Source organism: Stegostoma tigrinum, chromosome 4, assembly GCF_030684315.1.
Source record: "Stegostoma tigrinum isolate sSteTig4 chromosome 4, sSteTig4.hap1, whole genome shotgun sequence".
NCBI lineage: Eukaryota > Metazoa > Chordata > Chondrichthyes > Orectolobiformes > Stegostomatidae > Stegostoma > Stegostoma tigrinum.
Genome location: NC_081357.1, coordinates 46,884,931 through 47,173,288, shown reverse-complemented (window position 1 = coordinate 47,173,288; position 288,358 = coordinate 46,884,931).

The following is a 288,358-nucleotide window of genomic DNA, read 5'->3' as shown; positions in this document are numbered from 1 at the left end:
GAGGATTCGGAGAGGGCCCACCCGAAGCAGAAGTTAAAGGTCTCGAGGGGGAAGGAAAGCAGCACCCCACTTCCAGGTGACGGGAGGCGTCCTGAGGCTCACTCCGACACCCAGTCAAGTGCCGCTGGAGCACTGGAGGGCCCCCCGGAACTTCCAGGCGGGAAGGAGGAAACAGCACGTCCCCAGCCTGATCCGGAGCCGGACCCTCCTGCCTCCGCACCCCTGACGGGGGGATGCCACCCGGAAGGCAGCACAGACGGTTTCCTGAGCCCAGAGAGCGTCCAGCAGTTAGCCCGGGCAATGGGCATGAAGGGACAGATGGAGGGGCTGGACCTTGGACTTGGGGAGGGTACTGCGGTCACTGCCCACAATGGGGGTACGAATTGCGAGCATTAATGTGCGCAGCGTCAAGTCAACCGCGAGATGTGTGTCCACGTTGGCCTACCTGACCACCATCAAGGCGGACCTCCTGTTTCTGCAGGAGTGCGGGATACCGCACCTCGGCAGGTACGGGAAATGGTCCGGCGCCTGGACCTGTGGGCCTTCGATCTGGTCGGGGGGTAACGACTGTCGCTCCTCGGGCCTGGCTATTCTGCTGCGGGGGCACAACTTCACCATCTCTCAAGTTCAGGAGGTGGTGGGGGGGGCGCCTCCTAGTAGCTGACATCACCTACAGGAATGCTCCCCTGAGGCTGATCAACGTGTACGCCCCAGTGGTACGGAGTGAGCGGTTGGACGTCCTGCAGCGGCTTCCACCCCTGCTGGCTACGTCCAGGCCGGTCATCCTAGGCGGAGACTTCAACTGCATCATTGATGCAGATGGAAGATCCGGCGTGGGGACAGCGGGTGGGGGGAGTCAACTGGACGTCGCGTCCAGATTCCTGATGGGCACGGTGAAGGACGCCAAGCTGTTCGACGTCTTCAGCACCCCTGCAGACGGAGCGCAGCAGAGGTACACCTGGTCGCGGCCAGACGGGTCTATCCGCTCAAGGATAGACTTCCTGTTTGTGTCACGGACGTTCTCGGTCAGGTCCACCGGTGTCGAGCCGGTGTTCTTCTCTGACCACTGCCTCCTGTTGGCCGACTGTCACTTACAGGACGACCAGCCGGCCGGCAAGGGGACGTGGAAGCTCAACACGACTCTGTTGACCCCAGAGAATGTCGAGGAGCTTAAGAGGGAGTGCACCGGTTGGAGAACCGTGAAACCCCTCTTTGAGTCTCCAGGCGACTGGTGGGAGACGGTGAAGGAGAACATCAAGAGGTTCTTTGTCCTCAAGGGTGTTCAGAAGGCAAGAGAGAGGCGGGGAAAGCTGTCGCGACTCCAGAAAAGGGTGCAGAACCTGCTCCTTCTGCAGTTGATGGAGGTCAATGTCATAGAGGACCTCCACGAGGTGAGGGGCCAGCAAGCCTCGCTCTTCTCTGCAGAGGCCTCCAGGATAATCTTCCGGTCCAGGGTCCGCTCCGTGGAGCAGGACGAGACGTGCTCGCGTTTCATCTTTCAGAAGGTGCACAAAGAGAGCTCTGTGCTTAGCCGTCTGAAGGAGGACGACGGCTCGGTGACGTCATCTCGGCCCGACATTTTGAGGCTCAGCAGATCCTTCTATGCCGGACTGTACGACACGAAGCCCACGGACAGCAAGGCCTCCGAGTCGTTCCTGTCATCTATCACGGAGGTCTTAGACGACGGCACGAGGGAGTGGCTGGACCGGCCGATATCCCTGGACGAGCTGACCAGAGCCCTCATGTCCTTGCAGAGGAATAGGACTCCCGGAAGCGATGGCTTACCAGTCGAGCTGTATTCTGCTCTGTGGGGCCTGGTCGGCCAGGACCTGCTGGAGGTGTACGATAGTGCGCTTCGGGCAGGGGAAATGTGCAAGTCCATGAGGAAGGGCATCATCACCCTCATTTACAAGAGGAAGGGGGAGAGGGAAGAAATTAAGAATTGGCGTCCCATTTCACTTTTGAACGTGGACTACAAAATCCTGGCCAAGGTCATTGCCAACCGGGTCAGGTCTGTCCTGGAGTCGGTGTTTCACCCTGACCAAACCTGTGCTGTGCCGGGCAGGAAGATCGCTGAGAGCCTCGCGCTCATCAGGGATACGATCGCCTACGTACAGGACAGGCGGGTGGACACCTGCCTCGTCAGCCTGGACCAGGAGAAGGCCTTCGACAGGGTCTCTCATGCTTACATGAGGGACGTCCTCTCCAAATTGGGGTTCGGGGAGGGCACCTGCAATTCGATCCGGCTGCTCTACGCCAACATCGTTAGCGCAGTCTCGATCAACGGGTGGGAATCAGACAGTTTTCCTGTTAGATCTGGAGTCAGGCAGGGCTGCCCGCTCTCTCCTTCCTTGTTCGTGTGCTGTGTGGAGCCCTTCGCCGCCTCCATCAGGAAGGACGTGAGCCTGAAGGGCGTGACTATCCCAGGCAGTGGAGGCCTTCAGGTCAAGACCTCCCTGTACATGGATGATGTCGCCGTCTTCTGCACCGATCGTCGGTCGGTGAGTAGGCTGTTGGACATCTGCGGCCAGTTTGAACTGGCCTCGGGTGCCAAAGTCAATAGGGGTAAGAGCGAGGTCATGTTCTTCGGGAACTGGGACGACCGCTCCTTCATCCCCTTCACCGTCAGGACAGACTACCTGAAGGTGCTGGGTGTTTGGTTTGGTGGAGCTGGGGCATGCACTAAGACTTGGGAGGAGCGTATCTCCAAATTGAAGCAGAAGCTGGGCAGGTGGACGCTCCGGTCCCTCTCCATCGCGGGTAAGAACCTGGTTGTCAGGTGCGAGGGGCTTTCGGTACTGTTGTATGTGGCGCAGGCCTGGCCTATTACCTGGACCTGCGCCGCTGCGGTCACCCGGGCCATCTTCCACTTCATTTGGGGGTCGAGGATGGACCGGGTCCGCAGAGATACCATGTACAAAGACCTGGGAAATGGGGGAAAGGGCGTACCGAACGCCACCCTCACCCTGACGGCTACCTTTGTGTGTGGCTGCATCAAGCTGTGCGTAGATCCTCAGTACGCAAACACCAAGTGTCACTACTTACTGAGGTTCTACCTGTCCCCGGTGTTGCGAAGGATGGGCCTGGCCTCGTTGCCGCGGAACGCTCCGAGTAGTTGGACCGTTCCGTACCACCTGTCCTTCGTGGAGAAATTTTTGAAAGGAAACACCTTTGACCACAAGGCCGTCAGGCAGTGGTCAGCACGTAGTATCCTCAGGACCCTTCGGGAAAAGGAGAGGGTGGATCCCGTCGTGTGGTTCCCCACGCAGACTGCCAAAGTCGTTTGGCAGAATGCCTCATCGCCAGAACTTTCAAACAAGCACAAGGACATTGCTTGGCTGGCGGTGAGAGGGGCTCTGCCAGTGAGATCCTTTATGCATGCCCGGAACCTCTGCACCACCGCACGCTGCCCTCGAGGTGGCTGCGGGGGGGATGAGACTGTCGATCACCTCCTTCTGGAGTGTGCCTATGCGCAGGAGGTCTGGAGGGGGATGCAGTGGTATTTGTCGAGGTTCGTCCCGAGCAGCTCCGTGACGCGGGACTCCGTGCTCTACGGGCTGTTTCCGGGGACGCACACCGAGACCAACATCAACTGCGCCTGGAGGACCATCAATGCGGTGAAAGACGCTCTTTGGTCTGCCCGCAACTTGCTGGTCTGCCAGCTGAAAGAACTGACCCCGACCGAGTGTTGCAGACTGGCGCACTCCAAGGTCCAGGGCTACGTGCTGAGGGACGCGCTAAAGCTTGGGGCAGCCGCCGCCAAGGCGCGGTGGGGAAAGACCACCGTATGAGCCCCCTCGTCCAGAAAAGGGAAAAGAATCCTATCTGGTAACTGGGCCCAGCTGGCGCCTTCCCCAACTGGTCAGGGGGCAAACTGGGACTGTGCGGGGTGACGACTGCCGGGGCGGTTTCTTTGCTTGGTTTCTTTTTTCTCTGTTTTGTTTTTTTTTTTCCCTTTAGTTGGTGTACGTACCCCCGGGTAACCCGGAGTGGCTTGCATGACTGGGTAGGTGTATAAATGTTTTATTTTTTGTACATTCTATGAATAAAGTATATTTTTTCAAATAAAAAAAAAGGTGACAAAACATCTGGAAACAAACCTTACAGCTCAGTGAACCAGCTTACATCTCGAACACAATAAAGACCCACTCTCTTGTGGACCGAGAGGACGAGAGTGCTGTCTTGGAGGTGAAAGGAGGACGTCGGGTTGGCTGTGCACCCTTGCAACCGGTGGATCTTAATGCTGGCTTCAGCCTAACGCTGGTTCAGGGGAGCAGCCAACCTGCAACGATGGCTGCGGCAAGTGCTCGTGCCCCAGGTCAGGGGGTCCGGAACACCAACTGCGTTTCTGTAAAGAAGGTGGATGAAGGTGCACCTGTGGACCGCACCTTCTTCGTGAAGAGGGTCCTGTTGGACTGTTGTGGGTTCGCTGCTGCGGACATTTACTGCCTGCAGGATTTCCCCGGAGGGGGTTTTTACGATGTGACCTTCCGGAGTGCCAAGCTTTGCGAGCGCTTCCTGGAGGTTTTCAAGGAGAAAGGAGGTGAGGGGCCCCTCTCTGTATTGACCGCTGTCCCACTGTTTGTGATGCCAGCGCAGAGGAGCCATATGGTGACTGTACACATGTACAACCCGCATGTGCCAGCAGTTGATGTCCTGACCTTCCTCGGAAGGTATGTGAAGGTGGAAGGGGACTAACTGACATCGTGGACCCCTTTGGCATCTGGACGAGTAAGAGGCAGGTCAAGGTGACGCTGAGGATGGGCGCAGACGGGAATGTCGCACACCCACCGTCCAGCTTCGCGATCGGCGGGAGCAGGGGCTACCTGACCTATGCAGGGCAACCTAAAGTCTGCCATGCCTGTGATAGGTCAGGTCACGTGGCGGCCGACTGCAAAGCCACCATCTGCAGGAACTGCAGGGAGGAGGGACACCTTGCAAAGGATTGCCCACGAGAGAGAAGCTGCAACCTTTGCGGGGAAGCGGGCCACTTCTATAGGGCATGCCCGCGGCGGGGTACCACCTACGCCCAGGTCGCCGGCAGGGGAAATGCGGGGCCAGCCCCCTCGGAGGAGAGGAAGGCACCAGGGTTCAGCAAGGACCCCACTAATGTGCAGGAGGGACAGGCCGTGCAGGAGGGCCCAGCCCTGCAGGATGGGCCCGAGGCCAGCAAAGCACCCCTGCAGGCTCCGATCCCCCCCGACAACCCGGAGCCAATGGAGGCGGCGACAGGCGACCCAGGGGAGTGGACAACAGTCCGGAAAGCGAGGAGGAAGGTGCGTCGACGGGCCCAGGAACCGCAACAATCAGGCGGGAAGAGGCAGCTACAGGAGGGCTATAAGAGCTCCTCTGACGAGGAGGATTCGGAGAGGGCCCACCCGAAGCAGAAGTTAAAGGTCTCGAGGGGGAAGGAAAGCAGCACCCCGCTTCCAGGTGACGGGAGGCGTCCTGAGGCTCACTCCGACACCCAGTCAAGTGCCGCTGGAGCACTGGAGGGCCCCCCGGAACTTCCAGGCGGGAAGGAGGAAACAGCATGTCCCCAGCCTGACCCGGAGCCGGACCCTCCTGCCTCCGCACCCCTGACGGGGGGATGCCACCCGGAAGGCAGCACAGACGGTTTCCTGAGCCCAGAGAGCGTCCAGCAGTTAGCCCGGGCAATGGGCATGAAGGGACAGATGGAGGGGCTGGACCTTGGACTTGGGGAGGGTACTGCGGTCACTGCCCACAATGGGGGTACGAATTGCGAGCATTAATGTGCGCAGCGTCAAGTCAACCGCGAGATGTGTGTCCACGTTGGCCTACCTGACCACCATCAAGGCGGACCTCCTGATTCTGCAGGAGTGCGGGATACCGCACCTCGGCAGGTACGGGAAATGGTCCGGCGCCTGGACCTGTGGGCCTTCGATCTGGTCGGGGGGTAACGACTGTCGCTCCTCGGGCCTGGCTATTCTGCTGCGGGGGCACAACTTCACCATCTCTCAAGTTCAGGAGGTGGTGGGGGGGCGCCTCCTAGTGGCTGACATCACCTACAGGAATGCTCCCCTGAGGCTGATCAACGTGTACGCCCCAGCGGTACGGAGTGAGTGGTTGGCCGTCCTGCAGCGGCTTCCACCCCTGCTGGCTACGTCCAGGCTGGCCATCCTAGGCGGAGACTTCAACTGCATCATTGATGCAGATGGAAGATCCGGCGTGGGGACAGCGGGTGGGGGGATTCAACTGGACGTCACGTCCAGATTCCTGATGGGCACGGTGAAGGACGCCAAGCTGCTCGACGTCTTCAGCACCCCTGCAGACGGAACGCAGCAGAGGTACACCTGGTCGCGGCCAGACGGGTCTATTCGCTCAAGGATAGATTTCCTGTTTGTGTCACGGACATTCTCAGTCAGATCCACCGGTGTCGAGCCGGTGTTCTTCTCTGACACCTGCCACCTGTTGGCCGACTGTCACTTACAGGACGACCAGCCGGCCGGCAAGGGGACGTGGAAGCTCAACACGACTCTGTTGACACCAGAGAACGTCGAGGAGCTTAAGAGGGAGTACGCCAGTTGGAGAACCGTGAAACCCCTCTTTGAGTCCCCAGGCGACTGGTGGGAGAAGGTGAAGGAGAACATCAAGAGGCTCTTTGTCCTCAAGGGTGTTCAGAAGGCAAGAGAGAGGCGGGGAAAGCTGTCGCGACTCCAGAAAAGGGTGCAGAACCTGCTCCTTCTGCAGTTGATGGGGGTCGATGTCACGGAGGACCTCCGCGAGGTGAGGGGCCAGCAAGCCTCGCTCTTCGCCGTGGAGGCCTCCAGGATAATCTTCCGGTCCAGGGTCCGCTCCGTGGAGCAGGACGAGACGTGCTCGCGTTTCATCTTTCAGAAGGTGCACAAAGAGAGCTCAGTGCTTAGCCGGCTGAAGGAGGACGACGGCTCGGTGACATCGTCTCGGCCCTACGTTTTGAGGATCAGCAGATCCTTCTATGCCGGACTGTACGACACGAAGCCCACGGACAGCAGGGCCTCCGAGTCGTTCCTGTCGTCTATCACGGAGGTCTTAGACGACGGTACGAGGGAGTGGCTGGACCGGCCGATATCCCTGGACGAGCTGGCCAGAGCCCTCAAGTCCTTGCAGAGGAAAAGGACTCCCGGAAGCAACGGCTTACCGGTCGAGCTGTATTCCGCTCTGTGGGGCCTGGTCGGCCAGGACCTGCTGGAGGTGTACGATAGTGCGCTTCGGGCAGGGGAAATGTGCAAGTCCATGAGGAAGGGCATCATCACCCTCATTTACAAGAGGAAGGGGGAGAGGGAAGAAATTAAGAATTGGCGTCCCATTTCACTTTTGAACGTGGACTACAAAATCCTGGACAAGGTCATTGCCAACCAGGTCAGGTCTGTCCTGGAGTCGGTGATTCACCCTGACCAAACCTGTGCTGTGCCGGGCAGGAAGATCGCTGAGAGCCTCGTGCTCATCAGGGATACGATCGCCTACGTACAGGAAAGGCGGGTGGACACCTGCCTCGTCAGCCTGGACGAGCAGAAGGCCTTCGACAGGGTCTCTCATGCTTACATGAGGGACGTCCTCTCCAAATTGGGGTTCGGGGAGGGCATCCGCAATTGGATCCGGCTGCTCTACGCCAACATGGTTAGCGCAGTCTCAATCAACGGGTGGGAATCAGGCAGTTTTCCTGTTTAGATCTGGAGTCAGGCAGGGCTGCCCGCGCTCTCCTGCCTTGTTTGTGTGCTGTGTGGAGCCCTTCGCCGCATCCATCAGGAAGGACGTGAGCCTGAAGGGCGTGACTATCCCAGGCAGCGGAGGCCTTCAGGTCAAGACCTCCCTGTACATGGATGATGTCGCCGTCTTCTGCATCGATCGTCGGTCGGTGAGTAGGCTGTTGGACATCTGCGGCCAGTTTGAACTGGCCTCGGGTGCCAAAATCAATAGCGGTAAGAGCGAGGTCATGTTCTTCGGGAACTGGGACGACCGCTCCTTCATCCCCTTCACCGTCAGGACAGACTACCCGAAGGTGCTGGGTGTTTGGTTTGGTGGAGCTGGGGCATGCACTAAGACTTGGGAGGAGCGTATCGCCAAATTTAAGCAGAAGCTGGGCAGGTGGACGCTCCGGTCCCTCTCCATCGCGGGTAAGAACGTGGTTGTCAGGTGCGAGGGGCTTTCGGTACTGTTGTATGTGGCGCAGGCCTGGCCTATTACCTGGACCTGCGCCGCTGCGGTCACCCAGGCCATCTTCCACTTCATTTGGGGGTCGAGGATGGACCGGGTCCGCAGAGACACCATGTACAAAGACCTGGAAAATGGGGGAAAGGGCGTACCGAACGCCACCCTCACCCTGATGGCTACCTTTGTGTGCGGCTGCATCAAGCTGTGCGTAGATCCTCCGTACGCAAACGCCAAGTGTCACTACTTACTGACGTTCTACCTGTCCCCGGTGTTGCGAAGGATGGGCCTGGCCTCGTTGCCGCGGAGCGCTCCGAGTAGTTGGACCGTTCCGTACCACCTGTCCTTCGTGGAGAAATTTTTGAAAGGAAACACCTTTGACCACAAGGCCGTCAGGCAGTGGTCAGCACGTAGTATCCTCGAGACCCTTCGGGAAAAGGAGAGGGTGGATCCCATCGTGTGGTTCCCCACGCAGACTGCCAAAGTCGTTTGGCAGAATGTCTCATCGCCAGAACTTTCAAACAAGCACAAGGACATTGCTTGGCTGGCGGTGACGGGGGCTCTGCCAGTGAGATCCTTTATGCATGCCCAGAATCTCTGCACCACCGCACGCTGCCCTTGAGGTGGCTGCGGGGAGACGAGACTGTTGATCACCTCCTTCTGGAGTGTGCCTATGTGCAGGAGATCTGGAGGGGGATGCAGTGGTATTTGTCGGGGTTCGTCCCGAGCAGCTCCATGACGCGGGACTCCGTGCTCTACGGGCTGTTTCCGGGGACGCACACCGAGACCAACATCAGCTGCACCTGGAGGACCATCAATGCGGTGAAAGACGCTCTTTGGTCTGCCCGCAACTTGCTGGTCTGCCAGCTGAAAGAACTGACCCCGACCGAGTGTTGCAGACTGGTGCACTCCAAGGTCCAGGGCTACGTGCTGAGGACGCGCTAAAGCTTGGGGCAGCCGCCGCCAAGGCGCGGTGGGGAAAGACCACCGTATGAGCCCCTTCGTCCAGAAAAGGGAAAAGAATCCTATCTGGTAACTGGGCCCAGCTGGCGCCTTCCCCAACTGGTCAGGGCGCCAACTGGGACTGTGCGGGGTGACGACTGCTGGGGCGGTTTCTTTGCTTTGTTTTTTTTTCTCTGTTTTGTTTGTTTTTTTCCTTTAGTTGGTGTACGTACCCCCGGGTAACTCGGAGTGGCTTGCATGACTGGGTAGGTGTATAAATGTTTTATTTTTTGTACATTCTATGAATAAAGTATATTTTTTCAAATAAAAAAAAGGTGGCGAAACATCTGGGAACAAACCGGCAAGCTCAGTGAACCAGCTTACATCTCGAACACAATAAAGACCCACTCTCTTGTGGACCGAGAGGACGAGAGTGCTGTGTTGGAGGTGAAAGGAGGACGTCGGGTTGGCTGTGCACCCTTGCAACCGGTGGATCTTAATGCTGGCTTCAGCCTAATGCTGGTTCAGGGGAGCAGCCAACCTGCAACGATGGCTGCAGCAAGTGCTCATGCCCCAGGTCAGGGGGTCCGGAACACCATCTGCATTTCCGTGAAGAAGGTGGATGAAGGTGCACCTGTGGACCGTGCCTTCTTCGTGAAGAGGGTCCTGTTGGACTGTTGTGGGTTCGCTGCTGCGGACATTTACTGCCTGCAGGATTTCCCCGGAGGAGATTTTTATGATGTAATCTTCAGGAGCGCCAAGCTTTGCGAGCACTTCCTGGAGGTTTTCAAGGAGAAAGGAGGTGAGGGCCCCCTCTCTGTATTGACCGCTGTCCCGCTGTTCGTGATGCCAGCGCAGAGGAGCTGTATGGTGACTGTACACATGTACAACCCGCATGTGCCAGCAGTTGATGTCCTGACCTTCCTCGGAAGGTATGTGAAGGTGGAAGGGGACCTAACTGACATGGTGGACCCCTTTGGCATCTGGACGAGTAAGAGGCAGGTCAAGGTGACGCTGAGGATGGGCGCGGATGGGAACATCGTACACCCACGATCGGCGGGAGAAAGGGCTACCTGACCTACACAGGGCAACCTAAAGTCTGCCATGCCTGTGGTAGGTCAGGTCACGTGGCGGCCGACTGCAAAGCCACCATCTGCAGGGAGGAGGGACACCTTGCAAAGGATTGCCCACAAGAGAAAAGCTGCAACCTTTGCGGGGAAGCGGACTACCTCTCTAGGGCATGCCCGCAGCGGGGAACCACCTACGCCCAGGTCGCCGGCAGGCGCAATGCGGGGCCAGACCCTCGGAGGAGAGGAAGGCACCAGCGCCCTGCAAGGACCCCACTGATGTGCAGGGGGGCCAGGTCGTGCAGGAGAGCCCAGCCCCGCAGGATGGACCCGAGGCCAGCAAAGCGCCCCTGCAGGCTCCGTTCCCCCCCGACAACCCGGAGTCGATGGAAGTGGCGACAGGCGACCCAGGGGAGTGGACGATGGTCCGGAAAGCGAGGAGGGAGGTGCATTGGCGGGCCCAGGAACCACAACCATCAGGCGGGAAGAGGCAGCTGCAGGGGGGCTCTAAGAGCTCCTCTGACGAGGGGGATTCAGAGAGGGCCCGCCCGAAGCAGAAGTTAAAGATCTCGAGGGAGAAGGAAAGCAACACCACGCTTCCAGGTGACGGGAGGCGTCCTGAGGCTCCCTCCGACACCCAGCCACGTGCTGCTGGGGCCCTGGAGGGCCCCCCCGGAACTTCCAGGTAGGAAGGAGGAAACAGCGCGTCCTCAGCCTGACCCAGAGTCGGATTCTCCTGACTCCGCACCCCCGACGGGGGGATGCCACCCGGAAGGCAGCACAGACGGTTTCCTGAGCCCGGAGAGCGTCCAGCAGTTCATCCGAGCAATGGGCATGAAGGGACAGATAGAGGGGCTGGACCTTGGACTTGGGGAGGGTACTGCGGTCACTGCCCACAATGGGGGTACGAGTTGCGAGCATTAATGTGCGCAGCGTCAAGTCAACCGCAAGATGTGTGTCCACGTTGGCCTACCTGACCACCATCAAGGCGGACCTCCTGTTTCTGCAGGAGTGCGGGATACTGCACCTCAGCAGGTACGGGAAATGGTCCGGCGCCTGGACCTGTGGGCCTTCCATCTGGTCGGGGGGTAAGGACTGTCGCTCCTCGGACCTGGCTATTCTGCTGCGGGGGCGCAACTTCACCATCTCACAAGTTCAGGAGGTGGTGGTGGGGCGCTTCCTCGTGGCTGACGTCACCTACAGGAACGCTCCCCTGAGGCTGATCAACGTGTACGCCCCAGCGGTACAGAGTGAGCGGTTGGCCGTCCTGCAGCTGCTTCGACCCCTGCTGGCTACGTCCAGCCGGTCATCCTAGGCGGAGACTTCAACTGCATCATCGATGCAGATGGAAGGTCCGGCGTGGGGACAGCGGGTGGGGGGAGTCAACTGGACGTCACGTCCAGATTCCTGATGGGCACGGTGAAGGACGCCAAGCTTCTCGACGTCTTCAGCACCCCTGCAGACGGAATGCAGCGGAGGTACACCTGGTCGCGGCCAGACGGGTCTATTCGCTCAAGGATAGACTTCCTGTTTGTGTCATGGGCGTTCTCGGTCATGTCCACCGGCGTCGAGCCAGTGTTCTTCTCTAACCACTGCGTCCTGCTGGCTGACTGTCACTTACAGGACGACCAGCCGGCTGGCAAGGGGATGTGGAAGCTCAATACGACTCTGTTGACCCCAGAGAACGTCGAGGAGCTTAAGAGGGTGTACGCCGGTTGGAGAACTGTGAAACCCCTCTTTGAGTCTCCGGGCGACTGGTGGGAGACGGTGAAGGAGAACATCAAGAGGTTCTTTGTCCTCAAGGGTGTTCGGAAGGCGAGAGAGAGGAGGGGAAAGCGGTCGCGACTCCTGAAAAGGGTGCAGAACCTGCTCCATCTGCAGTTGATGGGGGTCGATGTCACGGAGGACCTCCGCGAGGTGAGGGGCCAGCAAGCCTCGCTCTTCGCCGCAGAGGCCTCTAGGATAATCTTCCGGTCCAGGGTCCGCTCCGTGGAGCAGGACAAGACGTGCTCGTGTTTCTTCTTTCAGAAGGTGCACAAAGAGAGCTCTGTGCTTAGACGGCTGAAGGAGGACGACGGCTCAGTGACGTCATCTTGGCCCGACATTTTGAGGCTCAGCAGATCCTTCTATGCCGGACTGTACGACACGAAGCCCACGGACAGCACGGCCTCTGAGTCGTTCCTGTCGTCTATCACGGAGGTCTTAGACGACGGCACGAGGGTGCGGCCGGACCAGCCGATATCCCTGGACGAGCTGACCAGAGCCCTCAAGTCCTTTGGAGAGGAATAAGACTCCCGGGAGCGACGGCTTACCGGTCGAGGTGTATTCCACTCTGTGGGACCTTGTCGGCCAGGACCTGCCTGAGGTGTACGATAGTGCGCTTCGGGCAGGGGAAATGTGCAAGTCCATGAGGAAGGGCATCATCACCCTCATTTACAAGAGGAAGAGGGAGAGGGAAGAAATTAAGAATTGGCATCCCATTTCACTATTGAACGTGGACTACAAAATCCTGGCCAAGGTCATAGCCAACCGTGTCAGGTCTATCCTGGAGTCGGTGATTCACCCTGACCAAACCTGTGATGTGCCATCAGGAAGATCGCTGAGTGCCTCACGCTCATCAGGGCTACGATCGCCTACGTACAGGACAGGCGGGTGGACACCTGCCTCGTCAGCCTGGACCAGGAGAAGGCCTTCGACAGGGTCTCTCATGCTTACATGAGGGACGTCCTCTCCAAATTGGGGTTCAGGGAGGGCATCCGCAATTGGATCCGGCTGCTCTACACCAACATTGTTAGCGCAGTCTCGATCAACTGGTGGGAATCGGACAGTTTTCCCGTCAGATCTGGAGTCAGGCAGGGCTGCCCGCTCTCTCCTGCCTTGTTCGTGTGCTGTGTGGAGCCCTTCGCCGCTTCCATCAGGAAGGACGTGAGCCTGAAGGGCGTGACTATCCCAGGCAGTGGAGGCCTTCAGGTCAAGACCTCCCTGTACATGGACGACGTCGCTGTCTTCTGCACCAATCGGCAGTCAGTGAGTAGGCTGTTGGACATCTGCGGCTCGTTTGAACTGGCCTCGGGTGCCAAAGTCAATAGGGGTAAGAGCGAGGTCATGTTCTTCGGGAACTGGGACGACCGCTCCTTCATCCCCTTCACCGTCAGGACAGACTACCTGAAGGTGCTGGGTGTTTAGTTCGGTGGAGCTGGGGCATGCACTAAAACTTGGGAGGAGCGTATCACCAAACTGAAGCAGAAGCTGGGCAGGTGGACGCTCCGGTCCTTCTCCAGCGCGGGTAAGAACCTGGTTGTCAGGTGCGAGGGGCTTTCGGTACTTTTGTTTGTGGTGCAGGCCTGGCCTATTCCCTGGACCTGCGCCGCTGCGGTCACCCGGGCCATCTTCCACTTCATTTGGGGGTCGAGGATGGACCGGGTCCGCAGAGACACCATGTACAAAGACCTGGGAAATGGGGGAAAGGGCGTACCGAACGCCACCCTCGCCCTGACGGCTACCTTTGTGTGCGGCTGCATCAAGCTGTGCGTAGATCCTCAGTACACAAACACCAAGTGTCACTACTTACTGAGGTTCTACCTGTCCCCGGTGTTGCGAAGGATAGGCCTGGCCTCGTTGCCGCGGAACGCTCCGAGTAGTTGGACCGTCCCGTACTACCTGTCCTTCGTGGAGAAATTTTTGAAAGGAAACACCTTTGACCACAAGGCCGTCAGGCAGTGGTCAGCACGTAGTATCCTCGAGACCCTTCGGGAAAAGGAGAGGGTGGATCCTGTCGTGTGGTTCCCCACGCAGACTGCCAAAGTCGTTTGGCAGAATGTCTCATCGCCAGAACTTTCAAACAAGCACAAGGACATTGCTTGGCTGGCGGTGAGGGGGCTCTGCCAGTGAGATCCTTTATGCATGCCCAGAATCTCTGTGCCACCGCACGCTGCCCTCGAGGCGGCTGCGGGGGGACGAGACTGTTGATCACCTCCTTCTGGAGTGTGCCTATGCGCAGGAGGTCTGGAGGGGGATGCAGTGGTAATTGTCGAGGTTTGTCCCGAGCAGTTCTGTGACGCGGGACTCTGTGCTTTATGGGCAGTTTCCTGGGACATACACCGAGACCAACATCAGCTGCACCTGGAGGACCATCAATGCAGTGAAAGACGCTCTTTGGTCTGCCTGCAACTTGCTGGTCTGCCAGCTGAAAGAACTGACCCCAACCAAGTGTTACAGACTGGCGCACTCCAAGGTCCAGGACTACGTGCTGAGGGACGCGCTAAAGCGTGGGGCAGCCGCCGCCAAGGCGCGGTGGGGAAAGACCACCGTATGAAACCCCTCGTCCAGAATAGAAAAAAAGAACCCTATCTGGTAACTGGGCCCAGTTGGCGCCTTCCCCAACTGCTCAGGGGGCCAACTGGGACTGTGCGGGTTGACGACTGCCGGGGTATTTTCTTTGCTTTGTTTATTTTTTCTTCTTTGTTTGTTTTTTTCCTTTAGTTGGTGTACGTACCCCCTGGGTAACCCGGAGCGGCTTGCATGACTGGGTCGGTATATAAATATGTTTTTTTTTGTACTTCTTATGAATAAAGTATATTTTTGCAAATAAGAAAAAGCGACGAAACGTCAGAAAACTAACCTTCCAGCTCAGCGAGCAAACTCACATCCATGATTCATCCTGATCAACTTGAGGTGTAGTGCTAATCAATGAATACTTTTAACTGAAAACCCATGTTGAGGTTTTGCACCAACTACCACATTAGACATGAAAGGGGGTTGCTTTGCAAAGCTGTGTGATGCAAGCAGCCTGGATTCGCTCCTCACACCCAGCTGAGGTTACTATGTTGGACTGTCCTTCTCAATCGCTCCCCTTGCATGATGTGTGGTAGCCATCACGTTGAACCATCATCAGTCATCTTTCTCTAATGAGAGAGCAGCCTTATGGTCCAGTTAGACTATGGCAACTTTATATCAGACAGCGTTCTGGCTTGCTGTTTGAGTTGGATGCGTAAGCTTTTAGTGCTTTTTATTGATTCGCAGCGCATATATTAATGAGAAGGTTCCGTGGCTGTTCCCCAGAGCTGAGCTGACAGTTTGAAAAAAAGGTACAAAGATGAGGAGAGGCAATTTCAATGGAGAAACATGCAATAGGCAATGGAAATGTGTTTTTTTGTACAGCCAAACTGAAGTCCCAAAAAAGTCAATGCTAACATTCTTTCTGAAAGGATTATGTTTCTGACGACAAGGTATCTGGAAGTAATATTTGACATGCTAAAACAGATAGAAGATCCTGACTGGGATACAGTGTAAATGTCAATGAATTGTAGCCCCAAGGAAATGTTCTCAGGATATGGGCGTGAATCCATAGTGAAATATTGAAATTTGAATTTTATAGAAAGGAATTAAAAGCTATTCTAAAGCACGTATGTAATGATTGCTGTAAAAACCCAATCTGGTTCACGACAGTCTTTTAGGGAAGGAAGTTAGCTGTCTTTGCCTGGGCTAGCCTACACAGGACTGCAGACAAATTGATGTGGTTGACTCTGAAATGGCCCAGAGAGCCAATCTGTTCAAGGCCTAACTAGGGTTGGGCAACTAATGCCAGCCTTGCCAGGAATGCCCACACAGACATTTAAATTATTATCGATGCTCAGGATGTTGGTGTGACATGAAACATTTATTTCCCATTCTTACTTTCCCTGCAATGAGGTTATGTGATAGTAAGCTGTCTTCTTGAAAATCCACAGTCTATTTGATGCAGGTGCTGTTAAGGAATAATTCCAAATGTTGCCCAGGCTTTCGTGCACTGGGAAAGGCAAGTGTGGAAGCTAATGGTAATGAAGTTGAGATGATTCAAGGATCATGGACACAAGTTCTTCCTTGGAAATTTGGATGAGAAAGAAGATAAAACGTACAACGATGGGGAGATGAAATCAGTGTTAAGCTCCTATCATTTCCTGGAGACACCTCTTGCCCCATTTTTTCCTTTTCATTATATTCCTCTGCCCGAATTCTCTCCAACTCACCTCCTATATCCCTTTTTCTGCATTGTCATACTTCAGCACATTCTCTCCAGCAAAGACAATGAGGCAATGTCATTAACCATCCAGTTGTGAGTGGCTTACAATAAGAAGGGAATCTGGGAAGTACAAAGTAAATAAGGATGTGTCACCTTCTTGCAGAGTTGATAGTGAAGTAGGATCATGTAACTCTGGTATTATGATTTTGTGCCTGTCTGCAGCAGATTTCTTGCTCTGATTATGCACTAAAAGTTCACTACAATGACTGAGAAATTCATCCTCTTTACCTCCAGGAGCAGGAGAGAACTAGTCTCAATGGTACCAATAGACAAGCAAGCAAAATAGTGCAATGTTCCGTCAGTTATACTGGGTCAAAATCCTGGAAACGCCTAACAGCGCTGTGGTGTTACCCACATCAAATAGACTGCAGCAGTTCAACAAGGCAGCTCACCACTATCTTGCCAACAGCAACCAGTGATGGAAAATAAATAAAAATAAAACTGAAAGAATTGCTGTTTCAGGCAGTCGTGCCCACATCTCATTAATGATTTTTTTCAAAAAGACAAATACTTGATGTATGAATTAAAAACAAAAAGGACTGAAAAGCTCAGCCTGTCAGGCAGCCTTTTGTGGAGAGAAGCAGTATTAACATTTCATGTTGAAAATATTCTAATGCAAGGACATTAATCTAAAGAGTTAACCCTCCTTCTTTCTACAGATACTCCCAGACCTGCTGAGATTTTTCAGCCACCCGTGTCCAATTGAATATATGATGCATTTTCAACTATGCACTTTAAGCCTTTTCTTGTATCAATGATATATTTTTTGTCAGCCCGATTCAATATTGTTATATATTTCCTGATTCCAGTCTAAAATTAAATGTTCACTATCTAACGTAGACTGAGTACTTCTCAGTTAACTCACACACTTTAATAACTCACCTTTTCAAGATTTTAAACTGCTTTTAGTTTAAAACCCAATTTTCCTCCTGTATTTACTTCATTGTGCACAGATGCTTGTTGCACTGTTTGTCCCTTTAAGATCACTGTTATGACATACTTAAACACTTATTAAAGTCGACTTGGCTGTGTGCAGTATATTTGTTTCATTGTACAGTTGCTACAGACTCCGGTAATACCATGAAGTTTAAAAGGGGACTTATTTGGACTGTGCAAAAAAAAATTGGAATGATGAAGAATTTGAGAAAAATAAGCAAACTGATTTTAGATATTCTACATTGCTTGATTTGAGGGACGGTACTTGAAGCAATAGGCTACTATAGACAGAAGTAATTTGATTCTCCAGTTCAAAATTTCTGTACTTCTTTATTTTCAGGGAGTTTTCCATCACAGAGAAGCAACCAATGGTTGACATAAATGTTTCTTCATGGTATTCAGGAAGTCAGCAGTCAATTTGAGCTCTGAAAATATGGGTTAATGAATGGATTGATGTGCTCAGAGAACCAGGTTAAACAAAGTAAAGGTGGTGAGCCAGAGCCTTATTTGTGTCAAACAAAACAATCAAAGAACTGCAAGAAAACCAAATATTTCTACTGTCTAGTTAGATTCTACAAAGTGACATTTATTTTTAGATTCACTTTGTCCATGACTGATTTTTTTTTAAACATTTCTTTCAGATGGTCTGGTTTTGAAAAAGCTGTGTTTGCTCACAAGGTGTTAAGCTTGGGTGAAACATAATGGGCAGAAGTTTTAATTTTAGCCACAATGTGAAGTGGACAATTACATAAATATACCTTGTGAAAAGTGACCCATAGAAAGTACATTAGGACAGAAACCTAGGGTGAGGTGCATGAATCGTGAATGAAGATTTCACACTGAAGTTGGCAAAGAAGGAATATTTACTGCAATTTAATTGATATCCCACATTTTTTTCCGCTTTGCTCTTTCTGTCCTACTTTCCTTTGCCTTTTTTTTGCATTTTGTTCATTTTCCTTTTTTGTTCTAGTTTTATTTGCAGCCTGATCTGGGTTTTCTATATCTTTAATAAACTTACATCTGTTAAATTCACCCAATGTATAACAAGTATGTTTATTCCCACAGTACACTCAAGCAAGCGCTTTCAATTCTTAGAGTAGATGCCCTGTTCTTGCTGAAAGACTTTGTAACTTGTTTACATGGAAAATAAATTTAGTAATGTAATTGTATATAACATTTGAAAGATGTTGAAATTTAATCCATAAGTTTAATTGATTTATTATGAAACAACAGTAGTTAAATCAACACTGCCTTGTGGTGAGGCTTAGCAGATTATGTGCAAAGAAAGAGCAAATTTAGATAGATCCATGTATTCTTGTAAATAGCAGACCATCCCAATGAACTCTTGTGAAAATAATTTAATTCCTAAATGCTTGAAAAATCATAAGCCTGTCGATCATGATAGATCAACTTTCTTAACATATATCAAAATTTCACCTCTTAAACCAATAGAAGGAGGAAATGCTTAACAGTGATCATCACAAGAATTATTGTTTAAGCATTCAGCTAATGCAGTATGCCATCCAAAAAAGTAAAAAATTGCACTCGTGAAGCACTTTTAATATACTTCTGTCAGTAAGTAGAATTCTTCTTCCAACGAACAATTTATTTTAGTGATCATCTACATTCCTTCCCGTTTAGTTTTATAGTTATTTTCTGTCGATAATCTCGCCAGTTGTAAACAATTAGGATATTTCATACTTCTTTGGCAATGGATACCGGAAGACATTCACAAGCTGCTTTTATAGATGTATAAGAAAGAAATAGAAACCTTTCCAAGGATGGAGTGATCAGTAGAGAACAATAAAGGCGTAATTGAAGACAATAATTTTAACAAGATTTGAAACAAAAGCAGAGAAAGATGGAGCACAAAAGGATATAATGATGGAAGTCCAGAGTTTGAATCATAGGAAACTAAATGCACAGCCATAAATGGCAGGTAAAAAGGAAGAGAAACCCATTGTGGTAAGATTCCAAAGAATCAAGGCTTTTGAAAAGGGATGCGGGTATGGGAGGAAGTCATAGAAAAAAAACAGGCCGTTTAAACAGGAATAGTCTTTGTAAATTCAAAATATTCAGGAATTGGAAAATAATATGTGCCATGAGGATAGGAGTAGTAGGTGAACAGGACTGTCTATGGAATTAAGATAAATAGTACAGTTTTGGATATGTTGAAGTTTACAGACACCGGCATTCCCATGAATCAATATTTGGATGAGGATTTTAACAGAGGATGTGCTGAAACACAAGTGACAGGAAGGCCAACAGGGGCCCTTGTGATGGTGAAACTATAGACTCAGAAGCTAAGCTCATGTTTGAATAGGATGCTGAAGCTGCTGATTGCCTGGTTCAGCCTGAGAAAGTGGCAGGAGAAGGGTTTAGGGTTGATGACTGTGAGGTGCAGCTTCAGGCAGTAAAAAATAATGACTTCAGCCTTGCTAACATTAAGCTGGAGGACGTGTGAATCTTTGATTACCAAGTGCCTGGTAAACAGTTGGAAAGCAGAGGGACAATAAAATGGTAGATGGAGTGGTGGAGAGATAACACTGGATATCCTGAATATACCTGACTTAAGCTTCAAATGAAATGAAAGAATTGGGCCAATAAGAAATTCTTAACAGATTCCCTGAGGAGATAGTGCAAAGATGGGAAAAGAAGTATTGTTGGATATATATTGGTTATGATTGGATAGAAGAAAATGGTAAAAGTGGAGAACTAAGAATTACAATATAAGCTTGGTAAAGTTTAGAGCCATTGTTTTGACAGTTCAGATTAGTGCTTACTCTTCATCAATGCCTATTCTTATGTATTTTTACCTTGAAATCTGATGAAAAGTTCTAATCTTCAGAAAACTATGATTTGCATATGGTGCAAATATGGCTAATATTTCCAAAGTCACCAAACCATTGGCATTTAAAATGATGTGCTGCATACACATTACAATATCCAATTGCTGTCTTGCTTATACATTGAATATCAGATTATAAGTTTACACGTATAAAATGTAGAAGGTTCAAGAAAAGTCTTGCCAAGCCTAAAAATAAGACTTGCAGCTGTGGTTATTGTGTGGTTGCATCCAAGCTCGACTGCCTGAGGCTCAAGTAAAAGTGTCAGAGGTGACAGCTGCCATTTCAGCCTCATCACTGTCTTGGATTGTCAAGCAGATACTAACTGACAGACTCTAATAGCATATGGGCTGGAGATGTCTGTGCATGAGTCACTGCTGATAGAAGCTGCACCAAGCTAAGGAGCACAAAGATATTTTTACCTAATTTGTATACTTAGAAGTGGGTGACAAGATATTGCTCAATGGAACTGCAATATTGCTTGTTTCACACAATTCTCTTCAAAATCTTGAATCTCAATTGTCAATATAATTTCGACACCAATTTGAAAATATCATTGACGTATTTATTTTCCTTTTCATGGTATTAGGCCAAAACATCTCATTTCCATAAAGAAATATGATCGTCCTTAAAAAGCAAGTTTGCTACTTACAAATGTATGCCAATGGATCTTCCACTGCCTATCATCCAATTATCTAACATCGCGACCAGAAACTTTACCGCACTGTAAACATTGCTTAAATAGGTGTATTTATCATTGATCTGAATCACAATGACAATAATTCAATTCTAATTCACTTCTTGTTCTGTTATTACATTGTACTTAATGTCTGATTTCTCCTCTGTGAAGTGCTTTAGGATATTGTCATAATGGTAGTATATGTTACAGTGGTTATCTTTCTTCACACCCCACAGAGCACCGATGAACCAGGTAGCATGTGAACAAAAGAGGATGAGATTAGGTGAAACAAAAATGGAAATTATTAGGGAGACTCAGCAGGTCTTGCAGTATCTGTGGAGAAAAAGCAGAGTTACTATTTTGGGCAGGAAAGTCTGACTGCAACTGTACAAGGTGCTGGTGAGACTAGATCTGGAGTGCTGTGAGCAATGTTGTTTCCCTTATTTAAGGAACAGTATTCGTATTGTTGTTGTTGTTGTTATTATTATTATTATTATTATTATTATTATTATTATTATTATTATTATTATTATTGCCACTTGGGGGCAGTTCAGAGAAGGTTCACTGACGAGCCAAGATTAAATCAGTTGGAATTTACTCACTGGAGTTTCGAAGAATGAGAGGTGACTTCATTGAGACATATAGGATTCTTAAAGGGCTTGACAGGGTAAATGATGAGTAGGTGATTTTCTCATGGGAGAGTCTAAGACTAGAGGGCCTAGTCTTAGAATAAAGGAGTGATTAAGACTGAGAGGAGGAGGGACTTTTCTCAGAGAGCTGTGAATCACTGGAATTCATTGCTACAGTGTGGGCACAGAGTGCTTGTGTGTTTTTAAGGCTGAGTTAGATTCTTGATCCATAGAGAAATCGAGGGTTACGGGAAAAGGCAGGAAAGTGAATGTGAGGAATGTTAGATCTGCCAGGACCCTAGTTAATGGTGGAGCAGGCTTGAGGGACCAAATGGCCTGCTCCTGATCCTCTTTCTCATGGTCTTATGGCTGTAACAACTCTTCTTTGTTTTATCTCTGTATTATTTCTGTCTGAGAGTTGATTAGATAGTTTAGTTGGATCACCTCTTTATGTGCAGTAAGTTTCCATGACTCCTTATGTAAGCTCAGAATTTGAGGGCTTTCAATTATCTGCCATCCACAGTTGGACTGGGATCCTGTCCAGTTTGCCATTCTGATTACTAACTGGGGTGTTGTTACTGCATGGTAGAACAAAACAAACTATCCAAAACTATGAATAAATCATGATTTCAATTATTGGAAGCCCAAAATTAGATATTCTCTTTTGTACATTTGTTTCATGCAATTCAAGCAGAAAGAATGAATTAGTGCCTGCTTGTAGAAATAGATAGAGACTGTAGCAAGACCAAGTGTGGGACGGAGTCACGTAGATCAGGAATGTTACAGGTATATGCAGAGTTGTTTCCAGATATGCAAACAGGTGGACGCTGGCAGATCACTGCCTAGACAGAGGGACCTGTGTTGAATCATGCCTAAGCAGATGAATCCATTGCTGATGACTATGGGATGATTCCATAATGGGGGGGATGAGGACATAATTATATTGATTCTGGCATTTTCCAAAACTGAACAAGCAGCTGATGCTCATTATCAAGAATTGTAGGTTAAATAGCTAGTTCATTAAAAGATAGAAAAATTATTCACTTTCATTCCCAAAATATTGTTGAAATGATAAGATATGGGTATTTGTCTGAAGCATGTCTTGTTATTTGCAATTTTTAAAAATCTCATCCATGATGGTATGTCGGAAGAATGAAGATGGAAACAGGTAAAATAACCTAGAAATCACAACAATTGCAATTTGCTGTGGCAAACCCCAAAAGAGCCCCATCAAGTCAATTGCCAGGAATCCTGACGGGATTTAATTGGCAGTGGTAAAGCTAAACATAGTGCTCCTGACTCCATAGAAACATTTAATTGTTGCAAATTCCTCCCTCAGGAGCTACCACCTAAGAAGAAGCTGGTAGCTTTCCATTACCGACAGGGTCAGGGGAGTAGTATCTGCGTCAGCATTAAATTTTGATATTTACCATGGTTTATCATGGAACCCATGAAGAAAGATAGGTGATCCAGCATAGGGTCACATGGAGAGTAAACTGAAGGGGGAGGAGATGTTAGAGATATGAGTAGGAGAGTGATTCTATGTGCACCCTCCCTCCTCAATGGTAGATTCTGGTGTCCTGTGTCCAACATTTTTGAACTACTCCTGTCCATTAATTATGGGTTTGCAAAGGCCCTTGTTGTTTCCTTTTATGACCAGTCTTAGAAAAGAGAAAATAAGTAAGGGGAGCAGAAGTAAGTCAGTCAGCCCTTCAAGCACGCTGTGCTATTCTATAGAATAATGGCTGATTGACTGCAGGCCTCTTTCATGCCAGCTTCTCATGGGGCTCAAATATTAGGTACTTCAATTATGTATTTGCCTCCTCTTTAAATACATTCAGTAATCTAGCCTCCACAAATTTCTAGGTTAGAGAATTCCAGACATTCACTACCTCTAGGAGAAGAAATTCCTTTCCTCAGTCTTAAATGTGCATCCCCTTATTCTGTCTCCTAGGTTAAGATTCTCCCACTCATGGAAACACCTTATTAACATCTAACCTTGTATGTTTCAACACGATCACCGTTCATTTTTCTAAACTGTAATGAATAAAGGCTTAACCTATTTAGCCATTATTGATAAGTCAATCTCTTCATTTCAGGAATCAACCTAATGAATCCGTTTTGAACTGCCTTCAATGTCAGTATATCCTTTCTTAAATATGGAGATCAAAACTGTACATATAGTCCAGGTGCAGACTCTCCAGCACCCTGCATGGATGTAACAAGACATTCTGTTTTTTTGGGACACCAACTCTGAGCAGTAAAAGTCAAAATTCCATTTGCCTTCTTAATTATTTGCTGCAGCTACATGCTAATTTCTCGTGTTTCATCCACAGAAACACCCAGATCCCAGCAAGCTGCATTTGTTTGGAGTCTCTCTCCATTTAAATAATAGTCCGTATTTTGGTCCTTCTTACCAAAGTGCATGATTTCACACTGCCCTACATTAAACTCCATCCTCCACGTTTTTAGACACTTGTTATCCAGTCTATGCTCTCTTGCAGATTCTTTGTCTTTAATACAACATCTCTTCACACCTATTTTTGTATCATTAGCAAATCTAGATGCGTTGCACTCTGCCCCCTCTAAGTCATTAATACAATTTGTAAATCAATGAGGCCATAGGACTGCTCCTGTTGCATTCCCCTAGTTATGTCTTTCCAACTTATTAAAGGCCCATTAATATAAACATCCTGTAGTTTATTTGTCATCCAATCCTTTTAATTAAATGTTCTTAATTTGTTCTGTAATGTTCTTCCTCCAGTTATCATGTCTCTTTTTGTCAAATTTTTCATCTGAATTTTTTGTCTCTGATAAGCCCCAGTCATTGTTTAAAAAAAATAAGAAACATTGGATGCGAGAAAATAAATACGAGCACCTACCAATCAAACTGCAGTTGACAATCAGCTGGTTTGATCTGCCCTGGTCTCAGTCAGATTTCTTACATCCTACCAAATATTCTTCCAGCTGAAAATGCTGACTCCCTGCAGGCTTCTATACTATTAAGTGTTGGTCTAGTTTTATTAGTGGTTCTTCTCATCAGCAGGAAGTGGTTCTGTGAGCAGGCATTTTCCATGTACCACATATGATGAAAGATATATCCTTCCACATGAAGGTCTGTCACCCTCATGTGGAGGATTAGAAAAGTATTCTGAAAATATCTATTAGTTGTGGGTCGATTAGAGGGTAAAGCACATTGAAATGATTGAAAGCAATAACAGCAATGTTTTGGCAAAGAATGTTGCCTAAGAAAGGGAATTTTTAGCACACACGCCCAGTCATCAAAATGCTGTGATAAGTGGCACTGTTCACATGGCTTTCAATAAGACAATGGCAAGTGTTAAGTTATTATGGTTTACCTATCTGAGTTGTTATATTTGTATCTAGCTTTTCTTTCATGGACTGTATGGCAGGACCATATCTGTTTCATTGTTTCATAACAGAAAAGATACACTTTGCAATGAGCTGACATATTCAATGATTGGGAGTTATGCACTAGAATTCAAACCCTGTTATTCCTGGACTCATCACAAAAGGGAAAAATTTTATGAGGTTACACATATTCTCCAATCTACCTACCTTTTAGATCTAGGTTGAAAGAGATCAAAGATCAGATTAACACTTAAGAAGAATTGCTATTTATTACAAATAAATAGGTTCTAGTTTCAGCTAAATAATTATGAACGATTGGCGTGTAACCCTACAAGTTAAGTCTCTAACTTTTAACAATACATCTACACACAGAAAAGTGTGTTAAGGAAGAAGGAAAGACTGGGAAGGCAGTTCAGTGGTTTCTATTTAGAGGGTTTGCTGGAATGATCCTTTGGCTGATCTGAACACTGTTTTTACCGTCTTTTTCCAGGAAAGGGGAAATAAACTGGCTACTTTGTGACTTGAGATGTTCCCAACTGCAGATCATTAACACATTATTTTACCTTCCGAACATCCAATGGCTTCTCACCAGTCATTCAGACATTTGAGAGCCAATCATACAGCTGTTGGCAGGCAAGGGACCTTTTTCCTCCAAAACTGGTCACTAGTTAACAGACCAATCAGCTACTTATTGCTGACCCAATCTCCATGCATATGCAGCCTCTTGGTTCTAACTCAACTGTAACTAGTCCTTTGCCTTCTGCTTGTACAAACAGCTGTGTAAACAGCATAGAGCCATACAACTTGGAAACAGTCCCTTCAGTCCAAATAGTCCATGCCACCCATGATCCCACCTGTCTTGAGTTTGGCCCACATACCTCCAAATCGTTCTGATTCATGTCCTTATCCAAATGTTTTTTTTAAATGCTGTATTTGTACCTGAATTCACCACTTCCTCTGACAGTTCATTCCACTCACAAACAACTCTTTGTGTAAAAAAGACTGCCCCTCATGTCCTTTTAAAAATCTTACTCCTCTCTTCTAATCAATGCACCCTCTAATTTTGAACTCCCCACTGTAGTCATAAGTCATTCACCTTATCAGTACCTCTAGATTTTATAAACCTCAATAAAGTCATGCCTCATTCTCTGACATTCCAATGAAAAGAGCCCCAGTCTATCCAGCTTATTTTTATAAGTCAAAACCTGCAGTACCAGAAACATCCTGGTAAATCTTTACTGAACCCTCTCCAATTTAATAATATCCTTCCTATAAGCAGTGCAACCAGATCTATACATGGCATAACAGAAGAGACCTCACCAATGAACATGAGACAAATTGTTTTAAATGTGCAACAATCCTTTAGCAACCCTTCACTTTTAAAAGAGTACTTTTCACATTTCAGTCCACAAATAAAAATTACAAAAATAAAAAGATAGAATCTTTACAATTATGAAAAATGCCAAAAAGTGCAAGCCCATTTCCAAAAAGGTATAATTCTTAAGCCATTTCCAGGATACACCATGCCACTATCATCAAGATCAAATCCAAGGCAGTCCTCAATCATAGAATGTATGGAACACACCATTCAACCCATCAAGTCAATACTGGTCCACTGAAGAGTATCAGATCCAGAGTCAGCCCCTACCCTTTCCCTGTAGCCCTGCATTCCCCATAGCTAATCCACTTAGCAAGCACATTCCCAGGCACCCTGGACAATTTAACATGGTCAATCCACCTAGTCTAAACCTCTTTGGATCTTAGGAGGAAACCAGAGCAACTGGAGGAAACTCATGCAGACGTAGGTAGAACATGCAAACACCACGCAGAGAGTTGGTGGAGGGTGGAATTGAACCCAGGTCCCTGATGCTGTTCAGCAGGTGAGTGAACCAATGGGACGTTGTCCCATTTATTCTAGTTTTCTGTTATTTTAGACATAAAACTCCTTCTTATTAAATTGGGAGAACTATGAATATAAGTATGCAATCTCACTGCTGTCCCTCACAGTAATAGCCCTTCAAAAAGCCAAGCATTCATTTGAAGAAACAAACGTTACTTGTACTTGAAGCCTTTGGGCTTTTGCACATTCTACTCAGCTTCAAAGTTGGATGTTTGTCTCTCTGTGTGCTCTGAGAAACATTTGTTTTTATAATCCCCAGTTACATTAGCTTGGTCTGCTGTAAGTTTGTACAAAATAGCCAACATGTTGGTCAAAATTTGTCCATATTTTTGATCATCATATTATTTTGTAGGTTATTGGTTCTTTTTATTAGTTGCCAAAAGTGAGACTTCTGTCAGATTTGTTTTGCTACAATGGAAAACAAAGCGCTTCACATAACTGGGAAAGGTTCATAGTTAGTTTGTCAAATAAATTGTGTGGTTATTCTGTACTTGTTCACCAGTTTACAGCTATGCGAATAAAGTGGTAACATGGGCAGCTTTAGTAGACATCCTGTGAACATTAAAACAGCTGTTTCAGCCAATTTGGCACTTGTCTCTCTAACCTGTCTCTGCATATGCACCCAACATGTGATCAGGCCTTCAGCAGTACATCCACTAAAACTATTTAAAGGCCAGCCGTCAACATTCTGCTGAGGTGTGGTTCGTGTACTTCTGTGAAACCAAAGTTATCACAAGAATGCAAGTTGAATTGGAGGTATTTTGGAAGTCTGCCAAATGCATTGAAGGCGATAATGAATCCAACTCTACACTGGGTATGAGGGTCTGCATGCAGTGCCTCTGGGCCTGCAATATAACCACACAATGCACCAAAGGCAGAATAAAGGGGTAATTCCACAAACAGACAGGCAGAAGGGAATCTCCACAGAATGCCCTGTACATAACAAGTTTTTTGAGAGTAATTGTCCATCTGCTTTATTGCCCACAAGCAAAGCTTGAGGTGGCTCAGGTTCAATGAGAAAATGGTAACAGAACTGTTCCACTTCCCTCAACCCAACCTGGCAGACGTGCACCCAAACAGGGCTGCCATTCGTTGTGGAGGTCAGATTGGCATTAGACTTTCATGTATCTGGATTTTTCTTAGCGGAAGTAGACAACATATACAATATTTCCCAAAATATTGCCCATCAATGCTTTTGGGAAATAATGGATGCCCTCTGTTATGTCTCTCAGCGGGGTGAAACAGAATGACATGCCATATGCTTTTGCCAGGACAGTCGATTGCCGAAGGAGCACAGTGTAATTCACAGCAGCCAGATGGTTCTTCAATCCTTGAACAAAATAGGAAGAGAAGTAGGCCATCAGCCCCTCAAATCTGCCTTGCCATTCAACAAGACCATAGCTGATCTGCCCCAGCCCTGAACTCCTCTTTTGCATCAGCTCATCATTGCCCTCAACTCCTCAATTTATTAAAAGCCTGCCTACAGTCTTTTTAAATAGTTTCGGTGATGTAGCCTCCACAACCCTCACGGGCAGAGAATTTCATGCATAATATCTCATGCTGATGAATGTCCATTGCCCTGGCAGCAGTTGTGGTGCCTTCCTTCAGCGGCAGCTACCATTCCTACCATATGTTCAGGTCCAAGAGAATTAGAAGCTGAAGTCTTATGGACAAATGCTGACCCTTGGAAATATTGCTCATGACATCAAGGCCATCTGACCCTGCAATTACTCCTCATAATAAGTGTTATGGAACCACCAGGAACATTGAAAGGCTAACAACTGGTATGTTTAAATCATGCTTCCATGACTGGATAGCTTGGGATTGTTGATGGTCATATGGTTTGCTGTACTCAATGACGTCTTTGTCATGAGGGCTCACCCATTGCCAGCAGGGATCTGGATGCCACCATGGAGTAGGAAGAGGATGTGGGTGAAGGATGAGGAGGTGGACGAAAAGGAGAAGGAAGAGAAGGGAGAAGAGGGAAAAGAATGCCAGATATTATGAGCTCTGTTGAGGGCTCCCATGATGCGGAGTGTCAACAACTCTGTCAAACTGAGACCATGAAGTTGTGCTTACCCTGAGGCCCCTGCTGGGCCTCAACTCATTCATCTATTGCAAACATCCCTGATCTACAAGAAAGAAGGTAAAATCTATGACGAATGTACCTTTTATAACTGGAGATGTGAAATTTCACCAAGAGGTTTGTATGAGGCTGAAGTCTTTCGAAGGTATATGTAAGGGTGGAGCTTGTGAATGTAGGTGTGAAATATGAGGGGTTGGCACTTTTGATGACTGAGTTGAATGGGTTGTAATGGATTGCAAAATGAGAACATTGCGTAGGAAATGTCAAGATCTGGTGTAATTACCACTCCCCATGTCGTCATTAAGGTTCCAGTGTAACTGTCCTCTGTCCTCCACCCCATGGGTAAAGTAAAATCTCAGCTCCACACCAAAGACTCCAAGAATCACTTTTAGAAATTGTAAGCCCTTCTCTCTGATCTGGTGCTCCAATTCTATTCTTTCTATTTATAGTTATTACGGTCAGTAGCAACCTACCAAAATGCAATGCAGTTTTCCTTTAAGAAGCTGCCTTTGGGATATGGAAACTAACTCGAACAGGTCACCTGCTTTTCAGCTCCCTCTTTGTGTATACTGCATGGAAAGCGATCATGCATTAATTGCATTAATGTCTGTCCTGGTCTGCCTTGTGACCTCTGTCATGAGGCACACACACAGATGTACGTGCGCACACACACAGACACAAGCAAACTATGGACAGGCATCTTGAGTTCAACAAAGATGTCGTGTTGGACACATTGCTGTGCTGTACACTCAAAACAGTGACATAAGAGGCAATGAGATAAGTGTTGCAGAGCTATAAGAAAACACAGCTATGGATAGAAAGGCACATGCACAAGCAGAGAGCCGATGGAGGGTAAGCAAAGAAATCACAACATACTCAGTTTTTCTCCATTCAGGTCCTGTTTCAATGACAGGGGGTATGAAGCCAGATTAGCATTTTTTCTATGCACAATCTCAGTATTGTGAAATAGCAACAGTTTATTTTGAGAAAAGCAGAATAGTTACAAGTCACTTTTTTATGATGCTGCTGTTCCTCATATTCCACTTGGGAACCCTGCAGCCCATAGGTATCAATGTGGATTTCACAAGCTTCAAATTCTCCCCTCCCCCCACTGCATCCCAAAACCAGCCCAGCCTGCCTAACCTGTTCTTCCTCTCATCTATCCCCTCCTCCTACCTCAAGCTGCACCTGCATTTCCTACCTACTAACCTCATCTCGTCCCCTTGACCTGTCCATCCTCCCCGGACTGTCCTATCCCCTCCCTACCTCCCCACCTACACCCACCTTTACTGGCTCCATCCCCGCCCCTTTATCTTGTCTGTCTCCTCTCCACCTATCTTCTCCTCTATCCATCTTCGATCCGCCTCCCCCCTCTCCCTATTTATTTCAGACCCCTCTCCCCCTCCCCCTTTTCTGATGAAGGGTCTAGGCTTGAAATGTCAGCTTTTGTGCTCCTAAGTTGCTGCTTGGCCTGCTGTGTTCATCCAGCTTCACACTTTGTTATCATTGATTAATATGCAGTTTTGTTAATGCAATGCATTGAAACTTGTGAATTTGCATGATTAATAGATGAGCTAATTACAGATAAGATCATTTTATGCATAAGAGATTCTACCATGACAACACAACTGCTGAGAGAAGAAACTCTAACTTCTGAAGAAATTATAAACATGTGAAGAAACTACAAGCTTGCAAATCAACAGGTACAATGAATATATGGAGAACAGGCATGTTTGTCCACAGAGTGGAGAGTCAGTTTAGACCTGTGCAACATGTTGCTAATGCACTCAGTGCTGTCCTCTATGTTAGTAAACTGCTCAGATATGTTCACTAACTTCTAAAATAGTCTGTACATTTTGAGTGCAACACTGTGGAGAAAAGTAACAAGAATTCAAAAGAAAAATCAAGGTTGAAGGACAAGTTACAAATAGAACATACATAAGGACTAGTAGCAGGAACAGAGAATTTAGCCTCTTGAGACTGTTTCATCATTTACCATGATATTAGATGACCACACCTCAACCTCACCCCACTTTCCTGCCCACACTCCATAATCCAACAAACCAATGCTGCATCCCGGCATTCACTACACTCTGGGGGAGTAAATTCCACAGACTCAAAATTGTAGAGGCCATCACATAGAACAAAAGAAAGCATATCCAACATGGGAAAAAAGGGTTTTAACTGTAAGAAGCTAAACCAATTTACGCAAAAGCATTGCATGAGGAAACCAAGTCCATAAAGAAGATAAATGTGATTTGTAACTATTATGATGAAGACAACATCAAGTGACTATGAAGTGCCAGGTAGCCACTGGTTTTCAATGCTTCTCAAAATGTTATGAGTTTGTGGGTCTGTGTAATGTTACACAAATGGCAATCCAAAGTGAAACCCTCAAAGTTAAAGTTGAGGCTCTGTGGCAGAACAATGCTCGTCCAAAAGGGAAAATTAATCTGAGAACTCAATGCTTTGATAATTTCCTCATCACAGTAAAAGCAAGTAAACAGCTCAAACAAATAACTCTAAATGCTCCAGAAGAGATTTATAGTGTTTTGCAGGCCACATCAACCAATGAATGGAAAAAAAAGCAGTGCAACAGAGAGAAAGACCAACTGAAGGAACACAAAGTTTTCTCAACGATGAAGTCACAATCTGAAAAGATTGCCTTGTCAGCCACAACTAAGTTTAAAACACCAGCTAAGGTCAACAGTGTTAACTGAGAAGGTTTTGAAGGTATAACAGAGAGCACATCATTTCAACCAGCAGATGTTGGAGAAAAAGCCAAGTAACTCATATGTGTACCCTCACCAAATACAAATGCTTTAAAGATCATTTATGCCAGGGGACTAGCTGGAATTACAAACAATTGTTCATGCAAGAGAACAGTGGTTGGATATACATTGAAGCTTGGGTAACTAAAAATGTACATGATATTGCATATTTGTTTTTCTTTTTTGTATCAAAAGGAGTGTGTTTGGATTGAAAGTCAATCATGTACAAATGTCAGCCCTTGTCTGTTGGAGTCATGTGAATTCTGCCTTGAAGCATGCGCACTGTAGGCTGACATTTTGAGTTCACTTGAATAAACTTCTCATGTTGGCACTCTGCTGTGTTGTACAATCAAAACACAAGTGGGTTAAAGGACTGTACACAGAAATCATTCAAATGAGGAAATAGCACAAAGTTTTCAATAGGAATGGGCATAGACAGAGCTCAAAGAAGAATATACCACTTGTTAATGGACCTTAATATATGTTTTCCCAAGATTTGCTTTGATGATTACTTTGACATTAATTGTTGCAGCATTTAGCACTAAGAATTTATGATGGTGGCAGATGTGAGGGTTTTCCTGTCGTATAAATTATTCTGAAAAATTATTTCACCTGAAACATCCAACATTGAAAGACCATGGGTTGATCCAAAGCCAACAATTGTAAGAAAATTTTAACTAATGTAGCACCTATCTCAATTAGTGAATGTCCCAAAGCATTTTACAGCCAATGAAATCCTGTTGATGTAAATTATTGTCAGAAATACAGAAGTCAATTCACCCACAGTCCCACAAGCAACAGTGCAATAATGACAAGATAATTGGTTTATGTGGTGATGATTGGAGTCTTGAACTGGAATGCAATCTCTTTGCCATTTGATTCAGAGGCAAGAGTGCTACCAACCAATTCATAGTTTATGTAACAAAAACAGAAATTGCCAGCAAAACTCAGCAGGTCTTGCAGCATCTATGGGTTCAAAGCAGTTAACGTTTCGAGTCTAGTGACTCTTCATCAGAATATGGTTTATGATACAATCTAATGATTTAATATACTGTACTGTATCGTCCAAGAAGCAGAGCAAATTGATTGAAAGAAAAATGAACAAATCTTAGAAGACTGATAGAAACAAATGGCTGTATTTTCTGTGATGATGTTCCCAAATTCTCAGCATAAATAAGGTCATAATGGACCATGTCAAATCATTATTTTGCCTATCCTTAAAAAACGTCCAACTTGCCAAAGAACTAATTCCTTTTAATGAATACCACAGTTAAAGCAATGTACATTTTACATGGGAAAAAAAAATGAATGTTTGCAATTTTTCCTGTGTTTGTTTTGTCTCTCGTCCTAGAACCCCAGAGCTGTCAACCTTGTTTATCATGAATTTCACTCAGTAATGCTTTTGCTAAGTCTCGGCATTGCATAGGAAGAGAAGATCAGGATGAAATCTTTATGGAGATCTCAACTGTTTGGGACAAAGTTCAAGACATTAGAGCAACAGATTGTAATCATTGCTTGATTATCCTGAATGACAATGCCACACCACTTCTTAACAGTTGATACTTTTAAAAATGTGCTGTTTTGTTCCAGGATGAAGAGCATTCCACACGATGAGCAGCCAGGGGTGTATTGGTGAATATCCTCCACATTGAATTGGGTATAATCTCTGAATTTTATGATATGTTTTACAATACTAAGTAACTACAGAGACAATTATAGAAAATCTGACATGTGAGATCCAGGAATCATGCCCATCGGCAATAATATTTACTCAGTTTATAATGGAGTAATTCCCAGTAACACACACCCATTTGGCTTGACAGTTTATAACTGATCAAATCACGAAGAAATGTAGCAAAAGTATTGGCAAGCAATGTTGTTACAATAAAAGCTGCAGTATTAGTTTTTTAAGAGTTCAGTGTTTTGATTTAAAATGAAAAACAGTAACATTCGGAAATATCATACCACTGGGCATTTAAGTCTCCAAGAAAAATAAGGCTTGATCTTTCTTCAGTAATAAACCTGTTTAAGATTTCAAAGGTAGTAACATTTTGAAGAATTGTAAAATGGATTTCAAAGTTCCAAACAATAATGTCCTGAACAATTGAAGTGATCTCATGGTGAAAATCATGGTGTGCTATGAGGATTCATTCCAGGAGAGTATTCTCAAAGCTATTCTTTTGTTTATGTTACAGTCTTAAAAGTATTCATATTTTTCATTCCAATGATGTGGTCAGCATCTAACAGTGAAGATATCGTCTATTTGTTTTACCATTATTGAAATTATTTTATTATTATAAATGAAAATGATTCTATGTTATAATGTTAAAATTGATGATAATAGTTAACTGTAAGGTCTATTCTGTTAGAACATCCACTTCACAACAGTTAGTTTGTAGAATAAATCCATTTGCCTGGCTTGTACTGTGCCATAACATTGTCTCGTGGCTCAGTCAAGGAAGGTCTGTTTCCTTGAGGCTAATACATTTCTAGTTGAGTCAGCTCAAGTGTAATAAAGATACATGCGGAAAGGAATGTGGCATCTCATTGGACTATCCTTATTAGCTATTTTCAAAGTCAAAAATGTCTTCAAAACTGGCAATATAATTGAAATATGAATTATCGAAGAAAAAAAGAAACAAATCACGTTTATAACTGTATAATAAGAACCTTAAGAAAAGTGTGACAGACAGGGCTGACCCAGAATCTTCTGCAAAAGTTCGAGGAGCTGTCTGCATCAAGAGATGTTCATCCCTCAGGGCGTAGAGTTGGATGCTTTGTGCTCTTCCATTAAGAACAAATGTGAGCACGCATTGACTTGAACCTATTAATGCCATCTTGTTGAAAGCAGTTGAACGCTGATGGAACGGGATGCTCCAGATGTGATGTTTAAAAATGTGCTTTAAACAAACCTAGATCTGTGAAGGAAATGACTTGTGACGTTTGATGATAGATTAGCTGCATGTTTTTAACATGATTTGGTAACTTTGGCATTACCTTTAAAATAGTTATGGTATTCTTAAAAGTTTAGTTAAAGTGACAGTTTAAAGTTACAGATTAAAGAAGAATGTGATTTTTTTGTGAAGTAAACAGTACAGTTCAAATTACTTCTACAAAATCCAGTTTCTGCCAAACTGAGATATGTGAAAATATCCCTGAATGATATCTTATTGATATGGTGTGTCAGTGTACTTACGTATCTGGGTATCGACTGAGTAAATCCCTTTATCATTATCTCCACAATACGATTCTCCATACAATGAGTTCATATGAAATGATTGCATGATGATATTTAGTTGAGAAGGAGTTACTTAGCATATCCCTGTCATTGACTTCAGATCCTGTGAAATCTCATGGCATCAGGACAAATATTGGCAAGGAAACCTCCTGCTGATTAGCACACATCATGACCTAAGGGGCAGGTTAGCTTAGTTGACTAAACAGCAGGCTTGCAGTTATAAAGTGATCCTAATAATGTGGGTTCAAATCTCACATCAGCTGAGCTTGTGATGAAGGACACTCTTTCTCAACACCTTTCCCTCCATCTGAGATGTGCTAGCCCTCTGGTTGTACCTCTGTTACCAGTCATGTCTCTCTCTAATGAGCGAGCAGCCCCATGGTCTGGTTAGACAGTGTAACTTTACTTTGTAGCAATCACATCCTGAGATATATCTCATTCAGGGCTGGGGATTCATTCATTTTCAAGCCTATTAAAAATACTAATACACCCACTCTCTCAATACTAATTTGTTCAAGCAAATCACAGTCTGCCTTCCTGATTTCTATACTTACATTGTCCTTCTCTACAGTGAACACAGATGCACAGTAGTCATTTAAAACACCACCTAATGCCTGCTGGCTCCATACACTGTTTACCACTTAGGGCCCTAATTGGCCTTACCCTTTCACTGGGTATTTTCCTGTCCCTAAGATAATTACGCAATGACTTTGGATTTTCTTTAATGTTACGACCAATACATTTTCCTGTGTCTTCTTCACTCTCCTCATTTTTTTTTAAGCAATCTCCTGCATGTCTCCAAGGCATAAGCAGTTAGGGAGTCATAGAGCCAAACAGCATGGACACAGAACCTTTGTTTCAACCTGTCCATGCCGACCAGATTTCCGAAAGTAAATTAGTCCCATTTGCCTGCTTTTGACCAACAGCCCCCTCAATTTTTCCTATTCATGTACCTGTTCAAACGTATTTTAAATGTTGTAGCTGTGCCTGCCTCTGGCAGCTCATTCCACATACGCACCACTCGTGAAAAAGTTGCCCCTCAGGTTTCTTTTATATTTTTCCCTTCTCACCTTAAACTCATGCCCTCTAATTTTGTACACTCCAACACTGGGGAAAAGACCTTGGCTCACTTTACCTATGCCCCTGTGGTTTTATAAACTCCTATAAGGTCGCCCCTTAACCTAGTACAATCTGGGGAAAGAAGCCCCAGACTATTTAGCCTGTCCTTATTACTCAAAGCCTTCCATTCCCAGTAACATCCTTGTGAATTGTTTCTCCAATTTAATAACATTGTTCATATAGCAGGGTGACCAGAACTGTGCACAATACTCCAAAAGCGTCCTCACCAATGTCCTGTACAACTGAAACATCGTGTTCCCCCTCCTATAGTCAATGAAGGTAAATGTGCCAAACGTGTTCTTCGCCACCTGTCTACCTGTGATGTCACTTTTAAGGTGTACCTGCTGTTTGACAACACTCTCCTCGGCCCTACCGTTTACTGTGTAATTCCTGCCTTGGTTTGTTTTGTGGCTTCAGTATCTACCGTAAGCCTCCTTTCTTTCCTTACCTAATCTTATACATTCCTTGATATCTAGTGTTCTCTGTACTTGTTAGTCTCACCCTCTGCCTTAATCTGAACTCCAGCTAAAATGCATTTGAATATCTGCACTACTCTGGTGTTCATTTTCCTGCAAGTAGCCTCTTCTATTTCACTTTAGTCAGATCCTATCTTATTAAAGTCAGCCTTCCCCCAGTTCAGAACCTTTATTTCCAGTCTATTTTTGTCCTTAACAACTTACAGCTTACTGAGTTGCAGACACTATCATTGAAATGCTACTTCACTGCCAAATATACCACTCACCTGGCTTTGCTTCCTAAATGTAAGTCTCACCTCCACACTGTGCCCAGGCTCCACTCAAACCCTCTCTTGTAGGACTTTCTTTCTGCAGACTTAAAAAGTTCTCCTGAACACAATTTAAGAATTCTGCCCCCTCTAAGCTTTCTTTGTCCATCCCAGTTAATAATGGGAAAGTTGAAATCTTCTGTTAATACTGTTATCACCCTATTATTTTTACACTTCTCTGGTATAAGGAGGTGTGACCAAGAAATTGGTCAATGACACAGAAGTTAGTATGATAGAAAATAATGATGAGCATAGCTACATATTGCAGAAAAATATGAGTGGACTGCTCAGATGGGAGGAGAAGTGGAAAATATAATTCAACCCAGAAAAGTGTGCTGCAATGCACATGAGGAGAACTAACAATAGCTACACCATTAGTGATAGGACTCTAGAAGTATAAACCATCAGAGGCACCTTGGTGCTCATATCCACAGATTCCCAAAGGTAGTGGGGCAGGTTGATGAGGTGATTACAAAAGCAGATGGCATACCAGCTTTTATTCGCTAATGAATAAAATATAAAAGCAAGGAGGTTATGCTAGATCTGCATAATATGCTTGTTTGGCAACAATTGCAGAGGAGAATATGCAGATGAGATTTGCAAAGATGCTGCTTGGGCTGGAGAGTTTGAGCCGTAATAAAGATTGAATAAGGTAGGATTCTTTTCCTTAGAGTAACCAAAGTTAAGAGGTTCCTGAATAGAGGTGAATGTGATAAGAAGGTGTAGAGCTGGATGAACACAGCAGGCCAAGCAGCATCAGAAGAGCAGGAAGGCTGACATTTCAGGCCTAGACCCTTCTTCAGAAAATTTTCGAGGAACACCAATGCTTTCCACCCCAACCTTAATTTCACCTGGACTATCTCTAACACCTCTCTCACCCTCCTGGACCTCTCTGTCTCCATCTAGGGCAAAAAAACCTTTCTCTGCAACCACAGGAAGTGCTACTCCTGCCCTCATACCTCCTCCTTCACCCCCATCCCAGGCCCCAAGAAGACTTTCCACATCAAGCAGATGTTCACCTGCACATCTGCTGATGTGGTATACTGCATCCGCTGTACCCGTTGTGACCTCATCTTCATCAGGAAAATCAAGCGGAGCCTTAGAGGCCGCTTTAATGAACACCTATGCTCGGTTCGCACTAAACAACTGCACCTCCCAATCGCGAACCATTTCAGCTCCCCCTCCCATTTCACAGACAACATGGTATCAATGTGGATTTCACAAGCTTCAAAATCTCCCCTCCCCCACCCAAAACGAGCCCAGCTCGTCCCCATCTCCCTAACCTGTTCCTCCTCTCACCTATCCCCTCCTCCCACCTCAACCCATCCCCCCATTTCCTACCTACTGACCTCATCCCGCCCCCTTGACCTGTACGTCCTCCCTGGACTGGCCTATCTCCTCCCTAACTCCCCACCTACACTCACCTTTTTGATTGTCCATGGGATGTCCACATTGTTGGCTATGCCAGTGTTTATTGGCAACCTAACGGTCCAGAGGATTAGTTAACTGTCAACCACATGACTGTGTGGCCTGGAGTAAGGTAGGCTAGATGAGTAAGAACGGCTGATGCCCTTCCCTAAAGGGCACTAGTGAAACAGGTAGATGTTATCTGAAGATGAAAACTGGTGACTATTAATTATTAGCTGGAGGTGACACAGGGGCAACTGCCAATATTTTATCAATATGAGTTATGAAAAACATGTGCCCACAGCGATGGGAAGCCATGATGAAAGTTACAAATGTAAAACTTTTAGCATGTTTTGATTTAGAAATTCCATGTACGTGCACAGAAATAATAGTGCTGGAGTGTAACTAAATCAATCCGGTTGGATGTCACAGATATTGTACAGTACAGCTACTGCTGGGCTAGCAATTGCTTGCATACTCACATGACCTTGCACTCGTCAAATCCATGGAATCAGTCAAATATCAGATACATAACAAAAACCCAAGCAGACTATTGAAGAAAACGTGCAGAGATGAGTAAGAAAGATAAACAGAATATTTCATTATTTTCTATTCCTGAGGTTAAAATCTCAGCTCTTCATTATGGAAGGAAAAATGAAGATTCAAGTGGAAAACGGTTGAAACACGGACTCAGGTCAAATCCAAACTTGAGAATACCATCTCTGAAATGAAGCATTTCAGCAATACCTCCATCAACTCACAGAGACGAATAAGCAGTTGCAAAAAAAGGAAATATGATGAATTACCAGCCCCGTATCACCAATCCAACTAAAAAAAAAATCAGCTGACATGAAGATCTGAAATAACTTACATATAAACCAGATAAAAATCAGCAGAAGCAGCTACTAAACATCAGCTTAAACTCAGAAAAATGTCGTAAAATGTAGTACACTAATTAAAAAGCTGAAGATACACAGCATACTGAGGAATTAGAATGAGACAGGACCTTCAGAAATAAATGCCAGAAATTCAGTAAAAGAACCTGAGTATGAAATAGAGGAAACCAAAAAAAAACCCTGGAACAGTAAATTGAAGAGATCCAGCTTCACAGAAGTGAAAATGGGAAAAACGTTGTGTGTCTAGATCATGATAACAGATAATGAAGGAGAAAATATATTGGACCGACAGAAGTCTAAAAGTTTGACAATTAGAAGAATCAAACATTGTCCAGTCTTCAGCCAATTAAATTCACTCTACGTGATATCGAGTAACAGCCGGAGGCACATGATAATAAAAAGGCAAACGGTCCTGACAACATTTGAGCCATGGTACCTATGACATTTACTCCAGAACTTGCCCCGCCACTGACAAGTTGTTCCAATACAGCTATGACATTGGCAAAAACTCAATAATGTGGAAAATTGTATCCTGGGGTTATGATTGACTAGAAACAAGCCACATAACTATAACGGCTGCAAGATCAGATCAGAGGCTTATCATCCTGTAGTGACTAACTCACCTTCTGACTCTCCGAAGCCTGTTCATCATACACAAGGCAGAAGTCAGGAGTGTGATGGAATACTCCTCACTTGGCTGGATCAATGCAGTTCAAACAACACTCAAGAGGCTTGACAACATCCAGGACAAAACAGCCCACTTGAAAGAACAAAAAAATTGCACAATTTTAAAAAGATGAATCTAAAGGTACTATATCTGAATGTACAGAGCCTTTATAATAAAGTGAAATAATTAACAACTCAAATAATTGTGAAGGAGTATGACATGATTACAGTTATGGAGATATGGCTAAAGAGGCCAAAGCTTGGAACTGAACATCTAAAGATTTTTAAGGACAGGCAAAAGGAAAAGGAGATGATGCCATTGCTAGTAAAGACTGAAGCCTGTGCGCTAATGAGAAATGATATGAACTCTGAAGATTGTGGTGTCTTGTTCAAGCTAAGAAGAAACAACGTATGGAAAAATTAGTGAGCATTGTCGAGAGGCCTCCAAATGTAGAGGTAAGTTCGTGGATGGCATCAAATGGAAAATTAGAGAAGCATTTAACAGAGTTTGCAGTAATAATAGGCCACTATAATCTACGTATAGTATGAGCAAACCACATTAGTCACATATCATACTATCTACATTAACTAATACAATGGTAGATAAATTGCTAGGTCAGGCACAATTTCTTAAAAAATTCAGTACATTGAAAAACCAGCAAGTTTTCTAATTATCCTCGTTTTAATATGGTGCAATGAAAGGTTAATTAATTATCATTTTGTAGCATCCTTTAAGGGGGCGTGACCAACACATGATACGTTATTATATATTAGTGGATGGAAGTGATGTAGTCCAATCCAAAACTGGTGTCCTACATTGAAACAAAGGAAACTATGTAGCTATGAGGGGTAAGTTGATGAGCATAGATTGGGTAACTTAATTAAAAGGCTTTATGTTAGACAGGCAATGCCTAATATTGAAGGAACAAAAGTGTACATTATAACATTGATTTAGGACTGAGTTGAGGAGGAGATTCTTCACCCAAAGGGGTATGAATCTGTTGAGTACTCTGCCCAGTGAAGTAGTTGAGGCTTCCTCATTGAACGTTTTTAAGACAAAGATAGATAGAGTTTTGAACAGTGAAAATGTTAAGAGTTGTAGTGAGTGGGCGGGTAAGTGGAGCTGAGTTAATGAAAACATCACCCAATCAATCTTATTGAATGGTGGAGCAGGGTCAATGGACTAGACGGTCGATTCCTGCTGCTATTTCTTAGGTTCTTTTGTTCCTCTCTGGCGGTAAAATACAACGGGAAAAGTGGCTAGCCAAGGCTGAGAAAAGAATTAGAGATAGTTTGCCAAGGAGGAGTTGTGTAAAGTTGATAGAAAAGATAGCACGCTTGAGGATTAAAAACAGTTTAGAATTCGGTAAGGGAGGACCAAGAGATTGAATAACAGGGGGAAAATAATGTATGAACCTAAATGTGCAAGGCGCTTTAAAACAGGCCACAAAAATTTCCGTAAGTATGTAAAAGAAAATGATTAACAAAGACGAATGTGGGCCTTTACATTCCAAAATGGTGGTGCAGTAGGATGCTTCAGCTGGAGCTCATCCACTCTATCTATTCTTCTTCTTTTCTTGTCATTTTTCTTCTAAATGCTTTTTTCTTCTTCTCTTCTGACGTCCAGTCAACTCTCGCCTCTGGTTGACTCCCAGTGTCCGACAATGACTCCCAGCCTGGCATGGTGACTGCCTGTCCAGGCTTAATGGTCTCCTGTACTGGGTCCCTGGACTGGTGTGGCAGCCTCCCAGCATAGCATGGTGGCCTTGTGGTATGGCGACCTACTGGTGTGACATGGTGCCCCCACTCCCGATGTGACGGGTAGCCCTTTGGAGTGATGTCCCCTCAGCCTGGTATGGTGGCCTGGTCATGATCCTCAAGATAAAGTCTGCCACAGTCTGGAGCCAGGGCCCATGCACACTCGAGGCTAGGTGCCAGCATGGTAAGGGTTGGAGGGTGGTTGTTCTGAACGTTTATTTCTGCAATGCTGGAGATTTTATTTCCTTATTTCTAAAATCTTGTAACTAAAGAAACTGTACCTAAGTACCTTTGGAGCAAAGATGGTGTAGCGAGTGGCAACGTATAAACATTTCACAGTACTCATTGAGTATGTGTGACAATAAAGCTAATTCATTCACTCATTCTTACAGTCCACTACAGGAGAATTGATTATGGAGAACAAGAAATTAGTAGAGCAATTAACTGCATTAGTTCTGTCTTCACAGACAAAGATACAAATAACATCCCAGAAAAGGTAGGAAACCAAAACTCTAGTGAGAAGGAAGAAGTGAGGAAACTTGGTATTAATACAAACAAAGGGAGAAATTAATGGAGATAAAACTTGCTAAATGCCCAGGGTCTGATCATTTTCATCTCGGGGTACTGAAGGAGGTATCCATGAAAATAATGGGTCAGTTGATTGCCATCAACCAAAACTCTGTATATTCTGGAAGAGTCTCAGTTGATTAGAGGGTTGCAAATGAAACATCACTGTTTTGGTTTTGAGAGAGAGTTTGAAAGTGAAAACAGGGACTTACAGTCCAGTTAGCCAAACATCAGGAGTGGGGTTATTTCTGGAGTACAATTCAGAGGATGCAAGAATAGGGCGCTTAGAAAATATCAACAGGAATAGACGAAGTCAGCACAGATTTATAAAAGGGAAATTGTATGTAACAAATTTAGCTTTTTGGAGAGAAAGTTACTTTTAGAATTGATAAATCAGATGTGGTATATTTTAATGTTAATAAAGCTTTACATAAAGGCCCACCCGGGAGGCTAGTGAGGAAAATTAAAATGCAGGAGATTAGTGGCTATATATTAGCAAGAAGTGGTAGTGGACAGGAAACAGGGAATAGGAATAAATGGAACTTTTTCTAGAGTGGAAGGTGGTAATCCACCTGTGGAATTCTGTAGGAATTAGCACCTGGGCCCTAGCTATTTCCAAAATATATCAATGATTTGAGTGAGGAATTCAAATATTTCCAAGCTTGCTAATGACCCAAATGTAGTTGGTATTGTATGTGGTCTGAAGGCTGCAAAGTGAACAAATAGTGGGTCAGAATCATGGAATTCCCTCTCTAATAGCATTGTGGGCCAACCCACAGCAGGATGACTGTAGCTCACCACCACCTTTCAAGGGCAACTGGGGATGGGCAAGAAATGCTGGCCAGCCAGCGACACCCACATTGCACAAATGAATAGAAAAAAATACATGACAGTTGCAATATAATATGGCTAAGTGTAAAGTTATCCAAATTAGTCAGAAAATAGATGGTGATACATTGGGAAACGCTGATGAACAAAGTGATTTCGTGCTGGGAAAGCAAGAATTTAGGTTCAGCAAACAGTTAGAATGGTATCAGAGATAATGGGAACTGCAGATGCTGGAGAATCCAAGATAACAAAGTGTGAAGCTGAATGAACACAGCAGGCCAAGCAGCATCTCAGGAGCACAAAAGCTGACGTTTCGGGCCTAGACCCTTCATCAGAGAGGGAGATGGGGTGAGGGTTCTGGAATAAATAGGGAGAGAGGGGGAGGTGGACCGAAGATGGAGAGAAAAGAAGATAGGTGGAGAGGGTATGTTGGCCTTTGTTGCAGGACGATTTATGTGCAGGAACAAGGAAGTCTTATTGCAGCTACAAAGGTCTCAATGAGACCACACCCGGAGTATTCTGTGCAAGTTTAATCACTAAGAAAGGATATGCTTGGCATTGAGAGAATACAGCAAGGATTCACCAGGTTTATTCCACGGATGACAGGTTTATCACAAGGAGAGATTAAGTCAACTAGACCTTATTCACTGACAATGACGAAAATGAAAAGGGAGCTCCAATGAAACATGCAACATTTCTGACAGGGTTAACAAGACTGGATGCAATGATAATGCTTCCCCTGTGTAAGGGAGCCTAGAACTGTGTTCACAGTATCAGGTTAAGGGTTGATTATTTAGGACTGGACTGAGAGTAGTGAACCTGGGAAATTCTCTACCACATAAGACTGTAGAAGCTGCATCACTGAATTTGTTTAAGAGAGAAATAGATTTCTAGCCACTAAAGATGTCAAAGACGATTGGGAGGAGGTGGGAGTATAGCATTGAGTTACAGGATCAGCTATGATTACGTTAAGTAAGGGAGAAAGCTGAATGGGTGGCCTATTCCTGCTTGTATTTCCTATGTTCCGGTGCTTCTATCAGCAACTTATTTATATGTTTAGGCTCACTTGTTATTTGAAATGGTTACATTTATTACAGGAAGGAGGAGTTTTGGTATGGATTACTTTTTCTATAAAGTTCATCTTGAAGAACTCCGCGTGCTGCGTGTGTACAATGTTAAAACTTTGCCTGGCAGTTAGCCAACTTTGATTTTGCAACCTTCACAGTTATAAACTGATGTAATATCTGTTTTCAGAGCAATCGCAAATTATAAATTCAAACTCTCAAAAAACAGCCATGTGTATCATCGATGGGATGCTGTCTTGTATTTATATAAATTTTGGGGCTTCAGGAATAACTGCCTAAAATCATTTGTTCTATGGTACAGTGCCTCTTGAGGCAGAAGTATCACCTCATTTAGAATGTTATTTTTCCAACCTTTCAAAGTTGCTGTTAAGCCCAAAATGGGCGTCCAAATCAGCATTAAGCACATCATGCGAAGCAGCATCAGAGGAGTCTTCCTGCTGTCTTCATCCAGCTCTACACCTTGTTATCTCAGATTCTCCAGCATCTGCAGTTCCTCCTATCTCTTATACACAGCATAGCATTTTTGAGAAAAATTAGTAAGTTTGTAAATTATGAAGAGAAAATTTTAATTTTGAAGGATGTTATTTATTTTACGTAGACATATTATCAGCATATAACCTCCAATTTAATTGTATGTGTTTCAATCCACACATACAAATCACACTTAAACAGTTAATTACTGACCCATTTTCTCACCTTCACAAATGCTAATCTGTTCCTTGTTCGAGTAAATGGGTCAATTCAATGTCTCATTATTCATTCAGTCTACTCAGCCACATTTCTAACTTGCCTAAATAGACCTGAATGTTTTTATCCAAATAGAAAACATTTTATTCTGATTCTCAGATGATTCAATACAGAACATGACTTTCCTTTTCTTCTTTACATGCAATATCACCACAGAAAAGGAAAGGTTCTTTCTGGATAAAGAACATGAAAATGTGAAAAAAAATGTAGGAGTTTGGTCCTTCAAGCTTTGCCTTTCAATAAAAATGTTCGATAAAATCAGGCCCAAAGGCTGGAGGTTGGGATTAAAATAGACATAGATGCTTGTTGAACAGAACGGCCATGGTGCGCCAAAGGGCTGTTTCCATGCTGGAGAAGTTACATTATGGCTAGTGTTTTGCCACATCTCTAACTCCACTTTTCCAGACTATTTCCACGTCTCAGTAATCGAGGTGGTGGCTCAATGGTTAGCACTGCTGTCTCACAGCATCAGGGACCCAGGCTCAATTCCGCCGTACGGTGACTATGTGGAGTTTGCACAATTCTCCCTATGTTTGCGTGGATTTTCGCTGGGTGTTCTGGTCTCCTTCCATAGTCCAAAGATTTGCATGCTGAGTGGATTGGCCATGCTAAATTGCCTGTAGAGTTTAGGGATGTGGAGATTAGGTGGGTTTTCAGGGGATGGGCCTGGGTGGGGATGCTCTGAGGATTGGTCTGAAATTGTTGGGCCAAAGGGTCTGTTTCTACACTGTAGGGATTCTATGAAAATATTAATCTCTGTTTTAAATGTACTCAAAGCCTGAATATCCGCGGCTGCCTGGATTGAGAATTTCAAAGAATTACACTCCGTTGTAATAAGAATGCTTTCCTTATCTCAGTCCTAAACAGCCAGCCCCTTATTCTGAGATTGTGGCTCAGCATTCTGTTTCATGAGCCAGCGCAAATATTTTTTCAACATCTATCCTGTAAAGTCTTTCATGAATTTTATGCGCTCCAATTCAGTTACCTCATTATCTTTTAAATTTCATTGAATGTAGACTCAGTGTGCTCAATCCCTTCACACAATTCCCTCAGCCTAAGGGAACCTTGTTGCTGTCTCTCTAGAGCACATAAAAAGTTTTCTCAGTTCAGAAATTCAGAATTCAGAGAAAAACAATCATCCAGAGAGCTTTTGAATAATCTAAACAGCTTGTGGATTCACTATTTGTCTCACATGGCTTTACATGAAATCAACAAGTCATGGGCTCAGAGATAGTGGGAACTGCAGATGCTGGAGAATTCCAAGATAATAAAATGTGAGGCTGGATGAACACAGCAGGCCTTGGCCCTTCATCTAGGCCCGAAACGTCAGCTTTTGTGCTCCTGAGATGCTGCTTGGCCTGCTGTGTTCATCCAGCCTCACAAGTCATGGGCTCACCTGGTTTCTGTCTCCACACTATCTCTGATTTACATTTTTCCTTCTAGCTTCGAACCCAGGTTCGAGACAATGCTTGGTTCCACAAACACAGGTAAATGTACCATGGATATTTAAAATTCAGTTCCAGGAGGTGGCTGCTATCAGAAAACATTCAAAGATAACATAGAGCCCATTGGGTATGGAGGTCGGCCCTGTCAAGAGTAGGCCTTGCTTTTCTGGGACTTTGCAGCATGTGGGCAAAAAAGCATAAAAAAGAACAGGCCACAAACTTCACCCACAAACAGCCTATACACACTCCTTGCCATTCCATGATGCCTCCCACCCACCCCATGTGGCCACTCATGCCCTCCAAACTAACCTATGTCACTCTATCCAATGCATCTGCCATTATACCATTCATACCAAACTAGGATCCTTTACACAGCAATCATAGCTTTTTATAGCCTCTGTGCTGGCTTAGAAACAACTAAGTCATGCTCCCAACACCCTGTGTCCTTTCACCCTCCTTATAAACTTACCGAAAATTGATCCATGCGCAGGCCTATTCACTATTTCAAAACAGACCACACTTGTTGATAAACTATCATTCACTACATTTAACTTCCATTTAAGACTTATAAATGCAAACATGTATATCCATATTCTACGTCAAAGATTTATAAACACTATGAGCAATCAATCCAACAGTAATCAGACAGACATCCACTGTGATAATGAAAGCTGGTAAAATTAGTCATGCAGTGTTCCTTTTTATTCAACTACATAAATGTAGGAGATGTAAATAACTGGTTAGTGCCTTCGGCACTTCCAATGAACTTGAAAGTTACAATATGTTTAACCACTTTTGCTACCTTGTGGTCTACATTTAGCAATCCTAAAGTCTCTTTGTAACTTTATCTCTCCAAAAGGGCATCTTACCTCTCCTGATAAAAGCAAAATATTGCAGTTGTTGCCGAACTGAAATAAAAGACCACGTTATTTTGGCAAAGTACTCATGAAAATTAGATCTTTACTTTGTGGAGTTTCCTCTCTGAACCATATATATGCAAATTACAACAGTCTCCATTTTCACATTTCCCATCACCTTCGTGAAAATGTGTCATTTTGCTAAGCAATGGATACCATCTGCACAAGTATTTTGTTTCTGTCTCTCAGTTTACATTTCCATTTCTCTTTGTCGCCAACCCTCAATCTCTTTCTTCATTTCTACATTCATCTCTCTCTCTTTCTCTTTCCCTATTAATCCATATCTGCATGAATCTCCCTCTTGTATTTTTTTTCCTCTGGCTCTTGGAGTCTTTGAAAATCCAATAATTAAATAAGAAAAACATTTTCATTATAGCTTTTTAATGTTGCATAATCATTTGTAACAGTGTTGTTGGACGTTGACCACATGGACTGCAACAGTTCAGAAGATGACTCACCACTACCTTTCTCACGTCAATTATGGATGGGCATTATTACTAGCCTAGCCAGTGATGCTCATATCCAGTAAACAAATAAGTATATTACTTAATAAATCATGTCAATTGTAAAAATTTATAATGATGGTACAACTGAGTGAACACACTTTAGATTAGACATTCTTATCTCAATAAGAATTCCGGTTCGAATACACAATCCAGAAAATTTCAAAACCCACAAATGACTTGGTTCCAAGCATTTTGGATTGGCAAGGTTAGGAAGGTTATTTCCTTCCTTAGATATTAGACAGTAACTACACACAGGTTCCGAATGCTTATCCATTATTAAAGAACTCCACTTATACATTGTCCATTGGATATGTGGAATGGCCAAACTGTCCAGTGAACTGTTTACACCATGCAGTCACCATATTCAGGAAAATTTTGTTGCAATTCATGCACAGTTGGGTACCATAATTAACAATGAGATAAATGGTCAGTTAATCATTTTAAGGATATTGGTTGAGAGATAAACATTGGCCAGTTTAACTACTATTTCTGGAATTGTGTAATGGCACGTTATATATTCACCTGAGAGTCCAGACCTTTATTCAGTGCACCCACCACTAAGGTTAGACAGACTGGCCTGTAGTTTCCTGGTTTGTCCTTGTCCCTTCTTGAATAACTGTACCAAATTGGGTGTCTTTCAGTCATCCAGCATCTGTCCTTTGACCAGAGTTGAACTGAATATTCTTGCGAGCACTCCTTATATTTCCTCCTTTGTCTCACTCAACAACATAGGATATATTTCATTCAGCCCTGGAGATTTATCTTCTTTAAAGCCTGTCAGACTACTGAGAACATCCTGTGTGTCTATGCTAATTTTAAAAATTTTATCACAGATTTTCTCCCTGATTTCTTTATGCATATTGCCCCTTCACTTTTAAAAACGGATTCAAAATATTCATTTAAAACCCTACCTACACCTTCTTATTCTATGAACAAATTACCATTGTGGTCCTTATTCTCTCATTATCTTTTTACCCCTAATATACCTATAAAACAACTTAGAATTTTCATTTATTTTACTTGCCAGCATCCTTCTTATCATTTTTTAGCTCTTCTGATCTCCCTTTTAAGTTCCTGCAGGCACATTCTATACTTCTCTAGGGCATCTGCTGCTTTGAACCCTTGGCATTTGCTGTAGACCTTCCTTTTTCTGTTAAGCCAATGCTGCGTATTCATTGACATCCATTGTTCCCATGATTTGATAGTCTCCTACCACTTTTGTCTTTGTTGGAACACAGTTGGTGTTTTCTACTCAATAAGGTTCCACAAACAGCAAAGTCCAATTTACGTACATTTGAGGAAAGGAACATTAGCCCACACATTTCCAAAAGTGTCCACAGTATTACAAGGTTCCAGTTATATGGTGTAGCACAGATATCAAAATTCCAGAGTTTATTGCAGATATCAATAGAGCTAACTTCAGTAAAATTACAGTGGATTTCAGATAGGTGGGTTGGCCATTTTAATGTTTGAGTTTGAGACTTTTGCACAATTTAAATGGAAAGATTTTAAAAGCATGCAAAATGTGTTGAAGCCATGTACAGCCCTTATATTTAAATGAACAGAGTTCGGTATGAAGAAACTAAATAGCAACTGCCTGGCACATATAGAGATAACTGAAATGTAAATTTTTGACATAAGTTAACTACATAAAGTACACAATCCATTGCAAAACAAAGACAAATAACTAACTGTTTAAAACAAAAGACAGCCAATGGTTTAACATATAAAAATGAATGAAAGAGAGTATTGTTGGAAACCATGGCATTAAGAGTCATGTTAATGGTCATGGTGGAGTAATCAAAACACTCATCAATGGTTGAGTAACTCTGTGGGTTAGTTATTTAAAGCAAAAATAAAACACATTAGGAGTTATGAAACAGATATTACAACAAACCAACTAATTTCTGTGCATGCAGCTTGCAAACCCACCTTTGAGACAGAGTTTCAAAATTGTAACACATGTGCATGGAATTCTTAAAATCAAGGGACTCATACTTTATGCAGAGTTAAGGTTTTTCAATTATGTGAAGAGTCAACCACAATTATATCCTTTCTTTAATCATTAAAGGATGCTCAATGTGAAGTTTGATCGGAGACCCAATAGATCTACAAACGGCTGGGCAGAGCATGGCAGCCCCGTTGAGTCTTGCTTAACTTTTCTTAAAATATTAATCTCGAGTTTGTATCATTGAAATAAGAATACAGTTCTTGTAGGTAGACTAACACTTTTCCTTACTAAGTGAAAAGCGAGTCAGAGGGGCTAGCCAATTCCATGTGAAGCTAATAAGGCTTAAAAATGTGATTAGGTGACAGGCAAATAATTTGCATTTGTAACAGTAAGGATGCACTGACATGACAGTTATTTTTTTTCTGTTCAATCAAGTGCATTTGACACTATCGACTGTTTAAATGGCATTTAATGCCAGGGTGAAGTGAAATTTCTTGACTTATGTATCAAAATATCGAAATATTATCTATTCCACTAAGGATCTTTTTTTTATCCCATTGTGAAGTCAATAATGAGAAACTATAATGTATTTAAAAAGTTTACATTACAAACTATTTGTTTAGACTGACCTTTCCTCTAAATGTTTTCTATTGTTCAAAAAGGGATTGTATGTTTTGTGTGCAATTGAATTTTTGGGGAGGGATAGGATGAGATAGCTGGGCAATTTGCATATGAATGATCAGAATTTGTTTCTCCAGTGTTTCAAGGCATTACTTTTAATCTGGTGTTTCTTTCACATTGTGGTCTCAATTTGAAATTTTGCACAATTTCTTGTGTGAATACAACTTTTAAATCACTTGCTGCTATTCTGATTAACTGGTTCACTGGGATTTGAACATTTCTTATAAGAAATATGTAACAATTTTGAGATAATAAAATGTGAGGCTGGATGAACACAGCAGGCCAAGCAGCATCTCAGGAGCACAAAAGCTGACGTTTCGGGCCTAGACCCTGCAATTTTGATATGGGTTTCTTGAAATGTTCGCCAAGTTAAAATTACACATGTAAAGTGACCTCCGCTGTCATGGTAGGTCATTGCCTATTATAGGTGGAATCAAATAATACAAAACTGAATTGTTTATTTTATATAATGCTACCTGCACTTCAATTTCAAACTATGTATATTTTTCTTACATGAGTGGAATTTATGATTTTCCTTGAAAACAATCCACTAATTTAATAGGGTTGCAAGTAATTTCCCTTTAAAACATTCACTACTTCTGACTATCTACCATCAGCAGCATTACATATTGAGAATCTGATCATACTTTGCATTTTAAAATGTGCTAGTACTTAATTTTTTTACACATAACATGAATCATGTATTTAAGGAGAGTTTCCTTCCCTGGAATGTCAGAGGCTGATGGCTGCCTTTTCGAGATTTATTGAATAATAGATAGGGTGAAAAGTCAAACTCTTTATCACAAGGGTAGGGGAGTGCAAAACTGGAGGACATAGGTTTAACGTGCGAGAAGAAACATTTAAAAAGTACCTGAAGGGCAACTTTTTCATGCAGAAGATGGTATATGCATAGAACAAGCTGGCAAAGGAGGTGGTGGAGGTGGGTACAATTACAACATTTAAAAAACATCTGAATGGATACATGAATAGGAAAGATTTAGAGGGATTTGGGCCAAATGCTGACAAATGGGACTTGGTCAGTTTAGGATATCTGGCCACTGCAGATTAGTTGGACCAAAGTGTCTGCTTTGTGCATTATGACTCTATGACTCTATGTCAGAAATTCTAAATGAATATATACCTTCAGTTTTCATTTCTGATGTAGCTCAATTAGCAGCTCAATATTAGAACAGTGTTACATAAAGTATAGAGAGCAGAATAAAGTCAATCAAATCAACTGTGCAAAAGTTGATAATCATTGAGTTTTCTTCCATTTAATACACTGCATTTCAGCCTTTTAGCATATCTTTACATTGTTTTTTTGAAATCTTTCTTGCTTGTAAGATGAAAGATGAGAACATAGATCTTGCTGCCAGGGCAGATGATATGTGACTCCTTTGCCTGTACCTTTGATATTTCACTGGTATCTGGAAGCGTTTCTTCAGATTGGAAAGACGATGGAGGATAATGCAACCCAGGTGCCTTTAGCCCTGCAGCTAGATGACATCAATTGATAAGCTGCTTGATGGTTTCATTCAAGAAGCGCTCTATAAATACTTAGCCAAAGAGGAACTTACTGAGAAAATATAAGGCCTCCTAGAAACAAAATGATGTCTGAAAGAAGAGTATCAGATTCAAAATGTTGAAAATGTTGTCTTACCAATTTTGCTGATACTTTTGCAGAAGTTTCCATGTTAGTGAATGAGATGATTACACACTTAAACATTTAGAAAGATTTTGATAAGGTATCATAATAAAAACTTACCTACAATTCAGAACCAAATGTGTGATCTGAAATAGAGGTAATGGGAACTGCAGATGCTGGAGAATTCCAAGATAATAAAATGTGAGGCTGGATGAACACAGCAGGCCAAGCAGCATCTCAGGAGCACAAAAGCTGACGTTTCGGGCCTAGACCCTTCATCAGAGCTCTCTGATGAAGGGTCTAGGCCCGAAACATCAGCTTTTGTGCTCCTGAGATGCTGCTTGGCCTGCTGTGTTCATCCAGCCTCACATTTTATTATCGTGTGATCTGAAATGCAGCTCTTGGATCAGCCTCCTCAGCCATACAAGGACCCTCAGGATCCATGATCAGTGACATGGAATTTCCGAGGTGAATTATCATATCTGTAAGTAAGTGATTGCTGCTTCTGACAAACAAAATCAAATTCATGCTCAATTTCTCACAGAATATTAGAACGTGTAGCTTTCGTGTGACAATTCCTTGTACAAATTCAAAATATTATAACTTTTCACCATGAGAAAAGTAATTCTTCTCAATAATGACATTGTACATTATTAATTTGATACCTATAAAGTAATGGAGGGAGTCTTATAATTTAGTGAAGGCTGATGCAACTATTAGAACTGATGTAAATAAGTGTCATCTGGTGATGCTACTGAAGAAGGATATTATTAATCAACCAGCTAATTCTAAAGAGGCAGTATATGCAGAACTGCTCAATAATCACGAACCTATATTAAAATCTTTCTGAATGAGTATTTTATTGGCAATAAATTACCTGCCTATTGATAAATGGTAATTGGCAAATGATAAATTGGTGAGCATAGCAATAGATATTTTGACTTTGTGAGCTAAAGGAAGTAATTAATCTAATTTTCAGGAAGTATATCCAACTAAACATTTGTGAACACTCACATTCTTAATAACTACATAATACAGGAGTTCTAGATCATAGTTTATCAGACTGACATTTACACTAGTGAAATAAAATCTATGTAATTGTATCATTTAAATTTATTCAGGAATGTATCACTTAAAAAAGAGCTCAGACATATTTTTACATATGTGGAAGTAGGGCATAATAATATTAACGTGTCTCTCATATTTGTACACATTGCAAGATGTGTAGCAAATGTCAGAAATCATCATGGCTTCAGAACATATTAATGCATTATTCTAATGCACACACCATGTGTCGATGTATATGAATGATTATGTCTTCAGAGAATATAATGTATCAATTGCAACTGACATGAATATGATAAGGCTGGCAGACCCTTGAATATAATACATACTACAGGAGGCTGAACAGTGTAAAAATTACTATAGTCACTTTTGGAAATCAAACTTCAGGATTCTTGCTGAGAGGCCATGCAAAAATGGGCATTGGTGTTATATTTAGCAAAATTTAAATGATTTTTAATTCAGAAATTGAAAACAATATTACTTGCAAAGTATTTTGAGATGGGAATTGAGAATGGTTTATGATCCCAGTTGATATTGTTACTGGAAAAAACCCAGATTAGAATCTGGCATAAAAGACCATATTTTGTTTTTTTTTAAATGATGTGGTTTATCATTGAAACACGAGCATGCAATGCTGCATATTGAAGATTAACAATAAAGAAGTTTATTACACAAAACAAGTAAAGATAAAACAAAATAAAGCAAACTATTTACATATAACATGGATTTAAAAATTTGAAAACAGGCAGTAAAATACAATCCCATTAATTGCCCAAAGACCCTTTAAAATACTCAAGCCATACATAGACCGTAATTTAATGTGGTCTGAATTCCCTGCCTTGGGAATACGACAGTCTCTTCTTCACACAGCTGAATTTAAATTTTCAAATCTTCACATTTGAGATTTTAACTAAACACTTCAGGTCTGGAATTTTAAATTGAACATCTTACACTGGGGTAAATTCTTTTTAAATGGTTGTAAATGACCTCCCTTTTTCAGGAACAACTATTTTCCATATTCAACTTCAGCCAAAACTTCTGCAAGATTGCCCAAGTGAAACGAAAAATACTTGTTTTTCCATTAGCCCCCAAGAATTATCTCCCTTAGGATGTTTCTTTTAAACAATCACTGTAGCCACAGAAATATTTGTATGTCAATCATTAAACCCTTTCAGACTTACAGAAAACCTGTGTGCCATGAGTTTAAATTTCAAAAATTCAAAATAACTTGTCTTAAAATTAATATAAATCACACACCTTGCATCACATATGAGGTACCTGAATGTCTGACACAGGAAAATTTCATGCCATGCTTCAAGCTGAGGCACCCATAAATTGAATCAGAGTTTCATTTTCCACAATATATTGTACTAAAAGTGCATTTCTGGCAACTTTAGACGTCCACATACACTGATGTCTGATGTGTGAGTTTAGAATACTGTGTTAATATATTGTGAAGCTGGTTCCATCATTCTTAATTTAGCTGAAGCTAACCTAAGATAAGTCAACTAACTGCTGGAAATCATGTCTTCCTGAGAAAATAGGGTCCTCAAATGTACAAAATGGGGTTCTCAGACATACATGGAGCCTTGTTTACATTTTTGGAGGCTAGCCTTGGATTTGTACAACAATGTTTTAAGTGGTACTTCTGGACTCTAGACAAGCCATGTAAATTGCTATTGCTACATATTTCTCCTTTCAGCATCTGAGCCCATCCACCAGATTTACATTGTCACCTCGAGCAAGTATAATATCATGACAGTTATTTTTCATCGTATGATGGAGCGTGCTTATGCCATCACAATTTCACTGCCAGCGATTTGTGGCTGTCAATAAAGAAGCCCTCCCCCAGGTGCTGGCTGCCAATCTTGAGCATGCAACTTGCCTGGTCGTCATCAATTGGGACAGATTCTGAGATGTGTTGGCTAGCAAAGCAGACTGAACGTGATGCACAGCTGTAGACTTTAATACTTATATTGATATATTTTCCAACAGTTTGCAAACTACAAAAGAAGTAGCATTTCTGAAGAAGAGTCCTGACCTGAGACATTAACTTTCCTGCTCCTCTGATGCTGCCTTGCCTGCTGTGCTCCTCCAGCTCCACACTGAGTTATCTCTGATGACAGCATTGGCAGTTCTCACTATCTCCAAAAGAAGTAGCCCTTGTGTTTATCTTCATTTAAAAGGAAAAGAAAACGGTATATTTCTTGAAAACTGTTTACTATTTGGGAACGTATTATTTTCTCTATGTTCTACAACTTTTCTCTCCTTGCAGCATCAGTTAATCTATTATTGGGTGAAAAAAGTTTTAATTAAATTTTCTTTTTAAAAAAATGTTGAACAGCAAAGTGGGGAATCATAAGACAGAGTAATTGACTATGGGAAATTCCAGTAAGCCCTCTAGGCAGTAAATTTAGAATTGAGCACATTCCTTCCAAATTATACTCCCCTTCCATCTCTGCATACAGGGGATATTTTTATGAATCTTGGGACATTCTGTTGAAAAAAAAATAATTCTTATATTAAAATTAGTGCATATTGGCTAATTTTATGCATGCTTATATTTCCCAATTGATAGGTTTTTATTCTAAAAGACATGACATTTATTTTTTTCCAACTATCATTTCTTCTAAATCAAATTTGACAGCCACTCCCATCCTATAGGAACAGTGTCACCTCTAGTCCTGGTTGAGAGAGGCATTGTAGTCTTGTGATTTTTGTACCACTCATCCCTTAGCTAAATTTTCCATGTCAACTGATATTGTTCCATGTCATCGCCCAAACACTATACAAGTTAACATGCCTTTACACCCCCAAATTCACACATGCACTTTTCTTGCCTTTCTACTAATTATTTTCAGCTAGTCCCACTCTTTTGTCCTCATCCTGATTTGGTTATAATTTAGTTTCTGATTATCATTCAAGTCAGGGCATTCACACCTCCTCGGCTCGTAGTGACATTTCCTTTCCTTTGTGCCTTTACTCGGGCTGACACTTTCAAATGATCTGAAGTGATCAAATGATCCCTTTTCTGCTGCTGTGCTGTTCTGCTTCACACTCACATCCCTTTGATGCCTTGCTCTATATTAATTTTACAGCCTCCTCTAATCCTATATTCAAACATAAATCCTTGCATGCTCAAGCTCAGGAACTTCTGCAATCTTCGTCATTTTTTTCTAACATTGTCAGTAAATGTCTTCCATTGTGTTAGCACAACTATCTTGAATTCCTTTCCCTTGCAAAACACCTGAAGAGAATGTACTAAAAGATGGAAGTTTATTTTTGCTTTCAACTTTGCAGCAGAGAAAAGATCTTGAAATTCATTCATTAATTCTTCAGATTTGACTGGACACAGCTGTCTTTGAACATCTTTACACCAGTTTACAGACCCCAAACTTCCTCATGCATTCTGCTGGATCTGCACTTCAGCTTCAACATGAAGTTAGTGGAAAATCCAGGAAATGAACAGGGAACCAGAATGTTGGCACCCTACTAACTGTTGACATTCTCATCCAGCTTTCGAAGAAGCAGAATCTCAGCCCTCTGTAACAAAGCAAATCGATGGAGTGAATGGGAGTGCTTTTGTGCACTCGAACACTAAAGCGTTGACACAGGTGACGAAGTGCGCAGCTCCAAATAACTGCACGCTTGCCTCGTCAAGTGGGAAAAGGCTGCTAGAGAGAATGACTAGACCCATGAGACAATTGAATTTAAAATATTATCCCCTTATCAATGCCTGGGCATTCAGTTGGAGAGGAAGGGGTCACATTTCTCTTCAGGATCACTGCTAATGTGACTGAGCCATGAACAGTTTGAAAATTCATTGTGCTCGTCAATCAGTTTTGTCAATGCTATTTAATTCCGTAGATTCATTCATAGAAGGATCTCCGTTTGAAGGGACCCTGGCAGAATCGAAAATCTCTCATCTAAGCAAATCTATTGGTCTTAACCTGGACCAAAATCAATGTGATAATAAAATGTGAGGCTGGATGAACACAGCAGGCCAAGCAGCATCTCAGGAGCACAAAAGCTGATGTTTTGGGCCTAGACCCTTCATCAGAGAGGGTCTAGGCCCGAAACGTCAGCTTTTGTGCTCCTGAGATGCTGCTTGGCCTGCTGTGTTCATCCAGCCTCACATTTTAGTATTTTAGATTCTCCAGCATCTGCAGTTCCCATTATCTCTCCCCAAAATCAATGTGGTTGACTCTTAGCTGGCAGCAGTAAATCTAGCAGTACAAAGGAGGCAACTCTGCTGGAGGCAGGGCTTGTGAAAACGCCAACCCACACACCACCAGCTCTCAGGTTAATAGAGGTTGTGTCAAATGCAGTCGCGCCCAAAGAGACTTTCCTTGAGGGTGGGGGGAGAATGCCAGCCAGCCTCATTAAGCCACCTGGTTGCAAGTGACAGAAAAGCAAAACAGCTGAAGTATGACACCCAAGACCTGAATTCAATGTCAAGCATAAATACTGTGTAAGTTAGCAGTCAACCATCACTATCTCATATCTTAGTTTTCTCTCGTGCAGCACTCCTCTGATGGACACCCTTTTCTCTCCAATCTCCTGCTGGACGTAACTATCATTCATTTTGAACAAAACAAAAAAAGAACAAAAGAGAAGTATGGCACAGGAATAGGTTATTCGGCCCTCGAAGCCTGTGTTAATTATCATGCCTTGACTAAACTAAAGAACAAACCTGCTGCCCTTATTCAGTCCATATCCCTTTATTCCCCCCCTTATTCATGTAACCATCCACATGTCTCTTAAATGTCGCCAATGTGCCTACTTCCACCACCTCCTCTGGTCATACATTCCAGGCTCCTACCACTCTCAATGTGAAAAACTTCCCTCACACATCTCCCTTAAACTTTTGCCCTGTCAGCTTAAACCTGTTCCCCCTTGTAATTAAAACCTCAACCCTGGGAAAAAGCCTCTGACTATCCAAACTACCTATGCCTCTCATAATTTTGTAGAGCTCTATCAGGTCTCCTCTCAGTCATCTCTTTCCAGTAAAAACAATTCTAGCTTTTTGAACTTTTCTTCTTAGCCAATGTCCTCAAGACCGAGCAACATCTTGATGAAATTTCATTGCACTTTCTCCGAAGCTTTGATGTCCTTCTGGTAATGTGGCGACCAAAACTGCACACAATGCCCTGAACAAGGTTTTAAATAGATGCAACATAGTTTGCCAACTCTGGTACTCCATGGCTTGGCCAATGGAGGCAAGCATGACATGTGCCTTCTAAATCACTTTGGCCACCTATGTTGCTACTTTTCGGGAACTTTGGACCTGCACATCCAGATCTGTCTGTATAACAATGTTCCTAAGGGTTCTGCCATTTACAGTATAATTATGAATCAATGTCAATGATTCAATGATTCATCAACAGCACTATATAACTTTGAATTATTTCACCCACTTTCAGCACAAATTCATGTCGTGTTATCCTCCAACTTACTTTACAAGATCAAGGAAGACAAATAGGGATATATAAGAAATGTTCAGTGGAAGACTAGCGCTTTGAGCATGTGCTATCAGATGATTGATGTGTATCCTCACGAGCGCAGATCTTTGATAGCTTCAAAGACAATTCCTTTATTCAGTCACAGGATGGGTGTGTCACTGGTTAGCCAGCATTAATTGCCCATCACTAATTGCCCAGAGGGCAGTTAAGATTCAACACATTGCTGTGAGTCTGGAGTCATATATAGACCAGACCAGGTAAGGATTGCAGTTTCCTTCCCTAAAGGATATTAGTGAACCAGATGGGTTTTTAAACCAATCAACAATGGATTCATGGTCATCATTAATTCCAGATATTTATTGAATTCACAGTCTATATCTGCCATGGCAAGATTCATACCCAGGTCCCCAAAACATGATCGGGGTCCCTGGATTAAAAGTCCAGTAATGATACCACACAGTTACCTTTACTAGGTCTAGTAAAGGTAATTACAATGATAGGTATGAGCAGGTGGTCAGAGTTTATTGGAAGGAGGGGCCTAGCAGGGAGGGATGTGGAGAAACAATGACACGAGTTTCTGGGGGGAGTTCAGGAGACACAGCAGAAATTTATCCTGAGGAAGAAAAAACCTACTAAGGGGAGGATGAGGCAGCAATGGCAGGCAAGGGAAGTTAAGGTGAAGATTAGTGGGAAGCCTTTAAAAATCAGCAGAGGATAACTAAAAAAAAGCAATAAGTGGGGAGAAGGTGAAATATGAGGGTAAGTTAGCTAATAGTGTAAAAGTAAATTGCAAGAGCTTTTTTCGATATAGACTCACAGGCTCTTCCAGAAGAACTTTTCCACAACCAACCTGTCAAGTCCTCAAAGAATCTTGCATGTTTCATTAAAGTTGCCTGTCATTCTTGTATATTGCAAAAAGCACAGACTAAAACTCCTCTTAAGATTGACCCTTCATACCTGGCATCAGACTTCCTCATTATGGGCTGACCTTGGATGCAAACTTTTTGTGATTCATGGATAAAGAGTTCTAAACCCCTCTGTTCTGTGGCTTTCTGCAGTTTTTTATCCTCCTTTTAACCAATATTCAGCTCTTCTTTTCTTCCTGACAAAGTGCATAACATCAAATTTCCCCTCATGGTATTCTTTCTGTCAAGATTTTGCCCACTGGCTTTACCTTTCCACACCCAGCTGCAAACCCTTTTGTGTCATCCTCACCACTTGATTTCCCACCTATTTTTGTGTTACCCGCAAACTTGGATATTATACATTCACTTTTCCTCATCCAAGTCATCAATATGTAATGTCAATAATTATGACCCTAGCATTGATCCTTGTGGCACAGCAGTAGTTACAAGTTGACAGCCTGAAAATGTCCCCCTTATCCAACCGCTCTGTCTTTTGTTATTTGGCTAATTCTCCATCCATGTGAATAATATACCACTACTACTCACGTGACCAGCAGTGGATATTCCCTGGGACCAATGTCTCAGGGGCTGAAATCCCACCCCAGAGAACAGCTGAATACTTCAAACTGGCAGCCACCTAATGCAGGCAGTAGCAGCGAGAGCAATGGCAACTTCAGTTTTGATTTTATTTATTTATTGTCATGTATACCTAAGTACGGTGGAAAGCTTTGTTAATGAGCAGTACAGGTAGATCATATTAAGCAAGGAAATACATATCATAGGGTGAAAAATAAAAACTTAGACAGAGGTATACAGGTTATGTCACATGAGGCAGGAGCTAGGCAAGATCAACATTTACAAGATCAGCATTATTTGAAGTTAGAGAGGTCCATTCATCAGTCTAATAACAGCAGGGAAGAAGTTGAACCCGAACCTGTTGGTGCATTTGTCCAAGCTTCTGTATCATCTGCCTGACAGAAGGAGTTTTAAGAAAGGATTACTGGGGGACAATGGGTGGTTGATGATGCTGGCAGCTTTTCCACAGCAATGAGCTGTGTAAATGGAGTCCATGGATGGAAGGTTGGCTTCAGTGACGGTCTGAGCTGTACACACAACTTTCTGCAGTTTCTTACATTTCTGGGCAGAGCAGTTGCTATATCAGCCCATTATGCACCCAGCTAGTATGCTTTCTATTGTGCAACTGTAAAAGTTGTGATGGCCCTGATGGACATGCCAAATTTCCTGAGCCACTTGAGGAAGAAGAGGCATTATTGTGCCTTTGTGACCAATTAATCCATGTGGAAAGTCCAGGATATGTTGTCAGTTTTCATCATTCCAAGGAACTTGATGCTCTCCATCCTCTCACCCTCCGTTGATGTAGATGGGGCTGTGTTCTCCTCCTTTCTTAATGAAGCCAATGATCAATTCTTTAGTTTTGCCGACATTGGGAGAGAGGTTATTCCCACTGAATCACGCCACCAAGCCCTCTATCTCCTTTCTGTATTCTGACTCATCATTGTTAGATATCTGTCCTACCATGGTGATGTCGTCAGCAAACCTGTAGATGGCATTCATTTGGAATTTGGCAACATTGTCATGGGTGTACAGGGAGTACAGTAGTGAATTGGGAATGCACCCATTGGAAGTCTAAGATCAGTGAATGAAGTAGGCGAATGTAGCAAGGGAATTTCAGGTTGAGCCTTAGGGAAGCGGTATCTGTGGCAAGGAGAACGGTTGACATTCAGCAAATGCTGGCTACTGGTTGACTTAATTTGTGGCTTTCATTTCGTAATGAGTTTCTCAATGCATTGTCTTCTGTAAGCAAATGGTTTTGAAAGAGTTAATGAACTGTATTGAGATCTTCCAATCTAATGATGGAATATAGTTTTTGGGTGGAGAAACTGGTAACAAGTCAATACAACACACTATAGTGCAATGAAAATACATCAGACTGACTCCCCATCACATGTTAAACACAAAAAAGGGCAAGATTATGTTGTGCTTCTGATCTGATGTCACTTCATAGAATCATAGAATGTTACAACAGAAGAGAAGGTAATTCTACCCATTGAACTCAAGACATCTCAATGAATGTCATTCACCTAGCTGTCAGTCCCCAACCAACATCACCAGTTCCCCATGACTCTGCAATTATACTTCATTGATAGGTGGTTATTGAATTTCCTTTTGTAAGGCCTAATTGAGCCTGCTTTCACCACACTTTCACACTGCACATTCCCAATCCTAGCAACTCCCTACATCAAAAGAAAAATGTTATCTTAGTACTCTTTTTATTTCGCCACCTTAAATTATTGTCTATGGCTTTTTATAAGCCCTGTCAAAGAGAAAGGTTTCTATTTAACTATCTATTCTGTTTAAAAGGCCAATTTTATGAATTCTCCTCTCAGCTGTCTCCACAGTAAGGTGAATAGAAACATAGAGACATAGAAAATAGGTGCAGAAATAGGCCATTCAGCCCTTTAAGCCTGCATCACCACTCAATATGATCATGGCTGATCATGAAATATCACTACAGATAGTTCTGTTAAAACGTGTGTTTCGTTAACACAAACTGGCTCTAATGTGATTGTTGAATACTGCTAGGATAACGCAAACCTTCTGCTGCACTGGTATAGAGATTTTCTACAGTGATTTCTCTATAAGATGATTTTTATGACAATTTTCTATATCACAAGGTCACACAAGAATGCAACTAAGTGTTATAGGAGAACTACCTGTCTCCCATTTCTGCTTTCTCTTCGTAACCTTTGATGCCTTTAGACTCAAGGGCCATGTCCAGCTCGCTCTTGAATATATATAATGAACTGGCTCCAGCAGCTTTCTGTGGGAGACGATTTCAAAGGCTCATTTCTTTCTGAGTGAAGATATTCTCTCTCATCTCAGGTCTGAATGGATTACCTGGATGGCGATTCCTAGCCCTGGACTTCCCAACATTGGGAACATTCTTTCTAGGCTGTCCAATCTACGACATCTCCCATTATTCTTTTAAATTCCAGTGAGCACAAGCCCAGTCGATCCAATCTTTCTTCACATGTCAGTCCTGCCAGCCCAGGAATCAATCTGGTGAACCTTCACTGGACTTTCCCACAATAGTGAAAATGTCCTTCCTCAGACCAGGAGGCCAAAACTGCACACAATACTCAAGGCGTGGCCTCACCAATGCCCCATATAACTGCAGCAAGACATCCCTACTCTGATACTCAAATCCGCGTGCTATGAAGGTCAACGTGCCATTAGCTTTCCTCACCACCTGCAGCACCACATGCCAACCTTCAGCAACTGTTCCACCAGGACTCATTGCACTTCACCTTTTCCTAAACTGCCATCATTCAGATAATAATATGCCTTTCTGTTTTTGCCACCAAAGTGGATAACCTCACATTTGTCCACATTAAATTGCCAGCTATTTGCTCACTCAGCTAATCTGTCCAAATCACCCCATAGCCTCTTAGCATCCTTCCCACAGCACACACTGCCACCCAGCTTGTTGTCATCTGCAAATTTGGAGATATTACATTTAGTTCCTCAGTTTCTCAATCCAGTTTCTTCTGTCTATCATTTAAGGCCCTTATCCAATCAATCATTTTTATCAGCTATTTTTACCCTTTCCCAAAAGACTTTACTTCTTTACAGCCTTGGTTCAAATGGAACAAGAGTTGAAATCCATAGGTGTGGTGACAGTCCTTGGTCATGACATCAAGTCTGCATTGATCATGTGTGGCATCAAAGAGCTCTGGCATAACCCAAATCATAGAAACCCTACAGTGCAAAAAACGCCATTCAGTCCATCGAGTTTGCACTGACCCTCTGACAGCATTACATCAAGACCCGGCCTCCTATTCCTTTACCTCCACATTTAATATGGCTAATCCACCTAGCCTGCGTATCCCTAAACATTACGCTTTAGCATGGTCAATCCAACTAACCTGCAAATCTTTGGAGAGTGGGATGAAACCAGAGCACTCTGCAGAAACCCACAAAGAAGGTGAAAACTCCACACATACTGCCACCCAAGGCTGGAATCGAACTTGGGTCCTCTGGTGCTGTGACGCAGTAATGCTAACCACTGATGCCACTACAATGGGAATCAGGGCAAAATGTTCCATTTATTGAGTCATAGCTAACACAAAGAAACATGGTTGCAAATTTTGAAGGACAATCATCTCACCTGGAGGACATCTTTGCAGGAATTCCTCAGGTGAATATCTTGCGTCCAACTGTCTTGAACTGCTTCATTAATGATTTTCTCTCCATCAAAAAGATTAGAATTGGGAATGTTTGCTAATGATTGCATAATGTCCAACACCATTTTTGGCTCCTCAAATACTGAAACAGACCAAGCCCAAGCACAACAAGACCTCTGGCAAGAAGCATTCAAGTTACACAAGCGTCAGGTAATGAATACCTTTATCAAGAGGGAATCTAACTATCACCCCTCGGCATTCAATGACATTATTATCATTGAATCCTCCACTATCAGTATCCTGAAGTTCACAATACATTAGAAATTGAAATAGTCCGCCATGTAAATACACTGTCTACAAGAACAGGTCAGACGCAAGGAATACTATAACAACTAGCTCATCTCCTATCTCCCCAAAGACTGCCCATTATTTACAAGGCACTAGTCAGGAATGTGATGGAATACTCCCCACTTGGCTGAATGAGTACAGCTCCTACACTCAAACACTGCAACACCATCCAGGACAAGACAGCCCGCTTGATTGGTCTACATCCACAAGCATTCATTCCTTCCACCATTAACATTCAGTAACAGCATTGTGTGCCATCCATTGCAGAAATTGTCAAAGAAGCATTAGGCATCACCTTCCTGATCTATATCCTCTACTTTTAGATGGTTGGGGGCAACAGATACATGGAAAAATCACTACCTGCAAATTCTCCTCCAAGCCACTCACTATCCTGACTTAGAAATATATTGTCATGCCTTCAGTGTCGCTGGGTAAAAATCCTGGAACTCCCTCCCTTATAGCATTGTAGATCTACCTACTCCAAATGGACTCAGCCATTCCAGAAGGCAGTTCACAACTACCTGCTCAAGGACAGCTACAGATGGGCCATAAGTGCTGACCACCAGCAACACCTACATTGCATGAATGAACAATAAACAAACACCACCTTAAAATGTTCAAAATTGTACATGATACCACAATTCAGGGCTCATGCAGTGTTTCATATAGGGTGATCTTAACTCTTAGGGCGTTTTAATTCTCCATGATACTCAAAAGCCTGCCTAGGAAAATGTCACCATGTAACTCTGATGGGGAACGGAGTTTGGATGGTGAGGCCTCTAACGACACCTTCCCTGGTGAGAGCTGGGAACTGGATGTTCCAGCACTATGGCCGGACAGGCACTGTAAATGTACACATTGCATAAGCTCTTAGACATTCAGGGCCATGATCTCGATGATTAGCAATGTGACACAGTTATAAGCCAAACAATAAAAGTAGCATGCAATAGCTAAGGCTAAGTGATCCGGCGAAGAATGATCAGATCTAAGCTATGCAGCCCTGCCACATCCAGTTGTGAATGATGGTGTACAATTAAGCAATTATATATATTTCCTATCCTCAATGATTGGAGACCCAGCAAACTGCAAAACATGCATCTGAAGTACTTATATTTATCTGCAATCAGAAGTGCTGAGATGATCCATCTTAGTCTCATCTTCAATCACAGATGCCAGTTTTTAACCAATTCAGTTCACTCTGTGTGATATCAAGGACAGCCAAAGAGACTGATCCTCACAACCTTCCAGCTGTGCTCCAGACTTAGTGGTACCACTTGCCAAACTGTTCCAGAACAGCCTGAACATGTTGGCAACTATCAAGTAACTAACAAAGTATAATGCTGCACAAGTATGCCCTGTGCACTAAAAACAGGACAGATCCTACATGGCCAATTACTGTCCTATCTCTCCATCATCAGCAAGTGATGAAAGAAATTGTTGCCAATACAATCAAATAGGAGTTCTTGAAGAACACCTTATTTACTGACACTTATTTTGGGTTCCCCATGGCCAATCAGCTCTTGATCTCATTATGATGTTGGTTCATGTGTATGGAAAAAAGTTGAACTCTAGATGTGAGATGAGGGTTTCTATCCATGACATTAGGGCAGCATTAGACTGAATATGACATCAAGAAGCCCAAGCAAGTGAAAGGAAATCAGGGGAAATCTCTTCACAAGGTTGGCCTAATACCTAGCACAAGAAAAATGATTACACTTATTAGAGGTCAATTATCTCAGCTCCATGACAGCACTACAAGGTTTCCTCAGGGCCCAACCATATTCAGCTGCTATAATGATCTTCCCTCCATCATAAGGTCAGAAGTGGGAATGTTTGCGGATGATTGCACAAGTTACAGCACATTTCATGATGTCTTGATACTGAAATAAGTTGTGTCAACGTGCAATAAGGCCTTGAAAACATTTAGGCTTGGTCTGATATGTGAGGGAGTGACCATTTCTGCCAATGAGAATCTGACCACTGTTCCTTGATATTCAATATCATCGTCATTGTTGAATCCCAGCAGTCAACATCTTGCAAGTTACCATTGACCAAAAGTTGAACTGGGCTTTCTATATAAGTGTTATAGCTTCAAGACCAGTTCAGAAGTTGGGAATTCTGTGTCAAGTAACTCAACTCCTGTCTCTTCAAATCCTGTTCACCATCTACAAGGCACAAGCCACGAGTGTGATGGAATATTCTCCTTTTCCTTGTCTGGTTGCAACTCTATCAATATTCAAAACACTTGACATCACCCAAAACAAACCAGCTGTTTAATTTGCACCCAGGAAAACTATGTTCAGCATTCATTCCCTTTAACACCAGTGCTCAGTAACAGCAGTCTGCATAATCTACAAGAAGCGTTGCAGAATTTTACTAAGGTTTCTATAATACTAACTTCCACATTGTGACTTCTACCAACAAAGAGAAGGGCCCCAGATTCATGAGAACACCATCACTTGTGATTTTCCCTCCAAGTCGCACACCATCCTGAGTTTGAACATTATTGCCATTCCCTTATTGTTGCTGGGAATCCTAGAACTCCCTTCCTAACAATTCAATCCATGTACTTACACCACATGGACTGTAATAGTTCAATAAAGCAGCCCGCCATTTCCTTTTTTAGGACGGTCAAGAATGGGTTATAATTGCTGGTGTAGTAAACGGCATTTCCATCCCCTAAATGAATCAAAGAAAATTTTAATGCTTTGCCTCTGAAACTAGAAATAACCTTTTTCTTAATAATTAATTGAGGCTGTGGATCTGAATGACTCCAAATAGATTTTGCCCAAATTCCTGAAATTAGTTTTGCTGTGAATTAGGATGTTAAGGATTGGAATTTGAACCTTTCCTTCCGAGTAAAAACCTAAGAATTGTGGATGCTGTAAATCAGAGTCAAAAATAGAAATTGCCGGAAAAGCTCAGCAGGTCTGGCAGCATCTGTGGAGAGCATTAGAGTTAACATTTCAGGTCAAGTGTTTCTAAGGAGGGGTCATTCAACCCGAAATGTTAACTCTGATTCTTTCCACAGATGCTGCCAGACCTGCTGAGTCTTTCCAGCAATTTCTATTTTTTTTCCTTACTTTCGGAGTGTTTGGTTGACAAATTTACAATCAAAAAATTGTTTAAAGTGTTCCAATGCCAGCATATCAGGAAATCACTCATTTGTTTCCTAATAACAGTCATTGAGAACACAAGTGAAAAGTTGTTGCACTCCTTTTAAGTGCTGCTTTTAATGTGTTCATACATTTATAGCGTTCCTGCTTGACTTCCCCTCTCTTTTTATAAGCCTGGCGCCCTAATTTCATCATGAAACAGGGTTTATTGGCTCATAACTTCACAGAATTGCTCTATATAGCTGGCACTAACGTCTGCCATTTTAATGGCAAGCAGAAAGCTGAGTAATAAGTTATTCAGGTATATGATAACAAGTAATGATCTTATTTACAAGAAGAATCAGTGCACACCAAGATGTACATTAACTGATTATCATTTTATGTAATCAAAGGGTTTCTATCCACCTTCAATTATGAACAGTCAGTAATGAGGATATTAATTTGCTGGGAAGTGTGTTAAAACTAACATAAATGGAGCTGTTTGACTCAACTTAATTGACTTTTACTGTTTTGTGCCAGGGCAGCTACAGAGACTTTTGGCAGCAATAGAAATTAAGTTTGCAAAAAATGGATAGCAAACAAATATATAAATAAAACTTCTCAAATTTAAATACTAACTCTGGATTGCTGAGAATATCTATTTCTACAATATCATTCAGCTCCCTGCTGTACACACACTTTTGACTTTATCTTCCAGAAATAATACCTGTTTTCCATGCCGGGCTATATTTAGGCTTTTCTGTCAAGATCCTGGCACAGAACTTGCAAACAGTGAAGTAAGCAAACATTCTGCAATACTATTTGGTCAATTCGTTTGAATAGTTATTAATAGCTGCACTGTGCAGCTTTAGCCTTATTTGACCAAAGATGATAGGCTTGTTGAAAAATTTAGCTGACAGTTTTGAATTGAGAGAGATTGCACAGTTTGAAGTAGAGAACTGCAAATGGTGGCAAATATTGGACATTTCTTAGTTTTTGGAAATGGAGTCAGCTGGCAGGAGACTCGTGTTGCCTCCTTTCATAGAATCTGGGCATTGCTGCCTGGACCAACGTTTATTGCCCATCCCTAGTTGCCATTGAAAAGTTGGCGGTGTGATGCTTTCTTGAATGTCTCTAGTATACTTGCCGTAGATAGACGCACAATACCTTTAGGGAGGGACTTCCAGTATTTTGACTCTGCAGCCCTGGAGGAACGGTGATATGTTTGCAAGATAGGATTGCGAGTCGCTTGAAGCAAAACTTGCAGGTGGTGATGCTCTCGTGTGTTTGCTGTCCTGTCCTTCCAGATGGTAGTGGATATGAGTTTATGAGGTGACATTGAAGGATCCTTGGAGAATTCCTGCACTGCATCTTGTACAGAATAGGGGTTACTGAGTGTTGGTGGTAGGGGAAGCAAATGTTTGTGGCCGTGGCGTCAATCAAATACACTGCTTTGTCCTGAATTGTGCCAAGTTTGGTGGAGCTGCAGTGGGCAGTATTCCATCCCATTCCTGACTTTTGCCTTTTATGCTTTCGAGAATCAGAAGGTGAGCTGCTTGGTTGCAAGATTCCTAGCCTCCATTCTGCTTTTATATCTATTTTACTTACATAGATACTCTCGTTCATTTTCTGGTAAACGATAACCACTGATGTTAAAATGGGGGAATTCAGTGATGGAGACAAAACTGAATGTCAATGCTCATGTTTAGATTCTCTCCTGTTGGAGATAGTCATTATCTGGCACTTATGCGGCATGTATGTTACCACATGTCAGCCCAAAGCTGGATATTGTCCAGGTCTTCCTGCTTTAGCCGTGAACTGTTTCAGTACCTAAGGAGGCTGTTTGTGCTGAACATTGTGCAATCATCAATGGGCATCCCCACTTCTGACCCGATGGTGAAAGAAGATCATTGATGAAGCAGCTGGAGATGGTCAGATCTAGGACAGTACTCTAAGGAACTCCTGCAGCGATATCCTCGAGCTAAGATGATTAACTTTCAAAGACCGTAAATATCTTCCTTCATACTGGGTGTGGCTCCAACCAGCCGAAAGTTTCCCCTTGATGTCCATTGACACTAGTTTTGATAGCCTCCTTGGCATTCATTGAAATGCATCCTTAATGTCAAGGGCAACTGGTTTCACCTCACCTCTGGAATTCAGTCTTTTGTCCATGCTTGAACAATGGCTATGAATAGGTAAGGAGCTGAGTGGCCCGGGTGGAATGAAAACTGGGCATCGCTGAGCAGGCTATTGCTGAGCAGATTTTGTTTGATAGCACTTTTAATGACACCTTCCATCGCTTTACTGATAATTGATAGTAGACTGATGGGGCGGTGATTGACTGCATTGCTTTTGTCCTGCTGTTCATGTATAGGACATGTCTGGGCTATTTTCCACAGTGAAAGTAGATGCCAGTGCTGTAAGTGTACTGGAACAGCTTGGATAGTGATGCAGTAAGTACTGGAGCACAAGTCTTCGATACTACTTCCAAAATTTGTCAGGATTCATAATATTTGCAGTATCCAGTGCCTCTAATCATTTCTTGATATCATGTGGCGTGATTGAAATTGTCTGAAGATTGGCTTCAGTGATGCTGCGGAACTCTGGAGAAGGCAAAAATGGATTATCCGTTCACACTTCAGCTTGAAGATTATGGCAAATGCTTCAGCCTTATCTTTTACATTAAGGTGCTGAGGATAGGAATGTTTGTGAGCTTCCTTTATCTTCTTTGTGGGAGACTCACTGATTTAACTGCCAAACATACACTGAAGTGGCTAGCAGACAACCTTGCTTAAAATTTAAGGACACTCTGTAAGGAAGTCCTGCCCACTGAGTGCGACTAAGGCCAGCAGAAGTTCATTCAGGCAATGCCAGTGGGAATGGTGGCAGTGTTAGCAATGCATCCAGGGAAAGGCCTAAGATTGTTGAGGGACCCAAGTCATATGCAACAAAGGGCAGGCTGGGAATCACAGGCTGAGTGGCAACAGATTAGGAGAGAGGGTTGGCTGCAAGGGAAGACGGGTTCATTACTGGCCTTCCCCTTCCTGATGCACTGTCTCTTGAAAAATGAGGGCCTTAAATTTCATGAATGGCCCCTTATGATCTGCAAATTGCAGAAGGCTGCCAATGAGCTTTCCTGCTTCAGCTCTAAACAGAAAGAGGTAGGAAATTGACTTAATAAATACACCCACCCCCAAAACATCCAAATCCACTTCAGAATCGGGCATTTAATCCTGCCCATTGTTTCACTTTGATAAAGCTTCAAAAGGTTTAATGCTTGAGTCTCTACCAAGGTTATTGAAGCATGTTGAGGAATCATATGAAGGAAAACAAAAGGGAAGGCACAAGTTTATTCCATTATATTTCATGTATATCACTCGATGTAATGTTTTTAACTTGTCTAACGTCAAAATATTTCAATTGATTATAGATATAAAGGGCACTAGTCAGACCATAGCTGGAATACTGCGAACAATTTTGGTCTCTTTATCTAAGAGAAGATACACTGGCATTAGAGGCAGTCCAGAGAAGGCTCATTAGTTTGAGTCTGCGAGTAGAAACATTTTGTAATACGGAGTTGTTTAGTAGGATGGGCTTGTACTCATTGGAGTTTTGAAGAATGAGGGGAACTTCCTTTGAAACATGCAATCTTCTTAGAGGGCTTGACAGGATGGATATAGAGAGGTTGTTTCCCCTGTGAGAGAGCCTAAGATGAGAAGGTATAATTTCAGAATAAGGCGACAGCCATTTAAGGCAGGGATGAGAAAGATTTTTTCTTCTCTCAGAGAATAGTCAGTCAATAGAATTCTTTACCATGGAGGCCTGCAGAGGTTGGATGGTTAAGTGTATTCAAGAAAGAGATAGACAGGTTTTTAATCCACAAGGATATCATGAATTATGGGGACAAGGCAAGAAAATCGAGTTGAAAATTTATCAGATCAGCCATAATGTCACTGCATGGAGTAGCAGACTTGATGGACCAAGTGACCTGATTCTACGCCTTTATCTTCTGGTCTTATGGTCTTTTCTGTCGACAATCTTTTCACAGGTTGGTGATAGCATACTCTCAAAACAATGGGCATATAATCTATATTTAGGAGAAACCAGAGATGTCGGAAAATCCCACTGTCGACTTGTTTGGATCTTTTCTTTTGTCAGAGATAGATTTAAGTTTGTAGAAAAAATTGCATCAATTACATACCAAATGCATTTGTGTACTAAGGATTGGGAGATTCGTTACTGGTCCCAGGCTTATCCTTGCTACAAGTTGCTGCCATAAAAATTCTGGACAACTGTGAGCTTGGCAGCCATTGGGATATAATGGTCACCTATCCTTCTGAACGCGTAGCATAGTTCGATGATGATGGCCCAGTTCTTCCTTAGTCTCTGCCTGCAATGAATTAGTAGAGTTATAGATAATCAATGGAAGGTCATGATCTTTGGCTTTTCACCCACTGCGTTTCCCTCTGAAGGCTGTGTGGCATCCTTTTGTAGTCCCTGCTCTTGCTTGGATCAGGAACAATAATGAAACTGGTCTTCCCTTTGATGCTGTTGTACAAAGGTCTCAGGAAACCCTCCAACCAAGCCTTAAACAGCATCTTCCAGGCTCACAACTACTTCCATCTGGAAGGACAAGGGCAGAAGATACATGGGACTATGCCCATCTGCATCTTCCCCTTGAAGAAGCTCATTACCCAGACTTGAAATATATTATCAATCCCTCAATATTACTTGGCAAAAATTTTGGATCTCCTCTTAACAGCATGTGGGTCCAACTACATCACATGGACTAAAGCAGCTCAAGGAGGCAGCTCACTGCCACCTTCTCAAAGGAAACTAGAGATGGACAACAAATGATGGACCCACCAGTGACTCGGCCTCATCTCATGACTGAAAAAAAGTTGCTCACTACTAATAGTTAGCATTCTTTCTGTAAGATAATGAAAAGATAATCCCACAGCATGTGGAAAACTATAAAGTAATTCTGGCAAGGTATGGGGTGTAATATTGCTGTTTTCTTTGATGTGACGCAAACAAAGATCTTTACCTCGCTTTGGCCTGAGCTTTACAACTGGGAACTTGGCTGTTAAAGAAAACAGAAAATGTTCCACTCAGTACCATTGTTTTCCTTGGAGTACCTTTCTTGTTTTGTAAAAACTATTCATTTACCATAAAATGATTGCTATAATGTAACTAAATTATGGTCCATATGACAAAAATATGTTTCAATCAGCTAATTTCATGACTGCATTAGATGCCCAAAGGAAAACTAGCAAGAATATGCAGGAATGATATAAAATTAATTTAGACAGGACATTTTCCACTATTTTATTTAGTTATATATGTTCTTTGCTTTTTTTTAAACTGCTTGCAATCTGCCTACAATTATCCTGCCTGTCACTTATAATAATGTAAATAAAAATGTATGCTGCCACTCTACATTGGAGAACAGAGTTCTTCAGCAGACATACTGGGCTAAACAAAACAATAAATCATGACTAACTTCAATTCTGAAGGAAGGGCGGTTGATCTGGTCAAACCCAGACATAAACAGCCAGTTGATTACGACGACATCATGTAGATACTAGTCTGATAAGGTTCTACTTCTTCTTTGACAGATTTTTGAAAGTATGTAGTGCTATCAAGACACACATACACAAACGCACACAGATTTAGCAATTAATATTTAGTCCCTTTTATTCAATTGATGATCCATTGACGGACGATCTGCAATCTAATTAAATATAGAACTCCAGCGCCTTATTCATAGTGCATTCTAATAATAACTTGTTGCTGTCTTTTGTTTTCTAATGATAGGACTCAGGTTCAGGTAATAATTTGCATGGATACTGGATTATTCTAAAAAGCAATTATTGCTTTCTAAAAAAGACTTCCTTAGTATTTAAGAATGTCTTAAATGATGATAATATGCTTCTTTGCATTCAAATCGTCAATTGCTCTGATATGTAATGTTAAAAAAATCGTGAGTTTCTGAGCAGGCAGAGCACTCAAAAATCCAGATGATAATTGGACCTCAATCTATATACTTTAATCAATCTTGGGTCAGATATAATTGGTTAATAACATACTAGAATTTCAAATATTAATAAATTGCCCTTCCAAATTATGCACAAAAATGTTAATTTTGAAATCGTTATCATAAAGTTGTACTCACTAAATGTTACATAGCTCATACTGAGAATACTCCTCGTTCATGAGGGAATGGGCAAACGTCATGGCTACTGAGTTTGCTAATAACCCAAATCTAGGTGGAAACATATGTAGCTAAAAAGACACAAAGTGGGTCTTGGGGATTCAGACAGGCCAGGCAAGTGGGCAAGAATATGAAAGATGAAATATTGATGGAAAAGTATGAAGATTTTGACCTTGGTAGGAACGTTAGAAATGCAGCACATACAAATAGTGAAAGATGTGTTCCAAAGGGACCAGGGCATTCTTCTACATGTGTACTGAAAAATAATGTGAACATTCACCAAACAAGTACGACGGCAGATTTTATGTTGGCATTTAATGCAAGGGGATTTGAGTACAAGAGTCCAAGAAATATTGTTCTGATTGTGTAGAGCCTTCATGAGATTGCATCTGGAGTATCGTACACACTTCTGGTCTCCTTACCTAAGGAACGATAAACTTTTCATTGAGAGAGTGCATCAAAGGTTCACTGATCCTTGGCCTGGTGGGATTGTCCAAGAAGAGAATTTCAATAGATTAGGTTTATATGTTCTGAAGGTTAGAAGAATAAATGGTGATCCCATTGAAAAATACAAAATTCAGTCATTGAAAGAGTCAACCATCAGCGATTCAACATGTTCAAGACAGAAGTTGAGAGAATTCTACTTAACAAAGATATCAACAGATCAGTCATGATCTGGTTGAATGACAGAACAGGCTCAGTGGACCAAAAGGCATACTTCTATTCCTATTTCCTATGTTCTCATGTTCCAAGAATAATTTCCACTTAGTGTTAATTTCAATGACACACAAGTTATTCTCGTTATAAATTTTAGTTTTATCTTTCCTTTGACTTTTTGTTGTCATATTTAGCTTTACTTGATGTCTCATCTTAAAACAAACACATGCTTAGATACAAATGCAAAAAGACAGAAAGTAAAATCTGTGCCCTCCTATCACTTCACTCTGTGAATCCCCCATCTCTTTCATTTCACTGTGATTTCACCCTTTCCTTCCGCACCTATGAATCATTTTACTCTCTTGCACTTTTTTCTCATTTTTCTCTTTTATTTGTTTTAGTATTTACAAACCTTCAGGATAAACCTTTAAAGATGTCCATTCGTGTTCCTGATGTTCAAGTGGTTGATTGTTTACTGTTATTAAAAATAGATTTGGTCAGTTTTTAGAAAGTAGTCCAGCTAATTAAACACAAATGTAGAAATGTTCTTTCCCTACAAAGGAGCTAAAATTTTGAACTAGTAACATTCAGAATAAACTTTGTTTCGGTCTTCAATAACAATACACTGACATACATTTAGGAGTCGCATTTTTCAGATTGAAGTTTCACTACCTGTAGTGAGCCATGAACCAAATGGTGAAGCCTAAGGGGTTTGGGCACTGGGCTGTTAGGTGAACATTGTCACATTATTGGGCTACTGTCAGTGTGAGAGAGTAATATGTATTATTGGAAGTAGGAGTTGGGGGGACGGTGAAATGGAGTGGAGGGAAGTAGTATGCAAGTAAGAGGTGTACACAGCCAAGAGGGTTGGGTAGTTGGGGTAAACACTGAAGGCTGTACAAGGGGATGGTTTCTAGGTCTCCCTAGTACATCTCCCACTTTGAGTTGCTGGCCCACATCTGTGATTAACAGCAGTAAAAGGGTGAGGGAATGTACAGTTAAATTGAGGGCATCAAGCCTGAGTCTTCAGCACTGAAACTAATGTAAGCAACATCCTCACTTCAGTTTGGACAGCATAATGCCACCCATTGAAAGCTTAAACTTGTGGAGTTTGGACATTAACTTTCATTTTTTGGACATCTTTCCAACAGTTTTATTTAACTACCAACAGCCCCTATGGACAGATTCCCTTTGATTAATTCTGGTAATTGTTATTGTCTTTAGGAAACAGGAGTCATGCCTTTGGGTTAGGAATAGTTCCTTAGAGCTTGACATAGAAATTTCAAATATAACCTAACAAAAAATTGACAAATTTGCTATATTTTCACAACTCAATACTTTACAAAAAAGCATCCCAGGAATTAGTCTGCAGTACTTCAACCACAGCAAGGTTTTCACTGATTAGTCCAAATTTGTTGCCAAGTGAACATTTTCAAATGAGTTTGCAACTGTTACAAAATATAGCTGCCAAAAGAATGTCTATAAACAGTGGTGGTAATTCTCAGTTTGAAGTAAATAAGTGGGCTCATCTGACAAACATCATTCCAGATTCTAGCTCTTCCTTTGCACATAAAACAATATGCTACGATAAAATGTGTCTTTCTGGCTTACCATGTTTAGCAATAAGCCATGCTGACACTAGCAATAAAGGAATAAAGCAGCAGCTTTTAGTGGGAAAAAAGGAAACAAAAGACCCTTATCAACAGTAATTCTTTCATAGCAATGCTCAGAAATAATGTTTAAAAATCAGCCCAACTTCTCCAATTGTATGTTTCTCCAGGCTGCATCCTTACCAGTTTCATCAAGAACGAGTTTCTCTTCATGAGACTACCATCTGGCAGGTACATTTTTTTGCTTAGTTAGCTTCTGTTTCCTCTTAGAAAGGGAAATTTGTTGTTTTTTATTCTTCAGTATAGTAGGAGGTTTCTGATTGAGTTACAACAGAGGGATGCTATTATAGGACTACATATAAGAATTTAATTTGTTTTTAATAGATGTATTGATAACGAAATCCTCAAAGTTGCAATTTCAGATTCCTTCAGATCTAGTTCACTGCTGATCCAATGTGTAACGCATTTACAATAATGATTACTTTTGTAAATGCATTCTTAAATAGATATTAGTTTAGTCTGAAATCAGTGCAGCTGTTATAAATGATATTTAGATATATTTAAAGCAACATCATCAATATAATAATTGCAGACTTTTTTTTATTCTAGGGGTATATTGTTGGGGTCCTGACTACCTGTGGTTTACGTAAACAATTTAGACTTGAATGTACGACAGCTTTCAGTAAATTCACAGATGATACAAAACTTGGTCGGGTGGTGAATAGTGAGAAGGAAAGCCTTAGATGTTGGAGATATAGAAGGGCTGGTCAGATGGACTGATCAGTGGCAAATGGAAATCAATCCAGATAAATGCCTGGTTATGTGCTTGGACAGAATGAAAAGGGTAAGGGAACACATGATAAATGGCGCGATCCTGGGAAGCACAGAGGATTAGACGGGCTTAAGTGTACATTAGACGCCAACCCCTTAAGATACCAGGATGGATAGATAAAGTGGTTAAGAAGGCGCATTGGGTGTTTGCTTTTATTAGCCAAGCATAGAGTTTAAAAGCAGAGAGGTTATGCTGGAATGTTATAAAACATTAGTAAGGCCAAGGCTAGAGTATTGTGTGTACTTCGAGACTCCACATTAAAGGAGGAACATAATAGGACTGGAGTAGTTGCAGAGATTTGCCAGGATATTCCTTAAGCTGGAAAGTTTCAATTACGGAGAGAGATTGCACAGAACTGGGTTGAGTAGAAGAGATTGAGAGGGAACATAATTGAGCTGTATAAACTTATGAGAGGCATAGATCGGGTAGAAGGGGAATGATGGAGGGATCACTGACCACTGGAGGGGCATAGACTTAAGGTAAGGGGCAGAACATTTAGAAGAGATGTGAAGAAAATCATGTTTCCACAGAGGAGGTGGAAATCAGGAATCCATTGCCTGAAACGATGGTAGAGGAAGAAACCGTCATAAAACTTAACAGGTATTTAGATTAGCACTTGCAATGTCAATGTATACGACACTATGGGCCAAGTGCAGGAAAATGGGATTAGAATAGTTTGGTGGTTGTTTTTGATGGCGTGGATGTGATGGGTTATCTGTGCTATAGTCCTCTGTGACTTGATATACACATTAGTGCTGAGGCCAGCATTTATTGCCCATCCAGAATTGTCCTTACGAAGGTGACAATGAGCTATCTCCAACTGTTTGAGGAATAGCAGTTTGATACAACTGAATAAAGGCGCAAATTACTGCAGATGCTGAAAACTGTACTAAAACAAAAAATGCTGGAGATCACAGTGGGCCAGGAAGCATCCATGGCAAGAAAGCAACTAACGTTTCACGTCTAGATGACTCTTCATCAGAGCTGATGTGAAGTGTATGCGGGTTGGGCGAGGGGACAATATTTATGCAATAGTAGGGGCGCTGGACTGCTGGGGGAGGAAGGATGTTGATAGTTCAGATTAAGTGATCAGAATGTGATAATGGCAGAACAATGGTGCGTCTATCTGCCATACTGGAAAGAATAAACAGCCCAACTATACTGGGGAGTAAGGGGAGGGGAGACAGTACATGGTGACAGAGAATGTAAGAAGTAAAACTAACAAAAAGTGAAGGAATAGGATTGTGTTCACATTCTGAGGGTCGTGAACTCACTATTGATCCCAGGAGGTTGTAAACTGCTGAGTTTGAAAATGAGATGTTCCTCCTTCAGTTTTTGCTGTGATTCACTGGAGCATTGCAATATGCCGAGGACAAATAAGTGGACATGCGAGCAGGATGCTGTGTTAAATTTACCAGTTAGAGGAAGGCTGGGGACTGGATGTACTCTGCAAAGCGGTCACCCAACCTACGTTTGGTTTTTGCAATGTCGAGTTGGCCACGTTGGGTGCTGCAAGTAAAATACACAAGATTGGAAGAGGTGCCGGTGAAATGCTGCTTCACCTGGAAAGACTGTTTAGGCTGTTGGATTGTGAGCAGGGAGTAGGTGAAGGGATAGGTGTAGGACCTTCTGCAGTTACATGGAAAGGTGGTGTGGGAAAGAGGAGTGATGTTGGTCGTCAAGTAATGGACAAGGGTGTCCCAGAGGGAACAATCCCTGTGACATGCAAGCAGGGGGACTGACGGGAAACTATGTTTCATGGTGGCATTCTGCTGGAGTTGTCTGAAATGGCAGAGGATGATTCTGTGAATGCAGTGCCTATTGAAATTAAAAGTGAGGACAAGAGGGACCCGGTCATGCTGTTATGTGACAGGAGAGGGCAAAGCCAGAAGCATGGGTGATAGGTCAAATGCAGTTGAGGGCCCTGTCAACCAAAGTGGGTGGGAAATCACAGTCAAGGAAGAAAGGAGTAAAGTCAGCAGCTCTGTTTTTGAAGGTGGTATCTTGCTAAGCTATTTCAGAAGCAAACACATTGCTTTGCGTCTGGAGTCTAACATAGTCCAGACAGGTAAAGTTGACAGATTTCATACTGAAAGAACATTGAAGACCCAAATATATTTTTACAACAATTCAGTAGTCTTGTGGCCATTATCACCAACATGAACTTCTTATTCGTTAATTTACATACTGGAATTGTGTCAAGGGCTTTTATTACTAGTCTAATGTCTATGGTACAATACTCTGAAAAATATTACCTACGTATCTAACCATACATACATAATAGCCCTGATAGGTCGAGACATCAACTTTCCTGCTCCTCTGATGCTGCTTGGTCTGGTGTGTTCATCCAGCTTCACACCATGTTATTTCAGATTCTCCAGCATCCTACTATCTCTCTACAGAAAAGATTTACCAGGATGTTGCATGATATGGAGGGCATTAGCAATGAGGAGAGGTTGGAGAAACTTGGGTTGTTCTCACTGGGATGATGGATGTTGAGGGGCCACCTGACAGAGGTCTAAAAGATTATGAAGAGCATGGACAGAGTGGACAGTCAAAAGCTTTTTCCCAAGGTGGAAGAGTCAGTTACTAGGGGCCATAGGTTTAAAGTGCAAGGGGCAAGCTCTAAAGGTGACGTACGATGCAAGTTTTTTACACAGACTCTGGAACTCGCTGCAGGGGGAGGTAATGGAAGCAGATATGATAGTGACTTTTAAAGGGTGTCTTGACAAATACATGAACAGGATGGGAATAGAGAGATACATCCCCGAAGGGTAGGGGCTTACAACTGTGATGGGCAGCCTGTCAGTGCAGGCTTGGAGGGCTGAAGGGCCTGTTCCTGCGCTGTATTATTCTTTGTTCTTTGTTCTTTGTTCTAAACTATGGATGCCAATTCTCCATAGATGCTATCGACCCAGCATAAATGCGAAGGAGTTAATGGTAACTCTGTTGAATTTTGGATCCAGTTAGAAGTAGGAATATTTCTTACTTAGAACATAAATTTTGCATTATTTTAGTGATGATGGAGTTAAATTGCATCACACATATTTTCTAGGCAGCAACTTGAATTGACAGTCCTATCACATCCTGTTGTGAATAGTGGTGGATAGTTAAAGAACTAACAGAAGATTAGCACTCAAAAAATATCATTATCTTCAATTATGGAGAGCCCAGAACCCAAGTACTAAAGTCAAGATTGAAGTATTTTTCTATCTATCTTCAGCCAGAAGTGCTGAGTGTATGATTCATCTTGGTACCCTTTTGAGGTTCTCAATATCACACATATCAATCTTCAGCCGATTTGATCCACTCCATGTGATATCAAGAAATAGCTGATATCACTATGTACTTCTACAGTAACATCCTGCTAATGATACAGATGCCGTGTGAGTCAGGCCTAGCCCATTCCATTAGCAAAGCTGTTTTAGTCCAGCAACAAACTTGTATTTTACCAATAATGTCTGCAATTGCCTGGTGAGTGCCATGTACAATAGGCAGGACAAATTCAATTCAGCCAAGCACAACCTATCAGTTTACTCTTGCTCATCAGCAAATTGATGGAGTGGTTGTCAGTAGTCCTGTCTAGTGATATCTACATAGTAATTATCTGCTCAGTTCAGCAACCTCTAGGGCCATTCAGCTTCTGGCTTCATTACACCATTGGTCCAAATACATTCTCAAAGGTTGATCTCCAGGGATCCAATGAGGGTGACAGTCTTGAATTAAGATAGCATTTTACTGAATATGGCATTAAGGACCGCTTGGCAAATTAATGTTAATAGGACTCGGAGAGAAAACTCTTTTCTACTTTAGGAGTCAAGCACAGCACAAAATAAGTTGCTGGAAGTTGATCACCTTAACACAGGATACTAATGCAGAAGCTTCTCGGAGTTCAGTTCTAGGCCTGCAACTTTTCAGGCTCCTTTGTCAATAAATTTACTTCCATCACAAGGTCACTTGATTGGCATCACATTCGCAAATATCCACTTCCTCCACCACTGAGGCTTAGCGGCAGCATTGTGTACTATCTAAAAGGTCACTGGAGAAATTCACCAAAGCTCCTCGGACAGCACCTTCTCAACTCACTCCCACTTCCAACTGGAAGGAAAAGGGCAGCAGATTCACGGGTGTAGATGATAGCTGACTTAAGAGATGTCGTCCTAAAATTCTGTTGACACCATGTCTGTTTTTGCATAAGATGGGCATCAAAGATTCACATATCATAGGTGGTTTATGTGGCACTGCCCAGGATATGGGGAGAACGTGATTTAGTGATAATGCCACTGGGCTTAGCTAAAGCTCTGGAGATACAGGATCAAATTCTAATGTGGTGGCTGGTGGAATTTAAATGCAATTAAAAATTCAGAGATTGAACACTAGTCTCAGTGATGGTGACCATTAAACTATCATTGATTATTTGAAACACCCATCTATTTCACTTTTGTTCTTTTTGGAAGGAAACCTGCAGTACTTACTGCTCTGGCTATGTGAATCCAGGCCCACAGCAATGTCATTGAGTCACAGGCAATTAGGGATGTGAACCAAAGCCTGGCCTTGACAACAGCACCCACACCTAAAAAAAAATATAAATTCAGCCTATCTACTGTTAGAGGCTAAACTATTAGAGATGAGGAACCTTGACTGAAATTTGTTCTTCCATACAAATATTATGGCTTCTGACATCTGTTTCAGGACTTCACACGAAATTGTGCCCTCTTCATGCTGGCTACATTCAGGGTAACCATTTCTGCATGTAGCTAAAATGTTCCTCCTGAACAGAGCTACTGGTGGCCATTTACCATAAAAGGCCTCTGTGGCAGTGTTGTGCCTTGTCAAACAATGGTTCACATCATAATGGTTAACTCTGTATTAAGTATCACCTAGCGTGCTCCAGGAGTCTCATTCTGGCATGATAGCCACTGCCATATTTACTGCTGATAAAGACAGCAAGCCCAGAGGGTGCAAAGTTTGCTGGCCTCTGGTTATTCGGAATATTCTTCTTATCCAGTTGGGCTTCCCATTTCTCTTTGTCTCTTCAAATGCCCTTCTAAACAGTTAACCACCAGAGGTCACAGCTTTGAGTGACGGTCTCCCAGTTGTCAGTGTCACTGACCAGAACCTTCACAGCTTGTCTGCAGGTCTTGGTCTAGCATAGGAATGGACACCCAGCAGGGTGCAACCCAGTGCCTGATACATCATGTCGAAAGTTGTTGCATCATCCATCTGATAAATTCGGCCAAGCCAGCATCAACATCCGTGACTTATCAATGACGTATACTGAAGGAATCAGACGCTCCAGGTCTTCTAGTTAGCTGATATTGCCTTGCTAAGAAGCACTAGGGATACACCTGAGACAGTAAAGGTAGAAACTGCTCAATTTTTCCCTGGTGTAGTAATATGGTCTGAGTACTGTAGAATAGCGTATTGGTAGACTCACAGATTGGTGCTCTTACTGAGGTTATTGTTGGTCCACAAGCTTGTTGCACAAAATAATGGTTCTGAAAAAGGTAATGTCGAAGTTGTTAGTTCCACCCAACCTGACAATGTTACAGTCGTTTAATGGATAATCACTTACCCTTCATGTGGGTCTAATGGAGATGGGCATGACATATCTATTTGCTGGTGGTTGTATTAATGCCTAACTGAAGTTAGTGTTAATTGTGTCTATTTCTATCATGCAATAAATTATACCTTGTTGAGTAAGATAATTGCTTCTTGTTAAGGTTGTCTTGTGGTCTGTCCTCAACTGCTGATAATTAGACAGGTCCTTAGTATGGGAAGGTGGATCAGTGGTAGAAAATTACCCATCTGCCAGGAGCTGGGTCACAGAGTCAATAGAACATTGCAATAATAAAACATTGGGTCAATTGAGAACGCAAGTGATTTACTGGTGGTGGTTAGTAGATGAAAAATAAAACACAAATAATATGGTGATAGAAAGAAATGTTCAGTTTTGAAGGATAGAAAGTAAATGCATTGTTGTGTCATTTGGAAAACAGGGGCCACTTAACTGGTTCGGAGATAGTAGGAACTGCAGATGCTGGAGAATCTGAGATAACAAGGTGTAGAGCTGGATGAACACAGCAGGCCTAGGAGCAGGAAAGCTCATGTTTCAGGCCTAGACCCTTCTTCAGAAATGGGGGACCGGGACGAGGTTCTGAAATAAGTACGGAAAGAGGGGGAGGAGGATAGAAGATGGATAGAGGAGAAGGACCTGGTGGTAGTTTGTAGATTAAAAAAACTCCAGGTGATTTGGTGATAGAGTCCCTACGCCTGAGTCAATAGACTGGGTTCAAATCCTACCTGTGTAACAACATCTCTGAACAGTTGATTAGAAAAATATCAATGCAACATTGTGATCAGCCATGGATACTTTGGCTGAAATGCCTCTACATGATACTGAGTACTGATTTGATCCAGAAGAATTTACTTTCAAGACAAGTAACTTTAGCACTTTACGAATATTACTGCGTCAAGAACATACAGCCAGTAGCTAAAACATGAGAACCAATAAGCAGTCAGCAGCTTACATGTAAGTAACAATAAAGGAAAAGTAGCATTCAAGAAGTTAACTTTCAACTCATCTCTTAAGAAGCGAAGGGAAAACTGGGCTATGAAAAGATTAAAAGCTAGTTACACTGGGAAGAGGCACATACCTTGGAGACAAAGGTTCTGCAGTATCAATCAGCAGCTCTAGGAGTATTGGCAATCACTGAGGTCAAAAAGACAATTTTGTAAAAAAACAGCAAAAATCAGGCTGACAACAAAAGATGATGAAAGGCAGCACTCTTTTAAATGAACATCACTGCCATTGTGAGTAGTGTAGCAATTGTAACGAGGTCAGCCAAGTGAACATGATAGAATTTGAGTTCGCTGATTGACATTGTTAATCTGATCTAATTAGGGACCCCTGGCTAACAGATAAGAACAAGAGTGTCAGACATCCTCATATTCTGGGACCCGAATCTAATGGAACAGGATTAATGTCAAGTATTCTCCATATGTAAATACAGGGTGTCTTGGTGACAAGATAATGGCCTCTGTGGAGTTATTTTGAGTAGGATGTTAACATTAGAAGAAAGTTTGAAGAGTTTTAATATGTTTTCAAGATCAGGATATTTATAACTTAAACTATGATTTTAGTAGAAGAGTTATTTTGATTGCAGCCATAAAAAATAATTTAAAAATGCTTAGGCCTTGAAAGGCATAAAAACATTCATTTTACACCAGAAGAAGTGGGAAACCATCCATCTTGGCTGATGCAGATGGAGAAAATTTCCAACAGCCATAACCACAACTTAATCATTAAAAAACCATGAAAATTCCAAGTAAGCAGTGCAATGGCACACTAATGTTTTTTTCTAACTGAATTTGAAATTTTAAAGAAATAACTCAATACAATTTTTCCAGCTACCTGAATTTAAAGTTTTACTGAATGACTATCGTATTGTATTGCTGTACGCCAGAGTTTTAAAGTCTGAAGAAACTTTAAGACAGCAGATTTTAAATAACATTGATTTAATGCAAACTTGAAGATAACATGCAACTAACAGGATTGAACTTCTACAGATTTAAAGTAGCTTTACAGGAATAAGAATAAATAAGCATGTTAAGAAGAAATGGAAGAAGAAGAAATGATACTTTCAAAAACATTCAATGTCAAGAGTGGGTCAAACAGTACACAGGATTTGATATTGTTACACTTCACTGGGAATCAAGCCCTTTATTCCAGGAGTCATTATGAAAGTTAAAGATCTTTTTAAAAATGCACAACAATTCCCCAATTCCTGACTCTTAGGCCGAGCATGGACGAGATTTCTGTTCTTAACAAATATTCCTATTTATTGCCCTAGCTGCAGGTAAACAATAATGAATAACCAACATATAAATTCATTAATTACACCTCTAATCTATATATAAATATACACATGATAACGTAATGACTGTTATGGACAGAGGGAAGCCTGAGAAGTCAATTCAGTCGTTACTGTTTACAAGGCTGCAGCATGATTTTTATGATGCTCATGTTGGTCTGCACACAGCTTCTTGGCCATCCTCTACTGAAGGTTTTCTGAAGATTAAAGAGCACCCTTTATGGGGCAATTACCTCAGTTAACAGAGAAGATTTTACCTGCAGTAGAATGTTTGGATATTATGGGTCCTCCTGATAAGCTGATGCATCAACAATTGGGTTTGGCAGAAACAAAATCGTCCATCGAGGACATAGGAGAAAAAAAAAGATTTTTCAGAAGAGAAATGATTTACAGACCATCAGAATCACAGTCATCAATCCCTAAACCAAACAACCTACCAATCTTCCAAGTTAGAAAGGACAATATTCTGAACGATTCATGCAATCTCCAGACTGTTTGTGAACACAGAGACATAGGGAAGATGTATCGATGAAAGTAAAACTACCCATGTACTTGAATGTATAATTAGTAACTTTTAGGAAAAAGCCTTGAGGGGAAAAATGTGTGGCAATAGCAAAGAGTAAAAAGTGAAGTTGCATTGGCTACATCCAACCTGATCAGGTCACCCAATGTTTGGGGTGGAGAAACAATTTCTCTGGCACAAAGTCCCAGTGGAGACAGATATAACAAACATGTCTCCTCATATTTGTAATTATAACTAACTAATAATGGCTATTGTTAATATGAACTAAAACTATACCTTATTATGTAAGGCAACAGGCTTTTCTTGAGGCTCTCTAGAGATCTGTGCTCTCCACTGGTATTTGGACAAGAACCCTAAGCTCAGCAGAAAAAGGAGGATTGGTGATGTGGATTATTTTGATTAGCAGTTGCCAATTGTTGGTTCCTAGAGCCTTGTCTGACAAATTGTCTACACATTTTGGACATAACATTGGCAGATTTAGCAAAGTAACTGTCCACTTCAGCATAACATGAAAAATTGCTGGGGATTGGTGAGCCTGGAGATGTGAAGCTACAATATAGCTAATTTTCTCCAACAACTTAAAGAGACCACTGCTGGTCACACAGTTCCAGTTTCACATTCTCATCGTCATTGGTTGTGGTGTGATAACAGTCTGGAATATGACATTTGTCTCACTAATGCTGATGGTCAAATCAAACATTTAACAAACATGGTCAGAAATTACAAGACACCAGGTTATAGACCAAGAGGTTTATTTGAAAACCCTATGCTTTTGGAACCTCATTCCTTCTTCAGGTGTTAGTTTTATGGACACAAGAGAGTCTGCTCATTTGCTGCTGTGGCTATTCATCAGTTTGAATATCACTTTGAGGCAGTTATTTTATTCATTCATTGAAAGAACAACTTCTTTCCAAGTTAGAATGGTGAAAAGCTGGGAGGGGGACTTATAGGTGGTGATATTTCCATGTATCTGCTGCTCTTGACCATCAAAATGGTAATGGTCATGGAACTGGAAGACGCTGTCTAAGGAAAGCATTGGTGAATTTCTGCAGTGCATTTCTAGATGGTACTCACATTTGGTACTTTGACCTCAAACTCAAGCGAACAAGACTGAATAGGTGAAATCTTACAACGGCCTGACCAATGTGGCCATGGAATAAATCTGGGTGATTTATGCGAAAAGTGCAGACAGACATGTTTTGACATCAGGAGCAACTGGTTTCATTTTCCCACTCATTTCTGGGTGTTGAGACAAGATTTTTGCTCCATAATTAAATGGCGCCTATTAATGAGGACTATTGCTTGCTACCAGCCTAATTAATCACCCAGATCACCTTATTAATCTGCAGCCTCCTACCCTACCATCCATCATAAGGTAAATAAACATTGAAAATTCTCGACAAAGTCTGACTGCTTATCTGGCACCTCCAACTCTCAACCTTGGACACCTGGTATCAGCATCATGGGCACACTCCACAAAAGGCTAATAGTGTCTGTATTTGGAGTGGGTGAGAGCAAGTGAGGGAAAAGCTTGACTGCAATATTGAGAGTGATAGGCCTTGGTGGGAGGTCCGTGCAGTAGCAGAGATAGAGTGAGTATGTGGTAGCACAGAGAAAAAGGTAACACTTACCTTAGTGGAGTGGAGAAAGTCATTGACCTTCATCCTACAATCCTCTAGATGATTGAGACCACACCGACAAGTGTCGCATACTTGGGCCAGGCTGGCAAGGTCTAATGTTAGGTCTCCACTGCCAATACTGGGAGAAGAGGACAGTTGGCCTCTGTAGTAACCACTCATCCAGGGTCTCCAGGTCCTTGTCCACAAAGTGAGGCATAATTTCCCTTTCTCAGCCATGTCCAGAACAAATAACATGAACCATTCAGGGCAGCTCTGTACTGACAATATTTGTCTTGGATCAAATTGGCCTAAAAGTAGCACTGTACCCAGTTATGTCATTCTGGAACATCCATGTAGCTGTGTATTCTTTGAGGATGGCAAGCTATCAAATCAGGCCAACATCGGGTTAGGGGAGACTGATAAAGTACAGTGTGTAATTCCTGAGGTGACTTAAAGATGAAAATACAAGAAAATCTGTGAGGCTTCAGAGAAAGAAACCCTTCATGAAGTGTGACAAAACTGTTCTTCTCAACAAAAGTAAGAAAGAGCCCAATAACTTTCCGTCAGTCCTGGGATGTATATCAACATCCTCCTGTAGATGAGAGCTGCAAAGAAAAGAATATGCTTGTGGGTATCAGTGCTCACACACAACTCAGTCTGATTCCATGTGGACCGCAAAGGGTTCCTGTATTGCCTATCGACAGAGAAGGAGGAGACTGTCTTAAGCAGGCAGCTAATTTTCTCCGTGACAATAGGAACTGCAGATGCTGGAGAATCAGCTTTAACAAGGCCTCGGCCCGGAGCATCAGCTTTCCTGCTCTTAAGATGCTGCTTGGCCTGCTGTGTTCATCCAACTGTACACCTTCTTATAGCTAATTTTCTCCAGCAACTTAAAAAGACCACTGCTGGTCACACAGTTGAATGGCCGGGTGCAACTGATGATGGCAATATATCATGTTTACAACAGTTCTCTCATAGCTATTGGACGGAGAAGACAATGTCAATTGCAGAACTTCCAATTCTGAATTAACACTTGCATTCAAGGCAGATGCATGCAACAAAAATCTGCAGTCGGACATGGCATCTAAAGTAAATACTTCTCCCACGTTGCTCAGTAAGGAGAATCCTCACAATCACTGTGGTCGCCGTTGTTGGGAAGATTGTACAAGATCATAAATATTGTGCAACATGCATGTCCTACTCCCCACAGCAGAGACAGAGATGTTTGAGTACATGTTTTAGCAGTGCTGGTTTCCTGTGCTGGATGACTTCAGTTGGCATAACTTCAGGCTTAAAAGTTTTCCTAATGCCAAGTGAATCAATAACTTTGCTAGGATCCCCCACTGTGAGATTGATAGCTCTTCCCTGTCATGACAACAACATGTTTTATGTTGCCTCAAGTTTCTTCAGTGTCAATGTTCCCTAAAGAGTTAAACTCCAATGATGTTTCATTCATTTCTCCTGCTGTTTCTTGCAATCAATTAACATCTCCTGCATTTGATTTCAATGGAGCTATTTCCTTCGAGGGACTGTTGCCTTTTGATTTGTCACGAACATTGCCTGTGATGATGCATATTTGGATATTATGGCAGGGTTGCAGCTAACAGTCACTGGTGCAGTTTATTGGGCTTCACTTTGAGCATCTCTTGGTGAATTCTGAGTTTTCTCACTTGGGTTGCTTGTAAAATTAGTGAATGTGAACTGCTTGACTTCAATGACAGGTCCCATCACAGTGATGTTAATTTTGAACTAGTCAAGACATTTTTTCCCCTTCTGATAAGTTTAGATTGCGGTATACTACATGATATCTTAAAATATATTTCCTTTTGTTTCTGCACTGTGCGAGAAAGCAGGAAAACTTGCTCCATTCAGCAATTTTTAAACCTAGGGAAATAATATGGCTGATTCTGAGAGGAGGTGAGCATTTTTGCTTTAACTGAAGAAGGGTCAAGATTAGGATTATGACTCAATATCCTCAATATACTTCAGGGAGCCATCTGTATCATAGTCGGCACTGTGTACATTAACTGCATACATTAAGAATAGGAGTAAAGTATCCCAGTCAGCTGAAGAGCTAGTTTGTACTGCAGGGTGATACCAAGTTCAATTCCCATATCATCTGCTATGAACTACTCTCCTTCTCAACATTTCCCCTCATTTGTGGCATTTTGACCCTCAGATTAAACCGCCATGAGTTGGTTCTCTCATGAGCCAGCTGTCTCATGGCAACTTTACCATTGCCTTATGTTAAGAATGCTTTTCAGAAAGTCAGCTTATACCATTGCCTTGACCTCCATGCCACGAGGACTTATTCTGGAAGAATACGTTAATCATAAAAAAAAGTTACAAGAAATTATTTGTCTTTGTCCATTTTCAAATATCTTTCCCATGTCATATTCTTATGAGGCAGAAGGGCCATACCTCATGATCCAAGACCACTCTTATGTTGAAATCTCCCAGTAGGCAAGGAGGTTCTGAACAAGGAGTCTGCTGACACTATAAACCCCTTAGAGAATGGGTCACCTGCCCCTGTAATGGAACATATGTACAGTTAGTACATTAATAGTCCAGAGGTTAAATGACCCTTGTTCAAGTTGAGAGGCAGAAAGAGAAGGCACAAGCTGAATGACTTGTAGAGGGTTCTATCAAGAGTGATGAGTACCTGACAATAAAGGTCAAACCTGCTCATATATTTATCTGAACTCTTCCCCTTCCATACATATTTGCAATAATTTCAATGTTAGTACTTTGCTATTAAGTCCCACTTAAATTGCATGACCACACAGCAAAAGAGTGCTTTTCAAAAGAAAGTACACTCATTGTGGAGCTGACAGAAACAGAACTGATACTCTAAGCCCTCCATATTACAGATCACTTTCCTACTCAGTAATAACATTGTCTTCTCCCTTCATTCTCTGCCACTCTTCAAAAAGCCATGTTGTCATCATTCCCTCCCTCAGAACTGCCTCAAATCCTTTCAACAGTTAGCAAAGATTCATGCCCCCTGTATCAGTGAACTGCCTGGGAGAGGCAATGGGCATCTACAGTTTGAGGATCTAATTTAAATAAGAACTATAGGCCAAGCAAGCCTGGTGCCTACCTCATGTATCACAAGCTGGTGTTATGAAATTTTACATTCATAATGCTACTGTTTTAAATTAGAACCAAGTATTTTAGTATTTATCATGGAGGTAAGTTCTGCATGAAGAAATAGTGACACATATTTAAAAATGCTTTGTTAGTATTGTTGTGCTATTGCTTGAAGCACATTGTCACTTTAAGAGCTGAGTATGCTAATGAGTCAAGGAGCATGGTGGCAACATATGACTCTGAACCAAAAAGAGTTCAAGCATTAGCATGCTTGACTGAGGAAATTTGCATAAGTCATTCATAACTGTAAGCTGTTAGTTTGTTGTGCTAGAGATTTTTAATTCGAAAATTGAACTGAGCTACTTAAAAATTCAGTATGACAGTTGTAGCTCTGTGTTCGGGAGCATAAAACAGCAATACAACAAGCATCACTTTAGTCAAAAACAACACAGTGTGGAGCTTGAGTCCCGACCCAAAACATTGACTTTCCTGCTCCTCTGCTGTCTGGCCTGCTTTGTTCCTCCAGCTCCACACTGTTGTCTTCGACTCCAGTATCTGCAGTTCTTGTTTTCTCCCTTTAATCAAAATACAGTTGGAAGTGCAAGTTGAAAAGCTCCTCATTTTAAATGGTAAAGTAAATGCTGCAGGGGCTAAAGAAGGACATCAGTTATTGAGATAACAAGGTGTAGAGCTGGATGAACACAACAGGCCAAGCAGCATCAGAGGAGCAGGAAAGCTGACGTTTCGGGCCTTGACCCTTCTTCAGAAATGGGGGAGGGGGAGGGGATTTTGAAATAAATAGGGAGAGAGGGGGAGACAGTTAGAAGATGGATAAAGGAGAAGATAGGTGGAGAGGAGATAGACAGGTCAAAGAGACAGGGTTGGAGCCAGGAAAGGTGAGTGTAGGTGGGGAGTTAGGGAGGGGATAGGTCAGTCCAGGGAGGACAGACAAGTCAAGGAGGCGGGATGAGGTTAGTGGGTAGGAGATGGGGGTGAAGCTTGAAGTGAGAGGAATGGTTTGGGAGGTGGGGATGAGCTAGGCTGGTTTTGGGATGCAGTCGCGGGGGGCAGAGTTTGAAGCTTGTGAAGTCCACATTGATACCCTTGGGCAGCAGGGTTCCCAAGCAAAATATAAGTTGCTGCTCCTGCAACCTACGGGTGGCATCGTTGTGGCACTGCAGGAGGCCCAGGATGAACATGTCATCCAAGGAGTGGGATGGGGATTTGAAATGGCTCGCAACTGGGAGATGCAGCTGTTTACTGCGAACCAAGCGTAGGTGTTCCGCAAAGCAGTCCCCAAGCCTCCGCTTGATTTCCCCAATGTAGAGGTGGCTACAATGGGAACAGCGGATACAGTATACCACATTAGCTGATGTGCAGGTGAACATCTGCTTGATGTGGAAGGTCTTCTTCGGGCCTGGGATGGGGGTGAGGGGGGAGGTGTAGGGGCAGGTGTAGCACTTCCTGAAGTTGTAGGGAAAAGTGACAGGGTGGTAGGGCTGGTGGGGAGTATAGAGCAGACAAGAGAGTTACGGAGCAGGTTGTCCCTCTGGAAAGCAGACAAGGGTGGGGAGGGACAAATGTCTTTGGTGGTGGGGTCAGATTGCAGATAGCGGAAGTGTCGGAGGATGATGAGTTGGATCCAGAGGTTGGTGCGGTGGTACTTGAGGACAAGGGGGATTCTGTTATGGTTGTTGTTGCGGGGAGGGTGTATGAGGGATGAGTTGTGGGAAAAGCGGGAGACACGGTCAAGAGCATTTTTGACACTGTGGAGGGGACGTTTCAGTCCTTTAAAAACAAGGACATCTGGGATTTCCGGGAGTGGAATGCCTCAACTTGGGAGCAGATGTGCCAGAGCCGAAAGAATTGGGAATAGGCAATGGCTTTTTTGCAGGAAGATGGATGAGATGAGGTGTATTCTAGGTAGCTGCGGGAGCCGGTAGGCTAGAAATGGATATCGGTTTCCAGGTGGATGCCAGAGATGGAGACAGAGAGGTCCAGGAAGGAGAGAGAGGCATCAGAGATGGTCCAGGTGAACTTAAGGTTGGGGTGGAAGGTATTAGTGAAGTAGATGAATGTTTGAGCTCCTCGTAGGTGTACCAGTTATTGGACTACTTTATTTACCTTGCTCAGGCCTTTGAACTTCACTGTTCTAGGATTGAGACAACAACACTGTATGACAATGGCCGGACCCCACAAGTGACAGCTGAGTGCATTTTCTGGAGCATCTCTCATGAATATCCAACAATCTCTGTCTTCAGCGCAAAGTATACTTGAAGAGTTTGGTAGTTTTTCTTAATGAATCAGTGATCCATTTCTCCTTGCAATGCCCTTGTACCTTGGCTCCATGTGCCAAATTTTCCTATAGAGAACAATTGAAATGTCAGACAAAACCACACATGAAGAATCTGCTGCTCTCTGTGGTCTGCTACTGGAATCTTCAGCTTCATTTGGCTTCTTCAAGGTTTGTCCAAGCTCCATTCCTGCTTCACTACAGATCCTCAACTGGAAGTACAGGTACACTGACCACCAAAATTTGGGGCACTTTAGTTATTTTGAGTATTTTCAAATGCAACTTTATAATATAGTATAAAGCCTGCATGGAATTTTGTGGCTTGTGTTTCCTCCTTCAAATCTCTATACATAATAAAATACAATTAAACTACTTCACATATCAAACTTCCTATTTCAGTAGTGCCTTGACAACTCAGTGTATTTGCATTTTAAAATGTCTTCTAAAATATTCTGCATCTGGGATTGAGTAATGTATAAACACTCAAGTCCAGTAGAGTGTAAGGGAGGAAATAGCCACAAACAGTGATATCCTGAAGGGATGTTGCTAATTAAAGGCCATTTCCTGCCATCTGACCATTTGCAAATATTTTTTTGCTACAGGAGGTCTAATTTCTCAGTTTATTTCACTAAGATACTCCCCCAGGCCTGAAAGGACACTTCCAGTATTACAAGATCTAGGGAAAAATGCCAACTGTACCATGATGTGACTAATTTCTTCAAGTTGGTGCTCTGAATGAACATCCAAACTAGCATGAACAAACCAAAACAACATATGCTCAATGTTATTGGTGTGTATGCAAATAACTAGAGCGCACACATCTGCTTCCTAACCTGTACATAGCACTGACAAATATTAAAAGATTACCAGTAAGGTTTCCGTCAGATCTGACAGCAAAGCACCCATACTTTTCCTTGCATTTTCTTATCTTGAACTGAGAATTGTGAATCCAGCTAAGTATATGTTCTTAAGTCTACAAGCCAGTTTAATAATCAGAAAATTAACATCAATTAAAATAAGATATGTGTAGACTTTCAAAAGAAAGCATTCTAAATACCTTTGTTCAAAAGCATTACATTAATAAATTTGAACTGGTAAATTGAATACTCCATTTCAGATTTTTAATGCTTTGCCTAGTTCTGATGGTCATATTTTTTTAAATCTGGCATATTTTTTAATAATGACCAGTAAATCAGTGTCAACATCTGAATCACACATTGTAATGCTTAACAGCAAAGCAATATTGCTACATGCTGCTTTTTAACGGGGAAAAATACTGTTGCAGTTTTTCCGTGTTGCAACCAAATAAATGAACATTTGTCGATTTCAACATAATATGGCAATACTTCAAATCTCTGGCAGTTGTAATGAGATGTACGTGTAAGTGCATATGTGCATAGGAAGGGGTGAGTGAAAAGTGGGATTGATGTTCCATTTTTAGATGTACTACATACAAGCAAGACATGTCAAAAGGATAAAGATTCAATATGATGGCTCCACAGATAATAATCCGCGAAGTCCTTATTGGTTATGACTGCTTTGCAGTTTGCCATGATGTGTACAGTATGCGAAATTCCCATCTTCCCCTGTGCCTGCCCACCAGTCATTCTGCTACATTGGCAAAAGACGCCCCAGTGGCGAGTGGAAGATGAACAGAGGTGCAGACGCCTTTGCCTGAGACCAAATATCTTCTGACAATGTTCACGTTCAGTTAGGGTCCAGAGTGCTTGTAGCTGTCACTTGTGATAAATGATAGAAATCCCATGTCTGAAGAGGAAAAAAATGCCACAGGATAAAATGCCATGGCTCTTTCTTTTAAAAGGAAATTAGACTTTTGTAAAAAAATTGACAAGGAGGTTTTTCTCTCTCCTGTTGGCTCGTGCATTTCAAGATAAATTTGGTAAGTCAATTCCCATTAACTAAATAACCTGTCTCTGCTTCAAATTTTATTCATTCCTGACAAATATGTGCTTAGCAAGTTTTCAGTGTACACTGAACGCTATACATGTAGTACACTGTATTGTACTATTTATTGCTTTGTTATCTCAATATATTTATGGACGTTAACCAATGTGGTTAGTGAGCCTGTGTAGAATTTAAATTGCTATAAAATCCAGTATAGCTGCCTGAAAAGGACATTCATCTTCCAGTGTGTTGAACTGAAAGAAACTTAAAAAACAAATGAATGTTAGCAGAAATGGAAAATTAGGGAGTCTGATAATTTGACTGTGGTTCATATCCACAATGGAAAGGGCTGAGGCCTTCTAAGAATCTGGTGCATGGTGCATGTAGAACGTAATCTGAAAGTGCCTGTAAACCTATCATGCATTAAGCTCATTACTGGCCTGAATGTAATGTAAATTAGGAAATGGCTTGGAGTACCTGTTGAGTGTGCCTGATACTAAGCATTTAAATGAAGTGTGCACAATGTGGGAATGTCCTTCACATATGGTGGCACATTTATCTTAGCAGGAAATAGCTCTCTGACAGTGGCTTCAGATGGCTTGCAGCTATTTCAATGCTACATTGCTTTTCAACCTTTCACCTGAGAAGTTGTTTTGCAACTTTGCATGATATGAACATTCTACAAACTTGTTTAACGCTGCACCCTCACTTGTTATTTGCCTCTGCTAATCCAGAAAAATTATCGTTGTTTGCTTCTTGTGTGATGAGCTAAGAATACCCTCTGCCTCGCAGTTAAAAGGGAGGAGGAAGATTGGAAGACTTGTATCAGATAAATATCTTAAGAGATCACTTAGAACGTTCCCTTAAGTTTCATACATGCCTGAAGGCCAGATAATCATTTCTAAAGAAAAATGCATGAGGAAGCTTTGATGACCCATCATAGGATTGTGCAACCCCCAATAGTCAGCCCTGGAATCCAGTACGACTAAAACTGCAACCTGTCAATAGCTGCTGAGGTAACTAAGGATGTTTGTGCCAAATTTTGCAAGTCAGAAGTATCTTAGTCAAATCAATTAATTAATCCATATCATCATACTTTAATACAATGGCACCTTTTCATGGGGCAGGTGGAAGTCAAGCAGCAGTTAGTGGCAAAAAGCACCACAAGACATACATGTGAGTGAGCACTGGCTACTCAGTAAAAGTAGGCTTGACTAGATAATGGAGATAATAGTATGGAGCTGGAGGAACGCAGCAGGCCGGGCAGCATGAGAGGAGCAGGAAAGTTGACGTTTCATTTCGGGACCTTTCTTCAGAAATAGGGAGGAGGAAGGGAGCTCAGAAATAAATAGAGAGAGGAGGGGTGGGGCTGAGGAAGGTAGGTGGGATGGTGATAGGTGAGTGCAGATAGGGAATGGTGGGGATTTGTCAGTGAGGTGGGAGGGGTGGATTTTTGGGAGAGAAGGTGGACAGGTTGTGTGAGGTCAAGGAGGTGGGGATGAGATGGAGGGTTGGTCATGGGATAAGGGTGGGGGTGGGGAAATTTTGAAACTGGTGAAATTCATATTTAGGCTGTTGGGCTGTAGGCTCCCGAGGTGGAATACGAGGTGCTGCTCCTCCAGTTTGCAGGTGGTGTCAATGGAGGGGACCCAGGTTGGACATGTCACCCAGGGAGTGGGATGGGTGTTAGAATGATTCGTCAGCAGAAGGTCTTATCATCTGTTGTGAACAGAGCACAGGTGATTTACAAAATGTCTCCAAGAATCTGCTTTGTCTCACCGATGTAGAGGAAACCGCATCAGGAGCAGCGGATGCAGAGGACCAAGTGTAGGGGCAGGTGTACCACTTCCTGTGGTTGCAGGGAAAGGTGCCGGGGGTGGTGGGGTTAGTGGTGAGTATGGAGCAGATGAGGCAGTCACAGAGAAACCGGTTTGTATAAAAGACAGACGGGGTGGGGAGGGAAATATATCTTTGGTTGTGGGGTACCTGCACTCACCTATCACCATCCCACTTACCTTCCCCAGTCCCATCCCCAATATTTCTATTTATTTCTGAGCTCCCTTCCCACCTCCCAATTTTTGAAGAAGGGTCCTGACCCGAAACATTCTGCTCCTCTGATGTTGCTTGGCCTGCTGTGTTCCTCACTGTGTTATCTTTGACTCCAGCATCTGCGGTTCTTTCTATCCTTGACTAGTTGATAAATTCAATTAGAGTTACAGAGTCATAGAATTACAAAATATGGAAACAACCCCTTAGATCCAACTTGTCCATGCTGGCCAGATATCCTAAAATAGTCTCATACCTGATTTGCCAGCTTTTGCCCAATATTCCTCTAAACTTTTCCTATTCATGTATCCATCCTCTGGCAGCACATTCCATACACATACGACTCTGTGTGTGAAAATATTACCCCTTAGACGGTCACTTTTAAATCTTTCCTCTCTCATCTTAAAACTATTACCTGTCGTTTAATGCTTCCCTATACTGGGAAAAAGACCCCGGCCATTCACCTTATCCATGTTGCTCATGATTTTATCCATGTCTGTAAGGTTTTCCATCAGCTTCCAAAGCTCCAGGGAAAATAGCCCCAGCCTACACAAAGTGATTTGAGGGTTCTTGTGCAACTGCAGAAAGCTAACATCTAAGTTCACCAGGCATTAGAGAAGGTAAATTGTTAGTTAGACTTCATTTCAAACCAAATGGAGTATTACAACAGGAAGGTCTTGCCAAACTATGTAAAGCACGATTAAGAGCAAAATTAGAGTACAGTGAACAGTTTTCAAAATACAAAGACAGCAAATAGGAACAGGAATAGGCCATTCATCCCTTCAAGCCTGCTCTGTTATTCAATATGATCATGGCTGATCATTCTACTCAGGACCCTGTTCCCTCTTTTGCTGCAAACCTTTTGATCCATTTAGTCCTAAAACTATATCATCTCCTTCTTGATTCACTGATTTGGCTTTAATGTCTTTCCGTGGCAGAGAATTCCACAGCCTCACTACTCTGTGCGTGAAGAATTATCTCATTTCTCAGTCCCAAATGGCTTAACCCATATTCTTAGACTGTACCCACTTATTCTGGAATGCCTGTCATTGGGACTATTCTTTTGGCACTTACCCTGTCAAGAATTTTAGAGGCTTTTTTAAAATCCCCATTTCCAAGGAAAAATCTTCCAAGGCTTTGGAAGAAGTCCAAAAAGTCTCACTGGGTTGATTCTTGGCATAGAAGCTTTTTCTAATGGGGAGAAGATTTATAGATTCATTGAGTCATACAGTATGGGAACAGATCCATCAATATAACCAGCCCATGCCAAACATAATCCCCCACTAAACTACTCCCACCTGCCTGCTCCTGGCCCATATCTCTCCAAACCTTTCCTCTTCATGAATCCATCCACATGTCTTTTAAATGTAACTGTATCCCCACCCACCCCTTCATTCTGAAGTTCATTCCACACACAGACCACCTTCTGTGTAAAACAAAAATTACTTCATGTGTTTTTTTTAAAATCTCTCTCCTCTTACCTTAAAAATATGTCCCCACATCTTGAAATTCCCCATCTTGGGTAAAAGACAACTACCATCAACTCAAGCTATAACTCACCTTACTTTATAAGCTTTCGGGTCGCCTCTCAACCTCCCATGCTTGAGTGAAGTAAGTCCTAGCCTATCCAACCTTTCCTTCCAACTCAAACCTTCCATGCCCAGCAACATCCTGGTAAATCTCTTCTGAACCCTCTCCAGCTTGACAAAATCCTGCCAGTAACTGGACAACCAGAACTGAATACAATATTCCAGAAGAGGCCTCTCCAATGTAATGCCCCAACTTCTATACTCAAAGGACTGAGTAATGTGCAATAAAATATCCCGGTTGATGATCCTAATAGCTGTTAGTGTTCTCCTGGTATCCTGGCCAACTTTTTTTCCTCAATTAACACTGCCAACTGATCAAATACCATTTAAGACCTTATTTTGCACATCAGACTTATGTTTGATTGCATACAAGCAGTCACTATACATTAAAGCTATAAATTATATGTAAAACACATAATTTCACATCTCTTCTACTGCAGATGCATACGTACATTGAGATTCAAGACACTTAGCATTGTTCTCCTCCTCTACCTTACTCAAATGTGTGTTCTTCAATGAGATCTCAGAGAATGAATATTTGCAGTTATTTTGCTGGTGGGGCATTAAAGCTAAACTTGATACTGCATTCACCACTGTACAAACTCACTTTCTACCAAAGGGCTATCCATAACGTGTTAGGTTTTATTATTCTGTGGTGGTCTTCTTATCTAGACATGAATCAGGGAGCGTAACACTGGTTGTTATTCCCTCTGCATGCATAGAAGCTACAAATAGTTTCTATCAGGATCTCATCACAAGTTGCCTAACAGAACAAACACAGTTTTTTTTAGTAATTGGGTATCAAGGAGATGTTTTGTGTACTTTTGTCATGTAAGAGTCGCCTGAGTCTATTATTGCATTTAACTTTCTACCAACCAGTACAAATAATTAAAGTTGTGCAACAAATGTACAGAAATGTATTTGAGTGTGTCATTTTGACTGTCAACACATTATAATGTGTATTTTGGATGAAACGATCTGCACTCAAGAAGCAATTAGAGCTATAATGATTCATCGAAAAAGAATGCAGAATGAGAGAAAATGTATTTGAAGTCTCAATTTCAATTTGCTTAGCACAAATATTCATTTATACCAGATGACTTCTCCAGTCAAAATCTCTCTATCATTAAGAGAATTAAACTATGGTATGGCTCTTTTGATTTATCATTAGAAGCTTTAGTGAAATGGAAGAGTTTATCAGTGGTGTTAACTGAAGTCACTCAATGCTAAGTTGAGTAGATTGGGACTGTGCTCATTGGAGTATAGAAGAATAAGAGGAGACCTTTTTGAAATATACAAGATTTGCAGGGGTTTGACAGGATAGATGCTGAGAGCTTATTTACACCATGTGGGAGAGTTGATATAATCTCAGAATAAGGTGTTGCCCATTTAAAACAGGGATGAAGTGACATTTCTTCTCTTAGAGGATACTGAGTCTGTGGAATTCTTTACAGCAGAGGGCTGTGGGAACTGGATCATTATGCAAATTCAATGTTGAGATAGACAGCTTACTAATCAGTATGGGACACAAGATTATGGGGAAGAGGAAGGAAAGTGGAGATCGCGATTTCTAGTTCATTCAATAAGTGATTCAATTCACCTATTAACAGACCAAATGACCTCCTTCTGCTCCTATGTCTTATGATCTTTTTGAGGACCAGCAGTATTTCCATTGAGCTAGGTCTATTCTGGTAGAAAATGGTGCTGATAACACTTTAGAGTGTCATGGACCAACGGGTAGGTTCAGTCCCAAGATGGGAACCAAAACTAACCAGTAAACTCCTCCAAGAATTCTTTCATTGGCAGTTTCAATAGTTATATGTTGTATGGTCAGCTAGAAGTAGTTTTAATGATGCGATTCATCACTATCTGTTTTTCAAAGATGAGTTGGCCATTACATTGACTACAATTTGTATAAAAACGAACAATATTTCTAATGGAAAAAAAGATGATAATTTATTCAAAGCCTTGTAAATATTTGATTGAAATATTTCTTCCATGTTTTAATTGAAATTTAAATGCCCAGAAATATTTAGTTTTAATGTTCAGTCTTGATGTTCAACAAAAACTAAGCAAAGGTACAATCTACTAATTGACAAACAGTCCATTCTTAAAACAGAAAAGGAAAAACAACTGCATGTTTTAAAAAGGCCATCCGGTGTTTCAGATTCAGAAGATTCATTTGTTGTCATTTCCCGGGATTTTCATGATAGCTGAAGCTCCTAAGAATTCGTAGCTGGGTTTCATTAGGCCCAGAACTATTCGTCTCAGCATTATGTTGTGGTCACATTTTTATCAACAGTTTTAACGGATTATCTGTCTTCAATGTTACAATTGTATGCATTTGTTTTTAAAACAGTGACCAATTGAGTGGATTTACAATTTTGTGAATGGCTTTAATAAATGAGAACTTTTTTTCTCTGCATTGCATCTTTGAACACAGTAGGAAGACGGATGAGTGAGTGACAAGGGAGATGGGGAAAATGATCATCCAGCATTGTGGTGGCTGCAAGTAAAATGGGAGAAACAAGAAGAAGAAGAAGAAATGTCTTTGAATAGTACGGGCCTATTAGGTAATTGGATTTTAAAACAAAATATTCACTTCATATTCTGAGGCATTCCAAGTGAATACTGGACATGTGGCTATGTAGGTAGCAAGCATGGAAGTGGCATAAATTGATGGTGTAATTGTAGTGACATAAGCTTATTGGGAGCTTGGAAGGGGCATGGCGTTTTCAGAACATGAGAGGTGACATGGAGACAGTATGAGTTACTAAGGACTATAAAAGTGACATGTGGGGTGGGTGTAAGTGAGAGATGATTGTTTCAGGATGTGGCAGTCATCATTAAAAATGAATCCAAGTGCCGTTAACTGAGGTAGATGTTCCAGGCTTGTCACTTCACAACTCTGGCATTGCTTTGAGTCTGTTTCCAGAGGTGATACACTGAACTCTCTCCTTTCTCTGCATCTGTGGAATGAAAAGTATGGAAACTGGGGGCCACTTTGAAGGAGATGAGTCAGTTTGATCAGGAAGTCACTTGACCTGATATTCCTTGATTAGATTTGATTTATTATTGTACCGAGATACAATGAAAAATACTATATTACGTGCCACAGACAAACCCTATCTTACATTAAGTACATCAGGGTAATAGAACAGAATGCAGAATACAGTGTTATAGTTGCAGAGAAGGTGCAGAGAAAGATCAACTCTAATATATGAACATTTCATTCATATGTCTGATAATGGCAGGGAAGTAGCTATTCTTCAGTGGAAATCTAGTCTTCACTCCCAGCTTCTGGGAGCTAATGCAAATTACCATCACTTCCTTCCTCCTGAACACACTCTTTTTTTATGGTCATAGATCCCTGGGTAGAAATAAAGCTATCAAAATCTATATCCATAAATTGATATATAAATACATATTGATACCTGTATATCAATAGAGATATGTTGGTATATCTTTAGGTATCCGAATTTAGATGGTCAACAATACTTTTTACTTTGATGAAAAGCTGGCATAAAGTTGGTAAGGTAAGCTTTGCACCTGTCTGACTTTCTCACTAATGAACCTGGTACATGTTGAAGAGTTGGTTTCACTCTTTCCCTGTGAGGCTGTACAAGACTGATAGTGAAATGTGATTAAAATATTTTGTATGTCAGTTTTAAAAAGAAAGATATACATTATATCATTCAATTTATGAAAATAGGGTATCCCAAAGCTTTTTACAGACTGAAGTGAGAATGCCATATACTGTGCCAAACTGGCAGAGTACAACTTTGTTCAACGAGGCACAATTTGAACTTTTACCTTGGCAACTTTTCCAGGTTAGCAAATGTCTTTCTCATGGATCTCCATGATAGCATTGATTCCACTCTCCCTATACGAGGTTTTCCACCTGGTGCTTGTACCTGCAAGGGTGAATCTAAGCTCAGAAAATAACGATCAATTTTCTGTCTAAGTTTTTCCCTGTATCCACAGAACAACTTCATTGAAAGGGAAATTATGATAATACGCATAATCTTTTCTCTTCTAGGACGGACTTAATGGTAAACAACAATCCTTTAACAATTGATACTCATTTCAAATCCAAACCATGAACTCCAAGTAATATATGGCAGGAATGCCATTATATTAGGAAAATGAGCTGACTTTGCATACCAACACAATGTCAGCTTAGCAGAAAACAAATACAGAATACTAGACGAGTGTCAGACAATCTAGAATCTGGGCCACACTATCAGTCTCAAATGTCCCTTCTAAACAAGTAAACTTCCATTTATAGCTTTGTCCCAATAGTTTCCATTGTCCACCCCATCCTGAGTTTGTTTCCTGGAGGTCAGTTGACCACATTTAGCGTTTTCAACTGTTCGGCATGAAATTGATAAACAACAGCATTTCCACTGTTATTCAACCATGAGATGCTGGTGATTAAAAATATTGATTTTTTCCCATATTGTATGTATTTTGTTTTTTTGTTGTCTAATGTCAACACTGCCATTCATCTGGTAAAGGCAGTAACCCTACAACTCAAGTTATTGGGAGTATATGCCGGAAGTCAACATTGATTATCTCGGGCATTGTTTGAGGCTTTTTAGTAGTTTTCATGGATTTCTGAAATGATTTATAGTATTGAAAATAGTTTTTCTTTATTTATAGACCAATAAGCAAGCTGTTAATTAATTTATCCAGAAAATTTTAAAAACATCCTTCAGTAGTTTTTAATTGGGGTTAAAGGACATCCAAATTATAATAACTTTTCCTTTCATATAAGGGACTTTAAGTGTCATCCTTTTTATATGTTCGGGAATAACATTAGCATATCCCAGGATATTTAACACTAAGTGTGACAATATCTTAAGGTCAACTCCTTCCCAAAATGAAGAGATCACACAATATTGTTGCAAGATGCGGCAGATGTTAAGTTCAGCCTTTATACAATGGCAGAAGTATACTGTATCTACTTTGTCATATTGTTACTTTGAAGTATTCAATGCTCAAATTGGTAGTTTAATAAGAGGTATTAAAACTCAATCAGGTTGTGAAGGCTATGGAATTAACTTCTGTAGCTTCTCCATCTGTAAACCTGTTCTATCTCATCTGATGTTAGCCCCATTGAACTTTGTGAACGTTTGTATTTTAAAGTCTCTGAAGGTCGAGCTGAATAGGAATCAGGGGAAAAAAATGTACTAGAGTTATTTTATAGCAATAATTGACCTTAAATGATTTCTTGCTCTTTATTACTTGGACTACTTAATGCAATATTTTTCTCCCTCTTACGCAAGTGACTGATCAAAGAAATTGGCAGAACTTCCTTAATGTAATAATTGTCCTTATTCATGATTAATTACCTGACTGTTTTATGTAGAAAAGATTACACATTCCTTTCATCATTGCCATAGGGATTTAGCACTGCTTAATTCCTCAGTTAGATTGAAGCAAATTATTCTAACCATTAATAAAGATTTAAAACAAACCGTAACTTGCTTAAAGCAGATGGTAGCCAGAAAGTTAAAGAAAAAATAAACTCCTTAATATAATGGCCAAGGGAGATGGACTTTCAGTTGATGTGGGAATGTGTTTCACTTAGACGAATACAGTTTTGAGTAGAAATTAGATCGGACCGGTTTTAGTCAGCATGCATTCCGAAGCTGAGAATCTGCCGAGTCATGGACCTAATCTGTATGTCCTGGGCAAGCTGCCAGTACATTTTGTTTCTCTTCAAGCAGCTGGCTCTTTAGGAGGATTACTTTGGCTGCTTGCCTTCTTGGCAGTGTCCTCAGCTAAGCAATGAAGGGGGAGGGGTGGGGTGGGAGGTCGTTGCATTTTCTACCCTGTATCCACATGAATAAATAATGGGTGAAGCAGGTCAGCTCAAGCAAACGTAGTCCAATTATCCTTATTCACAGAGAAGCGGACTAACACCCCTAAGGTAGTTGGCTTATGGTGTCTCAACAGCAACAAATTTCCACATGACATTTGAAACTTTTCAGATGACTTCAACATACAATCTGCAGTATATTTCTGATATCAGTCTGTAATATTGGGGTATCAAAAATGACTAATTTATAATATAATCTCAATCAAACAATGGAGACAAAGAATTACATCTATCAAGTACATGTAATGGCCTTCGTACATTAAATATACTTTAATGGCACTTCTAAGTGTGGTCACTGTTGTTAAGTAGAAAATGAAGCAGACAGTTTGTGCACAATAAAGTCCCATAAAGAAAGATTGTAATAATTGTTGCCTGTGCGATGGAGACTTCACCCAGTTCATGCGTTAAAAACACTTCACCAGGCAGGTTGCCTTGTCAGTGAGGCTGACAAAGGGACTCAGAATTCAGTTTGCAATTCAACTCAATTTTATAAACAATGCATTCCTTACAAAAAACACTTCCCAAATTTCCATAACATTTACTGTCTATCTAGCCTGAGATAGGATGTTACCCATGATCCATGTGTTTGAGCTGGGCTATTGGAATTGCCTTTCTCTCTGACATAGGTCTGGCTCTCTTCCATTAAGGTGGGTCTCACAGGTCCTGGTGGATCTCCTCTCTCTTCAAGTTTTTAGAGCTCTTCCAATGGACCAGATCAAGTCTATGCTATGAGCCTTTACTGAGTATGTGGTTTCCAGATGTGTGTTCTTATCCCCACTCCCCCTGGACCTTCCAGAATTGTTCTGTGGTTTTTAACCAATGGTGTCATGAGCAGGGTCAAAGCATCCAATGCATTCATGTCAACACCTTTCATTATTGCCAAGGGGATGTGTATAGTTCAGAACCTCGAGCACTGGCTGGAAGTCAATGTGCCTAGTAGTCATTATCAAAACTTCTCCAATACACAGCCCTGAGGCTGGCTGTAACTAGTTCCTACAAACATTTATGACTTCTTTGATCTTATCTTCCATTGTCATCTGTAACCAGTAGCTGCTGGCTGCTGTTTAACTTAGTCTTGCCAATTTTCTGTAAGACCTGATTTCTCCTGTAACTCATGTGAGTCAATTTAGAATATCTAATTTTGGGCCTGTGGTCACTTGACCACTTAATGTCTAGATAATGTCCTTAAATGATGCTGATTGAGAGGCAAATATCAGTTGGGATATAGAACAATTTTTTTGCTTTCCTTTGAAGATATATCATTGATGTTACATTATCACCTTCAGAGGATATCTCTTTAATAGTGCAATATGCAAATGAGCCAAGTACCTGGATATCATCACGTGACCACAGGACTCAGGCTTTCTGCACTGCAGCACTTTTAGCACATGCTGTGTCCGGAGATTATTGTATTAATAGTTTAGCAGCAAATAAACCTATCAGAGATATTTAAGTAAATAGAATCTACATATATAATTTGTGTTACATTTAGATAATATAAAAATATTATTACAGGGTATGCAGTTGAGATTTCTTTTGTGTTTAGAGTAAAAGAAAAGATCAAAAGAATAAAAGCAGTCTTATGAGATTGAAGGTCAGGAAAAGCTTCAGCAAACAGTCCAAGGAAAAAAAAATAAGAAATCTTTGTAAACTGTAAGGAGCTCTGAGTTGGCCAGGTTTACTTGGGCAGCCAACTGATTCCAACTTATTGATCTAAATGCCATTTCAAATTTGTATGCTGTAATAAGTCAGCCCTGCGCTGAATGAAGAGAAAATGGGCCAAACAACAAACATGAAAACAGCCTGCATGCTGGAACAGTGTAGAACCAACAGAATGAGCCCTAAAACAAGTTTCTAGCCAAAAGAAGAGCAGAAAAGAAATATTAAGCAGAGTGTTGACAGCACAAAAGGGTTGATACCAAATCTGTGAGCATGAACTAGAAGCTCCAATTCTAAAATTTGAGTTCAAACCTTTTAACTAAATGATGCAACTAGGCTTCATTGACCAAACTGTTGCAGAACTAGTTAGGCAAGCTGTGAAAATACTCATAGAATTTGCAACAAGAGGTTATACAGTTGTAATGAATGTGGTAAGTTGTGCCTATGGTGAAGCTGCACTGCATTCCATGATCTGTATTAAATGTGCAGTACAAAGATCTATGCAAGAAATCTGGCTCCAAAAGTGCAGCTGGAGGCTACAACAGAACAAACAAGTAGAAGACAGGTACAGCAATATAGAGACAACAGAGAGTAATGTGTCAAAGGCTGATAAACATAAGCTGGTAAATGACATTCATGTACAAGATGAAACCAAGTCAAGACCCTGAATTGAACAACTTGCAACCACAGGACAAAAAGAATTCTCATTTTGTGAATGTTGCACAAGAAGTCAACTAATCGGAAGCTTTTTCCACATTTTGGCCAATGAAAACTGATAAATACACACTTAAAAATCAAGATTGGAATGAGAGGTAGTGCAAACATCCTATCCAATCCTAATTTTGAAGGACATGTATTGGGATCATCATAACTCATTGTTATAACTTATAATTTGGCTGCAGAAAATAGGTCACCAATTCTTTGCAATAACAATTCAATTCAGCTATGACAAATTATGATAGATATAATAAATATGTCACCCAGTAGACACAAGCAGGCCTGCGTGGGTAAGACTACCAGAGTGCACAGCTTTCAACATTGTGATTATCAATGAGATCATCAAACACTCATGGTACTCATGGTGCCAGAAGATACCAAGAATACTCAAGGAAGAGAATGAGCGAGATCTTGACTCACTAGTGGCAATAGCTTATGGCAAAGAGCTCCTTTTCAACTGCAAGACGTAATGGGTGAACGTCAGTTAGATTAAATTTTTGGCTACAAATATTAAGGTTGCAGCAACTTCCAGACTGAAGCAAATTTGAAGTTGTACAACAATTGCCTACAACACTAATAAAAGAAGACCTGCAATGATGTCTTGAATTCTTCAACTTTTTATCACTGTAATTTCCAAACATTTCCAACAAGACATTTTCACCAAGAAAGCGCCTAAAAAAGGATGTATTATATGTATAACTAGAAGACCATCAACAAAATATTTACATCTCTCAAGCAAGGACTGTTTGCAGAAATTGCACCCTGCAAGGGGCAAGGCAATCCTGGAACACCTTACGGAAAGGATGAGGATCGTGCATCATGTAAGATGGTAAATGAATTGCATTTTCATCCAAATGCCTGTTGCAAGCATAATCCAATTATTTCAACCCTAAGCATGAAACACTTACTCCAGTATTCAGTATCACAAGATTCCTTATTTACCAGTTCAGTAAGCAAATTGGTCTGGAAACTATAACAAACCATTGGAAATAATTTACTGCAAACCACTGACAATTGTGCCACCTATTTACAATCAAACCTGTGAAAGTACAGGAATATAACTTTGATATCTGCTACAAATTTGACTTTGAAATGGTCACTTTGGAAATGGTGAGTAGGCTCTCAAACTTAAACATGTGGCAGATGTTCCATTGGATCTACAAGTTAATTGCACAGACATTGAGTTGGAAAATGAGCCCAAAATTGATCTATTGTATTTTGGTCAGCATACATGTGAGTACTTTCAGTCAAAAACAGCTAAGACCCTACAATGGAAAGCATTGTGGGAAAAAGTGTGGACTGGCATGATAAACGCTGTGCCAAACACTTTCAGATGCTTTTGACCTAACAGAAATGAGCTTTGTATCTCAAAAGGCATTACCTTCAAAGGAAATTAAGAACTTGTGCCCAAAGCTCTCTGTCAGAATGCATTGTCCCAATTAGAATAAGAACATATCAGCATGTAGCAGATGAAGGAATGAGCATATGATATAGTTTATTAGCCAGGGATTAACAGTGACATGGAAATGTTAGTGAGGATGTGTGAAATAAGCCAAATCCTCCAGCCACCACAATGAAGAAATCTTTACTCGTACATGAGATTCTGTCAACCCTTAGTCCAAAATCATGACTGACCTATGAACCAGGAATGAAAATAACTTCATAGGCTCATATATGTTTACAGCACAGAAGGAGGCCATTCATCCCATTGTGTCCATGCCAGTCAATTAATATTTGATAACATTAATCTCATGTTCCACTTTTTTGGATCATAATCTTGGAGACTATGGCAATGCGAGAATTTCTAATTCAGTAATGAGCTGTCAGTTCTAGACTCCCACCACCCTCTGAGTGAAAAGGAATTCTGCTCAACTTTCCCTTTACCTGTATATCTCTTACTTTAAATCCATGGCCCCTCATTGTTGACCCCATTACTAATGGGAAACATATCTTCCCATTTGCTGTGTCTATGCCCCTCATAATCTTATAGATCTCTATCACATCATCTTTCAAACACCATTGCTGGAAAGAAAACAATCCAAGCCAAATGAACATTCCTTGGAGCTCAGACCCTCTTGCCCAGGCAGTATTCTGGTGAATCTCCTCTGCACCCTGTGTAGCCCAATCCCATCCTTCCTATAATGTGGTAAGAAGAACTGCAAGCAGTATGTCAGTTGTGGTCTAAACAGCTTTTTACACAATTCCAGCAGAACTTCCTCACACTTGTATACCTTGCCTTGTCTAATAAAGACAAGTATCTCATATGTCTTTGAAAACACTTTGTCCTTGCTACCTTCAAGGATCTGTGGATGTGCACATCAAGGTCCATCTGATCTTCAGTAATTTTAAAGACCCTACCATTCATTGTGTTGTCCTTTGCCTTGCCACTCTCCAAATTTATTATTTCACACCCTTCCAGATCAAATTTCTTTTACTACTCTGTCTCTTTATATCTTCCTGCAGTTTATGGCTATCATCCTCACTATTAACTACGCTATCAAATTTTATGTGATCTGTGAACTTCTTGATCACACCCCTTTATGTCAGAGAAATGATATTACAGGTAATAATGAGAGGGGATTTTAGCTTCCCCAGTATTAACAAAGATAGACAAAGTGTAAAAGGCTTACAGAGGGCAGAGTTCTTAAAAATCTGTCCAGGAGAGCCCTCTGAGCCAAAACATAATCAATCCTTCAAGAGTCAGGACTGTGCTGTACATTATTTTAGGGAATGAAACCAGGTAAGTGATAGCTGTAATAATGGGCGAGAGTTTCAGTGATAGTGAATATAACTTAGTAAGATTTAAGTCCAAGTGATTAATATGCACCACACATAGATTGGCTCCTATGGGCCCTAATGATCCTTTTTCATTTCTCTAGTCATTCTGTTGTTCTTTACACAGTTTTAAACAAAAATCTTTCAATGCTTTCTCTTGTGCTCCCTTTGCTTTCCCAATTTCCTTTTTTAAAGTATCCCCTGTCCTTTTTAATACTACTCTCGGGATGATGTCATATTGGGTCTTCAATACCTAATATAAGTCTTTCTTTTTCTCTTCATTCACATTGTGTTCTTCATCATTCTGAATTCTACAGTTTTGGCCCCACCCTTTGTATTTATGGGAATGTAATTGCCCTGTACTCTCGATATTTCCTCCTTGAAAGCATCGCATTGCTTTGACACAGCAAATAGCTACTCCCAGTCTACCTTAGCTAAATCATACCTTATCTTGAACAAAAAAAGAAATTCCTGGAAAATCTCAGCAGGTCTGGCAACATCTATAGAGAGAAATCAGAGTTAATATTTCTGGTCCAGTGACCCTTCTGAAGATTCTGATTTCTCTGCACAGATGCTGACAGACCTGCTGAGATTTGCAAGCAATTTCTGTCTTTGAGGTTTCCAACATCTGCAGTTCTTTCATTTTTTCATGCCCTATCTTAGTTCAATTAGCTTTTCATCCAGTTTCATATTGTGTCATACAGTTTAGAGCTTTTTTCTTCCTGGTCTATCCTTATCCTGTTTGAGACTTATCCTAAATCTAACTGAGTTATGGTCACTTGTTTCAAATTACCCCCCTTCTTAAACACCTTCTATCTCCCTGAGCTCATTTCCAAATGATAGGTTTCGAACCACCCATTCCTTAATTGGGTTTTTTTAATGTGATGGTTAAAAAATGTTCTTCTGGATAGAATTTAAGAATTTTGCTCCTTCCCCAACTTGCGCACTAAAACAATGCCAGATAACATTTGGAGAGTTAAGATCCAGCGCTCATTACTGCACTATTATTAATACACACAGTGTTTCCTTCAATTTTCTTAGCAACTGCGTAGGCCTCTAAACCCCATGTGCACAGTTTAGAGGGAACATTGCTTACATGTCCCTGAAATTTGGTTGTATATTTGATCCTTTACCTCTCCCCGAACATTTATGATGCTATAGTGGAAACCCAACAGCACCGTTGCCCCAATTTTTACCTCCATGTGCTCTAATTTGAAGATCCTTCCAAGATATTATCCCTCTTCATGGCTATAATTGTACCGAAGAACCATCATTGCCACCATTTTCCCAAGTCCAAAGAAACAGGTTATAAGCATATTTGCTCCCTCCCTGCCTGGTCACTTTCTTCTGCCTGGTTCTGTTCTGTCTCCTCTTTGTCTGCATTTTCTTATAGTGCAGGATGAACACATCATAAAACATGCTATCCTCCAGCCTCATGAATGAACCACAGCGGTCCCAGCTCCCCCTCAAAATCCAAAACCTGAAGCTCGAGTTTCTCCAGCCCAGACACACCTCCTGGAAACATGGTCACCTAACCACCAAGGAGCATCTAGGTTTTCCCACATTGTGTAGGATGGGCAAACCATAGGCCTTAACTCTCTCTAGACGTAGTTCAAGAAAACAAAATATGGACCCTTGTTTTCCTTTTACACTTACTTATTCTTAAATACAGATTAGAAAAATCCATATCTTGTAAAGTCATGAATCGCACTCCGGTTCACTGCTGGTCCTTCTGCTTCTCTGGGAGGTTTCTTATCCCACCCACTCCTCTCAGTAATGCTGTCTGCCTGTCATAGGATCGTTCACCTCACTCGCTTCTCTCAGAGACGGGCACTTATTTTAATCGCAAAAATGTACTTTATTCATTAAAAAAACCCCCACGTTCATAGGTACTGTACAGTTATAGAGTTATAGCGTCACAGTGTCATACAGCATGGAAACTGGCCCTTTGGTCCAACTTGTCCGCGCTGACCAACTTTCCCAAACTAAGCTAACCCTATTTCCCTGTGTTTGGCCCATATCCCTCTAAATATTTCCTTTTTATGTACCTATCCAAATGCCTTTTAAATGTCATAATTGTACTCATATACCACTTCCTTTGGTGGTTCATTCCACATACAAGCCAGCCTTTCTCAGTATGATAAAATTGCCCTAGTGGCTGCAACAATATCTTGTACAACCCCAACATAATGCCCCAACTCCCATATCCAAAGGTCAGGGCAGTGAAGGTAAGTGTGCTAAACACCTTCTTAACCACCCTGTCTACCTGTGCCACAAATTCCAAAGAACTGTGTCTCTCAATCCCAGGTGTCTCTGTTAGACAACACTACCCAGGGCCCTACCATTAGCTAAGTAAGTCCTGCCCTTGTTTGTTTCGCCAAAATGTAACACTTCGCATTTACCCAAATTAGACTCCATCTACCTCAGCCCATTGACCCCTTTGTAATTTGAGATAATTTTAGCCCCAATCACACCTGTACCCACTCTCATCGCTGTAAATGTCAGATCGGTCTTCCTGGGAGTCAACTCAAGGAAAGCGGCCAGCCCAGACAGAGTCCTCGGCCGAACACTCAGATCCTGTGCAGACCAGTTGGTGGAAGTATTCACCAACATCTTCAACCTCTCCCTCCTACAAATCAAAGCCTTCATTTGTTTTAAGAAGACCACCATCATCCCAGTATCTAAGAAAGCACTTGCAACGTACCTTAATGACTACAACTCAATGGCTCTGACATCCATAATCACAAAATGCTTCAAGAAGCTGGTCATGGCCCATATCAACTCCAGTCTCCCAGTCTGCCTTGATCCCCTACAATTTGCTAACCAACATAACAGGTCCACAGTGGACACCACTTCCCTAGCCCTACACTCATCCCTGGAATACCTGGACAACAAGGACACCTACGTCAGAGTCCTGCTCATTGACTACAGCTCCTCCTTCAACACCATAATCCTTTCCAGAATGATCTCAAAACTCTGAGACCTAGGACTCGGGTCCGGCCGCTGCAACTTCATCCTCAGCTTCCTAACCCATAGACTGCAATCACTGAAGATAGACAACACCTCCACTATAACACTTAGCACTGAAGACCCTCAAGGATGTGTTCTCAGGCCCCTGCTGTACCCCCGTACACCCACGACTGTGTTGCCAAATTTCAAATGAACGCCATCAACTAATTTGTGAATGCACCACTACAGTGGGACGGATAACAAGTAATATGAGTCAGAATACAGAAAGGAGATAGAATATTTGGTGACATGATGCAATGATAATGATCTCTGTTTCAATGCCAGCAAAATGAAAGAACTGATCATAGATCTCAGAAAGAAAGGAGGAGAACATAGCCCCATTTGCATCAATGGAACTGAGGTTGAAAGGGTTCAGAGCATCAAGATTCTAGGCATGAGGATAACTGACAACCTATCCTGCACTTCCCAGGTAGATGTGACAGTCAAGAAGGTACAACAACGCCTCTTCTTCCTCAGGCGGCACAGGAAATTTGTTGTGTCCATAAAGTCCCTCACCAACTTCTACAGATGTACAATTGAAAGAATACTGTCCAAGTGCACAACAGCCTAGTACGGTAACTGCTCTGCCCGGGACCAAAAGAATGTACAGAAGGTGGCGTGCACAGCCCCAAACCATCACGGAAGACAACCTTCCATCCGTGGACTCTATTTACATGGCTCGCTACTGCAGAAAGGCTGCCAACATCATCAATGAGCCATCTCACCCCAGCAATGCTCTCCCACAACTGCCTCTGTCAAGCAGAGGATACAGAAGCTTGGATACAGACACCAGCAGGCCCAGGACTGCCTTCTTCCCTGTTGTTATTAGATTGATAAATGGACTCTCTTAACTTCAATTAATGCTGATCTTGTGAATTTTGATCTTGCCTAATGCATGCCCTATGCGATGTAACCTGTATGCCTGTCTTAGTTTGTATAATCTGTATGCCCTTGCTTAAAATGATCTGTCTGTGTTGCTCATAAGCAAAGCATTTCACTGTACTTATGTACATGTGACAATAAATTAAATCAATCAGTCAAGGGCCTTCTTCACTGTCAAATACACTGGCAAGTTTTACAATTCTGTACAGCCTTGGTATATCAGGCAAAAAAATGGAGTTTGACATTCTCTGCAGTGTAAAAACCAAAGGCATTTCTTACTCATGCAGAACACTATTTACAAACTTTGAGGCAACAAGAGGATCTGGTGATTGGACAGATTCTTGTTATAAATTGGCAGAAAGACCTTACACATTGGTCTGGCTCCACTGCTCCTTAGCAGCAGCTGCCCAAAGCTTTAGTGCATCTCTCAGCATATCGCTCGGAACCTTGGACTATGCCAGTTTGCAACACTCAGATGAGGTCAAATCTTTATACTGGAAGATTAACACAATTCAGACAGACCAAAGAGTGTCTTTCACTGAATTGATAGTCTTTTATTTGAAGCGGATGTTTGTCTGGATGTGCGTCCCAGGTACAGACTGCAGAGCATGGAGCCCTGTATCATGGAGCTGCTCAGGATGAACTGCAACAAAAGAAAGGTCCTGACATGAAACATTAACTTTTCCGCTCCTCTGATGCTGCAGCCTGCTGTGTTCCTCCCTGTCCATACTGTGCTATCTCTGATTCCAGCATCTGCAGTTCTTTCTATCTCTGAGCATCTTTCTTCAGACTTTCTTTGCAATGGCATATTTCAGAAAAAGATGTACAACAGACTCTAACTCCCATTCCCCCAAAGTAGCCATTTTGAGGGCACCATGCCGTGGCATACATGAAGGATCTCACTAGTAGTGCCCTTCTCATCACAAGTCAAGCTATGTCTTGGAAATTGTCGGAGGGTTCTGGTAATGAGGCTACGTACTGACCTCTTCATGAGGGACAGGTGCTACGGGACAGACCAACTATTTGGAGCATTCCACAATAACAAAGCCAGTCCCATCCTTCACAACACCGTGGACAGGGAGGACCTCAGTACGTAGTAACTCTTAGTGTTTGCGTAACAAGGGCCTGTGCACAGCTTGACACAGCCACACACAAAGATTGCCACCAGGATGACTGTAGTGTTGGATATGTCCTTCTACCCTCATCCAGAGTTTTGTATATGGTGTCCCTACAGATGAAGTGGAAGATGGCGTGGGTGACTGCAGCGGCATAGGTTCAGGGAATGCGCCAAACCTGTGCAAAATACAGCAACACAGAGAGGACTTTTTACCTGATGACTAGGTTTGACCACTATTGAAGAGGGAGTGGTCCTCCTATTTTTCCAGTTTCTGCATCACCTTGACAATATGCTCCACTCAATTTTTGTGTCGCCTATGTCACTGAACCATATTCCCAGCACCTGCTAACCTGATGGTAAAGGGGATGAGAGATTTTTGGTCCAGATTCCAAAGAATATGGCTTCACTCTTGCTTTGATTTAGCTTGGCGCCCCAGGCTAGTGCAAACTGGTCCTAGATGCTCAGGAGTCTGCACATTGACAGCAGATCTGAGCAGAAAATGGTGACGTCATCCGTGTACAGGAAAACTTTAACCTTCGCTGCCTGGAATAGTTATCTTTCTCAGGCTCGTGTCTTTCTGCTGGACTTTGCACAAAGCTCTATACAATACAGAAACAAGGCAGGCAAGAGTGGGCAGCCCTGCCTGGCTCTCGATCTGATTGGGAAGCTTTCTGATACCCACCGATTGATTATGACTGCACTAAAGATGCGTAGAGGAGCCAGACACAATTGCGGGTTTCGTTTTCCAAAGCCTATTTTGGAGCACACCTCTTACATGTAAGTGTGTGATATCCTGTCAAAGGCCTTCTCCTGGTCCAGGCTGATGAGCTCTATGTCTACCTCCGTGTCCCATATTTTTCAGTCTTTTCCCTGAGGAGCCCAAGACTTTCAGAAATGGCCCTGCCTGGTACAGCATAATAATAAAATGTGAGGCTGGATGAACACAGCAGGCCAAGCAGCATCTCAGGAGCACAAAAGCTGACGTTTCGGGCCTAGACCCTTCATCAGAGAGGGGGATGGAGAGAGGGTTCTGGAATAAATAGGGAGAGAGGGGGAGGCGGACCGAAGATGGAGAGTAAAGAAGATAGGTGGAGAGTATATAGGTGGGGAGGTAGGGAGGGGATAGGTCAGTCCAGGGAAGACAGACAGGTCAAGGAGGTGGGATGAGGTTAGTAGGTAGATGGGGTTGCGGCTTGGGGTGGGAGGAAGGGATGGGTGAGAGGAAGAACCGGTTAGGGAGGCAGAGAGATGCCTCAGCAATAAACCCAAACAAACAGACAAAATGGGCTCAGAAACCATAACCACTCTCCCCTACATCAAAGACATTTCCGAAATGACTGCCAGACTACTCGGACCTCTTGGCATCAGGGTAGCCCACAAACCCACCAACACACTAAAACAGCAGCTAATGAACTTAAAAGACCCTATACAAACAACAAATAAAACGAATGTCATCTACAAAATACCTTGCAAGAACTGTGACAAACACTACATTGGACAAACTGGCAGAAAGCTAGCCACCGGGATACATGAACATCAACTAGCCACAAAACGACATGACACACTATCACTCGTATCCTTACATACAGATAAGGAAAGACACCACTTTGATTGGGACAACACATCCATCCTAGGACAAGCCAAACAGAGACACGCACGAGAATTCCTAGAAGCATGGCATTCCAACCGGAACTCCATCAACAAACACATTGATTTGGAGCCAATCTACCATCCCCTGAGAAAAAGAACAGGAAATGACATCACCAATGCAGGAAATGACATCACCAACCCAAGGAAACCTAACCAGATAAATAGAAAGCGGGACATAACACCAGCACTTTGTCGGAGGCTCACTGATGATGTTACCTAGAATGGTGACGAAACGTCTGAAAACTAACCTTCCAGCTCAGCGAGCAAACTCACATCCAGAACCTCAACCTGAGCTACAAATCTTCTCAAAACTCGCTAGCCTATCACATACTGGATGCCAATATTTGTGGATGTAGAGTATTTATGCCTGATGTCAATGGAGCATGCCATGGAGTCACAGTCATAAAACACTGAAACAGACCCTTTGGTCCAACTAGTCCATGCTGAAATAATTGCAAACTAAACTAATCCCACCTGCCTGCTCCTGGACCAAATCCTACCAAAACTTTCCTGTTCATGTATCTATCCAAACATCTTTTAAACGTTGTAATTGTATACGCATCGACCACTTCCTCAAGAAGTTCATTCCACACATGAACCGTCCTCTGTGTAAAAGAATTGCCTCTCATGTCCTTTTTAAGTATCCCTCCCCACCTTTAAAAATGTGCCTCCTCGTCTTGAAATCCCCCATCATAGGGAAAAGAAAACTACCATTAACTTTATCTACACTTCACATTATTTTATAAACTTCTATCAGGTCACCTCTCGACTTCCTACACTCTAGTGAAAAAAGTTACTGGTAAATCTCTCCTGACCCCCCTCCAGCTTTATAATATCCTTCCTATAACTGGGTGACCAGAACTGGATACTGTATTACGGAAGAGGCCTCACCAATGTCCTGTACAACCTCAAAATGACTTCCCAACTCCTCTAATTAAAGGACTCAGCAATAAAAGCAAGTGTACCCAATGCCTTTCTACCCATCGTGTCTATATGTGATGCAAACCTCAAGCAATTAAGTGCCTGCATCCCTAGCTTCCTCTGTTTGACAACATTATCGAAGGCCCTACCATTAACTATATAAGCCCTTACTCCTGTTTGTTGTACCAAAGTACAATACCTCGTCTTTATCCAGATTCAATTAAATCTGCCATTTTTCAGCTCATTGACACATCAAGATCCCTTTGCAATCTTAGAAAACCTTCTTCACTGTCTACTATGCCACCAATTTTGGTGCCATCTGCAAATTTACTAATCACGCCTTCTATATTCTCATCCAAATCACTCATATGAATGACAAACAAAAGAGGGCCCAGAACCGATCCCTGCGGAACACTGCTGGTCACAGGCCTCCAGTCCAAAAAGCAATTTTCCACTAACTGGCGGCTCACCCTTGTGACTAAGCTTTGCTAATTAGTCTACCATGCAGAACCTTGCCAAAGGCTTCACGAAAGTCCAAATAAACAACATCTACTGCACTGCCATCCTCCTCAAAAAACTCAATCAAGTTTGTGAGACATGGTTTTCCTTGGATAAAATAATGCTAACTATCCCCTGAGAAGATGGTGCCAGTTTCCAAAATGGATGTTGTTTCAGCCATTAGTGAGCTAATTCCACCAGTGTCAGATCTAGTTTCTTTGTTGAGTTTTCCCAGGTTGAGACATTTGGTAAAGTTTGGTAAGTTGGAATGCTGAATATTGCTGAAATAAGTTGGACTGTTAACATGGTGATTTAACAAGCAACGTCCCTATCAATTGGCAATCACCACTGCCTGCTGAGAATCTTGACATACCACTTGTAAAAAACAAAAAAAGATGGCACAATTTGCTCCCGGGATATCGAGTTGGACTTTGCTGCACCTACCGCCCAATTCTGTCACATCGTAGCTCACATTGGTCAGACGCCTATAAGATTCTGCCCATTGTGTTACTCCTTTTGGACTGAAGCCTGTTTAAGTGCTCAACGTTAACTGAGTCAATCACCTTGGTTGTTATTACATGACCATAGGCTGTCTACACTGTAACAGTCCGGGCACAGGCTAAATCTGTCGACTACTCGGCACGGTATATATTAGTGTAGCTGTAAATAAACCCACCAGAGACCATCAAGTAAACAGTGTCTAAATACCTCATTGTGTCACATTTAGAATAAAACAATACTGTTAGTGCAATAGGATCATTATCTACCCAGATAAGACTTAGTTATTAATCTCATGTGAAATTTAGGACTACCAAAAATATTACACTGGTATTGCATCCTGAACTTTTATGTTCAATTGAGTGAGACTTGTTGGGCTGAAACTTTAAGTCACTATGTTTGATGCAGAGGAAAGAGTGCTACCAGTTAAGTCACAGCAAATTTGCAGGTAGGTGGAGTTTAACAGTCATAACATAAAGTCAATGAGATAATATCGTCAAGTATCCAGCTGAAAGCAGAGGCAATGAGTTCAGTTAGCCAATTTGGCTGCTAATTTTACTATCTGTCAAAAATGTAAATATCACTGGGAGCATGAAAAACAGCTAAAATAGCAAAGCATGACAAAGTGACTGATAAAATGTGTCCTGAGTACGTGTATTATTAATCACCCTCTCAGAAATGTTAATGGGGAGAGAATAGATGGCAGTTGGGATCCTACAACCTACCTCAACAATTAGTTTTGAAAAGAAAGAAATCCAGCTGGGGATATTTCATTTCCCAGCAGAGATGTGAAACAAGTGACAAAACAATGAAATATGTTTGGAGGAGAAACAACTTTCCAGTGCCTTCCTGATCCCAAACGATTTTTATGTGGCCATTGTGTGGCTCAAGAAGTCTTCAATTGTAAAATGCTCACTTACCTTTCTGGAAACTGCAGCCCCGTTATCAGGGTCTCAAAAATTTATATTTCCTATTGCAGACTATTTGAAGGTGCAGGTTTTGGAAGACTTAAAAGATGCTACTACCTTGGAGAGTTTCAGACCATTGGCGGAAGTCTATGATGAACTGGTAACGTTGAGATTGGCGATAGTAACTTTATTTATCACAGTAGATGCTGTAGAACAATGTAGATATAATGAGTCATCACAATCCTCAGTACTGCAATGGCTAAGTTATCTATTGCATTGACCAGCACTGTGTAAGTGTTGCAAAAGTGCCATAAAAATTATATATTTATATATAATGCATGTAGATACAAACTGTATTTTAAAAATATAGAACATGTATTGGTAAACTCTCCTGTTTGTGTTTGGTATTGAGATTTAAATGCACAAATGCCTCTGACCATCAAAATTTAGCCCTGTTTGAGGAAGATAAAAAAAAGCAAAGCACCCAATCACTTCAATTGATTGCCATGCAATCTGCTTTGAAATGAACAGGGTAAAACCTGTATATTCACTTTCAGACTTTTGCCGTTTTAGTAAGGTTTTGTTAGCTGAGGCCACCATTAAAGCTAAGCTGATCAGTTGCATTGACACTGTTGTACAGAGGAATAACTGACAATATTACAAGGTTTGGATAATATCATCTTCCTTTGACATGGTTTCAGAGTTCATGTTTGTTTGTTTACACAATTACACAACGTAATAACTCCTTAGAGAAATAGCTTTCTTTCTGATTGAAAGCAGGTTTTTTTTGCAGTATCAATGACAAATGTTTGCATGAGCAATTTGTTACATTTTGTTCTTTGCCGAATATATCCCTTTATTATAACATGGTTCCTGAGGACAGTATTAATTGGTTACTAGATGAAAGGGCACGGTTGTCATATTTAGGGCATGGAGACAGCTTAGGCAGAAGTGTAGATACCTCAACATTTGCAATTGTCTAACTGGTTTAAGTTACTTGCATCTTGTCCAGCTGCGGGACAAGGACTGAAATGACATTGGCACCTGAAAAAGGAACCCACTCAAGGGGGGGGAAGTAAGAAGGATTACAGTAATATTAGCAGGTAATATAGTGAGGGAGTTTGACATTGTTAAAAGTCCAGACAGCCATATTGCCTGCCTAGTATCATGGTTTGGGACATTTGTTCAGGGCTGGAGAGTAACTTAGATTGCGAAAGAGAGGAATCCAGTCCTGCATAGTCAGCATAAGGAGAATTTATAAATGGAGAGAAAAGATATAATTAAACATCTATATCTGAATGCATATGGCATTCAAAACCAAACAGTGAGTTCGGATATGTTGAGATAGAGTGGTGACTCTATTAGCCAAAGGTGGTATTAGCACAAGAGAGAAAGGCCTAAGTTTAGAAAAAAAAAGACATGGAAGAAACTTGAGTAGAAATGGGGAATGATAAAGAAGTTACTTGTGGGAGTGATGTACAAACCATCCAATAGTAATTAAATAGAATTAATAACGGCTGTCACATCAATAACCACAGGAGATTTTAGTCATTAAGAAAAATTGCCAAAAGTAGTCTAAATGAGGGGATTATGAAATGTTTTCAGGATAGCTTCTTAGAGCAGCACATTCGAGATCCAGCCAGAGAGTAGGTTGCACTACACCAGGGATTATGCAATGAGATAGGATTAATAAATGATTTCATAGTGAAGGTACTCCTAGATAGCAGCAATGTAAAATGATTGAATTTAACATTCAATTTGAGGGGAGAGAAGATTGTATCCAAGACTATTCTTATACTGAGATAACACTGTGTGGATCTGAAGGAACACAACAGGCCAGGCAGCATCAGAGGAGCAGGAAAGTTGATGTTTCGGGTTGGGATCCTTCTTCAGAAATGGAGAGGGGGAAGGGAGCTCAGAAATAAATAGAGAGAGGAGGGTGGGGCTGGGAAAGGCAGGTGGAATCGTGATAGATGAGTGCAGGTCGGGAGTGGTGGGGATTGGTCAGTGGGTTGTCTGGACCGAATAGGTGGGTGAGCAGATGGACAGGTTGTGTCAGGTCAAGGAGGCAGGGATGAGAGTCAGGGTTGGAGATAGGATGAAGCCGGGGTTGGAGAGATTTTAAAACTGGTGAAATCCATGTTTAGGCCATCAGGCTATAGACTCCCGAGCTGGAATAGTTGCTGCTCCTCCAGTTTGTGGGTGATGTAATCGTGACACTGGATAAGGCCCAGGATGGACATGTCACCCAGGGAGCGGGAAGGGGAGTTAAAATGGTTCGCAACTGGAAAGTGTGTTGTTGTTTGTCATGTACAGAACATAAATGCTCTACAAAACAGCCTTGGAGTCTCCACTTGGCCTCACCGATGTAGAGGAGGCCATATCAGGAGCAGCGGATATAGAGGACTAAGTTGACGGATGTGCAGGTGAACCCCTGTCTAATATGGAAGGTTTGTTTTGTGCCTTGAATGGAGGTGAGGGGGTTCGTGTAGGGGCAGCTGTAGCACTTCATGCGGTTGAAGGGAAAGGTCCCGAATGTGGTGGCATTAGAGGGGAGTGTGGAGTGGATGAGGGAATGGCAGAGAGAGTGGTCCCTATGAAAGGCAGATAGGGGATGGGGAAGAAAATATCTTTTTGGTTGTGGGGTGAGATTGCAGGTGGCGGAAGTGGCGGAGACTGATGCATTGAATCCAGAGATTGCTGGGATGATACATGAGGACAGGGGGATTCTGTCTTTGTTTTTGTTGTAGGGAGGGGATGTTAGGGCAGAGGTGTACGAAACGCAAGAGGTGTGGTTGACGGTGTATTTGATCACTGGTGGGAGGTATTATGGTCCTTGAAATAGGAGGACATCTGGGATGTTTGGGAGTGGAACACCCCGTCTTGGGACCAGATGCAGCAGAGGTGGAAGAACTGGAAGTAGGGGACCACATTCTTGCAGGAAGGTGTGTGAGAGCAAGTGTAGTCTAGGTAGCTGCGGGAGTCAGTGGGCTTGAAATAGGTGTCGGTTTCAAGGTGGTCACCAGAGATGGAGACGGAAAGGTGCAGGAAGGAGAGGTAAGTATTGGAGATATTGGAATTTGAAGTTGAGATGAAAGGTATTAGTAAAGTGGATGAACTGTTCAAGCTCCTCATGGGAGCACGAGACAGCGCTGATATAGTCATCGATGTAACAGAGGGTGATAGTGCCAGTGTAGCTGCGGAAGAGGAACTGTTCCACATATCCTACCAACAGGTAGGCATAGTTAGGCCCATGTGGATGCCCATGGCCACCCTCTTAGTCTGTAGGAAGTGGGAGGAGTTGAAGGAGAAGTTAAAGGTAAGGATGAGTTCGGTTAAGCAGATGAGGGTGTCGGTGGAGGGTGACTGGTTGGGCCTGTGGAAGATGAAGAAGCGGAGGGTTTTTAGGTCATCTGCTGGGGTGGGGGGGTGGTGGTGGATACAAATGTGAAGGGATTGAATATCCGTAGTGAAGTTGAGGGCCAGGGAATTGAATGTCTTGAAGGAGTTGGAGGGTGTGGATGATGTTGTGGATGTAGGTGGGGCATACTGGATCAATGGGGGTAAAAACAGAGTCACAGTAAGTGGAGATAAGTTCAGTGGGACAGAAGCAGGCTGGGGCAGTCAGGTTTATGGATTTTGGGAAGGAAATAGAAACGGGTGGTGCAGGATTAGGGAATAATGAGGTTAGAGGCTGTGGGTGGGAGGTCACCTGAGGTGCTTGGGTTGTGAATGGTTTGAGAGATGATGGTCTGGTGGTCGGGCGTGCGGTCATGTTCGGGGGGCATTAAGAGGAGCTGTCAGAGAGTTGGCCCCTGGCCTCGGCGATGTAAAGATCAGTGCACCATACCACTACTGCGCTTCCCTTATCTACGGGTTTGATGGTGAGATTAGGGTTAGAGGGGAGGTAGCGGATGGCTGCACATTCCGTGGGAGAGAGGCTGAGAGAGTGAGAGGGTTGGAGAGGTTGAGGCAATCAATGTTGCGACAGCAGCTGGAAGTGAAGATGTCGAGGGAGGGTGTCCAGAAGGATGGGGTGTGTTGGAGGCGGGAGAAGCTGTCTGTAGAAAGTGGGTTAGATTCATGGTCAAAGAAATAGGTGCAGAGGCAGAGGTGGTGGAAAAAGTGTTCGACATCCAAATGTGAATGGAATTCATTGATGTGTGGGCGCAGGATTCTTATACGTTTAGGTAAAGGCAATTAGGAGGGCATGGAAGCAGTCCTAGATAATGTGAATGAACAAATTAGAGAAAAGGGCAGGTTAATAGAGAAATAGCAGTTGACATTTGAGGGGATATTTTGGAATATTCAAAATAGATGCATTCCCATTTGTTAGACAAATTCAAAGGGAAGGATCTACCATCTGTGGTTAACTATACATAGATAGAAGCTAGATACTATAAAACTCAAAGAAAAGGCATATAATTGTCCTAAGACAGATGGCATACCAGAAGATTGGAAGGAATAAAAAAAACACTAGCAAAGAATAACCAAAGAATTAGTTAAGAAAGAAGAATTAGAGTTCACGAGAAAGCTAGCCAAAAATATAAAAACATATAACATGGCTTTCCATAAATATTTGAAAAAAGAAAAGTGCTTACAAAGTGAGTGTTGTTCCTTTAGGGAGTCAGTTAGAGAATGGATATGGAAAATAAAGAGATGGCAGATAAAATGACCAGTTATTTTAAAGATTCTGGGCAATCCAAGATGAAGGATGAGAAAAATTGTGGCTGTAAGAGCTATTCATTTTATGAGGTATTTTCAGTGTTGTAGCTAATTTCCTTGAATCCTGGGAGCAGTAATTACAGTATTAGAAGCTGATACATTGCTTTGCAACTTTAGTGAAGAAAAAGATTAAAACAACAGCGCTTTTAAATGGAGAAGAGACACAAAGGCAGTGACCATATGAGAAGTGATTCAAACAGAGCAGTGAACTTGCACAGCTGTCTGAACCAATGGTAACCTGCACAGCTGTTTGGTTTCAAATATCTCTGGACATTGGAGTTCGTTCTAAGAAAAATAAACAATGAAAGTCACAGCTGACCTTGGAGAAACCTGTGTGGGAGCTCACAGTGGGTAACAGTTCAGCTACTAGTTTTAAAGTGTAACCTTACTTTTTTTTGTAAATTTTCAATAGCGGGTAGAGTGATTTTTTTTGATAATTTATTTTTGTTTAGACCTGTCTCTTGATTAAGCTTTAAAAAAAAACATGGATTTTAAGTTAGCCTAAGCCAGTTTTTGGAGCAGTACGACTGTGCTATTTTCTGGGTCTGTAGATTGTTAAGATGCAAAGATGGCCTTTAGTAGAGTGATGTGATCTTCTTCTTGGATGTGGGAGATTGGGGTGTTTCAATGTTACTGATGATTATGTCCGCAGGAAGTACATTTGTTGTGAATCCTACCAGATCGCATGGATCTGTTGGGGTAGTAATTAGAGGCAATGAGGATTTTTACAGGATCTAGGAAGTGTGATCGATGGCAGTTGCAAGAGGGACATAAAATGAAGATACCGCCAGTTAGATGGGTGACCTCCAGGAAAGGTAGAAGAGATAGGCAGGTGGTGCAGGAGTCTCCTGTGGCTATCCCTACCTCAAACAAGTATACCGTTTTAGAAATTGTGATAGTCTCACAGGGGAATATAGAACTGACAGCCAGGTTTTTGGTACCGAGACTGGGTCTAATGCAACAAGGGGTATGCCATTTTCCAAGCAATCGATTGTGATAGGGGACTCTCTAGTTAGAGGCACAGATAGATGATTCTGTAGCCAACAACGAGATACCAGATTGGTGCATTGCCTCCCTGGAAGAAGGGTTAAGGATACCTGGAGATGGTACAAAATATTCTCAGAGGGGAGAGGGACCAGAAGGAAGTCCTTGTATGCAATGGAACTAGTGACACAAGGAGAGTAAAGGATGAATTCTGAGAAGAAAATAGAAGATGTCAAGCAGGATTTTAAAAAACGGGCCCTTGAGAGTAGTAATATCTGATTACTCCCAGTGTCACAAGCTAGAGGAGGTAGGAATAGGAAGAGACAGCAGATGAATGAGTGGCTGAGGATTTAATGCATGGGAGAATGATTCGTGTTTTTGGATCATTGGAATGTCTTCTGGGGTAGAAGTGACCTGTATAAGAAGGATAGATTGCACTTGAATTGGAAGGGCACTAATATACTAAAGGAGAGATTTGCTAGAACTGCTTGGGAGGATTTAAATTAGTAAAGGGTGTTGGGGGACAGTAAGGGAGTTGGTGGTGGTTCTGGTGTTGGGACCCAGGGAGATAGTGAGGAAAGAGACCAGTCTGAGACTGGTACAGTTTGAAAAAGGAGCAAGTCAGTCAGGTCATATGGGGAAAAAAAAAGCAGAATACAAGGTAGGACTGATAAATCAAACTGCATTATTCCACACAAGAATGGTTGGGAACATGGGACTGGGATGTGATCGTAATTACTGAGAGGTGGCTCAGGAACAGACAGGGCTGGCTGTTTAATGTTCCAGGGTGTATAAGCTATAGGAAGAATAGAAAGAGGGTCAAGAGAAGAGGGGGAATGGCGTTTTTGATTAGGGATAACATTATGGCTGTACAAAGGGAGGATATCCCTGGGAATACATGCAAGGAAGTTATGTTGGAACTGAGAAAGAGATAATCACCCTATTGAGATTGTACTGAAGACCCTCCAACAGTCAGTGGGAAATTAAGAAACAGATTTGCAAGGGGATCTCAGCTATCTATAGGAATAATAGGGCGGTTATGATAGGGGATTTAAACTTTCCAAACATGGAGTGGGACTGCCATAACGTCAAGGACTTGGCTAGAAATGTGTGTACCAGAAAATTTTCTGAATCAGCATGTGGATGTACCCACAAGGAAAGGTGCAACACTTTTCCTATTCTTGGGAAATAAAGCAGGGCAGGGGAATGAGGCGTCAGTGGGGGACCACTTTGGAGCCAATGACCAAAGTTCTATTGGTTTTAAAATAGTGTTGGAAAAGCAGAGACCGGATGTAAAAAGTGCTAAATTGAAGAAATGCAAATTTTAACAGTATTAAGCAAGAACTTTCAAAAGTTGATGTAAGCGGAGTGCGGCTGTTCGTAGGTAAAGGGACAACTGGAAAATGTGAAGCCTTCAAAAATGAGTCCAGAGACAATATATTCCTATTTGGGTGAAGGGCAAGGGCAGGTAGGTGTAGGGAATGCTGGACAGCTAGAGAAGTGAGGTTTTGGTTAACAGTAAGAAGAAAGCATATGTCAAGTATAGACAGCAGAGATCGAATTAATCCCTACAAGATTGTAAAGGCAGTTGGAATATACTTAAGACGGAGATCAGGAGGATAAAACGGGGACATGAGATGGCTTTCGGAAATAGGGGTTCAGGAGAATCCAAAGGGATTTGACAAATACATTAAGAGCAAAAGGATAAGAGAATAGGGCTCCTTAAAGATCAGCAAGGCCACCTATCTGTGAAACTACAGGAGTTGGGGGAGATACAAAATTAGTATTTTAAAGCAGTGTTGACTGTGGAGAAGCATATGGAAGATAGAGAACATGGGCAACTAAATAGTGACATCTTGAAAAGGTCCATTTAAAGAGGAGGAGGTGCAGGATGTGTTAAAATGCATAAAGGTAGATAAATCCTCGGGACATGATCAGGTGTACCCTAGAATTCTGTGGGCGCTAGGGCAGTGATTGTTGGGCCCCTTGCTGAGGTATATGTATTATTAATAGCCACAGGTATGGGGCCGGAAGGCTGGAGGTTGGCTAACATGGTGCCACCTATTTAAGAAAGGTGGTAGGGAAAATCCAAAGAGGTTTGGTTGGGTGAGCTTGGCATCGGTGGTGGGCAAGTTGTTGGGGGGAGTCCAGAAGGACAGGATTTACCTGTATTTGGAAAGGAAAGGACTGATTTAGGATTGTCAATGTGGCTTTGTGCATGGGGAATCGTGTCTCACTAACCTGATTGAGTTTTTTCAAGAAGAGGATTGATAAGGGACAGAGCAATGGGTGTGATCTATGTGTAGTCATTATATGCTTTTTCTTTTGGTTTTATGTTGTGTCTGGCTTCCCTTGCCACCTATGATTGCTGCATCCTCCCCTTAGCACATTTGTTTCATCCTTGGGATGAATTTCTGCTGAGCTTTCTGAATTACCCGCAGAAACTCCCACCATTGCTGCTCCACTGTCTTCCCTTCTGGCCACCCTTCTAATCAACTTTGTTTAAGGAGGGATGTAAAGAGAAGCCTTGCAACTATAGATCTGCCAGTCTGAATTCAGTGGTGGCTATGTTGTTGGAAGTGACTGTTTTTGTGTCAGAGAACTCATGTCTCACAAACTTGATTGCTTTTTTTGAGGAAGTAACCAAGAAGATTGATAAGGACAGAGTGGTAGACATTGTTTACTTGGACTTTAGTGAAGCCTTTGACAACGTTCCACATGGTAGACTAATTAGTAAAGTTAGATCACATTGGATTCAAGGTGGGCTTGCCAATTAGATACAAAATTGGCTTGATGCTAGGAGACAGAGAGTGATGGTGGAGGTTTGCTTCTCAAACTGAGGGCATGTTAACAACTGTTTTCCGTAGGGATCAGTGCTGGATCCACTTTTGCTTTTTATAGATATAATTCACCTGATGATAATACAGAGGGCATGGTTAGTAGGTTTCCAGGTAACAACAAAATTGGTGGCATAGTGGTCAGTGAAGAAGGTTACCTAACATTACAAAGAGATTTTGATCAATTAGGCTACTGGTTTGAGGAGTAGCAGATGGAACTTAATTTGAATAAGTGTGAGGCATTTTGGGAAAACAAACATGGTCTGGACTTACACAATCAAAAGTAAGGCCTTGCATGATGTTATAGAACACAAAGACCTAGGGGCTCAGGTACATAATTCTGTCTTCCTAGTAGACAGGGTAATTAAGAAGCCATTTGGCATGCTTGCCTTCATTGCTCAGATGTTTGAGTGTAGGATTCAGCTGTCATGTTGACATTGGTGAGGCCTCTTCTGGTGGACTGTCCAGTTCTAGTCACCTGTTTTGGAAGGATATTATTCAGCTGGAGAGGGTTCAGAAGAGATTTACCAGGATGTTGCCAGGAGTGGATTGTTTGAGTTATAAGGAGAAGCTGGATAGGCTGGGACTTTTTTCCTGATGTTCCTGGTCCGCCTGCATATTGAAGCCCCCCATAATTATTGTAATAGTGCCTTTCTGACACACCTTTTCTGTCTCCTGATTTATTTTCTTCTCCACATCCTGACTACTGCTAGGAGATCCATACACAACTCCCATCAAAGTCTTCTTCATTTGTAGTCCCCAAACTCTACTCACACAGATTCTGTGCTATCTGACTCTGTCATGTCTTGCTATTGATTTAAATGCATTTCTCATAAGCAAGACAAAGCTGCCCCCTCTGACCATCTGCCCATCCTTTTGATAGGACTTGTATAATTGAATATTTAGTTCTCAGCTGATCCCTTGCAACCATGTCTCTGTGAAACCCACAACATTGTTCCTGGCAGTTTCAGTCTGCGCTACAAACTCATTTACCATGTTTCATACAATGTGTGTATTTAAGTAGAACATACTCAGTGCTGCATTGACCATCACCCTTCTCATAGCTGTCTTGTTATCTGCTCTGCTTGTTTGGATTCCTGGGCCTTTCAATACTCTGTCTTATTACTTGTTCTGGAAGCTTTAATAACCTCTACTGAGCCTTCTCTATCTCTAACTATCTTAGCGATGTAGGTCTTGGAATACAGGGGGCAATTTCAAAATTTTCAAATGACATGAAACTTAGAAGGGTTGTAAACTGTGGAGAGGACTGTGTAAAATTCCAAAAGGTGGCTGTATAATTTCACATCATTGACTGTGATATGTGTTGTGAATTCTGTGTTGTATATTTTTGTGGACATGGATTCTCAAGGACAAACATGAGCTGGGGTGGTTATTTATAAGGGAAGATGTTTGGTTCTTAGCTAAATGACCAGGGATCAGAAACAGCTTACAGGGACACACGCGCACACAGACGTGATAAAATACACAGAAAGGTGTGCTGTTGTTCTCCCCAGCAAAAGCTATATGTTCTCTGCAGTAACAAAAAAAGACTCAGTTTAAAAAATTTCCTTACCTTTCCTGAGGCAATTGTGGTGAACTGTGTTCTTTGAATTGATAAATCAGAGACTTTTTCCAAGTGAATCAGTCGCTCTTTACAACTTACAAACCATTGAGTGCATCCAGGAAAAGCTATCTGAACACCCAGGGCTTAGCTAGGATCATCTCAACATTGGAATTGGGGAGGTGAAGACCAATGAATCGAATTGTTAATTTTTTTCTAACTCTTCCAACAAACCACCAACCTATAATAGATTAGATTCCCTACAGTGTGGAAACAGGCCCTTCGGCCCAACAAATCCACACCGCCCCTTGGAGCATCCGATCCACATCCATCCCCCTACAACCCACATACCCCTGAACATTACGAGCAATTTAGCATGGCTGATCCACCTAGCCTGCACATCTTTGGACTGTGGGAGGAAACCGGAGCACCCAGAGGAAACCCACACAGACACAGGGAGAATGTGCAAACTCCGCACAGACAGTTACCCGAGGCTGGAATCGAACCTGGGTCCCTGGCGCTGTGAGGCTGCAGTGCTAATCACTGAGCCACCGTGCCCTCCTAAATGTTTGAGTGTTTGTATGTGGGTGTTTATAAGGAGAATTAGATATTCAGTTAGTGGTGCTATATCCCAATAGTTTATATCAGTTTGCCTGTCGTTATAGTCTAATTACTTATAATAATAATTCTTGTTCAGTATGGAAGCCTGGTCCACATTTTCGATCAACCTTGACCTGAAGGTCAGGTAAATTGGGATACCAGGCATACTTAACAAAGAAAAAGTTAACATTTTGTACAAACAACTCTGGATATAGAGATGCTCAATTCACAAATTATCACCCTAGTGGGTCATAACAGGGTGTGCAAGATAAAAGGCGGTTCAGGAGCAGAAGAAGCTTGGTGTATATTTACACAGATCATTGAAGGTGGCAGTATTGATTGGGAGAGCAGTTAATACACCATGCCATATCCTAGGTTAATCAACAAGCGACTAAGAGCTAGGAGGTGAGGTTAAACATGGATAGGACACTTGTCAGACATCAACTAGAGTATTGTTTTTAGTTCTGTATGTCACATCATAGGAAGGGTGCGAATACTTCGGAGAAAATGCAGGAATGGTTCCAGGGATGAGGAACTTCAGTTATGACGATAGACTGAAGAAGTTGGGACTGTTCTTTTTGCAGATAAGAAGGCTAAGAGGTGATCTAATAGAGGTTTTCAGATTCATGAACTGACTGGATACAGGAGAAAAGGAGAAACTGTTCTCTCATAAAAGGAACAAGAATGAAAGGACGTAGATTTAGAGAGATTTGCATAAGGTGCAAATGTATGTCAGAAAAGACTTTTTCACACAGTGAGTAGTCAGAGTATGGAATGCACTGCCTGAAAGTGTAGTGGGAGCAGGTTTAAACGAGACGTTCATGTGTGTTTGTATGTGGGTGTTTATAAGAGGAATTAGAGATTTAATTAGTGGTGCTATATCCCAATGGTTTATATCAGTTTGCCTGTCGTTATAGTCTAATTCCTTATAATAATAATACTTGCTCAGTACGGAAGCCTGGTCCACCTTTTCGAACAACCTTGGCCTGAAGGTCAGGTAAATTGGGGTACCATGCACACTTAACAAAGAAAAAGTTAACATTTTGTACAACTCTGGATATAGCCATTCACTGGATAATTATTTGGATAGAAATTGTATGCAAGGATATGGGGAAAAGGCAGCAGAGTGGCAGTAGATAATGAGGCACATTTGAAGCGCTGGTGCAGGCATAATGAACCAAATAGCTTCTTTCTGCATCATAACACCTTCGGTGAATAGAGATTCTGTTCCAAACTTGGCCCAATGAAAATTAGCTGCAGCGATTTGATCCAGGATCTAGTGTGATTTGATTTATAATAGAACTGCACTGAAAGACCATAGGATTTTCTTTGACATCTGTTTTGAGCCATGTGGGATGACAGTTTTCTAGGCTACGTCTCTGATTTAGGTGAAGTCACCTGTTCTTGGCGGGAGCAGTAGCAGTACTTCTAGATGAGGTAGTTCCAGAACTTGGATTATAATCAGGGATCTTTTGTTAGAAATGCATAGACATAATATGAAGATATGAAGAGGCTTGGTGATGGTATCTTCTATTGTCAAATAACTGATCAACATTGATATGCTTACTTTATACAAAGATTGTGAACATTTTCACGAGGACCCAAAGAGTGATGAAGTCTGTGAAATTGTGATCCAGACAGAAAATCAATACCAACAGGAATCAAATAGAAATAAATAAATCATTCAACAGTCATTTATTTCAGAAATTATAGTAAAATATTCAAAACAATTGATTGAAATGTCATATGATTAGATTTATGTGGGCTCACAAGCGACTGGATTCCAAAGTTACTTTCATTCAAGATATAAAACCATCGCCGTTCCTCAATTATGTAATTGTGCGTACAAATTCCAAGGATTTTGCTTAAAGTTTGATCCTTACTTTAATCCAAAACCTTTGAAGCTAAAATAACAACCATAATAAGTAGAACAGTCTCTTTTTTAATGTCATTTAGCGCAGCACGCACTTTGAATTTAACTCATAATTTCTGTCCTAATTTGCTACTGACAGATCTGACAGGCAGTGCTGAATACTTGAACACACAAAAACTTGCATTCACAAGTATAAAGGAATGTGAATGTTTGCCTTCTGGTTAAATAGACGCAACTGTCACTCACTTAAAAGGAGAAGAGTAGAGTTGCACCATCAAATGGTAGATTTAGATGCAGCAGCATGTCACTGACCTTACTGCGTGCAGTTTGTCATTTATTTTTCTCCAGATTCAAGAAAAGCTTCGAGAAAAAAACTGCATTTGGAATGGCTGAGAGAAAAGCAAGCTAGGAAAAGAAATCCTGTTAGCTGTAAGTCGGCAGTTGTGCTAAGCTTGGCTGATTAATTATTGCTCATAATTTGCGTTAGGATTAATTAACTAATTAGAGACGAATGTCTGAAGGCAAAGTTATGGCTCTGCTTGTCAAACCCAGGGCTTTAATTATTTTGATATTTTTTCATTTTAATCACCCACTGAATCAGTAGCACATTGTCAGCTGTTGTAGCTGGAGCAGGCACAAGGAATTAAGTGATTGTGGGTAACATGCTGCCACTCTACCCAGGATAGCTATTAAAGAAAAAAACATTTTCAGCAAAATCAGCCATTATTAGTGTGGTGATAAAAGAACCAGAGCAATCATACCTCTTGCTGTGCCATAAGTAAGCCATTGCTTATATGTTGATAGATCACTGATTAAGTAGTTCTTCTGGTGCTTGTGTGCAAGACAGTTTATGCTGTCAGTTACACTGTCCCCAGTACAGTTACTACAGTTATTTTCTGAGGCATGCTCTATGTGTGCCTAAACTTTAATATATTTCACACTACGTATTTATGAAGATGGTGGTTGCAGCAGATGTAGATAATCCATTTGCATTGCTCATACAAAGATACATACTCCCAACTTTGCCTCCTGTAAATAATTGTTGAAAGTAAATCTTAAAATTGACCAGATAGTCAGCGCTTATAAAATTTGAACTGCACCACAGCAGTTGGGTTCAATAAAAACTTTGTCAAGTCATTGATTGGGACAGGAAATTGAATCCTATCTAGAGGGGAGGCAATGACTTAATAGTACCATCGCTGGAATGTTAGTCTAGAGATCGGGACAATGTTCTGGGAGCTGGGTTCAAATCCCACCATGGCAGATGTTGGAATTTGAGTTCACTTAAAAAAAAATCTGGAATTAAGAATCTAATGCTGACCATGGATCCATTGCTGATTGTTGGGGTAAAACCATCTTGTTCGCTAATGTTCTTCAGGGAAGGAAACTGCCATCTGTACCTGGTCTGGCCTATATGTGATTCCAGACCCACAGCAATGTGGTTGACTCTTAACTGCCCTCTGAGCAATTAGAGACGGGCAATAAATGCTGCCCAGCCAGTGACACCCTCATCCTGTGAAAAAATTTTTTAAAAACTCAGATACATGTCTTCAGAGCTTTTGCTATTGCAGATAGGAAATGTTGAGGATTTGGAGTGAACTAGCAGTTCTCCCAACTGCCCTTAGTGACAAGGGATAGTGTACAGGGGATCACTGACCACCACAGAAACTGATACTTGAGTTGTACAACACTCTTGTTCAAAACTGTTCAGGAAGCATATATTCCTCAGATCCAAGATAACAAGGTGTAGAGCTGGATGAACACAGCAGGCCAAGCAGCAATCAGAAGAGCAGGAAAGCTGAAGTTTTGGGCCTAGACCCTTCTTCAGAAATAGCCCATTTCTGGAGAAGGGTCTGGGCCCGAAATTTCAGCTTTCCTGCTCTTCTGATGCCGCTTGGCCTGTTGTGTTTATCCAGCTCTACACCTTGTATCTCAGATTCTCCAGCATCTGCAGGTCCTACTATCTCTTCCTCAGATCCAATGTTTTCATTCTAACTAACATTTTGAGCATTAATCCTTGAACTGGAATTTTTCATGTTTCTGCACTGCTCTCATTCATCAGAGGTTGGCAGGGAAGCACAAAAATTCATCTTGTTCAGAATTGGGCAACTGGCACATATAACCACCAAACTACCACAGAAATCATAGACGTACATGACTCCATAAGCACAAAATCAGAACATAAAATTAAACAAAAACAAAGTTGCTGGAAAAGCTCAGCAGGTCTGGCAGCATCTGTGGAGGAGAAAACAGAGTTAACGCCTCGAGTCCGGTGTCCCTTTCTCAGAACTCAGAACACAAATGCTGCCAGACCTGCTGAGCTTTTCCAGCAACTTTGATTCTGTTACTGATTTACAGCACCCACAGTTCTTTTGGTTTTATAAAGTTAAACAAGCTGATTTCCCACTACATTGCTCTTAGATTAGAGAAAGTTATTTCCCACTATATTTTGTGATTTATCTATTCCCTTGTACTTCTTTCCACAACATTCACCTCGTATTCCACTGGTTTTCTCTTTCCTAATTACTCTTTGGGCATTTTCCCTTTCCCAGTGTCTCTGTTCATTGTTCCTCTATCACTTCTATCTACTTTCACTCTTGTATATCCCCATATTCCAATGTAGCTTTCATATGCCCTTTTCCAATGCAGTGAATTTTATTTTAAAAGTCAAATTTCATAACAAGGTGCCCATTAATGTATGTGAGATTATTGGCAGCTGCCTCTGTCACTAAGAAAAAAATATTCAGAAGCTAATAGAGATGGGAGAGAACCAGGGTGTTGATGCATGATATTGAAATGGAACCAGGATTTCATGTTTAACAATGTCATTTCTAACTGGAACGATTTAATGCACATATGGGATGCCTGAAAAAACTCTATTCTCAAGCAGAAACACCTATCGCCCTTATAAAGATAAAAGTAAGCAAAGCAAAAAGCAGTCATTCAAAATGGAATGTTCTTTTGCAGGGTCTTATTAAATCCTCTAATAATGTCTCACACCATTACTTAGTTTGAAGAGCAATGATTACTGTTACTTTAATAAACAGCAGATGTTTTATGAAAAATAATATTCCAGTTTTAGCATAACTGATAAGGCATACTAGTAAGGTAGATAAACTAATTTTAAGTGTGATCCTTGTGGTAAATTATTGAGTTATGAGTGAACGCAATTCTAAACACCTGAAGAATATTTTTATGCTTCCTCTCTCTCCACTCTCATTTAAAATGCTCATTCATAATTGGGGGCGCTGGCTTGCCAAAGGTATCCCTCCAGCCTCTCACAAAAGTCTACTTTTCACATGTGAACTTACAGCCATTCACTCACTACAAATAAATCAGAACAAATTCTTCAAATAATTCGGGACAACAATTTCAGCTAAATCTTCCAAGGACCGGCAATCACAGATGGTTTGCAGCTCTTTCCCATTTCTACATATTCTACTTGGGAGCACTGTGGATCTGATCTGAACTTCTGATTCGGACCTCCACAAATATGTGGGGCACAATGTGCTTAGGAAGCTTTACAATGTAGTGCCGGAGGCCAAGCTACGGCCCTTTCTTTCAGTGGTAACTTCTCTATTTTGGAACATAAAGTTCCAGACCTCTTTGACAAGGAAATTAGATTAGATTCCCTACAGTGTGGAAAGGAGATAAGTATTTAAGTAAGTGGGTATGGGAATAAGGTAGAGATTGTGGAGGAGATGTAGGGTAGTTTGCGCATTGGATGGCAGTACATGATGTGTTAGGGTTTAAAGTATCAGATCGGCATGAAGGGTCATGTGTGAACTTTGGATAGGCCAGATGTCAGAGAGAGGATGGGGTTTTAGTTTGGGGGCTGGGCATTTGGGAGGGAGGAGATTTAGGTGGTGTTGCGTGTAAGGGAGAGTGATCTGATTGGGTGTTGGGGGCATGTGTATATTTTTCTTTCCTAAAACTCATTTGCACTCATAATTAGTGACATTTGATGTTAGGTCAGTGGAATGGTGGTTAGGTAATAGTTGGGTCAGGGGCTAGTCGAGTGCTAGCAGGTTCATGTTTTATGTAGGCTTTGGGTACATCGAGGACACAGTCAGATATCGAGCGAGGGAAGGGTTTTGTCTACCACTATAGGAGAATGGATGAACAGGAAATTAGAGCAGGTGTTTACTCTAAGTGTATCCTCCCAACAATTCTCCATAAAATTGAACTTTACTTAAAGTTTTCCATCCAAATCATTGATTGCCTGTTGCACCATCCTACCTACCCATTACAGTAGACAGGGATTTTTGAGTCCTAGGGCATAAATCATAAGAACCTTGTTCGCCAGTATTTGGGAAGGCAAATGAAAAGTTGACCGTTATTTCAAAGGAAATGTAATGTAAAAATGGATAAGTCTTGCTAAATATATTAAAGATACTTGTTAGACCACAGCTGGAATACAGTCAGTAGTTTTAGATCCCTTATCTAAGGACTGATGTATTGGCATTGAAGGCAGTCAAGAGAAGGAAACAGATGAGTGTCTATTGAGGACAAGTTGAGTGCGTTGGGCCTACCGTCATTTGGGTTTAAAAGAATGAGCGATGACTTTATTGAAGCATAAAAAATTCTTAGGGGACTTGACAGAGTAGATGCTGGGAGGTTGTTTTCCCTTATAGAAGAGCCTAGGACCAGAGAACATAATCTCAGAATAAGGAGACACCCAGTTTGGTCAGACATGAGGAGGAACCTATTCTCTCAGAGGGTCGTGAATTAATAGAATTCTTTACTACAAGGTGTTGTTGAGGCCAAGTCATTCTGGATACACAAGACTGACGTAGCTTATTTTAGTCAGTGAGGGAACTAAGTATCAAGGGAAAAGGCCGAAAGTGGATTTGAGGATTATTATATTGACCGTGATCTCAAAGTATATGGAACAGACTCAACGAGCTGAATAGTCTACTTCTGTGCCCAAGTTGGATGATCTTATGGTCTAAATGTTGAGGCTCTGTTTCTATCCCCCAAACTCAAATTATTAAAATTTACGTTAAGCTGTAGTAGTGTAAAGTCCAATGATTAATTTTAAACTGTTCCACAGCTCACTTTACATTGTTTGAAACCTTTCCCTTGAGAACTCCATCGCTTATGGGATGTACCCCATGTCCATTTCAGGTTAGCTGAATAGAAAGCAGCATTGAATACAGCCCTAAAAGACAAAAAAATTTGATTGATTGTAATGCTTATCAATACAATTTGAATATACTTTTATAATTAAACAGTAGAGGTAGAGGTACCCATTCTGACCAATCACATGGAAAACGTTATATTTCATCTTGAAGAGATTTTATTCATCCATTTTTAAACTCAATCTCCACACCACAACCCCCACCCACCACCAACCCCCCAGCCCCGACTAAACTCCTTACCATAGCCCAAAATAAATCAACTTTAATTTGCGCTTTAAAAGTATCAGGCCCAAAACACAGCTATATTTTGTAGATAACAGGATTAACTCGGATGATGATAATGAGTTGGTCAATTTGCCCCTGGCAATTGCCTAACACCAGAAGAGTGCTAATCCTCTAAAGCTTTGATGTCTCATACTTTCTGTCAGAGTATAGCACACCCTATTTTATCCTTGAGCTGGCCACCCCCTTTAAAGAGTACATTGGATCTTCATTAGTTGTGCATATTACCAGGGTGACTCCCTCGCACCTGAAATTCTTCAGGGTGAAGCAAACGTAAGTAGCCATCTTCAACATGTGTCTTTTGTTGCATTGTCATCATTGCTTTGGCAAAAGGAAGGACAAAGTCTTCATGTAATAATTCAACTTCTTTTGAGAAATATACCATTTGTGGCAAAAAAAGCTTGAGATTTCCTAAAATTTTACTTTTTCTTAACATATTTTGATTATTAAATATTGGCAGATTAAAATTAATACATAAAGTATCTGGATTAGTATCCATACCTTTATAGTATACACCAGTTTAGTGACTGCTGTTGTGTTAATATTAATTGATTTTGCAATCAGTATTGTAAAACGACTGGCGTCGATGAGAAATCAGATCAACAGTCTTATTGCAGGCCATGCTAAAGTCAGGAGACAAGCTAGCACCACTAAAAAGGTAATTTTTTAAATTGAATTTTTAATGATCGTTAGAGCTGTCTTATGATAATGTTTATACTGTTAGCACAAAGCAAATAATCTTTTCATCCTCTGGTTACATAGGCAGGATCTTTACAGAATCTATTACCACTACACAGAGCAATGTAAATCTTGAATCCAAAACTACATCTCCCAGACCAGTACTTTAAATATGTTTTTCCCCTTCAACTGAGCATATTTTACATGTTGTAGATTGAAGACTAATGACTAAAATGCTCATGTGTTATAGTGAAGGAAAACCAAAGGTAATAATATGCTTTTGTGTCAGAAAATCTGAATATATTGTCAGAAACATTATGCCATATCATAGATTCATAAAATGGTTACAATACAGAAGGGGATCTCTAAGGTTTTGGAGTAGATTTGTAGCTTGGGTTGTGGGTGTTGAGGTTGGTTGGCTCGCCAAGCTGGTTTCTTATTGCGCAAATGCTGGGTAACATCCTTAATGCAGCCTCCGATGAAGCGTCAATGTGTTCTCCCACTTGGTTTGCCACCCACATCACTTTCAATGGCCAAACATGCAAGAAAATTAATGGGACACCCATGGGATCACCTAACTCCGGACTCACAGCAGAAGCAGTGATGCAAAGAACTGAAAAGGTGGCCCTCCTGCAGATCCAACCAGAACTATGGATACACTACGTGGATGACAGCTTTGTCATGATTAAATGGACCAAATTAGAGGAGACACACAAACAACACCCTCACCGGAATAAAATTCACGAGAGAGGAGGGCAAGAACAAACAGCTCCCATTCCTGGATGCCATGGTAGAGCGCAAAACAAATGGGGAACTGCAAATGAATGTACACCGAAAGGCCAGGTACTGAACTTCAACAGTAACCATCCCAGCACACACAAACGAAGCTGCATTCGAACAGTATTTAAAAGGGCAACAACACATTGCAGCAGCATGGAACTATGCCAAGAGGAAGAAGAATACCTCTTCCAAGTGTTCGAAGATAATGGATATCCAAAAAACTGGGTCAGAAGATGCCTACGCGATCAACATCAGAAAGAGACTACATGCCCCGACACACTCATCACACTACCCTACGTCAGGAACATGTCGGAACTCACCGCAAGACTCCTAGGATCGCTGGGCATCAGAGTGGCGCACAAGCACATATCAACCCGACGACAAGTGCTCACCCGAACTAAAGACCCACCTCCCACCATGGATAGGACCAATGTCATCTACAAGATCCCCTGCAGAGACTGTGAGAAACACTACATCAGACAAACAGGAAGGAAACTAACAATAAGAGCACATGAACACCAACTGGCTACAAAAAGACATGACCAGTACTCACTCATCTCAATCTACACCAACAAGGAAAACCACCATTTCAACTGGGACAACACCAAAATCCTGGGACTAGCTAGGCAGAGACAGGCACAAGGCCTGGCATTCCATGAAGCATGCCATTAATAAACATATTGAATGCGACCCCATGTACATTCCACTACGGAGGAAACTCGGAAATGAGGCAATCCACATCAATGGATCCCAGAGTTTAAAAACCATGTGGGAGAACACACAGATGCTTCATTGGAAGCTGCACTGAGGATGTTACCCAGCTTGGTAATGAAATATCTGCATAACAAGAAACCAGATCGGCGAGCCAAAAAAACCCTTAGCACAGAAGGGGGCCATTCGGAACACAAAAGCAGGTCAGCTGCTCCATGTAGATAAAACTACATACAGCCCAGTCACCACAGATGTCCATCCCATTCAAAGAGTGAAATGCAATGAAAAAATCATTGATAAGGCAGATTGTAATGGAAAGGTTGTTTGAACACTTTGCCAAGCTACTTACTATAGATTCCTACATCTCGGTATGTTATCCATATCAAATTGAGCAGTTGAGCAAGAAAACCTGTCTTTTCTTCCTCCAGTTGAAGAGCTGAGGAGGGTAATCAAATCAGCCAAACAACGCAAACCCCTTGGCACAGACAGCACTCCAGGAGAGATTTGGAAGTGTAATTGCACAGAGCTCATAAGAAATTACAGATGCCTTGAGTTTGAAATTTTCACCAGATCTCAAGAATGGCAACATAACCAGCATCTGGATGTGGATAGAATCCAAACATGCATTTGGATAATCAAGAAGGAATAAGCCTTTTTTAAATTGTAGGAATGAGGAATGATACGCACAAGGATCTTAGCAACTACCTACGAGACAGCCTTAAATCTGATGTCCCCCCATATTTTCAGTGTGTTTTTAGGGCTTACCAGGGGATTGCCAATCTGTCCATGTAGTGAGGCAACAATAAGTAAAAGGTAGAGAGCGACAATAGGACTTAAATATGGCTTTCATGGGCCTGGCTGAAGATTTTGACAGTCTGAGTTATCTTGGTCTATGTTATTTGTTCTCCAAGTGAGGATGTTTGAACAGGTTTGTCAAAATCCTGTGTCTGCTGCCTGATTGTATGGTTGGACACATTTGTGCCTGTGGTGAGACGTCTAATACCTTTACATAATAAGAAAGGATGCATCATGGCTCCCCAACTCCTCAGTGACTTTTTTGCTCAGCTTGACCCACCACATTAACATCATAATTCCAATTTTCTTTTCTGCAATCAAGAAATTCAGTTGTGGAGGGAATCAACTGGTAAACCAGGCCCCCTCCACCGACACTCTCATCCGCCTAGCTGAACTCGTCCTCACACTCAACAACTTCTCTTTTGACTCCTCCCACTTCCTACAGACTAAGGGGGTGGCCATGGGCACCCGCATGGGCCCCAGCTATGCCTGCCTCTTTGTAGGTTACGTGGAACAGTCCATCTTCCGCACCTACACAGGCCCCAAACCCCACCTCTTCCTCCGGTACATTGATGACTGTATCGGCGCCGCCTCTTGCTCCCCAGAGGAGCTCGAGCAGTTCATCCACTTCACCAACACCTTCCACCCCAACCTTCAGTTCACCTGGGCCATCTCCAGCACATCCCTCACCTTCCTGAACCTCTCAGTCTCCATCTCAGGCAACCAGCTTGTAACTGATGTCCATTTCAAGCCCACCGACTCCCACAGCTACCTAAAATACACCTCCTCCCACCCACCCTCCTGCAAAAATTCCATCCCCATTCCCAATTCCTCCGCCTCCGCCACATCTGCTCCCACGATAAGACATTCCACTCCCGCACATCCCAGATGTCCAAGTTCTTTAAGGACCGCAACTTTCCCCCCACGGTGATCGAGAACGCCCTTGACCGCGTCTCCCGCATTTCCCGCGACACATCCCTCACACCCCACCCCCGCCACAACCGCCCCAAGAGGATCCCCCTCGTTCTCACACACCACCCTACCAACCTCCGGATACAACGCATTATCCTCCGACACTTCCGCCATTTACAATCCGACCCCACCACCCAAGACATTTTTCCATCCCCTCCCCTGTCTGCTTTCCGGAGAGACCACTCTCTCCGTGACTCCCTTGTTCGCTCCACACTGCCCTCCAACCCCACCACACCCGGCACCTTCCCCTGCAACCGCAGGAAATGCTACACTTGTCCCCACACCTCCTCCCTCACCCCCATCCCAGGCCCCAAGATGACATTGCACATTAAGCAGAGGTTCACCTGCACATCTGCCAATGTGGTATACTGCATCCACTGTACCCGGTGCGGCTTCCTCTACATTGGGGAAACCAAGCGGAGGCTTGGGGACCGCTTTGCAGAACACCTCCGCTCAGTTCGCAACAAACAACTGCACCTCCCAGTCGCAAACCATTTCCACTCCCCCTCCCATTCTCTTGATGACATGTCCATCATGGGCCTCCTGCACTGCCACAATGATGCCACCCGAAGGTTGCAGGAACAGCAACTCATATTCCGCCTGGGAACCCTGCAGCCATATGGTATCAATGTGGACTTCACCAGTTTCAAAATCTCCCCTTCCCCCACTGCATCCCTAAACCAGCCCAGTTCATCCCCTCCCCCCACTGCACCACACAACCAGCCCAGCTCTTCCCCCCCACCCACTGCATCCCAAAACCAGTCCAACCTGTCTCTGCCTCCCTAACCGGTTCTTCCTCTCACCCATCCCTTCCTCCCACCCCAAGCCACACCCCCAGCTACCTACTAACCTCATCCCACCTCCTTGACCTGTCCGTCTTCCCTGGACTGACCTATCCCCTCCCTACCTCCCCACCTACACTCTCTCCACCTATCTTCTTTACTCTCCATCTTCGGTCCGCCTCCCCCTCTCTCCCTATTTATTCCAGTTCCCTCCCCCCATCCCCCTCTCTGATGAAGGGTCTAGGCCCGAAACGTCAGCTTTTGTGCTCCTGAGATGCTGCTTGGCCTGCTGTGTTCATCCAGCCTCACATTTTATTATCTTGGAATCTCCAGCATCTGCAGTTCCCATTATCTCTAAAACAGAATGTGTCCCTGGCAAGTGTCTTGATAGCATCCATTGCAGTTTGTACAGTATTTATCTTCACTTGACATGGAACTGATTCCATGCAATATATATCCACTATCAATGGTCATGCTCTTCCTGAATTCTTCATCCACATGTCACAGCCTCAGCAAAGAACCAGACCTCAATATCATCATTTTTGGTGTGAGCCCAATTCAACCATTAACTTAGGACTTCAATCATGGAGTTGAGGGATAGCTAGGATTTGGAAACTTTTGGTAATTGTTTTGTGATGGAGACAGCCAGATATCTTATATATCTACACAGGATTTCTAGTGTTGATATAGACCTATGCAGCTTCTTTGTCTTTGCTTGTTTTTTTGATGTAAGGACATGGACACTAAGATAGAGGCAGGTGGTCTTTGTGTCTTATTCTGCCTATTAGTCTCAAAGGAGAGGCAGGCACCTGGTGGTGGGGCGGCGCATACTGACGAGTAGATGCATCAGAGACAGGGCAGAGATGTTACTGAAAGGCATGGTTTTATGTTAGGATTAGAGTTACAGCATGTATCAGCATGCATGACAAACACATTACATATGCTTCAAGAAAATGGCAAAGCATGAAAGTCAGAGAGGATAGGAGCATTGAGAGTGGATTCCTATCAGCCAAGGAGTGCTGCTATAGTCAGTCAAGAAGCAAATATGATTCCAATCCATGGGCCAAATGCTTTTCCCTACAAAACTCTTTGGTTCCATGTCCTTGCACTTGGCGTTTGTACCAGAGTAAGTCCTCTAGGTAATGTGTAAACAGTCCAGGTGGTAGGTGTAGATCAATCAGAAGCTGTAGAGCCATCAGTGCAGGGGGAGGCAATGGTAATTTGGTGCTGTCCTGCCAAGTCAGTGCGAGGTGTATCATGGATAGTCTCAGATTGCTATTCATCATTGGGTTATCAGGGTGGCAGTCCACAGTATCATAGAGAAAGTGGGTAGTTCCAGAGTGTGGATAGATTTCATTTCACTGGTTAATTAAGGGAATGGTGACAGCAAAAGTGGCAGTTGGAGATAGTAGGATGAGATGTCATAGTTCATCATAGAAGGTTACAAATAGTTTGTGGGTATTGAATTATGGGCACAGGCAATCAGGCAAATCAATCACATTGTTCCCATTAAATGTCACCTTCTGATATACACCCAACATGTTTTATTGTAACAAGTAACTTAAAAGTTGAACCTATTGTTTCCAATGGGCCAGAACAATCTCTGGCAAATTGCAAAAGACAACACATTTCAGCTGCCTTATTGCTGCAGAGAAATGTAAGTTTATAAGAAATGTAAGTCTACATGGGCTGTTATTTTTGGGAAAGATGTAGGATGCATGTTTCACAGTGGTCCAACTGGCTTCTTCTAAAGGGGTATAGACATCTTGGTTACTCTCCCAGGATTTAGTTAGGTCACAAACCTGAAAGCTGCTTATTAAGACTTGAGTACAACCTCCTTGAAAAGTCTTCATGCCACAAATGTGAGGCCATAACATTCAGCTGGATTTTTTATTGATATGGGACCCCAAGAATTTTTTCAAAAACTCTGTGTGATCTCTGATCTTCGCTACAGGCTATTTTCTGAAATGGAAATGCCATTCCTACCTTTCTTGTGGCCTTGTCCCAATGGAGAAGAAGCCAGAAGGAGACAATGGAAATAAGAGCTTCCCCAAGACCAGCAACTTCAAACACATGCCACACAGCATCCGAATGGAGAAAAGGTAGAAAAAGATTTACCGAGGAGGCACAGAGGAACGGTGCAAATCTGAGGTTATTGGCTTCGCTACAATTATCTTCAAGTGTCAGCATGGCAATGTTTCAGAGATTAAGGATGTCCTGCTCCATTATCTCAGAGCTCTGCTAGCTACTGGATGATAACTTGGAATTTATAAAGACTGGATAGACATCCCATTGCAGTGGCTGTCATTTTTTTTTCCATTAATGGTTCATTTCTGGACCTTGTAGGGTCCTCTGTAAGATCTTCAAATCCTTCACTCATAAATGCATCCAGAATGTTACTATGCTATTTTCATAAGAGCTCACCTCTTCATTCCCTCAATGTTGATTTCAAGAGACAAACAGTGAGGGAATTGGGATCTCCAGAGAGACAGGGTGTCAGGACATTGGGGCAGAGAGCTGGGTCAGGTAGGGGGGCATGAAGGGTCCAGGAAGCTGTGAAATGTCAGGCCAGGGTCCAGACAAGGATGATGGTTATTGACTCTAAAATGTTAGAGGGTAGCAATTCTGGGGATGGGGCACAGAGTTAGGACAGTGTGTCACCTGTGTCAGTTCTAAGAATGGGGTCTGGCTACAACAGGGGTAAGATGGACTGAGATTGCCTCCACTGTAGGGTGGGTGTTGGGACGGCAGTGAGTAAGGTCTCAGGATGAGGGTAAGTCTTGAGCCTGGCTGAGTTGGATGGTGGGGAAGAGTAGGGGTTAATGTTAAATCTGATTCAGGTACTCAGCTTTTTAATCTATTAACCTTTTTCAGGTAACTTCACCTTAAGTAAGTCAGAGCCCTTCAAAGTTTATAACCTGAATTGGCTCTTTGGGATGTTTCCTGGAGCAAGTTGAATTTCAGAACGTTCAATTTTCTCACCAACTTCCATGGATTTTGCAATGTCCCCACACACTATTCCAGTGTATTCTGCTCCAATGCCTGGAAATATCTAGCCCTGTGTTTTAGCCAGTAACTGGTAGACGCTATGAAGCTCGAGACAAAACACTGATCAAGACTAGTCTCAAAGGTGTAGAGAAATCACACACTATTGTGGTGTGCTCTCTGGTGATGACACTATTGAAAAAAAAAATACAGACCCATGTCCAGAAGACGATCAATGGCTAGTTCTAAGATCATGGTACAAACAAGTGTGACATTAAGCTGAAAATTAAAATCAAACGCCACCAGACCATTGTCCTGATTGCCAACATTCCCTCTAAGCACATGCGCTTATATGCTGTGATGTTTCATGCACACCGATCAATATCAGCACGTGATCACAGCATTAACTTCTGGTTCTGCAATATGTTGCAGAATCTTGGAACTGCTCTAGGTGCCACATCAAAGCTCTGGAATGATATCGGCAAAGGAACATAAGGTTCAGGAGGGCCAAAAGGGGTCATGAAAAGTTATTGGCCAACAGGATTAAGAAAAATCCCAAGGCTTTTTATACTTATATGAAGAGCAGTAGCGTAACCAGGGAGAGGTTTGAACCACTCAAGGACAGTGAAGGGAATTTGTGTGTGGAACTAGAGGAAATGGGCAAGGTATTAAATACATAATTTGTGTCAATATTCGCCATTGAGAAGGACTCAGTGGATGATGTGTGGGGGGAGGGTGTGTAGATAGCTTGGGTCATGTTGACATCAAAAGGGAGGAGGAAATGGGGGTCTTGAAAGACATTAAGAGACACAAGTCCACATGGCCTGATGGGATATACCCCACAATACTGAGATTTGCAAAGGAGGAAATTACTGGAGTCGTTTGATAAATCTTTGTAACCTCATTGGCTATAGGTCCCAGAGGATTGGAGAATAGCCAATGTTGTTCCTTTGTTTAAGAAAGGTGGCAAGGATAATTCAGCTAATTAAAAGCCTGCGAGCCTTACATCACTGGTAGGGAAGTTATTGGAAGAGATTCTTTCAGACAGGATTTGCTCCCACTTGAAAATAAGTAGCAACATTACTGAGACGCAGCATGGTTTTGTGAAGGGGAGGTCATGTCTCACTAACTTGGTTGAGGTTTTTGAGGAAGTGACAAAGTTGATCGATAAGGGTAGTACAGTGGATGTAGTCTACATGGAGTTCAGTAAGGCCTTTGACAAGGTCCCTCATGGCATGCTGAAACAGAAGGTAAAGTCACATAGGACAGATGAGCTTGCAAAATGGATAAAACACTGGCTCAGTTATAGAAGACAGAGGTTAGCAGTGGAAGGATGCTTTTTGAATGGAGGGCTGTACTATTGGTATTCCTCAGGGATCAGTGTTGGGACCTTTTCTATTTGTAATATATATAAATGATTTGGAGGAAAATGTAACTGGTCTGATTAATAAGTTTGCCGATGATACAAATGTTGGTGGAATTGCAGATAGCGATGAGGATCGTTGAAGGATATAACTGGATATAGATCAGTTGATGGCTTGGGTAGAGAGATGGCAGAAGGAGTTTAATCTGATAAATTGTGAGGCAATGTATTTTAGAAGGTTCAATTCAGATGGAAAATATACAGTAAATGGCAGAACCCTTAAGAGTACTGATAGGCAGAAGGATCTGTGTATACAGGTACACAGGTCACTGAAAGAGGCAACACAGGTGGAGAAGATAATCAACAAGGCAAATGGCATGCTTGCCTTCATCAGCTGAGGCATTGAGCTTAAAAATTGATAATTTTGCAGCTTTCTAGAACCTTAGTTAGTCCGCATTTGCAATATTGTGTTCAATTCTCGTCGCCACAGTACCAGAAGGACGCTGTGGCTTTGGAGATGGTACAGAAAAGATCTACAGGATGTTGACAGGTATGGAGGGCATTAGCCACGAGTAGAAGTTGGAGAAATGTGGGTTGTTCTCACTGAAACAATGGAGGTTGAGGGGCGACCTGATAGAGGTGTACAAGATTATAAAGGGCATGGACAGAGTGGACAGTCAGAAGGTTTTTCCCAAGGTGGAACCGTCAGTTACCAGGAACCATAGGTTTAAGATGTGAGGGGCAAGGTTTAAAGGTGATGTACGAGGCAAGTTTTTACACAGTGGGTGGTGAGTGCCTAGAACTTGCTGCTGGGGGAGGTAGTGGAAGCAGATATGATAGTGACTTTTAAAGGCCACTTGACAAATACATGAATAGGATGGGAATAGTGGAATATGATCCCTGGAAGGGTAGGGACTTTTAATTGTGATGGACAGCATATCAGTGCAAGCTTGGAGTACCGAAGGCCCTGTTCGTGTGCTGTAATTTTCTTTGTTCTTTATTATTATTTGAATTCAACGGCAGAGCAATTTTGCAAAGAATGCAGTTCTTCATCATGTTGGGCTCAATTAACAGCATCGGGGACAGCTCCTGAAAATTTCACTGAGATGAGAAGATCATGTCTCATTCATCGAGGATGCCAGAATCCTTAAGCAAATTTTTGATGGAGAATTGTCTCAGGGCAAGTTATCATGAAATGGTCAGTATAAGTGATATAAAAATACCCTGAAAAAATCATGACCACTTTGTACTTAGCTTGCTGCTTCTCCAAACACAGTGCAACTGACTGGTCCACGTGAAGGCTAGCACTTAAATTTGGTTGACCACTTTTCAAGGACATTCTACTACAAGGTTGTAACATCCAGTGTGTCAAGAGGGTGAGCAGAAGTGGGGCAGTGGCAGAGGTTCCTCAAGACCAACAGAGGTGACATAAAGTGTTACTTATTTGATTTTGTGTGTCAATTCTGCATTGTACACTTGAATGATGAAAGGATCCATAGAAGATGATGAAATCATTTAAGCCTGGACGTACTCAAGCAACGAGGAATCTGCCATGGTTTTGGGCGGGTTAAAATTTCAAGATTCCACCAAGCCACATACCACACCGCCTTGAAACTGTATCTCCATTGCGTCATACATTCCTTCAATACATTATGGTTGGACCTGTAAAGAAACATAGGATATAGGAGTAGGAGTACGTTATTCAGCCATTCGAGCCTGTTCTACTTTTCAAACTGATCACGACTTGTTATCCAACTCAGTACCTGGTTCCTGCTTTTTTCCCAAAGCCTATGATTCTTTTAGCTCTAAAAACTATATCTAATACTTTCTTGGAAACATAAAATGTTTTGGCCTCAAACGTGTTCTGTGGCAGAAAATTCCACTGGCTCACCACTCTGTGGGTGAAGACATTTTCCCTCACCTCAGCCCTAGATGGCCTACACCAAAAATCCTGAAGCTGTGACCCCTGACTCTGCACTGTCCAGTCATCAGAAACCTCCTTTCTGCATTTACCCAGTATGGTCCAGTTAAAACTTTATAGGTTTCTATCAGATGCCTCTCATTCTTTGAAAGTAAAATGAATATAATCCTAAATGATTGAGTGTCCCTTCGTGCATCAGTGCTGCCAGTCTAGGAATCAGTCCAGCGAACCTTAGCCTCCATAGCCAGAACATCCTTCCTGAGAGATGGAAGCCAAAAGTACACACAGTACTCCAAGTATGGTCTCACCAAGACCCTGAGCAATTGTAGTAAGACATTCTTCCCCTTATGCTGAAATAAATTCACTATAATGGCCAACATACCATTTGCTTTCTTCACTGACAGCTGCACCTGTATGTCTACTTTCAGCAACTGGTTAATAAGGGCTTCCAGGTGTCCATACATATCACCCTTTTCCAATTTAGCACCGTTCAGATCATAATTGGCCTTCCTATTTTTGCTAGCAAAGTGTATAACCTCACATTTCTCCATATCATACTTTATCTGCTACACATTTTCCCAGTCACTCAACTTGTCCAAATCACGCTGAAGTAGCTCTGCATCCTCCTCTCAGTTCAACTTCCCCCCAGCTTTGTGCTTACTTCACCCCAGAGTCTGCTGCAGTTCAAGAAGACAGCTCAACACCAACTTTCCAGGACAAATTTCTGTCAGCAACAAATGCTGACCTAGTCAGTGACACCCACATCCTGTGAAAAAAATTAAATAGTTTTTAACTATTTTCTCAACCTACCTTTTAGCTGCAGTGATTTTTAAAATCAGGTCTCTATCTTGTTGCATCCCCTTTAGAGTTGCACCCTCAAAGTTTATATTATTTCTCCTCTTACTTCCTATCAAAAAATGTATCACTTCACATTTATCTGCATTCAATTTTCTCTGCCACACACTCACCACCACTGTTTATGTTTTCTTGAAGTCTATCATTCTCATCACAGTTCACTTTCAAGATTTGCATCATCCAAAAAGTTTTGAAATTGTGCCCTACACTTAAGTTGAAGTCATTTATATTCAAGCAAACCATTATTTCCTGTACTGACCTAGAAATTTCACTACTTACCTTCCTTCAGTCTGGAAATTTACACTATTCACCATGGTAATCTGTTTACTGCCTCTCAGCCAACTTTGTATTCATGTAGTTACTTTTATTCCATGGACTTTAATTTTTCTGTCAAGCCTCTTAAGCATGATTTGGAAATCTATATAGAAATCAACTGTTCCATTCTCATTAATCATCCTTTTAAAAAAAAATCCATGCTGGCTTTCCTTATTTATTTCACACTTGTCTGAATTTTTTTCTTGTTTCTTCGTTGATCCAAAATTTGAGTATTAATTACAATTAAAACAACAATTAGCTGGAAAATAAGTTGCAGTATTGACAGAGTTAAGTTTTGGCAATTTAAAACTTGAGCATTCTTTGACATGTTATGGAATGTTATCTCTTTTAATAAACACAGGGAATTACATTTTCAGAATTGCTCACCACAATGTTAAATCTGACTGCATTTTAAAGTGCATTATACAACACACGATGGTCTTCAGGGCATTACACAGGAAGTTAAAGTATGTCAGGGCATGACTGACTCTAACGCTGTCTCTCCCCAATGCTCCACTGTAAATGTCTTCAATAAACATCATAAAGGAATCTGAACCTATGTTGTTTATATTAGATGGACCCGATAGCTATTGAGGGAGAGAGGAATCCATTAGGGATCCACGAGGGAAGTTTGGCAAATTGAACAAAGGAGCAAAAGAAAATACAGAGTGATTCTTTTGAAGTCAGCAATGTAATATTGCCAGGCCTGGTTTATATATTAACTCTTTGCACATGATTGCCACTGAGTCATTAAATTAAAGAACGTTTATGTTATCTTTAAGGACATTCATTGCTATGATGTGGAGGATTTCCTGGTATACAATTAATGTGTAATTGTAGGATAACATGCCACCTGGTTAAAAATGTTATAGTGGAGCTCCAAATGAAAATAAAGCAACAGTAAGCATATTTTACACTGAAGCAAAAACATGTCGGAACAACTCAGGAAGTCTTTTAGCATCAACAAAAAATAGTTTGTTGTTCTAACCAAAGGTCTATATCTGAAATTTCAATCTAAACTTGCACATAATAACCTAAGTGTTGTTCTTACAGCATTGTTTCTTTGTTCTATTTTTCACCGGCAGTGTTTTGTTTCCTTTTTATCACTGAACAAATTTGTAAGCAGGCCATACTTGAAATAAAATTCCACTTGTACGTGACTATTTAACATGGAGTAAGCAAAAATGTGGATTGCATTTTATCATTGGCAAAGAAACCACATGTAACACTATGCATGTAAATATTTGTACATATCTGGACATGGAGTGTTAGGGTGCTACAGCTTACATAATGAGTTCCCGATTTTAATTAATCATTCTACAGAATTGTGATAAAAATGGTGAAAACTAGCCTCAATTGTTCTATTAAATAACTTTAACACAGCCCTTCAATGCGGCTATGCTGCTTGCCAACTTAGATATATCAGCTTCACAATAATAACCATACAATTTTTTTTATTGTATTCATCTATAGTCCTCAAAATGTTGGATGCATTAATGCTTAACAAGCTCCATTGAATCTGTTGATATCATACAATCTTGGGAAATGGGGAGAATTTTTTTTTCATTCTGAAGGGGATAGATGTCCCAATAACTCCTAATAGTCTTAGTAACAATGCCTAACTAGCTAATAATTTTACAATAAACTACATCTTATTGAGAAAAAAAAGCCTCTTTCTGTAAGACTCATCTGTTGTTATTTCTCTCCTACCATAAGCCAAAATAAGCCGTTAGACCTAACCAAGGGAATTGGTGCAGCATCCTTTTAGCCACACATACTACAATTGTGCTGGAAGGTAAGGAAAGGGACAACACAGAACGTCAACTTGATCAGAGCTGAACAGGTACAAAGATGAGCAAGCCTAACAGAGGGGAGGTCGGTGGCAAGTGGTCATCTTGTCGAATTATGAGAAGGAAATGTTCCACTCGTTTGTTGTAATTTCTGGTGGAAACCAAATTTCATAAAAATAAGTTTCCATGGCCCTTTCGTTGAACCCCCTAAGTATCCTATTAGCCATGAAATCCATATTTTCTGAAGCAGCACAATTAGGACTGGACTCACTTGTGAGCATTAACATTACTAAATTTTGTGGAGCTCATTGTTCCTCCACATTGAAAAGTTCCATTTGGCCAACTCAACCAAATCAAAAGAGACATAGGGCAGTTTTCTGAAAGGCAGAAAGTAAAGGCTGGTCTTGCAATGGTTGTTCAGGAGATATTACTTACTATTGAGGAGGGCTGTTTTTATTTGTCTTTAGATGCACTACGGTGAGATATACAAAACAGACAAGCAAAAATGCAGGATAATATCATTCAATCACTGATAATACCTCAAGAGATTCTATTACACTGTGTGAAACAAAGGAGATAGATTGAAGATTTTGACTCCATCTGGATCCAGATTGAAACCATGGAACAATCTGTTTCATCAACTGAAAGAAATTTTGTAGTTTTAAAAATGACCATTCTAGTGAACCCTGATTTGCGCACCTTATTGATATTGGGTCATAATTCACATGACAGTAATTGAGATTGTAAATTGCAGCACCCTTGGTAAAGAGGGATGCAGAGCACAGAACTGTCCTTCAGACTTAAGCTCCTTCTCCAGACAAAACTGATGCTTTGTAATCTCGGCTTTTGCATTTTTTCTAAAATGACAAGTGCATATCAGATCTGTCATACAGTACTCTTGTTATCTTAGAATTATATGGTGGCAAAAAAATTAATATCAATGTATACATGAGACCTTGTCATACAAGTGTTTTTGCAGACTGGCCTCTAAGAGATTACATTGCCACTAATAGCCTCATTGAGATGTACAGAAGCTGAAAATGTGCACATGAAGCATAGTCTGATTCTGTAAATGCAGATCCTGGGTAAGGAAGGGTGCGTGCACACTTTGTTACAGCTGTCATTTTGTTCGCTTGAGTACTGCTCTTTAAATTCAGAAGTGTAATGTAAAATTCCCAGAGAAAGTCAGAGTCTGACTATTTTGGTGGCTGCAATTAAACCGTAACAGTGATAGAGTAGTTGCAAAGAAATGGGATTTATAAATAAAATGCTTTGAATGCAAATAATGAAACTTAACAACCACAGAATAACTCAACAATAAATGGCAACATGATTAACACAAAAAAGAATTTTTGAATAAAATTTCAAGAGAGATTATCCCAAAGAAAGCTGTTCTTTAAGTCAAATATTTTAAATGATCGGTGTTGCCGACGGGGAATTGGCAAGTGACAATGTGGAACAAAACTTGGGGAATACAGCTTAAATTTGATGTAATTGTATGATCCATTGGTGCAGCTTCCTGCAGACCTATTACATTAACCATAGCATAATTGGGTGTGACAAGCTGTGTACCTTATGTCATGGCCTGTGTTCCCCGTGAAAACACTGTCATTAAGTAAGTGGCACTTTCTTTCCATAGGTAAAATGACAATGATATTTCCCCTTGTTGTACCTGTCACTTACTTGATGTATCTTAGCAGACTAGCTGATCTGCAATAGAGCCTCTGGGGTGGCTTTGAAGATTCTGATAGCATAATAGCTTAATGTCATGGTAGCCATCCCTTCCAGTAGATGAGTTGTCAATTTTCTGAAGATTGTCAGTAGGTCATCTTTGGCTCACAGCACAGCAATGTTACAGTGTCTCTTGTGAGCAATGAAGACGGGTCTCCTCTGAATGATCTAGTTTCCCCACAATCAGTAGCTTTAATAAGGCAATTCCAGCTAGACCTGGCAGTGAGTCATGTGCCAATTTTATATGAATGTGTTTTGAGCTTGAAAGTGAGTATAGGGTGTTGGAGGCAGTTGTGAACATGAAGCTGCATCAACAATGCACAAATAGTTGAACTATTAAAATTATCCACTAAAAGTGTTACTTTTTTTCATTTTTGTTAAATGTAGTCTACTCTGAGCCTGGTTCCAACCTAACATTCATGTAATATCAAAAACAGTTTCCTCATCAGGGAGAATTAAGCACAAGTAGGGCTTGGCAATTCTAATCCATTTTTACAGTTTTGTAAAATAATTTCCACAGGTATCCCAGTCTTCTTTCAACAGTTGCTTCTCAATGAAAATGACTAATTCAACAGGTGTATTGGTTAGATTATCCCATGTGATGTGTTTGCTGCTGTATTTGCATTGGAAATGTAGTGCCTGGTGTGACCATGATATGTCTTTTCTTTTCCTACCTCAACTTTATTTTAATATTGCACATAGGTTTCTAGTGGAGGGAAATCAGTGGTTACTGCAGCAGTAAGCTGGCTTCAGCAAGGCATGGCATATTCCACTAGAAACGTAGGCCTAATTTTGATAGTGCATTTGGTGTATATGGCCTCCAGGTGAGGACAAGGCACAACTCAATATAATTATTTTGAGCAGGAAATGCAGCCTTCTCGTACACTGTTCATTGCTGTGTTCTAGACAAGAGCAGTAGAGATAGGTCAGGGCACTTGCACGTGGCTACCAGATGCTTCCAATGCTGCCTGATGTGTCTGATATTGATGTGGAATGTCTTCAGTTCCTCGGCATATGTCAGCTAAAAGAAAACTTCTGATAAAAGCACAGACATTCTCTCTCATAATTAATTTTTAAGAAGGGAAATGCCACGTGAGGAATTGTTTAGCTTATTAAAAGTAACCCATTAAAAATGTAACAAAATCAAACACAGTTCTGAAGAAGGGTCACTGGACCTGAAACATTAACTCTGCTTTCTCTCTACAGATACTGTGAGACCAGTTAAGTTTCTCCAGCAATTTCTGATTTTGTTTCAGACTTTCAGCATTCATAGTTCTTTATTTTACATTAAAATTGGAACTTGCGGCAGTTGGAAAATAGCAGCTATCACACTGAACTTGAGGATGAACTTTAAGTGTTCCTAATGCTTATCAATAAGCAGTTACATCTTTGAGGATAATTTGAGGTGGGTCACAGTGGTGGGGAAGGAAATCCATCACTGAATGCATTTTACACCATTATTTAATTCCCATCGGCTTTCAGCAGACACTTGTGGTTTCTCCTGTTTCATCAGAGAAAAATCAAAATGGAATTATTTTTCTGGCTGGCAATTTTATGGCAAGATCTGAACATCCATTTCTGCTTTCAAACACCTCAAAGCCACTACAAAGCCAACAAATATGAGTAAATTCTGAGCCACTGTGATTTTCTAGTAAAAAAAATTTCTGAATCTATTTAATCTTGCTAAATTTCTAAGGTCAATTCCGGTATTTGAAAGCAAAGCATCTGGCAGTTCCATTGACCTTTCCAATTATTGCGTCAATATTTTATTCAGAAGACAAACCCGCCAAAGCTAAGATTTTGCTTTCTTCAAAATAAATTTCCATTGCCACATTATTGAAGTTTAACCAGCCTGTGTTAAATTTACCCCCTACATGGTAAAATAGTTATAATCACCTTTACTCATCCAATTCTTAATCTACTGCAATTCCTTTTTCATTAACCCATAATTTTGAGCACATAGGGGATTAAATAGCATGATTCTTTGACTTTTGCGTCACATTTAGACGGGATGGTTAAATGGGCATTTAGCCCGCCTGTCTACATTGCTTAGACCTTTGAGCATAGGAGTTGTGATGTCATGTTGAGATTGTATAGGATAATGATGAGGCCTCCACTGGACTTGTGTGTCCAGTTCTGGTCGCCCTGCTGAATGAAGGATATATTTAAGCTGGAATGGGTTCAGAAAAGATTTATCAGGACGTTGCTGTGAATAGAGGGTGTGAATTATAATGAGAGGTTGGACAGGCTGGGGCTTTTTTCACAGCAATGTAGGATATTGCATGGTGACTTTTTAAAGGATTATAAAATCATGAGGAGCAAGGTGAATGACAAGACTTTTCCCTGGAGTGAAGGACGTCAAGATGAGGGAGCATATATTTATCAGAAGAGGAGAAAGAGTTAAAAAAGACATGAGGGGACACTTCTTTTACACAGAGTTGTTCATGTGTGGAATGAACTTCCAGATGGTGTGACAGATGCGGGTACAGTTACAATATTGAAAAGACATTTAAAAGATTAGATCATAAACTTACAGGGAAGCCTCAATAGGGGTGGCACAGTGGCTCAAAGGTTAGCACTGCTGCCTCACAACATCAGGGACCCAGATTCAATTCCACCCTCTGGTGACTGTGTAGAGTTTGCACGTTCTCCCTGTGTCTGCATGGGTTCGCTCCAGGTGCTCCGGCTTCCTCCCACAGTCCAAAGATGTGCAGGCTAGGTGGATCGGCCATGCTAAATTTCCCAAAGCATTCAGGGATGTGTAGATTTGTTGGCTTATAGGGGGATGGGTTTGGATGGGGTGCTCTGAGTGTGGTGTGGACTTGTTAGGCCAAAGGGCCTGTTTCTACACTGTAGAGATTCTATGATACGTAAATCTAGGTGCACATTTTTTGTTTGGATCAGCGCTAGCTGTTCTGCATTACAACTACTGACATCACATTTTTGAGAATTTGAGTAAATTACTTGCATTTACCTATAATTTCCCTACAGCATTGCCTTACACTACAAGCACTCAATAAGGGTTTGTCTAAGGCCCTTGGTTTGCTACTTTTTAAAGCTCTTCTGATATTAAGAGAACCACAGAGCCAAACTTTCTCTTGATCTACACATACTGGGCAACTGTGAAACATACATCTGTAGGTGTATGTGTTTACTAGTCTACTTTACTTTTTATATTTATGTAAATTAACACATATTATGCAAGTGCCATGGAGAAACATGCAGCAAAGTTATTTTCATGTCATGTAGTCATACAGCATGGAAACAGACCCTTTGATCCAAGCAGCCCATGCTAACCATAATCCCAAACTAAACTAGTTTCACTTGCATGTGCTTGGCCTATATCCCTTCAAATATTTCTTGTTCATGTACTTATCCAGACGAAGTGTATGTGTCTTTTACTGAGACAGTGAGATTTCAAGACAAGGATTTTTAAGGAAAGAGGAGGAAAATTTAAAAGAGAGATGAGAGGCAACTTTTTTACACAGAGAATGTTGTGTGTGGAGTGAACTACCAGCGGACCTGATGGATGCGGGTACAGTTATAACATTTGGAGGACATTTGGACAGGGTCATAAATAAAAATTGTTTGGAGGGATATAGACCAAATGCAGGCAGGTAGGACTAGTTTAGGTTGGGATTATGGATGGTGTGGACTAGTTGGACCAAAAGTTTGTTTTTTTGCTGAATGACTCTATGACTGTTTGATATGAAAATAATTCTGCTGGGTGCTCTTCCATTGTCACATGTGTGTTAGGTGTTAATTTATATGAATGTGAAAGGGAAGTTTGACTAATAAACATATACATCCAGCTGATACTGGAGTCAAGAGGTCACACAGTGTGGAGCTGGAGGAACACAACAGGCCAGGCAGCTTCAGAGGAGCAGGAAAGTAGACGTCTCGGGCTGGAACCCTTCTTCAGCAATGCCTGAAGAAGGGACACAATCCAAAACATCAACTTTCCTGCTCCTCTGATTCTGCCTGGCCTGTTGTGTTCCTCTAGCTCCACACTGCCTACAACCACTGATGTATGTTTTATACTTGTTCAGTGTGTGCAGATCAGGAGAACGTTTGCCTCTATGGTTCTCTTAATGCTGGAAGAGCTTTGAAAAACAGCACACCATGTGCACTCAGTGCACGCTTATTGGAAGCTGTAGTATAAGCCAATGCTATAGAGAAATTACAGGTAAATCAGAGTTATTTATGCAAATTTTCAGCAATGTGCTGTTAAACATTACAATGTAGAACGGGTATTGCTAATCTAAACAGAAAAAGTGAATCTAGATTGATATATAATGAAGCTTACCTGTAAATTTATGGTCTAATCCAAGAAAGAATTGCATATGTAGGTTACAGCGAATTTAGTTCAATACATTTTGTAACTTAAAAATGTATGCCCACTTTTGGTTGTCATCAGATCTACTGATAAGTGGGCTGCTATTGCTACAATTATAGCAGCAATGCCAAACTTACTAGTGGGTTCAAGGAGTGGACGAGAATAGGAGAGTAAAAGGTTAAACAGTACAAACCATATTGATGAATTAATTTTCTACTCAACTGCTGCAGATTGAGATCCAAAAAAGTTTAGCTCGATATTTCCATGGTGCATATTTCTCATCTGTAAGAGTCACTTCCATGTCTTTGAATCCTATTCCTACTGGCCACCCAACTTTTTCTGGGTCCCCACGCTACCTGCAGCTGGAATGAACTCATTCTCCTGTGTACATGCTCTGTTCATTTCATATTTTCCATAGTTACCCAACTTTGTAAATATATAACCTTCACATTTGAGTCTTTGTAAATTAAGACGGGGTGGCACGGTGGCTCAGTGGTTAGCACTGCAGCCTCACAGCGCCAGGGACCCAGGTTAGATTCCAGCCTCGGGTGACTGCGTGGAGTTTGCACATTCTCCCTGTGTCTGCGTGGGTTTCCTCCCACAGTCCAAAGATGTGCAGGCTAAGTGGATCGGCCATGCTAATTTGCCCATAGTGTTCAGAGGTGTGTGGGTTATGGGGATGGGTCTGGGTGGGATGCTCCAAGAGGCGATGTGGACTTGTTGGGCTGAAGGGTCTGTTTCCACACTGTAGGGAATCTAATCTAAAAAATAACATAGATCTTCAGCTTACTTCTTCCTTGAGATCATTGGGTACATTGTTGCTTCTAAAATTCATGCCCACCATTTAGCTGGCAGTGTCATGTTTTGAGCTTGTCCAATTAGATTTTGCATCTACAACTTGACTGCACCAACAAAGTCACAATTGACATGTTCTGTGACAATAAAGAGAAAATTATCTGCGACTATAACCGAGGGGCACTTTCCCATGTGATCACTCTTCTTTCAATTACCATCCTCTAACATCTAGGTGAAAGGGTCTATTGTCACTGTTGCCTGCCCACTTGTAGCCAGGTAATATTCCCCAATGATTCTGCCTCCCTCTCCCATACCTTCCCATTTGGACTGCATCATGGATTAATGTGTTTCCAAGTCAAGATCATATGATGGCATATTACACCATCTTCAGCTGCTTAATCAATAACCTGTCCTCCATCATAACAACAGAAGTGGGCATGTTCACTGTGCAATATTCAACACCATTCTTAAGTCCTCGGATACTGAAGCAGTCAATGTCCAAATGCCTCAAAAGCTGAACAACATCCAGGCTTGGGCAGAAAAATCGCAAGTACAGTTGCAATGCATAAGCGACAGGCCAGGACCATCTACATCAAGAGAGAATCTAACCACTACCCCTTGACATTCAATGGCATTACAATCACTGAGGTGAGCAACACATCTTTTCTTAACCCATAAAATTGGAAAAGTTCGTCAGCAGATGTCCTGAAATGATAAACTCTGTCTTTCAGTCTCTCTCTTTCAGTCACCTCCAGAAATTTTCAGCACTTGATTTTATTTTGGAAAAAATATAAGATTATGATTGCTGATTTTTGTATGTAAAAATATGGATAGTTGACAAATATTTGGGAATCTTTGAGAGTATTGTGCATGCTTTTGAGTGCAGGTCAGATGAATCTGGTTAATGCATGCTTTCTCTGCGTGTGAAGCTTATTGGTTAGTACATCGAGTGTAAGAGTTCGGATATCATGCTGAGACTGTACAGGACATTGATTAGGCAATTTTAGGAATACTGCGCTCAATTCTGGACTTCCTGCTATAGGAAAGATGTTGTTAAACTTGAAAAGGTGCAGAAATAACTTACAAGGATATTGCCAGGGTTGGAGAGTTTGAGCAATAAGGAGAGGCTGAATAGACTGGGACTATTTTCCCTCGAGCATGGAAGGCTGAGGAGGCACCTTATAAAGGTTTATAAGATCATGAGGAACATGGATAGGGTGAGTAGCCAAGGTCTTTTTCCCAGGGTAGGGAAGTTCAAAACTAGACAGCCTTGGTTTAATGTAAGAGGGGAAAGATATAAAAGGGATCTAAGGGGCAATTTTTTTCACACAGAGGTTGGAGACTGGTTAATTACAATATGAAATTACTATATGCATTAGCAGGACACAATGATATACTTGCAGCTTAGTGAGATATTCACCACCTTTAACAAAGACATTTTATTTTGTTGGTTATATTATAATGTTTTCACTAAACTAAAACAAAGAACTGTGGATGCTGGGAATCTGAAGAAAAAAAAATTGCAACACCTGTGGATAGAAAGCTGAGTTAATATTTAAGTTTCAGTGACTCCTCATCAGAACTGTTAGCAGCTTGGAAAAGTGGTACTTATGTTGGAGACAAAGTTGTGGGGGGGTGGGGAATGGCGGGTGAGGGGGGGGCGGGGAGCGCAGAGATATGGAAGAGGAGAGGTGAGCAGATAGGTGAAGAGGGAGCCCAGAGAGCAAGAGATGGAGAGAGAGCTATGTGAAAGGGATAGATAATCAAAGAGATAGTATATGCAAACCAGGAAAGAAGATGAGATGAATAAGTGATAATAAGAGATAAGAGCAAGGAAAAAACGTGGGTGAGTTGTGCTGAATGCAACACATATAATGTGATAATGGGTCTAAGAGTGCGTGAGAATGGGTGACTATGCTAAAATCAATCCATGTAATAACAAGATCTGTATAGAGTGAGTAAAAATCCCAGAAGGATGGAATCAGGCTCTGAAGCTTTTGAACTTGATATTCAATCTTAGAGGCTGCAGGGGCCCCAGGCAGAAAATGAGATGTTGCTGGAACATTGCAAGAAGTCTGCAACAGAAATGCTTGCCCGGGAATATGGTGGTATGTACATGTAGCTGGTAATTGGCAGCTCTGGTTGGGATAAAATATGTTCAAAAAGCTCATAGTTATGGAGTGACAATCTCACTTTCACAGCTGTCACTTGGTTAAAAGATACAACAGTTACTCCCACCCCATTGAGATTGGTCTTAGTCGATCTCTCATGTGATTGTGCCATATTTCTCCTCATAGCCCATGTCACTCAGGGCCCTTCAAAAGTGAAGATTATGTTTGTGGTGTGGAAAGCATTACAAACGTAAACTGAGATAACAAAGTGTGGAGCTGGATGAGCACAGCAGGCCAAGCAGCATCTTAGGAGCACAAAAGCTGACGCTTCAGGCCTAGACCCTTCATCAGAAAAGGGGGATAGGGAGTGGGTTCTGAAATAAATAGGGGGCGAGGGGGAGGCAGATTGAAGATGAATAGAGGAGAAGATAGGTGGAGGGGAGGCAGACAATTTAAAGGGGCGGGGATGGAGCCTCTAGAGGTGAGTGTAAGTGGGGAGGTAGGGCGAGGATAGGTCAGTCCGGGGAGGACGGACAGGTCAAGGGGGCAGGATGAAGTTGGAAGGTAGGAAATGAACATCGGGACCTTTCAGAGGCGTAATAACCCCTATCTCACTCGTCTATCAAAAATCTCTCTAACTCAGCCTTGATTAAATTCAATGACCCAGCTCCAGAATATTCTGAGGAAGACCATTTCAAATACTAATGAACCTCTGAGAGTAAAAATCTCCACATCTCCTTTTCTCTATATACCTATTTCCATTACTGACAAAGATTCAGAACCTGAAATGTTAATGCTGGCTAAACTTAATGATTTTTGGCTCAGGTGTCAGTATAATTGAGTTTCATTGGGGCTTCTTTCTGCAAATGTAAAGATATCACTTGCTGTATCTTAAAATTACTTGATGAAATACCTACCCTGTACCTATTGTGTATTGTTTGCCTGATTCTCGCCCCGTTTTACCACACCCTGCACCCGGAACAACTCACCGCTGCTGGGAGTTTGCCAGAAAGACTGGCATCCTTTACACTCATATTAGCTTTAAAAAGCCACTGTGCACTTACACAAGAATTGTCAATCCAGAGTTGTCACTGTATGGTACCTTTTACTTGCTCTGAACATGGTGGACAAGGTAAATTTGGATTCCTGATTTGCAGGCACAGACCTGGAGTGGACAGAATGATGCAGAGACAGACATACACTACCCCCAGGACTGGCAGTGGAGGCCCATCTCTGCATCAACTGCAGCACACAGTTTCATACTCCTTAACACCAGATGTCTCTCTTTCCAGCAAGAAAATAACCCACAGTAGGGCAGAGAAAAGTCATAACTGTTGGTAGGTTGCCGAACATTTGGCTCCTCACGCCTTACGAGGAGAAGGTCTTTACTCTGACTGCCCTGCGCAGTTGGATGACTGTGCCCAAGCTCCTGGACTGTTATCAGAGATTGATCTTGACCTATTGTGCTGGAAGCCCCTGACTGAAGGCTACCTTGCTTGGCTTGACTAGGAATTGCTGATATCCGTGACAAGCTTCCTAGATTTATGCCAGTGTTAAATGGCAAAAGTGATAAAAGTGATAAAACAAGGAACTGCAGATGCTGAAAACGTGAAACAAATACAGAAATTGATGGAGAAACTCAGCATGTCTGACAGCATCTGTAGAGACAAAGCAGAGTTAACATTTTGAATCCAGTGTCCTTTCTTCAGTACTGTGAGCCTGGTCTCTCTGGCTGGGGAGCAAAATGCTAAAAAGGAAAGGCAAAGCAGGACAGTGATGCTGTGAATATCCAGGTAGGCTGGAAGTGAGTGAATGCTAAGAGAGCATATGAACAGCCAGAGATGCAACCTCATCCAGTTCATGAGGTAGGTGGATGCCCCGAAATGAAAATTGTCCTTGGTGTAACATTACAATGGCAGTTGTGTTGTGGCTCAAGGTGCAGCGCTGAAGTGCAGAAGTGTATCTATTGGAGATATTCAATGAAGGTTTTTAGAGGCTGGCACTTGTTGATCCCAATGCCTATGGATATGGAGTGCATGTGTCCTGTGCTCATAGGTCGTGGCCTGAAGGGTTGGAGTTCGGTGTTAAACATGGAGGTCTTTTGGATCAAGAGTTGAGCTGAAGTTGTCAAGAGCCCACTGATTTCCATGTCACGAATTCCTAGCTTCTAGTTTGTTTGTAGTGAGTGGTAAGAATGAAAGCTGCATGTTAACGAGGCAGTTCATAAAGTTGTGAAACAAGTAATATGCCCTCTTAATAGACAAATGATGCTACTGAGTGACAATCTCACTTTCACAGCCGTCACTCGGTTAAAAGTTACGACAGTTGCTCCCACCCCATTGAGATCGCTCTTAGTCGATCTCTCATGTGATTGTGCCACATTTCTCCTCATAGCCCATGTCACTCAGGGCCCGATATGATTCCACCCTTTATTTCTCGTGACATATGACCTTAACTTATATCGCCCGACTGCTGAGTATTTCTGGCATTTTATAATTTTACGACAAAGTTTTTGCCTGCTTCTTGCATCAGATATGCGAAGAAAACATTTTGTTAAAAGCAATTTGTAACAAAGAAGGCAGGAAAATCACTTTGCCCATTTATGCAGATGCTCCCACACAGCAATAAGAGCAAATATTCCTTTCAGGTTTTCATTGATGCCACAGTGACAAAAAATATGTAGGGCCTATATATAAGCATGACAATGTATTTTACTTTACATGTGAAAACTGTTATTGATATATTTTACTTACCCCAATATAAATAATCCGTTATATTAAAATGAAAGGCACACTTTTTGAAACTTGTGACAGGAAAAATGACTTCATTGCATGTAGGAGCACATTATAGAACATAGAATATAGAAAATTACAGCACAGTACAGGCCCTTCAGCCTTCAATGTTGTGCCGACCTGTCATACCGATCTCAAGCCCATCTAACCTACACTATTCCATGTACGTCCATATGCTTATCCAATGACGACTTAAATGTACCTAAAGTTGGTGAATCTACAACCATTGCAGGCAAAGCGTTCCATTCCCTTACTACTCTCTGAGTAAAGGAACTACCTCTGACATCTGTCCTATATCTTTCACCCCTCAATTTAAATCTATGCCCCCTCGTGCTTGCAGTCACCATCCTAGGAAAAAGACTCTCCCTATCCACCCTATCTAACCCTCTGATTATTTTATATGTTTCAATTAGGTCACCTCTCAACCTTCTTCTCTCTAACAAAAACAGCCTCAAGTCCCTCAGCCTTTCCTTGTAAGACCTTCCCTCCATGCCAGGCAACATCCTAGTAAATCTCCTCTGCACCCTTTCCAAAGCTTCCACATCCTTCCTATAATGCGGTGACCAGAGCTGTACGCAATACTCCAAGTGCGGTCGCACCAGAGTTTTGTACAGCTGCAGCATAACCTCTTGGTTCCGGAACTCGATCCCTCTATTAATAAAAGCTAAAACACTGTATGCCTTCTTAACAGCCCTGTCAACCTGGGTGGCAACTTTCAAGGATCTGTGTACATGGACACCGAGATCTCTCTGCTCTACACTACTAAGAATCTTACCATTAGCCCAGAACTTTGCCTTCCAGTTGCTCCTACCAAAGTGCATCACCTCACACTTGTCTGCATTAAACTCCGTTTGCCACCTCTCAGCCCAGCTCTGCTGCTTAGATTTGTGTGAATAGATTGTACGAAGAGTGAACCTTTAATTCCACTAATGACTGATTCCTGCAGAATCTGTTGATTTAAAGGGCACTTTCACCTCAATTATACACTGCAAGATCCACCGCACTCTGTGTATTCCTTCTTATTACTGTCCAAATAAGTAAATTAGCAAGTAATAGAGGATGATCACCATCCACAGGCCACCATCCCACTCATGTTGGCAGATTAAATACAACAATTTAGGAATAATAATTTGTAAATTAAACATTTTTTTTTGATGTGTAACATTTTTTAGTCATCCTTTTGGAAGAAACAACAAATAAACAAGGAAAAGAACACAAAAGGAAGAGACAAATTAGAAAAGAAGTGAAAGAACAAAAGAAAAGAAATTTATGTGCTCAGGTCCTTTCACACACTTTGAGTATTCTAAAGTGCTTCACAAGCAATAAAACATACCTTGCATTCTGTGGCCAATTATACATACATACTAAAATCGTACGTGGTACACCAAGGAAGAGGGAATAATAACATTCTGTTTCAAACAGAAACAACAAAGCTGAACCAAAGAGTGACGTGAGAGCAATTGGTCTTGATACCAAGGCAGCCTTTGATTACATATAGCATCAAAGAACCCAAGCAAAAATGTAGCAGCAAGTATTTGATCGAGCTAAGTGATCCCACAACCAACAGATCAGATATAAGCTTTACAGTCCTGCCACATCCAGTCATGAATGCGATGGACAATTAAACAATCAACAGGAAGTGGAGGCTTCACAAATATTGCCCCTGCTCTTTGATGGGAGAAACCAGCAGATCAATACAAAAGACAAGGCTAATCAGTTTGTATTCATCTTCGGTTAGATGTGCCAAGTAGATTGTCTAGCTCCAGCATTCCAGATACCATTAGCCAATATCAATTCACTCCACATGACATCAAGAAAGGATGGAAAACATTGGATCCTGCAAAGGCTGTGGGCTGTGATATTCTGACAAACAAATTGAAGACTTGTGCTCCAGGGCTCGTGGTGCCCACAGCTAAGTTGGTCAGTACAGATCTAACACAGTCATCTCACTAACAATGTGGAAAATTGCCCAGATATGTCCTGTGCACAAAATGCAAAACAAATTCAATCTGGTCAAGTACTGCCCTATTAGTCTACTCTCCAAATAAATGATGTGTTGTAAGGGGTGTTGGCAGTGTTGCCAAGAAGCACTTGGAAAATAATCATCTGATAGAATTATGAAGAAGAAATCATGTTTGACAAACCCAACAGTAGTTTTTGACAAAACTGACAGTGATCTTGGACGACGTTACCAGCAGTCAGTAAGGGAGAGCTGGGATGTAGTGTATTTAGATTTTCAGAAGATTTTTGAAAATGTCCCTCTTAGATAGTCAATAAACAACGTTAAAGCACGTAAAATTGGGCTGATAAACTAACTTTGATTGAGGATTGGTTACCAGGCAGAAAGCAGAGAACAGAAATAACTCAGTGCTTATGACTCAGATTTCACAATCTATATCAATTATTTAGATGTGGGGGGCTTTTGATTTAGCTTCCATCCTCTTTCCCTACCTCTCCCTCATCTTTGCTGGTTTTTATTGCCTTTGCCTGGCTTTGTGTGTGGATTATTCAGTTGGAAACATTGGTGATTTACTGGTGGTAGTTAATAGATGGAATAAAAAACACAGGTGGCTTGGTGAGAGGAAAAAAGACATTCGGTAGTGTGCAAGAACACTTATGGACATGAAAATAAAGAAAAGAAAAACAATAGACGTGAGTAGCCAATTTTAATATTTCCAAGTATGCAGATGATCCAAAATACTTACAGGAATGCAAATTGTGAGAAGGATGTAAAGACACTTCAAGTGATTTTAGACAGGCTTAGTGAATGGACAACAACATGGCAGATGGAATATCATTTGGATAAGTGTGAGGTCATCTACTTTGTTGGAGGAAAAGAGTCGTAAAGTATTTTTTAAATAGTTAGAGATTGGAAAGTGTTTATGTCCATCTGTCCTTACTCATAAGGCACTGAAAGCCAACATGTAGATGCAGCAAGCAATTCAGAGGCAAACAGTATATTAGCAGTCACCACAATAGAATTTGAGACCAGAGCCAATTTTGCTTCAATTGCATGGAACACTGGCGAAAGCCCACATGGAGTTTTGTGCACAGTTCTGGTCTCCTTGCTTGAAGGTGATTATAACTGTTAAAAAAGAAGTACAGCACTGAACAAAAAACAAAGAACAAAGAAAATTATAGCACAGGAACAGGCCCTTCAGCCCTCCAAGCCTGCGCCAATCGAGATCCGCTGTATAAGATATAATGGGAACTGCAGATGCTGGAGAATTCCAAGATAATAAAATGTGAGGCTGGATGAACACAGCAGGCCAAGCAGCATCTCAGGAGCACAAAAGGGTCTAGGCCCGAAACGTCAGCTTTTGTGCTCCTGAGATGCTGCTTGGCCTGCTGTGTTCATCCAGCCTCACATTTTATTATCTTGAGATCCGCTGTATAAACCTGTTATCTATTTTTTAAGGGTGTGCATCCCTTTGCTCCCTGCCCATCCATGTATCTGTCCAGATACATCTTAAAAGGCACTATGGTGTCTACATCTGCCACGTCCGCTGGCAACGCATTCCCGGCACCCACCACCCTCTGCGTAAAGAACTTTTCGCACATATCTCCCATATACTTTCCTCCTCTCACTTTGAACTCATGGCCCCTAGTAATTGAGTCCCCCACTCTGGGAAAAAGCTTCTTGCTATCCACCCTGTCTATACTCCTCATGATTTTGTAGACCTCAACCAGGTCCCCCCCTCAATCTCCATCTTCTGAATGAAAATAATCCTAACCTCCTCAACCTTTCTTCATAGTTAGTGCCCTCCATACCAGGCCACATCCTGGTGAACCTCCTCTGCACCCTCTCCAAAGCACCCGCATCCTTTTGGTAATGTGGCGATCAGAACTGTGCACAGTATTCCAAAAGTGGCCGAACCAAAGTCTTATACAACTACAACATGGCCTGCCAATTCTTGTACTCAATACCCCGTCCGTTGAATGAAAGTATGCGGTATGCCTTCTTGACCACTGTATTGACCTGCATTGCCACCTTCAGGGAACAATGGACCTGAACACCCAGATCTCTCTTTTCATCTGATTCAGTGATTCACCAAATAGATGATGGGGCTGACTCATGAGGAAGGACTGAGTAGTTGGGACCTGTATTCTTTGTAGCTTCGAAGAATGAAGTGTGATTTCATAAAAACTTACAAAATTCTTAAAGCAATACTCAAAGTAGATGTAGAGTGGACTTTTTTGCTAGATAAATGGTATAAACCAAGGGTCATAGTTTTGAAATAAAAGTCAAGACATTTAGAACAGAGATGCAAAGGAAGGTCCTCACTGAGAAGGCGTTGAATCTATGGAATTCTCTATCCCACAGCCTGTGATGTTCAGTCATTAAGTAAGTTAATGACAGAGATTGATTGATTTCTAGTTTCTAATGACATCAAGGGTTATGGAAATGACACTGGCTTAGCCATAATCTAGAATGGCAGATCAGGCTTTTGGGGCGGAATGGTCTACTCCTTTCTCTGTGTTTAAATGAACAACGGTGGTGAGAGTGGGAGCAGGCAGCTCGAGGCAGCCGGTGGTGAGAGTGGGAGCAGGCAGCTCCAGGCGGCAGTGTAAGTGGGAGCAGGCAGCTGGAGGCGGCGATGAGAGTGGGAGCAGGTAGCTTGAGGTGGCAGTGAGAGTTGGAGCAGGCAGCTTGAGGTGGCGGTGAGAGTGGGAGCAGGCAGCTCGAGGTGGCAGTGAGAGTAGGAGCAGGCAGCTCGAGGCAGTGGAGACAGTGGGAGCAGGCAGTTCAAGGCAGTGGTGAGAGTGGGAACAGGCAGCTCGAGGCAGCCGGTGGTGAGAGTAAGAGCAGGCAGCTCGAGGCAGCTGTGAGAGTGGGAGCAGGCAGCTCGAAGTGGTGGTGAGAGTAGGAGCAGGCAGCTCGAGGCAGTGGTGACAGTGGGAGCAGGCAGCTCGAGGCAGTGGTGAGAGTGAGAGCAGGCAGCTCGAGGCTACGGTGAGAGTGGGAGCAGGCAGCTCGAGGCAGCCGGTGGTGAGCGTAGGAGCAGGCAGCTTGAGGCAGCAGTGAGAGTGGGAGCAGGCAACTCGAGGGGGTGGCGAGAGTGGGAGCAGGCGGCGAGAGTGGGAGCAGGCAGCTCGAGGCAGCAGCGAGAGTGGGAGCAGGCAGCTCGAAATGGCGGTGAGAGTGGGAGCAGGCAGCTGGAGGCAGCAGTGAGAGTGGGAGCAGGCAGCTCGAGGGGGCGGCGAGAGTGGGAGCAGGCAGCTCGCGGCAGCAGCGAGAGTGGGAGCAGGCAGCCCGAGGCAGCAGCGAGAGTGGGAGCAGGCAGCTCGAGGGGGCAGTGAGAATGGGAGCAGGCAGCTCGAGGCAGCAGTGAGAGTGGGAGCAGGCAGCTCAAAATGGCGGTGAGAGTGGGAGCAGGCAGCTCGAGGCAGCAGTGAGAGTGGGAGCAGGCAGCTCGAAGTGGCGGTGAGAGTGGGAGCAGGCAGCTTGAGGCAGCAGTGAGAGTGGGAGCAGGCAGCACGAAGTGGCGGTGAGAATGGGAGCAGGCAGCTCGAGGTGGCCGGAGGTGAGAATGGGAGCAGGCAGCTTGAGGCAGCAGTGAGAGTGGGAGCAGGCAGCTCGAGGCGGCGGTGAGAATGGGAGCAGGCAGTTCGAGGTGGCCGGTGGTGAGAATGGGAGCAGGCAGCTCGAGGCAGTGGTGAGAGTGGGAGCAGGCAGCTCGAGGCAGTGATGAGAGTGAGAGCAGGCAGTTCGAGGCAGTGATGAGAGTGGGAGCAGGCAGCTTGAGGCAGCAGTGAGAGTGGGAGCAGGCAGCTCGAAGTGGCGGTGAGAGTGAGAGCAGGCAGCTCGAGGCTGTGATGAGAGTGAGAGCAGGCAGCTCGAGGCAGTGGTGAGAGTGGGAGCAGGCAGCTCGAGGCAACCGGTGGTGAGAGTAGGAACAGGCAGCTCGAGGCAGCAGTGAGAGTGGGAGCAGGCAGCTCCCACTGCTCCCACTCACACTGCCGCCTGGAGCTGCCTGCTCCCACTCTCACCACCGTAGTTCATGAAAACACAGAGAAAGGAGTAGACCAGTCCGCCCCAAAAGCCTGATCTGCCATTCTAGATTATGGCTAAGCCAGTGTCATTTCCATAACCCTTGATGTCATTAGAAACTAGAAATCAATCAATCTCTGTCATTAACTTACTTAATGACTGAACATCACAGGCTGTGGGATAGAGAATTCCATAGATTCAACGCCTTCTCAGTGAGGACCTTCCTTTCGAGGCGGCGATGAGAATGGGAGCAGGCAGCTCGAGGGGGCCAGCAGTGAGAGTGGGAGCAGGCAGCCCGAGGCAGCCGATGGTGACAGTGGGAGCTGGCAGCTCAAGGCAGCAGTGAGAGTGGGAGCAGGCAGCTCGAGGTGGCAATGAGAGTGGGAGCAGGCAGCTCGAGGTGGCAGTGAGAGTAAGAGCAGGCAGCTCGAGGCAGCAGTGAGAGTGGGAGCAGGCAGCTCGAGGTGGCAGTAAGAGTAGGAGCAGGCAGCTCAAGGTGGCAGTGAGAGTAGGAGCAGGCAGCTCGAGGCGGTGGCGAGTGTGGGAGCAGGCAGCTCGAGGGGGCGGCGAGAGTGGGAGCAGGCAGCTTGAGGCAGCAGTGAGAGTGGGAGCAGGCAGCTCGAGGCGGCAGTGAGAGTGGGAGCAGGAAGCTCGAGGCGGCAGTGAGAATGGGAGCAGGCAGCTTGAGGCGGCAGTGAGAGTGGGAGCAGGCAGCTCGAGGCGGCAGTGAGAGTGGGAGCAGGAAGCTCGAGGCGGCAGTGAGAATGGGAGCAGGCAGCTTGAGGCGGCAGTGAGAGTGGGAGCAGGAAGCTCGAGGCGGCAGTGAGAGTGGGAGCAGGCAGCTTGAGGCAGCAGTGAGAGTGGGAGCAGGCAGCTTGAGGCAGTGCTGAGGACGAAGGCAAGCCTTGTGAGGAATGTAATTCCAGAGCTGTGATGTTGAACTATAAATTGTGTTTCTTTGTTTCTTTTTCTACGCTTTAGTATGTAGGATTGTAATGTTTAATTTTTTTGGCTTGCTTTCTTTGTTTTTCAGCTTTGTTCTCAGATTCTGTGCCTAGGTATGTTGTACCTAAGCTGGTGCCAATAAGTGGCAGCTTGTAAACTTTTCACTGTACACGTGTGAGTGAGTACGTGTGACAATAAAAGCTAATTCTAATTTTAAATACTAAAGTGCTGCGCATTGTAAACGTGACAAACTTTCTCTGCAGAAACATCCTACAAGTAGCAATTAAAGAATTATAATTTGTGTTTTGCAGTATTAGACATTGGAAAAACATTTCTACAACGCTGGCATGACACTTTTTGCCAGAAAATTAATGGTTTAGCATCTGTTCTACATGACAAGACTGCCAAAGGTTCTAGATTAGTGATCTAGTTCTACACACACACACACAAACACACACACACAAACACACACACACACACACACACACACACGTGCGTGCACACACACACACACACACACACACACACACACACACACACACACACACACAGTTGATATGAACACAATTTCGTTTGAATTCTTCTAGAGACAGAGAAGGTCTTCAGCTTAGCCAAATGGTGCCAGAGCCCCTGCCATTCCAGTAACCAGAAGTGAGTCATGGATCTATTGTTGGAAGTGCAAGGAGGCCCACAAAGAACACAAATGGCGCCAGATAAATCCCAACTAATTAGGGAGGAGAGGAACTGGGCACCATAAAAGTAGGTCAAGAAGTTTGGAAATTGAGACTTTGAAGACCAGCTGGGAATGCCCAAATCAGAGGGAACCCCTTGGTAGTGGTGAGTAGGGTGGAGATAGGGCGCCAGAAACACACATAGAGTCATAGTGATGTACAGCATGGAAACAGAGCCTTTGGTCTAACTCGTCCATGCCAACAAGATATCCTAAATCTATCTAGTCCCATTTGTCAGCATTTGGCCAATATCCCTCCAACCCCTTCTTAGTCATTTACCCATCCAGACGACTTTTAAATGTTGCAATTGTGTCACCTTCACCATTTCCTCTGGCAGTTCTTTCAGTACACACACCACCCTCTATGTGTAAAAGGTGCCCTATAAGTCCTGTTTAATTCTTTCCTGTCTCACCTTAAACCCACACTCTCTAGTTTTTGGCTCCCCTTGGGGAAAAAGACCTTGACTATTCACTTAATCTATGCCTTTCATGATCTTATAGATCTCTGTAAGATCAGACTTCAGCCTCCAATGGTCCCTCTGTGCCTTACCAAATGCTTTGGCTAACTTCCTTCCTTCCTGCCTTTGTGGAAGGTTTTTTTGTTTCAAAAGCAGAATCCCCAATTTTGCCTGTCTGCCCATGCCACTCATTTGCCATGAGCAGCATAAAATATGGGTCAATTATCTTTGTAATTTTTGTTCATGCTCACTAATCATGAACCAGGAGTGAACAAGAAGGTGGAAGGATTGCCAGCACATCCAGGTTGCATGCCCCAAATTCCACTAACGACATGTCTCGTGGGGAGACCCTGAGCGATATCTAATGCTAGTGGTGCAGATTGCAGATGCATTTATTGACCTTAATTAATTGTTACCTATATTCCAACACTGCATCAAGGAGACTTTGTGGCTATATTCCTGTTGCTAACTTCTGTGCTTATCTGTCACTGCCTTTGTTCCTTGAGCGTAGAGGGTTCCTGCCTCCCTGCAGCTATTTCTCCTTGTTTGTACTTCTTCCATTAAGACGTCCAGTGGAAAGACTAGTTGCATGCTCATTCCCATGGCCAACCATTATAATTTTGATAGAGCATTACTCTGAACATTTTTCGAGCGCAACAATGTTATGCCACATTACCAATTTCAGTTAGGAGATACATATCGTTCCTCCTCTGTCCCCATCCGCTTTAAATGTATTAACAATAATGCTACCAGGAGACTGAGGTATGCATTATTTATGTGGTATCAAGGCACGAAAGGTGCACCAGTTATCTAAACAATATTGTCCTAGTTTAGAAAGTTCTTTTTAAATAATGAGAAAATTACCAACCCTTTACCATGACACTGATTCCTACAGTATGCATCTTATTTTGGTTTGCTCTTTGGTTCAATTTACACCTTGAAATTTCTCTCTAGGTATAATCAGTTGCCATTGTGCAATGTTAAAGCAGATGATGTCACAATGTACTGCACATTTCTCTTACTCAGCTAAACTCAGCTACCAAAATGAGAAACACTGCTGGAGAACCAATGGCACCTCAGAGAACTAATGTTCCCAAACAGTATTGTGGGTCTACCTGCAGCACACAGGCCACAGCACTCAACATGGCAGCTCACTGCCACCTTCTCTAAGGCAACTGGGGGTGGACAATAAATGCTGATCCAGTCAACAATGCTTATACCTCATAAGTGAATTTAAGAAAAATTTCAGCTCATTGAGTCATAGCGTTCTAAAACATAAAATCAGGCCCTTTGGCCCAACTGACCATGGCACCCAGTTTTCACATTTCAACTATGCCCGTGTGCCTGCATTTAGTCCATATCCAATGTGGCTGCACTACAATACATGGATTTTTGCTGTGGAATAGCCCAGAGAGAATCACTGTGTGCAGAGTGGGTCAGATGAAATACCTTCCTTGGAAAGGGTTAAAAATGTTACAATATCTGTGCTATCAAGTTGGCTGAATTCTGCCCAAAGGAAGGCCTCCAAAGCCACTCAACAGCAGTTCGAGCTGGAACTGAGTCTTTCTTGCATAAGAAAAGCTTGATCAAGCTTCTGTAGGAGGGGGGAGGAAGAAAGGGAAGTCTGCTTGAGGAGAAAATCATCAGCACGGAATACATTGGCTTTTTTTACTGGCTTTTCAGCTGGGTGACCTAGTCTTCATGTCAAATCAGAGCAAAAAGCAGAGAAAGAGAGGGAGAGAAAGAAAGAGAAAGAGAGCTAGCGAGACAGAAAAAGGGTGCATTGAAAATAGATTACTGCACATCAGAGTCCCTGATAATGGATGGACCTTTTGTCCTGTTACAGTTAAGCATTAATTGACAACAATTTAAACTGACTTTTCTTGACACTTTATTGATCTGAATCAAAGAATTGTTGCCTTTTTTTCTTATTGTCAGATTAAACATTGTAAAGTTAATTGAAAAGCAAGCTAGACTTTCAGTTGCCTACACTGGGTTGCAATCCTCGTTTAAAAAGACAATACTTTATCTGTCAAATCCTGATTCTTTGTGTTTAACAGTGCATGCATTCCAGTCACATTTTGTACAATGTAAAGCTTCCTAGGTAAAAGCCAACAATTCTTTCACAGCTATTGTGCTGTACAACTCATGTAGGTCTAAATGCCATTTTCTGTATGTGCAATGTGAGAATGACTAACCTTTCTGCCCTGCTATAGCAAAGAACAGACAATCTGACAGGTCAGAATGAATGAACCATTATCTAATTATCTAATTAGTAGATAGAAATACAACATCAATTTCATAACTGTCCTGTATATACATGATACATATATTTTCAATATGCAGACACACAGCTTTTACAACCTAAATTTACAACTAAAATCCTTTATTCCTGAAACTGCTCTGGCGAATGTCTTCTGTATGCTCTAAATAAATTTCACATCATTTCTAAAGGATGATGACCATAATTGGACACAATATTGAATTGGAGCCTACTGCAGATTTATAAAGATTCAGCATAACAGTCCCTGCTTTTGTGCTTTGTTCCTCTATTTATGAAGCAGAAAATCTCCAGCCACCTTCTTATTATAAATCTTCATGAAACATATACATTCTCAGATACCTCTGTCCCTGTAAACTCCTTAGAACTGTGCTATCAAGTCTATATTGCCTCTTCATATCCTTTCAACCAAAATTCATTATAGCTCACTATGTTAAAGTCATTTTCAAACTTACCCCTCAATTCCACAAGTCCATCTATGTCAGAAGGTGGTTCATATCATCCCCATTGTTTTCTACTCCTCCAAGCTTAGAGCATTTAACAAATTTTCAAACTCTACTTTGTGTTCCAAAATGCAAATAATTCATATACCATATAAAAAATGCTTCCCACACTAACTCTTGGGGTTACATCACTGTCTGCCAACCCCCAATCTGAAGATGTTGCAGTGGATGTGGTGGATGTGTGAGCTCAAGCCCCATTTGGACACTTCACAGGATCTGTAGCCATCTAAGGAGATAGTGCCATTTCATTTTGGCACATCCTCCATCAGCACAGATGTACTCACATCAGTAGGAATTGTCAGTATTAGCTGGTGACAACTGCACAAGCTGCATAGATTCTCAAAGAGGCAATGGAGCCAGTGATATTTCTGTTAGAGATAATGGGAACTGCAGATGCTGGAGATTCCAAGATAATAAAATGTGAGGCTGGATGAACACAGCAGGCCAAGCAGCATCTCAGGAGCACAAAAGCTGACGTTTCGGGCCTAGACCCTTCAGAGCCTCTGATGAAGGGTCTAGGCCCGAAACGTCAGCTTTTGTGCTCCTGAGATGCTGCTTGGCCTGCTGTGTTCATCCAGCCTCACATTTTATTATCTTGATATTTCTGTTACTTGGCTTTGGAAGAATGAAGAAGAGCCTTTGCTGCTCACCTTTCTGCAGATAGTGAGCCTTGGAGTCATCAGCAAAGTATCAGATGTTATTGCAGTGGTTTAAAATCTGTGAATATCTGTCTGCATTCGAGAGGCTAGTGACTCCCCTGCAAAAATGTTGGAGGAGTCTACTCAAGCCTTGAGGGGCAATATGTCTCTGGCATGTCCTCTACACTGAGAGAATGGCAACTATACGGATTGGTCTAAACGTTACAATCAGTGGCTGCAGGAATGCACAAGAATCTCCTGAGCATAATATAGCCTCATCCTTAAAATAGTGAGTAGGGAAGATGGATTAGCAATGCATGTCCTCATTAACAGGAGTGAATGCACCATCCTGAAAGGGAAGATGGAATGGCACATTGAAGACATTAGGGATTCCTTTTAATTGCTGAAGGCAGACTTTTCCCTCTTTGACTGTGATAGCTGCCTGGTGACCTGCTGACGGAAGTGATTCCTGTGTAGATGGATTGTGGCAATCATATATATGGAGCTAGCAAGTTTAGCCTCCATCAATCCCTGGCTCATGGCAAATAACACAAGACTTTCACTAGGTGATACTTTGTTACTTAATACAATAGATAGACATGTCAAAGATATTGTGATGCACAGCTTAATGTCTTGAGTGCTTATTTCTGTATGAGTAGGTCAAGACCAAATGTGGATGCAATTGGATGGATGACGTGTTAAAGTGAGCAACAGTGTTAACAGAAGGCTGTTCAGATGGTAAAAACAATTTGCTGAAAGGGCAGTAATGCTGTGTCAGAGTGAGAACCTGTTCTTTTGATGCTTGTTGCATTGGAACACATATGTTAATGAGAAAAACATGAATCTCTATGTCATGAATGTCACTGTCCAATAACCTGGGTCCTTGTACCATCTCTACAGGTCAACAGCTCTTGAAATACCTCAAGGTCATCCTCCCCCACTGTGGAGACAACATGTTTAGTGCAATCCTCTTGTCATGAGAGACTGTTTATGAAAGGTGCGGCAGTTGGCTCTTATGCAGGATACATTTGAGGCGTCACAGTGAAGGTTTCTTCCAGATCTTAACCTCATCTTCAGAAAACCAATGGCATACTCTATGATGGACCTTATATTCATATAGTAACAGTTATATGTGCCCTCTTTGCATGTTAGAGTGATACACAGAGGTTAGCAGTTTATTCTGAAAGCACATTGTTCCCAACAATCAGTTGTGAATGCTGTTTGGGAGGCCTGAAAAGTTGAAGGATGTAGGAGTCAAGATACTTTTCCAGAAAGCTTGTGGACACTAGCAGGATCTACTGTAGTGGTTACAGACAACTTGACCACTCGGGAAGTAAAACCCACGATAACAAAGTGTGAAGCTGGATGAACACAGCAGGCCAAGCAGCATCTCAGGAGCACAAAAGCTGATGTTTCGGGCCTAGACCCTTCATCAGAGAGGGGGATGGGGAGAGGGTTCTGGAATAAACAGGGAGAGAGGGGAGGCGGACCGAAGATGGAGAGAAAAGAAGATAGGTGGAGAGGAGAGTATAGCTGGGGAGGTAGGGAGGGGATAGGCCAGTCCAGGGAAGACAGACAGGCCCTGTTTAGGAAAGTGGCTGCTCTGAGGGAGCCTCGATGGTATATGTGTGCTGTCAATCATCCCCACCTTTCATCTGATTGAATCCAGTCATAGCCCTAAAGCTGTTCATTCTCTCAGTCTGATTGGCTGATAGGTGAGAACCTGATGTAATTGACCAGCCCAAAAGTACATAAGATCTATAATCTATGTTACAGCAATGTGCCACTGATTGAGAGATGCAACCTAGGTTACACTTCAGAAGATAACTGTATTTAGACAGGATTCATATTCACACTTTATATAAGAGCTTTATATCAGTTAGTTAGACCCCTTAAAACTACTAGTTACTAGCATCCTCATATTTATTCAATCAAAAGACTCAGTTAATTCTTCATTAATATATGCAACAACTGTTGCCTCATTCCATTAGGTCTCAGGCATTCATTCAGACCAGATTAGATGATACCCAGTTATGTCTCAGCTGATGGAGCAACAGATTAAAAAAAGTTGAGTGACATCAACTCCTTTCTTGTTGAGATAATGAATGTTCATTCTTTCTCAAAGAACTAAATAGTGAAATTAATTTGATAACTATTTCAAAGACTGACCATAGATTTCGGGCTGAATGGCCTCCTTCTATGCTGTTCAATTCTCCAATTCATAGAAGACATGTTAGTTATTCAGAAGAATCTGGCACATTTGAGGACAGTGATCTATTATTTATCATGTCTTTGTGTGATTGCTTAGGGGACACTTGCTGCTGTATCGAAGTTTTTCTGCACCACACGTGAAACAAAAACACTTAAATCATCAACACAGAGGTAACAAGGTGTAGAGCTAGATGAACACAGCTGGCCAAGCAACATCAGAGGAGCAGGAAAGCTTGACGTTTCAGGTCAGAAGAGGGTCTAGGCCCGAAATGCCAAGCTTTACTGCTCCTCTGATGCTGCTTGGCCTGCTGTGTTCATCCAGCTCTACATCTTGTTACCACAGATTCTCCAGCATTGGCAGTTCCTACTATCTCTAAATAATCAACATATTCTTTTATGCCCTGGAAATGCACTTTCGTCGAGAAATTATTTACATCTGCTGTAATCAATTTTAAACATTAAACAGGTTAGGTAATTTGCTTAATTGAGTTGTTCTTCCCCCAACTGAGGAACCTTTAGGATTCTTTGAAATAACCAGCAAGATCAGGCACTCAGCATATAAGGGAACTGAGAACACAAAATTATCACTGTGTCACACTATGTTCTGCAAGAATTTGAATTTAACCTGCTGTTTCGCATCCTCGTTATAACTTCAAAATATGAAGTGGCATCGGTCAAGTTCAGAAATTCTAATTCCTCTACTGTAATTCCTACCTCATTTTGTGGGATCTAATGGGAATGACTCAAACCAGTTAGCTGGTAGTCAAAGATAAGAGTCAAGACCAATTTCTTGGCTAAGATTTAGCTGTCTGTGCTTCCCTTCCAAAATTATCACATTGTCATTCAAGTGCTTAATTTGTGAGAATAAAAAGGTTTAAATGAAGGTTGAATAACAAAGCCAAAGTCACATTCCTTTAAAAAGCTAGATTTAAACCATTGCTTGACTTCGTAAAAAAATGTATTAACTGCAAAAATATCTGGGCAGTTTCTGTTCAAAGCTGTTAAGTATGTAATACCTTTCTGCAATTCTTTTGATGTGTTAAAGAAAGACAGTGTTGCAACTTCTGATTCGATTCAGCAGATTCATCAGATTGACAAGTTCTTTTCTTTTTAGCAACTGTCCGCTAGAGGAGTTTGAAATTAATAGTGATTGTGCATTCTCAGCTATGTTTTATTTTTGTTGGGCATTCTGAGATGAATACTTTTTTGCTTCATGCAGTTTTAATGCTCCCTTAGTCTTTGGTCCCACATTTTGAGTTGATTATTGAGATAAGTCGTGGCATCAAGGGGCATTTGATGTGATAATCCCCATTATTTGACACCTTGTCAATGCCAAGCAAGAAACCCATCACACCAATTATAAAATGCAGAGAAGACAGCACAAGTTGCTCTTAAAGTAGAGATGGACACCACTGGACTTCTGGTCTAATACTGGCACATCACCCATAGCCTGAATCATTCAGACTCCTGTCTGAACTCCGATCAGGTTCCATCCAGCAGTAACCAAGGCAACAGCTCTGACCATGAGAAAGACACATCCGGGAGATGGAAAAGCAACCTGGCAAAGACGGCAAACATATCTACACATGTCACTAGATCGCCGCATAAAAATACGTATCAACATTAAAACAATGAGTAGAAATAGACAATTTAGCCAGTCGAGCCTGTTCTGATATTCAGACTGATGATAGTTGATCTGACTGTAACCTCCAATATGCATTCCTATGTGTACCCACTAACCTTTCACCACCTTTGCTGAACAAGATTCTGTCTCCTCCTCTACGAAAATATTCCAGGAATCTGTTTCCATTTTTTTTCTGGGACAGAGTTCCAAAGATAAACAACCCTTGAGAGAAAAATAGTTTGCCTCTTCCTTGCTTTAATGGCTAATCCCTGATTTTAACACATTGACCCCATAGCTTGAGATTCTCCTATAATAGGAAACATCCTTTTTACATCGAGGAGACAGCAAGATTTGCGATTTGGGAATACAGCAAGGAATTGCCAGCAAGCAGCAAAACTGAAAGAGTAGAGGAAGGAGGGTTTCTTCTAGGGTTAGGAGCATCCTGGGTTCTGAAGGGGGAGGGAGTTGGGAATAAACCACACACGGCGTGGTCTGCTCATGTACCAGGGACTAGAAAGGAAAATTAGGTCAGTGTCGGTGCATGCGAAGGGGTTGAGTGGGGAAATGTGAAGCCTGTGGGGTTCGGTACGTCGAAGACTCCAGCCTAACTAATATGATTAGGCCGCGGCAATGGCTGGAAGTCACTGACAGAGGGGATCCCACTGTCACCTTCCATTGTTCTGGAAATTGAAAATGAGCAATAGGGAAGCAAAAATCTGTGACCACACTCCAAGTGGGCAGGTCAGTGACTTAACATCTGAGGGAGGCGTCCAAAGCAAACACTGATAACAGGGCTTTCAAAAAGGAAAGAAAATCAGGAGTCCAAGGCCTATGCAAGACATAAGCACACTGTACACAGGCAGACTGCCCACTCCAGGGCCACCCTCCTGTCATTATCCTCACTACATGTTGTGATGGCAACTGGTGAATGCTTTAAATTTATGCCTTTGCTCATTTAGGGAGACAAACATTAGAGACTTTGAAAGAGGATAGACAAAGTTGTCATTGTGGCCCAGTGTTCGGCTTACACATTGTTCCCTTGTTTCCAGGTGGTGCCTTGGTCTTTTGTGCAAACCATCATCTATTATGCCTCCGCTATGGCCGTGAAGTGTTCCCATAGAGTGAAAGAATGTATTTATCAATGACACTGAGAGACTCATAAACGTATGTCAGTTAGCATCAGGAACATTTATGCATAAAGAAATAGTTTCAGACAAGCCTTTTTTTTGCCCAATTCTACAATAGTTTCTTTTTTCCCCTTCCTCCCATCTCCCTGGCTCTGTAATGAGGGTGGAGGGAGGTCTGCTTGAACATGGAGGGCATTTGCCTTGGACATTTCATTGGGACAATTCCTGGCACTTGGTATCAGGATTGTCTAGTCGTGCTGAGGCTCTTCTTGTCAGGGGCAAGTTGACCTTCCTTGGCTGAACTACCAAGAGTGGGAGAAGGGCAGGCAGGATGGAAGTGCATGGTCTAGCCATCTCCATAGTGTCCTGAGTTGAAAGTGAAGAGGGGCCTGTCTGTGGGGTGTTCCCCCGTGGCCTGCCTGTGGTCAGGAGTTTCAATGAGTGGGGCAATGGAGTATAGATGTGTGCACCTCTACTGCAGACCCTGAGAGTGCTGAGCGTGGCTATCCATGGCAGCTACCAACCTATTCAGACAGGCAGATGGATGGTTGCTCTATTCACTGAAAAGATACAGCTTCTGGGCAATGTTAAGTATTGCCAGCATATGTCTGCCTACTACTGCTGCAGCTCCAACCTGTACAATTGCCAATACTACAGGATTCAGTCTTGCCTGGGGCTGAGTGGGTAGTTGTTCTCCAACGATCCTCAAAATCATAGCGGCCTCAGGCAGTTTCTTCCATGGTCAGCTGCACAGCAGTCTTCTTGAGGTGGTCCAACACTCTCAAAGTTTAACATTTCCCTGAGAAGTCAGTACCGGGGGGCTTTGGTGGATGCAGGAAGCAGCCTTGTCAATGTTTCCTCTGAGGGATCTATACTGCCATCCTCTGAGGTCAAGGAATGGGACTCCTGCTAGGGCCATGTGTTTCTCTGAGGAGGTTGAGGCCAGGCCAATGGAACTAACAAGACAAAAAGAGAGAAGGCATCATGGCCAGTGGTTAGGGGTGATAGAGAGTGACAGAAATATTAATATAATGTTGCAGAGGAATGAAAAGTAATGCTTACCCATTTCGTCGAGCATGTATACTTTTGCATCCCTGCAGGAGCAGTCCCGATCTTATCCAGCAAGAGCCAGGATTCTTTCCTTACCAGGAGTGAGGGCACATGTTGGGCACACTTCTACATATTTGGGCTCTCTCTATCCTGTTATGGGCTGTCTGCTCCTGTAATAAGCAAAAGGGCGAAAATAAATAAGGTTATTGTGGGCTGCACAGTTGTTCGTTCTGGTGTGTGTGAGGGAAAGGTGCTGACTCATGCATAAAGACTGAGGAGACAGCACAGGTCTCCTGGGAGGTTGAGAGAGGGATAGCATGAGACTTCTGACAACATTTTCAAGACCTTGGTACTGCCACAAAAAATTGTGATTACCTAATTAAGACAACCCACTGCCCCAAAAGACGTAGCTGCAGAGTTGGTAAATGTATTGGCTGTAATCTTGGAAAATGCACTATATTCCATAAAAGTTCCTAGCCAAAAGGCAGAAAACTGTAGATCAGTTGGCCTAATATCTGTCATGAGAAAATTCTGGAAACCACTATCAAAAAAATAATGGCAGGACATTTCGATAATGAGAATAGAATCAGACAGAGTCAACATGGTTTTATGAAAGAGAGATCTTTTTGACAAATTTACTAGACCTCTTTTAGGTTGGACAGAGAAGAACCAGTAGATTTTGTGTATTTGGATTTCAGAAGGCATTCTATGAAATGTGACAGGTGCACTGCACAAGAGAAGAATTGACGGTATTAGGTGCATATATTACTGCAAATAAAACTAACGGACCACAGATGTTCGCAATAAATAAATCATTTTAGTTTGGCATGCTGGATCTAATAGGATGTTACAGAGATCAGTGCTGGGACCACCATCATTTACAATCCAAACCAATGACTTGGAGGAAGGGACTGAGTGTGATATGGTTAAATTTGCCGATAAAGACAAAGGTAGGTAGGAAAGAAATGCATGAGGAAAACAAAAGGATCGATGAAGGCTTGTCTGCACAAAGAACAGAATTAAATACCCCACTTCAGCATAGAGTACCAAGACAGGGGAACTGCTTGATCTGGTCAGAGAATGTCAGATGAAAACTCTTCCAATCTCACTGCCGCAAAGTCAGTGACAAGAAAGCTTGTAGGCAGCCTTCTCATTGGGATGGCAATTAAAGGTCCTTATTGGGAAATTGATGCACAGAAATGTTAAGCATGTAGACACAGCAATTAATGAAGAACGCAAATAGATGTTGCCCTTTACTGGAAGGGGAATGTTTTGATACAATCCTAGCTGATGTCATTACATAAGTATATAGGATTGCAGCTTTGATTTTAACATAAAGCGGAAATCTACTTCACTAGAGAAAGGAAAATGAAATAGATTAAACCAAATTATTAACACATAGCACACATTTAAAAATGCTAAAATACATGATAAAACTATAGTCACATAATCCCAAAAACATAACTGTAGACATTGCAAAACACACTTTTCCATATCCTAAAATAATCCTTAAAGGAAGAAAAAAGCACACTTTACAATGCTCAGATCAGAGACAGTCTTCTGCTCTCTCACTTCTGAAGACTTCCTTTAACCATGACTTCAACTTCCAGTTCAGAAAATCTGATAGACCCTTCCAGAAGCATTCCTTGGCTGAGCTTAACTTTTTTCAGTTTTGAATAGCCTCTTCAGGTTTTTAACCCAGACATTTCTGGTCAGGAATTCATACTAACTATTTTACTCTAAGTTTGTTTTTAATAACAGATTGAAACTATCTTCTTCTTTTCTCGGGAGTAACTGGTTTACATTTCCAGCTTCAGCCAACAAACTGGTAGAACTACCCAAACTGAAACTAAAAGTGAATGGTTTTCTCCAACCCAAGGTGTTTTTGTTGAGCCTAAAAGAACAACAGAACCTTCTAGTAAAAGAACAATGCTCCATACTGTTTCCTTAATTTGGTCATAAACTCTCCCCAAGTGAACAAATTTCCAAAAATCTCTCTCACAGGCTGTTGTTTTTCCAGAGATCACCATGGCAACTAAAATACTTACGAGTTACTCATTAAATGCCTTTAAACACAGGTTGCAGGAACAGCAACTCATATTCCGCCTGGGAACCCTGCAGCCATATGGTATCAATGTGGACTTCACCAGTTTCAAAATCTCCCCTTCCCCTCCTGCATCCCTAAACCAGCCCAGTTTGTCCCCTCCCCCACTGCACCACACAACCAGCCCAGCTCTTCCCCCCCACCCACTGCATCCCAAAACCAGTCCAACCTGTCTCTGCCTCCCTAACTGGTTCTTCCTCTCACCCATCCCTTCCTCCCACCCCAAGCCGCACCCCCATCTACCTACTAACCTCATCCCACCTCCTTGACCTATCCCCTCCCTACCTCCCCACCTATACTCTCTCCACCTATCTTCTTTACTCTCCATCTTCGGTCCGCCTCCCCCTCTCTCCCTATTTATTCCAGTTCCCTCTCCCCATCCCCCTCTCTGATGAAGGGTCTAGGCCCGAAACGTCAGCTTTTGTGCTCCTGATATGCTGCTTGGCCTGCTGTGTTCATCCAGCCTCACATTTTATTATCTTGGAATTCTCCAGCATCTGCTGTTCCCATTATCTCTAACACCCATAAGCCACTAGTTCAAATTCAAAAGTCCAAACTCAGAAATATATACATAATACACTTCGCATCATAGCATATCATAGTATAAAAGTTAGAAAGACATGCAACAATGTTTTTCTTCTCCTAATTCCATGAGAGTTATACTTGCATTGAAGGCATTTGGAGAAGATTCAATTAGCTGATTACAAGGGTGAGAAAATGTCTTACTCGTGAAGATTAGTTTGGTTTAGCCTATACTTGTTGGAGTTTTAAAGAATCAGGAAATGATTTTACTGAAATGTAAAAGATTTATGCGGCGTTTGACAGAGTAAATACTGGAAGAGTGTTTCTTATTTTTGAGGGGGCACAGTTTCCAAGATAAGAGTTATTCATTAAAGATGAGCATAAGGAGGAATTTCTTTTCTCAGAAGGTCATGAATCCTTAGAATCCTCTACGGAAGATAGCTGCGGAGAACAAGTCATTGAATATACTCAAGACTGAACTAGACAGAATCTGGAGTTAAAGAGGAATTATTACACAATCGACATGAGCTGGAAAAAGGCACATGTATAACTTGAAATGCAGAGATACTTTATATTGGTCTTCTATATAAAATGAATTTGAGCTTCAATGCTGAAATAAATGCCCATTAAAAATAAGTAGAAAGCCTTTATGCTGGTGTGAATGCAGGTATCGGTGTGTGTAGTATATCAGGATCTCCTAAGCATTCGTAAGTTGTGGTATTAAGTAATTGATTATTTGAAGCTTCAGGCAAGATATGCACTTAAAGCTGTCTTGACATTGGTAATCTTATGAGTTCACTGTATATGGAAAATATGAAAACAAAGTATTTCAAATGCTGGAATTCTGAAATGAAAACTGGAAATGCTGGAAACAGCAGGGTTAGCAGCATCTGAGACAGAAATGGAGCTAATATTTTCGGTTTGTGATATGTCTTCCAGAGGGCTGGAATCTTTTTTGGGGAGATGTAAGCACATTTGTAAATAATGACTGAGACCCAGTTCCAGAATTCTCAGTCTCATTCCTGGCAGTCCCCAATTTTTGGTGGCACAGATTAAGGGTTTAGGCAATTCCCATCCTGGCAATTCCATTGTGGAAATTAGTGTTTCATAGATACTTGCAATTTTTTTTTGTGGAGTCAGGCCTTCTTCTCAATGACATGGATTATCTGGGGTCAAGGAGATCTGAAAGTCAAAAGGCCTTACCCATGACTCTTGGTTGCTCCATGCCCTGTGTCAACTCATGACTTGAGAAATGGTCCTTCATAACCCTTCTAACATCTTATGGCTCTTCCTTGCCTATTTGACTAGTATATATTTCTATGAGGAATCAGTGCACCAACAGTAACAATTGGGTGGCAACAGCTAAAAAAACACACCCAATCATATGTTCCTTTTTAAAAACTGCTATTTCTTCAGCCCCATCAAAGTGTCAATCATCCAAAGGTTTAAAGTAGCAACAACAGAACTTGTAAGCACTTGACACCACTTAAACCGATGTAAACAAATGCTGTGACATAGGCAAAAGATAATGCAGGAAGGTAATTTGATTTAACCTCATAGAAATGCCAACCAAGCAAAGCAAACTCTTCTCTGCACCAATGAAAACAAGTAAATCCTTTTACTGATTCTGCTGACTGAGGACACCCAATTTGAACTATTCAAAAACCTGGCTCATCAATTCTGTTTCTGCGTTGCAGATGTTACAAGATATGTTGAGTGTTTTCAGCACTTTCAGTTGTTGAAAAATATTCAGTAGTACAAGTCTAAGTTTTTGATATGTGTGGAATTATCCCTTAAGTATTTTCCTGCCTATATGAGCTGCCATTGATGCATGACTTTTCACTAGTATTTCACAATCAATTTCAGGCCTTCTCTGTCTGCTAAAGACCCAGCAACCAGATGCAAAGTATTTTATGGAGTACATTACTCACTACTCAATAAGAAGCATTTGAAGACACAATGGATTAGCAGTGCATTGTTGGTTAGAGATAGTCGGAACTGCAGATGCCGGAGAATTTGCAATAACAAGGTGTAGAGCTGGAAGAACACAGCAGGCCAAGCAGCATCAATGGAGCAGGAAAGCTGACGTTTTGGGCCTGGTCCCTTTTTCAGAAATGGGGGAGGGGAATGGGGTTCTGAAATAAATAGGGAGGGGGGGGAGGCGGATAGAAGATAGATAAAGGAGAAGATAGGTGGAGAGGTTACAGACAGGTCAAAGACGCGGGAGTGGAGCCAGTAAAGTTGAGTGAAAGTGGGGAGTTAGGGAAGGGAAAGGTCAGTCCAGGGAGGATGGGCAGGTCAAGGAGGTGGAATGAGGCTAGTAGGTAGGAGATGGGGGTGGAGCTTGAAGTGGGAGGAGGGGATAGGTGGGAGGAAGGGCAGGTCAGGGAGACGGAGACAAATTGTGCTGGTTTTGGGATGCAGTGGGGGGAGGGGAGATTTTGAAGTTTGTGAAGTTCACACTGATACCATTGGGCTGCAGGGTTCCCAAGTAGAATATGAGTTGCTGTTCCTGCAACCTTCGGGTGGCATCATTTTGGCACTGCAGGAGGCCCAGGACGGACATGTCATCTAAAGAATGGGAAGGGAAGTTGAAATGGTTCGCAACTGGGAGGTGCAGTTGTTTAGTGCGAACCAAGCATACGTGCTCTGCAAAGTGGTCCCCAAGTCTCCGCTTGGTTTCCCCGATGTAGCGGGGGTTGGCATTTTTGCCGGATGGTGGGTGGGAGGAGGTATATTCCAAGTAGCTGTGGGAGTTGGTGGGCTTGAAATGGATTTCGGTTTCCAGGTGATTGCCAGAGAACAGCACCTCAAGCCTCACCCCCGTCTCCTACCTCCTGGCCTGATCTCGCCCTCCTTGACCTGCCCATCCTCCCTGGACTGACCTATCCCCTCCCTAACTCCCCACCTACACTCACCTTTACTGGTTCCATCCCCACCTCTTTGACTTGTCTGTCTCCTCTCCACCTATCTTCTCCTTTATCCATCTTCTATCCACCTTCCCCTCTCTTCCTATTTATTTCAGAATTCCCTTCCTCTCCCCTACTTCTAAAGAAGGGTCTAGACCCGAAACATCATCTTTCCTGCTCCTCTGATGCTCCTTGGCCTGCTGTGTTCATCCAGTTCTACACCTTGTTATCTCAGATTCTCTAGTATCTGCAGTCCCTACTATCTTCTCACACCTACCTGCTTGCAAAAGTGGATCCCATACTCTTAACTCTTCTGCCTCCACTGCATATGCTCCCGGGATGAAGCATTTCACTCACAGACATCTCAAATGTTTTCCTACTTCAAGTTCCCCTCTCCCTTGATCATTAATAACCTCAACTGCATCTCCTGCATTTCCCGCACTTCTGCCTTCAAACCCTCTTTCCCCAGAAACAATAAGGATAGACCGTCCCTGGTCCTCATTTTCTACCTCACTGATGTCCAAATCTAATGAATCATCCTCCATCATTTTCACCACCTGCAAACAGACCCCACCACCAAAAAGATATTTCCTTTTACCATCCCAATCTGCTTTCTGTAGGAACCACTCACTCCGCAACTCCCTCACCCACTCCACACGCCACACCAACCCTTCCACCGCAGCCGGCACCTTTCCCTGCAATTGCATAAAGTGCTACAACTGTTCCTAGACCTCCCTACTCATCTCCATCCAAGGGCCCAAACAATCTTTTGAAATCCAGCAGGGATTCACCTGCACGTCTTCTCACCTGTTCTACTGCATCCGTTCCTCCCGATATGGGCTCCTCTCTATCAAAGAGACCAACTGCAGACTCGGTGATCGATTCACAGAGCATCTGCACTCTGTATGCACCAATGAACACCACCTTCTGGTTGCCAGCCACTTCAATTCCCCCTCCCACGCCCTTAATGACATTTCCTTCCTGGGCCTCCTCCACTGTCACAATGAGGCCACATGTAAACTGGAGGAAGAACACTGTATATTTCACCTTAGGATCTTCCAACACAATAGCCTCAACACAGAGTTCACAGCTTCAAAATCTCCCAACTCCCCCAGCCACATCCCATGTCCAATTCACCCTCTCATTCCCACCGCATTGACCTGATTCAACCTGTCCATCCCCCTTCTCATCTCTCTGCCCCACTCTTTCCGTTGAACAATCTCTACGAACCCCGACTTTCATCCTGTCACCATTCCAGCTACCTTCTCCCAGCCCCACCCACTTCCCTCTATTTATTTCTGAGCATCTTGTCCCCCTACCAAGTCCTGAAAAAGGGTTCCGGCCCAAAATGTCAACCTCCTTGCTCCTCAGATGCTTTCTGACCTGTGCTCCTTCAGCCCCGCATTTTAATCAACTACTGCAGCAATATTGTTTACACTCAACAATTTCATAAACGATTATATTTTTACTGGCTGACACAAATTAATACACTGGTGCCAGTAATTAGTGCCTGTCATGTATATTCTTTCATACTCTAGAATGTTCACAAAATACAACCCAGCTGTATACCTTGTTATCTGCATTATTGGCGAGGTAGATTTCTGAGACAGTCCTCAGTTGGTATTAAATTAATACGCTGCATGCATTCTATGAATCTTCTATTAGGACACACAAACTGATATTGTGTGAGAGCAAAATCTTCTTCACCGTAAATGAATAACTTGCAAAATTCACTTTCTGGGATATGATATGAGCAATAGTCATTTGAGTGACCGTGAAACCATTCATCATTAAAAATTAAAATTACTACCAAAGCAGAGAAAGGGGAAAAAGCGAAATAAAAGGAACTCAGAAGATAAAGTTTTTTTTGTAAGAGAATAAACATTCAATTTGTTTCAGCTCAATGGGGTCATATTGGTTGGACAATGGATTGTCAGTAAATAGGCATCTAAACTTCTCATTAGTCTATCAGGAAACGTAATTTCAGCTATTTTATTAGTACCTGAGTGATGACTGGAAAGGTTACCCAACTTGAGGATATCTCTATCAGATTAATAGTTGCACAAAGATCAGTTTGCATCAAAATGTACTAACTTTATCAGCTGTGCAGTTAGTTATGGTTAGGACAGTGAGACTTCCTAAATTTTGGGCTTTGGACCAGATCCACTACAAAGTCAGACATCCAAAAAATTAAGGCCTTGAAAAATCTGCACTGTTTCACTCTATTGTGCAATGTCTCAAACTATAGTCAGATTGTGGGTTACAGCTTGTTTAAAACATCTTGTAGTATTAATTTAAAGTTTCTATTTCATTTCCAATATCTCCACTTTATAACCATCTTTTGTACATTTTGGTTTGCTGTACATTTCATAAAAATGTACTTGAATGGCTGGTATTTAAAAATAAATTTTGTTAAAAAATACATGACGTAAGGAATATTTGATCCCAGCTGTCTAATGGGTATCAGTCTACCTCTGACATATTAGTCTGGTCTGTGCTTACTTTCTGTTTAAGTAAATGATGATTGAATTACATTATGAGTGTAGATCTACTTGAGTTCTGTTTGTTCATGATAATTTCAAAGTAAAAGCTGCAAAATCCCAGAAAAATATTGCAAGTAACATTTATACTCTTTATCCAGCTTTTCCACTTCTCCCGCTGAAGTTGCGGCAGGAGAGAATCTGAAATGCCAGAATAAATTCATTTAGTGTTCAGAAGCTGTAAAAGAATCTATATAAAATTATCTGCACTTTTCAATTTTTGTAATCATGATAAAAAAGTAAAGGTAGCAAAGAACATAATTAAACATTAAACTTGAAACTGCCAGTCTTTAATCACATCAATGCAGTAAAATCCACAATAAATTCTCATATACACAGCCCTTCTTATTCATTACTGTCTAATTATAAAATACTTCAGTTGTAAGTTTTACAACTTTACACAGTTTGATGATAAAATGCTTGATTGTGTGCACAGGGCCATCTGGGATGCTTAAATATGTACACATCTACTAAGTAAAAAGTCAAGCTGTGTGATACTTAGTTGACAAAAGCATCCCATAGAGTTATTGATTTTGCATCTGTGCTTTAGTTAGCAGACTGTTTCATATCATATAATTTATTATAAAACAAACCAGGCTCTTGCATGCTTCATTTCTATTGAGAAAATTGTTTCAAAAATTCAAGATCTAGAACATGTTTAATGCACGAAAACTTGAACTTATAATTTTGCACTATAGTCACAATCTTAGTACGAGTTTTCTCGAATTCAACAGACATATTATATATATGGATATATATATATATATAATATATAACATATGTATATGTATGCATGCATGTAAAATTCCCCACTATACTTGTGGATTGAGGCACGCATCAATTATAATTAAACAAGGTCAGTATGAATAAATCTAACATAAGGGTAACAAACAGATTAAATTGCATCAAAGTTTTATCATCACCTGCTCCCATATGTTTCAGGGCCCTGCCTATAGCCAACTGAAAAACAAAGGGAGAATAGCGAATGCTGAACCGATCAAAATTGTTCCAGCAACAATTTCAGGGAATGAACAAATAATTCTACTGGGGATATGCCCATTACCAAAGTGAAAAAGCAATGAGGCTGCAATTAAGCCATTTTTGGGTCAATTTGAAAATGATTAATGATTGTCATATTTAGAGTACTTGAGATCAAGCCAGCTGGAATTCGAAAAGGGAAATCAGAATCTCAGATCACAATTGTTCAATCCTCCTTAGATGTGTGAACTGTTCTGGGACTTTACAGCCAATGCAAAATCTTTGTTAAAAAGAGAGGAAAGAGTAAATGAAGTAACTATTGATTGGTCGATTAGATATTGATTAAAGGAAAGCTCTTAGACAGAATGAGATTTGATGAGAGGGATATGGCACAATTGAAGAAAACTGGCTAAAGCGAAGATAATATGTGACAAATTTAGCAGAACATCTGAATGAAGTGATCAGTTTGATTAAGAAAATGCAAAAGACTGTGCAGTTTGAATACATTGCACTGGAAAGGTCCTGGTTGGCTAAAGGAGTTCTTCTGCACTTTAAACCTCTGGTTGTACAATATATCCCAGTTTCAACTTCCATGTTACTAACTAAGTCATGATATTTCCCATGTCAGGTTAAGAAATAGCATTTAAGATAAAGACATTTATGCTTTAAATAGCTAATTCAGTTTTTCTGGACTTCCTAAGATCTCCCAAGCAACACATTGCCTTTAACCTTTAGTGTGCTTTGAAGTTGAATGATTCTACTGGCCTGAAATGGCAGAAGCAAAAAGCACAATAAGTATTTAAATATTGTTTTATATTAAAATATTAAAAATGCTCTGCAGGCTGGGTTGCATATTAGAGACAGAAAAATGTTATTTTTTTGCCCTGAAACCTTAAACTCTTTCTTTCTTCACTGATGCTGTCTGATTTGCAGGTTATTTCCCACATTCTTTTGCTTTTATTTCAGACTTCCAGTGTCCAATTCTTTATGCTTGTCTCCATTTCAATTCAACAATACCTTCTAAGAGGAACCCATTAGAAAATACAACAGGAATAATGATTGAACTGCCATCTCCATTGTATCTGTGCTGGTCAACATGAATATGCTTACACAAATTCCATTTTCCAGCTCTTGGCCTGTCGCCCTGGAAGTCATGGCAATGCAATTGAATACCTAAATATTATCATAGAATCTCTACACTGTGGAAACAGGCCCCTTCGGTCCAACAAGTCCACAACGACTCTTGAAGCATCCCATCTGGACCCATCCCCCTATATTCTTTAATTATTTTCTGACTCAAGCCACCTTTTCAGGCAGTGAGTTCCACGTTCCCACCACATTCTGGGTGAAAAAGAATGCTTCAATTGCTTTCTTAGTCTTCTATGTCTTTTCTTCAGCTTATGCCCTTTGTTATTGATCACACTACTAATGGAAAATATTTCTTTCCAACTACAATGTAATGCCCCTCATTATCTTATATATCTCTAGCAGGTTCCCTCTGAAACTTTGCTGTTCCAATAAAAATAACCACAGCTTAATTAACTTTTCCTCACAGCTTAGACCATCCACCCCAGCAGCATCATAACAAATCTCCTCTGCGCCCTCTACAGTACAATTACATTCTTCCCATTGTCTGGTGACCAGAACTGCACACAGTATTCCAGCTATGACTCAACCAGTATTTTATGCAATCCCAGGATAACCTCCTTTCTCCTGTATTTTATGTCTCAGCCGATAAAGGAAACCACCACAACGTCACCAACACCTGCCACCACAGTCTTAAATTCACCTGGACCATCTCTGATACCTCTCTCTCCTTCCTGGACCTCTCCTTTACCATCTTTGGCATCCATCTGGAAACCGATATACATTTCAAGCCCACCAATTCACACAGCTACATAGAACACACCTCCTCCTTCCCACCTTCCTGCAAAAACACCACCCCCATTCCCAACTCCTTTGCCTCTGCTGCATTTTTTCCCAGGATGAGGCATTCTACTCCCGAACATCTCAGATGTCCTTGTTTTTCAAGGAACATAACTATCCCCCCCAGGGGTCGGGAACGCCCTCGACCGAGTCTCCCGCATTTCCTGCAACTCATTCCTCACACCCTCTCCCTTCAATAACATCCAAAACAGAAGCTCCCTAGTCCTCACATACCATCCCACCAACCTCCGGATCCAACACATCATCCTCCCACACTTGCGCATCTGCAATCTGACCTCACCACCAAAGACATTTTACCCTCCCCACCCTTTCCAGAGGGACCACTCTCTCTGTGACTCCTTTGTCCACTCCACACTCCCCTCCAGCCCCACCACACCCGGCACTTTTCGCTGCAACCACAGGAAGTGCTACACCTGCCCTTATGCTTTCACCCTCACCCCGATCCCAGGCCCCAAGAAGACTTTCCACATCAAGCAGATGTTCATCTGCATATCTGCTAATGTGGCATACTGTATCCGCTGTTCCTACTGTGGCCTCCTCTACATCAGGGAAACTAAGCGGAAGCTTGGGGACCTCTTGTCGGAACACCTATGCTTTGCTCTAAATAACTGCATCTCACAGTCACGAACCATTTCAACTCCCCCTCCCATTCCTTTGTTGACAAGTCCATCCTGGGCCTCCTGCAGTGCCACAACGATGCACCTGAAGGTTGCAGGAAAAGCACCTCATATTTCGTTTGGGAACCCTGCAGCCCAATGGTATCAATGTGGACTTCACCAGCTTCAAAATCTCCCCTCCCCCTACCACATCCCAAAACCAGCCCAGCTTGTCCCTGCCTCTCTAACCTGTCTTTCCTCCCACCTATTCCCTCGTCCCACCTCAAGCGCTACTGCCATCTCCTACCTACCAACCTAATTCTGCACCCTTGACCTGTCCATTCTCCCTGGACTGACCCATCCTCTCCCTAACCCCCCACCTACACTCACCTTTACTGGCTCCATTCCTACCTCTTTAACCTCTCTGTCTCCTTTCCACCTATCTTCTCCTTTATTCATCTTCTATCCACCCCGCCCTCTCTACCTATTTATTTCAGAACCCCCTTCCCCTCCCCCATTTCTGAAGGAGGGTCTTGGCCAAAAATGTCAGCTCTCCTGCTCCTCTGATGCTGCTTGGCCTCCAGTGTTCATCCAGCTCTACATCTTGTTGTCTCAGGTTCTCCAGCATCTGCAGTTCCTACTATCTCTCACCTTAACTTGCTGCCCTGTTAGCTTCAAAGATCTATGGATATGCACACTAAGACCCTCTAATCTTCAGTATTTTCCAGTGTCCTGTCATTTGTGTAATCCATTGACTTTTCAGCAGTGCTCAGATTCATACCTCACACTTTTAAAGGATGAATTCCATTTGCAACTCTTCAAGTTACTTGACCAGTCCATTGATATTCTCCATCAGTTTTCAACTAATCATCAAATACTAATCTATTAATTTTGTGAGATCGGCAAACTTCTTGCACTGAAAGATGACTCCTAATTTTAAAACAGTGCCTCTAATTCTGCCTGACTCACAAGAGAAAACATCCTTTCCATATCTACTCTGTCATGGCCATGTAGAATTTTATATATTTCCATGTGCATTCAGGCCACCTCCCTCTTCCAAATGCCAGTAGAGGTTTACCAAGTGGAAGACCCACCTGTTCAACATACCCACATACAGCAACCCAGTCTTCCCAGGTCTCAATCGAGTAAGCCTCCTCTGAACCATCCTCAATGCACTTACGTGCTTCTCAATTAAAGGTATTAAAAATTTGAGATATGGCAACAACAATGTTATATACAACTGAAACACAATATTATTACTTAATATTCAATTTACACTATAATAAAGGAAAGTGTTCCGTTAGCTTCTAGGTTCTGTGCTTATCCGTGTACTAACATTTTGTGACTTGTGCACCAGAAAAATCATAAGTTCCCTTGCACCTCAAACTTCTGCAGTAGTTCTCCACTTATGGAGTACTTAGTTTTTGTTTTCCTGGTTAGTGAACAACTTCATATGTTTCCACATTATACTCCATCTGTCAGGTATTTGCCAACTCTCTAAATCTGTCTACATGCATCTGCAACTCCCTTATGTACTCCTAACAAAATACCTTCTTACATATAATTTGTGAATTTAGCTATCATGCCTTCTTTCCCCTCATCTATGTCATCGATGTAAATTGTAAAAGGATGATCCCTAGCACAAACTCCTAACAGACTCTTTCATCACATCCTCATAATCAGCTGAAGACCCATTTATGTTTGCTCTTTTTTTCTGACAGCCAGGCAATATTCTATCCATACTAATATGTTACCCCCTTTTATTTTCTGTGTTAAACTTTGATGTGGCAACTTATCAAATGCCTCTTGGAAATCCAAGTATAGTATGCCGACTAGTACAGTCACAGTGTACATCACTCCTTTGAAGTACTTTAATAATTCGTTAAACTCGAATACCCTTTGAAAATGCTAATTTTCTCAATCATCTCAACTTTTTCTTAGTATACCTCCATGATCTCTTCAATGCTTTATTACAACACCTTTCAAATGGCATATGTCACGTTAACTGGCCTGTTTTCTGCCTTTGCAATATTGAATAGACGGGTTATATTTGCTAATGGAACCTTTCTTGAACTGAGAAATCTGGAAAATTAACACCAACATACCTAATACTTCATTATCAGCCACTTTTAGGGCTTACTTGCAATGGAATCGTCAAACAACAAACAAAATATTCTGTATTAATAGAGAAATTCAAGTTATATTTATTTCAAATGACTAGTATCTCCACCAAACTGAAATAAGTGTATCATTGAACACTTTAATCTCATTTAAAAACTGAGATAGGGATTTATTCCTATGATTAAACCAAATCACAGGATTCAATATTGTAAATACTCCAATGTAATGCCGAAAACAGTAATGAAGGATTGATAGGTGTGACATGTAGAGATAAGTTGACAAATTGTTTGAACCTCACATTATTATCTGTGTTATAAGTTGAAGTCTTCATTGTCAAATAAATTATCACATCCAACCATTGTCAAATAATAATATTCATTTTTAATGCTGGTTTTAGTTTTGGGCCATTCCATTTTTAGTAGAAATTTCATAATTTAAGGTTTACCATGTTTACACTTGTAAGAGTAAACATTTCTGTCAATAACCAAATACTATTTTATGCAGTCACTTCAAAATCACATAGATTAAGTCAATTAATATTTAAATATTTAAAAATCCAAATAAGAGCCTTTGGGTGAAAAAAAAATTAACTCTGCTTCTCTCTCCATAAATGCTGCCAGAGCTGCTGAGCTTTTTCAGCACTCTCTGTCTTTATTCTAGATTTCCAGCATTTGCAGTATTTTGCTTTCATTTAAGTTTAAATCACTTCAAAGATTTGGAGTTGTTTTCTGGCACTTTCTGGGATATGATATTTAAATAGCCTCATGTTCTGCAGGAGTTTAAATTGCTGTAGCTAATCACATATATGGATGTATATGGAACTGATTTCTGACAAGATTCACTTTGTATTTTGGCTGTAAGCAGGATAGGTGATGAGAAGAATAAGCTTTAAGCAATCAAGTACAATCTTTGCATCTAACATAAATAATAGTCAACCCACGTGCCTTCACTTGCTGTTTTCAGATCAAACTTCCTCCTAACTATAGATGTCTGCAAGACACAGAAAGAATATACAGTCATATGGAAATATAGTTGCTGTATGGTCCAAATGAAGCCTCAACTGTGGGTCAACTGGGTCCCTTTGGATGTGGTTCGATGTCATTACTCGGTTCTGCTTAAACAGAATAAATTTTATGCCTAAAAATATCAAGGTAATATCTTGTTTCATGAATGCAATAAACATCCAGTTCAAAAAGTGTTCAAACATTCAAAAAGATGCAGAGATTTTATGGTTAAAATCTGTTTCGTTTTTGGAAACCTGCCTGTGGGCATTGTTACTGAGGCTGAAAATGCTCCTGACCATTCGTTTCTTTGATTTGATTTTACTATTGTTCTGAGCAGAGCCTGCACAGCTGGCTGTCTCAACACTCAGCAAGGCCCAAGCAGCATTCACATTGAGTTGGAATCTGCATGGGGAGAGTCATATGTCATGAATGGATTCCAGCTAGAGGAGAAGGAAAATTCAAATACCACCTCACCAGAGTGAAAGGCTGCAGGTTGATTCTGCTACAGGGAATTAGCCTGAGGACTTTGGGGCATTGTTACTAAAGGTGCCTGGAAATGTACTTCTGGGCAGGTTAAAATGATATGCAGTCTGTGGTTGTGAATCAATGCTGATACTTTGAGGAAGTATACCAAGCATTGCCTGGTCTTCCTGGCAATTTGACTGCAAAGAAGGAGGGAGGAGTTTGATTCCAAGTCACTGAGACCATCACACAGAGCTTGCCCTTTCCACATGTTCTGCACAAATTTCTATTGTGTTGCAGATCCATGGGCAGTTACACTGCTGCCACCATACTTATTGTAGTCTTTGTGTGCACAGGTTGCTTCATCCTCATCCTCCTTGTGTGCACGCAACATCACTTCCGGCCAAATCCAGGTACCTATCAAGACAACTTGTCTATTGCATAATGGCACTATTTTAAGCTGGCTCCCATTTTTGAATATGGTGTTTGATGAATGACAGGCATATATAAGAATGAACTACATTGTTCAATTTTGTAAACGAGCATTGAATCAACCAGTTCGACGATTTGACAATAACAGTAATGGGGTTTTCAACACAGACAGTCAATACCTCCACATGCACCCTTCCGAACATGATGCAGCACATGGGCAAAGCTAGAATGTGCTGGAGGAGCTGCATACCCCAATGGCACTGACTTTCATAGCCTCACATAGTGGCACCAAGAATCACATATTGTCACCTTTAGTCTTTAATGATAGGCATTTGTCTCTTACATGCATAACAATCATCACTGCCATACCAACAGAGAAAACAGCTACCTGAGATGGGAATTATATTCAGGAGATACAACAAAATACATTATTTATAGATATTCAAAGCTGCTGCTGTTCAACATATAGGAAAGTAGTTTAAAGATTATAATAAGAAGATATTCATTTAACACTTTTTAGACTGTCTTTGGCCATTTTTTAAAAAAAAAATCTTTCTACTTCTACCCAGATTTTCAAGAGCCTTTGTGCCAAATCCTTACTCTTTAGGCTGAACACCAATCCTGGTATGAATGAGTATCTTACGGGAAATTCATGATTCTTGGATGAGTAGCATGTTGAATAAATGTCATCCAGGTCAGACTGCATGAGCGATACACTGTGGTCGCCTATTTTTACTCTCACATACAGTATCTATACCTATAGATAGAGGTAAATATATTGCATTGCCTGGTGACTAATTTGTATAGAAGCTCAAATCTCAAGTTTTGGTGCCAGAAAAACTGACTGGCCTGAAGGTGAATACATAACCTGGACCAGATGGACTACACCCCAGAGTTCTTAAGGAGATAGCTGAAGGGATATTAGAGACACTCGTAGTGAACTTTCAAGAATCATTGGAGTCAGGGTGGGTCCCAGACGACTGGAAAATTGTGAACATGACACCCCTGTTTAAGAAGGGAATAAGGCAAAAGACTGAAAATTACAGTGATAATGGGAACTGTAGATGCTGGAGAATCCAAGATAACAAAGTGTGGAGCTGGATGAACACAGCAGGCCAAGCAGCATCTCAGGAGCACAAAAGCTGACGTATCAGATGAAGGGTCTAGGCCCGAAACGTCGGCTTTTGTGCTCCTGAGATGCTGCTTAGCCTGCTGTGTTCATCCAGCTCCAAACTTTGTTATCTTAGACTGAAAATTATAGCCTGATTAGCGTGACCGCAGTCATGTGTAAGATTTTAGAGTCCATTGTGAAGGATCAGATTTCTGAATACTGGGAAGTGCATGGCAAAATAGGGCAAAGGCAGCATGACTTCATCAAAGGGAGGTTACGCTTGATAAATCTGTGAGAATTCTTTGAGAAAGTAACGAGCAGGTTAGACCAAGGAGACCAATGGATGTTATCTACCTGCACTCCCAGAAGGCAAAAGGTGTGGTAAGGTGCCACACAGGAGGCTGCTGAGTTAGATAAGGGCCCATGGTGTAAGAGGCAAGGTATTAGCACGGATAGAAGATTGGCTGTCTGGCAGAAAGCAGAGAGTCGGGATCAAAGGGTCTCTCTCAGAATGGCAGCTGGTGACAAGTGGTGTTCCACAAGTGTCAGTATTGGGATCACAACTTTTCATGTTATACATTAATGATCTAGATGAGTGAATTGAGGGCATTCTGGGTACGTTTGCATATGATAAAAAGATAGGTAAAGGGACAGGTAGTATAAGGACGTGGGGAGGCTGCAGAAGTATTTGGACAGATTAGGAGAGTGGGAAAAAAGTGGCAGTTGGAGTACAATGTGGGTAAATGTGAGGTCATGTACTTTGATAAGAAGAATAAAAAAATGGACTATTTTATAAATGGAGAGAAAATTTAGAAGTCTGAAGTGCAAAGAGACTTGGGAGTTCTCGTCCAGGATTCTCTCAAGGTAAACTTGCAGGTTGAGGCTGTAGTTAGGAAGGCAAACACACTTTGGCATTTATTTTGAGAGGATGTGAATATAAAACCAGGGATGTATTTCTGCAGCTCTGTAAGGCTCTGGTCAGGCCACATTTGGAGCATCGTGTGCAGTTTTGGGCCCCATATCTCAGAAAGGACGTACTAGCCCCGGAGCGGGTTCAGATGAGGTTCACAAGAACAGTTTTAGGAATGAAAAGCTTAACATATGAAGAACGTTTGAGGATTCTGGGTCTATACTCGATGAGTTTTGAAGGATGAGAGGGGATCTATTTGAAGCTTACAGAATACTGAATGGTCTGGATAGACTGGACGTTGGGAAGTTATTTCCTTTGGTAGGAGAGACAAGGACTCAAGAGTGTAGCCTTCAAGTAAAGGGAAGGCCTTTCAGAATGGAGGTAAGAAAAAACTTCTTCAGCCAGAGAGTGGTGAATCTATGGAATTCCTTACCACAGAAGACTGTGGATGCCAGGTCATCGAGTATACTTAAGACAGAGATAGGTATGTTCTTGATTATCAAGGGGATCAAGGATCATGGGGAGAAAGCGGGAGAATGTGTTTGAGAAAGTTATCAGCCATGATTGAATGGCGGAGCAGACTGAATGGGCTGAATAGTCTAATTTGTGCTCCTATGTCTTATGGTCTTTCGGTTATGAGCCTAAAGATAAATATGAAGCCCCAATTACCCATTATGCTGTTTTTTCTTTCAGAAACATCCTGCTTGCAGCTTGCCATTATTTCAGCTGGAATCCATGAAAGAAGGCGCCACAGAGTGATCACTGACCAGTCCAATTAGTCATACCAGTACTAAGCACCAATCATATTTGCGGGCACTTTTGTAATAACCTGATAACAAACATGGGGAACTGTCTTCCAGATCAGTAGAAAACCAGGTGTAGAGTTATGTCAACTGTCACCAGAAGCTAGCAATAACATGCCTTATAGAACTGGCGCAGCCAGTGATGTCACAAAGTGTCTTTCTCCTGGGCAAATTACAGTGGTTTTATAGGATGGTGCAGGGGAGTAGCATACAGGATAATTTTCCTTTCAATGATCTCCTGTAGCACTACCTCCAATTCATTCATTAGCAAGCACATCAGGTACTTGGCAGTTGTGTAGGTCATTCTCGCTTCTCAGGTCTTAGCTCTCTATTTTACTGAGTCATTTCTTGATCCATTGTTTCTTTAACTTTGACAAATGTTGTACTTGGTTTAGATATTCTAAGAGCCTTTATAAAGGCTCTTTTTATTCTGGGCCATCTAATTGTGGCACTAATTGCCCTTATTCCTTTAAATTTTATTTACATACAGCTTTTCTGTTCCACTGTGAAACTAAGGTTAAAAACTCATTGGTCATGTTTTATTATGGTACTATCTAATGAATCTCTCGATATTACTCAATATAGACAAATTACCTCAATCTGTAATTTTAATTGAAAACAAATCACTGTCAGACTGAAATGTTTGGGCTAATTGATCTAATGATTATTACCAGTATGTCTTTATATAAACCATTGCAATCAATGCACTGTGAAGAATATAGTTATATAAGATTGTTAGCTTTACGTATAATAGATACATGTTAAAATTGTAATATATTTAATTATTGTTTACAATTGCATTTAGCCACAGCCACAGGGCCTTCTTTGAAATCTTACTTTGATTAAAGCCAATTAATCTTATCTAACCGAAATATTCGAAGTAACAAAACACTTAATTGTTTAAAATCTTGAGGTCTATAATATTTGCTACTGGCTGAGATCTCTTTAAAGTGTGGAAATATTGTTTTGTGACAAAAGCAGTTTAAAATTTCCTGAGCTATATCAGCTTTAAGAAACATTTGGAAGAAGAATAGATTTGACCGACATATAACATTAATACAAAATTGTCTAATTAAATAACAATTGTTGTAGATCAATACCTTAAAAAGGCAAATGCCAACAACTGATCAATGCTGTGGGATATATGTAGATGATAGTTCCATGGGTTCTGAGCTAAAGCTGGATTGACTCTTTTTGTCTCTTGTTTGTAGAAATCCCCAACAAGGTAAATCCATGGTGTATTTTATGGTGAGAAAAGGTACATAGGACAAAACTTGCATTATTTCAAATATAAAAGGTTGCAAAAAGCTGATTTTCTTCATACACGATGCCAGTCTGTGCTTAGAATATCAAGTTTAGAATTGCAACTTTTTTCAAAAAGTGTAACAAAGAATAGACCAGGTCAATCCTGTATTACTAGACTACTTAAGTCAAATAGACTTTGGAAAAATCGCTTAACACATTTTATATATATGTATATAATGTCCCACTTGACAATTTCCAATGTATATTCTTAATTACAGCTTATGGATGCAACAAGTTTATTCCTGTCAATTTCCTGAAATTTATCACTTATGGGTCACTGGAGACAAGATACTGCATTTTCCCAGTTCGGTTAAAGTGACAATGTTTACCTCAAATCCCAGTGAGACTCAAATGTCTGTGGTGCAACATAGGTTGCGGTTTTCCTAAAGGCAATCAATTAAGAAGACCCACTCGGACCCCCATTTAACATTGTGGGAGCCGAAGATGTGGGTGGGGATGAGGATGAGTGGTTGTGGTTAGACCAGGGAAACAGAAATACACCGCTAGAAATGCTTTGCTGGTCATGCTGTTGGAAGTGATGAATGCTGCTGATGCATTACAAGTGTGCCTTCAGATGAAGACACCCTGCAGCATTTGGTAAATCTGGTTATTAATGTGTACGGGAAACTTGTCCATAGGGTGACTTGCAGCCTTTGCAGTGACCATCTCACCTCAGCTCATTCATTCTTGGGTGAATTGATAGCCCTTTTTTTGCCACTGCGTGGCCAATTCCATGGAAATGTTGAGGTTCAGAATTAAAGGAAACCTATCTACCACTGGCAAGATTCCAGTGAAACAATTACTTTCCCTTAATTACTCCTTATTGGGCCGAGTTGGTTACCCACTTCTGTTGTACTGACTCATTTCTGGCAAGATTGTTTGAAGGCAGATAGACAACCTGACACCTTATTTTGTATCCTGGCTTCCAGTTCTGCCTCCTAATTGACTTCTGTTGCAGTAGGATAATTCAGACCCAGCACTGTGATCCTGATATTATAACCGAGGAATTATAGTACTCTCCTTGGGAAACAATGAAGGTTTAGCTGAGGGTATGTTGTTTCTGCAAATAACTTGCAGTATCCTAACAGTCATTATGTTGCAATACATGTAAAAGAAATAAAATTGCTTTGCTGGATTGATAAAATGTCTTGTCAACTGTATCTTAAAGATATAAGTAACCTGGTTAAATAGTGATGTGAAGAATTCAGAGAAAAATATTTACTTCATGACTTTACTAATTGTATACCTTTAGAATATTAATTTAGCATTTGTTTAAGAAAATGTATAAATGCTGTAAAGAAAACTTTGCTACTTTGATGAGAATTTTAAAAGAAGTTTCTTCCCATTTGCTGCTTTGAAAAAAGCTAGCTACTAATAAAGATAAATTCAATTCCTACTTGTCTAACCCATTCTTCACCATAATGCTGTTTATTTCGAAAAGAATCAGTAATAAGAACCAAGAACAGCTCCACACCTCTGCTACCATCTGAATCTTGCCCCGGCCACCCCACCACCTCCAAATGTTTGAAAATGTTTTTAGGAGAAAAACTGTTGAACTTTGCATAACATAAGTATCACCTCAAATCTATTTTGAATCACCTTATATAATCTATTAACCTCCATGTGTCAAAGTCCGAAGTTTACAGAAAGCCAGCAAATTTGCATTTTCTGATTCCTTCTTAGATGATCACATATATAAACACCTTTACTATCCTAACTGCAGTAGAAATTGAATCATTGCTGCTTGCAAAAACCATTACTACTCATCCAAGTTGTAATGTGCTATTTAGGATTTTTTAAAAATGAAGTCTGCATTTCTAAAAATTCAAGATTGCAGAAGGGTAAAAAAAGGCATGCCTTAAAATCTTCAACCTGTGTGAACCAATGAAGGGGATATGGCTGGTTTAAAAAAAAACAACTAAACTAATTGCATATCACATTTCCCTCCCACTCTTCCACGTTGTTCTTTTTTTCAGGAGAAAAATTGTTGAACTTTACCATGAAATAAGTCAAGGGAAAAATGAAGTACTAATTAAGAAAGATGGGGTTTTATGCAAATCACTGTACGCCAAAGATATTCTAATGAATCTGCCCTGAGCGGATGTGTGTGCAGGAAGCTGACAGCTGGCTTCGAGGAAGGTCACACGGAATCAGCAGCATGGAGCATAATCCTTCAGATTGGCAGCTTTGCCCCTCGGTCACTGTTTGATTATCTACCAAATTGCTGTATTTCACAGAGATAATGATTTTTTATGGTCACAGACTTCAAGACAACTGCCATATCCTCAGGGTCATCAAGCAAGGAGACAGCAACTTCTCTGGAAAAGGCATCCTTTCAGATTTTTTTTCCCCTTCACTCCAGTCTATTGTGATTTTTCATTTTAATTTATTCCCATTTCTTGTGCCTGTGTGTATATTCTTTTCATATTTGTCTCCTTGCCCTTTCTTCCCTCCTCCATGTATTTTTAACCAATTAAGGGCCAGAATAATAATCACTGAACAAACCTATATGTTTTCCAGGCTTGTCAATAATACTGTAGTCCAGTGATCTTACTGTACAGGCTCCAGGGACTCATAGAATATAAGATGCCCCATCTCCCTTGGGTAGAGGGTATCTGACTAAATTTACCCTCCCCGACCTTACCCTGCAGGAGTTGACAACCTTATAATGGTTATCAGACTCAGTAGGGGTGGAGGCAAACGGAAGGGAAGGAGGGAGGGAATTAATATTAATAGATATTCTACCTCACGACATACTTCAGCACCCCCTACTGTCTGGTCATAGGTTGGCAATGTTAAGGCTGTGGAGATCTTTTAAGATTAGTCTAGCCTTTCATCCAAACGTCAAAGTGAGTGATCCAGAATGAGAAGAATCTATAATGAGAAAGAAGATAATTAAAAATAAGACACAATAAAATATTCTCTTCCAATTATAATTGTTTTTCAATATTGTAGCCTGGGCTTTTGGTATGTTCACTGGCGCCTATCTCACAACTAATACAACGATCATGGTGGCTCAGTGGTTAGTACTACCGCCTCACAGCATGAGGGATTCAGGTTCATTTCCACTCTTGGGTGACTGTCTATCTAGAGCTTGCGTGTTCTTCCTGTGTCTGAGTGGGTTTCTGCTGGGTGCTCTAGTTGCCTTCCACTGTGCAAGTTAGGAGAATTGGCCATGCTAAAATTACATAGTGTTCATGGATGTGTAAGTTAGGTGCATTGGCCATGGGAAATGCGGGGTAGGGGGATGGGTCAGGGTGTGATGCTGTTCGGAAGGCTGGTGTGCCCTCATTTAGCTGATTGGCCTGTTTCCACACTGTAGGGTTTCTATTTTTAAAAAAATGAATGGCATGAAAATAACTAAATATTTAACTGTCAGATCTAATACAAAAGCAGTGTTGGGTGATGTGATGTGGAAATTAGCACACACACCTGACCACAACATTTGCAAGGATGATATACCTGAAATGTTGGATCACAGCAATGTGAGCTCTTTCAGGAATTATCTGATGTCTGGTTTAATGTTTTGAAAAGAAGGCTGTCATAAAATAACTGAAGTGAACTTCATTAAACTTGTAGGAAGGAAAATAAACTACAAGAGAAAATGCATAGAATTATAAATTAGATTCAACATGTTGTCATGTGATGGGCATATACCTTTAAGAATGAGTATCTTAAACTACTGATGATTGCACAATGCTCAGCACTATTCACAACTCCTCAGATACTGAAGCAGTCTATGTCCAAATGATTGGGACAATATACAGGCTTGAGCTGCAAAATGGCAGGTAACATTTGCGCCATATAAATGTCAGGCAATGACTACCTCCAACAACCATAATTCCCTGATACTCAATAGCATCACAATCACTGAAGTCCCACAACCAATATCCTGAGGTTTTCCATTGACCGAAAACCAAAAAAGCTCTGGAGGAGTGCACAATGTGCAAGGAAAACCGATAAAGGAAATTAGTCGAGCAATGAGGGAATCAACAGTTATGGGGAAAAGGCAGGAAAGTGGATGTGAGGAGTGTTGGAAAAGCTGTGATCCAATTGAATTGTGGAGCAGGCTTGAGGGTAGCTCCTGTTCCTATTTCTTATGGTTTCATGGTTGAAATGGAGTAATGGGAGGTAAAATAAAGAAAAATCCTAAGCCAACTTACAAGTACATTAAGAGTGAAAGGATAACTAAAGAAAGAGTAAGGCTTATTATGGACCACAGAAGTAATTTGTGTGTGGAGCTATTGGGCTTAGATAGGGTTTTAAATGAATACATTGTGTTGGTGTTCACCAGTGAGAGGGGCAGTGTGGGCATATAAATCAGAGAGAAGGACAGCGATACAATTGAAGAAATTAGGGAAGGAAACTGCTGTCTTACCTCGTGTGACCTGTGTGTCACTCCAGACCTATAGCAATGTCATTGAATCTTTACTGCCCGCTGGGCAATTAGGGATGAGCAATACATGCTGGCCTAGCCAGTTTTGCCTGCATCCTGTGAATGAATAGAGAAATAAAATGTTGAAAATTCCTCTTTGGCCACAGGAGTTGTTCTGGAGAACAGCCAATGTGTGGCTACTATTCAAGAGCTGAGCAAGATCAACCAGGAAACTACAAGTCGGACAGTCTAGAGGGTCAGAATTAGCCTGCACATAGAGAGGTGAGGAAGAGCAGTCAGTATTAGTTTGTGAAGGGAAGGTCATGTCTGACCAACTTGATTGAATTTTTTGAAGTGACCTGGTATGTATGAGGATTGTGCATTGAGCATTGACTAATTGGACTTCAGCAAAGCTTTTGATAATGTCCAGTATGGGAGACTGATAGCGAAGGTAAAATCTCATGGGATCCAACGAAATTTGATTAACTGGATCCTGAATTGGCTGACTGGCAGAAGTGTGGTGGCCAAGGGATATTTATGTGAATGCCTGTGGACAATTGGGTTCTGCAGAGGTAAGTGTTGAGTCCCTTGCTACTGTGGTATGCGCAACTTACTTCAGACTTGACTGCAGGAGGGTTGATCAGTAAGCTAGTGGATGATTTGAAAATAGGAAGGCATGCAAATAGTGAAGGGGATGGCCTTAAATTGCAGAATGATGTAGACAGGCTGCTCAGTGGCAATTAGAATTCAATCTGGATATGTGAGTGATGCACTTGGGCAGAGCAAAGCAAGGGAATATATGGTGAAGAGTAGAACCCTGAGAAGCACGAAGGATCAGATGGGGTTGAGTGAGCATGTCTACTGGTCACTTAAGAGAATTAGGACAGTTAGATTTTTTGTTCTGAAGAAGGGTCTGGACCCGAAACATCAGCTTTCCTTCTCCCCTGATGCTGTCTGTCCTGTTGTGTTCATCCAGCTCTACACCTTGTTATCTTGGGACAGTAAGAAAAAGTGGTTAAGATAGTATATTTAGAGCAGAGAAGACTTGCTGGAAGTGTATAAAAAATTGATAGGCCATGTTTAGTGCATTGGATGCTGGCTGGAATCCACATTCTGGGAGAAATGTGTTTTCATTGGAGAGGATGTAGAGATTTACCACAATGTCATCTGGGCTGGAGAGTTTCAGTTATGAATAGAGATCGGATAGACTGGCATTGTTTTATTTGGAATAGAGGAGACTGAAGGGGCATTTGATTGAGATATATAAAGTTATGACGAGCATAGATAAAATATGTGAAAAAAGTTTTCCACATGTTAGATGGTCAATGACCATGGGGCTAGATTTAAAGTAAGGGGAAAAACATTTTGAGAGGATGTGAGAAAAAATATTTTCATTCAGAAAATGATGGAAATTTGGAACTCACTGCCTGTAAGGCTGGCAGAAGCAGAAACTCTCATGACATTTAAGAAGTACACTGATAATTCCAAGGCATACAAGGCTAGGACCAAGTGCTGGAAAGCAGGTTTAGAACAGTAAAGTGCTTGTTTTCAGTTTGTGCAAAGTCAGTGGGCCAAAGGAGCTTTTTGCTATGCCATATGCCTCTATGGCTAAACAGGATGAGCCGTACACATGCAGTGCCAAAAGACCAGGTCTGATACAAGGAATCCTGCAGTAAGTGAATCACCTCCTGACTCTCAAAAGCCTGTATTAAGAAGAAGCCAGGAGTGTGAAGGGATACTCGCATTTTACCTATATGAGTACAGTTTGATAATACAGGGCAGATTCATACCTGGAACCTAGAAAGATGGATGTGGTTGTTGGAGGTCAGTCATCTCAGCTCCAGGACATCTCTGCAGGAGTTCCCCAGGGTGGTGTCCTAGTCTTCAGCTGCCCTCCATCATAAGGTCAGAAGTGGGACGTTCGTTGATGATTGCACAATATTCAGCACCATTCACAACTCCTCAGTTGCTGAAGTAGTCCCTGTTCAAACACAACAAGATCGAGACATTATCCAGGCTTGGGTCAGCAAGTGGCAAATACTATTTTGAGCCACACAAATGCTAGACAATAACCATCTCCAAAAAGAGACAAGCTAACCTTTGTTCCTTCAACATTCAATGGCATTACCATCACTGAATCACCTACTATTAACATCCTTGGGTTACCATTGACCATAAATTCATCTGGTCTTGCCTCATAAACATAGTAATCACAACAGCAGGTAACAGGTCAGGAAGTCTGCAGCGAGTAACTCATCTTCTGACTCCCCCAAAGCCTATCAATCATCTACAACACACAGGTCAGGACTGTTTTGGAATACTCTCCACTTGCCTGGATGAGTGCAGCTTCAACAACACTCAAGAAGCTTGACATCATCCAGGACAAAACAACTGGTTTACTGGCATCACATCCATAAACACCCACTTCCTCCACCACTGCCTCTCAGGAGCAGCAGTGTGTATTGTCCTTAAAATGAACATCAGAAATTCATCAAAAATCCTTAGACAACATCTTCTAATCTCACAACCACTTCCACCTGAAAGAAAAAGAGCAACACTTACATGGGAACACCAATATATGCGAATTCTCATCCAATCCACTCGCCATCCTGATTTCAAAACCTTTTGCCATTCCTTCAATGTCATCAGGTAAAATTGTTGGAGCTCTTTTCTGAACAGCATTATAGGTCTACCTACAGAACATGGGCAACAGCCATCTTAAGAAGTCATCTTATCACCACTTCTTTAGGGCACTGAAGGATGGGCAATAAATGCAGAGAAAGTCAGAAATGTACGTGTCCCATAACTGATTCTTTTTAGAAAATCATTACTGCCTTAAGATGTATTGGTACCTGATGTATTCGTTCCATGACATATTAAGCAGTCTGAGGCAGCAGTGACAGAAGCCAAATGTATTTTCCTAAGCTCCCAGTGAACACTATTTGTAGATAATCTTATCTTCAAATGATGAACCCAGTAACAGCTTTTAACAGCTAGAAGTCTTTTTCTCACTGCTTACTATAAATTTCACTCATGTGCAGCCAATTTCCCATCTAAAACCATTGTTATGGCAGGAGCTTAGAGAAAAAAACTGCTAAAAATCAAAGACTGGTCAACTGCTAAACAATAAGGTATGACTGGCTTAGGCAATGACAACTAAAGGTACTGTAAATCAGACCTGAATTAACCCTAAGAGAATTGAGGAAACTTATATGGTGAAAAAAGCTCCAAATGGCATTAATACCTCTCAAAACATCAGAAAATGAACTTAATATACCTACAAGCATTTTCAAGGCATCAGGTCCCCTAACTAACTTTATCTTATTCTGAGCAATGCGTCAGAATTTGTTTCCTGAATATGATACTTCTGAACCACGTAAACGAGCCATCAAAATACATTTGTCAATAGTAGTCAATAAAACCTTTGTTGTTGAAACTCATAAGGTCTGAAAACCATCTTAATCCTGCAAACAAAGCATGGTCAACATTCAAACACCAATTGTAAAAGAAGCTCACCATCACAGTATGCTGTTGAGAATTCATGCTTTTCCAGAGAAGACTGACACAGAGTCCATTGACCAATGCATAACTACATGTGAAGTCAAACAGCATCACTTTCACTTCACTGTAGCTGAACTAGCTGACAGAATAATTTCACCTGAGACATCATCTACCCCGATGGAAGTAAATCAAAAAGATTCCTTGGATTGACTCAAAACTTAAATCATGTAAGCATGACTACAAAGTGGACACAAATACAAAGATGTAACAACAGGTGGAAGATGTCTACAGATTTCGCATAATTGATCTACCATTGGCCCAATAGCCAATACAGGCAAGCCTAGCCAACAATGGCAGTTGCGTGCCCTCACACATGCATCAAAAAAAGGCCCAGCTTTTAATGTTATATGCAAGGCATCTTGCAGTTGAGGACACTGAAAGTGCCAGTAAAGGAATGAAAGGTTCAAACAAGGTGTGATTTATTGCATATAAGTAAGAACTCACAGGTTGCGTTGATATGATAGGCATTATTACAGAGACTTTGAAGAGGAACTGCTGTTTGGTTTCACTCCTTCAAGATTCTGAACTGCTCTGCCTACAAGTCCATGTGCTCTCATTATCATTTGTGGCATTTATGGCACCCCATGTTGTGTTATCCCTTTCAAGCCCTTTTCACCCTGTTTACAATAAGGTCTACCATTAGCTGGCCAAAGTACATGTCTGATTTATGTGGTAGCCTGTAGACTCTGTTTAAGTTTCAAAATGAGTGCAACCAGAAAGGACCAAACCCATACACAATTCAAATCATCTTTCTATTGCTCAAAATGGGAAAAGCCCTTCTTGGATCCACAGAAAGAATCGGGTAAATGTGACACTTTGTTGTGCCATTATGTTGGCACACTGATGAAAGGAATAATTTTTTACAGCAATACTATGCACTCAATGAGCATTGTTTCCTAAGTCATGCCGCTATGTGAGTAAGAGGCATCATTCAAACTTTATGCGCACAGTTATTGAATGATGAGCAACTATTCAAGACTCTTCCATGATCACTGCAATCCAAGAGGAAGAAGTTACTGAAAAGGTAAGTTCTTTCAAAAGTAAAAGTTCTTGAGCATCCTGAAGGATTTTGTCATCTTCACAGTACCCATATTATGTCTACTTTATATATCAGCTTGGTTGTGATAATACCATTTGCATCCCTTCGTGAGAGGTTTTACATATTTAAGACAACATAATTGATCTGATGGTATAATCTTGGTTGACAAGTCTGTGAAATACTGAAGAAGTGCTGTATTGTTTTCCTAATGAGTTATTAAACTAAAGCCCAGTCTGCAAGCTTAGGTGGGCATAATAGATCTCATTGCACCATATAAAGAAAAGCAGGAAATCCTGGCCACATTCTTTTTTCTATCTGAGTATCTGATTAATCATTCATTTACACTTGGTGGAAATTTGTTGTGCCTAAATTGACTACTGTAGAAGTTGTCTTTGAAGTACTTTGAGACATTTTGATGATTTGACAGCCACTATATGAACAAACATAATTTATTTCTCATTTCTATAGCAGTGCGTACTTAATGGAGAATGTTTCCTTAATAGAGCTTGAGTTTTGAATCACACAACCACCACAAAACCAAAAGAATATCTTCAAGTGTTTATTTTATTCCATGCATAAAAATGTGTGGCATACATAAAATCATTTTTACAATTATTGCAAAATAAATCAAATTCAGTTCATAATCTATAACTGATTTTAAAGCAGGTGTTTTCAAGCCCCAGGAAACAGGATACTCAGCAACTTAAAGTGATAATTTGTTTCCACAAAAATTGCATTAAATTCTTTGAACTAAGATGTTCAGCTGAAATTGTATTAAAATATTTCATTGTGTACTGAGTAGCAAAATTACTGGTTTTATTACAACTTCAAAAGAAATTCAACAATGAACTATTTTGTTGCATTCATTTTTTACTGGTCAGACTCAGTATCCTGTCCTTGTAATGGAGGAGGAGATGAATGATGGGCACTCACTGTCCGCCTTTATTTTTGTTGCCCATTTGTAGGCTGCTTTCCTTGTGGAATGAGAGAGAGGCAGGTAATATCGGAAATGAACATGGGTGGTGCGGCTTTTCTTTCTGGAGGAGTGGATGTCTGGACTGAGAAGAGGACATGCAGGGTTAGAAGTGTCGAGGGTTGGGGTAGGTGACTGTGAGTGATAGGAGATGTTTCAGACAACAGTGAGAGTGGTAGAGCAAGAGCCTTTGTAGGAAGTGGATAATGTGGCAGTCAGGTATTCAGGGGATTGTTGGTGGCTGATATCTTGGTGAAGTGGAGAAGATCATTGACCTACTCACATTGCTGTGCACTTCTCCAGACAGCTAAGACTGCACTTATCCAGGTGGCAACCACTGACCAGGCTGGTGTCAAGGTCTCCACTGTCAGTCATGGAGGAAGGCGACAACATGCCTGTGCACTACCTTACCTCGCAGGACCTTCAGGTTCCTGTGTACAACTGAGGCACCTTTCCTTCCTTGTCTGCCATATTCAGGACAAATGCTGGAAATGTCAACAAAACATGCAGGTCAGCTCCAGGCTTCATTGTGGAATAAAAGGAACAGTAGCAACATAGATACAAATTGGATGAGGGATAGGAAATACAGGGTAATGGTTAATCAATATGTCTTGGGCTGGGGAAAGGTTTTTGGTGGAATTCTCTGGTGTGGATATTGTGAGCCATAAGTTTTCTAATAGATACATAAACAACCTGGATCATAAAGGTGAAGATTTCAAAGTTTGTGGATGACATAAAAGTTGGAAGAGTTGCAAACTGTGGATGATGAGGAGTGCACTCAGAGTGCGATGTCAACTATCATTGTAATATCGCAGCAAGAAAACTTTGTGCTCATGGAGTGGACTAGGTTCTATCAGCAGGCTGTTTATTTGCTCTTTTAGTGTTCATTCACTTTGAGCCGACCTGGATGGTCACAGCATAACTTGACACTTGTCTTGCCTTACCTTTCTGTGCCTTGCCTGTCAGCAAGATCTACCAGACATTTCACTCTGAGGTACATCATTGATGTGCAGGAGCATGTTATAAATAGATGGAAGATTTATTATGAGGGTTCTCAGAGGATAGCCCATGTCAGATACTAATGTTGCTGGGCATAGGTTGTGTGAGACTGATGCCATGAAACCATGCCTGATGCTCAACTTGGGTGTTATTTGAAGCAAATGGTGAGCTGAAGTCGTTTTAACTTCCATGTTGAAAATTCTCACTGTCCAGTTTGCTCATTGCGGGTGGTGTGATAGGAAGCTCCATTTGAAAGATCCAATCTGCAGTTAATAATATTGTAAACAGACAATAGGCAATTCAGCACTGCCAAGCAATTAGCTTATCCTGATACCTGGAATTTAGTTAAAAGACGCAGCAAGCTGTCCCTGATTACCTGTTCTATTCCTGATCATCAGCGAATTGTTCTTGGATCACCACACATTTCTTCACATTGAACTTCATCTTTCACGTATCTGCCCATATTATCAATTTATTTTAAATTCCTACACAATTCTCCTCACCATCCACAGTTTAAAACTCTTTCAAGTTTTGTATTATCCACAAACTTTGAAATTTCCCCTTGTATGATCTAAGTTGTTTGTACATCTGTCAGCAAAAGTAAGGCTCACAATGCCAACCCCAGAGAGCTCCACTAAAACCCTTTCTCCAGCCTAATTTACACTAATTTACCAGTGCTCTATTTCCTATCACTCATCCAATTTATATCCATATTAGCACTGTTGCTTTTATTCCACTGCCTCAAACGTTGCTCACAAACTTGTTTTATGGCACTTTATTGCAAAACCTTGTCCTCATCAATCCCACTAATATCAATGGGTAAAGAAATGTTTGATGGGCTAAATGCCCAACTTCTGCTCTACATTTTATGGTCTTATTATTCATTATTATTGCTATATTATTATTAATTCACAGGGATGAGTCTGTCACTGTCCAGGCAGCATTTATTGCCCATCCCTAATTGGTCAGAGGGCAGTTCAGAGTCAACCATATTGCTGTGGGTGAGGTGTCACATGTAGGTCAGACCAGGTAAGGATGGCAGTTTCCTTCCCTAATGGACATTGGGGAACCAGATGGATCTTTTCTCAGCAATTAACAATGGATTTATGGTATTCACTACGGTCTTAATTCCAGATATTTACTGAATTCAAATTCCACCATCTGCTGTGGCGGGATTCAAACCAGGTCCCCAGAACATTATCTAGGGTCTCTAGATTAACAGTCCAGCAATAAAACCACGAGACCATCGCTCCCCCTAAGGTCACAAAAGGGAAACTTGTCTATCAACTGCTGAAATAATTTGTCTCAATATAACATCAGTAACATAATAAGCTATTCTTCATTACTCACAGGGTATTATCAGACCTTAAGTCAGATAACCAAATTATCCATTAATAAGTAGATTTGCTTAAATAATTTAAGGAAGGAGAGAGACTAACAGATTTGGGAAATTCCAGAGCATGTCATCTATTGAAAACATGCTTGCCAACGTGGACCAACAGAAAGGGATTTACTTAGCCATTAATGAAGAGATCTGGAGTTCTTAGAGTTCTGTTGTTCTCGAGCATGTCTCAGGGATAAGGAGGGGTGAAGCTTTAGGATAATTTAAATATATGGATGAGAATTTTCAAATTGAGGCATTGACAGACTGAACACTAGTGTAGGTTAACAAATGGAAGGAGAAATTGAGAAAACTATTGGAATTTTGCCCTGGACTGCACAGTTTTTTACAATCATGATTAATTATGAAAACAAGGTACTTACTATATACTGAGATAATAAAATGTGAGGCTGGATGAACACAGCAGGCCAAGCAGCATCTCAGGAGCACAAAAGCTGACGTTTCGGGCCGAGACCCTTCATCAGAGAGGGGGATGGGGGGAGGGAACTGGAATAAATAGGGAGAGAGGGGGAGGCGGACCGAAGATGGAGAGTAAAGAAGATAGGTGGAGAAGGTGTGGGTGGGGAGGTAGGGAGGGGATAGGTCAGTCCAGGGAAGACGGACAGGTCAAGCAGGTGGGATGAGGTTAGTAGGTAGCTGGGGGTGCGGCTTGGGGTGGGAGGAAGGGATGGGTGAGAGGAAGAACCGGTTAGGGAGGCAGAGACAGGTTGGACTGGTTTTGGGATGCAGTGGGTGGGGGGGAAGAGCTGGGCTGGTTGTGTGGTGCAGTGGGGGGAGGGGATGAACTGGGCTGGTTTAGGGATGCAGTGGGGGAAGGGGAGATTTTGAAACTGGTGAAGTCCACATTGATACCATATGGCTGCAGGGTTCCCATCAGTTCGCAACAAACAACTGCACCTCCCAGTCGCAAACCATTTCCACTCCCCCTCCCATTCTCTTGATGACATGTCCATCATGGGCCTCCTGCACTGCCACAATGATGCCACCCGAAGGTTGCAGGAACAGCAACTCATATTCCGCCTGGGAACCCAAAATTGAAAAAATACTCCAACTGAAAATCTCACTTCACAATTTTGTAATTGCATTTGTAAGTGTAAAAATATACACACTATTTAGTATGTTTATTAACTGATTCAAAATGCCAATGGGAATCAACAGCATGGATTTTTTTTTGACCTATGAGTCTAGCCTGCCAACACCCTTCAGGCAGGGTCTCAACCTAAAAACAGGAGCATCAAAGCAGTTGTGTTGTATCCATTTAACCTGTGAGTTGATATGAAACAATTAGCTAGGCTTTATTTCCTGAATTGAAGAAATAGGTATGAAGAGGTAATGGACATGATGAATTTACTTTATTTAAAATTTTGAAATACAATAACCAAAATAAATATTTACTTTAGTTTTTAAATATCTGAAGAAAAGCTACAAAATGACCAATTTTACAGACCTCGTTTGGTGCAATAGCTTTGCAGAGATTTTCAAAGAACAACTTTGCATGATTTGGCATCTGGCCAACAAGCTCGCTGCTTGGATTGGACCTAGATTCAGGAACTGCCCAAATATTAGGGCAGGACACTCCATGTAGTAGCAAATCAAGGTCTGTCTACAACCGGTTAAAAGAAAAGCACCCTTTGAAATAACAGGCAGCCTTCCACCTTTGAACTGATGTGAGTCTGATTACTGAAGAGAGTATATGCCATACATCACAATACCTACTCCAAGGCACTCCTTTAAAGATAACAGAAATTTTCTGAAGCTGGGTCCTGACCTGAAATGTTAGCTTTCCTGCTTCTCTGATGTTGCCTGGCCTGTGGTATTCCTCCAACTCCACACTATGTTATGTCTGACTCCAGCATCAGCAGTTCTTACTACCCCTTTAAAGATGTTACTCTCAAAGCTGCTCTATAACATGCAAGAGGGGTCAGAATACCAGGTTCCTTACTGTACAGCATGAAGATGTTCCAATGGCTCAGTGAAGTTCCCACATAAAACTGCCAAGACAAAAATTATCAGTATTGTTTACCAAATATTTATGAGCACTGTAATGAAGAATCAAAACATCACATCATATCTGGTGCCTGAGCAAAATAGGCAAATAACGTCATCTCTTTCAAACATGTAGATGCAAGTCATGAGATAAGCTTTGACGCAGCCCTTTAGGTTGTGGCTATAAAACAATGTCAATGAATTGTAGGTGTATAATGTCTGCATTTCAATGATAATAAAAACTAAGGTAGGTGAATGGATTCTCTATGATCTTGCCAGCAGCTTTATTACATGTACAGACATGCTCAGCACTTGATTTGAGGATAATCCTATATTGAGCTTTAAATTATAATCCCATGCAGAACTGTGTTTGTTTTTTAGAAATCATTCATATGTTGTGATGTCAATAGTCAGGTAAACACCTATGCCTAATTTCTCTTAAGAAGATGGTGGTGATCTACTGCAATCCTTGAGATGAAGACTCACCCAAAGTGCTGCTAGGGAGGGAGTCCTAGGATTTTGACCAGTTGACAATGAGGGAATGGTAATATCATTCCAAATGTAGATGGCTTGTGGGTGAGAGTGTACATGAAAATCTGTTTGCTGCCCTTGTCCTTCGAGGTGGGAGAGGTCACTGGCTTTGAAGATGTTGACTAGGGAGTTTGGACAATAATAAAATCTGTTCACTGCAATTATCTTGCTTCAACTATTTCATTCCTTAATTTAAAAATTGCATGTGTATTCATAGTCCCATTTCAAAAGCTTTAAAATGATCACCAACAATCTGTCCTGGACCACCCAAGTTGATGCGACAGTCAAGGAGGCACAACAAGCTTCTTCTTCCTCGGGAGGCTGAGGAAATTTGGCATGTCCATAAAGGTCCTCACCAAATTTATAGATGCACCTTAGAAAACATTCTATCTGGATGCATCATGGTTTGGAATTGCAGCTGCTCTGCTTAGCACTGTAAGAAACTGCAGAAAGTTGTGAACACAGCCAGACCATTATGTAAGCCGACCTTCCACCCATTCATTCCATCTACGCTTCCATTTCCACGAAAAGGCAGCCAACATTAAAGAGCCCTTTCGCACAGGGTATAATCTCTTCCAACTTCTTCCATCAGGCAGAAGGTACAAAAGCTTAAATACACATACCAACAGATTCACGAACAGCTTCTTCCCCACTGTTATTAGACTTCTGAATAAACCATTCAATTTTCAACTTTAATACTGACCTTGCTTTTTGTACACTTTCTTTGCAGCCATAACTTTGCAATCCTCATTCTATTCAGTCACCCTATGTTCTTTGTGTTTTTGTGCATTGTGATTTGCTGTACTTCAAACAAAGTAAAACTTTTCACTGTACTTAGGCACATATGACAACAATAAATGAAATAAAAGTACTCAGGTTTATGTAAACATACAGAATGAAATTTTCAAAGGGAGGTTTTCAAATAGTAAAAACATAGGAGATTTCACTGACTTGATAGATTGATAATGCTCTAAATAGCTCCTGTCATGGTTAGCTTGACAGTTCCAATCAACCTAACATTTCCAATAAACTTATTCACTTGTTAATCTACATTCAAATCTACTTTCAACAATTCATAGGGTATCTTATCTCTCCCAAAGGTCAACTCATCTCTCCCAAAAAGCAACTTGCCTGCCCTTAAACATAAATTGCTACTTCAATGGTTACGACAAAGGTGAAATCTCATGTTCTGGGGATAGTATACTGTCATGGACAAAAGATAGGTGGCTATCAAGAAACAGTGAATAAATACAAATGGATACTTTTCAGTTTTCATCATTTGAAAACAAATTAGTGCCAGAGACTATAACTGTTTACATCTTATTTAAATGACTTGAATGAAAGAACTGAAAGTATGTTTGACAATTTTGCTGATAACATAAGGTTAGGTAGGAAAATAAGTTTTAAAGACATCATGACGAGATTATAAAATGATATTGAGTAGTTTTAAGTGTGGGAAAAGATCCAGCAAATGGAGTACAACAAGGGAAAATTTGAAATTGTACATTTTAGCTGAAAAAGTTAAACAGAAGCACATTATTGAAATAATGAGAATTTGAAGCGCTCTGAGATACAGAGTGGTTTGGGAGATCCAAATATTAGAACAGCTAACAGATTGTTAATACTTATTGAGAGGCGAAGTCATTTTTAAAACAAAAAGGATGGTTATGCTCAATTTATGAAGTCACTGGTGAGATCACATCTGCAGATATGTATGCAATATTGGTCACCTTATACACAGAAGGATGTAAATACTTTGACATTAATTCAGAGGTGGTTTACCAGTCTAATATCTGGAACAGGTGTATTATCCTATAAGGAAATGTTGGATAGGATAGGCTTGTATTCATTAGATTTTAGGAGAATAAGCATTAACTAGGTTGAAATATATGTGATACTGAGAGACCTTGATTGGGTTTGTATGGGGATGAAGTTTCTTCTGCTGCGAAAATCTAAAACCACGGGTCACTGTATAAAAATAAAGGATCAGACATTTAAAACAAAGATGAGGTGAAATATGCTCCCACAGAGGGTCATTAATACTTGAACTTGCTTCCTGAAGTGCAGTAGAAATAGAATCCTTGAGTATATTTTAAGGCAGATGTGGATAGATTCTTGGTAAGCACATGGTTCAAAGGTGGTCAGGGGTAGATGGGAATGTGGATTTGGAATTACAATCAAATCAGTCATAATTATTTTAAATAAAGGAAAAAACTCGTTAGGCTGAAATGCTACTACTGCTCCTTGCTTGTGTTGTTATAAGCATCATTTGCTTTTCATCAGATCTTGAAGTCATTGTTTAAATACAACACAACCTGAACAACATCTAGGCTTGGTTGAAAAGTTTAAGTTACATTCATGCCACGTAAGTCCAATGACAAATCCAACAAATCCATCAAGACCAATCAACCACTGATCCTTGACATTCCATGTCTGAATACCCCACTGATAACTCCCTGAAGGTTACTATTGACCATAAACTCATGTGGGATTGGCCTTATAAATTCAGCAGCCACAAGAGTAGATTTGAGGTGTGGAATACTGCAGTAACTCACCTTTTGTCTCCCCAAAGCCTATACGCCATTTACAAAGGACAATTTAGGAGTATGATAGAATAGAAATGACTTGGCTAAATTAGTGTAGATCCAACAACACTCAACAAGCTTGACACCATCCAGGACAAAGCAGCCCGTGTGATTGGCACCACATTATAGGCATTCACTCTCTCCACCTTGGTAGCAATAGTTTGTATACTATCTATAAGTTTCACTGTAGAAATTAGCCAAATATCCTTATCAGTACTTTTCAAATCTATTACCACTTCCATCTAGAAGGACAAGAGCAGCAGATACATGGGAATATCATCATCTGCAAGTTCCCCTCCAAGACACTCACTATCCGGACTTGGAAATATATTGCCATTCCTCCACTGTCACTGGGTTAAAATTGTGGAACTCGCTACCTAATGGCATTGTAGTTAACTGGCACCAGTGGTTCGTTGCCATCTTCAAAAGGGCAATATATGCTGATCAGCCACGATCTTGTCCTACAAGAAAAAAAGACACAAGTAAAGTCTTCCAAATAAGTGCCAAATAATATTCAAAAGGGTAGCCAATGTCTTCAAAGAACTCTTGCAGATCTAGATCTTCTCCTGTAAGGGCTAAAGACCATGAGTTTTTTTTTGACATCTTGTGAGAAAATTATGAGCAATTGGAAGCACCTGCACTTTAAAATAGGTAGTTGACTTTGAAATCTACAAATGCACAAAGTTCCCCCAAACCCTACAGTTTGTGAGGGAGAAGTTTGAATCAGGTACCACTGTCTTATAATTGAGTAAAGGTAACTACAAAGACATGGGGGAGGAGCTGGCCAGAGCCGATTGGGAGGGGAGAGAAGATGGTGGAGCAGCAATGGCAGTAGATTCTGGGCAATTTATCCAAAGGAAGAATGAATAAACTAAAGGGAGAATGAGGCTGACAGAAGAAATCAGGGACTGCGTAAAACATTTAAGAAAATGTGGGAAGCCTTGAAGCACTTGCAGAGGACAAAAAAACAATAAGGGGGAGAAGATGAAATATGAAGATAAGCTAGCTTGTAATATAAAAGATTGCATTAGCCTTTTCAGATATCTAAAATGCAAGACTGAGTCAAGAATGGGCATTGAACTGCTGGAAAATGAGGCTGGAGAAGTGGAAATGGAAACTTCAAGAGTGGAAGAACTGAACAGGTAACTTGCACCAGTCTCCACGGTGGAAGGCACCTGTAGCATATCAAAATTTCAGGTAAGTAAGAGGGCAGAGGTAAGTGTAGTGGCAATCATAAAGGAGAAGGTGCTAGATGGTCTGAAGAAGCCAAGATCAACCAGAGCAGGTGGACTACAGTCCAGAGTGCTGAAGAAGATAATTGAGGAGATTATGGAGGCATTGGTGGGGATCTTTCAGAATCAACGGAGTCTAGGAATTCATAGGCAACTGGAATTCTTTAAGATGGAAGGGAGGCAGAAGAGGGAAATTATAGGCTGGTTAGACTGTCCTCATTGATATAATTTTAGAGTCCATTGTTAATAATGGGATTGTGGAGTAATTGGAAGTGCATGGTGAAATAGGGCTGTGTCAGCACAGCTTTATCAATGGGAGGCCATGCCTGACAAATCTGTTCGAGTTCTAGGAGTGGAGAGGAGATAATAACCAAGTTAGGCAAAGGACAGCCTGTGGGCCTGATCTATTTGGTTTTCCTAAAGGCCTTTGACAAGGTGCTGCTTAGGAGGCTACTAAATAACATAACAGCCCATGATCTTTAGGATAAGGTATTGGCATGGATGCAGGATTGGCTGACAGGCAGAAAACAGAGAATAGGAATATAGGGTTTTTTTTCAGGGTGGCAGCCAGTGGCTAGTGGAGTTGCACATGGGCCAGTGTTGGGATCACAACAATTCTTGTTATATATAGGTGATCTGGATGAAGTAACTGAGGACATTGTTGTTAAATTTGCAGATGACATGAAGATAGTTGGAGGACTGGAGAGTGTTAAAGAGGTGAGGAGGCTGAAGAAGGACTTAGATAAGCTAAAAGTGTGGGCAAAGAAGTGGCAAATGGAATATGATGTGGGGAAATGTGAGATTATGAACTTTGATTGGACTAATACAAGCATAGATTATCTTCTCAATGGTGAAAGGCTTCAGATATCTGAAGCACTAATGGATTCAGAAGTCATTGTTCATGATTCTCTAAAGGTTAATATGCAAGTTTAGTTGGCAGTTTGAAAGGCAAATACAAATGTTAGGATTAATCTTGAGAGGGCTAGAATTCAAGAGCAGGGATGTACTGTTGAGTTTCTTTAAGGCTCTGGTCAGATGGCATTAGGAATACTGTGAGAAGTTTTGGGCCCTGTATCTAAGGAAAGTGTTGAAGGTGCTGGTGTTGAAGGGTGTCCAGAGGAGTTTCCAAGAATGATCCTAGGAAATGAAGATCTTGTTGTGTAAGGAGCTGTTGAGGACTCTGAGTCTGTACTCAATGAAGCTTAGAAGGATAAGGTGAAATCGTTTTGAAACTTACAGAATACAGAGAGGCCTGGATAGACTGGACGTAGAGAAGATATTTTCACTAGCAGTTGAGGTGAAGACCCAAGACCGCAGCTTCAGAGTGAAGGGATGAACCTTTAGAACTGAGATAAGGAGGAATTTATCCAGCCAGAGAAAGGTGAATCTGTGGAACTCATTGCCACAGAAGACTGTGGAGGTGAAGTCTTTAAGTGTACTTAAGACGTGATAAATAGTTTGTTAATTAATAAGGGGATTAGGGGCGATGAGGGGAATGCAGGGAAATGAGGCTGAGAAACATATCAGCCATGATTAAATAGTGGAACAGGCTTGATAGCTCAAATGGCCACCTTCTCCTCCTATATCCCCAAGTCTTTTTGTTTTGTTCTTCCCCTTCTCTCTGGCAGAAATGATGGTTGCCAGACAGGTGACTGTAAATGCAGGATATCATTCTCTCAAGCTCTTTAGCCACACTGAAGGGACAATCCTGAAAATGCCTCCCCAGATGCCTAACATTATGAATAGTTGTGCAAGCCAACAGCAAATTCAGTATTTGAACTCTAATGTAAATTGTGCAATTAAAAAAAATCACAAAATATTACTTATTCAAAGTTCGAGGTTTTGGTTTTTGAACAAGTCACCTGTGGATTTTCTGTATGTCTGAAGTTAATTGCTTGAAAACATTTCTGCAGCCATGGTGAATGCTTTTAAAACAGCTCTTGAGGCATGGTTTCAGCGTGAATGGCTTTTGTTCTTCACTAATTTTGTTTTGTTTGTTTTAGAGCATTTAAGGACCCAGCATTGTAAATAACGGTGCCTCAAATTTTGTTAGAAGCTTCTGGAACTTGGCTTCTTTTCAGCTTCAGGGAAACACCTATGGCTTTGAGAGGGAGACTTTCAGTTTTACTTTGAGTGAGGCAGTTCTGTTAAATTTTTGGATGAGGATGGTTGTATAGACCAGTGCTCCTGAGAAAGTTAGGATATAGTGAACAAGGTCGCTTTAGAGTAAAGCGTTACTGTTTGTCCAGACCAGACGTTTTTGGATAGATCCCTCAAGAGATTATTTGATGCTGAGTATCTGCTTAATATCTTTAAGATTGGATGTGTAATTGCTCCAAGAAGAAACTGTCTGCAGTTCCAACCTACAAATTGAAGTCTGAAATGACTTAGGTATTGAGGTGTTAAATGCAGAGACATTGTTTTGAGTTTTGAACAAGTGGTGTAGCAGAACTGTGTTTTGATACTGAACATAAGCTGTTGTTATTCTTGTAGTTTAGCATGGAATATTTTGGAGTTAATGGGATTACACCTTTACTGATTAAAAATATTTACTTTTTTGTTAGAAATATATGGTATGTTATATTCTATCTTATCTTCATTTATTTTATTACTAAACCACATTTTTAATTGTCAAAACAAGGGCTGTAACATTGTGTGTTTTTGTTTCAGCAAGAGACTACTTAGTTCAAACAAAAACAAAATATCATCTCTAAAGGTTTCAGTCTGGGATGTGACTTGTCAGTAATAATGCCAACTGATCGTAGCTCATAGCACAGATATGCCTGCATAGTCCTGTTAGAAGCATTACTACATCTATGAATTCAAGGCCAATGTTTACTTGAGAAGTTCAAACACTGAGTTGCTGGCAATTTGCTCACATGCTGATTCCCCAACACCCCTCCACCATCTATAAGGCACACACTATGACTGGAAAAGAATAATTTGATCGTCGCAAGATAAAATCATGTTACTTACTACCTAATAGCATTGAGAGATTACCTTCAGCACATAGACCACTGTGATTCAAGAAGATAGTTTATCATCATCTTATAGAGTTAGCCAATGAATACCAATCTTGTCACAATTTCTATTTCCTGAGAATAGATTTATAAAAAAATGTCTTTGTGTCAGTTGAGATTCCTACATTAGAAATATATTCATCTTTCCTAATCTGTGTTGAAATGGTGTCTTGGACAAGATTTTAATAACTATTTTTGCTAGGGCTAATCAATATTCCCTCCAAGCTATTAGCATTTATTTTATAACCTGAAATATCATCAAATACCTCTAAAGTTGGAAAAAGAGCATAAAAGCAGTGAATGTCATCAGCTTTAAATGTTAAAATACCATCTGCCAATAAAGCCATTTTACTCTCTCTCATAAATATGAATACCTTTGATCATATTATCCTGTTTAATGTACAGTGCCAGTGTCTCAAGAAATAAAATAAATAGATAGGGAGCTAATGGACAGTCTTGTACTTCTTCAAAGGAAATCCTTTCAAACACAAACCATTACAACTCATAAAATAATACAAACCATTACATGAAATAGATATTCATTCTGAGAAATAACCAAAATAAAAGTGCAAGATAAGAAAATATAAAAGCCCATTTGAAAAACTCAATATTTTCCACAATATCTAAAAATCTAAATCATATTGAATATTCAGTTTGTCTGTAACATCAACAATGTTGATTTAAAGTCTTATGTTGCTGCCAAAACACCTCCCCTGAAGCTAGCTTAACAATTATACCCTATTTCCCTCAACAGGCATTAACAAATCCTGCACTACCATTACTGGGGAAATGGAATATGGTGATCAGTTGATTTGCTAATAATGGCCTATTCAACTTTGTCAGTAAAATTATCAAACTGCAGCACACTAGCAATAAAAGCTGAACACAACAGAGTGGATGTTGATTTAGTGTGACAGTGTAAAACAAGTGACACCGATTCAGTTTTCCATTTTACATCTCATCCAATATGCCCAAATATTTCTAAATATGTCTTTTAACAAGTTTAAAAATTTTATTTAAAGCAAACACTGGTATTCTCTGGAAACAGTAATTTCATCTAAATTTCAGCATTGTGAATTTCTACCAGGGTGTATTGTTTGACAGATTTCCAGACTAATCCTAAACCATGAGTCATTTGAGTTCCACACGCAGCACTTTTAACAACTGGAGCAAAGAAACAATCCTTTGTCACAATTACCTGTGTTGGATTAATAAAAGGATTAATATCTTAAACACCACCCATTATGAAAATGTCATATGGACTTGGTGGGAGAACAGCTCAGGAATTCAACGAGGTAAGGCTTACTATTCAGGTCTTCCTTATGGTCTCAATGACAATGATGAAACTTCCCATCTGTTAAATGGTGTGGGCAATGGTGAGGAGTGTTGGAAAGCGAGAGTGAAAATTTCTGATAGACAAACTCCAGTTTTCCCTATGAATGTTTCAACAGCTAGATGATAAAATGGTGTACATTTATTTTTCATGCATTTTAATCTTACTATTAACTAGTCCCATCTCTTTGTGTGCAGTTTTGTAATTCTCACATGCATTTGTGAGAATCTAGATGCCAGAAATAACCAACTTGAAAAACCAGACCATATACCTCGCGAATGTAGTTCACTACTCCCTTCTCTGGGCTTTGATTTTCAGGTCTATTCATTAATCTCATTGCGCTCTCCATGAGAAAAGACTGCCCCTATCCTTCATCCAAGAAGTTAACATCAGCAAAACACCAGCCTCTCTATATCTTCAAAGCCAGTCTCAGGTTAACTCAGGATGTCAATACTGTACTCTGGGGCATTGCAGTGCTCCTGTCTGGTCACTTACTATGCAGGCATACACACCCATGTCATCAACCAGAGTAGGATGCAGCTCATTTTAACTTGCCTTCTTTGTGTTAACTCACTTTGTGCCTACTTGGCTTTTGTAAAGCCACTCTTTTAAGAAGTACCCACACCTGCACCTCTGAGGGCTGTAAACTGCAAGGTTATGGGCCCTGAGCAAGAAGATGGGATCTGAGTGCCTATGGGTCAGTACAGACAAGATAGGCCAAATGGCACCCTACTGTGATGTATCATTTCTTTGGTTCTACAGATGTAGCATATATACCTTATCTTGTCTTTTAGCACATTGTCACTTCAGCGAGCACTTTCAAGCTCACAGCATTTCTGACTTAACTTTCATCTTCACACAAAAATTCAGGCAGCTTGATAGCTGCTGGTGCTGAAGAGCGAAGGGAATGGACATGTTGTCAATATCGCACCTACAGCTCACACCAGCAGCTAAAGCATCAAACACTTTGCATGGGCTTCAACTAAACAGCCTTTCCTGAAAGTCTGAAAGGAGTAGTACTTAGTGAAGTGGGACCATGTTCAGTCAAGGGGTGTCACCACATTTGGATCAAGATCATCTTGGGTGGCATAGTTGCTCAGTAGTTAACACTGCTGCCTCACAGTGCAAATCTTGGGCAACTATCCTCGTGGAGTTTGCACATCTTCCCGTGTCTGTGTGGGTTTTTTCTGGGTGTTCCTGCTTCCTTCTACAGCACAGACATGCAGTTTGGGTGGATTGGCCATGCTAAATTGCCTATAGTATCCACGGATGTGCAGGCTAGGTGGGTTAGCTATGGAAAATGAAGGTTTTGGTTACAGGGATAGAATGAATTGGGGTGGGATGCTGTTGGGAGGGTTAGTATGGACTTGATGAGCTGAATGGCCTGCTTCCACACTGTAGGGATTCTACAATAATGTACTTTTAGAATTTAACGCCTTTCATGTGTTAAATCATTGGTTCATTAGCATAAGAATGGTGATTTTTAAATCAAATATTTGGAGACAGATACTAAATGTATATGAAGCTCAGTATTCCATTCCTGAGCTCCAAGCAGACCCACATGCAGCCAGCTAACACCCAACTGGCCTGGGTCAATGCTGTTTTGTGCATCAAGAGAAATACACTGTGCTCTGCAAAGTAACTGCCATCATCTTTCTGCTGCCTCCAACTTTGCCACTGTACAAACCTCCTACTAAAGCCAATGATCTACAACTCAAACCATTGAATGAAGTGTCTCATCTTTCTAGTCTACAAATCTTCCTGCCTTCTGCACTTCCTGCTCGCTTACACCTTGCCACCTCTGCCACTCACCAGCACTGAAAGTTACTCCAGCTAATTGCAGCACACTTAATCACTCACAAAGAGAAGATACTTGAATTAGCTGAAGGGAAAAATGTTTCATCTTGTGAAGAAACTGAGATTTCCATATCCAGGCAACCAAGTAAGCTTCACCGTGCCGTGCTGTGCTGCTGACCTATTGCCATCACTGGGAACATATTTTTAAGCTTCTTCCCTATGTTACATGAATGGCCTTACTTCCCCTCTGTGGGCACCAGCGCCAGTCACACAGTTGCTGCCCTGGAGAGACTAGACCCCTGGCTCCTCTTCCATCTCTGAGGAAGAAGCAGATGATGCATTGGCAAGTTTTTCTCCTGCGCCCTTTACCAGTTCCGAAGCTTTCACCTGAATCAACTCTCTTTCTAGGATAGATTTGAGGGCACATTTTGGTGAGCTCATCACGGTCATATCACCACAACTGGTCGAGCAAGAGATGGCCAGGTTGCTGACATGCAGTGAGCTGCCAGATTCCAGATACCTGGCAAACCCCAGGCAGAAGAGTTTATGGTGCTAACCAGAGAGTCAAAGAGTCATAGAATTATACAGCACAAAAACAGAGCCTTTACTCTAACTCATCCATGCTAACCAGATATCCCAATGTGATCCAATCCCATTTCCTAGCATTTGGCCCTTATCCCTCTAAATCCCTCTTATTCAAGCACCCATACAGATGCCTTTTAAATGTTGTAATTGTACCGCTTCCTCTGGCAGCTTAACCTATACAGGCTACACTCTCTGCATGAAAATCTACCCCTCGGGTCCTTTTGAAATCTTTCCCTCTCACCTTAAATGGTCTCATTTTTGGACTCCCCAACTAGGAAGAAAACATTTGGCTATTCACCCTATCCATGTTCCTCATAGTTTTATAAACCTCTGTATAGTCAGCCTTTAGCTCCAGGGAAGTAGCCCCAGCCTATTCAACCTGTCCCTATGGCTCAACCGTTCAATCCTAACAACATCCTCTGAGCTCTGGGCCTGTCCATGCAATTCTTCCCACATTTGTACTTACCAGTACCTTGGAAGTCTTCTGAGGCGCTGCCCTGCTTCTGGAGCGTGTTCCCTTCTTGACTATGTCCCTTGGACTTTGTTTTAACTTCAGTTCCAAGGACAGTGGCATTGGTTTCAAATTAGCATTGCATGCAGACTGACACCATGATCTCCCTCTTCTACATGTTCCTGACGTATGCTTATAATGCCTGAGCTAAAACCCTCACCAAGATGGCATTGATCATTGATTCTGATAGAACTGAGCATGAGAGTCACAGGCACTATTATCAAACTAAAACGCTACCTGTTTGTCTAAAAGCAAGATACTGAGAAGTTGAATTTTGCAGCTCTTCTCTTTAAATGAAATAAGATATTGGCGCATGGTTATTCAGAGAACTTAGCCTATAGGACACCTAAATGGACATGTAAAACACAGTGTGTCAGTAGCTTTAAAAAAAAGTAGAGTTCACCGTTAAGGAGGAAATGTGGCCTAAATGTTCAATATTGTTGAGGCTTGTGGGCAACATTGTTAGCATGATAATGAAAAGATAGAAATCCTGCTGCGGGATATTTCACGACAGGTTTGTGAGACTGTTTGTCCCTGTAGGGCAACATTCATTAAAATTATTGGTAGAAGATATGAAAGAAGATCAAACTCTCTAATTGTGGATTGCAATGCAAATGAGGGAGGGATTTTTGAAGAAAACATGTTTGAAGAAAAGAAATGGAGAAAAGTTTCCTTAGTTTTGCACAAATTAATTGAGCCATCATTAGCATGACATATACACAAGTATATGCACTTTTTCATATTCAAAGAGATTCTACTTAAAGCTTTCCAATGAACTATTGCATTTTTCACTGACTGTTTCATTCTGCCAAAGCTAGACTGATAATTTTCCTGTAAGTGACAAATGTGGAAGTTTTGCAGGACTCCGGTCCTGTCCCTCGAATGTTAATGTTTTTCTCAGTGAGGCAAGCAACTGTACAGGTACTGGATATGGATATGGATAAATTGTTTAAAAATATAACGAGCAGCACAATGGAGATGTCTTGACTCCTTCCTGGATAACATAATTCATTAACAAGTATTATCATTCTTTTCTGTGGTAGATACTATCTTGACATTAACAGCATGAGCACTTTTTTTTGTTCAACTATGAAGCTGCTGTGATGATCCTGGATACACTGAAGAAAGCCTTGACACAACTCTGAAATAAGGAGAGCTAGTGGGGTATGATAATGTCATTGGCTGAGCAGTCCAAGGTTAAGAGTCTTGGGGCATGGGCTCAAATCCCACATGGCAGATGGTGACATTTGCATGTAAAATTGAAGGAAAATATAATAACTATTGTTATATTTGGAGCATTAAAAACACCTCATGAAAACTTCAATTATTTTATGAATACAATTGCTCATTGCAATTTCAGCAATGAGAGGACAATCTCAGGCTAGAGTTGGGAAGGTGGCTACAGAAAAATAACCATCAAGGCACACATATGACAGTATAATTAATTAAAAATATGCAGAAACAAAGCCACGTATTTCCGCACGGACCTGCCTTTTGATTATGGATCTTTTGTAATTCGGCTTTCCAAAATAAGCATAACAAGTCATCTGTCAAGTTTTTCATCAGTAGCTATATTTCAAAGTTAAGCTTGAGGTACTCTTTGAAAAGATCAACTTCTCCAATTATTCCACTTAGAGTTATGTAGGCAAGAGCTCGACATCAAGTTGTTGTGCAACAAGATGATGAATAACAGCAGATACATGATACCTAATTCCTGATAAATATTGAATTCATCACTAATAATCTCTGGGTGTCCAAACTGCTTGGGTCTGTTGATACAAGTGGCCTTGGTGGAAAGTTGTAGCTAGTGGAAAATCAGCCATAACCATGCTTTTTGTTCATCATCCAATTTTTGTCCAAAAAGTAATATATACCTAGAAAAATCCTGATTTTCCTGTGTACTCATTCAGTTATTGATAATCTTAATGCAATTCTGCCTTGTTTCTTTTTACCGTGATCTACAACAATTATCAACTGCAGAAAGTTACATACAAAGTTTGATCGGTTTAAGTAAGAAGGTAAGAGTGAATTGAATAGAAATGGAGTCTGTTTCATAGTGAAATGGATTGAAAACACGAGAAGATCAGATTGAAAACAAAAATAATACAGAAAATACAATCATGCTGGTCATCATTTCGGAGTGACGAGGAAGCTTTGTGTTGGCTCAAGCACCCTTTGTTCAGATGCTTTTGTTTCCCAAAATGGAAATAATGAAGGATATCAAGCAATTCAAATGAGACAGTATTGAGAGAATGAATCCATCATCCAAATATTATCTCAGTGGATCAATGCAAAAAAAAATGCGAAGACAATTTGGCAAAACAAAAGAGCTCTGGTAACTAGTCACCAAATTTAAGGTCAATCAATCCTATTTTAATACTACAAGACAGTTTTGATTTAGAAATGGGCTGGTGGAAAATTCTCCCAGTAAAATTAGCCTTCATAGAACATTAAATATCTGGAGTTTATGGCCATTCTGATCATCAAGAAGTTCTCCAAATAATTTAAAGGTAAATTTATAATTTAATAGCACACTGAAAGAGCACTCCAACTTTTTCAGTGGAAGAGGAGAACTCACAGGGAGCCAAGAATAGTTCAATAGATGAAAGGATATGCAAGGAGGTGAATCAATGGAGCAAGGTGTGAGCTATCAATTCATTTGATGCAGAATGAGGCTATTCAACTGATTGTAAGATTTGGAGCAAAAGTAGGCCATTCAGCAACTTAAGCCTGCTGCACACCCATGCCCTTTTTCGAAGATTCAGAGAATTGGTATGAATATATCCACCTTATCCACCAATACTGAAACTCTCAGGATTTATGTTGGAGCTCGGAGCCTTCTTTGAATGAAAATTTTCAATTTGCACTTTCATACCATACCCACACATCAATTGAAACGCAGAGGTATGACAAATGTGCCACTCACCTATTTATTGGCTGTCCAAACAACAAGAATATAGCCTATGCCGAATGGCTTCTTTCCACTAAATTAAGCCCTTGATAAAATTCCATTGCAACTTACACTTTCTGGAAAGCGCAGCAAAGCTTTTAGTTTTTCCTCTCAGGAATTCACTTTGATCCTGGGAATAAACATGGAGTGGGAGATTGAACTAGTATATAATTGCTTTCTCAGCGACTAATAATGCTGCATAGCAAATTTGGGGTTTGAATGAAAAGAAAATCAGCAGTTGGCCCTTGACAATTACATCCAAATATTCCTTTGAGGATACAGAAATCCTACAGGCTTGGGGGCATGAGTGACGGCCAGAAGACAGTTAAACCCTGTCTGCGCTTTCACAGAGAACTGTGAGTAATCCTCAAGGGGGGAAGAAATGTACATTTTTGATGAGAATGTCCTTAGGGTACTGCAAATATTTAAATATTTAGCTAATAGCGAGAGACCCAATAGCACAAGTACAAACTTTCATTTATAATGTTCCCCCTACCCCACACCAGAATTCATACACAATTTTCTCAAGACAAGTCTGATTGCCTACACATAACTTAATTCAACGAGAGAGGCGAGATTGTCAAGGTTGTAAGAGTATTCTATGTTGATTTCCGTGGTAACTCCGGCTTATTAGCCGACTAGAGATAAACAGAAATTGTTTTGAACATAACATTAGGAGGGGAGAATTACAAAAACATGTCCCCTCCCTTGCCACCCACTCTGCTAGTCTCCTTGTTAGTGCAAATATGGACAGCTGGGCCAGACTGTTCCAGTCCATGCAGTGATATTGCAAACTGTAGGCGAGCCCTCAAGGCTCACAGCTGTTCGAGTTCTCCCAACACAACCATCTGAAGTGTTCTCCGAGCTTCCATTGAGAACACAGTGTTCCCCCACTGGCAACAGCCTCAGAGAAGAAACACTTCATAAGAACACAAGGATAGAACAGTACATAAGATGAACTTTCAAGGCTTGCACAAAGGGGAGTCATAACCATTTCTGTTAATTGAAAGATACAGATGGAATTGAATTGTTTGATAAATTAGTTTGAGTCCTGAATTTGAGGTCAATGTTTACTTAGGTTGAAGCGCGGGCAAAACCCCTAAGGCTGGATAGAAGCTAAGTAATTGAAAGGTTGTAGTAAGGATGGTAGTGGCAAGGCTGTCAGTGAGCCAGGGATAGGAGGGTCAGTTAGACAAAGGTCTCTTTGGTGAGCTGCACTCTGAACATTCTGGCAGCCAAGGGCACCATTGGATGCATTGCCTTTTTTATTTTCTCTTTATGTTCCTCTCCCTTCTCCTGTAATTCTTTCTAACCCAGTGTTGAGAAAGACTAGTCCCTCAATGAGGGGCAAAGTGCATTCAGAAAACCATCAAAAATCTGGATAACCACTGAGAGCTTCTCAAGGATGGCTGTAGCAGCAGGTGCATTGTTTTAACACCTCAGTTATTTGCCAGATTATGCTTATTGTGGAGAATGAGGGTCCATCCAGGTTCTTCACGGGTGTCATGAGTAATGTCTGCCAATGATTTTTGTCCTGATGGCCCGGTTGAAATAGAAGTGGACTGCAGGATTGTAAAGTTATGCTTGTTTCCAGGACAGAGGCACCAATCTGATGCCGTACCTATGGCTTTAGGCAAACTGTCTGTTGAGGACTGAAGGTTAGTGGAGAAGATGTTGCAGGCAATGCTGAAAGTGGTCGAGCGTGATCATTGATAGGAGATGGGTACAGTGGCAGAGATAGAGTGAGTGCGAGGTATCAGAGAAAAAGTTGGTTGCCTCTATTATAGTGAAATGGAAAAGAGCACATGACCATTCACAATACCAGGTAGGAAGTTAACTTGAATCCACATATAGGTAAAATGTGACCTGGAGCGGCATGTCATACAATCATAAATGGTTACAGCAAAAGAAACCATTTGTGCAGGCTCAATGTAACTCATTTTATTCCACTCTCCCACCTTTTCTTGTGGCCTTGTTAGTTATTTCTGTTCCCATAAATATTCAATTCTTATTAGAAATTCTTGAATGAATCTGCCTCATCCATATTCTGAGCAACACATTCAAAAATCTAACTATCTGCTGCACCAAAACATTTTTCTCACTTTTTTTTTAACCTCTGATCAGTTATAAAGAGCCACCTTGGTCATTTGGTATTGAATCAGTGAGAGACCAAGAAGGCCTAAAACATCATGAGAGGGCGGTGAAACTTCAGTTTGGGAGACATAAAAAGTCTGAAGTGTGCAAAGAGTGCAAGTTGTAATGAAAAATGATAAAGGCAAGAAATCATTTGTGCAAGTTATGTACAGGCTCCCTACAGTAATTATACGGTAGAGCTGGACAAAACAGAATAAATAATGAGAGCTTATCCAAAAGGGATTGCAATAATTATGGGAATTCTTCATCTGTATATTGACTGAAAAAGTCAGACAGGTAAAGACTTTGTAGAATATTTTCATAAAAAACAGGTCCTTACAGCAGCATGTTCTGGATATGATCACAGATGAGGCTGTACAGAGAATTGTACAATGAGAAAGCATTAATTAATTATCTCAGAGTGAGAGCACACCAAGACTAGGTGGCCATTTCATCTCTGTAACATTCCTCATCTCCATCCTACCTCTGGTCACCATCCTTTATCCATTCATGCCTTTGTTAGCTTTCTACTTGACAATTCCAGCAGCTTCCTGATTGGCCTCCTACCCTGACAATCGCAGTCGTCTCCTTGCTGGTCTCCCACCCTGGCTATTTCAGTGGCGTCCCCACTGGTCTGCCACTTTGACTATTCCAGTGGTGTCCTCACTGGTGTCCCACCTTGCGTGATCTGTAATCTTTAGTTTCTGTGAAATTCAGCTCCTGCATCCTAACTGACATCAAAGTCCTGTTCACCATCCCATCCGACAATAACAGTTTCTTTTCTGACAAGTTTGTAAAATTGACCATCCTCCATTTCAAATTATTCTGTGGTCACTCCTTTTGCTATCTGTGTGAATTCTTCAAGCCTTATCACTCCTTAAGATTTTAATAGCATCCTAATTCTGAAATCTTACAGTTCCCCAATGTTTATTGCCAAAACATTGGCTGTCATGCCTAGACTTAAATTCTGGAGTTTTTTTCTTGGAATGTTTCTATCTTGTGCTCTCTTTCTTTCTCATTTCTGAAAATGCATCTTAAACTTTATCTCCTTGACAGTGTTTTTTTGTTCAACTGTCAATATTTCTCATTATGTGTCAAATCTGGTTCCTGTGATGCATTCTGGGCCATATTTCTATGTTAACTAGGCTTTATAAATGCAAATTGTTGTTGCCTCATATCAATGAATTATGAATATTCACAATACATTTGCATTACGATGCAATAATGCTGTAAGTGTCTGTGGATTTAATATTAGTTGAGACGTGTGAGAGAGAACTAATAATAACATGCCAATGCATTGCGAAGTCTTCAGTGCAACTTCACAGGAACAACTTCAACATCTACACATGATACAATATACTTCCAGTTTTGGTGGGATAACATTGGCAGACTCGACTGATCAACAAAATGGAATCTACTTGAAGCGACGGGGTTCATGTCAGCAGACTGGTGAGCGGTAACAAAACCTCAGTAACAATTTCAGATGAGTCCTGCTGAACTCTAAGTTATCAGGTAATGGGAAGGTAACCAGTAGGCTTTCCTTGGAGTCAGATCTCTCCTAGTGACAGCTGCCGGCCCCATCAGTGACCAGCAGCTCTTGTGCTCAGCAACACCACAGTGGAGACTGTGGCAGATTCTGGAAGGTAATCTCCAGGGATGGACAATTATAGATGACTCAGGGCAAGGTCAAATATTGAAAAGTGTTTGTCAGTTTGGAGGTCATGGGGAGGGAGCAGTAGAAGGATTAGAAACCAGAGCTGGATCCTAGCAAACAACTCTTTGCCCATTATCTAATTCCTTGATTAGGATTGATTGCCTTTCTTCAGGGATCTTCCTTTCCCAACTTGCAGTGACAAGCTGCAGCAATGTAGATGCTACTGTGCATGCTGCTGGGTTAATCACAGTGAGCTATGGATGTAAGCGGTCTTTAATAAGTCACTCAAGGTCCACAATTTGTAGTGAGGTGGGCTGTTGATCATGTATTTACCCACCTTTAATTTAATTCAGGTAGAGCCAGGAATGGCAGCTGGGATTGGTACACTGCCAGCTTATTTACGTAAATGTCTTTTTTGCTTCTGAGCATTCAACCAGTGAAAACAGAAGATTGTTCCCATAACGTCTGGAGCATATTCTAAAATCTGAAAAAATGAAATACTTTTATATTACTTTTCACAATCTGTTGCCATAGTCCTCTTGGACCATAGGACTGCTCTCTCATTAAACACAAATGACTGGTGGTGATTTAACCAAAGGGTCAATACACCTCAGACAAGAGGAGAGGTTGAGAAGAATAGTCCTTCAAATTAGCCTCAGCCAATGTGGCAATTGAAGTCGTGCTGTTGGCATCACTCTATATTGCAGACCAGCTGTCCAGCTAGCCAATCTCAACCCAAATGTAAATACATATGACAGCAACCAAAACATTTCACACTGACATGGGAACACGCAGAACTGGTCAGACACTGGAAATGAAAACTCATTAGCTCCTCCTGGGAATAGCCCTTTATCTCCTGATGGGTGGAGTTTATTGCTTGATATCTGTTAACCCTGTTAGTACTGACTGATTTATACAATACTCAGGACTTCCCAAAGCAACTTATAGCCAATTACTACTTTGAAGTGTGATGATGTTGTTATGTAGGAAACACAGCATCCAGTTTCTGTTCCACAAACACCCTCAAGCAGGAATGTAACTATGACATTCTGCTGTTGTAATGTCAATTAAGGGAATAATTTAGCAATGGCATTGATATGACACCACCTCCCCGACCCCCATCCAGCTCATACTTCTCCAGAATAGTGTCAAGGGATTCTTTCCAAACACTTGAAAAGGGAAACATGCTTTTGCGTTCATCCAAAAGATTGGCATCCCTGACACTGCTGCACTCCCTCAGTGGGGAGCTGAAAGGCAATTGTCAAATTAATTAAAATTTCAGAACACAATTAACATCAGGAACTGATGTGAGCGTTCAGTATGTTTGATAAAATGCTTAATGATGCATTGGAACCCATCTTCCAGTTTTAATTCCTGATTCTGTTTTTTTTTCCTTTCTGACTGTCCCCACTAATAAAGCATCCTTCAAAAATGAAGAGAGTTTTGAACCAAGTAGTATTCCTGCTGCTGAAATTCAAATGATAATAAAATGTGGGGATTTCCAGCATGCATTTGCTGCATCAGCAACCGCTGTAACATTCAACCTGGTTTGTGCAGGTTTAGATGCTCACAGGTCCCTCAGCCAGGACCCTCTTGTTGCCTGAAATTTTGTTGAAGTAGATTATCCTAGAAGATGCCAATTTCTTTCAGTATGAAGCTGGACCCTTTCAGATCTTCTAACATCATGCTGCAGCTGAGTATTGGGAATATCTCAACAGATCTGGCAGCATCCAAGGAGAAACAAAGGAGTTAAGGCTTCAGGTCTGATATGGCTCTTTTTTTGAATCTCCTATTTAATTCAAAATATTGGTTCTAATTCGTTCTATTCCCATGGCTGCTGAACGTTTCCAGCACCTTCTATGGTTATTTTAGATTTCCAACATTCACAGTACTTTGTTTAAGTGCAGCACTGGGGTTGTATTTTGTGAACATTCTGGAGTATGAAAGAATATTTATGACAGGCACTAATTACTGGCACCAGTGTATTAATTTGTGTCAGCCAGTAAAATTTCACTGTTTTTTGAAATTGTTGAGCATAAACAATATTGCTGCAGTAGTTGATTAAAATGTGGAGCTAGAGGAGCACAAGTCAGATGGCATCTGAGGAGCAGGGAGGTTGACATTTTGGATCAGAACCCTTTTTCAGGACTATGGGGAGGAGAAGATGCTCAGAAATAAATAGAGGGAAGTGGGTGGGGCTGGGAGAAGGTAACTGGAATGGTGACAGTTAAATGAAGGGAGGGGGTTGTAGAGATTGGTCAATGGGAAGAGTGGGGCAGTGAGATGAGAAGGGAGATGGACAGGTTGTATCAGGTCAATGCGGTGGGAATGAGAGGGTGAATTGGACATGGGATGTGGCGGGGGGCGTTGAGAGATTTTGAGTCTGCAGTTGGTCTCTTTGATAAAGAGGAGCCCATATCGGGAGAAACGGATGCAGTAGAACAGGTGAGAAGACGTGCAGGTGAATCCCTGCTGGATTTCAAAAGATTGTTTGGGGCCTTGGATGGAGATGAGTAGGGAGGTCTAGGAACAGTTGTAGCACTTTATGCAATTGCAGGGAAAGGTGCCGGCTGCGGTGGAAGGGTTGGTGTGGAGTGTGGAGTGGATGAGGGAGTTGCGGAGTGAGTGGTTCCTACAGAAAGCAGATTGGGATGTTAAAAGGAAATATCTTTTTGGTGGTGGGGTCTGTTTGCAGGTGGTGAAAATGATGGAGGATGATTCATTAGATTTGGACATCAGTGAGGTAGAAAATGAGGACCAGGGACGGTCTATCCTTATTGTTTCTGGGGAAAGAGGGTTGAAGGCAGAAGTGCGGGAAATGCAGGAGATGCAGTTGAGGTTATTAATGATCAAGGAAAGGGGTAATTATGATCCTTGAAGTAGGAAAACATTTAGGATGTCTGTGAGTGGAACGCTTCATCCCGGGAGCATATGCAGTGGAGGCGGAGGAATTAAGAGCATGGGATCCACTTTTGCAAGCAGGTAGATGAGAGAAGATAGTAGGGACTGCAGATGCTGGAGAATCTGAGATAACAAGGTGTAGAACTGGATGAACACAGCAGGCCAAGCAGCATCAGAGGAGCAGGAAAGCTGATGTTTTGGGCCTAGACCCTTCTTCAGAAATGGGTGAGGGGAAAGGGATTCTGAAATCAATAAGGAGAGAAGGTGAGGCAGATAGAAAATGGATAAAGGAGAAGATAGGCAGAGAGGAAACAGACAGGTCAAAGAGGTGGGGATGGAGCCAGTATCAATGTGGATTTCACAAGCTTCAAAATCTCCCCTCCCTCAACCGCCTCCCAAAACCAGCCCAGCTTGTCCCCACCTCCTTAACCAGTCCTTCCTCCCACCTATTCCCTACTCCCACCTCAAGCACCAACCCCATCTCTGACCTAGTCTTTGACCTGTCTGTCTCCTCTCCACCTATCTTCTCCTTTATCCAACTTCTATCCGCCTCCCCCTCTCTCCCTATTTATTTCAGAATCCTGTTCCCCTCCCCCATTTCTGAAGAAAGGTCTAGGCCGTAAAAATCAGCTTTCCTGCTCCTCTGATGCTGCTAGGCCTGCTGTGTTCATCCAGCTCTACTCCGTGTTAACTTTGGTGAGAGAAGATGTATCTAAGCTGTGAGAGTCAGTGGGTTTGAAATGGATGTCGCTGTTAAGCCAGTTGTCAGAAATGGAGACGGAGAGGTCCAGGAAGGGGAGGGAGGTGTCGGAGAATTTGGGGTTAGAGTGAAAAGTGCTGGCAAAGTGGATGAACGGTTTGAGCTCATAGTGGGAGCATGAGGCAGCACTGATATATTGTTGCAACAGTTGGCATCCTGTAATGTCAATTGACGTGAATATCAATGCGAGTGATTCTCAAATATTACTTGAGAACATTGGGATGGGGAGAGATGTTTGCATGATTGTCATTGAAGAGAACAACACTTAAAAGACTGAAATGCCCATTAATGAGCAACTGCCACTGAGGCTCTGGCTTCGGGCAAATTTTATTTTGCCCCACCTGTGAATTCACCAATCTTTATTCAAGCCTGCTCCTCACATGGATGGTCCACGTACAGAACGAATTATTGCTTCCAGTTGTCTTTCAGTCCCAGTTCTGTCCCATTCTTCTAATAGAGTAAGAGGGATTTAAATCATTTCCATAAAGTTATTTACTCTGAACACACCGGCACCTCAAATAAAGAAAAGAATGTTGAATGTCATTGTCAAAAGGCAGTAATGTAAAATGCATTGTTATGCATTTATAGTTACCATTTCTGTGCAGAAAAGTGGCCATGTTAAATTCCAGTGAGGTTAGGAACATGGATAATTGTCAGCATTTCAGAGGCCATAAGATGGGGAAGCTGAATTAAGCCATTCAGTCCATTGAACCTACTCTGCCATTCAGTGAGATCAAGGCTGCTCTGATAATCTTCAAATCCACTTTCCTGACTTTTCCATATAACCTTTAATTTCGTTACTGACTAAAAATCTGTCAATTTCAGCCTTGAATATACTCAACAATCCAACATTTTCAGCCCGCTGTGGTGAAGAATTCTACAGATTCACAACTCTTTGACAGGAGAAATTTCTCTTCATCTGTGCTGCAACTAAAAGATTCCTTATTCTGAGATTATGCCTTCTGCTCCTAGACTCTCCTGCAAGGGAGATCAACCTCTCTGCATCCACCCTGTCAAGTCCCCTAAAATGATTCTGAGAAAGGGCCACCAGACCCGAAACGTTAGCTCTGTTTTCTCCTTCACAGATGCTGCCAGACCTGCTGAGCTTTTCCAGCAACTTTGCTTTTGCTCCTAAAATCTACTATGTTTCAATAAGGCCACTTCTCATTCTTTGAGAATAGTTACAGGTTCATTTCACTCTGCCAGTCGACCTAAGACAGTTCCTGATAGCTGGTGTCAGAATAATGAACTTTCCCTGGACTGCCTCCAATGTCATTATGTTTTTCCTTAGATAAAAGGCCCAAATACTGCTGTCAACAATCAAGCATTCTTGGGTGATTATGAGGCCTGCTATCTCTGTAGCTACTTTTATTAATAAACTTGGCTACTTTCGCTCAACTTAGTCTTGAAAACTTGTTTACACTTATCTTTCAAAAGTAGGGAGTGCTTCAACAGATGTCCTGTGCGGAAACACATACTCTGGGAATCAAGCTGAAATTGAGCAGAGAGCATCACCCAATTATCAGCATCTTCCATTACTTCCATTTCAATCAAGGCAAGAAAAGGACTATTCTCTAAGAGGATAATAGTGACTGTCAGTAATGAAGGCACAGGCAGAAACAAACGTAAAAGTTGAAAACAACCATCTTCTGTTATCTAAGTTATCAGGTTTCACATTCACAGATTTGAGGATGAATTTCAGTCATTTTTGGATATGCATTTATATTTCTACTGACATCTTGGTGCAACACTGAATTGTTCTTAATAAACTGCTGAAGCCACTGCCATTTGATTAACCAGACAATAATTATCCCAGAGAAAGTAGGAGAATCTGAGATAACACGGTGTGAAGCTGGATGAACACAGATAATTATTCCAATGTTACTAACTACAAAGAATGGAAGTATTGGGTGTAAGCTCTTTTATTTCCCAAGAAATCCTTCAATCCAGTTCTTTTGTCCCTTGCTGTCTGGCATAATGTATCTCATAGAATTATTCTGGGTACATACCATCAACCAAATATGAGCAGCAGGATTTAAAGTTATCAACCGGCAAGTGCACAATCATCTCTCAAATGACCAATAAATAATTTAATAGTTATTTCAAAACATACAATAACTCAAAAACTGACTTGCATCTGATTTTTCTGAACTTATCAGAAAAATATATGTTCATTACTGATGATGGTTGTTGGTTATATAGTAATTCGATATGACAGTTCCTCTGCCTTATGATCAAAAAAGACCAAATCTAATAACCTCTTTATCCCTATACACAAGACAATTCTGTCAAAGCCTTAACCATTGAAAAATAGTGAAGATACCTGAGAAAACCTATTATTGGATAAGTAAACAGGACCCATTGACCCAATCACTTTTGTCCTTGTCAAATTACGCATCAGATTTTGTTTTTTGCTCTCTGCCACTGAGCTGGCTCACATATCTCACATTTTTATGTAATCGACACACTGATGGATGATCAGCAGAACCTGTCACTCTCAACCCATCAATGTTGTAAAGTGTTTTTCAAATTGCATTTATAATTGACAACCTTTTGAGCAAAGAGGCAGACAGGGTTCCTGAACACAAAGGCCTTGGCCTGAGGAGAAAATTCCTTCTTAAGCTAAAAAACCTGACACAAGGCAGACCATACTGATAACCAGGGGCATCAAAATTCAAGCTTATTCTTGGGCTGTCTAACAGAAACTTGGATTTAATTTGAGGTATTTTAGAATTGCATTCGATCATTATAGCGACCTAAGAAATTTGGGTATCGGAATGATCATATCATCACTAGTTTTCAGTGCAACAATTATTTACTAAATATTGTTCACAGCAAGTATGTGCATTGATTTTGCCATGTTACAAATACATACAAATGAATTCATTGTGAAAATGTAAATCCCAATAATAAATGAGTGAATGGACATTTTCGGTGGACCAGTGATTATTCTTCACTGCCATTCTGCTCAAAATTGATTATTTTTGATAGCGTTGATCTTTTCTGTATCGTAAATATCTCAAATCAGATAATTTTCAGTTGTAGATTTGAAAATATAGTCCAGAATTAATAAAATGCGTGAATTTTAACTGTTTTCATGTATTATTGATATATGAAAGTTATCAAGAACAGATAACATAGTGTTAAAGTTACTAAACAAATAATGAAGTAAATGTGAGATCAAATCCCACTGTCAGTTTGTGAATTGGAATTCAGTTCATTGTAAAAAAAAGAGATTATGAGCTAATTTCAGAACTGTACTTTTTAACCCCACCTGGATTGTGAACAGTGTTTAGGAAATGAAAACGCCATTCTTACTTTGACTGGCTAAATATTGCAGCAAACCCAATAATATGTTTTTTTGTATAAGGTAACAGGTTCTAATATTGAAGCTGCATTACCTAATCTGACATCACACAGTCTTTGGCTAGAATAAAGTCACAGAATCATAGAGGTCAATAGCACCTAAAAAGGCCCTTTAAGTTTGCCCCAGTCAATAACTACTATTTAACTATTCTAATTCCATTTACCAGCACTTGACCCATAGCCGTGTATGCCTTGGCATTGCAAATATAGAAGAAACACTCTAGCACAAGATCCTAATAGGGCTGATGTGTCAACACTGGCTCATGATAGTCTTTCTTAATATGTGCAACTAGTTGACATAATTTACCCCTATAGATAACATGGAAGAAATTGCATTTTGTTGTGCAAGACAAGTGAAGACTCTCCTCATCATGATTTAATAATGATTTATCTTCCACGATTGTCATTTAGAACAGGCTCTTGGAGCTATCAAAGAAGGGGGAATTAGTGATTTCACTCTTTTGTGGCTACAACCTGCAATTAGTATTGCAACATACAACATTTTGATTAGGAGTGGGGATTGCTGCACAGAGAGAAAGGCTGATATAGTGGTAATGTCATTGGACTAATAATCCAGAGGTCTACATTAATGCTCTGGGGAAATGGCTTCAAATTCCACCAGAGCAGATGAAGGAATTTGAATTCAGTCAATAAATATGGAATTTAAAGTCATTGTCAGTTATGGTGACCATGAAGCTAATATTGATGGTTATAGAACTCCATATGTTTTATGACTGTCCCACAGGAGAAGAACATCTGCCATCCTTACCTGATCAGGCCTGCATGTAACTCCCATTCCACAACAATGCAGTTGACATTTAATTGCCCTCTGAAACAGTTTAACAGATGTACAACAAAAGCTGGATTGTCAGATGGGCTCAAAGTGAGGTGTACTTGTGCGTACTGGAAGTGCAAAGGTCATCCAAGTGATGTGGGCAACTATCTCAGTTTAGCATGGAAGAGTCCCTCTGCAAAACAAAAATCAGGAGATAAGGTCATGGATCAATGATCAGTTTAGCAGGAGGAAGGTTAAAGGTAAAGTTTTATTATTATTAAATTAGTATTATTAATATTATTAGTGCTATCAAACCATTGAGCTCTTCTCTCTTTAGAGAGGCTTGACTGTTGGTGCGTTGAACTGAGGGTCATCATTCCTCAGGTGAGGGTAGAGTTTGAGAAGGAGAATCCTTTGTGGTAACATCAGCAAAGCAAGAATTGAACCTATACTTTGGTCCCACTCACTAGCCACCCAGCCATCTGAGCTAACCAACCTTAAGTAGGAACTAAATTCTCAATAAAGAACATCCAAGAGATAAAGATCCTCCAAGAGACAAAATATTCCAAATGATCAGAGGTCAGAAAGGGGCAGAGATGATAAGTCTAAGAATTCACCAACTGTCAAGGCAAGGTGTCACGAGTGTAATGAATAATAAAACTGAAGGCTCTATACCTGAATGAACATTGTATTAGTAGTAAAGTTAGTGAATTAATTGTACACATTGAAGTAAGTAAATACAACCTGATGGCAATTATGGAGACATAGCTGCTTAATGAATGGGATTGGGCCCTGAATATTGAGGAGTATGAAACATTCAATAAAAGTAAGCTCAGTAACGGTAGAGGAATCATATTGTTAAACATTGCAACAATGCCATCCTTGATTAAGGATGACTTTGGTTCAGGAGATCAGAATATACCTATAGAGCTATATTCAACTCCTCTGTGAAGTTATACAAAGATTTGGCCTTGACTGCTTTGTGTAGTGATGAATGCCCCAGCCCCACTGCTCTCTGGGTGAATAAATTACTCCTCACTTCAGTCCTAAATAGATTACCCCATTTCCTCAGGCAGTGACCTATGGTTCTGATTCCCCTGCTATCAGGTACATGCTTCCTATATCTATCGTGTCTAATCCTGTTTGAATTTTATAACTGTCTATGAGAACGTCCCTCATTGTTCTGAACTCCAGCAAATATAATCGCAACTGATTCAAGGTCTCTTCAGATGACAGTCCTGCCATCCCAGGAATCAGTGTGGTGAACCCTCGTTGCACTCCTTCTATAGCAAGAAAATCCTCACTCAGATAAGGAGACCAAAACTGGACGCAATATTTAAGGTGTGGCCTCATCAATGCCCTGTATAATTGCAGCAAGACATCTTCATTCCTGCACTCAAAACCTCTCACTTTGTTCATCTAGCAACTCAAGAGTGAGCATCCGGGAGATGCTGACGGCCATCAACTGCAGCAGAATCACATTCCAATCATGAATGGTGATGAACAAAAAAAACTCACTCGAGGTGGAGTTCCACAAATTTCCCAATCCTCAACGATGGGAAAGACCAGCATATTAGTGCAAAAAGTAAGGGTGAAGCATTTGGACTATCAGTTGATGATCCAGTGTTCCCCAGCATCATAGTTGGCATCTTCAGCCAATTCAATTCACTCCACATGATACCAAGAAATGGTTGGAGGCACCGAATATAAAGAATCTATGGGCCCTAACAACACACTGGCAATAGTACTGAAAACTTGTTGCTCCAGATTTTGCAGCACTTCTAGCTAATCTCTTCCAGTGCAGTTACAACATTAGCATCTACCTTACAAAGTGGGAAATTGCTCAGGTATATTCTGTATGTGAAAAGCAGGTCAAATCTAACCCAAAACCAGCCCAGTTTGTCCCAAACCCCCACTGCATCACACAACCAGCCCAGCTCTTCCCCTCCCCCCACTGCATCACATAACCAGCCCAGCCTGTCTCTGCTTCCCTAATCTGTTCTTCATCTCACCCATCCCTTCCTCCCACCCCAAGCCGCACCTCCATTTCCTACCTACTAACCTCATCCCACCTCCTTGACCTGTCCATCTTCCCTGGACTGACCTATCCCCTCCCTACCTCCCCACCTATACTCTCCTCTCCACCTATCTTCTTTTCTCTCCATCTTCGGTCCGCCTCCCCCTCCCTCCCTATTTATTCCAGAACCCTCACCCCATCCCGCTCTCTGATGAAGGGTCTATGCCCGAAACATCAGCTTTTGTGCTCCTGAGATGCTGCTTGGCCTGCTGTGTTCATCCAGCTCCACACTTTATTATCTCAAATCTAACCCAGTCAATTATTGCCCATCCGTCTACAGTCAATCATCAAAAAAGTGATGGGAGGTGTCATCAACAGTGTTATCACGCAGCATCTGCTTCACAACTGTCTTCTCACTGATACTCAGTTTGAGTTTTGTCAGGGCAACTCAACTCTTGAGCTCATTACAGCCTTGGTTCTAATATGGACAAAAGAGCTGAATTCCAGTGGTGAGATGAGAACAGTAGCCGTTCACATCAATGTGTCATATTTAATCAAGTATGGTATCAGTGAGCCCTGGAAAACTGGAATCAGTGAGAATTGTAGGGTGGAGGTGGTGGGGGTCTCTACACCATTTCGAGTCTTATTAGCTTATAGGAAAATGGTTGTGGTTGTTGGAGGCGAGTCATCTTAGCTCCAGGGCATCTCTGCAGGAGCTCCTCAGGGTGGTGTTATAGGTCCATACATCTTCGGTTGTTTCATCAATGATCTTCCCTTAGAATAAGGGGATATTCGCTGATGATTGCTACCATGGAGCAGAAATTCAACTGAATTCATCATATAAACATTGTGGCTACAAGAGCAGGTTAGAATCTAGGAAGACTGAAGTGAGTATCTTACCTCCTGACTCCCAACAGCCTGCCCATCCTCTACAAGGCACAGTCCAGGATAGTGATGGAATACTCCCACTTATCTGGATGAGTGCCTCAAACAGTATGCAAGAAGCTTGGCACAATTCAGGATAAAGCTGCCCACTGGGCTGGCACCATATCCATAAGCATTCTGCCACTCCACCACCAATGCTCTGTAGTAGCAGTGTGTACCATCTGCAAAGTAGACTGCGGAAATTCACCAAGGATTCATCTTTAGATAGGCCTGCCAAATCCATGACCATTACAACCTAGAAGGGCAAGGGTAACAGATACATGAGAACCTGAAAGGTCTCCTCAAAGCCAAACCACGCACCATCTTGACTTGGAAATATATCACTGTTCATTCTTTGTCACTGGGTTCGAATCCTGTAATTCCCTTTCTAAGGGCATTGTGGGTCTACCTACAGCACATGGACTACAGCAATTTAAGAAGACAGCTCACCACCGCCTTCTCAAGGGCACCTAGGGATGAGCAATAAAAAGCTAACCCAGGTAATAATGCCCTTGTTCCACACGTGAATAAAAAAGAACATGTCCACAGGACTCTTGAATGTTCATCTTCTTTTAGCTGCTGAATGTTTGGTCAAACAGCTTTGTTAAAACCGTGGCTGATGAATCTTCAGATCTCTGCACAGCTGCCGGCCTATTGGATGCTGCAGCTAAAAGATGTGGAGGCGCTGGTGTTGGACTGGGATGGACAAAGTCAGACGTCACACAACACCAGGTCACAGTTCAACAAGTTTATTTGAAATCACAAGCTTTCAGAGCATAGCCTCTTTGTCTGGTGAAGTGAGAGAGAAACACACAGAACATGAAATGGATGGGTAGAGAGATCAAAAGACCATGCAAATAGTGTGAATGGAGTGTTGAACAACAAGTCTCTGCAGATGAACAGAACTGTTAGATGGTGTGCATAAAGTGTCAACAGCTGAATAGCAAGTGAAGGGATGACCTATAATCTGATTAAATAAAGCAGAAAGATAACTTTTAAAAAATTAAAAATAATGTGGTGCTGGAGACTAACCAGATGGCTGGAATAATATGCTAGTTATAAGAGTAACATGATGAGGGTCTAACCAAAGTAACAAGTAATCCAAAACTGTATAAACTAATTAAAGTAGAGAAATCATAACAATTTATTCATTTGATGGTGTGAAAACAGGACAATGAGGAAGACTTTACAGATAGAGCAAATTGTGATGGGGTCGCATGTAGTGTGACATAAATGCAAGGTTATGGTTGAGGTCATCCTCATGACTATCAGTTTCTGATCAGTGATCCTGCGTTGTTGGGTATCTGGAAGGCCACGTTAGCGAACACATACCCAAAGGTGTCAATTCATCCATTGTCATAGTGTTTGCATGGTCTTGCCATTACACCATGCCTTGTGGCATCCTTGCCAACAGCATATAAGATAGACTGCATTGGCGTAGGGATGATCTTGGTGAGATGTTCGTTGCCATCAATGACATATTGAAGGCTGCGAAGAACATAGCCTAGTCTCTCTGCTCCGGGGAATTACTGGATGTCAAAGGGCACTATATTGGTCATATCCTATGTCTGTCTCCTGAGGAGGACATGGCAGTTTTTTTGCTGAGGCACATCAGAACTGGTGATCAATGAATTGAGCATTGTATCCCGTTCTCCTGAGGGTATTCTTCAAAATCTTTAAATGTCAGTTGCATTCCTAATCATCTGAGCAGTACCTGTGTGTGCACAGGGTTGGTCCATACACAATGGCTTCTTTAATATGTTTAGGGTGAAAACTAGAGAAATGCAGCATCGTGAAATTACGCAAAGGCTTGTGGTAAAGTGAGGTACTGAGGTGCCGTCCTTGATTGAGATGCGTGTGTCCAAGAATGAGACTGCTTCTGAAGAGTAATCCATGGTAAGCCTGATGGTAGGATGAAACGCTTTGATATCACTATGTAGTCATTTAAACAGTTCCTTGCCATGAGTCCGAAGGAAGAAAATGTTGCCAATGTATCTGGTGTATAGGTTGGTTGGAAGAGTTGTGCAACCAAGAAGTCTTGTTTGAATTAGTGCAAGAAAATGTTAGCATATTGGGGTGCATATTTGGTCCCCATGGCTGTTCTGTGTGTCCGGATAAAGAAGTGAGTGTCGAAGGTGAAGATATTGTGGTCCAGGATGAAGCAGTTGAGTTGTAGGATGGAGCCTGGAAAATGGCAGTTGTTGGTATTGAGTACTGAGGCTATTGCAGCAATGCCACCATCATGGGGTATTGAGTGTCAAAACATCCATTGTGACAAGGAGTGTTTCTGGTTCAACTGGTCCATGGGTGCTGAGTTTCAAGAGGAAATCTGTAGGGTCACAACAAAAACTGGGAGTTCCTTGTACAATGGGTTTCAAGATACTTTTGACATAACTAGAGAGGTTCTCACACAGAGCCCCGTTGCCTGATACAATGGGATGTCCAGCTGCATTGGCTGTGCGTTTCTTCTGAAGGCAGTAGAAGTCTCCTGTGTGAGCCTCAGCCATGTTCTTTGGTTCATGTCATGCTACATGCGACCCCACCTCACTGTTGTGTATCTGTAAAATCTTCCTTCCCGTCCTGTTTTGACACCATCTTCTTGATAAATTGTTATGATTACTCCACCTTAATTGGATTGTACTTAATTGGTTTACTTCTTACTTTGGTTAGACCCTCGACATGCGACTCATATAACTATCATATTATTCCACTCATTTGGTTTGTCTCTAGCACCACCTTATTTTTAATTTTCCGAAGTTATTTCTTTGTCTCATTTAATCAGATTATAGGTCATCCTTTCGCTTATTATTCAGTTGATGACAGTTTATTCTCCCGGTCTAGCACTTCTGATCACTTGCGGAGACTTATTATTCGTCACTCCACTCACACCATTTGTATTATCTTTCGTACTCTCTGCCCTTGATATCTCTGCTCACAAATTCTACATTCTGTGTGCTTCTGTCACATGAACTTCCCTCCATCATAAGGTCAGAAGTGGGAATGTTCGCTGATGATTGCACAATGTTCAGCACCATTTGCGATTCCTCAGATACTGAAGCAGTCCCTGTTCACATGCAACAAGATCTGGACAATATCCAGGCTTGAGCTGACGCGTGGTGCAAATGCCAGGCTATGACCTTCACCAATGAGAGACAATTTATCACCATCCCATGACATTCAATGGCGTTATTGTCACTGAATCCCCCACTATCAACACCCTGGGGGTTACCATTGACCAGAAACTCAATTGGACTCACCGCATTAACAGTAGCTATGAGAGCAGGCCACAAGCTAGGAATACTGTGGCGAGTAACTCATGTCCTGACTCCTCAAAGCCTGTCCGCCATCCACTAGGCACAAATCAGGAGTGTGATGGAATACTCCCCACTTGCCTGGGTGAGTGCAGCCCCAACAACACTCAAGAAGCTCAACACTATCCAGGACAAAGCAGCCTGCTTTATTGATGTTACATCCACAAGCATCCACTTCCTCCACCACCAATGCTCAGTAGCAGCAGTGTGTACTATCTACAAGATGCAATGCAGAAATTAACCAAAGATCCTCAGACAGCACCTTCTAAGCCCATGACCACTTCTTTCTAGAAGGACAAGGGCATCAGATACATGGGAACACCACCACTTTCAAGTTCTCCTCCAAGTCACTCAGCATTGAAATATATTGCCATTCCTTTACAGTAACCGGGTCAATACCCTAGAATTCTCTCTCTAATAGCATTGTGGGTCAACCCACAGCAGGAGGCCAGCTGCGATTCAAAAAGGCAGCTCACCACCACCACCGTCTCAAGGGCAACTAGAGATGGGCAAGAAATACTGGCCAGCCAGTGATGTCCACATCCCACAAATGGGCAGAGAGAAAAAAAAATTCACTTGATGAAGGAGCTATGCTCCGAAAGCTTGCGATTTCAAATAAACATGTTGAACTATAACCTGGTGTCGGGTGGCAGCTAAATGGAGTCAACATTACTTCCAATTTTATCGTATGATTAATCCACATCATAGCTCACCATGATGTAAGATACATCTCATAGATTTTGTTGCCAACCTGGTCTTCCCTTACGGGGCCCTATGGAGCCTGCTTCGTCCAGTGTGGCGGAGGAAAACCACTTGGTCATCTAACAAGAAGAGGGCCTTGTTAAACGAGATATAATTTATGATAACTATACACAATTTACATTGAGAATGATTGATATTGTTCCAGAAATAATACAAGGGTTTCTCCATGATATTTGCTGCTACTTCCTTTGTCTGATTCCATGTGACCATCATACAGTGTGGTGCTTAATGCACTGTTCAGCATTTCAGTTCCAAGCATTTATCCATTTCAAACATGTACATTCTTTTACAACTAATATAACTTTAAAGAGAAACCAAAAGAACTGTGGACACTGTAAATCAGGAACAAAAACAAAATTGCTGGAAAAGCTCAGCAGGTCTAGCAGCATTGTGAAGAAAAGTCAGAGATTACGTTTTGAGTACAGTTTCTCAGAACTGATGGTAGTTAGGAAAATAACACAACAACAATAAAAACAAAGTTGCTGGAAAAGCTCAACAGGTCTGGCAGCAGCTGTGGAGGAGAAAACAGAGTTATGTTTCAGGTCTAGTAACCCATCCTCAGAACAGACCCGAAATGTTAACTCTGTTTTCTCCTTCACAGATGCTGCCAGACCTGTTGAGCTTTTCCAGCAACTTCTGTCTTTGTTTATGAAGAACAGTTGGCTATTGTCATGCCAACACCCTGACAAACTCTGGAAGTAATCACCTCAAGGTCTCAGTAATGATAACCATGCAATTTACATGACTCAAAAAAAGTGAAAAAACAAATCCTGTTGATTCTCATTGACTTCAATTTTGTACACCCTGCACCAAATCATACTTCTATGTGAAGGGCAGTCATTTCAGCCCTGCCTGGAATTCTGCATTATTATCCACTGAAAGACAAAAGGTGTAATGATGCCTGGAGCTTCATGCCATGGTAGAACACAAGCAGAGCATCACTGAGCAATGTAGTGATGACCAATGCTGCTGAACCGTTCAGTTACTTGTTGATGATTCAATACAGGCTGATGGTGTAGTAATTTGCCCACTTGGCTTTGCCCTGCTTATGATGAGTGGAGCATCTGGGCAGTTTGCTACTTTTTTGGGCAAATGTAGGTCAAGTACTGCGTTAGAGATGTTTGGTTGGTGATTATGCTACTTCTTCACATTTTAAGAGAAAAAGACAGAATATTGTTGAATACATGGCTTTCTTCTATGTCTAGAATGCTCAGCTATTATGTAATGTTACATAGACTGAATTGAATTCACTAAAAACAAGTGCTTATGATGGTGGGGAGCTCAGAAGGAGGTTGAGATGGATTATCCACTTGGCACTTTTGGTTGACTATGCTATGAATGCTTCAGCCTTGTACTTTACTCTGAGTCCTGGGTGCCACCAAAACTGAGGAGGGAGTTGTTCAAGGAGCAAACTACTTTTATTAATCACTTAAATGTCTGGCATCACTCATAAATGGATGCAGCAAGATTTAATCAGATCCATGGGATGCAATATCATCTAACTTTATCCACATCACTCTTCTTCTCATTTAGTAGGCATTAAGTCCTGTGTTGAGGCTTCATTACATCAGCACCTCAGTTCAACATTTGTCTCATGTTTTGTCAGCCATGCTTTCTTCACTCCTCACTGAACTGATGTTAGTCACCACTGGTATGATGATTATGATAAAGAGCAGAATATGTCAGATGATGTAATTACAGATTGTGATGGGATTAAAAAAAAACACAGCAACTCATGCCTGCCCAGTGGAGCTCCAAGATCTGATCCAAACCAATCCTCCTTAAAATTGTCAGCAGGTCTGGTAGCATCTGATGGTGGCTGGGAAAACATCAGCTAATATGCAGAAAATAGGGAGGTGGGTGTGGTAGGGAGTAAACAATGGGGTAGAGCCCAAAGAGAGAGAAAGAAAGAAAGTAATTAGGAAAATGTCAGTTTAAATGCAGAAGATAGGCTGGCAGATGGGAGTAAGGAATAAACAATATTTTGTGGTAGAGCCCAGAGAGAGAAGAACTGTTGAATGAACAAAGGAGTTGGTAACGATCTGGCTATGAAGGTATCAGAGATAATGGGAATTGCTAGCTGTTAATGGGGACTGTTAGTGCTAACAATAGGTACTGTGTAATGGCCGGCTATGTGATAACAAGGTCTGTTGTATGGCAGGGGGCTAGGACATGGACAGTTCAGACCCTAAGATTATTGAACTCAATATTGAGTCTGGAGGGCTACAGGGTCTCTGAGTGGAAAATGAGTTGTCATCTGCCAACTTGTGCTGAGCTTCACTGGAACACAGCAGCAAGCCAGAGACAGAGAAGTTGGTCAGGGAGCAGGGTTGTGTGTTAAAGTGGCAGGCAACTGGTAGCTCAGGGTTTTTTGACGGGCAGGACATAGGTGTTCTGTGAAGCGGTCACCCACTCGACGCTTTGTTTCCCCAGTAGAGAAGAGGCCACATTGTGAGCAGCAAATGCAGTAGATTAGATTCTGGGAAGTGCAGGTGAAGTGTTGCTTCACCTGGAAGGTATTTTTAGGCCCTTGGATACTGAGGAGAATGGTGGTAAATGGGCCGGTGTTACACTACAGCGGTTGCAGGAGAAGGTGTCGTGGAGCTGTGGGAGAGTGTTGGAAGTGAAAGAAGAGTGGTCTAGGGTATCCCAGAAGGAACGGTCCCTGCAGAAGGCAGACATTTTTGGGGTGGGAAATATATCTGGTGGTGGCACCACACTGGATTTGGTAGAAATGGCATTTGATAATCTGGATGTGATGCTGTTGGCATATTAGGTAAGGACAACGGGAACCCTATCGCTGTTGCAGGACATAAGAGAGTGGGTGAGGATAGCAGTGAGGGAGATGGGTCAAACCTGGTTAAGGGCCCTATTGACAACAGTGGTGGGGAATCCTTGGTTGAGGAAGAAGGTGGACATTTCAGAGGCTCCCTTGTTGGATGAATTGGCCTCATTGGAACATATATGACGGAGAGAGGAGAAATGAGAGAATGGAATGGAGTCTTTAAAGAAAGCAGAGTACGAGGATGTATAGTCCATGTAGCTGTGGGAGTTGGAGGGTTTATGATGGATATTAATGGCCAATCTAACACCAGAAATGGAAACAGAGATGTTGAAGGAGGGAAAGAAGGAGGCAGACATAGGCCAGGAGAAAGTGTGGGAGGGTGGAAATTGTAAGCAAAATTGATGAGCTTTTTCAATTCCAGATAAGAGAGGGAATCAGTGGTGGTGATATTATCAATATAGCGGAGAAAGAGATGTGGGTGAGAGCAGGAATAGGACTGAAACAAGGAAAGTTTCACGCACCCAATGACATGACAGGCATGACTGGAGCCCTTGTGGATATCCGTGGCCACCTCTCTGACCTGGAGAAAATGAGAGGAGTTAAAAGAGAAGTTGTTGAAGGTGAGAATGAGCTCGGCCAGGTGGAGGATGGTGGTGGGTGGGGACGGTTCAGGCTTTGCTCCAGGAAGAAGCGGAGAGCCCTGAGACTATCTTGGTTGGGGATGGATGTGTAAAGCGATTGCTGTCCATGGTGAAGAGGTGGCAGCTGGAACCTGTAAGCTGGGAATTCTGAAACTGGCATAAAGTATCAGAGCAGTCACAGATGTACGTGGGTAGGAATCGGACCAGGAGAGAAAAGACTGATTCAAGGTAGGAAGAGGTGTGTTTTGTGAGGCAGGAGCAGGCTGAAACTTTGGGTCTGCCCGGACAGTACAGTTTGTGGATTTTCAGAAGTTGTATAAGTGAGCTGTGCGGTGCTCGGGGTCTATCAGATTGGAGGCAGAGAGGAGCAGATCATCAGATGAAATGAGGTCAGTCAACACAGTTGATATAATGACCTGATTTGCCATGGTGGTGTCATGGTCCAGAGGCAGATAGAAGAAGGTATCTAAGAGTTGGTGCTCAGCCTCTACACCAGACAACAACAGCACCACCTTTATCGGCAGGCTTAATAACAAAGTCAGGGTTTGATCTAAGCGCATAGAGTGCAGTCAGTTTGGAGGGAGATAGGTTGGTTTTGGTGAGTGGGACAAAGAAATTGAAGCAACTAATGTGACATTGACAGTTCTCAATCAACAGATCAAATGCAAGCAAAAGGCCAGAGGGAGGGTTCCAGGTGCAGAGACAGTTTTAGAACTGGGTAAATGGGGCCTGTGGGACAGGGAGAGGACTCTTGTTCAAATAAATGGGCACACAGAAGAAGACAACAAAAGAAGAGTTCGACACCATGTCGTGCCTGAAATTTATAAATAGGGGGACACAGCAATAAAGCTGAGGCCTTTGCTGAGTACAGAATGTTCAGCATCAAAGCACAGAAGATTAGGCGGGAAGGTGAATACACGGCAGGAGGTAGGGTTCGGGGAGGGCATGGAGTCAGAGGGAAAGGAAGGGGAGGAAAGTTCCAGAGGGCCATGGGTATCTCTGAGTTGTTGAATCTTGATGCCTGAAAGAAAAAGAAAAAGTTTCTGGTTCACCTAGCGAATGAGCCGAAGGATGAAGTGTAACTGCGGAGTGGTGCAGCCCTGAGCCAGTGTGATGCTGTTGGAGAGAAAAATCGAGTGTGCATAGGACACCGCATGGCACTGAATGTGGATTGCAAGACGCGCTGAGAGCAGCTGTTTGTGTGAACATCATGGAGATACCTGTGATCCTGGGAGGATTCAAAATACGAGGGATTAAACATCAGTTGGGATCTATGTGGGTTGAGTCTGAGCCGGGGGCAGTCACTGAGGAATATGATATGGCTGCAGAAACAAGTTTTAACAAATACCTCATTAAAAGCCAGGAGTGACAGTGAAATTAATACTGGTGGACAAGAAAAAAGATTGGAATGGAAATCCCGAGAGAGACAGGAGCAGAAATTCTTCAAGGTGGGCATGCCTCGGAGTTATGTGGCAGTGAGTTAAATACTAAAAAACTGAAAGAACTATAAGTACTGTAAACCAGGAATTGAAACAGAAATTGCTGGAAAATCTCAATCTGCTTGGACTACATGTCCTCACACCCTGTTCTCTGTAAAAACTTCATTCCATTCTCTCAGTTCCTCCATCTCCATTGTATGTGTTCCAATGAGGCGAACTTTGACAAGACAGCCTACAAAGTGACAACCTTCTTCATCAAACGAGGATTCCGCAGCACCGTTGTCGACAGGGCTCTCAATCAGGTCTGATCCATCTACCCCACTTCTGCCTTCATACCCTCTCTTCCTTCCTGCAACAGCGATAAGGTTCCCTTTTTCCTTATCTACCATCCCACCAGCATCCACACCCAGAACATCATCAGCCTCCCATTTCTGCCACCTCCATCAGGCTCAGATTTATCTCACCTCCCTTGCCTGCTGTCTGCAGGGATTGTTCCCTCCGGACACCCTGGTCCACTCTTCCTTCGCTACCAACACCCTCCCACAGCCCCATGGCACCTTCTCCTGCAAGCACCGTTGGTGTAACACCTGCCCAATTACCTTCTTCTTCCCAAGGGCTCAAACCTACCTTTCAGGTGAAGCAGCACTTTACCTGCACTTCCCACTGTCTGGTCTATTGCATTCGCTGCTCACAATGTGGCTACCTCTACATTGGGAGATGAAGCATTGACTGGGTGAGCACTTCACAGAACATCTATGTACTGCCCACAAAAAGGACCCTGAGCTACCTGTTGCCAGCCACTTTAACACACCACCCTGTTCCCTGGCCAACATCACTGTCTCTGGCTTGTTGTAGTGTTCCAGTGAAGTTCCAGGAAGAACACATCTCAATTTCCGCTTGGGGATCCTGCAGCCCTCTGAGCTCAATACCAAGTTCAATAACTTTAGGGCCTAAACTCTTCCATGTCCTAGCCTGCTTTCCCACACACCAGCCCTTGTTATCACATAGCCTGCCATTACACACTACCTATTGTAGTCACTAACTGTCCCCATTAACAACTATTTACCCTCCTAACCAGATTGTTATCACTTCCTTTGCTCATCCAACTGTACTTCTCTCTCTTTGGGCTCTATTCCTATATATAGTTTACTCCCAACCCCCCTCCCCTTCCCTGTCTTCTGAATATAAACCAACACTTTCCTAGCTACCATGAGTTCTGAGGAAGGGTCCTGGACCCAAAACGTGAACTTTGCTTTTTCTTCACAGGTGCTGCCAGACCTGCTGAACTTTTCCAGCTACTTCTCTTTTCCTTGCTGATTTTCAGCACCTGCAGTTCTTTTAATTTTTATTATTTTTATAATATCATAAGATCAGAAGTGGGAATAGTTGTTGATCAATACTTACCTCTCAGCTCTGTTCTTAACTTCCCAGATAATGAAGCAGCCCATGCAGTAAGACCTGGACATCTTCAGGATTGGGTTGAAATAAAAAGTTTTGTTCATACAACATAACTGCTTGGCAATGACAATCTGTAACGAGTGAAAGTTAGTTACCATAATGTTCAATGGTTTGACCATCATTAAATCTTATCCTATCAACATTCTGGATATAGCCATCTATCATGTTGATACACATTCCCTCCACTACAAATGCAATGTGGTTGCAGTACGTGCCAACTCTATGTGAAATGTAACAATTCACCATGGCCTGTTCAAAAGCTTCTGTCTGGTGCACAATATTTCTCCCTGAGGAGCACAAGGTTAACAGGCATATAGGAATACTATCGTCTTCAAGTTCCCGTCCAAGCTACGTATCATCCTGCCTTGGAAATATATCACTGTCTTTGCATTGATCTGCAATTGGCGATGTGAGAAAGTAATATTTAAATACAAGCCGTTTCTTTCAATAATCAGCCAAAGTATTGCATCCAATTTTGATCAGTACCCTTGAGGAAGGATGTCAAGGCCTTGGAGGAGGCACACATAAGATTAGGCGTGAGGGATTGTTATCTTAAAGCAGAGAAGGCTGAGAGGCTACATAATAGAGGTGCTAAAAATTTTGGTCGGCTTTTGGTAGCATAAATATGAAAAATCCCTCTCTTCTGGTGAATGGGTCAGAAATTAGACAGCAGAGCATAAACTAATTGGCCAAAAAAATGAGGAACATTTGTTTTACTCTGCAAGTTGGTACAATCTGGATCATACTGTCTGAAAGAATGACAGAAGCCATTTCAATGGCAACTTCTAAAATAGAATTGCTGTATATTTATAAAAATAAAATTGACAGGCCAATGAAGAAAGCACAAGTGATAGGAACCAATCAGATAATTCTTTCAAAGAGCCAACACATGCTTCATGGTCAAATGTACTCCTTCTGTGTTGTAAGATTTTATAATTCTCTGAATATGTAAGGACTTGAGAATGAGATCAAGGAGGTGAGTTCAAAAGAAAGCCCTGGCAAAGGCCCAATAGATCATGGTCTTCTTATATGTTTTACTGTTTCTTTCTGAGCTATTTTTCTGTGCTATTTTTATGCAGGCATTAACTTGTTTAAATTGGCTAAAGCCTGAGTAAAAATAGTGCACACACTGTTGTGTTACAAGCACCTTAAATGTTTGTGACATGAACTTCATTGATCAGAAGTTCTAGCCTATAATGATTTAATGCCCCACTGGACCACAGGGAAATCAATGCTTAATGACCCATTTAACTTCCAGTAGCATTGACTTTGGGAGTAGCACAGTAAGGTAAATGAGGTGGCATTGGTGCCTCCAGAGACACCCAAACCCACTTAGAGGAGTCATTTTAGCCAGCATTTCTGGAGACAGCACCAACAGAATATATGCATTACCTCTGGGATAGAGGAGAAGGGTACAGAGGCTACTATTTTTTCTGGTGACAGTGAGCTAAAGCAACTCTGTCCACACATAATGTTGACATTAAAAAAAATGGTCATTAGGGTAAAATAACTAGTGATAGTGATTTATAAATGACAGTTATGGATAGCAGCTTAAGTATGTTTGAGCATAATTAATACTTAACTGAATAGAGCCCTTAATTGTTGTGACTTAGAACATTCTGAGAATGTCAGGCACTAGGAAGACTCAGGGTATAAGCTCTACATTGTGAAATCAGCATTCTTAAAATGGACAACTTTGCTTACTTAAACATTTAACCATTTTAATTATTCTGATAAGACATCCAAAATTAATAACAAAATGCCGCTTCCTGTCACCCCTTCACTCCACTCCTCCCACCACCACCCAGGTGCACTTATTTTCATTAAAGGCATTCAGAAGCCTATCCAATCTCTTTTACAAACTTTTTTGTAAATGCTTATATTTATTCCTCATTTTAAATCATGGATGTAGGATGGTGAGAAATATAAATGAATGCTGATGATATTTGCCCATCCACGATTTTTAACCTTCCTTCAAAAATGAACAACAAAAATGAATAGATCCTCACAAGAGAATGATTCTTGCTTCATATACATTTTCAGGTTTATATAGAAGGATGAAACAAAAATAAAGGTAGTCCATTAATAAATGTTAGTTTGTGGTTGGGAGAGCAGTGGGTTGTCTTCCCAAGATCACTGCCAAGTGAAATATGTAATTATAGACTTTGCAACTTTAATTATTTCATTTTTTTACTGTTTGGGAACAATCCCAGAGTTAAAATTTGTGGTGTTCAGCTCCACTTGATGTTGTAACTTTAGTAACTGGTGAATAAATGAAGTTCTATTTACCTTTTGTTCATAACATTGAACTACTAGACAAGGGGAGAAAAACAGATTAAAGGAAGGATTTCAAAAGAATTAACTTTTAAAGGAGACTAAAAATAAAATACATAATGCTGAATATTTGATGATGTACTCAGACAATGAACTGAACTATGCTGATGGAATGAGCTGTTGAAAGGATTCTGTGGAGGGGTCCAAGTCGAAGGAATTGGGAATCAGGCAGGAAAGTTTTGGCTGACGTTACTGATGAATTAACTGTTTTATAAGTTTATGGTTCTGAAAGAATTAATTTGAAGGCGCATTATGCTCCATCCTCATCTGATGCCGTCACACACTCTTTGGGCGATGAATCAGGCAACTTGGAATGAGGTTCCCAAGGAAACATACTTATCATCTCTGGCTTCTGAAGGTCTTAACTAATTGTGCCTAATTAGTCAATATGACTACTGACTATTGCTAACAAGCAATGAACTGCCTTTTGTAAATGTAAAACAAGCATTACTTCTTGTTAAAACTCATTAGTGGTCTATCCTCTACCATTAATGATAAGACAGTACCTAGATTCACCTTAGGTAGTACAGTGGTAGTGCCCCTACCTGTGAGCCAGGTTGCAGGAGTTCAAGGCCCATTGGCTTTGGAGGTGTGCAATAACATTACTGAGGTTGTTTAGAAACTATCGAGAGATTTCAGGGCAATCATAATGCAATGGTAGTGTCCCAAGCTTTGAGCCAGGAGATTTGGGTTCAAGTGCCAGTTCCTCCAGAGGTGTTTTGTTGCATATCTGAGAAGGTTGATTTAATATATTTAGAAGTGTGGCTTAGTGAGTCAGGGGACCTGGGTTTGAGTTCCACCTCCTCCACTGGTGTCTAATAATGTCTGAAAAGAGGTTGATTAGAAAACATCAACGACACTCAGTGGAGAAGTAACAGGGTAACAGCACACTCCAAATGGAATCTTCCACATCCAAGTTAGGGAGAGGAGCAAGAAAAAAACTCTATGGGTTAGGAACTGAGTAAAAGATAGAGCTGTTAAAGAGAAAAGTTCTGAGAGTGATTGCGAGGTCCAGGAGTACTCTGAGGGCAAGGGGATAAATCTTCATGAAAGAAGTGCAAAATACAAAGCTAGTAAGAATCATAAGGACTGGAATACTTACCTTTTAAAGGAGGCTTTCCCACCATCTTGAATAGGCCTCATGAGGCACAACTACAGCAGTTCAGCCGAGGGCCAGAAAATTAATTTATACCAAGACTGCAGTAACAGAAAGCTGGAGCAGAGATAGTAGGAACTGCAGATGCTGGAGAATCTGAGATAACAAGGCGTAGAGATGGATGAATACAGCAGGCCAAGCAGCATCATAGGAGCAGGAAGGCTGACGTTTCGGGCCTAGGCCCTTCTTTCTGAAGAAGAAATGAAACTCTAGAAAACAAGGTGTAGAGCTGGATGAACACACTTTTCTGAAGAAGGGTCTAGGCCCGAAACATCAGCCTTCCTGCTCCTCTGATGCTGCTTGGCCTGCTGTGTTCATCTAGCTCTACACCTTATCATCTCAGAAAGCTGGAGCAGTTATTTAAGGTGACAAAAAAAAATAAAAGATTTGAAGAAAATACCCAACAGCAGTAAATGTTAAAATATTTTTTTCAGAGGAAAGATGATAAGAATACGTTGTATAAACAGCAAAATCAGTGAACAAACCTATTTAGACAGCCCCACATGAACTTATTTAAAAGATGATGCAAGAGGATGTGTATTGTGTTTTGAGACTTGAAAGATCAGAAAACATCCATTTTGCCCAAAAAAGAAATCAGAAACTTCCACTGTAGATGCAGAAGGTAAGAAAACACTACAAAATGTGGGATGCCACCATTTGGCTTGTTAAACAAGGTTTAGAAACTCCACTAAATAGCATACAAACATGGGATTACTACCTAATACAAACTAAAGCTTGAAAGGAGTAATGAAATATAGTTTAGCCTGTAACTGAGCTCAAAGCTTTATTGAAATAATTTGATACATTATTGATGAAATACAGAAATGAAAATCTGAGAGGCCAAAAACATCTTCAGGATTTTTATATTGCAGAAGTATTAAAACTTTAACTTAACACTTGAAAGCAAAATGCTGCAGATGCTGTAAATCTGAAACAATCACAAAGAATGTTGGAGAAACTCAGCAGATCTGGAAGCATCTGCGGTGAGAGAAAGAGATAATGGCTCGAGTTTAGAGTGATTCTTCTTCAGAACTTCTTTGTTTTCTTGAAGACGACGGAATTTAAACAGCATTGATTTCATGCAAAAGGACTGAACAAGTGCAGAGGAAACAACATTTGAAATGGTAAGAGCAGGGATAGCAACCCATTCAGTTCTCATGCATTTCAACCCACAAGGAGAAATATATCACAATAGATAAATTAGGAAATGTGATTGGAGTTATAATCTCACAATTCATTGAAGAAAGCAAACAACCAATTTCTTATGCATCATACTCATTGGCAGTGACTGAACATAAATACTCTACCAGTGTGGGAAGAAGCTGACTATATCCACTCTTATGAACATTGGTGGGTGTATCTCTATGATGGATCATTTACTTTCTGCACTCATCACGTGACATTGGCTGCATTCCCACATCAGAATCTGGCCTCTAATCTTGATTACGTTAATAGACAATCAGCTTGTCTAAATCCCTGTCATTTTACAGTTCAATGTTTCATTGATTGATTCAATGAAATTGATCGTACAGGAGCGTAATCTCAAGTTTGTAGATTTCAGCATAGATGTCAGAGAACAACATAAATCAAAGAATGTTTCTAGAAAAACTGACAAGTTGAACTCAAAGAAATGACTTGATGTATAAATGTTTGCTGTTTAAGATCAATTAAAATAAAGTCCTTTAGTTTTACAAGGGATAGAATGATATCTTGTTCAATTGTTCGGTATTTGAGCAAGTGAGTCTGTTTAATGCTGACGCTCACTGTACTTGATTAGGTGTGGGCTCAGATAAAAAATTAAAAATAAACACAATGCATTGCTGGAAGCAAAGAGTTTAATGCATGAAAATGACATTTATAGCATTGTGAATAAAACATGTTGCACACATAAAAAGTACTGTCATATTTACACAGATCTGAAATATAAATATAAAACAGCCATTAGGGAGGTTTCCCAGGAAAGAGCCAGAGACCTGGATCAGCTGTTTGTAACAGAAGGTAGGCAGCCATTTAATAGATAATTGGTCCTATAGGTCCATTTTTATGAGCAGTGTTTTACCATCGCCAGGATGACTCACCATCTCAATGAAGGCAGTGTTCCTGCAACAGATAAAGGGGCCTTTGAAAGCATCGTGTCACAAAGAGAGAGCCATTCTTAGAGACATAAATGCTTACCCCTTAGAATTTGCAATATGCATGTATGCCTCTAAGGGTGATTCCATCTGAGCCATAGTTGTCATTTTCCACCTACCTCTTCAGATGGGGTAGAAGAGGCTGCAGAGTTGCCAGCCCTGTGACTAAGTAGGCAGAGTCAGGAGTCCACTAGCGAGCTTTGAGAAGATTTGTAGCTCAGGTTGAGTTTCTGGACGTGTGTTTGCTCTCAGGAGTCCGCATGCTTTTCTTATTAAGATGCTGAGCATGCCGGAACCCAAGTGGAAAGCTACTTGCAGGAAGACTGTGCCATCAGGTAGGCTGCTGGTAAGTGTGGGCATAAGCCCCCAAACATTTCCAGCATGATGTCTCAAAGCCCATTAAAGTAAACAACCTCTAAAATCTCACGTGCTACCAATACAGCTTGCACTCAATGCCAGAATCTCCTGCATAGTGTGCTAGTAGACTTATGGAAAAATTGTACAAACTCATTGACAATCCAGGCATTATTCAGTCAAAAACCTCCCCATAATTGATTATTTTTCTTTGTACCTGTGTGGAAATGCAGCAAAATCAAGCAGAGCAGAAGTAGGCAGGCTTGGCCAACTCTCCCGCTCTTCCTTATCCACAAGCTGAAGAGAGGTTCTTTCTCCTGTTCTTAACTCTTACCAAAACTTTCCTGGAATCTCAATATCTTTTAGCACTTCTGACTTGTCACATATCTGACTTCCAATATTAAATTCACAGACATTTTCTTCAATTAAATACTAGGCAGGATTAAGCAATTTTCTTCAATCTGCAGCTCAAACTCGAGCCTGATTTAAATATTGCCTGTTGCACTGGGAGCCACTGCTGCCAAGCCTGCTTAATCTTCATTAGGACCTTCCAAAACTATTGTCCTCTAGAAAGACAAGGGCAGTGCATGCATGGAATCACCACCATCTACACGTTCCTCTCTAAGACACTCACTATGATGATTTGGGATATTGTCTTAATTCCTACAGTATTTCTGGGTCAAACTTCCATCATAATACTGCCGTGAGTGTACCAACATCTCAAGGGCTGCAGGAGTTCAAAAAGTCAGTTCATTACCACTTTCTCAAGGGCAATTCAGGACGGGCAATAAATGTGAATCTGTTGAATGATGTTCCAATCCCGTAGATGACAATGAACAATTTGCAAGAGGGGTCTTTCGTCGGACTCCTAGTGGCAGCAAAACCTTCCCTGATTGAGTCAGATTGAAGGCTCTGATGAAGGATTCCCAGTTACCAATGGCAGAATGGTCAATTAAGCTTATTATCCCTGAGTCCTCTGCAATGTAATGGTGGGTCAGAGCTTAATTCAGAGCTACAGAATTTTCTGACACCTCTTAATGGTCATGCAACAAACCCTTGCTGACAACACAAACCAGGTTATCTGCTCTCTCATATAGGATAGGGAATAGTGCTGTGGATGGTGGAATGCAAGTGGTGGGGTGGAATACTCCTCATTTTTCGGTGAGCAGGCATTAGGAAAGTGGGCACCTCAAAAAGCCTTGGTCATACATCCAGGTACCCTTCAATTCCCTTGGTGCCATCCCCATCCCACCCTCAGACGTCTCTGGAAGGTAGTCATTTGGTGACCCCAGGCTTCTGCTGAGTCCATTGCCAGCAGCTACCCCATTTCTGTTAGTCCTACTAGGGCCTTTAATCCCTAAGAATGTGTGGTGGCAGCCAATTGCATGCCTGAAGGGAATTTAATATAATTGGGCCTCCCTTATGGAATTTATGAGGGTTCCCTGCCACTTTTCCAATCAGTGGGCAAGATTTCAGTCTGGCAGATTGATTGCAGCTCTACATTTCCTAGTCTATGACTCTATCCCTCTGCTTGACCACTATCAGCAGCCAGAGAACATCCTTTGCAGCCCTTCGCACTCTATTGGACCTGGAGATGAGCACCAGTTCCATATTCGTTTAACAACCTACTTCACCCATGAAATATCACCTGCTTCTGTTTTAATGAGCGGCTGAAAACACTGTCCATGCTTTTGTTACCTCAAAACATAATCTTTCAAAGGTACCTCCCGGTATCTTACGTACTATCTGTAAACCTAAGCTCCTCTAGCACTCAGTTACCAATATCTTGCTTCACAGGAACATAAGAATTCAAATTCTGATTTAGAGTAAGAGTCAACCATTTAACCTCTCAAGGCTGTTCCACCATCAATATAGCCATGGCTGATCTTTTATTTAAACTTTTCTTCTTTGCTCCCTATATCTCTTAATCCTTCAGAGATTTGAATATTGAATGTTAGGCTTGAATATACAAAATAACAAAACATACATAAACTCTGGGCTGGATAATTTCAAAAATTCACAGTACATTGAAGAAATTCCTCTTTGTCTCAGTTCTAATTGATGATGTTTTACTCTAAGGCATATTCCCTGAGTCCCGGGCTTCCAACCATAATCTCTTGGTGTCCAGAATATTGCATGTTCTAATTATCTAATAGGATATTCTACCAAATTTTAGAGAACAAGAGGCACATTTAATCATCCTCTCGTCACAGGGCAACACCTATATCTGAAAAACAAAGCTAATATACCTTTCTCATATTGCCTCCAAGGTGAAATCAGCATACAGAAACATTTGTGCCTCACAAGTATCAGCCAATGGCCATCTCAAACAAGAGAAATCTAACCACCATTCAGCATTTTTGATGAATTGCACATTATCAACTCCTGCTGGATAGTATTGACCACAAATTAAACTGGACCAACGAAATAAATATCATGGCGACATCAGATCAGAGGCTGGGAATTTTATGGCAGGTACTTGTGGCTATTATGAGGGGACATAGTTTTAAAGTGACTAGAGGTAGATACAGAGGAGATGTCAGAGGCAAGTTCTTTACTCAGAGAGCAGTCGGGGCGTGGAGTGCATTGCCCGAGAGGATAGTGGAGTTGACCACTTTAGGGACATTTAAGCATCTATTAGATAGGCATATGGATGATAGTATAAGGCAGGGGTGGAGGTTAGATAGATCTTAGGATTAGGGTAAAAGTTTGGCACAACATCATGTGCCAAAGGGCTGTCTGTGCTGTACTGTTCTACGTTCTATGTTCTATGTAATTCACACTATGATTTGCAAATTGTGTCCACTATCAAGGCACGCCTGAAGATGCACTCAGCAGGAACGATTTTGCCATTCATTCATTTCACCTTGGGATAGAAGATCACTTACTCTTTGCCTATGCAGATGCTGTCATTAACGTTTCCCAGTGTGTAATGCATGTTTGAATCTATTCCAATGCTGTCACCAACTTGGAACTCTGCAGCAAAACTTTTGATTTGGGCCACGTTCTTTCTGTCCACCCACTGCTTTATCTGAGAAGTCTTCTTGACTTTCAGTGGCATCCCATTAAGTACCACTCTATCTCATTCAGGAGTTCTTCGGAAACTTTTCAGTTGAATAACATATCCTCTTGGCCTGTATGATTGAATCCAAATCTCTAAATGCACAGTCTTCACTTCAAATAGAATGGCTGGAGATAAATAATTAAGTTTGCAAGAATCCTGAGTTTCTTGCTGAGGTATCATTACAAAGGTGGCCCGTGAAACTTGCTTTTAAGAAGACCCATAACCAAAATTTATCGTGGCTTTTTGAGAAATCCAATGAGTTAATAATCTCCAATCATGTCTGTTAATTTAGGAACTCAGAGTTTTATAATGTCTGGTGAATTGGCAGTGTATTATAAAAAAGTAGTTGTGAGCAGAAGGGTTAAATTTCTTACTTGTATCTCTCAGGGGTGGAGCAAAACATTCTCAAATTAACATAATTAGGCCACCTTCCATAGTTTCATTTATATAGGTTTTCTTAATCACTAGTGATCCAAAAGTCATTTTAAGCTCTCTTCTATTTTGAAAAATTATTTTGTCATCTTTTCTTCTACTTTGTCCAAAATGTAGACTAAATTCCAGCCGTTAGAAAACATCTTAGCATTTTGTAAGTAATTTTTCATCTTATTTGGATGCCACTCTGGACAGAAAGAAAAGCCTGATGAATTTTGTTCTTGCTTTGGCTAAAGATAAAACAGTTAAAAGACATCACTGGCTGATGAAAAATATTTAAATACTACGCCAGATGTGTTTGCCATGCAATATTGAAGCACTACCTCCCTACCTTTTTATTCAATTTCCGTCATTATGAATGATGGTATTCCTTAGTTTTCCTAATTACTTGCTGTATCTGTTAATTAACCTTCAGTGATTTATGAACAAGGATACACAGGTACCTGTACGTCTCAGATCTCTGTAATAGCTCACCATTTAGGTAAAACACTTCTTATTTGTTTTTCCTGTCAAAATGACGTCATATTTTCTCACATTATACTTAATTGCCATATCTTTGCCCACTCTTTTAAATTATCCATTTTTTTTTAACATTGTTGGATCCTCTGCACAAATTACTTTCCTACCTATCTTTGTGTCATCAGCAAATTTTGGCAACCATATCTTCCATCCCTTCATCCAAGTCTTTTGTATAAATTGTGAAGGGTCGAGCTCCCAACAGCAATCTCTGTGGCACAACGTACACCTTTACACTTACTCACTGTTTCCTATTAGCCAGCCAATTCTATCAATGCTGATATGTTACCCCCTTACTGTGAACATTCACCTTCCACAATAGACTTTGATATGGCACCTCATCAATTGCCTTCTGGAAATTTCATACAGTCCACTAACAGTCCACGGCACATATTGCTTTCAGAAAGAGGTCAAACAGTCTTATCAATCATGATTTCTCTTTCACAAAATATGTTGACTCTGCCTGAATACCTTAAACTTAGTCAAGTACTCTCTCTACAAACCTAATTATTCAATTCACTAGGACACTGGCCAAAGACAGTTCAAGTGAAGCCCATCCCCGTGCTGGTGCCAATGGCCCACAAACAGAAACCCATTTCACCCACACAGATCTTTCAGCCACAAATTTGGACTTTACTTACCGTATGCCTCAGGCAGTAATCCAAATATTATTACTTTGGAGTTTCTACATTTTAATTTTTCTCCTAGCAGTTCAAAATCTTGCAGCCAAACTTCTTCCCTAGTCCGATCAATGTTCCTGGTACTATTGTGGACTCCTTATTGTGTAATGACTCCTTAATCCCTTCCCTCCCACTCCAGCTTCTTCTGTCACCAAGGAGATTTCCTTAACCTTGGCAAGCAACACAGCCTTCAGAATTCTTTCTCATAGTTGCAAAGAACATTATGTTTTCTCCTGATTATAATGCGACTTGCTGCAACAGCATTCCAGTTTCTTACCCCCAACTCGAATGGCTCCCTGTACCGAGGCACCCTTGTCAATTTGCTTATCTTCCCTGCATACCCCACTGTCATCTGCACAACTTGTAAGAATGTCATAACTACTGGGCAATTGCAGGGGCCAAGGCTCCTCAATTGTAACTTCCTGGGTCCTCATATCTGCCTCATTTGCAGTGATACCTTTTGTGCATGATCACAGTCCAATTTTGAATTAGGTCATCCGAGCAGTGTGAGCCACCTCTGAAACAAAGTGTCCAGGTAAATTTCCCCTTCTCTGATGTGGCGTGATGACTGCAACCCGGACTCCAGCTTCTCAGCTCAGACCCTTGAGCTGTGAAAGCTTACTATGGATGTAGTAGATCAAATTAGTGTCCAATAGCTTCAACATATGGCAGCAGTAACACATTACCCAGCCTACCATTGCTATTTGATTTAATTTAATTTATAAATTAATTACTCAAGATTCCCTGCCCTTTACACTTTACTGCAATGATATTTTGTTCTTACAAGACTAAAAATAAAAAGGAAAAAAAAGCACCAGTATCAATCTAATACTTGAGCAGTTTTATTTAAATGAGAATCAAAAATACTGGAGACTTAAACACAAGCTCTAGAACTCACCTTTTTTGTAAAACCTCCAGATATTCACCAACCTTTTTCGCCTGTCAGTTTCTTCACTTGCACCCGTGTTATGCCATAATTTGTGATATCATTCAGCTACTGGTCTCACTGCAGGCCAGTTTCGTGATCCATTCCTCTTATATTGTCCCACTTAACTCTTACTTTGGAGACTTTATTTCTTGCAGTAAATCCTCATTAAAGTACCTCTGTTCCTCATTTTTTTATTCCACTGCACTCCCACAGTTCCATCTGAGGGCAGCTCACTGATACTTGAAGTCAAACCGCCAGACGGTACACAGAGTGTTAATCTCAGCATCTCAGCAGCTTGTGATAGCAGCATTCTCTGCGCTAGCTAAAGTGTTAGGGAACTCTTCCTTTTGGCCTTGTCTTTTCTGTTCCATCTTCCATTTGAGAAAGGCAGCTGCCTGACAATGACTTCCACATATGCTTTATTTTTAGGAGCTGTTGTCTACCCTACTTTAATTGCTTGTCAGAAAGTTTCTAACCAATGAATACAGAAAGGATGTCTAGAGAACAGAAAATGTGTCATTGCATGCAGTGTAATGTGTTTCAGTGGTGTGGGTATGTTCTTTATTAACTGATAGTGTATTAAAGTCGTGATCAGGTTTTCAGCAATAAGTATGCATGTAAGTTAGATAATATACATGAATGTTAGGTCTGAGTTGTGGTGAATACCACAACTTGCTTATTGGTAGGTGAGTCAAGTGGAAGTAGTGAATTGATTAGTAAGAAAGGTTAGTAGTTTATGGGGAACGATGACATTTTGAACATGCATTCATTTATTTTTCCCATTCATGAGAGGCAATTGAACTACTTTTGCATTTATATATCGACCCTTGCAGTTCTGCTACAGGCATTAGTCACAATGGTGATCTCTTCCAATTGCTTTCTCATCACCTGTCTGGAGGGTTTTCTGATCCTCCGTGGATAGACAACCTCTCTGTGCTGTCCATTTCCTTGTGGCAAGGTCACCAATTGCTGTATCAGAGCATCATGGCAAACATTTTGTGCCTCATTATGCTATATTCTTGCCCTAGTAAGTCAGATAGCCTTGTCCTGAAACTGACAATACTGCCTGCAGCCAGAATGCACCCCCTTGTTAAGAAGGGTAATATAGCTTTTAAGTGATGATAGCTTCACAGGGATTCATACCTTTGTTGTACTGCACAGCCACTTAGCACTGTAAGGTTGAAAACAGCACAATGTTTGTGTGCTGGTTACAGAGCAGTGAATGGGTCCATTGCACATTATGATCTCTGCACCTGTTTTTGGATCTCAGTTAAACTTTCATAGCAAGATGAGTGAATTTGACATTTTTTTCCTTGTGTTTTGGATGTAAAATAGCTAAAATGGCAGAGGATTTACAGAGCAATGGTCAAATTTAATTTACCATTCAGGTCATTGGTCAATTTATCAGAGTTATTTATTCTGAAGGATTCTAGTACTCACTTTAAATGACCACAATTCTCATTTCAACATTGAAATATGAGTCCTGCACTATTATTTAGACCATTTTGTTAAATTTGTTAAAACTTATTTATCCATCTCAGCACCTGAAAGTCAATGAACAAATTGACTGTTAAGTTTTTAACGCAGATTCAAGAAGATGACTATCTTGCCAAAAAAATGTCATGATGGATTCAAACGACTTGATTTTCTTGAAGTCTGATCGCAACTGAGAAACTGAGCTTGAGCTTAAAGGTCTGGCCTAAGAAAAGTTGATTAAACCCCAACTGAGCTCAGCTTTGTATAACTTCATCCTCAGTGCTATCCTCCCTGAAGCTAATCTCACTAACAACATCTTAATGCCTATTTAATTAAGTAACGTCATCCCTTGTTGCAGGTTCCAACTTTATCACATGCCACCCAACATTAAACTCTTCTCCAAAAAAGGATCTTGTTATTCCAGAATGCCCAAGGGTGTCTATTTTTCCTGGAAATTTACCACAGATCTTTTGTTGCAAACCGCAATGCCATGACTCAAAGTCTGCTCCATGAAGTATTTCGAAGACATGACACCAATAGTGGAATTCTTTATCACAGAAGCTGTAGAGGATGGGTTGTTTAGCATATTTAAGACTGAGACAGGCACATTTTTAATCAATAAGGTAATCAGGGGTAATGGCAAAACATCAGGGAAGTGGAGTTGAGGATCATCAGATCAGCCATGTTCTTGTTGAATAGAAGACCAGACTCAATGGGCTGAATAACCTACTTCTGCTCCTATGTTTTATGGTGTTTTCAGTGTCTGAGATTAGACTCTTACTCTCTCACCCTCTCTCCTACACAGAATATTCATTATTTAATTCTTTTATGACCAACTATCTCCCATGAAAAAGAGGAAACTAGCATAAACTTTCTTAGCGCAGGTCCCTCAGCAATATTCTCCTGTCACCAGTAATGAAATAAGATTAATAAAGGCTACTAACAGGGATAAAATAAGTACAAATGAATCTCAACCAAGATACTTGCGTTAATGTACACATTTAAGAGGCAAGAGTTGGCCATTCAGCCCCTCAAACCCCTCTAACCATTCTGATCGTGGCCGGTCATATACCTCAACACCATATTCCCTAATTTGCCCATATCCCTCAATGTCATTAGGAGATAATAATCTGTGGATCTCTCTTTCTGAATGGGTCAGCTTCCACAACTCTCTAAGATTGTGAATTTCAAAGATTGATCACATTCTGAGTGAAGAAATTCCTGTTTGTCTCAGTGTTAAATGACCTGCCTTTTATTCTGAGACTGCATCCTTTGGAGCTCACAGCCTGGGAAAACTAACTTTCTTTAAATATTCTGTCTAATTCTAAGAATTTTGTACATTTTTATGAGATTGTGTCTCATTCTCCTAAACTCCAGAGAAAGTCAGCCCAACCTCTTCAATCTGTCCTGATAGGACAGTCCCACCATCCCAGGAATCAATCTGGTGAAACTCCCACTATAGCAAGTATATTGTTGCTGGGGTAAGGAAGTCAGAACTGTGCTCAACTATCTAGGTGTGGCCTCTCCAGTGTTCCATACATTTGAAGCAAACTCCTTTCGTCCTGTACTCAAATCCTTTTGCCATAAAGGCTAATACACTATTTGCCTTCTGAAATACTTGCTGTATTTGCATGCTAACTTTCAGTGGCTTTTGAACAAGGATACCTAGGATATCAACACTTTACAATCTCTTAGCACTCAAGAAATACATCACACCCTCACTCTTCATATCAAAGTGGATCACAATTATCTAAATTACATTCCATCTGCCATGCTCATCCACACTGACTCAGTCTGTCAAACATCCCTTTGTAGCCCTTTTGCAACCTTCTCACAACTCACATTCCCACTGAATTTTGTATCATCTAAAAAGTTGAAAATTTTATGTTGTATTATGGTTACATAATATTCGATACCAATTGAGAAGCTATGCTTTTGACAGTTATCCACTTGTGCCATGTTGTCTCATTTCTGATTGTATGAGACAATAAGATACAGGAGCAGAATTAGGTGATTTGGCCCATCAAGCCTGCTCCATAACTCAATCGTGGCTGATCTGTCTTTCCATGCTGTTCCCTTGCCTTCTCCCCATAACTTTTGATCCCCTGACCAATCTAGATCTTATCTATCTCTGTTTTAAACTCAGTCATTGCCTTGCCCTCCGCAACCCTCTGAAGTAATGGGTTCCACTTATCCACCACCCTCTGATTGAAGAAATTGCACCTCATCTCAATTATAAAGGGCTGTCCCTTCACTTTGAGGCTGTGTCCTCGGGACCTAGTCTGTCCTTTGAATGGAAACATCTTCTCCACTGTGTCCAGGCTTCTTAGTATTCTATATTCAGTGAGGTCCCCACTTCATCCTTCTAAGCTCTTACAAGTACAGCTGACTATTTGTTGATTTTCACATTTCAACTGCTGATTATCTGTCTCTTCTTAAAGTGGTATGGTTCTTAATATGGTAAATTCACTTGCCTCCAAAACAATTCCTCTTTAAGGTCAAATGGAATTCAAATTTACGCTTTATCATATTTCCAGGAACTGGTGCTAACAACTTGTCACATCCTTTGGTTACCAATCATGGCTAACGCCAATCATTCTTCTTATGTTGACTCTAAGGGCCTGTCTAAATATAATAGAAGATTGACCACTATAGAAGAGGCAGGTGACTTACATGACAAAGTATAGTTTATTGCTTAACAGCAAATAGCTACAAATAACACTAACCATTAGGCATAATTAAAACCACAAGGAGTCAGGAATATCATTAGGACCTTGTGCAAGACAATCTGTTCCTTCACCTAAAAACTGTGTAATGACAACAGGCTGGGCAGAAATCAAAAGAGATCATCATTAACTCTTTCAGAACCATTACTTTGTACAACAGGTAATGCTGTCTTCCAGCGTTCATAACCCTTCATTAATTCTTAGCAAGATGTTGTTAGTGCCTTCACATGTTGTTGTAAATGCACTTGGTAGAAAACACAGCATAACTTTCCCCCATCTAATGTGCTAACACATTTGAGAAAATGGAGAACTAAATAGACATATGAAAAGAATCTAATCAGGTATTTGTCATGTCATAAGGGTTGGGTACATTCCCAAACTGTAGTTCTCAGATTTAATACAATTTGTAAAGTAGTTCTTAATCACAGAAACAGACATTATGAAGTTAAAGGGTTGGTAAATGTACCCTGATTAACATTGACTAGTTTTCAGGAATTCTTTTTAACTCATGCATTTTGCGTGGAGAGATAGACAAATACAACTACTTATCAGACCCTAGTACTATACATTAAACTTTATCAAACTCCATCAATCTCTTCACCAGACCATTTAGTAAACAGTCTTAAATCTCTAAATGAAACATCTCAAATCTACACTAACTATTTATGTCTGACATGCACTTATGAGGATTCACTACACCCTGTCCACAAGCTCCGACAGCTGCATTTGAACTATCTGTCTAAAAGAACTGATAATACCAATTCAGTAAAGCTGGGACAGCCTGTTCATTTGTTTTTGATGTTGCAGGCCTGCAGTTGTGGCTTTGGATTTCTCCTCTTGTTAAAACTGGTCCTGGTCTTCAGGTTGTCTCACTGGCATGGTCTCTCTGGATCAGGTCGGTTTGATGACACCATGAGCTACATGGATTTGGAGACACTGTGCAGTTCAGCTGGCCGTTGAAGGTGCTCTCTGGAGATCCCATTGAAGAGGGTGCAAAAAACAAAGAGAGCTGGGTCTCCATGTTGCCCCTTTTATCCCACTCTTCACATTCTTCTTGAAGATTCTGTGGCCTGTGTTCAATATTAGCACCAGGTGGGGCAGGAAGATCCAATGAGGTAGTTATTTTCCATGTTTGGTGGTCACACAACATGGTTTTAAACCTCAGCTGTCAAGTGCTGGCTTTGTTATGCTATGCCGTGGCCTCCTACTGCATTGGGTACCACCAAGTCTGTGTAATATTCTTCTAACAAATCAGCTTCACTAAAGGTGCAAACAACAATTATTCTGTAACAGTTTGGTCATTATTAATTTACCAGGCAGTTCCAGCACTGCCGGGTTTCAACAGGAATTTGATTATCCAATGCCTGGCTACATGAATACAGTCCTTTACAATTCTGTAGTTTGAAAATTGCAGAATATGGTTAGGTTTAAACTTGCTTCCAAATTTTGAGTTTCTATTCATGCTTCTGGAAGGATGTCAATATTTTTGAAACAATCCTGGAGGTCATGGTTCACCTGCCCACACATGTATGTAAGCAATGAAATATTTTGACAATCATTTTGATTTGTCTTTAAAGTAAGACGGAGACAGGAAGATGAGTCAAACTGAGTTTGTAGTAAATGTGTCACTATTTCTCTCAATGGCAAAAACTGGAAAAGCTAAATGGAGGGAGTTTTGATGGAGAACTTATGCTGCCTGAAGTTGATGATTGACTTTTCTTGCAGATTGCACTGAAACATTGAATAGGTTTATGCAAGTCACAGCAAATACAGGAGCTGTGATTTATCAAGGTGTATATATTGCTCTTGGCATATGAGCATATTAAGTTTAACTTCTGTATTGTGGCCTTCTTAATAGCAAAGGGGAAGGTAAAGTGGGATGTCATTTCAACATGATTTGGGGAAAGGTTTCTACTATAGACAGCACTGAAAGATTTATGTAAAAAGTTGTGCAATGCTCAACTGTTGCTAAATAGTTAAAACTAAGTCAGCAGCAATACTGAATGTTAAAGCTGTAAAATACAATGAAATGATATTGTCTGCAAATGACTACAATGCAAACTTAATTTTGGCACCTCACCAAAGATGTTCATATCTCATGGAAAGTTAAAACAAAAAATGTTTTTTAAGTGCCAAGTGATAAGTGTGAGGTCATCCATTTTGGAATAACAGGAAAATGGACTATGCTTTAAATGGTAAAAAATTGCAGCACACTGCTGTGCAGAGGGACTTGGGTGTCCTTGTGCATGAATCGCTAAAAGTAGGATTGCAGGTGCAGCAGGTAATTAAAAAGGCAAATGGAATTTTGTCTGCCATTGCTAGAGGGATGGAGTTTAATGTCAGGGGCCTATGTTGCAGCTGTATTGTGTCCTGGTGAGGCCACACCTGGCGTACTGTGTGCAGTTTTGGTCTCCTTACTTGGGAAGAGATATACTAACACTGGAGGGGGTGCAGAGGAGATTCATGCGGTTGATTCCAGAGTTGAGAGGGTTGGATTATGAGGAAAGACTGAGTAGACTGGGATTATATTCATTGGAATTCAGAAGAATGAGGGGAGATCTTGTAGAAACATATAAGATTATGAAGGGAATGGATAAGGTGAAGGCAGGGAAGTATTTTTCCGCTAGCAGGTGAAACTAGGACTGGAGGGGATCGCCTCAAAATAAAGGGAAGCAGATGTAGGACTGACATCAGGAGGAACTTCTTCACCCAAAGGGTTGTGAATCTGTGGAATTCCCTGCCCAGTGAAGCGGTTGAACCTACCTCGCTGAATGTTTTTAAGGCAAGGCTAGGTAAATTTTTGAACAGTAAAGGAATTAAGGGTTATGGTGAGAAGGCAAGTAAGAAGAGCTGAGTCTCAAAAAGATCAGCCATGATCTTATTAAATGGTGGGGCAGGCTCTAGGGGCCAGATGGCCTACTCCTGCTCCTAGTTCTTATGTTCATATGTAAAATAAAACTTGATTCAAGAAATGGCAAGGTACATTAGATAAAAAATTATAAGGATCATTTACAACCAATAGAGCTAGTTCTGGGTTTGACCGAGGACATCCAATTGAAAAGGGATGTCTTCAAGTTAGATTTTAAATGCTACATAATTTCACTCTCCATTGCTGTCAGTATTGAGTGAAATTGGATTGTGTTTAAAATGGTTTCAGAATTCATCCCAATTTAATATCAGTGGTGGTTTTGGTTGCAATTGTTCCTTGCTGTCCCTGAAAGCCCAACAGCATATATTTATTAGCAGCATGAAAACATACACCAAGGTCATGGATTCTCGATCATCTGGTTCAAAATTAACTTGTCTTCGGATTTTTGGCTCATACATGTGCCAGTTTCCCATCACCCTTAGAAATAAAGAAAAAATGGATAATGCAAACAAAAAACTTTAAAACTTAAGTTGGTATGTCAAGTTAAGGTTTGTAGTCTTTTATGTATAAACATGTTGTTATTTTCAAATTTCTATTGGTAAAATTGTGGCACAATGCCAGTCCTAATATTAACACAATGTTGGCAGGTGCCTGGCACATGACAAAATGCTACAAAAAATAGAGCGTGTCAAAATTGAAATCTCTCATTGAAATAAATGTATTCCATCAAAAGTATCATATATCAATAAGTTTAACATCATTTTGATAAAACTATTATATTTTTGCACTTTGTGTAAACTCATCAGAAAACAACGTATAATTTTGTTTTATGTCTGTGCAAAATTAAAGCCCACCAAATATGCAGTAATAATCTGTAATTGCACTGCATCATTAAAATATATAACAACAGTCATATTCTTCATTTATACATTGTACTCTTGAGAGTGAATCATATGCACTTTACCAGATACAATACTATGCTAGAGAGTCATGAGCCAAGATTTTCCATAGAGAAAGTAGAAAACCTGAATGTTAAGAACTTTATAGCATCACCTAACTCTATACTAAAAACCTTTCATTATATGGATTTTATTTTTAAAATCAAGAATAACAAATGTTTGAACATTTAACGCTCGAAATTTCAATGGGTTCTTGCACTTCCAAAAAAAGCCGTGTTATAAAATTGGTTGAATTCAGTCCATTTCGAAGTCCAAAACTTGGGCAAAGTGTTGTTATAAGCCTTGTTTAACCTTTTACATTTTAAGCATCTCAATATGAGAGAAGAATGAATACAAATAAAGTTTGCAGATTTTCCCAGAGGTTTATGCCATAGTAATTCACATACATGGCTTGCAAGATTGTGATGAATAACTTACACTATTATTTATATTGATATAATTTCTTCTTAATTTTACACCACTCCTCAGAGGCAGTCACTGAAATAAAGGTTAAATATAATACCTCACTCCTTATGAAAAGAAATTGAAATTTGTTGAATAAACACTGCTTTTATGGGCCAAGAATTTACGCTATACAAAATCATTTTCTTGGGAGACAGATTGGCAATGGACTATGAGAGGTATGCCCTTTCTGCACCAGCACATCATCCTATAAGGAAATGAAGTATAAACAGGTGTTACCAAGTACTATTTAACAGTGCAGTTTTAAATATGGACCCCAATACTAACTGAATAATAAATCATCTGCTATGCTATAATCTCATGTCAATACAAAATAATCATGTTGTTCCAAAACAAAGTGAGGTAAGTTAGTATCATATTGGGTACATTTGTAATGGAGAAGAACAGTCAGAAAAGCCAATAGTTTTCTTTTAATCTCACTGAACTTGGTTATGAAGGGACAAAGTTACTTTTCAATTACACAGAGCTTCAGTTAGATGTTGTGTACTATAGCACTGTGACCATTTTCAGGAAGTCCACATGAGGAACAATACATTAGCTTTGAAAGAACTGCAACACAGAAACAAATTTTTTTTTTGTTTTGCTTCTTAAGATGTGGGTGTCACTTGCTAGACCAGCATTTATTGACCAGTTTCAATTACCTTTGAGAAACTGGCGGTGAGCTGGCTCCATGAACTGCTGTAATTTGTTTGGTGTAGCTCGATCCTGAATGCTATCAGAGAGAGAGAGCTCCAGGGTTCTGACTTAGCAACACTGATAAAACTGCAATATATTTCCCAGTTAAGATAATGAGTGGCTTATGAGGGAACTTGCCAAGGGTGACACCTGAATGTATTTGCTGCTATTTTCCATCTAGATGCTGGTGTTCGCAGGCTTGGAAGGTGCTGTCCAAGGCATTTTGGTGGATCTCTGTACTGCATCTTGTAGACCATACACGCTGCTGGAACTGAGCATCAGTGGTGGCGTGAATGGATGTTTGTGGATGTGATGTCAGTCAAGCGGGCTGACTTGTCTTAGTACTGTCAAGTTTTTTGAGTGTTGTTGGGGTTGCACCGATCCTGGCAAGTAGTGACTGTTGCTTCACATCCCTGACTTGAAACTTGTAATACTGGACAGGCTTTGGAGAATTATGAGGTGAGTTACTCATTACAAGATTCTAAGGCCCTGATATGGTCTTGTAGTGACAGTATTTTTATAGTTAATTCTGTTTAATTTCTGGTCAATGGAAATCCCATGGATATTGACAGTGGGGTATTCAACAATGGCAATGTCACGAGATATCAAAGGACAATGGTTAGATTCTCTCTTGTTGGAGACAGTGATTGAATAGTACCGGTATTCTGTGAATGCTACTTGCCATTTGGCAGCTCAACTTTGTATATTGTCCAGTTCTTGTAGTACATGGACATGCACTGTTTTAATATCAACAGTATCATGAATGATGCTGAGCATTATGCAATCATCAATGACCATCCCTATGTTCTGATCTTGTGATGGAGGGAAAGTCATTGATAAATGAGCCAAAGATATTTGACTTGAGGTCATTATTCAAGGGATCTCGACATCTTATGGCACTGTAGTAGTGAATTTACCACTGGACCAGCAAGACAGGGTTGAAGTCCTACCTATTTCAGAGGTGTGTAATAGCATATATGACCAGGCTAATTCGTACCATCTACGTGGGGAACTCCTTCATTCATACCCTGGAGCTGAGATGATTAACTTCCAACAAGCATAGCCTAGGTATGGTTCTTCCAGCCAGTGCTGAGCCTTCTCCCGATCTTCATTGACTCTAGTTTTGTTAGGGCCTTTGTGTCAAAAGGGCATCTCTTTCACTTCCCACCTGGATTCCAGTTTTTTTGACCACGTTCGAACCAAGGCTGTAATCAGGTCAGGAGCTGAGTGGCCCTTGCGGAACCCAAACTGGGCATCATTGAGCAGGCTATTGCTGCTTGATAGCACTGTTGATGATTCCATCTATCACTTTACTGATGATCAGAGTAGTCTGATGAAGTGGTAATTGTATGGGTTGGATTTATCTGGCTTTTTGAGTATAGCCATACCTGGATGATCGTCCACATTTTTGAGTATACAGTGTGTTGTAACTACACTGGAAAAGGTTAGCTAGGACAGCATCAAGTTCTGGACTATGATTGCTAGAATGTTGTCAGGATGCATAGACTTTTCAGTATCATGTTCTTTAACTGATTCTTGATATCTCATGGAGTGTATCAAATTGGCTGAAAATTGGCACCTGCAGCACTGTGAATGTCCAAAAAGGCCGAGATGGATCATCCACTTGGCACAGTTGCAAATGTTTCAGCCTTGCCTTTCACACTGTTGTCACCTGAAATCTGTATTTTGTTCAGTTCTTGTTGTACATGGACATGCACCACTTTAATATTAGAGGTGTCATGAATGATGCTGAACATTATGCAATCATCAGCGAACAGCCCCACTTCCTGATCTTGTGACGGATGGAAGGGCTCTTCTATTATTGAGGATGGGCAGATTTTTGGAGCCTCCTTCAATTGCCCACCACCATTCATGACTGGCTTTGGCAGGACGGTAGAATATGGATCTGATTTGCTGGTTATGGAATTATTTACCCATGTCTAACACTTGTTGCTTATGCCATTTGGCATGCTAGTAATCCTGTGCTTTAGTTTCACCAGGGTGACATCTCATTTTTCAGTAACCTGGTCCTGTTTGTAAAATGTCCTCTGGAACTCTTCATTTATCCCCTGGCTTGACAGTAATGGTAGTGTGGCAGTTACGTAGGATGACAAGCTTCCAGCTTGGGTTGGTGTGCAATTCTGCTGTGACTAATGGCTCACTGCGCCTCATGATTGCCTTTGAATTGCTAGGCCTATTCGAAGTATATCCCATGTAGTACAATCGAAGAGGAACACTTCACTTCTACAGGGACTATGCGATGGCCACTCTTACTAATACAGACATGGACAGATGCATCAGCAGCAGGCAGATTAATGAGGATAACTTCAGCATGTTTCTCCCTTTCATTAGTTCTCTCATCACTTGCTGCAGACTCGGTTTAACAGTTACGTATTTTAGTATTTTAGTTTCATCAGTTGTGATGCTGTCAAATCACTCCTGATGATGGACATTCAAATTCCCCTCCCAGGATACATTTTATGACCTTACTCCCCTCAGTGCTTTCTCTAAGTGGCTTTCAACATAGACGCAGACTGATATCAGCTGGATTCTTGGAAAACAAGAGAAGGCTTCCTTTCCATGTTTGACCTGACGCCATGAGAACTCATATTGTCCAGAGACAATATTGAGTTTTTCTTGGGCAACTTCTCTCCCAACTATATATCACTGTGCTATCACCTCTACTGGTTATGCCCTATCCCATCAGCAGGACATTCTCAAGGAAAGCTGCTTGGGAAAAGGTGAGTGCTACATGATTAAGTTCCTCAGTTCTGAGGAAGGGTCACTGGATCCAAAATGTTAACTCTGAATTTTTCTTCACAGATGCTGCCAGACCTGATGAGCGTTTCCAGCAGCTTCTCTTTTTGTTCTATCTGATTAAATATTACTATAGCAATGTCAGACTCTTGTTTGTCGAGCCTTAGAGAGGGCTTAGTCCCAGTTGTTAGTAAGGGGTGCATTGCAGGACCAATAGGGGCCATGTCTGTTGCTGTTTCTGGTTCCAAGTTGTCCATTCGGTATAATTTCATTTTTGAGACTTTTACTGATTTTGAACTGACTGAGAGACTAGTTAGGCCATTTCAGAGTACAGTTACGAGTCAACAAACATTGCTGTGTGTGTGGAAGGGCCTGAAAGACATGAGCTATGGGTGACATTTATGTCAGAATTGTGTAAGAAGCCCAGAGAGACCTTTATAAACATTGGGAGCATCATGCTGCATTGCTAAAGCATCTGCTGAGCTGTGAGGCAAGCTGCCAATTAAGCGGGATTATAGTTTGATTCACCACCTTAGTATTCAGCTTACTGTCTTACCAAGCATGCTGAACAAGTTAGACACTGAGAATTTTCCACATATAGGTCAGAATAGGTACTTGATGAGTTCATCTCACTGCTAGCTAGGAGGACCCTCTATATTGCTTCCCACACAACAGAGGGATAATTCACAGGCACCATCCACATGCATCCTTTTGTCCCTCAAAAATTGGCAACCAATAATTACTGACCCCTGAGCTATCTCATACGCCCTTCCCTTCCAGTTGGCGGATGCTCTGGAAGTTAAGAACTAAATTTCAGCACACAACACCAACTAGGATAGAAAGGTTTCTGCAACTGCATTTAGTGCATAGGGACAGGTACTCAGCTCTTAGATTGGCACTGTCCCTTTTAAAACCACAATCTATAGTTTTCTTTCCACATCTGAATTGTGGCATTATATCAATCACCTTCTGGAAATCCATGATTACCACAAAACAAGAATTGGCCCTTTGTGTTACTTCTTCAAAATACTTCAGCGAGTTAATTACAAATGATTTCCTCTTTAGAAGTCCATACTGACTATTCCTAATCAGTCTATCTTTTCCAAGTGATTAGTAATTCTATCCCAAATACGTGTTACAGGGCTGCCTTACAGCTCAAAGTTGTGCAATGCCCAGCTTACATGACAATCCTCATAATTTTGCAAGTTGAGCATTACTGTCCTGGTACTGGGTGTATGAATTCAGGATACTAACTATCCTATCTACCTGATGTGTGCACACATTGGCAGGGTTGTCCCTCTCCTGTGGCACCATTGATCCTGTGCTAGCGTATCAACCGTCTTAGCTTTCGCAGTGGACCTTACCACCTGAGAACTAATCAGTGCCTTACTATGTTCTGGTGAAGACAACATGTAAGCTTGAGTGGCATAGCACGTAGGTAGCGTGAAAATTTCCCAAGTGATCTACATTGAAAGTCGTGATTGACAATTGGGTATCACAAATGATTGTCATGTTTGATTAGTGCAACACTTTCCTGCTGATGTTTGTCACAAGTGCATGCTAAGAAGCCTTCCATGCAAGGTGAGTTTCATGATCAGTGTAGGAAAAACATCCTTATAAAAAATTCAGGTTAATGAGTGACAGGACTACCTGCTACATGTTGCATTGAAATTACTTAGAAAGCTAAAAAAAACTCCTTTGATGCTATCAAGGAAACATTTGGATGATAAAAAGGCCAGTCAAAGAGAGAATGGTGTTAATTATAAGGACTAGGCTTTCACCAGGTGAAAGAGTAGTGTTGAGACATTTGGGAGATTTGATTCTAGATCTCGTACAGGTCAAGTAAATGCTGATGTTTTTAGTAGGAAGATTGACCATGGGGGTGAGCCTCCCCCTGCCCACATGGTTAACATTGCGCCTGATGCCATGTCCATTCCCAAAGTCAAATGCACCATTCCAACCCTGATTCCATTTGGAATTCGGACTAAGGTTCATCTCACTGCGTGAGATCCTAATCAGATCTATACAGGTACAGTCAGATGAGATTTCATCTTTGACATCTATCTGAAAACTTCAGTCACCTTCAGCTGATTGGCATAGACTCGGTAGACTGCACCATCATTCACGACCTAACATCTTTCAACTCAATGCCTACCTTTGAGGGAGACCAAACAGAAACCGTTAAAGTGTTGGAAGAGGATGAGAGTGGAATAGGGAGTTCCTCATTGCCTGTTTCATGTCAACTAGAAAGAGGTGAAGCAACTCATCTTTCCCAGCAGCCTCAAATGTCAAATGTTGGAAACAGATCATGATGAAGCAGGACACCGAGCAGCAGAAAAGACAACTGCGCAGACCCAGACTGTGGTATTACTGATCTAGAATAGCTGCTGATATTTATATCTGCTATCAAGTCGTGTACTTAGGCATGGGGTCTCTAGCTGTTTTCGAGGTCCTATCAATGGAGGTTAAAATTCTTGACTGCCCAGCATTTTCCAGTTTGAGTATATTGTCTTGTTAATGCACAACTTCACCAAATTCATGCAGGTCATTTCCCATACATGACTGAAAGGCCTCGACAATATCAAAGTGCTACAATGAGATTGGTTTGTCCAATGTGGCGTTCCATTACGGATTCATGATGATCAAGGGTGCACCTGCTGAGTTTACATACAGACCAGAGAGCATTAGTTTAGCTTTTGACTTCAATTCAGAACAATTAGGACCGCAGTTCAGATGTGAGAACATTTTTTTCCCTACAAGTTCAGGGCAACCAGTCATCCTTGCAGAAGAGATTTTACTTTGTGAAGCTTCCAAGCAAGGGCAGTTTATGAAGAATTCTTCAAAACATTTACGCCAACACTTTTTTTTTGCAAAATATTTTTGGCAACAGATACAGAAATCAATCGTAGAAATCTCTTAACAAACCAAGACAAATGAACGGAAAAAAATCACTAAAAGAAGAATATGAAGGTTTGTCATGAAAGTAATGGTTTTCTGGGATGGAGACTGAAATTTTGCTTTGCTGTTTGTGCCAGATCTTTGTAACTTGCATAAATAGCCAGGATTGTTTTTTTTTAGTGTAATAAATTCACATTCTGTTGTTAAAGACCAGTAACCATCTGCACCCTGACGAGATAACATGGTGTAGAGCAGGATGAACACAGCAGGCCAAGCAGCATCAGAGGAGGAGGAAGGCTGACGTTTCTGGCCTGGACCCTTCTTCAGAAAATTCTAGGCCTGAAACATCAGCCTTCCTGCTCCTCTGATGCTGCTTGGCCTGCTGTGTTCATCCTGCTCTACACCTTGTTATCTAGATTCTCCAGCATCTGCAGTTCCTACTATCTCTACACCCTGATGTGCATGTGTTACAATGTTTATTCATGGTGAAAATCGACTGCTAAAATAAAGCATAAGTCTCATTTCGTTCTGGGATCTGATTGACCCAATTTTATATTTCTATATCGATTCAAATGACCTGTATTCCCCTGAGTTGTGAGAAATGAGACTAGATCTGATTGAAATATATAAAATTCTAACATGGCTGGACAAACCTGATGCAGGCAGGATATTTCCTCTGCTTGGGGAATCTAGAACCAGAAATCACAGCCTGAGGATATGGGATAGGTCTTTAAGGACTGAGATAAGAAGGCATTTCGGGCCTAGGCCCGAAACATCAGCTCTCCTGCTCCTATGATGCTGCTTAGCCTGCTGTATTCATCTGGCTTTACACCTTGTTATCTCAGAATTGTTAGTGAATTTGGTTCAGCAGATAGAGATTAATTCATAGCAAAGTCTGAATTCCTCCTCACTGCATGTGACATGGAAAGCACTGGATTGAATTTTCACACTGATGGAGAAGCTTCACTTCCACATGAAAGTGCCTAGAAAACATGGGTCTGAGCCTGGCCTCCACCATTTATTTGTGAGATATCAGGTGCTATTTGGAATTGTCAAGAGTAGATGTGAACATGTATAAGAAGTATATAGATACTTCGTGACTCTCAAAGCTGAAAAAGAACAGCCAAAGAACCAGCAAATATTAATGGGCCTTTCAAAACACATTGATACTGTCAAATCTGTTGAGGGGTTTATTTCTGCTTGGCTTTTTTTGACAGTATGTTAAACAAATCATGGCTTGCTATTTCACGCAACCTGATGACATAAATCTGGGAGCAATTATTATAAGATTAATGCTGTGCGACTACTTTTACAATCTAACATTATCACTGTGCATTTCAGTTAACTGAACAGTTTGATTGACAGCTCCAAATAGTTACAGAGTACAGATTTGTGTGAAAAGAGATTAAATACTTAAGTGAAATATGTGTTTTCATAAGGAAAGGAATTAAGTACTTAAGTGAAATGTATGTTTTCATGATAGATTAGAAATTTCAATGCATTTGGTGCTTTTTTAATATCAGTGTGGGCGTTTTTCTAATAATAATTTAATCAATTTTCCAGTAGGTTTGGATTTTTTGTCACATGTCCTCAAGTTCAGAAGTACAGGAGTACAATGAAACATGCCTAATGTCACCCCACATGGCACAACCTTAGTTACAAAGGTACCCAAGTACAAAAATCTCAGGTCCAAAGTAGTAAAAGAAGCAAAATCAAAATCATTACAGTCCTTCAGAGAATAAGTACAAAGTAAGTAAGGTAATAGTTAACATTGAAGTCCTTCTTAATATAATTAGAAAAATAATGGAATCGTGTTTGAAATTCAACAGTCCTCAATGACTTCTTGCTGGTGCCTCAATCTCCTCCTAGTTCGCTCTCTGGGAGGCCTCAGCTGCCTGTTCTCGCCGCTGCCACAGATAGTGAGAAATTTCCCTCACCGCGATGCCTTGGCTGCTGCTGCCACTGAAGCTGCCGCGTCCAATCTCCTTCTGCTGCCTCCAGAACATGCCAGGGCAGGACTCGCTTGCAGTCTCTGATTGTAGGGGGTTCCACTCTTCTACTGGTCACCTTGGAAGTTGGGCCAAGCAACCACAACAGGCCACTGAGACACTGTCTTGAGCCAGCAAAAGACACCAATTCCGGGCCGAGAGATGGCTGCAGGCCACCGAGATAACGCCACAAGCTGCCGAGAGTCCACCATGGTAAATACAAGATGAGTTGGCATGAAGATGATCAAAGAAAAAGGAGATAGGTGGGAGTATTTGTTTTGATAAGTTGGTACAAAGTTGAAATAAGGTCCACATTGGTTCATGGGATAGTGAGGGCATTGGTTGGGGTGGAAGTATAAGAAATCAATGGGTCGACATAAGGAGAATGAGGGAGCATGGGGAGTTCTATAGGGGACATATGGTGGAATTGGAGGTATCAATGGGTTTTGGGGGTATGGGTGGGTGCCAGGAGGTACCATATGCGCATATGGTGGGGCAAGGTAAGTGTATGTGAGGAGTGAGTGGATGTTTGGAATGAGAACTGTTTTTCATTCTAATTGCTTATTAACAACATCGAAGGAATGTTTATGCATCAAATGCAAGACTTGATGGACTGAATGGTTATAATTCTACACATTATGGCCTCTCAGGTCCATAACCAACAAGCTCCACAATTGTCTTGCTCACCTGTCTCGATTCCCAGCGGACTTTGCCTCCCCTCCACCTGGAACCCTCCCTCTGGCCCCAATCCACTCCTGAACCTTTCTTTGAGAAATGTTTTGATTTTGGTCACCTCAAGCTCTATGCTCACCTCACCCACCTCTAACCTATCTTCCACTGAAGTTGCTGCACTCTATTCTCTCAGATCTAAGCCCGACTCTGTTATCCAACCTGCTGACAAGGATGGTGATGTTACTGTCTGTGGCACTGGCCTCAGCCGTGTAGAGGATGAGCATGAACTTTCAGACCATGGCTCTACCACTGAACATCAATCTATCATGTCTGAGACGATCACTGACCTCATCTCCTCTACATCTCTTCTCCACACAGTTTCCTATCCCTTCCCCAATTCTATACCACCCATTTCTACTTGCTCTAAAATCACAAACAGAATTCCCTGGAAGATTTATCATTTCAGCCTGTCCCTGCCCCATTTTCTTCCTGACTTGACATTACGTTTTTCTTCCATTGTCCAGTATCTTCCCACTTATAATCACAATACTGCTAGTGGACTGCAGACTTTCAGTAATTTCCATTTTCCTGGCTCTAACTGTTTCTTCTTCACGAAGGATGCCCAATTCCTCTATGCCTCCTTCAGAATGGTCTGAGGGATACAATTTCCCTTTTGCGAAGCCATGCTGACACAGTTTGATTGGATTATGATTTTGAAATGTTCTGCTGACACTTCCTTAATAATTGATTCCAATACTTTTCCAGCAATAGATGTTAGGTTAATTGGCCTAGAGTTACCTGTTTTATGCCGCCGCCCCTTTTTTGAATAGGGGTGTCACACTGGCAGTTTTCCAATTCTTCTGTACTTCTCCAGTATCCAGACATTTTTGAAAATTCACAACAAATGCATCCATTGTCTTTGCAGATACCGCTTTCGGGATCCTAGGATGTAAGCCATCAGGGCCCAGGGACTTACTTGTTTTTAGCCTCATTATGAGTCTAATACTACCTCCCTTGAAGCTGTTAACCATATCCTTAACATTTAAGTCCAAATCATTAATGTACACCACAACGGCCCAAGCAGTGAACCTTGTGGAATCTCACTAGAAACAGACTTCTGGTCACGGAAACTTCCCTCTGCAATCACTCTCTGCTTCCTGCCTCTCAGTCAATTTTGAATTTAATGTGCCACTTTGGCTTGGATCCCATGGGCCATTGCTTTCTTGACCAATCTACCATGAGGAACCATATCAAAAGCCTTGACCGTGGAGCCCACATCAAATGCTGTCATCACTCCTGGTTATCTTGTCAAAGTATTTGATTAAATGCTTCAAATGTGACTTTTGTTTAACAAAAGTTGACAGTCCTTAATTAATCCACGCGTCTCCAAGTGCAGATGTGTTCTGTCCCTCAGAATATTTTCTAAAAAATGTCCCCAAACTGAGAGCTTATAATTTCCTGGTTCACTACTTCCTCCCTTTTTTTAATAATGGGTCAACAGTAGTCATTCTGCAGTTGTCTGACACCTTACCCGTGGTCAGCAAAGATTTGAAAATTAATGCCAGAACCAATTATATCTTCTTCCTTGCAACAGTCTGGGATATATCTCAATGGGCCTGCATGTTTATCCACTTTTCTGCCTGCTAAACCCTCGTCTCTTTCTGTTTATAATGTATTCTCATCGCCTGCATTTTTCTACCTTGATGTCTGTACCTTTGTTATCCTTTCCTATACACAATCTATACACAAATGCAAAGTATTAATTCAGGACTGTGTTCTCACACAGAATACTTCTATGGTCCCAATGAGCTCTACACATTTCCTGTTCTCTTCTCTTTAATAGTTCAACAAAGAACATCTGGATTTCCTTTACTTGACCAACAAATGCTTTCTTACACAGACCCCGATTGGCCAGAAGCTCTTGGACCTAATTGCATGGAAGGCTCAGTGCTGGCTATTTAAGTGTGTGAAGAGCTCTTCATTCAGCCAAACCTTTTTGATGGTACTGATGGGGGCTCCCCGCTGTTTGTCTGACCATCAGGCTGACAGAATCCTGGCTAAAACCCGTTAAGTATTATACCTCCAGGCAATGGTGCATTGGAACACTCAGAATCTGGTAATGTTAATCAAAATGATCAAACAACTTTTTGCTGATCCATACCACAATAATCCCATGACAATATCCATGGATAATCAGAGTATTAACAATTAGTTGTGGAATATTGAAATTCTATAATGCCCTAAGAAAAAACTAAGATCTTAAAATCTGCAGCACTGGAATTTGAAGAAATTGTTTTCAACACATGATCACTAGAATGTATTAACATTTGAACTTTCCCATTAATTGTTGATTGTTTGCATTCTATTTTGTGTAAAGTACACCCAAGAAACTAAAGTAAAATACTCTTTTTAACAAAGCACTTTGATGTTTTTTACATATTAAGACTTTTTTTTTAATGGTTCTGTTTAACCTGTGTATCTGGTCAAACGGAACAAGCCAACCTTGATGGCACAGAGGTAATAGGAACTGCAGATGCTGGAGAATCTGAGATAACAAGGTGTAGAGCTGGATGAACACAGCAGGCCAAGCAGCATCTTAGGGGCAGGAAAGCTGACGTTTCAGGCCTAGGCCCTTCATCAGAAATGGGGGAGGGGAAGAGGGTCCTGAAATAAATAGGGAGCGAGGGGGAGGTGGATCAAAAATGGATAGACGAGATGCTGTGTTCATCCAGCTCCACACCTTGTTATCTCTAGATGGCACAGAATTGATTTTCATGTGCAAAATGTGATTATACACTCATCACCCAGTGGGAAAGGCAAGAAAATGAGGTGTCCGGAGCCTATGTCTGGAACAGTCAGTCTCTTCATGTTTATGCAAAATCTGAGACCCATTTGAGTCATCCTCATTTATTTGAATGCAACTCGAAAAGATGCCAATTTGCGGTCTCACCAGTGATGGCCACTACAGAAAAATCTGAAACTATTTCACAATATTATCAGTCAAACTGATTATGGGACTGGTGTCACTTGCTGATTAAAGTGTGTAAGGACAGCAGCTTTGAGGACATGGATCAAGCTAAATTTATTTTATATGGCAATCTGACAGCTTTATGATCACATGATTATCCAGATTCTTTAAACTGAATTCAAGCTGTCAAACTTCAATTGGGAGACTTGAGCCTACTTGGGGATTTGGGGAGGAAACCTTATGGAGGCATTGAGGGATCTTGCTGCTCAATAAAGAACCAGTGTTAGACTTGTGCTCTCTCCTCCAGGAAGGCTCATTGGTATTAAGCACTTCTCAGCTACATAAGTGAGCATCAGCAGGCATTCCCCAAATCAAGTAACATAGAGTAGGAAATCCCATTCCTGAAAACCCCCAGATAATCAGAAGCAGACACCTCTTTTGTTCACCATTGTTACCATGGAAACAGTGTCTACTGCCAGATTGACGGACATCTAGGATTAAGGAATGCCTCAGGACGAAGTTACATTGGAAGGAAGAATAGAAGAGTTGAATATTATTGAAATAGAGAAAGAGCACAGAAAGCTACAGCAGAGAGGGACTTGGGAGTCCTTGTCCTTTACTCACAAAAAGCCAGCATCTAAGTTCAGTGCCTATGGAATGTTGGCCTTTATTTCAAAAGGAATAAGGTATAAAAGTAGGCATGTTTTCCTCAAACAGTACAGACCACTGCTGGAATACTGCAAACAGGTTTAGGCTCCTTATCTAAGGCAAGATATGCTGACATTGGAAGCAGTCCACCGAAAGTTCACTAAGCTGACGCGATGTATGGAGGGATAGTCTTGATTGGATGGAATGAGTAGATTGGGCCTATTGGAGTATAGAAGAAGAAGTGGAGATCTTATTGAAACTCAAGATTCTCAGAGGACTTGACCATGTTGATGTGGGAAGGATTTTTCCCCTTGTGGGATGCTCTAGGACCAGAGGTCATAAACTTAGAATGAAGTTTTGCATATTTAAAACAGAAGAGAGGAGGAATTTCTTCTCTCAGAGGGAAGTGAACCTGTAGTCTTTTTATTGCTGAGGGATGTTGATGTTGGGTCTTTAAATATATTCGAAGTTGAAATGGACAGATTTCTAAACAATCAGGGAATCAAGAGTTTTGGGGAAAAGGCAGAGAAGTGGAATTGAGGATTATCAGAACAGGCCATGTTTTCACTGAATGCAGAACAGACTCGATGGGCTGAATGGCCGACTTCTTCTCCTATGTCTTACAGTCACAATGTGACAGGCTTCTTGGAGTGCGTGTCAGTGGGGTCAGGGTTGGGGCATTGGGGATGAGCATTTACAAGGGCAGGCCAGTAACAAGGGCAGGATGTTTGGTCTCACAGGGTTTGCCCTTTCCCACTACTGGTCACTAAATCAGGCACTGAGTGTCTTTGAACATGGCACATACTGCTATTCTCTTTACAGTCTTAGAATCATAGAGTCACAGAGTTATACAGCATAGAAACAGACCTTTCAGTCCCACATGTCCACACCGACCAGACATCCCAATCTGACAGACCCATATCACTCTAAACCCTTCCTACTCATATACCCATCTTTTAAATGTTATAATTGTACCTGTGTCCACCATTTCCTCTGGCAGCTTGTTCCATATATGCCCTACACTTTGCATGAAAAAATTTACCCCTCAGGTCCTCTCGCTTAAACCTATTCCCTGTAGTTTTGGACTTCCACACTTTGACTATTCATCCTATCCATTCCCCTCATGATTTTATAAACCTATGTAAGGTTGCACCTCAGCCTCCAAATTTCCAGTAAAAAAAAACCCGGCCTATTCAGCCTACCTCTATAGCTCAAACCTTCCAGTCCTGCCAACTCCTTGTGAAACTTTTCTGTATCCTTTCATTGATTGGCAACTTGGCTGAATTTCTGAGCACATGCCTTGCCGCCTCAGAAATCAGTCCTGCACTCCATTCTTTGCAGTATTAATCAAGGCCACAGATTCGTAGCCCAATGCTGCAACCCTCAATTGACCGTATAAAATGGTCTCAAGATATATCGCTAAATAGAACATGTATTTGTAGACGCTGGGCTGAATTTTACCAAAAATTGTCCATGTGACAATTTCAGGGAGGTTTTCTCTCACTGAGCAGCATTGACGTTTCTCACACTGTTCTTTGTTGTCCTCTGTGTTGTACACGTACCACACCTTCATAACATTGAGCTCATGCTATCTTGTGCTTGCCTGTAGCAGACATACTTATCACTGAGATTTCTGCCACTGACACCATTTTTAAAGCACAATTATGCACCCGGTCAATCACTGCAAGCCAATAACTGCCAGTTTCAGTTGTAGTGTAGGAAGAATTGCTCCAAGATGGCATTTTGCTACCCTGATTTGCCGACAAGGACCTGGAGGTTCTTGGTGAATGAGGTGGTGCAATTTCTGAATGGGGTGGCAAAGTACTAAAAGACATGGCAAGGAAGAGGTGCTGTGAGTATCCGAGTAAGTGCAACGTGAATGAGCACTAAAAGAACCAGCAATAAGATTCTTGAGATGCATCCTGCTCCAATCCATGACATGGGTGACAATTCTGAAAGCAAAGTGGCTTGGCAGAACATTAAAAGAAAAGGTCTGGGTGCATTCCAAAATGTCGTACAGAAGTGGAAAATTGTATATATAGTGCATCAGTGATGTGGCCTGATGATGTGATGATTGGCGGGTGTCTGATTACACCCTCTGGACAAAGACTGCAGAGAGACAATGTCCATAGAGCAGACCATGAGATCTTGGGGACTTCTGGCCAAGATGGAGGCCCAGAGGAGAGTGCGAAGAGCAGGTGGGATGATGCTAGGTACCTGCTCTGATTTTCATGTTGGGAATTGTTGCCATGCACTTTCTGTTCTCTGTGCATAGGAGAAGCAAATTGCATGTAAATATGGTGAGATTAAGCACCAATAGGGCGTTAACACGTGCAAATAGGTCTCTCACTAATCACTAAAAAGATTCTCATCTCCTTGCTCAGGCCTTGGAAGGTAAATTATACATGTTTTTGCATTGTTGAGAATCTCATTGTTTTCAACTGTGCCACATTTTCCCAACTGACTGACCATTCCCCATGTCATAATTCTGTTGATATAACACAGATATAATACTGTGATAATTATTGTTTTTGTTGTTTACCTGGTAGCATATATAACTGTGTGGAAATGACTGAGAAAGTGGAAGAAGCTTCAGCAATGCATCGTACTGGTTCATTGCTTGGACGAGACATGGGATTTTTGGCTATGCATACCACTTCAATGCTACAAGATGTGGATGATTATTTAGGTGGCCTGCACATAATGAGACAAGGGTTTGTCATTTCTTAATCTTAACCCTTTCTTCAGAAAGGGTCTAGGCCCGAAACATCAGCTTTCCTGCTCCTCTTATGCTGCTTGGCCTGCTGTGTTCATCCAGCTCTACACCTTGTTATTTCTGTTGCTGTTCAAATGTTGTTTATGACTAACTTTAGAATTGCTTGTAGATGCTTAAGTCTCTTTGAGATGCTGAGGCATTGAGCATGGTATCTCATTATGCCAGAGATGCTGCCTCATTATCCTTTGACATAGAAAGCAGATCAATCCATCCATCACGTTCAGCAATATTGCTACTTCATCAAACACTGTACATGGAGTCTAAGTATTCTACTGTAGCAACCAAGCCCTCACATTCCAATTACTTCCATCAGGTTTATACAGGACAACTTAGAATTTTGAAACAAACAGATAGGCTGGTTAGCCCAACATGTTCATGCCAGCGGTTATGTTCTTTGCCATGTGTGTCCTGCCACTTTGCCTCATCTAATCCCATCAGCATGTTATCCTGTTTGTTTATTCTTCTTGTATTTATCTATCTCCGTGTAAATGGATCTGTGTTTTTCACCTCAAGTATTCAAAATGATAACAAGTTT